Below are 230,601 nucleotides of genomic sequence, written 5' to 3' on the forward strand. Positions count from 1 at the left end.
CGCGCTCTAGAACTGATGGTGGTTACACAACTCAGTTTATTTATAAGTGATCTAACTATGGGGGGTGGTGTTTGTCAGAGAAATTGTTCTAAAACTGATTGTCTCAATGATTGCAAAGTTCTTGACTGAGCTATTGGATTGTGTGATGTGTGGATGAAACGCCAATCAAGCTTTTAAAAAGTTGTGAAGTGAAAAAGGACTTTCTCAGCACAAAGAAGAGATAATCAACAGACGAGGAGGAACTATTTGGGAACCACAGTATGTGCTTCTGACGTCATATCCGGATAGCTCAAGAACGCATAGAACTCCACAACCCGATTACCAACCAGACCGAGGCCTTGCGTGGACACTGCTCTGACGAATAGCTGCAAATGGCCAATAAGCACACGGGAAGATGCTAGACCCCATTAGTGGGCACTAGACCAGTCCCAGAGCGGCATCAGGATTATCCCGTGGGCTGCTACCCGCAGGGTCAGAGATTTGAGACCACCAGCCCCTGCGCAGGAAGCAAGGAGGCATTCTACCCGCCCCCCCCCTAAAGATTCAGTGTCAGGCACGCACAGGGTAGTCTTACCCACCCTGCCCTACAGGGTCACTGGGGAGTCCAACAAGAACCCCTGCCCTAAATTCACCTTGCTGCATTTCCATAACAAAGCCAGCCCATTCCCAAAAGAAATGATCCTGAGGCACAAGGTTCTGCCGGCAGACAGAGTCTGGGAGGATGTAATTCAATCCATAACACTTTTCCTACCACTCTTGTCAGTGGGAAAGATTGGAGTGCTCCTTCTCTGTCAGTATCTGTGTTCACAGGTCGCACAGATCTTACCACAATCATCTTTTAAAAGACAAAATGAAAGAAACTGACGTTCATCATTGAAAATGCTGTAACTGTAGCAAATTCCACGAGAACCAAACACATTGCCGCCATGCAGAGATAATACCCCTGTCAGCATTTGGACGCATGTCCCACCAACCCCTTCTCTGAGGTAAACACAGCCCTCCCTTGAACACAGTCTCAGCCACGTCATGAGTACATTTCAGTCCTCCTCATGATTCTTAGTTCTCCGGCAACACCACATACACATTTGCCCCTTCAGGCCTGGCCGAGTGAGCACCAATGTTCACAAAATTTCTTTGGAGATGCTGTCTAATTCTGGGGCTGCTAACCACAAGGTCAGTAGTTCGAAACCACCAGCTGCTCCACCGGAGAAAGATGAGGCTCTTGGCTCCCATGAAGAGTCAGTCTCAGAAACCCACGGGAGCAGTTCTCCCCTGTCCTAGAGGTCACTACAGGGTGGCCAGGGGTTGCCTTCTCTTTGATAAAGTGAGTTTATTTATTTATGTATAATCTCTATGGAGTCATGGTCCAGATAGGCTTTGATCTTTATTTTTAAGTAATCACAGACTCACCAGAAGTTCCGGAAGTTGCAAAAGAGTGGAGCTAGTCCTGTGTGTGTGTCCATCACTGACAGGCTTCTCCCAATGGTGACAACTTAAGACAATCACACAGTTTCAACATGACGAAGTTGAAATTTGGTACAGTCTACAGTCCAGACTCTGACTTTTTCCAGTCTCCACAGGTGTGTGTGTGTGTGTGTGTGTGTGTGTGTGTGTGTGTGGTCTTAAAAGTCGGTGTTCGGTATCGTGGAGTCAGTCTGGACGCAGGGAGACCGGTGAACAGCAGAGTTAAGCACAGCAGGTCCTGCAACATCCTCATCATGGTTCCTATGTTTGAGCCCATTGTTACCCCATGGTGTCAACCCATCTCCTCGAGGGTCTCCCTCTTTTGCCAACTGCCCCTCCACTTTACCAAGCCGATGTCCTTTCGCTACGCCTGGCCCTTCCTGACAACATGTCCAGAGCATGTGAGACCGACTCTCGTCAGCCGTCCTTGCCTCTAAGGAGCATCCTGGCTGTACTTCTTCCAGGACAGATTTTTTTTAAAGGTAGAGCGAGCTAATGCCAGACTGGTTTCATAACTGCTGGTGTGGAGGTGGAAGGAGGGGAAGGTGGAACAGGAGAAGACAGCTGAAGAAATCACAACGGAAACACTGACCTGAAACATCGTCCGAGGGATGGGAGGGGTGGCAGCCAGGAGATTCACATGCTACGTGTTTCCTGTTGGGCACGCTTTTTGATTCTGTCCACACACACAACGCCACAGAGCAGCGGTTCTCAACCTTCCTCATGCCGCCACCCTTTCAGACGGTTCCTCAGGTTGTGGTGACCCCCAACCATCAAATTATTCTCATTGCTACCTCATCACTGTCATTTTGCTACTGTTATGAATCATCATGTAAATACCTGATATGCAGGATGTATTTTCATTGTTACAAATTGACCATAATTAAACATAATAAAGCACAGTGATTAATCACAAAAGAATATGTGATTATATATTGTGAAATATCTATGTGTTTTCCGATGGTCTTAGGCGACCCCTGTGAAAAGGTCGTTCAAAGGGGTCGAGACCCACAGGTTGAGAACGGCTGCCACAGAGACACGTGTATTCATTTGTACGGGAGCTCAAATTCTGCGCCCTGGATTGGTGGAAGGACTAGAGTTTACAGCGGGAGCCCTAAGTCCCTTTAGGAGTTTCCATGAAGATTCAGGCTCCGAGGAGTTCTTTCTGACCCTTGACCTGCCATGGGGGATGCTTCGTACTGGAGTCGGGAAGTGGATTGCTTCTACCACTCCCCTCCGCGGCCTCGGCTTGGGGGCTCGCCTGGCCGTGTGGCCCTGATGGAAACTGGGGCATGTCCCTTGGACTTGTTATCAGCAGAGACCGATCCCTGGGAAAGGTCATCATGCTGGCTACGTAGAAGGGCATCGACAAGGGGGCAAGGGGCAGCCACCGTGGACTCAGAGATAAGCAGAGAGGGCTGCTGTGAGCACGCACCCAACAACAGCAGGGGCTGTAGGTTCAGGATGCCTTGGGCGGAGGGCCCTGCACAGATCCTGGGGCTGTTTCTCCCCTGCATGCACCCAAACCACGGGGCCCTCCATGCGTCTGTGCTCCCACGCGCCACTGTGATGAATGACCAGTAATTGATCTGCTGCCAATCATGCTTTTGTGACGGTGTCTGTGTCCTGTTGGAGAGAGAGGCCCTTGGACCTCATGATGGTCCCCTTCATTTGGCATGATTTTTTCCTGTATAAGACTCATTAAATGTGTCTCCATAAATTACATTTGAATGTATTTATTTATTTATTTATTTATTTATTTATTTATTTATTTATTTATTTATTTATTTATCCAAAATGGGTTTCTTAGAATGGCCTCCCACTCATCTCGACTCGGGGTCTTTTAGTGCTGCTTCCATCTGAGGGAGCATCCTTCTGTGAGCCTGGCTTTTCCTCCTGTAGGCTGACAGAGGACAGTAGAGCAGCCAACACACAAAACTACTGTTTGTGCATGGCTGAAGACCGTGGTGATTTTATAGAAGCCTGGGCATTTGACATCCATGAAGTAGGAATTGGGGCTCTGCACCAGGCGCTTCTTGTGTTTTCTCTTCTCCTCTTCGGGAGAGGGGTGAAGGAGATCCTTTGTCAGAGGCATGATGGCCGGGCGGTCGTCAGCGCCGGCAAATTACATTTGAATTTAGGGTTTCTTTCCCCGGGAGAACACATCACACACATGCACCATCATGCGCACACACACACACACACACTGTTATCTTAGTCCACAAAATGGACTCAGCAGCCTTCCTAAAAAGGTTTCCATGTGGTAGGATTCTAACCAAAGTGTCTACATCTGGAAGTTAAAAGATTCGGGCAACCAAACACAGGGCGGGACATTTTACGTGCCTGTGAATGGTGGAAGTCTGAAATACTCTGATGTAAAAACACCGATAAATTCTCACACCATGTCAGATCACTGAACTACTGTAACCCCTTCTCATCAATCTACAAGTTCCTCAGGAACCCCTTCATTTCCCAATCAGATGGATGTGAACGAGGGGAATCAGAGTGGAGACCCAAAGCCCATCCTGAGAAAATTGGACATCTCCTCACAGAAGGGTCACAAGGAAGGGCCGAGCCAGCCAGGGTGCAGTATAGAACCAATGACACACACAACATTCCTCTAGTTCTTTAATGCTTTCTCCCCCCACTATCGTGACCCCAGCTCTATCTTACAAATCCAGCTAGACCAGAGCGTGTACACTGCTACAGATAAGATCTCTCGACACATGGAATCCAGGACAGATAAACCCTCAGGACCAATAATGAGACTAGTGATACCATGAGGGTAGGGAGAAGATGGGGGATAAGGGGGAGACAGGGGGAAGTGATTGCAATGATCGACATATAACTCCACCCTCACCCCAGGGGGATTAACAGAAATGTGGGTGAAGGTAGACAGCGGCTGGTGTAAGATATGAAAATAGAAATGATTTATAAGAGTTCACAAAGGTGGGAGGATGGGAGGATGGGGGCGAGAGAAGCTGATATCAAGGGTTCAAGTAGAAAGAAAATATTTTGGAAATGATGGCAACCTGTGTACAAATGTGCTTAATACAACCGATGTATGGATTGTTATAAAAGTTGTAGGAGCCCCCCAAAAAACGATTTTTTTTAAAAGAATCGCTTCCTTTCCAGTGTGCTGTTCACGATGTTGCCGCCGGGTGGCGCCCGTTCAGCGGGTTAGGGCCCTCTCACCTGTTCGCTAGCCCAGGGGTCCTGCAATTCCAGTTCTTCCAGCCGCGCTGCAAGTGCTGCAGCGGCGGATAACCGCGCGGTGGTGCGATCTCTCCAGTAGGAATGTGGGCTGAGCTAAAGGGCTGCGAAGAAGGCCAGGCACTTGCTGCTCGGAAAGAGTTCTCTATGAACCAAGAAAGCTCTAGAAAGTGTTGTAGAATTGGCACGCGTGTCCCAGCTTGAGAGCTATTCTTAAGAGAGAAACCAGTCCTGCGCATCTGGCTCCAGAAACGGCCTCCTCTCCCTCGGTGTGAGTGACCAGGACACGCGCTTTCTTGTTGGGTTTTGAAACTGGATCGTGTGTCAGAAAGGAGCTAGCCCCGTCTCAGTCGTACCTTACTCGGCTTACACACCCAGACCAGGGTTTAGATCCGATGGGCACTGAATCTGGATGGTTTCTAATGCTGTCATCCTTATCGCTCTCTCCTTTTTTCTTAATATGTAAAGTTAATCATTTTTATTGTTCCCTTTTATTTGTATAAAGGGAAATAGACTACGTAGCTGCACAGAGCCCACAGAACCAAACCAGTGACAGAAACCCAGGAAACACCCTCCCCCCATCCAATGTAGGGGGGGGGTTCTCTCTTCTTTTTATTTGCTTCTCTGCCCCCCTGTCCTCCTCCCCTGCCCTCCTTCCTCCCTCCCTCGAGTCCCGGCCTGGTAGTCTTCAAGGTCTTTTCCCCTGGTGGGAAAATCATTTGTTGGCTATTTCTCTCTCTTTCCCTTTATAACAAGTGTCATAAAAGACTTATCTCTATACCCCAGGGCTGCTTCTCATTTCAGACTAGACCGGAACATGCGCACAGGTGTAGAAAGCATGGGAGTTCACAACAGAGAGAATCTAGGAACAGGAGAGGGAATATTGATACCAGATGGGGAGGGGGAAGAGGAAGGGAGAAAGGGGGAACCGATCACAATGATCGACACATAACCATACCCCCCCTTACAGGGGGAAGAACAGCAGAAAACATGGGGGCAGGGAGCCAGCGGTCGGTGTGAGAAATGAAAATAATAGCAGTGTACAATCTAGCAGGGGGGTATGAGGGTGGGGGTGGGGGAGGGCTGGTGGAAAGAGCTGCTACCAAGCTCAATAGAAAGTAAATGTCTAGAAAAGAATGAAGGCAACATATGTATAAACATGCCTGATTTAACTGATGTATGGATTGTGATGATTTTTAAAAAAAAAAATACATCTTTATGAGACTGCCTAACCTTGCTGAGCATACTGTTCTCCAGTGTAGTCCACTTCACCAGGTGCCAGACAGACTCATGTTTTTAAAGGATTTCTGATATTCCCTTGGATGTATGGACCAGAGTTTATTTATCCATTCCTCCATAGGCGGGTTTTTGTTTGTTTGCTTGCTTTTTGTTTCCATCTTTTTGCAATTATACAAGTTTCGGCGATAGACGTGGGTGTGCATATATCTGTTTGCTCTGAACCCACTCTTCCTGACTGGAAGCAGATTCTCTCGGCTGGAAAGGAAGTCGTGCCTCCTTCCTAGATTACTCTAGAAAACCCAACTCTCTCCAAGAGAAAAGAGAAGGCACAGCCGACTTCTGGGTAACTCCACTCATACTGATCCAGTGCTCCACGGGGCTTTGAATGGCTGGTGCTTCTGAGGTTGAAAGCCAGGCCATTCTTTAGCGTGACCTTTCGTGGGTACGCAAACCCCCAACGATTCAGTGGTTGGCTGTGGATTGTGTTAACCTCTTTCAGCACTTAGTGCGAGGTTACGTTTGCCCACCGTTTCCCATGGCCTGCAACCTCACGGCCCCACCCCGGATCTGCGATCCACCCTCCACTCTCAGGGCCAAGTTTACAAAGCTAGTGTGTTTCCTTCACTGGCTGAGGAAAGGGAGGCTGGGGGTGGGGTGGGACGGTGGCACAGGGTTCAGTCATGTGCCTAGCACCCCACAGCGGACCGCCAGCAGAACTAGAATTTGAACTTGGGTCAGCTTGACACCAGAGCCCGTAGACCGCCTACCTCCAAGGCATGCTTGTTCTGTTTTCTCGGCCATCACAAATCCTGCAGAAATAGTCGGTGTCTGTCTGCGTCGAGGGTGGAGGGAAGGCATGTCTCAATAAGATATGATTCCCCTTTCATAAATTATTTGACTGCTGTAGAGCGTCCTTGGGTGGGGTAATCTCGAAGACCGTTGACGTGGAGAGAGTTACGCCTTCTCTCCAGACATAGTGTCACCCAGCGGGGCTGACACTGACGAGGCATGTCAATCGTCAAACCTCTCTTCCACCAGTGAGTCACGTTCGGAGATCTCACTGAGCTGAGTCAGCCTTTAATGTTCACAGAGCAGGAGAGGTTCTGCAGACAGGGCCCCAGGGCGGACAATGACAGCAGGGTGGCCCTGTCCAAGAGACCCTCGAGGTGGCTGCTCGGAGACTCGGGGAGTGTTACTTATCCACCCACCCCTGGCCAAACACCTGACGAGGAAGTAAAAGCACCAGCGCCTGCCTAACTTGCCCATCTCAGAACAGGTCAGCACCTGTCCTGGGAAACAGCGTCGTTCTGAAAGGACAGTGGACATGCACTAGGCTTTTCTATTGTTGCAAGTAAAGGGGGCACGTGTTCTTTGCAAGAGGCGTTGACATTTGATATCTTTATTTTCTCTCTGGGGAAACTCAGTGCTCAGACCCTGAGTCCATGTGTTTGTGTGCTGCGGCTCCCGCTGGCTCCCGATCTGATCTTGGGGGCAGAGACCCTGCGTATTGATTCATCGGCAAAGCCCTGGCACGTGCATAAGTATTGGTTCGGGCTTGTCTGCTTAGAAACTCACTGAAGGTAGTTGAGAGTAAACAGAAGGTCTTTGCTTCAATGCGCCACATGGCCCAGATGCAGCTGCCTCTGCCTCCATCTCTCCTCCTCGCCGCCCGCCTTTTCGCTCCTTCCCGGTCCTGACGACCCGGCGGCCAGCACCTCCCCAGTGGACGTGCCAACTGGCCCAGCCCTGCACCGCGAGCCTCAACCGTCCGTTCCATCCCGGGCTCCCCATTCTCTGGGGTCAAGACTCTGATTCGTCCAGCCTGGTGAGGTGTTCGCCTCTAGCCCAATCAACTGTGGCCGGGGGTGTGTGGTCCAACCGCAGGAACGTGATGGTTGCTATGGGAACCGTGGGCCGGGGCAGGAAGGAAGACAGCCAAGCGCTGTTCCCTGAAAAGCCGGGGCCCGGAGGGAGGCAGCCGGAACAATAAGGAGGGGGCCGCCTTCCCGTATACACTTGGCGCCCCATCTTTGCTTCCTGCTCTGCCTTCCTCCAAATGCTGCAGCGACAGTGGCTTTAAAAAGAGATTATTTTTTTCCCTCTTCTTTTTAAAGTTCTCCAAACACCCTCCCTTTCTGGCTCCCGTGGCCTCATTCCCACCTGCACACCACCCGCACCCCAGGGCCTGCCACCTCCTCATACGGCCTTCCCGGACTGCGACCAGGCATAACCTGCTCTATTTCTTCAGGCAGTTACTTATGAACCCCTTGCCTCCCCCAGAAGATGAAATCCCGGGGGTCCCCATGGCCATACCAGCGCCTGGCACAAAGGTGCTGGGAGAAATGCTTGCTGAATGAATAATAAACGGTGGCACCTGGAAGTGTGCGCGCGCACGCGCGTATATGGGACTCATTGCCCCAGGAGGCAACCCTTTGCGCAGGGGGAGATGGGGTGAGGGCACGGGGTCCGTTCCCAGCTCTTCCTCCAACCGGACTGCCCCCAGATGAGATTCCAGCAGCCTTCCAGGTGAGGCGTGTTCCTTCGACTCCTCTTCCTTCTCCCTGACCCCAGCCTACTGGGTCACCCTCTTTTTTGGGGGGTGGGGGTGAAGGGTCACACTAAGGCTGCATACCCGGAAATGAGGCCGCTGTAGTAGGGCCGTTCCCATTGGTCCCCAGCATAGTCCCTGCTGCCCCAGGGGGCCAGGAAGCCCCCCCAGAGAGTTCCCGCCTCCCCTTCCTGTGCCATCACCATGGTTTCACGCCCACACAGACTTGCCCCACTTGGAGGCAAGGTCATCCTCAGCAGCTCCGGCTTGTTCCCAAGGGCAAAGAGCTGAGTTCGAGCCCAGGCCCTAGAGCAGACCCCGTGGCCTCTGGTAGGTGCCAGGCAAATTCCAGAATGGCTAACGGATGGGGGTGCCCCCTTTCGCCTTTTTACAGCTCGGCTTCCCCCCCCCCCCACCCCAAGCGTTGAAGCAAATGAGGATCCCTGGTGCTCAGTTTGAGCCGATGGATAAAGTGGACATCTAGAGTCATTAGACAGTCAATACCAACAGTTGGGTGATAATATTATGGGATTAATCGCTGCCATGGTTCTTAGTGTGTTGGTGGCTCAGCGCTTCCTTCCCCTATCTTTGGTGACTCCCCCAATGCCCTCCTTGGACTGGCCAGCTTCACGGGCCCAGGCAGCCAGGTCTCCTCCAAGCAAGCCCGGGCGCTGGCTGCCCAAGGCTCCCACGTCCCCATTCCCGTCGGTGAGGTTTCTCCGGTGGGAAATACCTGGGTCCTTGGCTTCATAGGAGAAAGAATTCACGTGGAAATCTGGTCTGTGATCCAAGTGAGGTTTTTCTTTTAATTCCTTTCCAAGAGTTTTTATCCAGGATAGAGGAAGTTTTTATCAAGGATAGAGGTTTTTTTAATCAAGGATAGAGGAAGTTTCAGGTTGTACACAGGCACCCGCAGGGCACTTCACACCCACACGTGGAGACCTGAGGCCAGAGAAACCACAGCGTGGCTGAGATGCAGCTGGACAAATGTGAGCAATGGGTGCCTGATGCTGGCTTTTCAGGTGCCTCTGCTGGGAGGCATGGTCAAGGGGACTCGTTGACCCCATTGGTTGAACTAAGCCCACCTGGCCTAGATTGGGCCCTCCCAGGTGTACTGGCTTCCTGTCTCAAAGGCCTGAATTTGTGCATGCCCTCCAGCCTTGACAGCTGGCTGGGCTCCCCAGATTCTCCACAGCCACTCCTTGTAGGGGCGCCTTGGGATAGAGAGGGCCAACTCCCTGTCCGGCTACCTAACACTCCCACTCTTTCTTGCCTGAGATATCACATCAGGCATTGCTGTGGAGTTCCAGAGCCTTCCCTTCTCTCTGCTTGGCCAAGTCATCCGCCCTGTCCCGTGTTTGTCATCTGCTGCTGACTGTGTCCCAAATGACCCTAAGATTGTGCAACCTAACGTAATAAACATCGAGTATCTCCCACCGGGTCTGAGGGCCAGGAGCTGGGGGTGGCTTGGCTGGGTAGTTCTGGCTCTGGGTCTCGCTCGTGGTTGCAGTCTGGTTGTTGGCTGGGGCAAACGCCCTGGGAAGGCTTAGTTGGAGTGGGAGGATGTTTCCAGGCTCACTCACCCTGCTGTGAGGATGAAGGATTTTTGTACACCCTGTGAGGCAGTTCAACTCTGTCCTCCAGGGCCCCTGACTTAGGATGGACTCAGGGTCAGTGGCCTGGTTTGATTATCGGAATGATCCACAAACAAAACAAAACAGATAAACCCCCCAGCCGTCAAGTCTATCCCAACTCTTGGTGACCCCGTGTGCATCGGGGTTGAACTGTGCCCACAGGGTTTTCAGGGCTCTGAAAGTTTGGGAAGAAGATCAGCAGGGCATTCTTGGGGGGGGGGGCACTTTTGTTTCAGACTTCATTCTCCCAAGCATGTCTAGAGTCTGTACCCACTAAATACCAACAGTTGGATGCACGATCGAAATAATAGTCCCAAAGGCTAGGGGAGACAGCCTACTACCTTATAGGATTCCTTCGTGCCCTAGTTCGTAGCGCGTTGGTGGCTCAGTGCTTCTCTGGTTACTTCCTCCCCAAGACCACTTGCTCACAGCTTCTGCAGGCCTGGCCCCCATCCTGGAATGCAGACATCTGACCCCTGCTCACAGCAAAGCACCGATGTGCCTTTGAGGATTAAGGTGCGCCTGGCCCAAGCCAAGGTATTTGCGAGGCCTCATATGCATGTGAAAGTTGGGACACTGAATAGGGAAGGCTGAAGGGGAATCTGTGTTTGCACTGCGGGGCTGGAGAAGAATATTGGAAGTTCTAGGAACCGCTACAAGGACAAACGGATCTGTCTTTGATGAAGCGCGGCCAGAGTGCTCCTTACATGCAAGGCGGGCGAGACTTCATCTTATGCATTTGGGGCCTACCTACCGTCAGGAGAGACCAGCCCCTGAAGGACGTCATGTTTGGCCAAGGAAAGGGACCGCACAGCAGAGCAGGGCCCTCAAAGAGATGGATTGACACAGTGGCTGCATCCGTGGGCTCAGGCACAAGGACCGTTGTGACGGTGGCACAGGACTGGGAGAAAAGACGGCAAACAGAGGGATGAAGGTAAGGACAAAGAGATTAAAGGTGTTTGGAGTTGCCCTCCAGCCTGAGACCCGGCTGCATCCTCTTAGGACCCCGCGGCACGGCTTCAATGCAGGAGCTGCGTGGGCTTCCCGCCGTGGTGTGTGGTGCGCTGGAGCTAGCTAGCATGTCCAGAGACATCGCTTTGGTAGCTTGAAATGGGCCACGGAGGCAATATTTACACTCAAGAAATTGGCAAATGGTCCCCCCCCACCCTCCCATAAAAGCCCGTTGTTAAACATTTACAAGAACACCCTGGGTTTCAGACAGTTCCAGGTGGTTTCTGTAACGTAGACTCTGAAGAGTCTTTCTGGCTAAAACAAAAGCTGGGCGAACTCCTACTTAGGCTTCAGTCCCCAGCAGTCTCTCCTGAGAAGAATCCACTGAGGTTTTCAGGAAGCACGTTCTCTGGACTCAGAATGACGACTAGAACATTTCTCCCTGTAGGAAAGAACCCACGAGACACCCCAAGATACTCTAGGGCTCAGCGTGTTACGGCACAAAGGTCAGGGCCACACCAGACACCCCACCTAGGCAATAATTGTCTGTTGTCTTAGGCTGAAGTTCAGGCTCATGAGCCTGGCAGGGCCTTGCCTTCCATGTAGCCCCAGGATTTTTCAGATCAGGTCTTCCCCTGCCCACCTCCTCACTCCTTCAGTCAAAGCTGAGCTCCTCAATCTCCAACCCAGAGTGTCCACCCACAACCCATCAACCCGTTAGAGAAGAACACAACTTTCCTCTCTCTCTGTCTCTCTCTCTGTCTCTCTCTCTCTCTCTCTCTCTCTCTCTCTCTCTCTCTCTCTCTCTCTCACACACACACACACACACACACACACACACACACACACAGCTTTATGGACCAAGCACCTCATTCCCTATGAAGCCCTCCTGACTCCTGCATCCTACGTGCCCCCATCCATGCAGATAGGCTTTGGGCTCTGCGCCATCTGCGCTTTTTCTTCGTTTGTCATGTCTTCTTGGAGAGGCTTGGGAGGACATGGCAGTGTTATCTGACAAAACTAACTGACAAAATTGACTTAAAAACAGCTGCCAGCTCTGAATACTACTACTGTGCACACTCCCGAGAAAAGATTATCCTATCGGCTTCGATAAGAGCTTCCAGTTCTATTTTGAGATTTTCCTCAGAATCATCCACAATAATCCCATATGTTTAAAAAATAAGTTAGTAATTTATTTTTTCCAATCACTTTATTGGGGGCTCGTACAACTCTTATCACAATCTATCTATACATCCATTGTGTCAAGCACATTTGTACATCTGTTGCCATTATCATTCTCAAAACATTTGCTTTCTACTTGAGCCTTTGTTATCAGCTCCTCATTTTTAAAAATCATTTTATTAGGGGCTTGTACAACTCCTATCACAATCCATACACACATCAATTGTGTCAAGCATATTTGTACATTCGCTACTCTCATCATTCTCAAAACATTTGGTCTCCACCCAAGCCCCAGCATCAGCTCCCAATTTCCCCCTCTCCTTCCCTGCTCCCCCTCCCTCATGAACCCTTGATAATTTATAAATTATTATTTTGTCATAGCTTACATAAGCTAGTAATTTAATAGAGGCTCGTCATTCATGTTGTTGCCAGGTGCCCTGACCTGGTTCTAATTCACGGCATCCTTTGGTATGACAGAATAAACCTTTCTGCTCCGGTGCCATCCTCATCCTCATTGTTGTGCTTGACCCCACTGTTGCAGCATGGCGTCCCTCGTCTTGGGCTGAGCCTTCCTCTTTGTCGCTGTCCTTCTAGTTTACTGAGCATCATGCTCTTCTCCAAGAGCTGGTCTCTCCTGACAACATGTCCAAAGTATGTGAGACTCAGTCTTGCCATCCTCATGTCTAAGGACACATTTCTTCCAAGACAGATTGGTTTGCTCCTTTGGTCAGACGCTGGTCCTTCCAATATCCTTCACCAATACCATGATACAACCACATCTGTCTTTACGGAGTTTCTTTATTCAGTGTCCAACTCTCACGTGCATATGAGGCCATTTCAGATGCCACGGCTTTTGGGTCAGGCGCAGGCGAGTCCTCAAAGTGACCTCCTTGCTTTTCAAGCTGCACTGAAGGGAGGGGCAACTCACGGTGTCAAAGTTTCAGCACAGCACCCAGACTGGCAATAGACTGAGCCGAAGGAAGAGGGCCCACGGACGAGAACATAGCAAGATCTTGAAGAATTTTAAATAGTGATGATATTACTTCCAATATCACAGCAACATGCAAGCCACCACAGTGTAACAAATGACACGTGGGATAATCTACAGACTCTATATTATAGAGCAATGCATTCACGTGAGGTTGTTTCCAATGAACACAAAGAAAAATCCTCAAAACACAAAAAGTTGGAGCGATCTTAAATGTTATATACACATGTATGTACACACATGTATATATACATGAATGAACACATACACACATATATGCACAAACTTGCAGACAAGTGGTGGCTACCTTCCTAGAGCATGAGAACCAAGCCACTACCCTTCGTTGTCAAGGAGGCAGGGTCTGCTGAAGACAGAAACCACCCCTCCATCAAAGCCATTCCTCTGTCTGTAACAGGAATGGAGACGCAGGAAGGACAGAGATCCTGGGACCACCAACAAAGTACAACCAGCATGGGAGCACACTGAGAGCCTCACCTCGAGTGGAGGAAGCTCCTCCCAGAGACACCCGAGGCTGTGGCTTGGAGACCACGGGACAGCGCAAAGGAGCCAGTCAAGACAGAGCAGAGGAACTGTGCTCCTGGGATCTGAGACCATGAGGCAGTGAAGTGGAGCTGCAGGCGGGCTTCCTGGCCCGTAGAGTCTGAAGCCAAGGGACTACATTACATGGTAGAGAAGCTGAAGACCAGAGGAAGAGAAAGTTGGCTGCTGGCAGAAAGTCATGGTGCTGCTGTGGACCAATGATATCCTTCCTGTTTTCTGGTCTTGACTTTTGGTGACCCATTAACTTCCCTAATAAGCCTCCATCATTGTAAGTTTGTCTGTGGGTTGTGAGTGGCCATTGAAATGAATGGTCAAACCCCAAAATCATAGTAGGACTTTTCCCCCGCCAAGCAAGCATCAAGCAACTCGCTCTGAGTTAGTGCACACAGTGGTGTCGCCGGGGAAGGTTCTCAGTGGTCACAGTGGGAGCAGTGGTCAGTGTCAGAATAGGGTCAGAGAAAGATGGAGGGTGGGGGCATGACTGACCTCTAGCTCCTCGTGGCAACAGACCTTGGACTGGTGAGGGATTGAATTCTCCTTTTCCCTTGTGTAGCCAGGAGAGGTCAGCTGGGACCCCCATGCCATCCACTCCGAGTCAGTGAAAAACAGGAAGATCCTTAAGGAGCTGCATGGACACAATGATCCCAACAGCGGGCCCAGGCCTAACAGTGAGTGTGACGATGGTGCCGGACCAGCCAGTGCTGCCTTCCATTGTGCATGGGGTAGCTAGGAGTCAGAGAGCACCTAGCAACAACGGCGACGATGCCCTGGTGGTGCTGTGGGCTAGGCACTGTTCTAAAATTGATGTGGGAATGGTTGTACAATTCTTTTTCTTCTTTTTGGTGGGGCGGAACTCCTCACACGCGCTGACCGAAGTCCTGCCCGTGGATGATCCTCATCTGCTTCAGGAAGGTGGACTTGCCACTCTCTCCCGTGCCCAGCAGCAGGATCTTCACCAGCTGTTTCATGTAGGTTTTCTCCCGGGACAGGCATTTGTCTATCTCCTTGTGTACAATTCTTCTTGACATGATTGAATGACTGAATTATTGAATTGTATATGTAAATTATGTACCAATAAAAATGTTGGGGGAAAAAAGATTTAGTCTTGGAAACCATACATCTGACTCAGAAGAGACTGATGTCTGTGAGTTTGATTTGGGTTTGGTTTAATAATAGGGAGACAACTTCGAGATATCTCGAACTTGCTCCTAAACAATTTTGATGTTTGGGATTCCTAAACAGGAACAGAAGCCTCACAATCTTTTTTTAAAAATCATTTTATTGGGGGCTCATATAATTCTTAACACAATCCATATATACATCCATTGTGTCAAGAACATATGTACACTTGTTGCCATCATCATTCTCAAAACATTTGCCTTCTACTTGAGCCCTTAATATCTGCTGCTCATTATCCTCCTCCCTCCCCACTCCCCCCTACCTCATGAACCCTTCATCATTCATAAATTTTGTCATATATTATATTGTCTGATGTCTCTCCCCACCTTTTCTGCTGTCCCTCCCCCAGGGAGGAGGCTATACGTAGATTCCTGTAATCAGTTCCCCCTTTCTACCCCACATTCTATCCACCCTCTAGGCATCGCCACTCTCACCACTGGTCCTGAAGGAGTCATCTGCCCTGGATTCCCCATGTTTCCAGTTGCTATCTGTACCAGTGTACATCCTTTGGTCTAGCCAGACCTGTAAGGTAGAATTGGGATCATGATAGTGGGGGGGAGGAAGCATTTAAGAACTAGAGGAAAGTTGTATGTTTCATCATTGCTACCCTGCACCCTGACTGGCTCATCTCCTCCCCACAACCCTTCAGTAAGGGGTGTCCGGTTGGCTACCAGTGGGCTTTGAGTCTCCACTCTGCACTCATCCACATTTTCAATGATATGATTTTTTGTTCCTTGATGCTTGATTCCTGATCCCTTTGACAGCTCGTGGTCACACAGGCTGGTGTGCTTCTTCCATGTGGGACACAATCTTATTTGTACCTCATTTCCTAGACTTCCAAGTAAAATCCAGTCATGTAGAAGATTTTCTAAGGAGCCCTGGTGACAAAATGGGCTACAAGTTGGACTACTAACTGAAAGATTACTAGTTTGAAACCACCAGCTGCTCTGTCTTCTCCCATAAAGAGTTACAGCCATGAAACCCCCAGGGGTAGGTCTACCCTGTCCCAGAGGTTCACTAGGAGTTGGAATCAACTCGATGGCAGTAAGTGAGAAGGTCCTTTAAAAAGATAGAAAACAAGAGAGAAACACACTCTAAACTTTGGCCAAGACATTTGGTTTACATTTATGGAAATAAAAGATTATGCATTTAAACAGGACCGTTTTGAATTTTTTCACATAGTTTTTTCTATTCAGAGCTTATGATTAGATAAATAATGTTCCAAAGATCAGGAATTTTTAGCACATAAGGAACAGCAAATCTAGAGAGTATAGAAGATTCTAACATCAAACGAAACACAAGGCACATGATTTAAAATCTTTGATTTCTTTAGGCCTGGTGGTGCTGTAGGAGGAACACTGGGCAATGGATCTTAGGCTGGCGGTTGAACCCCACCAGCCACTGTGAGGGAGAAAGATAAGGGAGCCTCTCCCTTCCAGAATTACAGTGATAGAGTTCCACTCTGGCCTGTGGAGTGGTGAACAGTTGGAAACAACTTGATGGCAGTGGATTTTTTTTTTTATTTGGGAGGTGGGGATACTTATATAAGTTTACTATAAATTAATCTATCCAGAAATAGTTCCCAAGTCACAGTAAGCGATTTCTCTCTCCATACACTTCAAATGAACTGCCGATGGGGCTGTTCAGACTAGAAGGTCTGCCCTAGATCACCGTAAGCCAGAGTAGCACATATCACTCAGCAGGTCTCTCTTCAAAGAATGGGTCACGTTCCTATTTTTCTTGCTTGGGGTCTCTAAACAGGAAACGTTTTCAGTTCATCCAAACAAGTTATCCGCCTACCACAAGAGCCCCGTTCGCCATGCCCATGGAAGGGACTCAACTTGGCGCGTGGTTTGGCCAAAGAAGCTGCACCTCTCTGTTCACTCCCTGAGAGACGCGCTACTGACAAGACACAGGGTGCTGCGCTGATACGCCCTGTGCCCTCGGAGCTGGAGAAGCCGCATGCAGCTACCCGGGGCAGTCACAGGGCTCTCGCAGGTCTCAGCTTGGCGTGAGTCAAAAGGAAGGTGAAGGCACAGAAAAGGAGGGGAGGTTCCCAGGCTCCTCCTTATGAGAAGGCCACGCCCACAAGAGGGCACCATCCAGCTGTGACCTGATTGACAAGCTAGACTCCACCCCTACACCTTTATTTATCAGGTTGACACGAAATTATGTATCGACCACAGACACGGATCCATATTATTGTGCTCATAAAAACAAACTTGTCAACCAGTTGTGACATCCATTAGGTCTATATCTCTGAATGTGGGAGTTGAACACAAAGAAATCAAATGTACACTTTAGAAAGTTGCCATGTGACAATGACATTCTTCAGTGCTATAATCACTTGACTTGTGACGGACCTGGTCTGGTCCTTTGCAAAGCAAAGGACAACTGGTCCTCAGACTGCGAGCCCCCTTGTATTTAGATCACGGCCTCTGGGAGTGCTCTCAGTCCCATTGTACATCAACTGCAGGCATAGCATCAAAGACGGAGAACGGGTGCCCTTGTTTTTAAAATATCGTTTCAAGATGAAAAGCACTCTGGAGATCTGTGAAGGGCCTGCCAAACAACATTGTCCGGCAAGTGAATTAAATTATTTTCTATATCCTTATCCAGAGACAGACATTGTTTGGCCACTTCACTGGGAATGAAGTCATTGAAGACTTAGTAAGAGCAAAGAATAGAAGTGCTTTTAGTTCTAACATGTTGAGATGAACAATCTGTCTCAAAAGAAAATAGAGCAATTTGCGATCATCTTGTTTTTCTGATCATTGAACTTCTCTTTTATACGATTTTTTTCATGTGTTCATGCATAATTATAGCTTTCATCGTGAAATAAGCATCAAAACTGAAGTATGAGGCACTTTAAGCACAATTGTTGAAAGTCAATTTATCGGTTGGGGATGAACCATCAATTTTTGTATCGGTTGTTGAAACAACTAAGTTTGCTGCATAGTTTTCTTTGTTATAAGATATGTGGAGTAGTCTTTTATTCCATCTTATTTTTTATTGGCATAAAATTCATACATGATTCAATAGTTCAGTCATATTAAGAAAAGTTGTACAATCATCACCACAATCTCTTGTAGAAAATGTGGTGTACAATAAAGTCCGAGTACCCTCATATCCCCTAAAAACGTCATAATGAGTTCATTTCACGCTGCTTTAATGTCCTATGCCATCTTTGTGTTCAACTGCTAGTATTATTGCATTTTAAAAGAAGTTACATCATGGACAGCTAAAACACCCAGCTATGGGGATATAGGGTTTAATGTGGCTCTTCTAGCTAAATCTATTACTTCTCACCAAATGACCTTTCCCTGCATGGGTCTGGACAGAAGGCGGGGGAAGATATGGATAGGATTCACTTGTGAGTACTATATATACTCAAGGATAAGCCGACCTGAATATCAGCCAAGGCACCTAAATTTACCCCCAAAACTGCATAAAAATGTGCTGACATTGGGCCTCCACTCAAGCACTCCCTCAATGCAAGAAAATTTTGTTTTATTAAAATGGCATTCCATGATGCTCACCTTCCTGACACAATCGCTGAAGACAAATGTGGTGACAAAAGCTGATGGTGCCCGGCTATCAAAAGATATAGCATCTGGGGTCTTAAAGGGTTATAAGCGGCCGTCTAGCTCAAAAGCAACAAAGTCCACATGGAAGAAGTACACCAGCCTGTGTGATCACGAGGTGTCAAAAGGATCAGTTATCAAAGAACAAAAAATCATATCATTGTGAATGAGAGGAAGTGCGGGGTGGAGACCCACAGCCCATCTGTAGGCAACTGGACATCCCCTTACAGAAGGGTCTTGGGGAGGAGATGAGTCAGTTAGGGCGCAGTGTAGCACCAATGAAACATTCAGCTTTCTTCTAGTTCTTAAATGCTTCCTTCTTTGCACTATCATTATCCCAATTCTACCTTACAATTCTGACTAGACCAGAGGATGTACACTACTACAGATAGGAACTGGAAACATAGGGAATCCAGGGTGGATGATCCCCTCAGGACCAGTGGTGAGGGTGGCGATACCTGCAGGGTAGGGTAGAAAGGGAGAACTGATTATAAGGATCTACATGTAACCTCCCTGGGGGATGGACAACAGAAAAGTGGGTGAAGGGAGATGTCAGACAGTGTAAGGCATGACAAACTAATAATAATTTATAAATTATCAAGGGTTCATGAGGGAGCGGGGAACATAGAGGGAGGGGGGAAATGAGGAGCTGATACCAAGGGCTCAAGTAGAAAGCAAATGTTTTGAGAATGATGAGGGCAATAAATGTTCAAGTGTGTTTGACACAATGGATGGATGTATGGATTGTGATAAGAGTTGTATGAGTCCCCAATAAAATGATTTTAAAAAACAAAAATGTGCTGAAAAACTCAGCGTATACATGAGTGTAAACGGTAATTGCAAACAGGATTCCCTGGAGTGCCATCCTGCTGTGTATACAATGACTGAGCCTTCTGAGAAGCAGAAGGGATCTCATTACTGGCCAGAGCCAGGAGTGGAGCTTGTCCTCTGGACCGGACATCCCTGCCTAGGGAATCTTCTGGATCCTAAAGACATCAGAGGAGCAGCAGCAGCAGAGCCAGGAGCCAGAGCACAGAACAGAGTGAGGAACTTCACAACCCACTGAGCAAGTGCTGCTGAGTGCTTTTGTGCAGGAGGCTGGCTTTCAGATTGGAGGGTCTCTAAATTGGGGCACTTGATTGGGGAAGCTGGGCTTGCTGAGCTATGGAAATGGAGCTGAGTGCCCTTGGGCTCTCTAGGCACCGAATTCAGGGAGCTGTGTTTGCTGACTCAAAGACTTTGAGCGGAATGCCTTTGGCTTGAGGCATACTAGCAGAGTGGTATGCCCTTTGGGCATTAATTAGCAGGTCTGCTCATAAACAACTACCCTGAGCATTTCTCATTGGCATGACAACATGTTAACATCCTTAATAACCCTTGCATCCTGAATTTTGTCCGTGAGTTCTGTGTAGCCATTGCTTCAGATATTAGAACCAAGAGAGTAAATAGCACTCATTAAGGAAAACACACGGGTAAGTAAATATTGTTACAAAGTATGGGAACTTTTGTTAGATTCCTTGGGTGGAAATACATTGGTCCTTGGCTTCCCTCCAGAAAGAATCCACATGGAAACCTGGTTTGTGATCCAAGTGAGATTTTATCCAGGATAGAGGAAGTTTCAGGTTGTACACGGGCGCCCTCAGGGCAGGTCACACCCACACGTGGAAACCCGAGGCTCAAACCACAGCATGGCCAAGGGCAGCTGGGAAAGAGTCGGTTGGGGGTGACTTTTCAGGCTCTTCTGCTGGGAGGTGTGGTCCGATAGGACTGGTGACCCCATTGGCTGAATTAAGCCCACCCGGCCTGGATTGGGGCCCTCCCAGGTATTCCGGCTTCCTGTCTCAAAGGCCTGAATGTGTGTTTGCCCCCCAGCCTTGATGGGCATCCAACTCCCTGTAAAGGGGAAGGGAGGCCTTAGCCTTGCAGAGCAGTGGTCCTCAACCTTCCTCATGCCACGACCCTTTCCTACAATTCCTCATGTTGTGGTGACCCCTCACCCCAACCATAAAATTATTTTTGTTGCTACTTCATCACTGTTGTTTTGCTACTGTTATGCATTGGGCGACCTCTCTGAAAGGGTCATTCAACCCTCAAAGGGGTCTTGTGGGGTCCTGGTTTATAACTGCCAGCACCAGCGTCATGACAGGCTGTATAAAACCAAAGTCTAGGGCAGGCCTAAGTTTCCGTTTCAGATTCCTGGTCACTGAGGTAACTGTCAGATGAGGCATTGCCTGTCGCAGACTGGGTGCAGCGCCTGAGCATAACCTAACCAGTGAAATCCAAGCAACAACCCACCACCAATTGAACAGTTGAGAAGGTATGCGCGAAACTGCTCACCAACCACCACTGGACAACGCTGGCGCCAAAAGTTTTCTCCAATAAATTTAAAGAACAACAACACTGCACTGCCCCCTGGCCCTGACCCCATAAAAGCCCAGCGAACAAAGAACTCGGGGCTGATTCCCTTTTAGACGCTGGGTCCCCGCTGCTCTGGGCAGCGGAGGGAGGAAGCCCTAGCCGAGCTAGCGAATAAAAGCCTTTTGCCACTTTTGCATCTCAACTGGTCGTCATTATTCCATGCGCTCAAGGTGAGCTGTGTTCCCTTCCCAAATCTAACAATCTCGACCCACAGGTTGAGAACTGTTGATGTAGAGGGACAACCCCTGGCTTCTGCCTGAAACTATGTAACACTTTCAGTAACCAAAAACATAAACACGTGCAAATGTTGTTTCTGACATAGCTTAAGAAGGAGGTGTTTCCCAAATTCCCACAGAATGTTGCCCTCTCCAATTGATTAACTGCCATATGAAGATGTCAGTCTCGGCACTGCAGTCGTGTTCCCGGTCCAAAGGAAGTCTGAAGGGTAAAAGTCAGGGTGCACGCTTGATGGAGAACAGCTTCCCTGTGAAATCTTCTTACCTCAGCCCTGGCTTCTCTGGAAGCACGAGCAGGTGACTTGTGGGAATGGAGAAGGTTCATAAGGTGCAATTTCCTGGTCTTATTCCATTTTCTTCCAACTTCTTCCTAATCCATCCTCATTTTTTGTCCTGTGTCCTTCAAGAAAACCTATCAAGACTAACCCTTCAGAATCTCAAAACAAAAACCTATAACCTGAGCTGGCCCCTCTGCCTTGACTTTGACCTCGGAGTAGACCCCCTTGGCAGTGACTGCTTTGATTGGGACTTTGAAGGCCAGCTAAGGAGACGAAAACAAGTGTGTGACAGAGAGCTTGCCTGCAGCCATCCACTGATGGCAGGGACGGAGTGGGACACTTTTGTTTGAGATACACTCGTGCACGTATGAACTAGGACGCTAATAGCATTTTTATATATATTTTACTTCACATAACCCAAACCGAACTCACTGCCAACGAGCCAATTCCAACTCACAGTTAGCCTATGGGGCAGGGTAGCATGGCTCCCAAGGGCTCCCGGGTCTGTAAATGTGGATGAAGCAGACGTCTCATATTTCTCATACGACACAACCCGTGAGTCTGAATCACTGACCTTGTAGTTAGCAACCCAAGGCTTGACTCACAGGTCACTGCCACTCCTTCACCCTCACATAAATCACGCATATCCTGTCTTGAAGCAGAGGAGGGGGTTCCGCAGATAAGCAGTTGCAGGTCCCCACATGCCTTTGCCCACCCTGGCAGATACTGCTCATCAATTGCATTAGGGGGTCCACGTCGAGGCCGGACTCCTGCTGTCCTTCGAAGGCCTCATTCGTTTCGCCTCTGGTTGGGCAGTCTGGAGGTCTTCACGGGCTTTCAGAGGCAAATGGGTCGGTCAGCATCATGCACACACTCACTTCAACCCCCTCCCCAGAGACCCCTAAACGAGCGTGAGGCACCGACAGGCCACCAGGTGCAGGCCCGCACCAGGAAGTCCGTCTGGGTGACTCAGCAGGTGGGGCTTGGGTTTGTCCAGGGCGGGCTGAAGAGGCCCGCTGGGCTCTCCACCCAGCCCCTGGCTGAGCCGGTCTCCTCCCAGTGGACCGTCCGCGTGGAGGGGTGGCCACGTCTCTCCCCAGCAAGAGCCAGGTGAAGCCCAGGCCGCACTTCTGGCTTCTGCCACGCGGCTGCCATTGCTGGGAAACTCAGCCCACGCTGCCCGCAGGATTCCCTTTCGATTTCTTTTCAAATTCTTTCTTACAATGGGCGCTGCGCAAGGGAAACCCTTGGCATTGTCTGCTTGGTGAGGCCCTGGGTGACTGAGGTGTGTCCTGACTCCCCAATCTAATTGTGAGATCAGGGTGTAGCTGCCAGGCCGCCGCCCAGCCCAGCCCAGCTGTCTGTCACGAAGGTGTGTCATTGAGGTGGCATTAACGTTGCCAAAGGAAGAAGATGCTAACGAGAGATAGGCCATGTTGCCTGCAGGAGACAGGCACCCAGTGGATAGGGGGATGGGGCGTACAAAGGAGGAGGGCCACCCCTCGGTCCGTGCCCTGGACAGAGGCTGGGCTTTGGGTCCTAGAGCTCAAGGTCAGTCTACCTCTGCCCCGACCAGCTGGTGAGCAGACACTTTGTCTCTGCGCCTGGTTTCCGCCCCAGTCAAACTCTACCTGGTGAGACACACAAATGAAAAGAAAGGAGCTGAGTGCAGAAGCCGTGAGCGATGAGGCAAAGGAGAGGCCTCCAAGTTGTCCCTGGCTTCTGCTGGTTGTACCCAACGGGAACCAGCTCTGTAATGAATGCCAACCCGCTGCCGGGCCAGTCAATCCTGACACAGTGGCCCTCTCTCGAGGACAGAGGGGAAACAACCCTGACAGGGTTACCAGGGCCGTGCATGCCCCCAGAAGCAGACCCCACATCTTCTCCCAAGGACTGAATAGGAGGCTTTGAAACCTTTGGGTTATCAGCCGAGTGCTTTCACTACTCGGCCACCAGAGCTCCTTAGCAAAAGCAAGCCTCCTCTGCAAAGGGTGGCAGGGACTGCGCCTGCTTACTCGCCTTCTGTTACCGCTTAATTCAATGGTAACAGTGGTTAGCTAGGTATATCCTTACTCAATGATTACATTGCCCGCCACCCCCACACCCCAGCCTTGCTTGAAGGTTAATAGGAGCTGATGACTAAGTTCTGGACAGGGGGAGGTGATGAGAAATGATTCAAGGAGACTCGTGAAAAGATCAGGTAAAGATTCCATGCTCTTTTCATTTAGTTTTCCACCGACTTTTAAAAGCCCCCTCACACATACCACTCCTAGATTATGTCCTTAAAACACAGGCACATTCCCCTCTCCTCCTTTCTCCCATCTTCTAGCTGGAGCAGGGATCTGCTGGCAGAAAGCCAAGCGGCAGTATACAGCCCACGAGGCTGAGGGTGCAGAGGAACAAGAGCGCCTCGGGTCCTGCTGGCACCAGGAGGAGAGGAGAGGCACCAGATCAGCTCTGACTCTTAAGAGCAAGAGACTTAACACTTCTGTTTAGGGATTATTAATCCCAAGGCTCTGCTTACAGCAGTCAAACCTGCAGTCTGTCTAATACTCAGTAAACCATAAAAGAGCTCATAGCGAATCAGGAAGAGCCAGACAGCTGGGCAGCAGGAAGAGGGGGGACCAGAAGAGGTCCACACGTCTCAGGTAGACAAGGTTCACAGGTTTTTGGCGTTGATCACGAGGGGCTCTTTCCATCACCTCTTTTGTCGTCACCATGACTTATTCACATTGTTTTGCTTTTAGCAGAGGAGCCCTGGTGGTGTGGTGGTTACATGTGGGGCTTTGATCCTCGTGGTGGGCGATTCGAAACCACCAGCAACAACTAGGGAGAAGGTTGGGCTTTCTATTCTTCTCAAAAACCAGGGGTCCTCAAGCTACGGCCTGCGGGCCACATGCGGCCCGCGGAGGACATTTATCCAGCCCACTGGGTGTTTTTGTCCCATTTATGTTTTTTACTTCAAAATAAGATATGTGCAGTATGCATAGGAATTTGTTCATACTTTTTTTTTTCGCTATAGTCCAGCCCTCCAACGGGTCTGAGGGACCGTGAACTGGCCCCCTGTTTAAAAAGTTTGAGGACCCCTGTCATAACCAGTTATAGTCACGAAACCCAGAGGGGTCACTGTGAGGCAGCGTTGACTGGGTGGCTGGGAGAGAGTTACTTTGGCACAAGAGATTCCAGGGTCACCTTGTAATTTTCCTGCCCCAGCCTTGGAATCAGGCATTTCAACAAGGACGTGTGGTTATTTTAGTGGCGATGGGATTTAGAAACAAAGATCTGAATGCTAAGTGTGCTCATTGTTACTGGCTAGCAGTGCTTCTAGGCTTTCCCGCAGTGGGTACTAAGAAAGATGTGTGCGTGTGCACGAATGTGCATTCTATGCATGCATACACCAATACACAAACACACATGTGAGGGACCATCAAAATGTTCATGGGAAAATTGAACTAAGAGATCGTGGAATTTTTCCATGAACTTTTGGAAGAGCCCTCCCCCCCCCCCCCCAATATAAAAGGAGATCTATTGCCATCAAGTTGATTCTGAGCTCATGTTTTCCCGAGTAGAATTGCTCCATAGAGTTTGCTCAGCTTTTCGTACAAACAAATCATTAGGTCTGTCTTCTGTGCCACTGTCACGTGGGTTTGAAGCACCAACCTTTAGGTTAGTAGTTGAAGGCAAAATGTTTGCACCACCCAGGGATTATGTATTTGAAGGACCTTTAAAGAGTTCCTGGGAAAACTCAATTATCTTTTCATTCCATTGTCCATGAACATACACATAAAGTTCATATACATCAGTGGTCCTCAACCTGTGGGTCTCAACTCCTTTGGGGATCGAACAACCTTTTCACAGAGGTCGCCTAAAGCCATCAGAAAACACATATTTCCGATGGTCTTAGGAACTGAGACGGCTCCTCTATCCGTCTCCAGGTGGGTCTGCCCACATGCAGAGATGCTGATCTGGTGAGAAAGAAGCTATTTCAACCTTCATCCTGTCACAAAACATAGCACTGTAGTTTACTGCTGTTATATTAAGACTGTTACCCATGCTACACCATGCTCCGAGACAAAATTTCATTTATTTGTCATTAGAAATAAGTATTTCACATTATATAATGACATATTGTTTTTGTGATTAGTCACTATGCTTTAAGTATGGTCAATTTGTAAAAAATGAAAATGCATCCTGGATATCAGAGATTTACATTATGATTCATAACATTAGCAAAATGACAGGTATGAAGTAGCAAAAAAAATAATTTTATGGTCAGAGGTCACCACCACAGGAGGAACTGTGTATGTGTTGAAGGGCCGAGGCACGAGGAAGGAGGAGAACCACTGCTGTACATGGAGTTCATGTACATCTATGTATACATATTTGGAAGGGATAAGGCCAGCGTGCTCCTTAGAGGCAGGGATGGAAAGACTTCCTCTCATATACCTGGGCCATGTGGTCAGGAGAGACCAGCCCCTGGAGATGAACAGCACATTTGGTAAAGTAGAGGGGTAGCGACACAGAGGAAGCCCTCGCAAAGATGGATCGACACGGCGGCTGCTGCGTCAACGGGCTCAGGCCTAAGAACAACCATGAGAACGGCAAAGGACCGTGCGGGGTTTTGCTCTGTTGTGCACAGGTCGCTGTGGTTTGGGGCTGACTTAACGACACCTAACGACAACAACAATGTGCACACGCACCTATAGGAGAGGGTAAAAGCAGTTTCGGTTGAACCTTGTTTTTAGTGATGGCTGATTTAAGGGAGCAGCGTGTGGCTATGAAATTTTGTTTCCTGCTCTGGAAAAATGCCGCAGAAACTGTTGTGATGTTGAACACAGCTGCAAGGACAGCCTATAGGGAAAACTCACGTGCTCAAGTGGTTTTCTCGTTTCAAAAAAGGTGAAATGTCGATTGATGACAAACCTCATTCTGGACATCTGTAAGCTTCCTGAACAGAAGAAAATGTCCACTCGCAGTGCATTTGGAGTTCATCCCTCCAGGTCAGACTGTTAATCAAGCTTTCTATTAAGAGGTTCTGAAAGGATTGTGTAATGGTGAGCAACAAAAAAGGCCTGATTTGTGACAGATGGGGAACTGGTTTTACCACAATGCACCTGCTCACACAGCCTTCTCAGTGTGCCAGTTTTTGGCAAACAACAATTTGCCTCACTCACCCTACTCACCTGATCTCTCTTTGTGTGACTTAGTTTTGTTTCTGCAGATGAAGAGGGACATGAAAGGACAGCGATTTGATGACATAGAAGAGGTGAAGGGAAAAAAATCAGGGAGCAAAACAAAGCAACAAAACAAAACAATGAAAACAACGAAAAGCAATGACAAAAAAGAAAAGAAAAGCCAGTAAATAAGGTCTGTTTGTTCTGTCTTGTTTTTGTTATTATTATCTCTGCAGGTCTCTCTATATAAGATAGGCAGGATAAACAATCTGGAGCAGAAAAGAATGGGAACAGATGGTTCCCGGGGAATATGGGCTGGGGGCGGGGCGGGGGGGGGCGAGGAAGTGGTGTTAACAAACCCAGCGACAAGGGAACAACAAGTGATCCAAACTTGATGGTGAGGAGGGTGTAGGAGGCCTTGATCAAGGGCAATGTAACTGAGAGGAATTACTGAAACCCTAATGAAGGCTGAATATGATAGTAGGACAAGTGGAAAGTAAAAGGAAGTGGAGGAAGGACCTAGGAGGTAAAGTGCATTTATAGAGGCCTAAATACAGGCGTGTACATATGAAAATATACTTATATATGATGTTGGGAAAATAGATCTATGTGCACATATTTACAGGTTTAGTATTAAGGTAGCAGATGGACATTGGACCTCTACTCAAGTACTCCCTCAATGCAGGAACACTTTGTTATATTAACCTGGCATTCCGTGATGCTCATCCTCCTGACATGATCACTGAAGACAAAGAAGGTGCATAAGTAAATGTGGTGAAGAAAGCTGATGGTGCCTAGCTATCAAAAGATATAGCATATGGAGTCTGTTCTAAAAATATCGTTTTATTAGGGGCACATACAACTCCTATCACAATCCATACATACATCAATTGTGTAAAGCACATTTGTACATTCATTGCCCTCATCATTCTCAAAACATTTGCTCTCTGCTTAAGTCCCGGATATCAGCTCCTCATTTCCCCTCCCTCCCTCCTCTCCCCTCCCTCGTGAACCCTTGATAATTTATAAATTATTACTTTGTCATATCTTACACTGTCCGACGTCTCCCTTCACTGTATGGGGTCTTAAAGGCTTGAAGGTAAATAAGTGACTATCTATCTGAGAAGCAACAAAGCCCACATGGAAGAGGCACACCAGCCTGTGTGATCATGAGGTGTCCATGGGATAATGTATCAAGCATCAGAGAACAAAAAATCATATAATTGTGAATGAGGGGGAGTATGGAGTGGAGACCCAGAGTCCAACTGTAGGCAACTGGACATCCCCTTACAGAGGAGTCACAGGGAGGAGATGAGCCAGTCAGGGTGCAGTGTAACACCAATGAAACAACTTTCCTCTAGTTCTTTAATGCTCCCCCCTCCCTTATCATTATCCCCATTCTACCTTACAAATCTTGTTAGACCAGATAATGTATCCTGGTACAGATCAGAGCTGGAAACATCAGGAATCCAGGACAGATAAATCCCTCAGGACCAATATTGAGAGCAGAGATACCAGGAAGGGAAGGGGAAGGTGGGAGGAGAAAGGGGGAACTGATCACAAGGATCTACATATAACCCTCTCCTTGGGGGATGGACAACAGAAAAGTGGGTGAAGGGAGACATCAGACAGTGTAAGACATGGAAAAATAATAATAATTTATAAATTACCAACAATTCTTGAGGAAGGGAGGGAGGAGAAAAGTGAGGAGTTGATACCAAGGGCTCAAGTTGAAAGAAAATGTTTTGAGAATGATGATGGCAACAAGTGTACAAATGTGCTTGACACAATGGATGTATGTATGGATTGTGATAAGAATTGTATGAGCCCCCAAGAAAATGATTTATAATAAACAAATAAATAAAAAGAAACAAAAAGATGTTTACCCTGAAAAAAAATAAAAGCAAAGAGACACAAAGAGCAAGAAGAATAATAAAAACAAAACCAAAAATCCAAAAAAAAAAGAAAGAAAAAATGAGGGAGGTGCTGTATGGTAGTTACATAATCTGGTGTCAATTTGAAGATTGAGAGTGAAGGGGTGGAGTCTAGCCTGTTAATCAGGTCATAGCCAATGAGGCCTCTGTGTGGGCATGGCCTTCACCTGGGAATTTTGGGAACTCCATAGTTTCCTCCTTGGAGGCGGAAGAGTCACTCTCGGCTCACTCCCTGAGTGACTCTCTACTGACAAGACACATGGAATTTCACGAGTGCCTTGAGCTGGAGCAGCCACATGGAGACCCCTGCCAGCGCTGAGATGCTTACAATGCCCCGGGATCTATAGGACTTCCTACCCACTGGTCTGTGATCTTTCTGCATTCGGCACCATTGCGTGTATTTTGTGAGTCTGAAGAGGACTTTATAGATTGGAATCGGACATATGGATTGATATCAGACTTATGGACTTGATCTGGACTGGACTGGGATGTTTTCTCAATATCCAACTGCTCTTATATACACAGCTCTTTCTTATATACATGTGAGTGTCTATGAATTTGTTCCTCTAGTCAACCCAGACTAACACATGTTGTCAGCCATCCCAAGAGATGAGTTTAAAAAATGTTTCCAAGAATGGAATCGCAGATTTGACAAATGTGTTAAGTGTAATGGAGAGTACTCTGAAGGTGATCAGGATTTTTGTAAAATAATTTAAATACATAGTTTTTTAAAAAATTCAATTTATACACCCCTTGTATATACCTGAGAGAAACCAGGATTGGATTTTGCTTCTTCCTGAAGATAGAAGATATTAATTGAAGGCACTGGATGTCAGGGAACTTTTAAGGAGGAAGTTGGGTGTGTTAGGGCGGGCCAACTAGGAAAACAAATCGAGGGACACTCAAATATGTATAAGAAAGAGCTTTATCCCACCAGGCCGTGATGATGATGTTCCTGAGTAGAGCAGCCAGTCCACAGAGAGAACAACATGGCTGGCCCTACTATGAGACATGATGCCCCTCAGTGACTAAGGGCGATACAGGGGACAGCACCGGAGACACAGTGTGGGAATTGCACCTGACATGATCCCACCACACCGAGGCAAATCACTGGGGGAGTGCAGCGGAACAGCAAGGGAATGGAGTGGCAAGGTCCCCAGGGAATGCTGAAAGTGGATTTTGAGGCCAGGGCGTGGTGCCCCAACGGACTGGACTGGAAAACGCTCCTAAGGGCCAGCAAACGATCCCTGAACTAACTACAAGCTTTTCTCTTGTGAAAAAAAAAAAAAGAAAGAGCTTTATATCAAAGAGTAATTGTATATTAAGAAAACATCCCAGCCCAGTCACGATCAAGTCTATAAGCCTGATGTTAGCCCACAAGTCCAATATTAGTCCATAAATCCTTCAGACTCACCTAGCACATGCAATGATACAAAATGCAGGATGATCACAGGCTAGTGGGTGGGTCTCAGCAAGTCTGCGTGGCTCAATGTGTCTTGTCAACAGGAGGGTGGGAGCCTGTCAGCTCTGGCCTGGGTCTCCTCCAGCTCGCCAAGTGATTCAACAGTAGGAAGGTGGAGCAGAGAGAGAGGAAGAGGAAGTTCCCAGAATCTTCAGAAGAAGGCCATGCCCACAAGGAGGCATCATCAGGCTGTGGCCTGATTGACAGGCTAGACTCCACCCCTTCGTTCTTAGTACCCTCAAGCTGACATGAGATTATATAACTACCACAACTGGGTGTACAAGACCTGGAAGCATTTTCAGTCCTAGCTTGGGGATCCAGTCCAACTGGGAGCCTGATGCCCAGGGAGCTGCTCATCGGCCACTTCTTCAGATTCAGGTACCCCGGCAACACCAGCAACACACAGCATCTAGTTACATCACTGCACGCGGTGAGCCCGGTGCTGGAGGCTTGGCATTATTGTCTCTGAAATGCCCACAATAGTAACAGGACGCTGCCCCTCTGGATACGAATCTTAGAGAAGTGAATGAGCTTGCTGAGGGTCATGTGACAAAGAGAAAGGAACTTGGACCCTCAAGACCCAGCCCCGCTGCCCTGGAGCTTTCTCTCCCAAAGAGATCACAATCCGGTCATCTCCAGCACCTTTCCCTGCTGTCACTTTGGTCCAAGGCTCTATCGTCACAGTCGGACGCCTCCAGTTACTCCTTCAGTCCTGGAAGCTCCCCAGACTCCCGAATCAGATTCACTGGCCTAGAGTCCTTGAGACAGAGTAGAGCTGCCCTTATGGGTTTCCAAGACAGTAACTCTCTAAGGGAATAGAGGAGCCTCATCTGTCTCCTGCGGAGCAGCTGCTGGTTTCAAACTGCTGATCTTGCAGTTAGCAGCGCATCCCGTAACCACCCTGCCACTTCTGGAAACTACTCCCTCCCTCCCATCCAGTCAATGCTGACTCCTCGGGACCCCCTGTGGGTTTCGGAGACTGTCACTGTTTAGAAAGTGGGAAGCCCAGTCTTTCCCCCAAGAGGCAGCTGGTGGTTTTGAACTGCCAACCATGCGGATCGCACCCCAACGCTGTAACCACCGCACCACCAGGGCTCCTTTCTGGAAACTACAGAAATTGAAAACGAGAGCAACAACAGAACCTTCAACCAATTGCCACCAAGTTGGTTCCTCCTTTTGGGGAGTCCCCATACAGCATTATAATTGTTCTTAGATTAAGGTTCCGATTAAGTTCAAGCTCCAAATTCATTCATATAGCCATGGTTTATTTATGCCCTCATTCACTTTAGTGATATCATTGTCATTTTATTGGGGAACATTATAAATCGTCCTCGTGGGGTATATGGTAATTCTATTGATCAATCATTAATTTAGCCAATGGCATAGAATTTAAAACATTGGAAAGGAACGTATACATATATAGGATAGCTTTTTTAGGGAAAAGTATATGGACTGTTGACTTGTACAGATGAATAACTTAAGGGACTGGACACTCTGCTGCTCCGACCATGAGGGCTTGAGATGGGGCACAACTTTCCATAACGCTCATTCACAGAGGCAGCACGGTGCCTGCTGGACCAAGACATCAAAAAGCAGAGAGAGTGAAAATCCAAAATATGGTGATCTTGGGTTACTATGTATCGGGCACCCTCAAAGCAAGAGATTTGAATCAAAGTCCAACGACGTCCAAACCCATAACCATAGGAGAGTAGTCATCTGCTTCTCACACTCCGCCGCTTCAGCCTTGTGTCCAGCGGAGTGCAGGGGCTAGCTTGGTTGTCAAACGCAATCCATTCCAAATTCAGGATCAACCACTAAACAGTTTGGGAACTGCACATGTCTTTCCCATAAGAAATAATGGAAAACCAAATAATTCTAAGGCCTAAAAACGACTACACTTAACTCTCTCATGGTTCTCCCAGCTTTCCCCTTAGCTTTCCTGCTGGTCTCACTAACTTTCTTTGGAGCCATGGTTACAATATTTTACACAAATAAAGCACCCCCAAACGCACAATAGTGATGCTTTAATGCGCCAACACATGCACTGTGTGTTGTCTGAGCTAGAGGGGCTTCGACTGAAGCCTCACCACGCCTCTGTGCCTTGGGCTGACTTCACGCTCGGCCCCTACAGGTTTTTTCAAGTCAAGTTTCCCATCATCTATGGAGCAAAGTTACCACTCCGAGGACATCTGTTCGCAAACGTCGCTCTTGGAGTTGTGGAACGTTTCAGTAGAACGTTCGAGTTTGGAGTAGGTCACAAGACAGGTGTCACTGTATTTCATTTCCTTTAATCTGCTACATGTGTGTTTAAGATAAAGCTCTGGGAATTACTGAAAGCCAAATGAAGGCTGAGCATGATAGTGGGACAAGAGGAAGGTAAAAGGAAATAGAGGAAAGAGCTAGGAGGCAAAGGACATTTATAGAGGTCTAAATAAAGGCATGTACATATGTAAATATACTTATATATGAGGATGGGGAAATAGATCTATGTGCGTATATTTATAGGTTTACTATTAAGGTAGCAGATGGACACTCAATGCAAGAACACTTTGCTCTATTAAGCTGCCATTCCATAATGCTCACATTCCCAACACAACCGCTGAAGAAGCAAATGTGGTGAAGAAAGCTGATGGTCCCCGGCTATCAAAAGATATAGCATCTGTGGTCTTAAAGTCTTGAAGGTAAGCACGGCTATCTAAAGATATAGCATCTGGGTCTTAAAGGCTTGAAGGTAAATAAGCGGCCATCTAGCTCAGAAGCAACAAAGCCCACATGGAGGAAGCACACCAGCCTGTGTGATCACAAGGTGTCAAAGGGATCAGGTATCAGGTATCAAAGAACAAAAAAAAAATCTTATCATTGTCAATGAGGGGGAGTGCGGAGTGGGGACCCAAATCCCATCTGTAGGCAGCTGGACATCCCCTTATGGAAGGGTTTCGGGGAGGAGACGAGCCAGTCAGGGTGCAGTGTAGCAACGATGAAACATACAATTTTCCTCTAGTTCCTAAATGCTTCCTCCCCCCCCCCCCACCCCACTGTCATGGTCCCAATTCTACCTTACAAATCTGGCTAGACCAGAGCATGTACACTGGTGCAGATAGGAACTGTAAACACAGGGAATCCAGGACAAATGACTCCTTCAGGACCAGTGGTGAGGGTGGCTATACTGGGAGGGTGGGGTAGAAAGGGGTAACCGATTATAAGGATCTACATATAACCTCCTCCCTAGGGGACGGACAACAGAAAAGTGGGTGAAGGGAGATATCGGACAGTGTAATATATGACTAAATAAAAATTTATAGATTATCAAGTGTTCATGAGGGACGGGGAATGGAGAGAGAGCAGGAAAAAACGAGGAGCTGATGCCAGGGGCTTAGAGTGGAGAGCAAATGTTTTGAAACTGATGAGGGTAATGAATGTACAAATGTACTTTATACAATTGATGTATGTATGGATTGTGATAAGAGTTGTATGAGCTCCCAATAAAATGATTTTAAAAATATATAAAGCGTCGTTTGCTTTGTGAGATTTCCATATTGGATCCTGGTAGGGTGACCTCGGAAGGATGTTGTGCGCCTGGAAAGAAGAGAGTCTAAAGTCCCATAGTTTACAGTGCACAGCCTGGGGCACCAAGAGCTGCCCAGAAACTAGGTCAAAAGTGTTCAGATAGGAACGTAATAGTGGGCATATTCTCCCCTTGGGGGTCTATATGAATAAAGCTAAGCACTTTCCTCAAGGCCAGGCTGCCCCAGCTGGTTAACCAACAACAAAAGTGAACTCTCCTTCTCTGGGACAGTCAAATCTCCCTTCAACTCTTGACTTGAATTTCTACTGAGAACCACTAAGTCTCTTGTAGGAGTGTCTATAGATTTGGGGGTGTCCATAGCTGCACAGTGTGATATGGCAGGAACTGATTGCTCTTCTTCCTCTCCCCCAGCACAAAAAAAGGTGGCTTTTAAGATGTAGCAATAAGGTTCATGAGCACTCACTCGGCAGACACATTGCCTCATTGCTTGGGAGATGAGAGGAGATTTCGTGACCTGAGGCCAGAATCCTGCCTTCATCTTGGTATTTGTACTTATAGTAATGAGCTCATCCGGTATTTACCCTTTCGTGATTGACTGACTTCACTCAGCATAATGGTTTCTAGATCCGTTCATGCCAGGCGGTGTTTCACCACCGATTTGGGGGATGCCCAGTTGTCTGGTGTGTGTATAGACCTGTTTCTTTATCCATTCTGCTCCTGATGGGCACTTGGGTTGCTTCTGGTGTCTTGCTATTGTGAACTGTGCTGCAATGAACATGGGAGAGCAGACGCCTGCTGTCTTCTGTCTCTCACTTCTTCGGGGTATACGCCCAGCAGATGTATTGCTGGGCGGTATGGTATTTCTGCTCCCACTTGTTTGACGTTTCGCCAGATCGCTCTCCACGACGGTTGTACATTTTTACGAGCCCACCAGCAGTAGCTGGGCGTTCGGAAGGCTCAGCGTCCAGCATCTGTTGTTTTCAGGTGATATTGGAACTGAACTTTCGCTGTGCGGGTGAGGTGAATATCTCATCATTGTTCTGAAGCGCATCTCCCAGAAAGACAGACGGACGGCTCGGGACAGAAGCATTTTCTCATGAGTGTATTAGCTGCTTGAGGGTTACTTTTGGTGAGCTGGCAAGACATTTTTCGATACCAAGGTGAACCTCAGCCCATTCGGGGGTGAAAAGAAAGCCAGTAGGCTGTCTTATGATTTTGAAAAAATGAAATCAGTGGTTCACAATTAAGGTTGTGAGTTGCTGTGGAGCGGATTCGAACTCAAGGTGATGTCCTGCGTGCAGGGTAGAACTTCCCCGTGGTTTGTTTGCAGGGCAGTGGCCCCCAGAAGCAGAACGCTAGGCCTGCCCGCTGAGGCACCTTCTGGGTGGGTTCAGAGGATGAACCTGTGACTGCCTAACCCTGAGTGCCACCAGGAACGCCCAAACAGTTAGTGAGGGATAAGTCTTCGCACAAAATCCTTTGCTGCTTCCTTATAAAACCAAATAGGGCTCTAGGGGGCAAAGCAAGCGTGAACAGATGTTCATGGATGTCTGTCAGGACATTCTAGGGTTGTCCCTTTTCTCCTCCCTCCATCTGTCTTGTGCATCACAGAGCGACTGCTGGCCCGAATGGTCTGGTGTACCCCTTAATCCAGGTGACCACCAGAGAAGAACCTCTGGGCAATCTAAAATGTCCACAAGGGGGCGATACTGCACCAGCCAAGACACACACACACACACACACACACACACACGCACACGATTCAGACTCACTGTGACCCTGTAAGATAAGACAGGGCAGAGCTGCCCCTGTGTGTTTCTGAGACTTTAAGTCTCTATAGGAGTAGAAACCTCTGTCTTTCTGCCAAGGAGTGGCTGGTGATATCAAACCGCTGATGTTGGGTTTAGCACGACAACGCCACCAGGCCTCCTCCCAGCCCCCAAATCAGCACTCACCCTCCGGCCCACTGACTCAAAGTGACCCTACAAGTTAGAATAGAACTGTTCCCTGGGGTTCCTGGGACGGTCAACCTTACAGGAGCAGACAGCCTCCTCTTTCTCCCTCAGAGCGGCTTGTGGATCTGAACTGCTGACTTTGAGATTGACCAACTATGGCATAACCCACTAGGCCACCACAATGGGACCTTTGTTTGCTTTGCTTTCTCCGCATGCCCCCAACTGCGCTTGTCTTCTATTGTTCTTGCCCCAGCCCCTCGTCCCCGCCAGTGGGAGCTCCAGAAGGACAGGCCTGGACTGATTTCCTCTCGGAGGTCTCTGGGGGCTCTGGACTGATGACCCCCTGTGGGCGGTCAGGAGCGGGTGAATGCATGAGGGTCTGGGAGCGCCTTAGTTGCCGTCTGTCAGGGAAGCCAGCCCCTCACACTATCACGGGTTCAGTAAGCACAATTGCACGGTTAAGATATATATAGATCATAGTAAAGTCATAGAGAATAAGGAGAGAGAGTAACATAAAGAAGTCAGATACATCTCATAATAGCATGCTCCCCTCCTGGATGGCCATGATCTCAACAGCCAGGTCCAAGCACAGCGCAGGCAGAGAGGGCAGGAGAGAGTCTCTCTTTATTTCTGGCCAAGGCCCATAGGAAGGGGCTGTACAATAGACACAAACGTGACAGGAAGAGGAGGAGCTAGGGGTATACACATGATAGGAAGGGGAGGGGTTAGGGGTGCACATGTGACAAGAAGGGCAAACCCTAGACTCAATATGGCAGCCTGACCTTGGTCACTCTTGAGTGGGCTTGACCTCCCTGGGCTCTCCTTCAGGGGAACAATCTACTACTATCTTTATGAGAAGGGAATGGGCCCTACTTATGCAGGGACAGACTCTACAGTCTGATTGCTCTAGATGACTGATAACCCTTAGGGAGCATAACCTCTGACCTGCTCTCATTGACCTCCAAGTGCACAGTCCTTTGCCATGTGTAGCAAGCAGCTAGGTTAGGCATATATTTGGGGGAGACAACTTGGAAGAAATCTTTCTGTATGCCACAGTTGTCCCTAAAATTCCACATTCAAATACCCCACTCACTGGGTCTTGGGAGTTCTGGAGACTCTATCCTCTGGAGCAACATGGAAGAAGTTGCCGTGACCTATCCCACCAACCCTCTGGGGGCCGGGCCTGCCTAGATATTTCTAGATCTCCCAAAAGAAAACTAACCTTTACCCACGAATGTAAGCAGGCAGAATCGTCACCCAACAAGACAAATGAGCCAGGCTCAACTTTCCCAATGTGGCGTCGGGGTTGGTGTGCAGTCGGCATGGGCACTCCTGCTCCCAGGAGAGGACAAGGAGGTGGCAGGTCCAGGTCACATCACTGAGATAGCTGCAGAGGTTGGATGAGGCTGCCTGGTATGGCGTTGGGAGTACCGGATAAATAAATGCGAAGTTCCCATAGATGCACATTGTTCTTTAGAATGAGTCTGCCCACAGCCCCTTTGGGGCATGAAGCCACACAGTGGCTGTCAAGTCAACTCCGATCCCTGGCGACTCTGTGTGAGTCACAGTAAGACCCTGCCCCTGGGGTTTTTAGTGGCTGGCTTTTTCACCAGGCCTTTCTTCCCAGTGCCTTCGGTGGACAACAGCCTCCAATGTTTTGGGTCTTGCGCACCATTAGGGACATACTTAAACAAGCAAACAAACAGTGATGAGATTCAAATCTGGCTGCCCTCCCCCCTTCTGGGCTGTATGTGAATACTGGAGACGAATGGGGACGGGGCTGACCAGTGTCTTTAGAGGAGGTGAACCCACACCAAAGGGGGACTGTCATTCTGTACCTTGGCACATGATGTCATTTACATGTGAAAACTCCAGCCCGTTTGCACTAAAAACATGGAAATTTCACTGAAAACTCACTGCCACGGGGCCATGCCACCTCATAGCAACCTTATGTTGTGGCTGCCAGGTGCCATGGAGTCAGTTTTGACCCCCAGTGACCTCTGGCACAATAGAACGAAATGCTGCCTGGCCCTGTGCTAACCCCATGATTGTTCTTATGGGACAGGGTAGAGCTGCCCCTCCCCCTCAGAGAGGCTGGTGGTTTCAAACTGCTGACCTTGTGGGGAGCAGCCCAAGACATCCTGTCTTTGCCACCAGGGCTCCTAAAAGCGTTCCAGCACGAGGTAATCCGTTTCAGCCTTTGGAGAATCTTTGGAGAATATCTTGGGCTTCTTGTGACTGAAGGCGCCCGGGACTATCACTCCTCGCCCCCCGCCCCCAGGAGCAGGCCCTTCTGAGGACCTCATTGCCAGGAGGCTTTCCACTCCGGGGCCTTCATGAGAATGCACTCCTTCAACCCCACAATCCTCGTGCCTCCCAGTAATGGTCAACTCCAGGGGATAAACCAGGGGGCCCCATCTGAGGGCCTGGGTCGAACCAGTGGCCCAAACCCAAGAGGACCCGAAGGCACTCTTTGCACATCATGAGTCTTAGGGCTGTGGTGCCACGGATGATGGGGAGGCGGTGGTGCGTCAGCAGTGGGATTCTCATCCTCAATGCAGGAGACCCGGGTTTGAGTCCTAGCCACGAGGCCTGCTGCCCAGCCATCCCCTACTGTGTGTGTGGGTGGGGGGCTAACGCTGGGCCTGTTGTTAAATGGTGGGGGTGGTGGTGTTTGGAAATCAACAAGGAAGAGAATTAGTGACATGCAAAAAAGTCATATGAAATTCCAATATCAGCATCCACAGGTCAAGCTTAGTTCCATCTCCTCTCATGCGTCAGGGGACCGGCCCACCAGCAGCTACCAACAACGGTCTCCTGCTACTCAGTGGCCCCTGGACCAGCGTGAGTGGCGTCACTGGTTAGAAACGAAGACTCTCGGCACGTCCACCTGCCCCCCAGACTCGCTGAACCGGAATTCACATGTTAACAAGATCGCAGGTGATTGCTGCGCTCCCTCGCGTTGCAGCAGCCCTGCCTGGTGCGCATGGGCGGGCGCCATCTGTTCTGCGCGGAACCTGTGCTTGGCGAAGGGAGAGGGGGACACGCAGCGGAGGATGCGGTCATGCTGCAGACCCAGAGGCTCTGCTGAAACTTCAACTGCTGAGACAGTGTGCTGTGAGCTGGTGGTTTGTTTTAGGTTGAGCCCCGCCCCCTTTTAAATCTGACGCACGCCAGGACGAAAAAAAACCAAAACACTCACTGCCATCCAGTCAGTGCCGACTCAAAGCGACCCTAAGAGGGCAGGGTAGAGCCGCCCCTGTGGGCTTCCGAAAATGTAACCTTTACAGGAGTAGAATGCTTCCCTTTTCTCCCAAGGAGTGGCTCGTGGTTTTGAACTATCGACCTTGTGGTCAACAGCCCAATGCAAATGACCTCTATGCCACCCATGTGCCTAGTGCTATCTGTCTGGCAGAGCTGGAGGGAGGGACTTGCCAGGAAAAGCAAGTCAGACTCCGAGAGGCCACCAGGGGCCTCTTTACCCATGACCCTGAGGACAGACGTCACTTGGGCACGTAGGGCTGACCAGGGGTGGGACAGAGATGGCATTTCTTAATATAGTTAGTCAATAGCGCTGTTTGCTAAGTGCCACGGAGGAGTGGAGGAATGTCAGAGTGTTTGGCATGGAGGGAGCTGATGGCTCCGAGAAGGACATTTCCCAGGCCTTGGGAGGAGAGCAGAAAGCCGAGAGGAATCCCCAGGCGCAGGCTTGGTCACCGTGGTTTCACCCTGTGGGCAGTGGGCATGACTAGGATGGCGGGGGACAGTGGACCAGCGTGCTCCAAGGAGGATCAGCCTCTGGCAGTCCTGCTGGGGCCTCAGGCAGTGCTGGTGGCTGCAGGCTCCCCACCCCCGCCCCCCTTTCCAGCTGGGTGTAAAGGGGGGCTTCAGGTGACGGTCTTCTGTTTTGCTCTCTGGGCCCCCTGTCCAGGGCCACTCTCATAACTGCAACTGCATTTTGAAACTCTATTGCACTCCTTCGTGTCCCTGAGGGCTTCCTTCCTTCTCCCCGCCTGAGGTCTTGAGAAGCGGGTTCCTGTTTCCTCTCTGCTTCTGTCCAAAGCCCTGGTCAGACGTCCAGGCCCTGCTCTCCGAGTGACCCTCAGCTGGGCACCTCCGCCGGCCAGGGAGAGTACCAGAGCAAGTCCGTGTGCCTAGAGGCTGCACACGAAGCAGTGTCTTAGGTCTCTGACCATTCGTCTCTGACAGCCAGGCCCAGCAACTGCAGGTTCTCCAAAAGGAACATCTCTGGAGTCCCCCAGACGCACATTGCCCATGGAAAGCCGTCCTATCTCACTTGTTCTGGTGGGCGGTGGGGGTTCGGGTAGGATTCCCTTTGAGAGACCACGGAAAGTGGCCAGGGCACCCCACCAGCTGAACAGATTGAAGGGGCACATCCAACGATGGTGGCCTAAGAGGAAAGGCCTGGAGACTTGCTTCTGGTATTAGCCAAGAAAAACCTGTGGCTCACCGCATCTCGCGAGGGAGGGGCTGGCCCCACAGCGGCACCCGCAGCATGCCACCAACCCCGTTTTCTCAGGGGGTACAGGTGACTGTAGAGTCAGGTCAGGTTTGACAACCTCTGGAGAAATCCTTGATTCAGGCAGACCATGAAGAGATCTTGAATGTGTTCTGGACTTTGGCCGAGTGTCCGAGGGACACAAAGGGACGACCGATGGAGCAGTGGGCTCGTCTTTCTTTCTTTTTTTTTTTTTCGTCAGATGGAAAAGGGTTCAACGAAGTTTTCATCAAAGCAGGGGCTCGTCTTTCAGTAGACCATGTCCCCAGGGACACAGAGGATGTGACTTGGACGACACCCTCTAAGTCCAGGACTTCCAAAACCACAAATAAACCTCCGTGCCGTCGAGTGGTCTCCACTGCACAGCGACCCAAGAGGTCAGAGTAGAGCCACCGACAGGTTTCCGAGCCCGTAACTCTTCACGGGAGCAGAAACCCTCCTTTTACTCCCTTGGAGCGGCTGGTGGTTTCAAACTGCCGGCCTTCCGGTTGGTTGGTTAGCAGCCCAGCGAGTACCGACTACGTCACCAGGGCTTCATCCCACCCTAATTCTGCCCCTTAATTGACATAACAGAGAACTCCCTCCACGGTGAGACCAGAGCCACAGACAGAATGGAAAAGGATGTAAAGCCGAAAGGGCCGTATTAGCTGAGCACAATTCAGTAAGACACTGAGGGACACGCAAAATGGCCCCAGGAGGCGGCGGCAGGTTATACCTCCTGCAGAAGGAGCAGGCCAGCCTCGTGCACAGAGCTAGGGAGAGGGGGGCAGGGGGGCTGGATCGGAGGGCTCTAGGCCACCAGAAGCAGATGCAGTGAGCCCCCATGCTGGGTACTGGTTAAAGGGAATGAGAGAGCAGCTGGGGCGATTTGGTGTCTGAGTTGTAGAGGATGAGAATAGAAGCGACAGGGCCTCAGGATGGGAGGAAGACTCCTTCCAGCCCGGGGTCAGTGGACACATCCCTCAGCTGTGCTTGCTGAATGCAGAGAAGACTGGAAGTCCTTTCTGATGGAGACCAGCGTGGATTTCCCTTCCCCATAAAGAAAACAAACATCCCCACAGCGGCGAGGCCAGTGAGCAGCCTTAAGACGGAGGAAAGAGCGAAGATGTCAGCGAGTTCATGTTACTTGCATGCCCCACCAACGCCTTTGGAAGCTGTTGTGGTGGTCGCTGTGGGTTAGGTGTTTGTGAGTCAGTTCCGACCCGTAGCAACCCAGTGCACGACAGAGCAAACACTGACCGGTCCTGTGCTGTCCTCACGATCGTCTCTGTGCTGTTACAGCCATGGTTGGCCTCCCCCTCCTTCACTGCCCCTCGACTCTACCAACCACGATGTCCTTCTCCAGGGACAGGTCTCTCCTGACCACAGGCCCAAACATGACAGCCATTGGGAGGAGACACAGGACAGGACAGGGCAGTGTTTTGTCCTGTTGAGCCTAGTGTCCTTGCACTGAGCAGGAACTGACTGGACAGAACCTAACAACAACTAACAGACTCTGAAGTGACCCTGTGTATGTCAGAGTACAACTGCCCCCACACACGTGTCCAGGGTGGTGATCTTTCAGAAGTGGAGCACCAGGCCTTTCTTCTGAGGCTCCTGTGGACAGGTTCATGCAGTAAGCTCCAGTGGGTAGGAGTGTCCCATCCGTGAAGTCCTTATGTGATGGCAAGACGCTTTTAAAATGTTTTAAAGTATGACGATGCTATTTTGGTTCTGTTGAAAACATGCTATTTTTTAAGTTTCACATCAGGAAAAAAGCAAAAATCGAATTCATGTCAGCGAAGATGAAGAGGTGGGAGGAGAGGATTTGAGGACTTCCCTGTCTGCAAACAGCCCTTCCGACTGGAAACGGGTCCTCATGGACTCTGTATCTGTCAGATCCGGTCGCAGATCCTCTGATCTTACAATAGACAGTTCTTTCCTTTTTTAAAAATTATCTTATTGTGATAATTCTATGCATGGGTTTTAGTTAAGGAGTGCCGTCATCACAACATACCACATGTGGATGGCTTTGAGAAACTAATTGATTTTTTCACAGTTTACGAGGCTCAGAGTCCAAGTTTTGGGCAAGGCATCCTCTCTCTTCAGCTTCTGCTTCTTGGTTCCTTGAAGATTCCTGTTTGTGACTTTAAATCCCATCTCTCTTACTCACTAGCTTCTTTATCTTGCTTTTATATCTCAAAAGATATGCATGCCTCCCACTGACGTAAGACTCATCCTACACCACTTCTGATCGTGAATATAACAAAAAGTGACCCCCTTTTCCCCCTTCATCCAGCTCTTGGTAACCCCTACTAAATTTGGGGCTCTATACGTTGGCCTATTTCACATAAGTGGGATCAGGCACCCTCTGTCCATTCATGATTGATTTATTTCACCCAGCGTATTCTCAAGATCTGCCCATACAGTAGCATGTGCCTGGATTTCATTGCTCCCCATGGATGAGTAATATTCCATTGTGAAGGAGTTGGGCTGCTAACTGCAAGGTCAGCAGTTCGAAACCACCACAGGGCTTTCTACTGCCGTAAAGAGTTACAGTCTTGGAAACTCCCAGAGAAGGTTCTGATCCTGAATGGTAATTTGTTACCTTCCCTTAAGGAGAACCTGGTGGCACAGTGGTTATGAGTGGGTCTGCTAACCTCAAGGTCAGCAGTTCAAACCCACCAGCTGCCCTGTGGGAGAAAGACAAGGCCTTTCTACCCCTGTGAAGACAGTCTTGGACACTCACAGGGACAAGTTGTCCCCTGTCCTGTAGGGTTGCTATGAGTCACAATCAACCTGATGGCTTTGATTTGGTTTTGGTAACATCCTTTGTAGAACCCGTACTTGGTAATAGCAACTGTGAATGGTGTGTGGACACTACAGCAAATTATGGCCTCCGCTGAGCAGTTGAGTGCCGTGGAAGGGATGGTCAGGGTCAGCGTTGGTAAGGTCGATAGACAGTGGATTGACCTTGGACTAATGTGGGGTTTCTCTTTCCCACCGGTGTAGCCAGAGGAAGTCAGGTGCCATCCCACCATGCCCCTTTACGCGGGCGGATATGCCCCCACTTTCAAAAACCGCTATAGCAACCTCCCACACACACTGCATTGCACTTGGTTTCCGGACCCCCTTATCTTATAGATCCTTCCATAACTGCACTGATCAAGGGCACCAGTCACTTCCCTATTGCCAGACCCAAGGCCACCTCTGAGTCCGCACACTGCTCACTCCGTTGATTGCCACCTCTTCCTTAGAAACCCTCTCCGTACTTGGATCCTTGGACAATGGACTCTCCAGGCTCCCCTCCGCTCACGTTGCTCCGCCCTCACCTCTGAACAGCCTCACGTCCTGGAGCCCCATCCTTGGCCTTCTCCCAGTCTATGCACATACCTTTGGTGATCTCACTCAGCCTCTGGCTGTCTGCAGGCTGACAACTGCAGATTGTCTATCTCTAGCCTGATCAGGATCCTGGACTACAGACTCTGCTATCAAGACTCCTTGACTTCACTAGCAGAGGTCTGAGATTAGGACTTCTTTTTTTTTATTACTAATCATTTTATTGGGGGCTCATACAACTTTTATCACAATCCATCCATTCATCCATTGTGTGAAGCACATTTGTATATTTGTGGCCATCATCCTTTTCAAAACATTTTCTTTCTACTTGAGCCTTTGGCATCAGCTCATTTTTTCCCTCCTTCCCCACCCTCCCTCATGAACCCTTGATACTTTATAAATTATCATTATTTTTCCATGTCTTACACTGATCGATGTCTCCCTTCACCCACTTTTCTGTTGACTGTCCCTCTGGGAGGGAGTTAGATCATTGTGATCAGTTCCTTCTTTCTCCCCCGCATCTTCACCTTACCCTCCTGGTATGGCTACTCTCAATATTGGTCCTGAGGGGTTAATCTGTCCTGGATTCCCTGTATTACCAGCTCTTATCTGTACCCATGTACATGCTCTGGTCTAGCCGGATTTGTAGGGTTGAAATGGGGTCATGATAGTGGGGGAAATCATTAAAGAACTAGAGGAAAGCTGTATGTTACAACGGTGCTATAGTGCACCCTGACTGGCTCGCCTCGTCCTTGTGACCCTTCTATAAGGTCATGTCCAGTTGGAGATTAGGCCTTCTTGAGTCTAACATATCCCAAATAGAACACCTGACTTAAGCCTCCCCCCAAAACCTGTACCTCTTACTATCTACCTCATTGCAATTGGTGGCAATGCCATCTTCCCAGTTACTCGTCCCCCCCCCCCCAGCTATCCCACTCTCTCTTGCTATCCATTGCCAAAAGCTCACTCAATAGCAACTCCTGGTGCTTTCCCTTCAAACCAAAGCATGGTGTCTGCCCACCTCTCACCATCTTCACTGCTAGCCTGGGGTCTGAGCCGCAATCATTGCCTGGAGTCTTACAATAGCCTCCTGTTGGGTCACCTCCATGCTTACTGCTCCAACCAGGCCCTCTGACCATGGTAACAGAGTGAGCCTGCGCAAACCATCCAAGACCGCCTGTCCCTCAACGACTCCCCAGCACATTCAGAGTAAAGGGCAACATCCTTCCAGTCCCCTGTGAGCCAGATGGACACTGGCCCCTTCTGTCTCGTCCCTCAACGACTCCCCAGCACATTCAGAGTAAAGGGCAACATCCTTCCAGTCCCCTGTGAGCCAGATGGACACTGGCCCCTTCTGTCTCCGCCCTCATCTCCTAGCCTCTGTTCACTCTTTAATTTCTTAAAATCAATTAGTTATTTGTATTCATCATTTTATTGGGGGCCCCTTACAAAGCTTATAGCAATCCATCATTCAATTGTATTAAGCACACTTGCACATAGGTTGCCATCAACATTTCCAAAAACATTTTGGTATCAGCTCCTCCTTTTTCCTCCTTCCCTCCCGCACCCTCCCATCCTGGTAACTCCTTGATCAATTATATATTATTAACGTTATTTCATGTCTTACGCCATCCGTTGACTCCTTTCACCCACATTTCTGTTATTTGTCCCCCTTGGGGGTAAGACTATATATCCAACCTTGTGCTGGGTTCTCCCTTTTTTTTTGTTGGTCTGCTCTCAGAATGCAGGGTTCTCCCTTTCTTCCCCTCCCTGCACCCCACCATCCCTCTACCCTCATGAGATTGCTGCTCCCACTCCTGTTCCTGAGGGTTTCTGGGCTCACTTTCTTGTCTTCCTGGCTACTGCAGGTCTGGCCTCCATGTTCTTTGGCTACATCATGCCCATGCATTGGCCTGCCCGCACACCTATCTATCTACCTATCCCTCTATCATCTGTCTACCTTTTATCTGTCTGGCTCTCTATCATCTATCTGTCTCATACACCTCCTCTGAGAGCTCTTCTCCATCCATCACATATGTACATCACTTGGTCTTCAACTTTTATATTTTTCTTCAAATGTCGCCTTCCTGAGGAGCCTACTTCAGCTATCTGGTTAAGATAGAAACCCATCATTTCCCACCTCCCTTGACCTGGCAGTGAGCCCTCTGCCCGATGTTAACAAGTATTGGTTTCTTCATGGGACCCTCCCCGGTGGTGAGTAAAGCAGTTGGTTGCTCCCTAAAGGCAGCCATTCAGACTCCCGGGCTGCTCCACAGTAGAAAGAGGTGGCAGTCTGAATCTACAATGATCGACAGCCTTGGAACCTAGGAGGCAGTTCCACTCAGTTGCAAAGGGCCTAAGAATAGGCATCAACTCAGCGACAGTGGGTTGGGTCTGGGTACCATTGTCTTGCTGTTGGTTGCCATGGAGTCAGCCCGACTCACAGTGATCTTATGTACAACACAATGATATGTTGCTTTATTCTGCACTCTCTTCATCCCTGCCATCTTCACCATTGCTGTATCTTCATCATCACTGTATCTTCACCGTCACTGTATCTTCACCATCGCTATATCTTCACCCTCACTGTATCTTCACCCTCATTGTATCTTCACCATCGCTGCCATCCTCACCATTGCTGTATCTTCACCCTCACTGTATCTTCACTGTCACTGTATCTTCACCATCGCTATATCTTTACCATCACTGTATCTTCACCATCGCTGCCATCCTCACCATCATTGATATGCCGTGTGTCAATCCATTTCCCTGAGGGGTGTCCTCTTTTTTTGTGGACCCGCCACTTGACCAAACGTGATGTCTATTGTTAGGGTTTGGTTAGGTTTCTCAGATGGTTTACCTTGGTTCTTGCTTCTCACCACTGAAAGAATTCAATTTGTGAATCCAAGGAACGTTCGTGAGGGACAGGGAGGTTTCGGGTAATGCAGTCTCAGTAGCACATGCTGTCCCTGGAAAGTGAGCATGACTGCGACCCAAAATGGCTGCTTCAGGGGAGCACGAAAAATGGGAAAATGGCCGGAAAGTGAAGGCCACAGAACCAAAAAAGAAGACAGAGTACAAACCCACAGGAAAGACCCCACCCTTCAATCTGAGAGAGAGCGACCTGCCCTCAGCCTGCTATTGAATCCCCTCCTATTCCCACTGTGGGGGGGGTGGGGTGGGGTTCAGGGTATTGACTGAGTTCAGGCGCGTGTGTGATGTGATGTTGCTGGTGCCTCGTGTGCGGCCAGGTTAACCTTCACCTGCATCTAGGTGACCTTGGTCCAGTATCCACGGCTTCAGATCCCCCTCATAGGTGTCTAATGTGTGTCTGATGTCTTTTGTTGTGGCATGTTGAGCTAAGTTTTGTGTAGTGTAGGCATTCGGCGGAGACAACCCCCTCTATCCTTAATCTTTCTACCTTTCAGTTCAAGCTTTCCTGATGATGTGTTCAAACCATCTCCCATGACTTGATTGTGTCCCCCTCTAAAAGGTGTCAACTTGGGGCCCATGATTGTCAGTGGTTGGTCCGGCTCCAATGTAATGGGATTGGGCAGTTATGTCATGATACAATCACCCCTTTGATATATTCTGATAGTATCAACCAATCCGTTTAAAGGGATGAGGGTGGGAACACAACACCCTTATTCACAGCCTGGCCCTGATCTGATATAGGGGGACTTTCTCTGGGGTGTGGCCTGAATCACTTTTTGTCTGACAAGAGATAAAAGGAGAGAAAAGTGATCACAGAAAGGGGGAAACGTACGACCACCAAGAAAGAAGATCTTTTGGATCTACGCTGAGAACCTCCTAGACGCAGGCCCACAGATGCTGAAAGGAGATCAAGACCTCTCCCCAGAGTGAACACATCGAGAGAGAGTCCACAGAGCTTTCCCCTATATTGGACACTCTGAAATCTTGCCTCCTAAACTGGGAGAAGGCCCCCGGGAACCACGGTAGGTTTAGCATTGCTAAACTAAATAGGCTAACTAAAAGGTCAGATGTTGAATCTATCAAGGGTTCTGAGGGAGAAAGACCAGGTAGTCTTCTTCGGTTAGGACTTTAGCCTTGAACCCCTTGGGCAGCAGTTCCACCCTGTCTTCTAGGGGCTTTATGAGCTGGAACCCATGTGATGAGAGCAGAGGGGTTAACTGAGAGAATCAAGCTCGGTTTGTTAAAGTCATTCACAGGTGGTGTTTCCATTGAAGCAGCAGGAGGTAATGGAGATACCACGCTTGCTTTTAAGGAACCGCTTTTTCTAAGACGAATATGTTTGTGTTTCTGGAAGTCTGTGAGGTGCTCGACAATACCACAGTTTGAGCGCATCCATTTTCTTTCTACTTTGAAAGCAGTTCCCGATTAATTGGCTGGCCAGATTACAAACACAATTATGGTAGACACCCCAGCTGACCCTTCTCATGAGTCTGTTGGTCTGACCTTCCTTGCTGGCATCTCCACCTTCTATGAAAGGAGTGAACTTTTTTTTCGTCATTCTACCTTGTGGAGAAGATCAGGTAAAGGGCCACAGGACGTCATTTGTTTCTTTGAAGCATTTTCCCAACAGTGTAGATCTCACAAGCCAGTTCCTGCATGCGCATGATGCCAAGAGACCAGGGTGTCCCCAGAGGGTTACGTGTCAGGGCAGTGCATTTAGCTTCTTACTGGGTTTGCCGTCACCAAGCATGTGGATGAGTTCACTCACTGACTGCAGGGGTGGGTGCCCCCTTGCAATGCGTGGCTCCACAGTCCTCAGTGTGGCACTTGAAGCCTTGTTAACCTTGTCCAAGGTGCCACTGAAGATGGGGCAAAGGTGTAAAGGCTTTGGGCTCACACCACTGAGACCTCTGAACCTGATCACTAAGGCCAGCTTGGGCTGTCGTTACCTGGAAGTTACCAGTTTATCTTGCCCTCCCAGCCATTCAATTCTCATTCTTGTCCATCTGCCTATCTTCCCGGTGATCGCGCTTAGCTTTTACATAGATACGCTTCCTCCTTTTGAATCCCCATTTGGGCAAGCTGCTTTCTTGGGGATTTGATCTCTAGCCCTGTGAAATTACTGCACCTGTCCATAAGGGTCTCTGGGACAGCAGGAACCTTCTTTCCCTTCTCTGTGACACTCTCCGTGGTTTCCACTGGCTGCAAAAAGAAAAAGGAGAATGGCGGCATTCCCTTTTCCCTTGTCATCTGTGATAGTTACGTAATCTGTCGTCAATGTGAGACTATTAAGAGTGAAAGGGTGGAGTTTAGCCTGTCAATCAGGTCGCAGCTTTGTGGCCTCATTAGGAGGCGCTAAAGAGATAAATAGCTCGCTGGAGACCAGACACACACTCACTACCTGCAAGATATTCCTGCTGACAAGACACATGGAGCTACACTATAGCCCTGGAGCTGGAGGAGCCACATGGAGACCCACGCCAGCACTGAGATGCTAACACCACCACTGGATCCACAAGACTTTCCACCCACTGGCCTGTGATCTTCCTGCATTCGACATCATTGCATATGTTTCATGAGTCTGAAGAGGACTTTATAGATTGGTATCAGACACATGGGCTAATACTATGGACTTGATCTGGACTGGGCTGGGATGTTTTCCCAATATTCTATTGCTCTTGTATATAAAGCTCTTTCTTATACACACATGAGTGTCTCTGAATTTGTTTCTCTGATCTACCCAGACTAACACAGCATCCTTTTCCACTATTCACCTTTTATATTTTTTGCCTGCCCCAGGAGCTTATAAATTCTGTGATGGTATTTAACCTCCACTAGGACATTTTCTTCAAGTAAGTGGCCTGTAAGGAATCAGAGAAGCGGAATTATAGGAAGAAGAATGTGGCAGCAGGATGGGAGGAAAGCTTATTAACAACATAGGACACAACCTTGCTTGCTGAAAGTGAGGGGGACTTGAAGCACTTGCTGATCAAGGTCAAGGGTCACAGCCATCAGTATGGATTAGAAAACCAATATCCCTACAACTGGACCAGAAGGTCACGTCATGATAAATGGAGAGAAGGTTAAAGTTGTCAAAGGTTTTGTCTTTTTTGGGCCCATAATCAATGCTCGTGGAAGCAGCAGTCAAGAGACCAAAGGACGAATTGCAGGAAATAAATCTGTTCCCTAAGACTTGTTTTAAGTGCTGAAAAGCAAAAGATGTCACTTTCAGGACTCAGCTGTGCCTGACCCACGCCATAGTATTCTCAATGGCCTTACATGCATGTGAAAGTTGGACACTGATTAAGGAAGACTGAAGAAGAATGGATATATTTTAACTGTAGTGTTAGTGAGGAATATGGGGTCACCACCATTGGAATAAATTGGATAGCAATGACCTACAGCAGGGGTCCTCAAACTTTTTAAACACTGTCCCTCAGACCCGTTGGAGGGCCAGACTATAGTTTTTTTTTTTTTTTTAAACTATAAACAAATTCCTGTGCACACTGCACATCTCTTATTTTGAAGTAAAAAAAAAAAAACGGGGCAAAAACACCCGGCGACCTGGATAAGTGTCCTCGGCGGGCCGCAAGTGGCCCGCGGGCCGTAGTTTGAGGACCCCTGAACTGCAGTCTCTGTACCAAGAGCAACTAACAATAACAGTGCATACCGAGAGCAATTAACCACAGCAGAGACCAACAAATAAGGACAGTATGTGCCAACAACAACTGAGAACAGTACTTAGGAACACTTGTTGTCGTTAGTTGCCATTGAGTTGGCTCTGGTCCATCTTAGCTCTATGCACAACAGAATGAAGCCCTGCCCATCCCCACGGTTCATCTCATGCTTGAGCCCATTGTTGCAGCCACTGTGTCCATCCATCTCCTGGAGGGCCTTCCTCCTTCTCCCGCCCCTTCACTTTACCACACAGGATGTCCTTCTCCAGGGACTGGTCTCTCCTGACAACAGGTCCAAGTCTGTAAGACAAAGTCTTGCCATCGCGCCTCTCAGGAGCACTCTGTCTGCACTTCTCCCAAGACGGACCCTTTTGTTCCTTTGGAAGTTTGGGCCGCATTCTTCCTCATATAGTCCCCGCTACTCCCTTAAAGGGGGGGCAGTCTCAGAAGCCTACTGCCATGACAGTGAGCTTCAGATCTTTTTTTAATCTACTTTTATTATTTCAGCTGTTAGGGCCTACCATTGTGTTGCCACTGGGCTGCAGCTGCATCACACGTACTGCGGACCTCATGATGCAGACACTGTGAAATGCAATGGTGAGCGGAAGAACAACAATCTCGCCCTCAGGTGATGGGGACGGAGATGAAGGCAGTACCCATCCCTCATGAAAGCTCAGCTGTCATTGGACGACTGCGACATCAGGTGCAGTGAATGGCAGTGGCAGGTCAGGTGGTGGGTCTGACCTCCCTTGACTTCCCTATTGCCATGAGGTGGGGTTCAGACAAGCCTCCGTGGTCCATCCTTCTGGACCTATTCTGACACCAACTGTCTCTCTCATGGCCCTCTAATCTACGCTGGGCGCAGTAATTCCTAAGGTCACATGGAATTCAGGGATGATACTCACAATGAAGGAGACTTATTAGGGAAGCAATAGGTTGTCCACTTCTGAAGAATCAGCCATCTTAAGTTCAGAACTGAAACACTGTCAGATGTTGACAAGCTCATGGCACACCAAGCCCGGAGGACAAGTTCCCTGCACGGAGCTGCTAAGGCACAGAGAGGACTGTGGGGCCAACGACCGCTCGAGACATGATGTCCCCTCACCTGGAGCATACGGTGACAGAGGACAGTGCGACACTACTGGGGACACGCGGCAGATCAGCAACAGGAGTACAGCAAAGCCACAAGGCCCTTGAAAAGTCCCCCCAAAAGACTTCAGGCTAGGAGGGGCAGCTTCAGTAATGCCCCCAGGACCAGTGGGGAGACGGTCATAAAGGAGAGGGAGAGAAGGACCAGACCTCAACCTGGTGCGTCAAGACTTGACTACAATGTACTGGCATGAAGCAGTGGACCAAGAGAGAGGTCTGCGAGGCCGGCCCCAATCCCAGCTATGTGGACCCCTCACCCCCCCCCCCCACACACACAGGGAAGAATGCACTACAGAGGACAGCACTGAAGCTACAGCTCAAGGAGAGGGGAGCATCTGATCAGAAGGCTAAGAGAGGAAACTAAGAGGGCAGGAGAGAGAAAGAGAGTGGAACACATCCTGGTCCACTAAGCCCTGAGGATGATATTCCTGCTTGGAGCAGCCAATGCACAGAGAGGACCTTAGGGCTGGCCCCATCACAAGACAGGATGTCCCTCACTGACCCATGGCGCTAAGGGGGACAATACTGGAGACACAGTGCGGGAATTGTGCCTGATCTGATCTCACACTGGGGCAAAACACTGAAGGTGTGCAACAGAACAGCAAGGGGAGCAAAACAGTGAAGTCCCTGAGGAATACCAAAAGTAGACTTTGGGGCCAGGGCATGGAACCCTAATCTGGTCACCTAATCTGGCATCAATTTAAGGATTAAAAGTGTAGGGGTGGAGTCTAGGCTGTCAATCTGGAGATAGCCAATGAGACTGTGGGCATGGATTTCTCCTGAGAATTCTGGGAAATCTGGTACTTCCTCCTTGGAGGCAGAAGACACCTCTCTCTCTCTCTCTGCCACTCCCTGGGAGACATAGCAGAAGACAAGCCACATGGACGCAACCAGACCTCAGAAGCCAGAGAAGTCACAGAGAGACCCCTGCCACTGCTGAGATGTTTCCAGTGACACTGGAGCCAAAGACTTTCTACCCACTGGCCTGTGATCTTCTACATTCAGCGTCATTGCATGTGTTTCCTGAGTATGAAGAGAACTGTATAGATTGATATTGAAATATGGACTTATTTATAGAGTATTAATATTGGACTTATGGACTTGATGTGGTCTGGGCTGGTATGTTTTCTCAATGTTCAATTGCTCTTGTATATAAATCTCTTTCTTATACACATATGTGTGTTCATGGCTTTGTTTCTTTAGTCTACCCAGACTAACACACACCCCATCAGACTTGACTGGAAAACACTCATAAGGGTCAACAGACAGATCTGGAACTATTTATAGACTTCTTTGTGGTTGTTTTGTTTTTGTGTTTATTAATATTTTTGTATGTCTATCTAGATAAGATACATGGGATAAACAACCTGGAGGGGAAAACAATGGGACCAATGGTTCCTGAGGAACACAGGAGGGGGAAGGTGTGGAAGGAAAGGAAAGGGGTAGGCAACAAGCCCAGGGACAAGGAAACAGCAAGTGACTTAAAAATTGATGGTGAGGAGAGTGTAGGATGCTTGGTGGGGCTTGATTAAGTGCAATGTAGCCAAGAGGAATTAATGAAAGCTGAATGAAGGTCGAACATGATAGTGGGACAAGAGGAAAGTAAAAGGAAATAGAGAAAATTCATTTATAGAGGTCTAAATACAGGCATGTACATATGTAAGTATATTTATATATAAGGATAGGGAACTAGATCTATGTGCATATATTTATGTGTTACGTATTAAGGTAGCAAATGGACATTGGCCTCTATTCAAGTCCTCCCTCAACACAAGAACATTTTGTTCAAGGAAATCTGATCAATACAACTATTTGGCAAATTCATGCACCAAACACCAAAGCTAGTGATGAAGAAGTTGAAGAATTCTACCAGTATCTTCAGTTGTAAATTCATTAGACATGCAACCAAAATATGCTGATTAAAGAAAAAGATGCCTTTTCCCATTGATTTGCTGCTATTGTCTCTCAGTGATATAAGCAGTTATATGCACGGGATAAAATATATGAGATGCTTGCAAATTGAGATGAAAATAATCATTTCTCTCTTCTGCATGGTCTGGACACTGGGAAAAAAAGATGAATGAATAATTATTGGTGATTTGAATGCAACTGCCAGAAACAAGGAGGAAAGAAAAGTAGTTGGAAGATATGGTCTTGGTGCTAGAACCCAAGCTGGAGATCACATGACAGAATTCTGCGAGAACAATGATTTGTTCAAGGCCAGTACTTCTTTTTAAAATAACACACTAGGTGACTATACATGTGGACTTCTCCAGATGGAAAACACAGAAATCAAATTGACTACATCTGTGAGAAGAGAAGATGGAGAAACTCAATATCAGCAGCCAAAGTCAGGCCAGGGGCTGACTGTAGAACATCATTATTGCTTATATGTAAATTTATTACTCATATGTAGCTGAAGAAAATTAAAACAAGCCCATCAGATCCAAAATACAATCTTGAGCATCTATCCCACCGGAATTCCAAGAACAGATCTGACACACTGAACACTAACGACAGAAGACCTGATGCGCTGTGGGAAGACAGCAAGAACATCCCACATGAAGAAGGCAAAAGGTCACTAAAAAGAAAGGAAAGCAAGACTTGATCCGTGTGGATGTCAGAAGAGACTCTGAAAATCGCTTGTAGAATAGTCAAGGCAAATGGAAGAAATGATGACGTCAAAGAGCTGTCAGAGAATTTCAAGGGCATACTGCATGGTTTAAAGTCCGGAAAGATGTGTGTCAAGGTTGTATCCTCTCACCGTGCTTACTCAATAAGCATGCTGAGCACATCATCAGAGAAGCTGGGTTGTCAGTACAAAAACATCCTGTTGATGTGAATGAGGGAGAGTGTGGAGACCCAAAGCCCATCTGTAGACAATTGGACATCTCCTTACAGAAGGGTCAGAGGGAAGAAAGAAGCCAGTCAGGGTGCAACATAACACCAATGAAACATGCAACTTTCCTCTAGCTCTTTTATGCCCCCCACTATCATGTCCCACTATCATGCCCCCACTATCATATCATATCAGACTTACAAGTCTGGCTAGACCAGAGCATGTACACTGGTATAGATAAGAGCTCTGGACACAGGGAATCCAGGACAGATAAACCTCTCTGGAACAGTAATGGGATTAGCAATACCATGAGGGAAGGGGAGGTGGGAGGAGAAGGGGGAGAAAGAGGGAATCGATCCCAATGTTTGATGTATAAGACACCACCCACCAGGGACTAACAAAAGAAATGTGGGTGAAGGGAGACAGTAGATGTGTAAGATATGAAAATGATAATAATTTATCAAGGGTTTATAAAGGTGGGAGGGAGAGGGTGGGAGGGAAAAAAGAGGAGCTGATACCAAGGGCTTAAGTAGGAAGAAAATGTTTTGAAAACTGATGATGGCAAAATATGTCCAAATGTGCTTGATACAATTTTTGTATGGATTGTTACAAGAGCCCCCAATAAAATGATTTATTAAAAAAAGAGACAAGTTGCATTGAATAAATCTGTTGCACAGATCTTTTGAAAAAAACCAAGATGTTACTGGAGGACTAAGGTAGGGTGTTTTCCCTTCACATGGCCTCGTATGCATGTGAAGGTTGGATATTGAATAAGGAAGACAGGCGGAGAATTAATGCATTTGAATTGCGGTGCTGGAGAAGAACATTGAAAGTTCTGTGGATGGCTGAGAGACAAGAGAAATGTGTCTTGGAAGAAGTATGGCCAGAGTTCTACTTAGAGGCAAAGGAGGTGAGACTGTCTTTCATGCTTTAGCCGCGCTGTCTGTCAAAGCACATGGTGCTCAGTAAATTAGAGTGACAAAAAACGAGGAAGCCCCTTGTTGAGATGGATTGACACAGTGGCTGCAGCCATGGATTTAAGCTTAGGAACAATTTTGAGGATGGTGCAGGATCTGGGGGCAGTCTTAACGGGTCCCTAAGGGTTGGAACTAAGTCTATGGCACCTAACAAGAGGCACACTGCCTTCAGGGTCCTCCCCAACCCATCCGGGCACACAAACTGCCTCAGGGTCCTTCCAAACCCATCACCGCCTTCAGACCCTTCCCCAAAATGCATAAGGAACCGCCACAACCCATCCAAATAGACCTCTCCCAAATGTAAACAATTGCACACACTGATTCAGGGTCCTGGAGAAACCCATCTGGATACACACATTGCCTCAGCCACCCCCCCGCCCGCCCCCCTTAGATATAACACTGCATTCAGGCCTCTCCCTAATCCAGTCAGGTACACAAACTGCCTCAGGTCCTTCCCCCACCCATCCAAGATACTTAAGCCGTCTTCAGACCCCTCCCACTGCCTCAAGGGTCCCCCAAGTGCCTTTCTACTCTGCCTATCATCCCCAGCCCCCCATTTTGAAACCCTACACATTACTTAAAGAGCCTGTCCTACAGTTACCTTGACAACCCATGGAGGCAGAATAGATTACCCCCTTCATGTCTGTTGTTCCAATCAGGCCTTTCTAGGTAAATGGTCATAGTTCTTTGGGGTGTATCTTTTGTTGTTTTTTTTGGTCCCCCTTGCCGTATGTACCCAGCTGCCAGCCTTCCTTTTTTCACTTCCTGCCTTGGCCCCGGGGAATGTTCTTGTCCTAATCCCCCTCTTCTTCACCCCACCCCTCAGCCCCTCAGCCATCTTTAGAGGTGCAGAGTTGGTCCTTGGCCCTGTCACCCCCTTCCTGCAGCATCCTGAAGGCCTCCCTGAAGCTCACTGCCGTTGAGTTGATGCGGACTCATACGGATGGGCCCTATAGACAGGGTAGAAGTAACTGCCCTGTGAGTTTCTGAGACTGTAGCTCTTTATGGGAGTAGAGAGCCCCATCTTTCTCCTGCAGTGTGGTTTCAAACTGCTGACCTTCAGGCTCACAGGCCGATTTGTAGCCACCATGCCAGCAGAGCTCCCAGTAGCCTAAGCACTCCCTATTCTTGAGCAAGGCACGCAAAGCCTTCTTTGGCTGGCCTCTCGGGTCCTGTCTCCTTTCCTTGCAGTCCTTTGGCCTGCCCCTAGCAATATGGAACAACTGTGAGGATGGTGTAGGACCGGGAGGTATTTGTGTATTGTGTCACTTTGGGTCAGAACAGAATAGATGGCACTGGACTTAACAACCACACGGTTCATTTCTCTGTCTCAAACTTTACCTATCTTCCTATCAAACTCAAAGTCATCCAATGGAATTGATGCTGACTCATGGCCACCCTATAGGACAGGGTAGAACTGCCCCCTGGGGGGGTTCTGAGACTTGTTTACAGGAGTAGAAAGCCTCTAAGGAGAACCTGGTGGTTTCAATTCGATTCTTGCAAATAACAGCCCAACATGTCACCACTACACCACCAGAGCTACCATCTTAGGACCTTAGATAACTGTCCTTATTTGGCAAGGCCAATTTATCCATCTCTGAAACTTTCCTGGGATGCTACACCAGAATCACTTCTGCGCCAGTCAGGGAACGGCCGAAGTCATAATTGCCGACTACCTGTGTTAAAAGTAAAACTGCTTCATAGAGTTTTGATTGTCTGTATGGAAGTGGACCTCCAACCCTTTCTTCTGCTGAGCCCTACTTGGGCTTCAATCTCTAACCCTGAGGTTAGCAACGGAGGGCAAACCACTAGGGTATCCAGGACCCCATGGCTGGCCTGGGGCCTGCTTGCATTTCTCCCGACTAGGGCAGAGGCCTGTGCAGACCCTCCCTGGGGTAAGGGCCTGCTGTGACTGCTCCACCCTCATCCCTGAAGCGTCTAGTCCTTGTCCTTTGCCAAGAGTTAGATGGTGGCTCATAGGGCAGGGTAGACCTGCCCCTGTGGGTTACTGAGACTGTAACTCTTTTGCCTGTCTTTCTCCTGAGGAGCTAGCTGGCTGGTGGTTTTGAACTGCTGACTCTGCAGCTAGCAGCCCAACGTGCAACCATGACCCCACCAGGGTTCCTCCTGGCTGGCAGAGGGACCCAGAATGTGAGTTGGTCAGAGTTCATTCCCTGTTGGCTAGGACTCCCATCGTCTGCCAGGGTCAGTCTCCTTCAGGGCCAGAAGGGGATGTCATGGGTGCCCCTGATCCATCCCCACTCACTCATGGGCCCCCCAATCTCCCCCGCCCCCAACACAGCCAAGTTGAGGGGAGCTGACCATGATCAAAGATACATTTCAGGGGAGAGAAGCTTCTGAGCAAAACTCCGTGGTTCTTCACCCCAGAAGACAAGCACATAGTGCGCACCCCATGACTCCTTGCGCCTCTTTAAGAGGTAAAACCCTTCGGCAAGGACATCCCCGCCCCCCTCCAGACTGCACCATCCGGGTGCCCGACACAAGCTAACCCCCTAGGGCTGCAAGGAGAAGGCGCGGCGCCTTTAAGGGGCCGCCGGCGGCCGACGCGACGCTGCTTCCGCTGCCCCAGGGTCCTCAGGACGCCGGCCCGGTCAGCTCGGCGAGGCCGGCCGGGCAGGGTGCGAGCTGCAAGAGCTCAGGGACGGAACTGGGAGGAAGTGCGGCGGCGGCTGGTGAGGCTAGCTCAGGCTTGGGACCTCCAAGCGCGCCGCCCCGGGCGGGCTCGAAGGGTGGGGAACCGCAGGAGGGCGGGGCGGGGGCGGGCCCCGAGAGGTCGGAGAAGGGGCGGGGTCGGGCTCGAGCTCCAGCAGGGGACGGGCTCTGGCTCCGGTTTAGCCTTGGAAAGGGGCGGGCTCAGGCTCGGACAGGGGGCGGGGTCTAGAGGGGGCGGGGTCTGGCTCGGGCTCGAGCTCCAGCAGGGGGCGGGATCTGGCTCCGGCTTAGCCGTGGAAAGGGGCGGGCTCGGGGGCGGGGCGTAGCCGAGCGCGGGCCGGCTCGGCGCTTTTTCTGAGGCGGCCGCCGGAGGGCGTGTTGCTCAGCCGGAGGCTGGCCCAGCGCGGTTGGTGCTCGCTCGCCGGCCGCGTCCGGGAAGGAGGCCTCGCCCCCTCGGCCCAGCCGCGGGCTCGGCGCGCGCCGACTTGCGGGCCGGCGAGCCGCGGCGCGGGGGCGTGGGCGGCGCAGCCAGTGGCCTTCCGCGCTGAGCGCCGCTCCACAGCCGGGCCGCCTCCCGCCTGCCCGCCCTCCGCAGGACCGCGCGCCCGGAGCCGCGCCGCGTCCCCGCCGCCGCCGCCGCCGCCGCCGCCGCCGGGAGGAGTGCCCGCCCGCCCGCTCGCTCGCGGCGCGCGCCGGCCGCCAGCCTCGGCCTGTGGGCGATCTCCTCCGGCTCCGGCTCCCCGCCCGAGGAGGAAGATGCAGACCTTTCTGAAAGGGAAGCGGGTTGGCTACTGGCTGAGCGAGAAGAAAATCAAGAAGCTGAATTTCCAGGCCTTTGCCGAGCTGTGCAGGTAAGGGGGTCGCGCCTCCGACGCCCGGGAACCCCGGCCGGCGCCCCGTGCAGTCGCGCGGTTGCTTGGGGAGGGTAGAGTCGAAGGAGAGGCGGCAGTCGGGGGTCCGGAGCCCGAGTAGCCTGGTGGCCGGGGTGGCCGGCGGGTGTGTGCCAGGGCGGCGATGGGGCAGGAACCAGGCTTCCAGGTGCACGGAGACCCCGGTCGGGCAGCCCCCAGGTGCCCAGGGCTCGGTGGGCGTGCTGCAGAGGTGGGCAGAGGAGGCTGGGGGGACGGAGCTCACCGGCTGAGCTAGCGGCTTAAGGTTACTTTCCGGACCGCTTTCTCCCCTTGCCTTCTCCCCCAATCGGTGCTGACCACCTACTGTGTGCCCCGCACGCACTGGGCTCACGAAGCTGTCATTTCGAGTCGCTGGGTTACGCCTAATTAAGGCGAGTAGCAATACTTGGCGTGTGTGTGAGGAATTGCTGTCTCATTAGAGCCCTGGCACCAGCCTTGGGGATTAGCTCGGGTGGTGAAGGGGCCACGTGTTGGAGAAGGAACCGGGGGGCAGAGCCCGGGGTCCTGCCAGGGAGTGGCCGCGCGGAGGTGCCCAGTCCGGGCACGTAGCGGGGAATGGCTTTCCGCCATTTGGACTGCCAGCGGCCCCCGCGCTGATGTTCTGTGGTGGAGGCCGATGTTTAATAAGCTCACATTCTTCGTAAATTACTCAAGTTTCTAGTCGAGGGTCAGGTACATCTCACCTTGCTGTCGAATGATGGCTCTGCCTCAGGGAAGCCCCCCTCCCCCCATGGCTGACCCCTGCTCCAAGTGAAAGTCTGAGAATCCGCCCCTGACGCCATTCCCAGAGGATCCACTAGGTACTCTGGTGGCCCTGGGGAGTCCCCCGAACCTCTTGGAGACATGAGCAGTCTGGTTGCCTATCACCTGGTGAGAGGGAGTGATGGGTCTTAGCCGGTCTCTGTAGGTAGGTGGGGGAGTGTGAGGAGGGGTTGTGGTCACTTTTGTGCCCCTCATGCCTGTCTCAGGAGCCTGGCTCTGTACCCTTAGGCCTTGGCAAGATGCCCCCTGCCTTCTCTGGGGCTGACTCCCTCAGGGAGAAACCAAGCTCTGTAGTGCCAAGGGGACCCCTGAAACTGGCAAGGAAATAGGAGAAACTCACAGGCGAGGGTGTGAAAATGGGTCCTTTGTGCAATGCACCCCAGGACCTTGCTCCCCAAGTACACCTTCTTGTGGAAAAGACCCCCCCCCCCCCAGAGGCTCTGAAAGGAAAGGAGCCCAGGGGCGCAGTGGCAAAGTGTTTCGACTGCTAACTGGGAAGGATAGAGGTTCAAACTCACTAGCTGCTCTTTGGGGAGGGGGGAGACCTGACTATCCACTCCCATCAAGATCAGTCTTAGAAACCCCATGGGGCAATTCTCTGCCCTGTTGCGTTGATCCTGGCAACAGGGTTTAAGGCCTTGAAGAAACCGGGTAAGCCCCTTTGGCAAGCCCAGAGGCTTGGGGTTCAGCTCTGCTCCAAGATGTTTCAGCCCCCCACAGTCTCGTAATCTTGGGGTATCCTGGTTATGTTACCTTGCACCCCTCTGTGCTGCGTCTGTATTTGTGGCATCCTGGGTTTGCAGCGAAGGCATGAGCTTGTCATCAGCTTGGTATGCTACTCTCTGTAATTAGCCTCGAAAAACAGTCCTCGCCTGGACGGGCAGCTAGGCCTTCATGCTGGCCCTGCAGTTCCACTGCCCCCCCTCCAGCCCCCATAGGCACCCCTCCAGTTATCTACCAGGGGGAGGGGCACAGCAGGCTATGGTGTCAGTGGATGTTGCCAGAATGGGGGGGGGGGGTCCTGGAGCAAAGGCATTTATACCTCCCACTGTGTTGTTATGCACAGTCTCATTTTTGCCCAACTTGCTGACTTCCGAGGGAAGGCAGAGGACATCTGGGCCACTCTAGAACCCTTGGAAGCTCATTTCCCTACTCTGCTCCACGAGGGAAGCTGGAGATGGCCTTCTCACTTATAGGAATGAAAGGGCAACATGAGAGTTTTTCCCCCATTTTCTTCTTTCTCACTTCCAGGGCAGCGCCCCCTGGTGGCCACATGTCTAGACTGGCTGCAACAATCGTTAGGACTCTTGAGGCCGGAGCCCATTGGCATTGCCTGGTCTGGTGTGAACGAGGGTGGGATTTCAGGGGTGTGAGCATCATCTTGGAGTGTCAGTGGCATGTTTTTAGACATTGGGAACCTGGGGGTGAAACTCTCATGCATTGATAGATGATGAATTGCCCCTGGATTCCCTAATGATAAAGTCCAGAGATGCATGAGCCAGGCTGACTGGAGGCTCTGCTCTGAATGTTTGGGGCAGTGTCAGCGCCAGAGAGGATGACCGAGTGGCCGGGGATGCATTGTTTAGTTGAGTGTCAAGCCTTGTAAAAACCGCAGAGCAGGAAGGGAGGTGGGGGACGATCTCTTCCAGATCTTTGTTTTCACAGATGGAGAAGCAGGCTTGAAACATGTGCGCCTCTTCATGTCACTTCTAGAATGGGTCCATCCGGTGACCTTGAGGCCTGCCCAGAAAGCAAGTCCTTTCTTTTTGGGACTCTGCTCTTTCTCGGGGGTCCAGCCCCTACCATCTTGTCCTCATGGACACTCTTTTCTAGGCTGAGCCGTGGTCTATGGAGGGTCCTGACTGTGCTTTATTTTCTGGGGTGGTGGTGGTAGTGGGGGCAATGATACTGGGGGTCAAGATGGGGATGGTGAGGTTGGTGGCGGGGGTAGGGCTGGTGGTGGTGATAATGGTGGCGGTGATGTTGGCAGTGATCACTATCCATGTCCTCAATGGGTGATTGGAGCCAGGTCCTGGGAAGAGCTCCACCTGCCTGGATGCCTTGCAGGGAGGCACAATGGCCAACCCCTTGAACTTGCTGGCGCCAGTGGGCCTGGGCCTCTGGCTGTGAACAGATGGGCATCTGAGTCAGCTTGTTTTCTTGGTCCTGTTTATTCCCCTGGCCCTCCGGTGTGGCTTCCCCTCTCTGCGGGGCACAGAGCCCTAGTTGCCCTCTTTTACACCCTGCCACCCCGCCCTCCCCTCTCCCTAACTCAGAGCCCCTTGCAGCTTCCTCCCACCCACCCCCTCTCTGTGGTTTTATTTCAGGGTGCCCAGAAAGGCCTTGAGGGGGAGAAGCAAAGAAAAAGCGCTGGTAATTGGGACCATAGGGGTTTTTGTAGATCCCCAGGGTCTCCCTTTGGGAACACTAGCCGGCTGACCTAGAGTGCCCTCTGTCATCATCTGCTGGTCTCAGTCTCCCCTGTTCCCACCTTGCTCTCTGCTGTGGCTGAACTTGTGTTGCAAGAGGCGGTAGAAAGGCTCTCCACTGTCCACATGCACACTTTGCTTTAAGATTGGGTGAGTGCCTGTAGCTTTTCCAGAGTTGGTAGCACCCAGGATAGTAACTCAGGGTGCCACCCTCTCCCCACTCAGTGGACCTCCGTCTATATCAGATTATACAGAAGCTACAGTCATTCTCACTATCAATTTTAATCACAGCCTTAGAGATGGTCAGTGTAGTTGTGAATTGTGTTAAGTGGAGTGTTTCTCAGATGCTCTGCATACTGACCAAATTGCTTGATAAAAATCTTTCCATGTGGGGTTACTTTATTAGATGCCTGTTAGATTTTTCTTCTTTTCCTTTATTATTTGATTCTCAAAAGAGCTGTTGATATAGGTTAACAAATACTACTTACCACGTGTTACACTCTAGGTAAAAGACTCTGAAAATACCAGCATTAATGGAAGCTATAGCATGTCCGTGAAGACCAGCATGTGCTCAGAGCACCCGAGACCAATGCCGATCTCAGCAAGCACCATTCCTCTTAGCTAATGATGAGGACTCTGACCGCTGCACCTCCCCAATCTCAGCACTCACTGCCATGACACAGATTCTGACTCACAGCCCCCAGGAGGACCGAGGAGAGCTGCTCCTATGTGTTTCCGAGGCTGTAAATCTTTCCAGGGGCAGAAAGCCTCATTTCTTTTTCCCGAGGAGTACCTGTGGTTTTGAACTGCTGACCTTGTGGGTAAGCAGGCCAACTCGGAACCCATCAGGGCTTCTTGACCTAAGCCCATGAGAAGGTTCAAGATGTAAATTATCATAGGGTTTCATCCTTGTAGGTATGTTGGTAGATGGGAGCTAGGCTTATGAGAACCATTTATGTTGTAACTAGCCATAAATAGCGATAGCTTAAATATAAAACAACCAAGTCCTGCTAAAAGTACTGAACAAAAGTGTGAGAGCAGGTTGATAATTTGGGGTGATCCCCTCTGACAGGGTCACCTGGTGCAGCTCACTGGTGCCCATGTGGAGCCTGAGCATTGTGGCGCCCAGGCCGGGTGCCAGGTGCAGCGGGGGCAGAGCCCCAGCCCTCGTGGAGCGCAGGCTGGGCTGACAACACTCTCTGGGCAGTGTGCCTGGGCATGCCAGCCCTGGCCCTCGGCCTTCATTTCTTCCTTTAAAATGGGACCATCTTGAAGGCATCTCTGCTTCTGGGACTGTGCTGGAATTCTCTGGAGAGAGGAGGCTCTTTTCCAGCGTTAAATGATACCAGCCTGTGGGTGGGTATTTTTTGTTGTTTGTTTGTTTTAATACTTGGATTTGGCACCACGCTGAGGTGTGGGGGTGGGAGGAGGTACTAACGTAGCCTTCCTCTGCAGCTGTGCACCAAGAATATCCGTAACCCTGCCGCGTAAACAGACACTTGTCCCCGGGCGGTGCCAGCGGTTAGCATGCGTGGCAGCCAACCAAGAGGTTGGAGTCCACCCAGAGGCCCCTCGGAAGAAAGGCCGGGCGATCTACTTCCGAGAAAACCAGCCATGAAACCCCCTGGGAATGACAGGGCCACCTGACTCAGTATTGACAGGAGGACAACTTGTTACAAAAGTTTTTTTTCTTTAAACCAGCCCTGGTGGCGTAGTGGTTAGGTGTTAGGGTGCTAACCATAAAACCAAGCAGTTCGAATCCACTAGCAAACTCCGTGGGAGGAAGAAAGCTTGGACACCCACAGGGGCCGTTCTACCCTGTCCTGTAGGGTCGCTCTGAGTCGGCATCGACTTCATCACAGGGAGGCGGATGTAAAACTGCTACTGTTCTTGAGACCCGAGCCTCTGGGGTTTCTTCTTGGTGTGGGGACATTCGGCACGCCTGAATTTAAGCTCCTGGTGTGACAATTGGCAAGTGTCGGTGAAGCCCAGGGAAGGATGCTAAGTGATGTCTTTGCAGGAGCTTGTGTTTGGTGGCTTGAAGCTTAGGCTGGGCCACTCACCTGGGAGGTGGGCCTGGCCAGAACCTGACCCAACTCAGTCTTGGCCCGGGTCGGACTCTGTCCTCCAGAACCCGAATCTCACACCTTGGGAAGGCAGCACCGGTTTTATGGACGGGGACACTGACGGATGATGGCAACTTGAGGCTGTTAGTTCTCAGCAGGTTGATTGGCATACGATCTGCAGCTTGCACAGCGCAGTGGTTCACATCCGGGAGAGTTGTGCATCGTCTCATTCTTGCACTCATTGTTACTGGCCTCCCGTTTCTCGCCAGAGGCTTCTGGGTTTGTTTTTTTTAAATTTTTAAGCTTTGGAGATTCAAGGAGCATTTGTGGAGTTTCTGGCCAAGTCTGAGTTGCCATCAGCACCCTTGTTATCACCACGAGCTAGCGCGTATTTCATTCTTTGTCTTTTTGAATACTCACCACGTTATGTGCCATTTAAAGAGCAAGACAAAGCCAGAGGCCTCGGCGCACACGGTGCAAAGGCAGCCAGCTTCCTTGTGCCCCGGTTCCAGTACTCTGGGAAGCACTGCCGGCACCTGCCTGTTTCTGTAGGCACTTTATACAAAGCCAGTGTGCGTGCATGTGTGTGCACACGTGTGTGCAAATGCATGCACCTGTCTGGGTGCACTCAGTTTTGCTCTTGGCTCAGGTCACACCACACAGGAGGACCTGGAGAGAGATTCCCATCTCTCAGAGAAGGTTGTGTGCTCTGGACCTCCTTTTGTTTAATGACGGCCTGACTGGGTGGTAGAAATGATGGACCCTACTTTTCCCTCTGTGGCCGCTGCCTGGTGTGGACAGTGGGGCAGTGTTTGGCCTTGCCCATTTGCTGCCTGGGGCTCATTTTTATAGAAGCACCGCAGTGAGTCACAAAGGTGGGACTAACTCTCACTTCCAAGAGCACCTGCGACCTGCACTGTCCCCAGTCGACACATGGTTTTGATCCAGATGCCCAGCTGCAGTCCTTGCTGTCAGTAGAGTGAGACTCACGGTGACACCTTGGGACACAGAGGAGAACCCGCCCTGTCTTTCCCCCACAGAGCAGCTGCTGCGTTCAAATCTCACCGGTTTATAGTTGAGCGCTTTGACTGTGGCTCCATTAGGACTACTTTGGCCAAGCACGGGGCTGGACAGTTTTACTTTTGGCTCACGAATCCTGTGTTGTGAATAAGATTGAGGTGCCCACGCTACTGGCCATGCACTGAGGCTAGTGCATACCTGGGACTGGGGGCCCACTCTTAGCCGTCGTGCCACCCTGTGATCAGTGATGGCAACCCCCCAGTGTGGTTCAGCAGATCGGGACGCCCATGGCCACTCGGTGAGGGGCTGGAGAGGGCACGGAGAGCATCCATGTTGCAGTTGTTAGGTGTCCTTGTGTCCGTCCACAGGCTGTTGTGTATGTGGACTGTGGAGACTCCTGGCACATTCAGGAGGCTCTTCACCACATAGAAGGGGGCCCTGGTGGTGCTATGGGTCAGGCATCGGGCTGCTAACCACAAGGCTGGCTGTTCAAGCCTATACCAACCACTCCAAGGAGAAAGATAAGGCTGATGGTCACATACACCCGGGCAGTGCTGTGCTGGAGGGTTACTGTGGGTTGGAATTGACTCATGGCAGTGGGTTTTGTTGTATGCGTAGGAGTCAGGGTCGACTCATAGGGAGAGGAGCTACTTTTTGGAAAAAAAAGCAGCCTGCCTCTTAGAAAATGGATGATCAGGAGCTGTTCCCCTCCTTCCTTCTCCTGAAAAGTAGGTGGGAGGAGGATGCTCAGGCCCAGACTCGCCGTGCCCCTCAGGAGGCCTCAGCAGGCCACCCTGTCTCTGATGCACGCCCTGTTCTGGAGGGAGGACCAAGGCCCTCTGGGGTCTACCTGTCCAAGATCATACAGTGGGATATGGCAGGGAGCTCTGTCTCCCCAGGTCCAGTGTCCCCCTCCCTGTCAGCCAACACCCTCTGTGTCAGACCTCTCCTCTGGGGCTGTGTGCTGTTGCGGCGGCCTGGTGTCCACTAGGCTGTGTACGTGGTATCCACTGCTTTGTCTGGCCAGCTCGGACGGAGCTTCCTCAGGAAGCAGTGCCTTTGGGACCCCCACCTGGGCAGGTCCTCATGACAGACGGTTCCCAGGGTGTGCCCCCAGCCTGCATTTAGGCTCTGTGCCCCCCCCCGATATGGGGGGAGGTCAGGTGTTGGGGGTGAGGCCTGCTGCCACTCCTTCCCTTCCTCCCTCAGCACTCCCCGAGTGGCTGCCTGCCCTGGGGGTAGCAATGTGACTGGAGCCACAATTGCTCACAGTGGTCAGTGAAGGCCTGGCTGAGAAGGTGACATTTGACTATGAGGGGCCCAGGGCCAGGTCTCAGGAGCTGGAAGGCCACAGGACAGGCTGTGTCTGCTGCTTTGTCCACACGACCCTGCCTGCCCGCCTGCTGCTGTTACCAGCCCCAGTGCGCTGTGCACCTATAGGGGAGGCCTCTGGGGAGCGGCAGGCAGCCCTGGGCACCCCTGCAGGCTACCTTCCACTTCCAACAGGGCTCCCAGGATCCACTCTGGCACTGGCCACCTGAGGGGCTGCCTGGGAGCCCCCAGCAGGAGGCAGGGCTGGCCCCCCACTCTGGCTCCCCTGGCCTGCTGGTTGCTGCCTTCTGAGAGCTTTTCTCCTCCTTTTAGAAAGTTTCCGTCCCAGGGTTGCTGACTCTCAGAAGGAGTCCTGACACACAGCGTTCAAGTGCCCGGCTGGTCTGAGGTGTGAACATAACCGGTCTCTGTGGGAAACTGTGTGGCAAGTTGCTTCATGGCAGCCATGGAGACCCTCGGGTGGTTCTGCTCTGTCCAGTCAGGTTGGGCTGCAGTGGGACTTTATGAGCAGTTCAAGGCCCGCCGAGGGACTTGTCTTCGTGCAGGAGGACTGACCTTCCTGGGTTCTGGCCAGGCCAGGCGTGACACCAATTATTAGTCTGGAAACAGATGCGGGAGCATAGCTGGCGGCACTGTGCCACAAAGCGGGCGGCTTTGAAGATCAGACGTGTATTGTCTCTGATCTGGAGGCTGGACAGCTGATGTCCGTGCTGTGTCTTCCCGACTGCCTGTCCTTGCTCTCTGTCCACACTCTGCCCACGCTCACTCACTCTCCACGCCTTCTCTGCCCATGCCCCCTCTGCCTGCACTCTTTGTCTATGCTCTCTGTCCACACCCCCTCTGTCCACATATTTTCTCTCCCATGCTAGCTCGCTCGCTCTCCACAGTCTCCCTCTTATGCAGCCAGGCTGTTTCCACCTTGCCAGGACTTTCTGCCGGCTCTCTGGGCCCGCTGGCTGACACTCTGTCCTGAGCAGCTCTTCTGAACCGGGCAGACACCAGGCCGATAACTTCACAGGAACAAGCAGATCCCCACCCTTTTCTCCTGTGGGAAGAACCGAGGTGGCACTGTGTTTAAAGCGCTCGGTCCAAACCATGGGAGAAAGAGGTGGTGGTCTGCACACCTAAGAATTATAACCTTGGGGACCCACAGGGGCAGCCCTCTGGGCTGTGGGGTTGCAGTGAGTCAGCATCCACCGGGTGGCAGTGGGTTTGGGTTTTCCTCTTGTGGTGAGGCTGCTGGGTTTGAACCCCTAACCTCTCAGCAGTGGGCCGTTGTGCCACCTGGGTTCCCCTCCCATTGGCATGACGCCCAGTTTCAAAAGGAAATCTCGGCATGTTTTCTGTATGCAGTTGTCAGATCCAGCAGGGTGGTGGGTGGTGGGTGATGGGGAATCACATTGGACTTGGAGGCACGGGACATGTGACTGGGCAGGTATGCTGCCTCCCCCAGCCTCAGCTCCTCCATCTGGGAAGTGGGCGCTGTGGAGCGAGGTAGGTGGTCAATGGATGCCCATCCCCTCATCAGCGCCCATCTGCCTGGTCCTCCTGCCCTCCCAAGACTGGGGCCTCTGTTCCCCTCTAGTGATGCCCCCCAATGGCACAGAGGCAGACAGGTGCCTACCACTGCCCCTCATGTCTTCGTGTGTGTGTGTGTGTGTGTGTGTGTGTGTTCTTATGTCAGCACTGGACCTAGCCCCTGGCCGGGCTCACTGCCCCCTGGGGTGGTGGTGGTGGGGTTGTGGGGTGCTGCGGGGTGCTTTGAGGAGTGCTGTGAAGAGGGAGTTTCACTTTCGTTTTTGCCCCAAGCCTCGGGGCAGGGGCAGTCCTGGTCTGCCCTGGGAGGAGCACCCCTCACTGGCCCTTCTCACCCTTGGAGCAAATGGCTTGGTTTCCGTCGAGTCCTTGTTACTGTTTTGACACTTGCCCAATGCAGTATGTTGTTGGGCTTCTCTGCTGTTATTTCCACGAAGGTTGGTTGTGGATCCAAATGAAATAGAATCCTTGACATCTTCAGTCTCTTCTTGAAGTTTATCATGATGATGTTTATTGGTCCAGTTGTGGGGATTTGTGTTTTCTTTTACATGGAGGTGTAATACGTATTGAAGTCTTGGATCTTCATCATTAAGTGCTTCTAAGCCTCTTGACTTCCAGCAAGGGAGGTTTTGTCCTTTTTCAGGGTGTTAAAACGAGACTTTCTCCAGTCCTGTCTCCACAATCTTCACACGGTCCAGCCTCATCAGCATGATGAGAAGACTGAGAACTGGTGCTTTTGAATCACGGGTGTTGGTGAAGACTCCTCAATATACCGTGGAAGAATGAACAAATCAGTTTTGGAAGAAGTACGGCCGGAATGTGCTTAGGATGGAGTTTGGTGAGACATACGTGCTTTGGACATGCCCTCAGTGGTTGTCACATGGGCTCCCACACAGGGACGCTTGTGAAGGTGGCACAGGACCGATGTGTTTTGCTGTGTTGTACGTTGGGTGGCCTTGATCCAGCGTTGACTTGACGGCACCCAACTCCATAGCAGTTGTTGCTCTCGGTCAGTGGTTCTCAGTCTTCCTCATGCCGTGACATTTTAATAGTCTACACAGTTCCTCATGTGCTGGTGACCCCACCCAATCATAAAATTATTTTCGTTGCCTTTTTGCTACTGTTATGAATTGGGTGACCCCTGTAAAGAGTCGTTTGACCCCCCCCCCCAAGGGGTTGTGACCCATAGTTGAGAACCACTGCTCTAGGCACAGGTGGACTCTGGTGTTCAATGGTGTTCTTAGGGCTTGGCCTCTCCCACGTCGGCATTGTTCTCAGGCCTCACAGTTGATGCTGGTGTGCACCAGGCACTGGGTTAGGGTCCCCACCTGCTATTCCTCATGTAACCCGTTCTAATGACATGAGTACGGAGGGATTGTAGCTTACCCGGGGTCCCACAGTTAGTGAATGGATGGTAGATGTGGGTGCCAACCAGGGCTTCGAATCTGGGGATCTGCAGGCAGCCCCTGGAGGCCAAGTAACGGCCTAGGCTGAGATTCCTTATGCTGGGGTGGAAATGCCCTTCACAGCAGGGGTGACGTGAGTAAGGGACCTATCCAAAGCCTTTATCCTCCTCTGGGCAGGCTGGCTCCAGGGTGCCCTCACCCTCAGGTCCAGAGGGGCCTGCATTCACTCTGAGTGTCCCTGAGCCATAGACCTGTCCCCAAGATCGTGGTCTGAGTGTGGACAGGGTGGTTCCCTCAGTGGGCGCTGTGGGATAGGGAGCGGGGGATGTGGTGCAGATTGGTTCCCTAGGTTCCCTGGGGTGAAGGTGTGGCTACTTGGTCACGTGGCAGCTCCAGCTGTCATTTGGGAGGCCCAGGGATGAGGCACTGTCTCTGGACGTAGCGGAGGTGGTCACAGGACTAGGGCCCTCCCCCACACAAGGCTGGGTGCCGGCTCTCTCCTCCCGTAGATCTGAGTCTGCTGGTTGGGCTCTGAGGGCCCTGGATTGGGCAGGATGTGGGCTGGTGGTTTTACCCTGGGGTAGGGCTGCTCTGGGGTGCTGGTGAAGGATGATGCCCACCCACTGCGCTGGGTGAACCGGGTGCTTGACACTGCAGTATTTGGGGAGGGAATCAAGCCCATGTGATGTAAACACACAATTAAGCCTGTTGCTGTTTGGCCTGGCCCTCCTGGGGTGGGAGGGGAGAGCTTGGAAGCCTGGAAGCTGCATTTCTAGCAGAACCTCCTGGACTTGGCAGCTGTGCACTGTTCTTTGGGGGATGGTGGAGCCGGAGGGGAACCCCCAGCACTTCATACTCTGGTGGGAACCTTGGTCCCCTGTGGGACACTCAGCCCTCTGCACCCATCCCGTGGGAGAAGCCTTGGTCACTTGGTGAGCTAGGACACTGCCCTCTGGGACACTCAGCAGAGCCAGATGGTGGCCCTCCGCTGATGTGTGTGTGTGTGTGTCTGTCTGTCTGTGTGTGTGTGCTTCCATATGGAAGTGGGGGGTGGGCACGAGCCCTGGCTGTTCCGTATCACATGGCCCCAGGTTAGATGCTGGGAGTGGGCTCAGGTATAGGGGTGTGTGTCCCACACCCCTCAGGCCAATGGGGTCCCTCACTGGCAGACCTGAGAGAAGTGGAGTTGACAGGGTGGGGTGCGCTGCTCTGCTCGGCCCGTGCCCTCAGCTGTGGTCAGCAGAGAGAGGAGCTACTGGCATTGGGGTCCCAGTTTGAAGGCCCCCCAGCTCAGAGGCTCTGAGATATTGATGTCATGTTTGGGCCCCAGCTGTCAGGCTGGACAGCCTAGCAGCACAGGAAAGTCCCCTCGGGCCTGTTCCCCAGGCCGGCTCAGTTTGTCAGCTGATGAAAACCACGCAGGAAAAGCGAAAGCAAGCTCAGAATGGGGCACCCCCCTACCCCACCCCCAGACTTGGCCGCACCAGGTTCCTCACTGTCTCAGGCAGATTCACACTGACTTGGGTTAGGGCTCTAAAACATTTCCGTTCACTGACAGTGGATGATCAGATGCGGAAGTCCCTGGTGGTGGTCACGCAACCCATGCATTCTAGCCTGTGCGTAACATGAATGGAAGACAGACCCTCCCCGGCACTCGCCATGTGTCACCCCTCTCGCCTGAGCCCATCCTCTGAGCCAGCCCTGCCCATGCGTCCGGCCATGCTGTCAGCTGTGCTGAGTGCATACAGTGCCCCCTCCCCCCTCCGGCCCCCACTTACATCTGCCTTCATGGCCACCGGTGCTCTGCTCACCCTGCTGCCATGGTCTTCTATAGAGCTTGTAGGTGGTGGTTCTGTCGCGGCACTGACTGCTCCGGGAGTGCCAGTGACTCTTCTTGGATATGATAAAACCTTAGGCTTGAAGAAGACCCCTTGGGGGTTCTAGGTTTGTCCCAGAGCCCAGGACTCCCCCACTTCCCTCCTGGCAGTGCTGAGAGCCTTGCCTGGGAACCAATTGGGAAACCCCTGGGCAGGGGGTGGTGGTGGGGGGCAGCAGTGTGTGGGCTCCCTCTGCCTCCTCTCCAGCCCTAGGGCCGCAGCTTGGGTCTTCCTGGGATTGGAGGTGTCCCAATGCTGGCCTGAATCTGCCAGCACCTTCTGTCTGCACCTAGCCCCACGCCCAGGGCATGGCTCTCCTTAGGTGGTGAGGGATTCTGGATTTTGTCACCATTTCCTGGTTTGTAGAGCTGGCCACCAGTGCCCACTTGTGGGGTGGTCTGGGCAACAGGAAGCCAGGCTGAATTGGAGGCGGTTTACAACTGTACGGTGCAGGCAGTCTAGTCCATCTCAGGCCTCCTGAAACCAACCAAAGCAAAGCAAAATCTGTGTAGCTTTTCCTGCCCGAAGATGCATTTTACATGAGTGGCCATCAGCTGTGCACACTAGCATGGTTCCTTACTCTGAGAAGGCTCAGCTTGATCGAGACATCCCCACACCCAGTCCTCTTCCCTGCCTTCTTTCCAACGGGGTTGGGACCCAGGGCTGACCGAGGGTCCTCCCCATAGCCTGCAAGTCTGTGGTCTCCAGCAAAGCTGCCTTCCACTTGCCTCCTCCCTAGGAGTCCCCTGCCCCGTGGCCCTACTTTCTGTTTGAGGTCCGTTCCGTCTTTGCCGCTGACATTCAGAGTTGAGCTCCATTCGATTTCTGCCTTCTGCTCATAGCGTTGCATTGTAAACACATTCTTTAGAATGATTGTAACATTTCACTTTTAATGTGTTTCCCATGAAAACTTCCAGCATAAACAAGAGAAAGGTAAAGCGAACACCTTCATCCCTCTCAATATCAAGCCTGAATCACGATTAGCTATGATTACAAGCACATGCCGACCTTGTCTTATTTGGAGGCGTGCGTCCTCTGAGGGGTACAAGTGGTTAAGCCTTTGGCTGCTAACTGAAAGGTTGCTGGTTCAGATCCACTCCGAGGGCCTCAGGAGACGGGCTTGGTGACCTGCGCTTCTCAAAGGTCCGAGCTGCCCCTGACAAGCGCTTCTCTGCCCCTGTGCAAGGGAGGCATCCGGAATTAGAACCAACTCCAGGGCAATTGGTTTTTTTGTGTGTGTTTTCTCTTTGCAGTTGGTTTGTTTTAATCTTGTTTTATTTCTCCCCTATCATTTTGAAGCAAATCCCAGATAAGTAATTTAGTATGCAAATACTTAAGTATGATCGTTAGAAGGTGAAGAAGAGAAACAACAAGCCCTCCATGCCATGATCCTATCTGAAAATACGGCAAAAGAGAGAATGATTGTTTTCATTAGTACACGGTAGTTTCGTTAAATGTCAGTGCTGTTCTTTTTCATTTACTTCTGAACATTTCTTGGGAACTAAGTGAAGGTTTACAGAACCGCCATAGTTTTTCTCAGTTCCCCATCCATATACATCCTGATCTGTCCTCCACTGCTGTCACCCCGACACACTCTATCCGGTCGCACAGTGGGGCGGGGGGTAGGGGTGGTGGTGACACCGACAAGTGCTGTCCTTTGTTGAGCTGTGGTCCTACTAGGAGTTCCCTGGGTAGTGCGAATGGCTACATGCTTGACTGCAAACTGGAGGACTGGTGGTTCGAGTCCACTCAGCGATGCCTGCGGAGGCAGGTCTGTGCAGAGGCGCCCACACCGGTGGCAGCTCGTAGCACCAGCAGCATTGCTGTGGTTCAGGGCGTGGCTGCTTCCCAGCTCTGTCGCCGGCGGAGGTGAAGCTGTGTCGGGTGTTTGGGTGACAGCATTGTCTTCTTTCCTTTTCCCACCCGTTCTGTGTGAGGAAGGAGCCTTTTCAGTCGTTACTGTGTGACAGCACCCCGGTAATCCCGTGGCTCCTAGCAGTGGCCCTTCCATGTGGTCTGAGCCCCGTGGGCTGGCAGCTCAGGCCGGTCTCTTGTGTAGATCGATGGTCAGTGACAGGCCAGGCTCTGATCCTGAGGCTTGGCAGTCCATTTGGGTGGTATTTTTAGGGTCATTGCTTATGGATCATGGAGGGTCAACACTGGGAAAGGTTCTACAGCCAGCCTACCGGGAGTGTGTGATCTGTCCCTGGTCTTAGCCAGGTGGAGTCCACATAGTCGCTGTTCGTGGGACCAAACTGTGCCCAGTCCTGTACCTCATGACCGGCAAACCCGCTGTTGTTCTATTTGACTCAGCTCACGGAGGGTACAGACTCCACTTTTCTAGTCCCTTGGTCCTTTCCCAGGGATTGGTCAGAGCGAGTGAATGGAAGGCAACCCATCGCCCTTTACGCGGTGCCTGGCAGGGGCCCAGCTGGGCTGTGTGGGGCATGGCGAGGGGCATGGGAAAGACTCTCGGTGCTTGTTCTTGAGTGGACTCGAGGAGGACTGAATTCCTACTATTATCTCAGCCTTTCTGAGATCCCATCGTGTGCCCGTTGTGGAGAGAGGACAAGGTAATTGCAAGGCCCGCCCTGCCCCTCTAGGAACAGGCCTCTGGTTAAGCAGAAGGAACTCGTGGGTGTGGCGGCTGTGTGTGTGACAGGGAGTTCTTGTTTGCAGGGTTGGACCTGACACTGCCTGACCACGATGAACTTGAGTTTCCTCAGCTGGAGGAGGAAGAGGTTAGAATAGAGGAAGCTTCAAATTCTAGAACATTCCAACTGGGAGCGCCCAGGAGTGTAACTTCCTGGCTGGTGCTCACTCTCTCTTCCTCTTCCTGGAGCTGCAGAGTGCCTGTATCACTTCCGGGTTACTTGCAGACCCAGGGTTTCCTGTTGTTGGTCAGCTTTGGTGTAGCTCAGTCCGGTGACCCTTCTCTCTCCCTCTTCCCCCCCTCAGCAAGTCAACACCCATTAAAATACCCTCCAAATAGTCCATGGACACTGTGAGCCTTTTAAAAGCTCTGGTCAGTTCAGAGTGTGGGCAGCCGTCCAAAGAGATGCCATGCTGAGGTGCCCAGGCCGTGTCTGAGCATATTAGCCTCTGAAGATGTGAACTGTGAAACAGCATTGGCCCCTGAGCTGGGAGCGTACATGCGCGCGCCTGTGCAATGCTGCATCCTCAGATGACATGAGAGAGGGCCTGGGTCATTCGTTCCCAGGCTGGTGGCCACACCTGTCTGGCCGCAGAGGCTGTGAGTTCGCTCCCTCAGCTGCCCACAGGAGTGCCAAGAAGCAGATACAGGGCCGGGAGAGATCTGAGTTTAACCTTGCTTGCTTCTGCCGCCGTCCAGCCCTGTGGCGTAGGGCAAGTTATCGAGCCTTCTCTGGGCCTCAGTCGCCATATCTGTTGGATAAAAATAAGCACCTGCCCTGTCAGGTGAAATAACAGTAAGTGGGAATGCCCCCACGCATTGATTTGTGAGTTCATTGGCATCAACTCTTTCTTTATGCCTTTAATCATTGGTATACCCCCAAGCAAGAACCAAACCCACAGCCACTGACTCAGCTCTGACTCACAGGGAGCTGGAGGACATAGAATTATCCTGTGGGGCTTCCAGGCCTGCACATCCTTACGGCCCCACACTGACTCACCTTTCTCCCAGGGGAGCCGCTGGTGGCTTGGAATCCCAGACCTTTGGGTTAGCAGCCCAGTACTTAACTCCTGCATCACCAGGGCTTCTGAACCAGTGGCGGTCTAGCTGCCACCTGGAGGGTTGGGGTTTTGAACCCAGCAGCCACTCCATGAGAGAAAGGTGTCTGCTGACTACTCCCTGAAGTAGTACATTCTTGGAAAGCCCCTGCGGGCGTCCTGCCCGTCCCGTAGGTTGGTTGGAGTCGGACTTGTTAGGAGGACTGCCGCAGTGGTAGCAGGTCTGGTTGGCGGTGTGGGCTGGATGTTGGGGACATGGCTGTGTCACTGCCCCTTAGGAACGCCGTCAGACGGGGAGGCATGTGGGGAGAAGAGTTATGGCTTGGCTACGTACGTTCCTGGGACAGTGGGGTGAGTGTGTGGGAGGAGGGAAAAGGGTTAACCCAGGAGGTAGCCCCAGAGCTGGGTTTTCCAGGGCCAGAAGCAGGTTCATTGGGCGACAAGGTGTGCATGTGAGGTAGTCCAGACAGCACCTGTGAAGGTGTGATGCTGTGAGGTCAGGCACCTCCCTCCGCATGGGGACTCCAGGCACATGCTGGAGACACTGAGAACGGGGCAGGGGGTTGGAGGAGCTTCCCTGGAGCTTCTGGGCTGAGGGCATCTCATCTAGAAAGTAGCCTCACATGGACACGGGGTGACCTGCTGTGGTCCTGGCCCAGCAGCCTCAGGCCCTGGGAGGATGGGCGGTGGGAGGGAATTGCAGAGTCTTGTTCTCTCTCTTAAACAGCACTCCACTCGAAGCAGTCTCTGTTTTGTCACTCCATTGCACAACACACAGACAACAGTCACGACTGTAGGTTGATTGTGGAAGTTAACTGATGATTCTGCGGGGGAGGGACACTCAGGATACAGTTGTTCAGTCAGGACGGTCGTTCAGGGCTGCGATAAATGTCCAAAGGGCGACTGCTCCACTGTAACCCTCCACCAACAGGCACAGCGCTCCCTCTCCTGGGCCCAGCAAACCCAGCTCCCCCGTTTAGGTGCTCAGAGACCCTCCACAAGCCAGCTTCCTCTCCCAAAGCACTCAGCCTTACTTGCTCTCTGGACTGGCAAGTCCCTCACTCTCTTCCACACTCTCGCTGCTGCTGCTGCTGCTGCTGCGGCTCCTCTGCTGTCACAGCTGTCTTCTGGATCCAGCAGGTTCCATGCCCCCACTCTTGGCTCTTGCTGGTAGTGACACCTTTCATACTGGACCCATTTCATACTGGACAGGATGTCAATCACACCGACTTCCATGAGCAGTTTCCCACCTTGTCACCCAGACCCATGAAGACAGACAAAAGGCCGATTGGTGGGAGTTATAGAGACTTTGACCAGAAGGACCACATTAAATGGGTCACTGCCTGACCTAATCCAGAATCTGCATTTTAACCAGGCCCAGGATAGACACAGTGGCTGCAACGATGGCCTGCATGGCCGGCGAACTCGAAGAGCACAAGGCTTCACCTTGATGGAGTTGCCATTCCTGGCAGGGGACAGGGACATCCTAGATGAGCTGGTGGATGGAGGCTTGTTTTGGATGTTTGCTGTCAAGCCACAACCAGAAAGATGGACGGACAGAGAGTCAGCGGGGCCCAGTGAGATGTTTCTCTAGGAGTCATCTCCATGGTGATCTTAGGGACTTGGGGATGCCAGGAGGGCGGGCATGTGACTTAGTGGCTGGTGGACAGAATGCTGGTTACTCTCGGAGTTGCTCAGCCCCTCACCCATTGAGTCTACTGGTGCTGGTGCTCCGTGGGCACAGGGAGTCCTCGCCCCTGGACCCAGGTGGAGGAGCTGTGGATGCCCAGCCAGTGGGAGGTTGTGTGGCTGACCTAGGTGGTGACAGCTGTGACCACATGAAGTCCTAGTTGGCTGGGTTCGTGGAGGCTCTGCCCGCTGGATGAGCCCAGGCTAGGGCTGCCAAAGGGTGCAGCTTCCTGGGGGGAAGGGGCGGGGCAGGGCCTTTGTGTCTTGTCCACAGGGCATGCTTGGGGTGGGGGTAGGGCAGTGCCTGGTGGAGCACCTCTCTGGAGTTTGGACTTGCCCCCTTGTGGGCACCTGAGTTGGTAATTCAGTAACAGAATTATCAGTAAGGCATATGAAAACCCTGCCCTCCGCTCCTTCCTCTGCCCAGAAGCCTATAGACTCTGAGTTCGGGAGGCTTGAAAGTCTTGTTTTTTATGTATCTTTACGACTTTGCTTATTTTATCTACTTAAAAAAATCATTTTATTGGGGACTCTTACAGCTCTTATCATAATCCATCCATCTATCCACTGTGTCAAACACATTTGTACATATGTTGCCATTATCATTTTCAAAACATTTTCTTTCTACTGAGCCCTTGATATCAGCTCCTCATTTTCCCCCTCCCCCTATTTTATTTACTTTTTAACAGTTTTACTGGCTTATAATTCACATATCATACAACTTAATAGTTTAGCCATATTACATTGTACAAATCATGACCCCAATCAACTTTAGAACATTTGCTTCTTTCTTGTATTTGATATTATTTGCTTATTTATTTTTGAGATAACATAAAGCTTTTTAAATTGATAACACAAATAAAAGATAATGAAGGATTTCTAGCAAAAGGGTCTTTTCGTCTCAGCTAGAACAGTTTCTTTCCCTTCCAGGAGATTCTGGTGCACACGCGTGTGTGTATGCTCATCTCTCTCGAAGCATGTGCACACAGTAGACTGACTGGGCGACCTGTGCACAACAGAAGGAAACCCTGCCTGGCCCTGCGTCACCCGCACTGTCCTGGCTGAGCCCCTCGTTGCAGCCGCTGTATCAGTCCATCTCGTTGAAGGTCCTCCTCTCCTCCACTGACCCACCCTCTGCCTTACCAAGCACAGTGTCCCTCTCCAGGGACAGGTATCTATCTCCTAATAACATGTCCGAAGTACGTGACATGAAGTCTTACCTCTGTGCTTCCAAGGTTCATTCTGGCTGTATTTCTTCTAAGACAGATTTGCTTGTTCTTCTGGCAGCCGTGGTGTCTTCAGTATTTCTCACCGTCTAAATCTAAATTTAAATCAATCTGTCTGTCATATCTAACCTCTAAAATAATACATGTATACACACATACCCCTACATATTTATCTGAACTTTTAAAAAACAATCCCATGTGCAGGTAAATCCAAAGCATGTTCATAGATCCTGCTCTGCCCTTAGGGTCTTTATGAGCTAGAGTTGACTTGTCCGCAGTGAGGTTGGTTTTTCTGGTTCATGGATTGAAGGAGCCCCTGGCGGCGTAATAGGCTTTACGAGCTGGGCTGCAATCTGCAAGGTTAGCAGTTTGAAACCACCAGCCACTCCACGGGAGAAAGATGGGGGGTTTGTACTTCTGTGAAACAGTTGTAGTCTCAGAAACTCACAGGGGCCAGTTCTGCCCTGTTCTGTAGCTGATGAGTTCTATAGCTGCCCTGTTCTATGGGCATGAGTTTGATGTACGAGCCACACTTGACTTGATGGCAGTGAAGTTTTCTTGTTCTCAGCCCAATTCACTGCCTTCCTCCCGGCCAGTTTTCTGTCCAGGCACTGGGTCAGGCCCTCTTTGGTGGCTGTCCCAGCTGTCTCTCTGGACTGTTGGGATCCCACCTGGCACGACTGGTGGGCCATAGAAGGTGTCCTTGCAATTAGTCACGTAAAAGACCCTGGTGACAAAGAACAAATCCTCAGGCCTTCTGGGAAGGGCCCTCCAGGCATGCGGGGCGGGGGGAAGGGGGCGCGATGCAGGCACCCTTTCCATGATGGGCTTCCCTGGCTGGTGCTGCCTGGGCAGCCAGAACCGCTTCCCCAGGAACTGTCTGGCTCGGGCACCTTCCTTGGCGTCGTTTCTTGTGCCTGTGGGGGCTGAGTGAGCTGCAGCGATACTGTAATCACACTGCAAAGGGACTCTTGAAATTATATCCGCATTTGGAAGCTAATTTTAAAGAACGTTTTCTCTTCATAATTAGGTGCAATCAGCCCGCCAGTGTGACTGGGGATTCTCGATTTCCCTTCTCAGCTGAGAGACCATCTGCTTTTCTCTTGCTGCCTTTCCAGCATGCCACCTCCCTGCAGTGGGGCCACCAGCTCCCAGATGCCTAGGGACCTCCTCCCCCACCCCCCAGGAAACCTTCCTGTGGTGACTGAGTGCCAGGCTGGGGAGAGGACAGTGCCCAGTTCTGGGCTGGCAGCTCCATTTTAAAAATCGAGGCAGGAGTGGGGAAAGAAAGTGATGGGCACAGTGGAGCCTTGGATGCAAGGGATACAAAGCCCAATTCGGCAGTGCTTAAGCAAGGAGATTTTCTTGGCCCATGTCACTAAGAACACACCTCAACCCATCCAGTCCCTGAGTTCGGACATGGAACTGGCCGTTCTGGTCCTACGCACTTGCTGGGAGTTTGCATCTCCACCCCAGATGTATTTGGAACCAGAATCTCCTTTTGGGGTCAGTGCTGCTTGTCTGGCGCTCCTCCTTGGATCGAGGGCAACTGTATTGTTGGGACGCTTAGCGTACTTGCAGGGTGCTTCGTTTCTGCTCACGTGGGACAAGCCCCTTCTTAAAATGTAACGGCTTTATTGCTATGCATCGTTCACACATCATACAATTCGTCTGTCCAGTAAGGGGAGTTGTAGAATTAACACCAGAATCAGTTTTAGAACATTTCATTCCTCATTGTACTCATTGTTATTGGCGCTCCAGTTTCAGCACTTCACTTAAACAAGCTCCCTCCCGCCCATAAAACAAAAATCATTCCCTGCTGTCAATCAGTCTGACTCACGGACACTCCACAGGACAGAGTGCACCTGCCCCTTGGGGTTTCCGAGTCTGTAATCTTACGAGACTAGAAAGCCTTATCACACTCCTTCAGAGGGGCTGGTGGGTTCAAACTGCTGACCTTGCAGTTAGCTACATGGCGGCGGGACCCACTATACCACCAGGGCTCCTTTAAAAGAGGTTCCAGGTGATTCTTCTAGATTCTTGCGCACCACCTGGGGCGACCTTGTGAAGATGGAGGTGCTGATTCAGTGGATCTGGCGTGGGAAAGCCATCTTCAGCAGGGGCAGTGAGCTGCAATGAGCCCCCTGGAAGCTCTCCCCAGATGTGGTGTCTACTGCTTTCGCTGGGGGGCAGGGGCTGGGTGGTCTTCTCTCAGTTCTCCAGATGACCCAAGCTCTTTGAGAGCAGCACCTTCCCCTCATTCCTCTCAGCTTCTCAGCCTTTTGGTTGGTCTCCCTGTCCATCTCACCTCCTCAGAGGGGCCCTGTGGGCCAGCCCTGTGATCAGTCATGCACTGCATCCCCTTTACCCCAACACTCTCCCCCTCCTCCCCCCTCAGAGGCTGACCCTGGTGCTGCTTTCCTTGTTTGCCTTCCTGACTCCAGGACCCGCCTGCCAGACACCCTGCCTGGCATGTGGTGGGTGGGTGGGTGGGTGCTCAGGGTGAATGAGGGACACAGGTGAGGGAACGAAGAGCCCGTGCCCACTCGTAGTGACCCTGTCAGACAGAGTAGATCTGCCCCCGGCTTTCCAATCCACATGGGAGCAGAAAAGCCTCGTCTTTCTCACCTGGAGCAGCTGGCTGGTGGGTTCAAACGCTGGCCCTGCTGTTAGCAGCCCAGTGTGGGGCCCAGTTTGTCACTCTGTCCTCATGACAGGAAAACATGACATCACGATAACACCCGTCTCGGAAACTCAGAAACCAGTTCACTGCCACTGAATCCAGTCTGACTCCTAGGGGCCCCAGGAGCAAAGAGGTATTGTCCCCGGGGATTTCCAAGGAGCACAAAATCTTGTCTTTCTTCCTCAGAGCGCCTGGTGGATTTGAACCACTGACCTGGCGGTTCTCAAAAAGCAGGTTATCAGGAATTGTATTAAAGAAAAGCTTGGCAAAGGTAGAATAAGTAAGCCCCTGACCCGCATGTGGGGCCGATTCTTCGTTCTCCCCCTTGTGTTTTCGAGTCCCTCTCCTGCCAGCTTAGTCAAGCTTGTTTCCGAGCAGCTGTTGAGCAGGTCCCTACCAAGTCACGGACATTCCAGGGAACCTTTTCCCGCCAACAAGGGCTGAGAACAAAATGGGTTTGTGGTCCGCCCTTTGCCATGGAGGAATTCAGTTAGGAAGCGGCACTGCGTGTGGAGCCGCCCAGACCAGGGGCTGCCCTGGCCACGGTTGGTGCCAGGAAGGGGCTTCCAGTGTTGTGGATGGGACTGGGACATGTAAACTGGGCCCTTTCAGAGGTGGGGCAGGGGACACGGTGCCAAGTGCCCAGAGCAGTCGGGGAAGGTTGCTGCTCTGTGAGGTGTGCAAGTGCCTGCCTCAGACCTTGGGCACCAGGCTGAGCCAGAGGGGCCATGGGAGGGCTTGCAGGGAACAAGAGGGTGGGTGCTGTCCTCTGTCTCCTGGGGTGTAGAGACCACCCAGCTGTGCTTCTCCGGTTAGAACCAGGCCACTCAGGTAGTCGTTTCTCAGCACTGCCAGGGCCTGGCCTCTGCTCCAGGTTGGCAACCAGGGTGTGGGACTCTCAAGGATCTCTGGGGCTATTTGGGGCCTGTCGCCATGGCTCCCAGCTACTGAAATTGGCAGGAGGGAGGTGGGGCAGTGTGTCCAGCCAGAGGGGGCCCAGGCCAACAGGCTCACCCTCCTTGACCAGTTCCTCAGCTGGATTGGTAGACTCAGAAGCCTTTAGGCGGGGGGAGGTGTGTGTGTGTGCGCCCACGCTCCTAAGTCATCAGCTCTACTGCATCCTCCATGTGCCCATCTCCCCCATCACCACCTGACCTGACAGCCTTCCTTCCTTCCTTGGAGAGTGGGGAGCTGCCCTTGCTGTGGAGCTGAGATCTGCTTCCTTTGTCTTTGTGCTCTGCTAAAGAAGCCTTCTTCCTGCCTGAAAAGATGCATTCCAGGGGCTGCTGCCTGCAGAAAGAGCTGCCAGCCCCGTGGAGAGGGGAGCAAGAGGGCAGGTGAGATAGTATATTGTGCCAGCCTGGTTGATAAACACAGGTGGGATTAATTGAAGGGCGGAGAGATAAATGGCTCAGTGAGCCTCGCCTTTCTTGTCTCTCGCTCTTTGATCATCGGACCAGTGTGCGCCTGCCTTGCTTGTTCTGTGCCTCAATTTACAGGCTACACTACCTGTGGGACGCCTAGCCTGTGAACTGTGTCGCTGTAAGTTGAGGTCCATTTAAGACCACACGATTGTAATGTGCATCTCTGGAGCTGGGGACTGACGGTTGGTGACCTGGCTGACAGTTGGTGACCTGCCTTGCTGTTTGCTGCCTGTGCTGAGATAGCCTAGCTCTCTCAAGACTTGAAGGACTGCCAGTGTCTCACAACTCTCCCACGGGAGTGAGTTGCACTAAGTCATTTGTACTGCTTTATAATTTAACTGTTCATTTCTTGTGTTATCTGTCTATCTGTATATAATTTAACAGTTCATTTCTCATGTTATCTATCTATAAAATTACTAGCAACCTGGTTTTGTCTCTAGAGAACGCTGTCTAACACAGGAGGGCAGGGCTACCAGCTCCCCTGCTTCTGGGTCTTTGGGGACTTGAATGTGTCCAATTCAACCCTCCCTCCCACTCCTTTGCCCACCGTTGTTCTCAGGAAGTATCTTCTTCTATGCCCCCTTTAGGGGCTGCTTTTGAGACAGCAGCCTGGAGCCTCCCCCATACCCTCCCCAACCTGGAATACCTCCTTCTTCCTGGGATACAGCGTTCTTGGAGAACCACACGCTTGCTGTCAGAGCCCTGTGTTTAGACTGTGGGTCTGCTGCTGCTTACTTGCTGTGAGCCCTTGGGCAAGTTCCTTAATCTCTGTGTCACAGTGGCCGTGAGTTTTCACAGCAGAGGCAGTGTGTCTGAGGGCCAAAGTGGCAGCTCCCCAGAATGAAGGCCCAGGACACTGGCCTGGGCAGATACTCTGAGAGTGTGGGGTACCGGAAGGAGTCAGGGATGTCCTGGCTGGAATTTCCAACGGTGCTGTGGACTAGACTAGGTACCTTGCTCCTGACAAGGCACTAAAATGACGGTGCATTCTTGGGATGAGGAATCAAACCCAGTCATTGGCTGCAGGCAGCACAGCGGGGAGCCCAGGGGGAGTGGCAGGGGTGGGGCCAGGCGGAGATAGCCTTGGGACACCTTCCTCACCAGGGCACCTGTCCCCCTCCCCAAGAGGGTATTACAAGACTCCACATCAATTTCAAGTTGAGAATTTTTATATTAAAAGATGCCCACAGATCAGGAGCTGTTGGGGAATTAGACTCTGGTCGACCTTTGTTTGCTTTCAGACTAAAAGGGTGGTTTCTGACCTGAAAGGGGGGATGCTTTGGATCCAGCAGAACATGTTCTCGATCTACAGCAGCACCCCCACCCCACCATTCCCAATCCTGAAAAGGAAGGGGTAGGGTGTCAGAGGCACTCTTGCATCCAAGGCCTCCCAGCCCCACCACCTGCGACCTGCTCCCCCTTTCATGTTCCTGACTCACCAAGGAACACTGCCTGCAGGAAGCCCTCCAGAGCTGAAGGAACCATCTGATTCCAGCTGTTCTTGTCTGCAGAAGGGAACCTTGGGATTTTTGGCTCCTCCCATCCCCTGAATGGTGGGTGGGTGGGGGGGGTTTGTGTTCTTTTAGAGATGGTTGGTGGCTGTCCAATCAGGATCAGGCATCTTCCCTCCCCCTGGAGGAAGACCTCTGGCAACTTCTAGTTAGTCTGGTTCTGGCTGGAGCTGTCCAGACAATTCCTGTCCCGGCTTTGAATGCCACTCAGAGGCTGCCTTTCTCCTGCTCAGCTGCAGACACTGCTGGCAGCCAGGCTGTTCAGCCCCCAGAGCAGTCGTCAGCAAGCCAACCAGGATGAGTGGAAGCAGCCAACAAGGGCCTCCCAGCTGGCACACCGGCCCCAGCAGCTGGGAGCACATACCACGTGCCAGGGTCTGTAGTGGGCTGTGTGTGTGTGTGTGTGTGTGTGTGTGTGTGTGTGTGATGTTGAGAACACAGTCTTGTCCTCAGGGTCTGTACCAGCAGAGCACAGGGCAGCCTTCATGCATGTGGCTAGCCGGAACCAGTTGCCCTCAGGTCAGTTCTGACTCAGGGTAACCCCAGGCACCACAGCGTAGAATTGGGTGCCATGGGTGCCTACAATGGGGCCGGACACTTTAGAAGCAGATTGCCAGGCCTTTCTTCAAGGTGCCTATGGTGGCTGGCTAATGGCCCAGCTCTCCCCATCCCCATCCTGGTAGTTGGACTATGGCATTCCCATGTCCCCAGGGGCGGCCAGCTTCTCCTGTCCAAGGAAGGGGCAGGGAACAGCTCTTGGCGACTAAGATGTTGGAGCTGCCCTTGATGTAGGAGCAGGTCTGCCAGGTCAGGAAGGGCATTCGGGCAGCAACTCTTCTGGAAGTGGTTGACAAGCAGGGGAACCAGTGCACCCTTTCCCCTATGCTTGTGTTATATGCCACCCTCCCAAATGCCCATGTACTGGGCACTGGGCTAAGAATCCAGGGGTGGGGACAGAAAAGCCATGAGCTGCTTCCTCAAAGAGCAATTACCAGTCAGGTTATTTGACGATAACAACCAGCCCTGAGATTCGAAACCTCTAAGGGCTATTTGTACTTCCTGTGGTGCCCACTCTGGATCTGGACAGTGCTTCGGGTTCGGATCTGTTTTGTGTACACTCATCAGGGTTTCCCTAGCTCAGCTCTGAACTGTGCCTCTGTCTTCCACCCAGCAGGGGCTTCCCTGATCTATGTTCCACATAAATCCCAAGTGTCTCAGCTCAGCCTCATCCCTCTGTACTCTGGCTCAGCCTCATCCCTCTGGATCCCAGCTATGTGGGCCTCCACGTATATCCTATCTATTCAACATGCCCCCCCCCATGTCCTTGACCAGCATTGCATCTCTGTATTTCATCATTTTCAGCCTCGGCACTGTTACTCTTGTGGGCTGGACATGTCTTTGTTTAAGAGAGCTGTCCTGTGCACTGCAGGGTGTTGAGCAGTATCTTTGGCCTGTGCCCACTAAATGCCGGCAGTGTCTCTAACCCCAGCTGTGGCAGGTGGCTACAAGCCAGTAACCAATTGCTCTCAAGTTGGCTTGGACTCCCAGCAGCCCAGCGTGTCTCAGAGTACAGTGATGATCCATCGTGCTGGCAGCGGCTGATTTCTCAGAAGCTGGTCACCGGGCCTTGACCGGCAGCCTGCTCACCATTTGCACCACTGTTGGGCTCCACAGCCTGCTATAGGCAAGGCTGTGTCTCCCATGAAACACAGCCAGCAGAAGGTCTTTTATTTTTTTAAGAAAACATTCACTGACATACAGTTCACATATCGTACACTGCATTAGTTCAGTCACATTTGTAAGAGGTATGCAGCCATCGCCACTATTACTATGAATTCCAGGATGTTGCTTCTTCCTTGTTCCAGTTATTAAATGCTCTCTGTGGTCCTCCCTTGTCTCCTGCCAAGTCCCTTTGAAAGTAGATATTCATCCAGTTGTTGTGTCTCTAGGTTTACCTATCCTGGGTTTCATGTATGGAAAAACATAAAAAACAAAACACAAACAGCCCAACATCAATGACAGAATGAAACAGAAAAACATCAATCAAAAACAAAGCAGAAAATATTATAAAGTGGAACATTGGATCAAGAGGGAGATCAAATGACAGGGTGTCACACCTTGACCTCACTACAAGGGCACTGACCCTCCCACGTGCTGTCTGATGGACGGGCCTTTCCTATCCCTGCCCTGTAGTCCATGGGCACACACCTAAGGCTTCAGCCACACGAGGGGACCCTGAGAATAGATTTTGGGGTGTTCACTGCCATCCACAATCTTCTGCAGGCGGGGGGTGTTCAGAGTTTAGACTCTAAAACGGTTCTCTCCTCTGGGTTTGGTTTTTATTATTTGCAATTCTTGGCCAGCTGGTGTGCTACTGTGTGGACTTAGTCAATGCCTTGTGGAGATGGCTGCTTGTTTTAAGATAGGGCTTTAAGACCCTAAACGCTGTTCTTTCTGATAGCCATCTGCTTTCTTTACCACACTTTGGCCACAGCACCCATGATCTTCAGTGATCACTTCATGGGGGCAGGCCTTGAGCAGAAAGATGTCATGAGAACACAGTGTTCTAAGATTCGGGCTGCGATTAAGTGGGAGCTCAAAATCCATCCATCGGTCAATGGTGTATGTGTGTCTCAGGTTTACTTTAAAGACGTCATTTTAATTTTGTTGAAGGACATTATAAATTGTCCCCGTGGGACACATGGTAATTCTGCTGATAATACCACTAATTTAGCTAGTGGTATAGAGTGGAAAATACTTTGAGAAAAAAAGAAGTATGCCGGTATAGGACCGCCACTTGGATTGGTGCTTTGGGCAGACAGTTTAGGTGAGTGAGGATCTGAGCAGCTGGCTCGCTGGTTTGCAGCCAGACCTGGGGCTCCCCCGGTGGCCCTCGCTTGCTGGCTGCATCCTGTGCTTCCCAGGCTGCAGGGAGGGCCCCTGCAGGGGACACGAGTCACTTCTGTTCACTCTTCACTGACTAGAGCAAGCACACCACTCTGCCCAGAGCAGGAGAGCCCATGCTGGTGCCCCCCATACATGTGATCCATTTCTCCCTTCCTCCCAAGGAGCACTAGGTTCAAAGGGTCCTTAATAAGGAGCTAGGGTGCTTCCCACCCACATGTGCTTAGCACAGGAGGCCAGAGGCCGGGGGTGGAGGAGGGCGGGAGCCAAGGATAGTGGCTCCAGTGGAGCTGAGCAGAATCTGGGCCGAGGTGATGTTGGGGTGGTAGTTGAGGCAGAGGACAGCCTGTCCCTCTGCACCCATGGGTGAGAGAGACACCCCACTGCCTGAAAAGAGACAGCCCCAGGGCTGTCCCCACGCTGGGTCCTGGCCACTCACCCCACCTGCCCGCAGATCTTGTGGTGGCAGAGGGGTTGCCATCTGTCTGTCTCCCTCCTCTCCATCCCCAAGCAGCTGGGGTAAAAGCAGCTCTGAGAGGGCCAAGAGCCCCGTCCGTTCCCAGTAAGCACCGCCATTTGGCCAGCGCTGCCGTTGGACTGGGCCTTGCTATAATCAGAGGGGGTCTTCGTTCCCTTGTGCCGCCCAGAGAGAAATGCCACAGTCAGCGCTGCGTCACCAGACACGGATGGCGAATTTTCTCACCGGCCTAGTGGCCGGAAGGCTGGCAGCGCATTGGAGGAAAAGCCCTAGTTGTTTGAGCTGCTGTCCTGGGCAGTCTGTGTGTCTTGGCCTATGCAGACTGCAGGAAAAAACCAAACAGAACCCCAAACCTCACCCGCTTTAGTGTGGTGGGGGTGCTGCGGGCACGGCTCCCTCCACTCCTTTCTCAGCCGTCGTATGTGCCAGGTGACAGTAGCAGGACTTCCTGTGACGACAATGACTGTGCCTCTGCGTTCGCCCGTGGGCGGGGGCCAGGGGTGGTGGTCCCCCACAGCCTGTTATCCCTCTTCCTCTTCCTTGACTGGGTTTTGGGGGGTGGGCAGGGGAGAGGTGGGCGTGTCATGTCCAGGAAGTGGTCTTGTATTCAGCCGCACTCTTTTCCGCTCTAAGTGACAAACTCCGCCTGACCTGCTGTTGCTCTTGCCAGTGGCGGTGGAGCCGGTTCAGACTCGTTGGACCAGGCTGGTCGCCATCCTGTTGACAGCAGAAGGAAACACTGTCCTCTGTCCTGCGCCATCCCCACAGTTGTCGCCAAGTCACCGTGCCCACCCGTCTCATCGAAGACTTCTTGTTCCTCACTGCCCTCTACTTTGCCAAGCTTGATGTCCTCTCCAGGGTCTGGTCTCTGATAACATGTGCAGTCTGTGAGGCCAGGCAGGGCTCATCCTCCTCCCTTCGCGGTGCATTCCGCTGCCCTTCGGAGAGCAGCGTGTTTGTGCTTACGGCGGTCCACGCTACTCCGTGCTCTTCTTACGAAGGCCCACAGTGCTCTCCACTTTTCCTTACAACAGCGCACGCCACCCCCAGTGCTCTCTCCTGTGGCGGTCCGTGCCACTCCAGTGCTCTCTCCGGTTTTCACATGCATTTAAGGTGATTGCAAATATGACGGCGTGGTCAGGCACACCTTTGTCCACACATGGACATCTTTGCTTCTGCACCAATCTGTAGGCAGTGGTTCTGAGTGGACAGACAGGCTGTAGGCACAGCTGGCCAGGGCCTCTAACCTCTGGCCAAAGAACTCTGCCTTCTTGAGCTCTGGCTTGGCCTTCTCTCCCTCTTGTCGGCCTCCTCAGCTAGCCACCAGCCACCTGGTGACATCGGGGCTCTGATGTGTGGAGTCCCTCTTGCTCTCACTGTAGGGAGGGAACTGACCCAAAATCTGTCCTGAAGAAGGCTGCTCTGCCCTGGGTGCCTTGCCCACTCTGAAAAGACCAACCTGGCCAGGGTGACCTGTGACTGGTGGCTTGCCCATCGGAGTCCTGTTGGTGTAGGGGCAGTGTGGTTCACCCGAGACAAGAATGCAGAAAGCAGTGAGTGCCAGAAGCCCCCACCCCCATGCCAGCCCCCCTGATGGATCGGTAAGCTGAGGCACAGTTGGGTCGGTCTGATCCCACGTTCACTTCTTGGGGACTCAGCAACGCCTCATGTCCGGGTCACTTCTGCCTGCCAGTCCCGGGGCTGTCTGGCATCTCCTGCAGCACGGACCTCACTGACTTCCCACAGCCCACATGTCTTTTGTCTTGGTCTGGGTGGGGGTGGGGTGGGGTAGGGACATGTGTGTGAGGCTCCCTCAGCTCCTCAGCTCCCTCCTGTGTAGCTTACAGCTTTGGAAACCCCAAGGGGCAGTGCTGCTCCGCCCCGTAGGTCCGAAATGAGGCAGAGTCAACGAAAGTGGCTTTCTGTTTGGGTTGCCATATGGGAGGCATGCTGGGGTGCCAGGCTCTAGAGTTTTCCCGTTCACTTAAAGTATGGTTTTAAAAATAGATATTTTTTAAAGTCTAAGAATACATTCTAGTCAGATGGGACAGAATTCAAGAGATGATTGAGAGTATGGGGGACCCTCCCCTTCCCTCCCGTCCCCTCCCCTGGCATAGCTCTTTCTCACCCCACTACCCGCCCTACCTTGGGCCCTTGAGCAGTGGCTTGTGGGCCGTGGGGATTTGCTCTGTGCATGTGGAGTACATACCCTCCCCGGGGGTTTTCAACACAGTTGTCCACACAGCAGACCTGGTTGGGCAGCTTGCATTTCTGCAAGTGCCTTGGTGGCCATTCCTAGGGGTACCTGGGCACTGTTCTGTTTCACGGCTGAGTAGCACCCCTTGGAGGAGCTCTGGTAAAGCAGTAGGCACTCACCGGCTAGGTGGATAGGTGTTGGAACACATCTGCTGCGGTGGCAGAAAGGCCTGGAGATGTGCTCTCTTAAAAGCACAGCCTATGGGGATCCTAGGGACAGTTCAACCCTGTCCCACAGGGTCACACCACACCCAGCAGCAGTAATGACGCCTCAGACCCTGTGCTGTGCTTGCTAACAAGTGGCCCCCCCCTTTCTCAGGATAGGGTGGGGGTAGGGTTTCTGCAGACTGTGTGTGGAGAGCCACAGCTCCCCACCTGAAATGCTCAGTGTTCATCCGAGCGAGTGGGTGGGTGATGAAGTGGGGTGGCGGGGTAAGGGTTTTCATCACTAGACAGCCGCGTCTCCGGGGTCTCCCCTCCTCCCGCTTTCTGTTTCATGATCCCTTGTCTCAACCTGCTGGTAATAGCAGGATTTGAGGAACTTGCCCTTTGGGAAATCCGGGTGTTTGGTGTCTTTGTTCTGCAGAAGTTTCAGATGGAGACGGGCCCTGACAGGTATCTATTCCGCTCTCTCCAGCAGCCAGCAGGGATTTCAGTACTGGGGGAGTGTGGTTTTCCTCCGCAGACCTGCTTGGCCAGGCTGGCTACCCCATCCCCCGAGGCCTGAGGAGGGGGCCAGGCACACTGTGCTCTCTTGAAAGACAGTGGGCTCACGGGAGGCATCTGGGAGCAGCCGCCTCTTGGCATGGAGGTGTCTGTCTGGGAAGCCTCTGGGCTGTGGCAAAGGTAGCCCCTTCTTTCCCACCAGCCCCCAACATGGGCTGCTCCTCTGTTGCCCTAGGACTCAGGGCAACAGAACCCCACCTAGGGTTTTCAGTATACCTGTCCAAGCCAGAGGAGCCCTGGTGGCAGAGTGGATTACCTATTGGGCCGCTAACCACTCTGTCAGCAGTTGGAAACCACCAGTTGCGCTGTGGGAAAAAGATCGGGCTTTCTACTCCCCATAAAGAGCTGAGGCCCCAGAAGCCCACAGGGCTGTTCTACCCTGTCCTACACAGGATCGCTGTAAGCCAGAATCAACTCAATGGCAGTGCGTTTTGTGGTTAAAGGCGACGTTTTTGTGGTTTTTTCTTCTTGTCCCATCTGTGCATCAGTTTTCACAGGTAGAGAGAGTTCTGTTCTATTTGTTTCTGAGAGACCTGTTGGAGGACTGGAGAGGGAGTGCTGCGGAGGCCCCATCAAGGGGGGGTGGAGACTCCTGGGAAGTGACCGTAGTTGGCTTCCAGTGACCTGGATGACTGAGGATTAGCCGAGGCATGCTTGTGGATCAGGAGCAGGCAGCTCTCTGTCTCAGGCCTGGGGTTTCTCTCTCAGCTGTCTGGGCTTTCCTCCCTAGGGGGCACGGACAGGGGCTGAGCTTGAGTGGAGGCCCCTAGGCCGGCAGCCTGACAGTGAAGGGTGAGCCGTGGGACCTCGGGCCAGCTGCTGCTCATAGACTCCCATGCCCGATGTCTCAGCTCTCAGCAGAGCCAGGAGGTGGCGGGTGCCAACCCTGGAGGTTTGGGTTAAGTCTAGGACGTGCCCACAGCGACAGTACCTCCTATGTGCTTTATCTGAGTAAGAGGGGATGCACGAGGTTTGTGGGACAGTGGAATTAAAAGATAATGAAATGTCTCCAGGAACTTTTTGACGCCCCTGCGTGTGTATGCAGCACACACCTGCCTACGGATACACTTGTAGGGTTGTGCCAGTGCTTTCATGTGTGCTCAGCTGTACATAAGGAGCTCAGGGTGGCATAGAGGGGTAGGCATTGAGGTGCTAACTACGTCAGAGGATCAAATCCACCTGTCTCTCTGTGGGAGAAAGATGAGGCTGTCTGTTCCCGTAAAGCTTTCAAGTCTCAAAAACCCAAAGGGGAAGTTTTACTTGGCCCCATAGGGCTGTAATGAATTGGAATCAACACAGTGGTTGTGTGTGTGTGTGTGTGTGTGTGTGTGTGTGTGTGTTGTGGCTTCTACTAGTGAGGTGTGCTGACTTCACCATCATTCGGTATTGCCTTGCTAAAAGTTGACAAGTGCCTACGATCTAGAAAGGAATCCCCCCTTCCCTCCCACCTTCTCTTCCCTCCTTCCCCTCCTCCCCTTTCCCCCCTCCCCTCCTCCCCTCCCCGTGGCTGTAATGGCTCTGCATTGAGCTGCAGTCCACAAGGCCAGCCGTTGGAGGAAACCACCACCACTGAGTTTCTCTGGCCCCTTGATGTCATATGGATCGTTCTGACAAGAGCACCCTGCTCGGGGCTAATGTTGTTAGGTGCCATCAGTCACTTCTGACCCCCCAGTGCCCCATGTACAGCTGAACGAAACACTACCCGTCCTGCGCCATCCTCACAACTGGTCCTGTGCTTGAGCTCCCTGCTCCAGCCATTGTGTCCATCCCGCTCCTTGAGGGCCCTCCTCGCCTTTGCTGCCCTGCCACTTTACCAAGCATGATGTCCTTCCCCAGGGACTGCTCTCCTGGCATCATGTCCCAAGGATGTAAGCTGGCACTAGTGAAACTAAATCGTTCCACTTTAAGAACGGCTTCAGGTGTGTGTGAGTCTGGGTAAAGTAGAGAAACAAATCTACATAAACTCATATATGTACAAGAGAGAGTTTTATATATAGGGTAAGTGTACATCCCAACCCATTCCAGTCCAAGTCCGTAAGTGACTTAGCCCATATGTCCGACATTGATTTACAAAGTCCTCCTCAGACTCACAAAACACACAAAATGATGCCGAATGGAGGATCACAGGCCAGTGGGTAGAAAGTCTTTGAATCGATGTAAGCATCTCAGCACTGGCAGGGGTCTCCACGATGCTTCTCCAGCACCCAGGGCTGCATCAGGCTAAGTCCATGTGGCTTCTCCTCAGGAATGTCTCACTGGAAGTGAGCCTTGTCAGCTAAGGCAGCTGCACCCTGGTCCAACCATCAGAGAACAAAAGACCAGAGAACTAGAAAGGAGAGGCTCTCTGAGCCATTTATCTCTGTGCCCTTCAATTAATCCCACATGTGTTTATCGGTCAGGTTGGCACAATAAACCTTAACTATCTCAAGGTGTAAAGATGATCTCAGCCCACTAGTTTGAGGAGTTGCTCTACCCTCCTTGGCTCTACATTACATGGTCAAGTCTCTATGAGAATTGGATGCTTTTTTTTTTTTTTTTTAACATTTCCCTACTTTTCATCAACTGTATCTGTGGAATCTTGGATCAGAATACTCTGTTAGGGGAGCTGGGCCCCATCTAGTTCTCCTGGTTCCATGGCACAGGAGGCAGGTAGCACAGGTCCCGTCACCTGCTGTTTCTCAGTCACCTTCTTTCTCTGTTGCCCCTGGTGAATCGAGCTTACTTGTGCCTTGGATGGCAGCCTGCAGGACCGCAGGGATTATGCCATGGACTAGGAGGTGGAACAGAAGCATACACACATCATCAGGCCAATGTACTGGAAGTCTCTAAACGACACTCAATCAAGGAACCAAGTATCATGAGGTGCTGCACTGTACACCAGCAGCCTCAGCAGCTCCTCCTCCTCGTCTCCTTTTTTAAAGGGAGAGAGGTGGAGGCGGCCAGGTTCAGCCTGAGAAACACTGGGTTGATTGAACCTAGGGACCGAATGACAAGCAAGGTGTTCAGAGATGGCCACAGGGTTGGAAAGGCAGCTGGGCAGGACTGGGAGGGGTTGGGGGTCCGGAAGGACACTGGCGTCCTGCCCAAGAGGGTGGCTGGCTGGGCTGGGGTGGCATGTGGCAGCCACAGTTCGGGAAGAAATGAGGAGCCCTGGAGGTGACAACTCAGACAGGTCTCGGAGGGAGATTGGGTTGGCCGTGGGGAGAGGGTCAGGATGAAGCCCAGGCTGGAGCTTCAGGTTTGGAGAGGGAGGGGGCTGATGGTGAGGAAGAAGAACAAACACAGGGCGGGGGTCCGTGGGATTCCACCCAAGTCCCTGTGGGAACCAAGGACTTCTTTTGGCCTGAAAATGGCCTGGAGGGGCAGCTGGGGGTTCTCCACCTTCTCCTCTTCAGAGGAGACAGCATCCCCCTCCCCGCCCCGAGACCTGAGCAGGGAATGGGATGTGAGAGGGGCAGGCACCAGCTCGCTTGACCCTCCTGCCTCCGCTGGCCACAGCACTTGGTCCAGAATGAGTGCTAACTCTTCTCTTTGTCTTCCTCCACAGGAAACGAGGCATGGAGGTCGTGCAGGTGAGTACCGACCTCTCTGGTCCAGTGGCCTTCCCGTGCCCGCCTTTCCCCCTGGGTGCCTGGCCGTCCCTTCATGTGAATCCTGTTCCTCTTGTGCACTTGCCAAGATTCCAGCCCTGGCTCCCTGCGTGTGCAGAGAGGCTGTGGGTTGCTTCTAGGGGAGGAGGGGTTGGTGTGTGTGAGTGGGTGGGGGAGTAAAGATCCGGATGCCTCCCACGGGTGAGTTACAGCCATTCGCCAGGGGGCACAAGACGCTTCCTGTTGGACACCACGTTAGAGGACGTGAGTTCAAGTCCTAGAAATGAGGAAAACAGCCCTCTCCTAACCCCAGCGTCCTGGTGACCCAAGATCCTCAGCCCTAAGGCAGCCACTGGGCCCCAGGGAGCAGCTGCTGCATGCAGAGGCAACAGGGACACAGCAGGTGTGTTGGACAGTGTCCCAAGTGGGGGTGGTGGCGGTGGCGGCCGCAGAGTCGGGGGAGTTGTATCTGAAACCTTTAATCGGCTTAGCCTGTGTGTGTAACGGGAGGCCAGAGCCATTGTGTTGGGGTGTCTAGGCGGAGGAAGAGTGACAAAATGCTTCTCCATGTGTCTGCTGTTCATTTTTGTGATGACTTTCGGGGAGAGTGTGGGGGGCATGGGACCCATGTGAAGCTGAACTGGATGCGTTCCGCCCAGGCATCTAAAAATAAACCGACCACGCATCTCTACCCTCCTCCCCTTGGCGTCGTCCCGTGAGTGTTTGTTTGGTGGAGCGGTACATTTCAAGATGGAGAGAAAGGCTCCTTGCAAACATCGGGAGCCAAATCACTTCGCAGGTTTTGCGAAAGAGCCAGGCTTCTTCTGCCAGATTTCTGGGCTGGTGGGCCCCTGGCACTGGCATTGGCGGGTCCCTTGGGGCTGGAGATGAGGAAAAGGCTGTATTGCTAGCCAACCTGGCATTTCCTGTGTCAAACCCATGGGGGAGGGGGGCATGTCCCCTTTTGTACAGCCACCAGTACCAAGTGAGTGGTGGCCTCGTGCCCATTTAACGGATGAAGAAACAGGCTTCCAGTGTCGTGACTCCTCTGTGACATTCACACGGGAGGTAGTGGGGCTGGGATCTGACTGCTTGACAAGACCCACGGTCTTTCCACCAGACCAAAGACCGGCTCTCCTGCGGGACAGCACATGCTGTGGTCACTACATGCCTTCAGTCTGTGATGACCTACCTGGCTTTGGGCTCCTTGGATGTTGGAACCTCAGGTCAGGAATGCAAGCTAATGATAACTAATGATAAGGGCAGAAAAGCATGCCACAGGGTGGCAGCTCTCTTCCTGCTGTTCCAGGCAGGGCAGGGCTCCTTGTTGATCAGGCGCTGCTCCTGACAGTAGCGCTCCTTGGAAGATAGGCCTGGTGTGCTGTTTCCCAAAGGTCACACAGCCTTGGAAATCCTTTGCGCATGAGCAGGACCAGGCCCACTGGCAGCAACTACGTACAGCAGGCGCGGATGGCCTCAGAGACGCCTCTGTGTCAAACTCTTGAGTTGAAAGGGCAGCATAATTAAGAAAGTTCACGTTCCCAGCCCCCAAGTCCTCGTGCGCTCGTCCCCTGGCCGAGGGTGCCAGGGGCAGGCTGTACACCCTGCTCGCCAGTTGCCCCAAGAACACAGTCCTTCCTCCTGTCTGTATAGAGGGTGGAAGCCACTTCCTGTTGGCTACCTGGTGCCTCAGTTTCCCCTCCTGTGAAAGGGAGGGGCACAATGAGCGGGTGCCTGTCCCTGGGATTGCCAGAGGACTAGTTCGTTGGGGTCAAGCGGGTTTGGCACACTGCCTGACACACAGAGAGCTGGTTATAGGACCACTAACCGGAGCGGGGTGGTGGTGTGTGACGGACGCCGAGCCATCGCACTCCTTGGGCACGGCACGTTTCCCACTTGCAGCGAGATCACACCAGTAGTTAGCTGCTGAAGCATTAAGGGGCTGGCCTTACTCACAGATGACCGTGATTCTTAGCCTTCGAATCTGAAGGAATTCAAAGAGAGCCCCCCTGTGCATCTTGCTCCAGGCCATTAAAACAAAGTATTATTTGCATCATTTGAATCTTATAATTGGAAAATGGAAATAGAATTGATCCTGTACTAGCAAGAACCCAAAGCCCCATGCATGCCGACTCACAGTGACCCTGCAGGACAGAGAAGAGCTGTTCCCTTGGGTTTCCGTGACTAAACGTTTAGGGGAGCAGTGAACCTCTTCTTTGCCCCGCGGAGCGACTGGTGGGTTTGAACTGCCGACCTTTTTACTGCTCAGCCGCCTAACATGTAACTTGCCACCAGAGCAATCAAGAGGTAATGTTTATCTGTGATTACATGAAGTATTTTTTATAACATTCCCAGCATCTCTTCAGAGGTGTAGTTCTATTAGATTTAATTTTTCATGTTTATTAGGCAGTTCTGTTCATCTGTTTCAGTTATGCGGATCTATTTTGCATTCATAGTCATTGTAATGCTAACTTCATCTTGAAGAGAACCGGACAATCAGAGCTTCATACAGGTCTTGTGAAAACCTCTCTCCACAAGACGTGTTGACAGAATGGCTGGAACGATGGGCTCACACATTGCAGCGACTGGGAGGATGGCACAGGCGTCATTCTGTTCAGGTCGCTGGGAGTGAGCTGGCTCGGCACCCAGCATCAGCAGGAGGTAGGGAAGGAGTCCTGGGGGCACCGCGGTCAAAGCACTCCGCTGCTAACTAAGAGGAAGGTCAGCCGCTTGAACCTACCAGCCACTCCATGCAGAAAGGGATGGCCGCCTTCTCTGTAAAGATGGACAGCCTTGGAAACCCGAAGGTCCGTCTCCTCTGTAAAGACGGACAGCCTTGGAAACCCGAAGGCCCTGCAGAGTCACCGTGACTCAGAATTGATGGCAAGGCTTGGTTCGGGTTTGTTACCTGCAGTTACATATTTTTGCCCAGCAGCATAATAGAATGATCAAGAAGCCCTTGTCAAACTTGGAGCACAAACATTTCAGTGGGAAGTTGGGCTGGAAACTGAAGTTCCAGGAAGACAGAGCTACATTGTTTCATTTCCAGCTGCCTGGTGATGTCATTTAAAAAACGGATGATGTTGGATCTCAAATGATGGTGGTATTTAGATTCCATTGGATCCATTCAAAAGAGAAAAACTAACAGTTTCATTTGAAAAATGTTAATATTTACATTATGCTGGAAATTACATCCTCTGCAAGTGTTTAGATTTAGGATGAGAAATTTTAGATGTCAGCTTGAGATGTGCAAACACACCCACGGCTCTAAATGCTCAACTCCAGGGGCATGGGAGTGAAGGCCACTGTTGAGAGCTTCACCTCTTACATCTGGCCCCTGGTAAGGTCCCCCTCAGAGGGGGATGGGCCTGTGGGATTTTCATGGGCATGCCACTGATGGACCTCCATGAAGGCCAAGTGATGATTTTAGGAAAGAAGTGTGGCTTCCTGCCCAGTGCTGGCCCCGTTCTAGTGAAAAGCCGCCCGTGGGCGAGAACCCAGGCAGCCCAGGCAGAGTGAAGGTCCTGGTGTGGGCGGGACTTGGTCTTGAGGATGAGCCCAAGTGTCAGCACCTGTTGTGACATTACTAGTCAGCATGCGGTGGCATTGGTGCACAGGTGCCCGCTGTGATGGTGATGGTTGTAGGTATGTGTTGGGACAGCGCCCCTGTGCAGGCATTTGTGGTGACAGCGAGGATGTGCAGGTACCCATCAAGGCAGTGATGGTGTACAGCTGTCTGCAGTGACAGGGATGGTCACAGGTACCTGCTGTGACATTGATGGCGTGCAGGTCCCCATCATGGTGGCGCTGCTTCCTCTCTGTAGCAGGGAGGAGTGCACAGGCCTGCTTGGTCCCCTGAGTTGAGTTGTAGAAAACTGGCCTTGTCCAGTGGGGGTGCCTGGGTGGGTGGTGTCAGGCCCCACAGGGCAGATCCATCAGCACAGCTCTCGTGAGTAACTGCAGGGCTCAGCCTGATAATTCAGGCAGGCTTCCTGTAGGAGGTGAGGTGAGGCCGGCTAGTGTTCAGGGGCCTCATGTACACATTGGAGCCAGGTGAGGTCAAGTCCTTCTGCCCTGCTCCTAGACAGCCTGCTGTGTGCCATACTCACCTTGGCCTGGTTGTCTTGCTGGGAGAAATCAGCCCTGGGGTGTCACCTGGGGACAAGGCTTGGGGGTTGCATCTCTGGGAATATTTTCCACTCTGATCTCATCTTTGGGGAAGGTTTGGTGGGAAGAACCTCATCCACAGATTCCATCAAGGACAGGAGCTCACACCCTAAAAGAACAACTTTTAATCAAGCTCTCATGGAGCCCTAGTGGCATTGTGGGTTATGCATTGGGTTGGTAACCACAAGGTTGGTGGTTCAAACCCACCAACCTCTCCTTAGAGGGAGGAAGATGAAGCTGTTTTGGATTTACAGTCTTGGAAACCCACAGGAACAGCTTTACTGTTTTAAAAGGGTCGGAGGGAGGGGGAGGGGAAAAAAAGGAAACCGAGCCGATTCCAGGAACCCAAATGGAAGGCGAATTTTGAGAATGACGAGTGCAACGAATGTATAAGGGTGCTTTGCTCAATTGATGTATGTATGGATTGTGATAAGAGTTGTATGAGCCCCAATAAAAAGATTTATTAATAAAAAAAGGGTTGGGATCTACTTGAATGATGGCAGTGCATTGAGTAAGACCCAACTCTCCCTCTCACGCACGCTTTCTCTCTCTCTCTCTCTCTCTCTCACACACACACACACACACACACACACACACACACTCACAAATGGATCAATACGCATCATTGTGATCGTGATACGACATTGTCAAGGATTTTGTTTTACTTGGATCCATAGTCAGTAGTTTTGAACACAGAAGTCAAGAAATCACGGCACTGGATAAATCTGCTACAATACATCTTTAAAGTGTTAAAAAGTAAAGATGTCACTTTGAGGACTAAAACGTGCCTGACTCAAGCGAAAGGGTTTTCATTCACTTCATCTGTGTGTGAAAAGACCAGACGATGACGAAGGAGACACACAGGAAGGGGTGCATTTTAGTTATGTGACGCGACAGTGACCGTGCCGTGGACTGCCAGAAGAATGGACAGAGCTGTCTTGGAAGAAACACATCCAGAATGCGTTTCAAAGGAGGACGGTAAGACTCTGTCTCTCATACTTGGACATGTTATCTGGAGGGACTAGTCTCTGGACGATGCCATGCGTGGCGAGGTGTCTGCAGCAATGGGTTCAAACACAGATTGTGAGGGAGGCCCAGGACCAGTCGTGTCATATACAGGGTTTCCCTGACTTAGAGCCGACTTGATGGCATCCAGCCAGACTCCTTAGGTGTCAGATGATGAATTCTCACGCGAGGTCCCTTGGCCACCGTGCTCTCCTTAGTGTGGCCTGCTGAACGTTGGGACTCTGTGGACTTACAGGTAGAGTTGGAATCACCACCTCCTCCCTGTCCACTCTGTGCATTGTGGTGGCTGACAAGTTGCTATGATGCTGGAAGCTAAACCACCAGTATTTCAAATACCAGCAGCGCCACTCCTGGTGGACAGGTTTCAGCTAGCTTCCAAACAAAAGGAAAAAGACCTGGCATTCTTTGCCCAAAAGTTAACCAATGGAAACCCTTTGGGTTACGACAGGATACAGTCTGGTACAGTGCTGGAAGGGAGCCCCTAGATTAGAAGGCACAGTGGCTACAACAATGGACCACCACCAACAACACTGGAAACCCGTGGACCTCCGGAGTTCCCAAGAAGGGCATTGGTTTCTGCAGGCACCGAGTGTGAATTGACCCTGAGCTCCCTGCAGACCCCCAGCACGCCAGGGTGGTCTGGGAGCTGGGCTCTGCACAAAATGTGTTGCACAAAATGGCCCCTGGGGCCTCTTCTGGGATGGTGATTACTCTTGGTGGCGCTGGAGCTGGGCATCCGTGGGAGGTCTGGGTTTGCCTTTGTTCTTCTCTTCACTGCTAGCATCCTCATTCCCCCTCCTTTAAAATAGGATGGCACTTACTTCACAGGAGGTGAATCAGAACAGAACAGACAAAGAGACCCGAGTCACAGCAACCTGCAGGACAGAGAAGAACTGCCCCCAAAGGCTTTCCGGAAGCTGACTACTGCAGCTTCCCCTCCAGAAACAACTAGTGGCTTCAGACCACCAGCCTTCCCTGTTAGCAGCCAAGCATTTTTACCATGGTGCTCCCCAGGACTTCTTGGCCTAAGGAAGGTTCTTGTTCCTTAGCTTGCTTTTTCAACAGTGGTAGCTTAAGAGGGGCAGCGGGACAGCTATAGCAGGGTAGAAAAATGTGTGTAGGTCCCCCCAGCTCCCCCCAAGACTATGGCCCTTCTTCACCGTCCAGGTCTGGAAATGAACTCATTCCCATGATTTGGTTTCAGTCAAACAGTAGACAGGTCAGCAAATGTGATCCTCAGTCCTCAGAAGACTCAGTCCTTTGAGATCATAGGACAATGCTTTAGGGTTGGGGCAGGGGAAGCCTGGTCACAGGCCCAGGGCGCAAGTGTTGTCAAATTGCAGGATGTATCTGGATTGTTGAATGGAAAACTGATGATCTGCTCCGACAGCTTCCATCCAATTCACAATCGAAACAAGAAAACAAAAAAAGACATCTGAGTGTCACGAATAATGGAGTTTTTTATTCAAAAGGGGAAAAAAAGTGCCCCCTTTGAGTTTCTCAGGACTGGATTTCAGCATATCCAGCCCCCCTCCCCTTTTAGAACCAGAGTTTATGTTGTTTCATTTTAACATCACGGACAACTTGTTTATTTTCTACCATTTAGGCACTTAACGCAGTGAGATTAATTCCTCTGTGAGGAGGATCACCATGGAATTTAGATTTTAAAAAGTAATGATGACACATAGGAAAGGGGTTATAGATAGATCAAGGCCTGCCTATTCATAACTCCAAAGTTTTGGCGGGTGGGGAGTAGTCGGTGAGAGATGGGGACATTTTGTCAGGCAGCGAGGGGAAACCTGATGGTCTGTAAAGGAGATGTGTTTGGTCAGTTTCTGTTACACTTTGTATTCTCTGAGCTCTTCATGCTTGTTCAGAAACTTTCCAGCCCCGTGTGGCATCTTAGAACTGTGACTCTGGCCAGATCTTTGTTCGGCCTGTGACCACTGAGGCAACTTTGACCGCTGAGTCTCCTTCCACTTCACCAGTCAGGAAACAAAACTCCTGCCAAAGAAGCTGGTCCCCCCCCAGCGTGCCAGACACCCCCCGGGGCTGGTCCTCTTGGCCTGTAGGAAGAAACTGGCGTGGAGGTGGGGTGTGACAACCCCAAGCTTCACAAGGAGGGGGGAGGGTAAGGCAAGTCACCCTCATTACCATCGTATCAGCTGCCCAAGACCTATTTCTGTGGGGCTGAGGTCAGGCACGCCCCCATCCTCCAACCTGCCTCACCCATCCTGACACCAGCCGCCCACCCCTTCCACGCACTCTCTGCTTCCTGAGTGGGCTGGAGAACCCATTGTGATGGCCACATGTAGGAAGTTGGACTCACTGCCGTGGCGTTGGTTCTCACTCGCAGGGACGCTGTAGGATAGGGCAGAAATGCCATTGTAGGTTTCCAAGCCAGTGAATCAGACGATGAGCCCCCGAGGTCAGAAGGCTCTAAAAATAGGACTGAGAAAGAGCTGCTTCCTCACAGTAGAATTGACCAAAATGATATGGAGTAAGGCCTGCAGGGCCTTCTTTGCTGATGGGACACAACTCAAAGTGAGAAGCAGCTGGTGCCAACATCAGTTAGCAATGAACAATCAGAACCTGGAATCTACGCGACCCGGAACGAGGAAAATTGGAAGTTATCAAAATGAAATAGGATGCACGAAGATCAACATTCTAAGCGCTAGTTAGCTGGAATGGTTTCCTGTGCCAGGAATGCCACACTCAAGAGGACTGACTGGCATTGTGCCCATCATCAAAAAGGGCATTTCAAGAGCTATCTTTAGGTACAGAGATGTCTGTGATAGGAAAATATCTGTCCCCGTAAAAGGAAATCCAATCAATACAACTCTTAATAAAATTTATGCACCAACAACAAAACCTAGTGATGAGCAGATTGAAGAATTCTACCAATGTCTTCTGTTCTAAATTTTTCCTAACAGTTTTATTGGCACACAATTCACATATCCTACGATTGGACAGGTCAAGCTTTCAATCACATCAAGGGGAGTTGTATAATCACGACCACATCTGTCTTAGAGCAACCCCCCCCATGGTTATATCGCCTTTAACTGAGTTGTGCAAACACCATCCATTCGAGTGCTCCCTCCTCCTCCCCCTTACATTGTTTACTTCCGAAATCTCCTCTCCCTCCCCGTCTCCCATCCTCACCCCTCGCCTCCTGCATTCCCTGTACCTCCTTGCATCTGTTATTATCATGATACATCCATTCCTTCTGTGCTTCACAGCTGGGATACCCAACAGAAAACAACGAAAGACGAATCACACTAAGGTAGTAAGGATTAAGATTATAGTGTAAAGGCAAAAAATACAAATGATGGGTAAGAGAAGACCTCCATCAACATTTACAAGGCCAGGGAAGAAATTTCTGTTGTGGGGCAACTAAGAGATACTTCTATCTAGGACAATTAGCCTGGTGTCAACTTTGATGCAGGATAATCAAGATTACAGTGGTCTCTGCCTGATAGTAGGGCTGTTTGGGATTCTTGCCTTTGCCTAGAGATGCTGAATATTAGCAGCTAAAACCAGACCAGGGGCCGACCGTGGAAAAGACCATTTGTAAGTTCTGGCGGAAGCTGAAGAAAACTGAAACAAGCCGACGAGAGCTAAGATACAACCGTGAGTGTATCCCACCTGAATTTCAAGACCATCTCAAGAACAGATTTACTGCATTGAACACTAATGACTGAAGACGCGATGAGCTGTGGGATGACATTGGGAACACCATTCATAAAGTAAAAGGTCATTAAAAAGAAAGGAATGAGTGAAAAGAGCAACGTGGATGTCAGAAGACGTTCAAACTTGCTATTAATTGTATAGCAACGAAGACAAATGGAAGAAATGATAATGCATGCTTGTGCCAAACCTGCGCACACATGAAGAGGCAGTTGTGTAAACAGTACAAGGGAATATGGTATGGTTTATAGCCTCTCACCATACTGTATGCTGACAAGTTCGATTATGTGAAGAAAAATGGGCATCAGAATCAGAGGGAGACATATTGACAACCTGTGATAAGCAGATGACACAAAATTGCTTGCTGAAAGTGAGGAGGACTTGAGGCATTTGCTGATGAAGATCAAGGATTGCAGCCTTCAGGATAGATTTCAGTTCAATATAAAGTCAAAGAGCTGAACGGAATATTCCAAAGGGCGGTTCCAGAGGGCAAAATAGTATAATGGAATATGCAAAGACCCAGAGTATGAAACAAAAAATTAGTCAAATTTATGTACCAACCACTAAAGTTAATGATGAAGACATTGAAAAATTTTACCCACGTCTTCAGTCTGAAATGGTTCCAATGTGCAATCAATATGCAATGATAATGATTGGCAATTGAAATGTAAAGGTTGGAAACAGGAAGAAACAACAATTGGAAAATACGGTCTTGGTGATAAAAACAAAGCTGGCGATAGCATGGTAGAGCACACTCGGCATATCTTAAATGGAACTAAAGAAAAAAGCCCCGACTTTCAGTACTGAGAGATTCAATGGGCCACATACTACAGATGCAGGAATCATCCAAAGAAGATGGAAAGAATACAAAGAGTCTCTGTATTAAAAGAACTTCTTGACATTCAACCACTTCAGGAGGTACCATATGAGCAAGAGCACTAAGTGCATTAGCAGAAAGCAAATCTCCAGGAATTGGTGGAATACCAACTTAAATGTTTCAGCAAGCCGAAGAACACTGGAAACACTTGACTATGCCAGGGAATTTGAAAGATGGCTATTTGGCCAACTGACTGGAAGAAATTCATATTTGTACCCATCCCAAAGAAAAGTAACCAAATAGAATGCTCAAACTGTAGGAAAATACCATTAATACCGGAAGCATGTAAGTTTTACTCAACATTACCCAACCATGGTTGCCGCAGTATATTGACAGAGAGCTGCCGGAAATTCAGGCCGGATTCAGAGAGGACGTGGGACAAGAAATACCATTGCTGATGTCAGATGGATCTTGTCTGAAAGCAGAGAACACCAGGAAGATGTTTGCCTGCGTTTTATTGACTGCTCAAGGGCATTTGACTGGGTGGATCACAGTAAACTGTGGAGACCCTCGAGAAGAATGGAAGTTCCAGAACACTTCATTGTGCTCAGTTGTGTGAAGAGTACAAGGGAATACTACCTGGTTTAAAATCAGGAACAGTGTTTGTCAGGGTTATATCTTCTCATTATACTTAATCTGTATGCAGAACAAATAATCTAAAAAGCTGGCATATATGAAGAATGTGGCATCAGAATTAAAGGAAGGCTTAGTAACAACCTGCAATACGCAGATGACAACCTTGCTTGCTGAGAGTGAGCTTTTGCTGCTGATGATAAAATACTGTAGCCTTCAGTGTGGACTACACCTCAATGTAAAAGGAACCCAAAATCTTCACAACTGGACCAATAGGTAACATGATATGTGGAGAAAAAACATTGAAGTTGCCAAGGATTTTGTCTTACTCGGACCTGCAGTGTTCATGGAAGCAGCAGCCAAGAGACCAGGTGATTCCATCTAGAAAATGTGCTTCACAAGACTTCCTTAAATTTTCAAAAGCAGGACGTTACTTTGAGAACTAAGGTGCCCTGGCCCAAGCCTTGGTGTTTTCAATTGCCTCGTGTGCATGCGAAAGCTGGACATTGAATTAGGAAGACGGAGGAGGAATCGATGTGCTTGAATGGAAGTGCTAATGACGAAGATTGCCAGGACCATGGACTGCCCATGAACAAACAAATGTCTTAGAAGAGGTACAGCCAGAAGGATGGTGAGACTTGGTCTTACCTACTTTGGACATAGTGTCTGGAGAGATAGTCCCTTGAGAAGGCAAGATGGAGGGGCAGGGAAAAAAGAGGACAACCCCTGATGAAATGGATTCGCAGTGACTGCACGAGTGTGCACAAACATTTAGATAATTGTGAAGATGGTGCAGAACTGGGCTGTGTTTTGTCCTGTTGTACAGAGAGACACGTGTCAGAACTGACTTGAGGGCACCGATGAACAATGACAGCAGCAGCAGCAACAGCAGTGAATCTAGAAAGAAGAGAGCCTTATTCTCCCACAGAACTGCTGGTGGTTTCGGGCTGTGGCGTTGAGATTAGCGGCCCAGTGCGAAACCCACCCACTGCACCACCAGAGCTTCTACTGCGGAAGGTAGGAGGGTATCCGCGTTCAAGGTAGAGTTATTCAGCCCCCTCTCAGCCTTGCCCGCAGGCAGGCCACTCTTTCTGGCCTTTGGCATTTCAGCAACTCGGCCCATTGCCCTCTGCCCTGCACATGTACTGGTACAAAGCTCCTTTAAGGCTGCCAATCAATCCCCAAAGGGTGGGCCACTTCATATAAGCCTCAGTCTGACAATGCTTAGCTCTAGCTCTGTGGGTCAGCAAATCTAGTTCCCCCAATAAAGTGCCTAGAGGCACTCCGCTCCACAAGCTGGCCTCCTGCCTGAAGGCACTCAGCTTTTCCTTGCTCCGTGGTTCTGTCTCATGTGCTGCTGGCCTTGGGTTCTGCTACTGCTGCCTTGGTGCCGCTACTCTGTCAAAATGGGATCACAGAGGGCCAGCGTGTAAAGGTTGCTGGGTCCAAAATATGGCTCTACGCGTGACTTACTGGTAGTGAGGTCCCCGCACCACCCCCACCTCCACCCCCACCCCTGCTTTGTGATGGTTTGTTTTATACCCAGCAGGGTATCAGTCAGTCAATTCTGTTAACACTCAGTGCCCTTCCAGTCAGCAAACAGTGGTTTGGTGGAAGTTACAAAGACCGTGGTTAGAAGAGCCATGCTAAATACTTCCCCTGCACTGTGTGGCCCATGCACCCATTCCTTGTTCAGTTGTCCAGCTCTTTCTGGTACCTGGGCCCCTGATGGAGCCTTCCAGAAAGTTCTTTGTTCTCACTGCAGTGTGCTGAAAGGCAAGGGGAAAAAAAGGGGGAGCAGTGGGGAGCGGGAAGGGATGACGGGGCAATCCAGAAAGCCAGATGCTAAGGTGGTAGCATTCTGGAATGACACGGCACAGAGCATTGCTACGCCAAGTGTAGTCCTGAGGCCCCAGCACACTGCCGCAGGGACCTTGTTCCAACACTCAGGCCAGAGCCACTGTCACCAGATGCCCCACAGATCTATGTGCACATGTAGTTGGACGCTGGGGGAGACACCAGCCGGGTGCTTTGCACTGAGGGAGGACACTCTCCCAGGGCCAGTGGGGGGTCCAAGGGCAGAGATGTGAAAGGAAGGGCCTGCAGCCACACCCTAGAGCAGGTGTGGAGACATGGACAGTTTTCCTCAGAGACCGGTCATAGAGTGCTCTGGGACCTTGGGGTTGTGTGAACAGTTGGCATCTCCTCAAAGCTCTCTGTGCCGTTGCACCTGCATACATCAACTTACGGGGAGCCATTCCCCGCTGTGCATCCCCCCCCACTGGCTGGAGCTGCCTTCAACTGCACCTCCTTGTGGGGGGGCCACAGGTCTGGCTTTGGTGCTGCTCTGCTGGCTTGTTGGCGAGTGGACCACGGACTGAAGTACTGCGGCCCACCCGCTACAGCAGGCCCCATGGGCAGTGCTTAGGAGAGAGAACTGCTGCTGCAGGTAGACACGTGCAGAACTAACGCGCCCCACTCCGGATAGTTTGTTCCTCGTGGTGGGGTGCATTCATCACTGTGTGACTCCTCATTTCCACCCTGGGCGCCCCCCACCCCCCGTTTCCTTTTGCCTGAATTTTCTCCCCCTCCTGCCTTCTCCCCATGTGTCCTTGTGATCTTTTGTCGCTGGTCGTTTTAAGGAACGTGTTCTGGTGTCCTGTCAGGTGTGACCGTTTCTCCTCTGGGCCTGTCTGCCTTTGGGCTGAAAGGCAGTCTCAGTTCCAGGTCAGAAGGGGTTCTGAGGACCATGGTCTCGGGATCCTCTGACCTCTGTCAGACCAGTGGGTCTGGGCTCTCTTCTGTGCCGCAGTCTGTGTTCTACACTTTCTACCATTTCGACCCTTCGTTGTAATTGCACTCAGAGAGGTCAGTCGTGGAGCTGGGCACCGTCTAGGTCCTCTGGTCTCAGAGTCATGAAGCCTGTGGTCTATGTGACCCATTAGTCTTTTGGACTAATTACTCCTTGGAATCTCTGGTTTTCTTCTAAATACACTACTTGGCTATTCTGTCCCTTAAGTAATGCATGCATGTTGTTAACGTCTTGGGGAAAAAGACAAGCCTAAAAATAAAAATTGGAGAAAATCATTGACAATTTTTTGATGTGTTCTATAGTTTTCCCTCTTCATTTCTGCATCCTATGCATGTCCATGTTGGGTTTGTCGGTGTCCGCATTTGTCTATACCTTGAATTTGGGGCAGCGTGGGGGTAGCTTCCCAAGCCCTCTTCCCCCCACCCCCGCAACTGTACGGCTTTTGCATCACCCACTGGGTGCAGATGCCAGAGCCAGATTTCAGTGTTCTAACCCAGTGCTGGGTGGCTCCTGCCGTTGCTAGCCCTCCTTGCTGCCCTGGTGCCTTGGCCCTCACCCCTCATTATTCCCTTGGTGAAGCTTCCGAAAGTGAGCCCCACTGGTGCATCTGTGTGCACTGTACCCCACCCCACCGCACCACACCTATGGCCCTCAGCGGTTGGGTAGGAGCACCGTGCCGCCCCTCTCCTCAGTCTGTACACACAGTGGCACCCTCACAGCCTTCCCCCCCCCCCTGTCATCTGCTCCTGTTGACCTCACTGTGTTAGGAGGAGGAAACAGCAAGAAAGGCCAAGTAAACACCCTGGGGTGACAGTTACTGACTGAATGAGCCACGCCCTCACTTGAACCTCCACCAAGTGCAGGTCCTGCCTCTGGCCACCCTCCTCCCTCCTGTGTACTCAGCCCACTGAGCTGTTGGTGCAGTTGTATATTTGGGGGCTCTGTCTTCCTCCTTGTCCTTGACCTGCGCCTCACGCTAGTCCACTGCCGCCTCTCCCCACCCCTCTTAGGTCCCTGGTGCTCTCCCTAGGCGGTCTAGGGACATTGGGCCTCGGCCCCCTTCCACACAGTCGCGTTTCCCAGCCTGCCCAGCGGCCTGTGTATTTTTCTTTCTGCACCCTTGGGTAATGGCCTCCAAGTATACCCTATAAGGAGATCCCGCTGCTGGCTGGCCTGGCTGCATCCCGGGAAGTTGGCAGTGCTGGGGGATCATTCCTCATTGCTGCATGAGCCCCCTGGGAGGCTCCCTGGCAGGTGGAGAGCAGGTCTCTTGGGACCCTTCTGGACTCCAAGGAAGTAGGTGGCCCTGAGGCTTGCTTCAGAGCGCCTTGGTGGCACAGTGGTTAAGTGCTCAGTGACACTTGGAAAGGTTGGCAATTTGAAGCCACCAAATGCTCCTTGGGAGAAGTGGGCAGTCTGCTTCCATAACACAGGCAGCCGTGGGAACCCTGTGGGGTTGCTCTTCTCTGTCCTTTAGGGGCTGGGCTGTTTTAGGGGGTGGCTCAGATGGCTGGGTGGCAATGGGCTTGATTGGGTTCACGTCCGAGCCCCCGTCAGCCTGTGTGGTGTTTCCCCATGCCACTGTGAGGTGGCACGGCAACAGCATGCCTGTCCACTAGTTGCTCCCAACAGGTGGGAGGTGGGGCACCCTTACCCGGCTGAGGTGCAGAGCCAGTTCCTTTCCTGACACACTATCTGGGAGCAGCCTGCTCTATTTCACAGTGGTGCCCTGGGCAGTGGAGACGCTGCCCAATGCTCGGTGCCCCCACTGGTGAGAAGGTTGATGAACGGGATGACATAAAGGCAGACGGGAGGTTTGGTAGACTGGTGTCTGGTTGCCCCGTATGACAGCGTAGAACTGCCCCACAGGTTGTCCTTCCAGGACCTCCTGCTCGGTCACCTTGATGGGACATATCACCACATCTTCTTTTGTGGAGCCCCTGGCTGAGTGCTTAACCTGTTAGGCCCTCCAAGCCCTGGACCAGGGCTGTGGTGGGATCTGGGTTTGGGGTGGTCAGTCCTTCGCAGCTCCCTGGTCCCTCTCCCCTCTGGCTCATCCCTGGGCCCAAGGGGTCTTGTGAAGTCCACTCTGCCCCACCAGCAAGAACTTTGGCCCTGTCTCTGCGCCTCCCCATCTCTGGTGGGTCCTTCTGCCTACAGGCTGCGAGGCATGGGGGTGGGTTTGCTGGCAGGGAGGCCTCCCTTGGCGCAATCCCCTCTCCCTTTCTGGACTATCATTTCCACAGTCCACTAAGCTGTAAATGGTGATTTACAGCCTTCTGACAGGGTCACCAGGCAGCGAGATGGGCAAGGGTGGATGCCTTTGGGACTGAGCTAATGAAGTATGGCCCTGAGGAGAGGCCTGCAAGGGACAGAAAGAGGCAGGGGGAGGTGAGCCAGTGGGGGTGGGGTGCAGGCACCTCTTTATAAAGCTTGAGAATTGTGATCCCCCCAACCCCTACCCCAGTTCCAGCAGAGAACAGGGTCCCATATCTGTGTGTGCAATATTCTGGTGCTGATGGCCCAGGAATGGCCCTTCATTCGTGTGGGTGTGCCACCAGCCAGAATTGGAAATGTCACCTGGCCTTTTGCTTTGTGAGACCCCTCTTCCCTCATTGGTCCAGTGGGGACAGAGGTCCCTGCCCAGCCAGGGGCCCTGGGGAGGGGTTGGAATGCTCACTCTGATGGGTGTTAAGTCAAACCCTCAGCCTTGACCAGGAGCAAGTCTGCTCAAGGCCCAGCCCAAGGGACTGGGTCTCTAGCTGCCGAGGGACCATGGCCGCCTGCCCAAGCGGCATGTGATGGAGCAGGCCCCTGGGGCCGGGAGCGCACACTTCCGGCCAAGATAACCCAGAACAAACACATTCCCAGTGTCCTCTGAGTTTTTCCTTTGGTGCATTGGAATCTCACCTGTGCTTAAAGCAGACCTCATTTTACTGTGCTCGCCTGATGCCTCTGGGCCACATGGTGGCCACTCCTGCCCCTCACTGGGCTACAGTATAGTATAAGCCTAACCTTCAGTGTGTACAACTTGGACTTGCTTTATGGCCGTGGTCTAGAAGTGAACCGCCTCTTCCTGGGTTCCACTTGCAATCACCCAACATGTGTAGCACTTTAATAATTCCCTTTTGTGAAACTGTCCTTACTTAATGGCTTAATGCCCTCAATGGCCGCATAATATTTTCTCGGACTGCAGCCAAGCCGAGCCCTTGGTTCTGATGGTGGGTGTGGTGCAGAGTTGTCGCCCCTGTAAATTGTTCTCCAAATGACATCTGGTTCTTGGATCTCTGTGGCATGGCTGTGTCATGCCTGGGCTACATGGGCATTTTGTGGGCTGAGTAATAAAACGTCACCTGGATATGTCCTTTTTTCTTTCTTTCTCCCAGTTTATAAAGTAAAATGTGCTTCCTGGAGGGGATACTAGGGCCTGGCTATCCCTTAGATCAGTGATTCTCAACCTGTGGGTTGCGACCCCTTTGGGGGTCAAACGACTCTTTCACAGGGGTCATCCAATTCATAACACTAGCAAAATGACAGTGAAGTAGCAACGAAAATAATTTTATGGTTTGGGGTCACCAAAACATGAGGAACTGTATTAAAGGTTTGAGGCATGAGGTAGGTTGAGAACCACTGCCTTAAAGCCATGGGAAGGAAACCTCATTTTGATTAAGTTCTTTCTGTTGTTTGAGGGCCTCAGTCCCTCACATTCACCAACTGACTTTCTCTCCTTTGAGCTTTCCCTTCCTGAAGCTCTGCTCAGCGCCACTTTGCCCTGTTCTCTTCTTGACCCCAGAGTGTCCTACCTCGGCTGCTGTCCAGCTACCCCTCACCTCTCACTTTCTGTTTACCTCCTGTCCCTCTAGTTCTATCTCTTGATATTTTAAGCCCACCCCTTGCCCCATTTACCTTGCCACACGGAAAATTGATACCATGTCAGATTCCAGGGAAGTGGCCACCTCCTCATGCCCACCTTCCTAAGAGGTGGCAAGGTCCTGGAATGGTAAAGGGGTCAGCTTTGGTACACAGCCCTGACACCCAGGCCAAGGTTGTCACAGGCCTCGATCCTCACCGTGCCCTGCAGTGTGGTGCTCAGGCTCAGAGCCAAGGCCCTTTGGTGAGAGTGAGAGGCTGTGGGCAGAAGAGCCGAGTTAAATAGCCCACCGCACTGTACTGCCAAACACCAGCGTGTGGAGCAGGAGCAGTCCCCAGTCGACCCTGACAGTGGTCCCTCGTGGAATGAAGGGTCCAGCTCAGACTGAAGAGCCCACAGCTGGGCAGCCCAGCCTTGACCCGACCTCATCTTTGTCATCGAGCCCCGCCCCATCTCATGTGCTAACAGAAGAGCTTTGTGGCTGGGATCCAGTGTGCAGTCTTCCCATTTTATAGGTGAGGACGGTGGGGCTCAGGGGTGCCCTGTTAAAGGTCACAGGCAGCAATGGCCAGCCACTGTGGTGTTCAAACTCATGGCCTGGACTTCTACCAGCGCTGTGCCGCAGCCCTGCTGGCCGGACCTCCATGTTTCCCACCCAAATCCACAGTGGACTTGGTCAAAAGTCGTCTTGCTCTGCCCTCCCCCGGTGAGACCGCCCGGGGGAGGGGGCCTGCGTGGGCACGTCCTGGTGGGACGGGGCGTGTGTAGTTCACGGCACTGCCCGGCACGGCATGGACCACCTGGACTGCCATCCGTGCCCGCCACCTGCCTCTGGTCTCCCAGCATCCTTGGCGCAGGAGCCTGCAGCCGGGAGCGCGCCCGGAGGTGAGGCGAGTAAGCTGCGCAGGGGTCTGTGCTGACAGCAAGACCCTTTTTGATGCCCTTTATTTAACCAGGACTGGTTTCTAGGGAACTCGGCCACCCCTTCCTCCCCAGCGGCAGGGGTTTTCACAGACTGTGCACGCGCCCAGGGACTATGGACGTCCATTGGGTCCGGCCCGCCCCTGACCTTGACCAGCTCGGGACCCTGGGGCAGGTCCCTGTGCGCTGAGGTTGGTAACGTAACGCGCCCCCCCCCCCCTGCCGCCAGGGCCGAGGTGAGAGGGGCTGTTGATGTGTCGTCGTCAGTGTGGAACCCGGAGCCCCGAGCGGATCCCCCAATGGTCCCCGCCACCCCCACACTCAGGAAGGGTTCCCGGCAAGGCCCGCTTTTAGTCTCGGCCTCATGCTCGAAAAATGCTCACCCACAGTTTATTTAACTTCAAGTGGGGCAGATTCTGGAATGGGTTGTTTATTGTCCAAATTGAATTTTTAATTTCTCGTAAATTCTCCACAAATTGCTGTAGTACATCTATATTTATTGAATCTGTCAGGGTTGTTTATGGCACCGAGGCAGGGCTCCCAGTGTTTGCAGCTGTTGCCATGGCGACGCCAGGAACCAAGCTCACACTCCAGAGGGAAGGCCCGCCTCCAGGCGTTGCGGAACGTTCTGGAAGTCTAGTGATGGGCATGCGGTAGAGCTATGGTGGCCCACTGAGGTGGCGATGGGGTCAGGGGAGTCATGCTCCGCCTTAGCTTTCCCAGTGCTTGCTGGTTCCTTTCCTCGCCTTCCAGGAGGGAGACCCCTCACACTGCCCGCCTGTCACGGAGATTTGCTAGTGCTGTGATGCTGAGCAGGCTCGGCTGAGCGTCCAGATGGAAAGAGATGAGGAAGAACGTCTTGGTGGTCTCAGAAACCAGCCGGTGAAAACCGTCAGGACTACCTGTTGTGTCTTGGGTTGGATTTGCAGGGCCTCCAGCGTTGAGTGTTCCCCATGCCATGCACGCCCTTCATTCATACCTGACAAGAACCCTCCCACTGTGGATGAGGGACTGAGGTCAAGGAAGCTGCCTGGTTCTGGCGCAGGTTCACCCTATGAAAGTGTGCTTTGTCATTGGCTCTAGGTGGGATGACTCCCGGCCAGCACTTGACCCCCGGACCACACTTGAGAGCTGGGTAAAGCAGGTTGGGGAGGAAGATACTAGGATCAGAATTGCTGTCTGGGTTGTCTGCTTGCTCCCTCATACCTTCCTTTCCCTTCCCCAGTTCACCAGCCCAACTTCCTTCCTCTTAGCACAGTGGTTCTCAGCCTTCCTCATGCTGTGACCCTTTCCTACAGTTCCTTATGTGGTGGTGACCCCCAACCATAAAATTATTTTTGTTGCTACTTCATCACTGTCATTTTGCTACTGGTATCAATTGGGTGACCCCTGTGAAAGGGGTCCTTCGAACCCCAAAGGTGTCACAACCCACAGGTTGAGAACGCTGTTAGCATCTTCCTGCTCCCTCCCACTCACTCAAAAGCCTGGCTGTCCAGCCTGCCCCAGCATGTCCTCCCAGACTCCACAGGCTACTGGAGTCACCTGGGTAGCTTTTAGAAAAGTAACTGGAGGTGGGCATCAAATAAACAAGGATCTTGTATATTTTGGCTGTAAAACAGATGTATTGACACATAATTCATATCAAGAAGAGTTGTACAATCATCACCACAGTTTTAGAGCATGGTTTCTTAGCGATTCTGATACTCGGCCAGAATGCAGATCATTTGGATTAAATCCCCAGCCCTCAACCTGGAACTCGCTGCGAATCCCCAGGAGGCTTCTTCAAACGCAGGTGGTTCATCACCTGCTTTCCAGAGTTTCTGAATCTGAGGTTCTGGGGTGGGATGATAATTTGCATCTCTATGAAATCCCCAGAGCCCCCAGGTAATCTGGATGCTTGGACCTGGACCACTGATGGGAGCAGCCAGGTGTGCCCCTTCTAAGTTTTTTGGAATGTTCTAGGGACCCACTGTTGTGTCTGAAGCCCCATACTTTGGTTATCAGCACCTGGGGAGCCTGGGTTGAGGAGGAGTGTGGTGGGCAGCAGGTGACCTCCACCTCTGGGGCCTCTCAGACTCTCTCTGGCTCCATCTGGGTTCTTTTGGTCACAGCAGCCCCCTCTCTGTGAACCTTATGCAGAGGTCACAGCCCCCGCTCTCTGTGTGAAGCCTGGGTAGGGGGTCACAGCCCTATCTCAGGCAAGTTCAAACAAAAGAAGGGAAATGTGCTACAACTCCTCCTAATGGAGTTGTTTTGGAACCAGATGGTTGTTTGTGACATTTCTCAGTCCAGAGGTTTAGAAACTTAGGCGCCTATATCTGTAATGTGACGGGTACAGCACCCCACCTTTCAGATGGCAATGCTGCCACCATGCTAAGGAGCGTTGAGTCTCAGGCTTTCACACCCACAGGGCTGGAGTTGGCAGAGAGGCTGCAGAGTTTGCACACTGGCTCAATCAGGTATCCCAGGGGCTCCTTGAGGGAGTGGCTGCTTTATCAGGCACCGTGTGTGTGTGTGTGTGTGTGTGTGTGTGTGTGTGTGAGAGAGAGAGAGAGAGAGAGAGAGAGAGAGAGAGAGAGAGAGAGAAAGAGAGAGAGAGAGAGAGAGACACGTTAACCCCAGCAACCCCCGTTTGCATGTCTTGGAGTTCCCATGCTAGATTTTCATTTTCAGAAAGCTCCTCTGAGCCCAGAGTGAGTTTGGACACCCCTGGTGGACAAGGGACCAGTCAACTTGTGGGGGGGGGGGTGTCCCTGTGATTTGGGTGGATCTCGGTAATCTCAGGGTGCATACAATGCTCTTGACCTGCTGGGCCCAGGGAGTTGGGTATGGCATCTACCATCCATTCAGGCAGGCCCGGTGGTGTGCCCAGGACTGGGAAGTAGATCTGTACCAGTTACCTTTGAGTCATCTTCGACTCTTGGCCATGCTGTGGGGTCCGAGCAGAACTGTCCTGGGTGGATCTCCAGGGACTGCAAAGACTTTAAAAAATCATTTTATTGGGGGCTCTTAAACAGTTCTCATAACAATCCATTGTGTCAAGCACATTTGTACATAAGTTGCCATCCTTTTCAAAACATTTTCTTTCTACTTGAGTCCTTGGTGTCAGCTCCTAATTTATTTCTTTAAAAAAATATTTTTTATCTCCAGGCATTTCCTCCGAGGCCCCTCTGGGTGGGCTTGACCCACCAACCTTTTGGTTAATAGTGGATCCATGTCAACCTACAACTCCCAAGGACTAAGCTGGGGTTGTAGAGCGCGAAGTCCCAGGCTCTAGGCCTTCAGGGACTTCCAGCATTAGAGGAGTGTAGTTGACTTTGCATCTCCTCCAGAACCTTCTGAGCACTCTGATCTGAAAGAGGTTTTGTAGCCAGAACTTGTGGGCTCGCCACCTACTGGTGGCAGCGGTTCATGACGGGCTGCTCTGAGTTGACTGAGGCCCAGTGACTGGCCCCATGGAAAGGAAGAAGTTACAGGGTCCCTGGCTCTCACACCCCACCCATCTTGTCAAGCTTCTGACTTCCAGAACTCTGTTGGAAAGACCACTCTTCTGGGCAGGTGGAGGGAGCCATGGGGCTGGAAGCCGGAGCCAAGTGCGGCCAGCAGCTTGGGTGGAGCCTTTCTGAAGGTCAGTGTTTTGCCTTTGTGTGGCCTGCATAGGGCCCCCTGGAGGAACGTCCTCCCGAGCCCGGGCTTCAGGCCTGGTGTCCTCGGGGCCGTGACCTGCAGGCTAATAATGAGCCGAGGTTTTCAGAGGAAGCGGGAGGCCAGCCCCCAGCTTGGGCTGGCTCTCGGGTTGTGGTGCAGAGAAGAGGCAGCCATATCCTGCCTGCACAGCCCCTGGGGAGACTTCCACAGACCTCACAGGCCGGCAGCCTCATGGGGCACCCGGGGCAGCCGGCGCTGCTCTGGACACACACAGGCTGTCTGGCGGCTGGCTTCTATTTAAGTCAGTAGTAGGAGCATTTCCTTCAGCTGGTGCTCTTGGGCTCAAAGAAGGTGGTGTCACACCGTCTTTACAGGGAAGTGAAGCCTAGTCACGGGGCTTCACAGCAGAGCTGGCTGTCTGCCCCTTCCCCATCCCCAGCAGGTCTGGACATCTTATGTTTGATAACTCTCCCTGTAAAGAACCCTGAGTGGTCAAGTACTCAGTTGCTAACCGAAAGGTCATCTGTTCAAACCCACCAACTGATCTGAGGAAGAAAATGGGACAGTCTGCTCCTTTAAAGATGGAAGCCTTGTTGGGCTGTGGTTCTACTCTGTCCTGGAGGGTCGCTAGCAGTTAGAATCAGCTCATTGGCCCTGCATCTGGTTTTTGGTTTGGGACAAGGGAGACTTTGCTTGCTGTCCCCCACATAGGGGTCTGAGCCGCCCACTGGGCTACTGGCCCTGATGCCGTCAGCACTCCTCAGCCAGGTCTGACCGCTGTGCCCCTTGGATCTCTCCTCACCCATCTGCACCTCCGTCCCCATCACCCAGCCTTCTGGCCGGCCTCCCTGCCTCCTGGCTCACCCTCTTCTGGGCCTGCCCCACCCCACCAAGTCATCTTTCACTGAGTTATTCCCTACTTTATGGCTAGCTCTCCATTGTCTTTAGGTTAAAGTCTGAGCTCTTTAGAATGGCTTTAAGGCCCTTCCCAGGAGGCTTGCCAACCCTGGCTCCCTCCTACCTGCCACTCCCCAGCTTAAACACAGCAAGCCCTTCACCTGGCCTATCTGGGCCTTCACACATGCTGTTCCTCACCCACCTGGACCAACCCCTCTTTATCCTCAGTGGAAGCATTCTCTCTGCCACCACCCCCCTTCCTGTCTTGTGCACATGCTCCTGCCCATTCCTCTGAGCCTAAGTTGTTTAATGCTGACACCCCCCCCCCTTAATCTGTGAGTCCTGGGGGTGATGGTGGCACTGTTCTCAGTACTCAAGGAACCTGGCATGCAGGCCCCTAATATAGGAGTTGTGAGCATTTGTTGCTTCACCCCCGGGTCAACTTATAAGTCACAAAAATTTGTTTTGTCCCCACATGGAAAGTTTTTAAGTGACCTAGCCACAACCCCAGCGAGGCCTGGTAGCATAGTGGTTACATGTTGAGCTATGCAATCTGTAAGGTCAGCAGTTTGAAACCCCGGGAGGAAGATGGGGATTTCTACTCCAGTAAGCAATTAAAGTCTCGGAAACCCACGAGATGCAGTGCTACCCTGCCCCATCAAGTGGCTGTGAGTCAGCATCGAATCGATCGAACTTCCTTCAGTTGACTGACTCAGAGTGGCCCTGCAGGATAGGGTAGAACTGCTCACTAGGGTTCCTGAGATGAATATACAGGCATGGGCAACCTCCTGCTTTGTGGTGGCTGACCTGCTGGTCAGCTGCGAAGCGCTTTAACCACAGTGGCCTCAGGCCTCCTTTGACTCGATAATTCCCTTGTTCTTAACATCTTGGTGTTGGGACACTGCCTTCTTTCCAGGGCATCTCCACTCATTATTTTCCTCCCAAACAGTCTCTGCTTTGTTGAGTGGCGGTAAGCCTGCCTCACCTGATTGGTGACGGACCAAACCTGGCCATGAAAAAATACCGCTCCCTTTGTTCTATTCCCAGCTTCCCTCACAGCTTGGGTGGCCACGTCTTATATTTTGACCAGTGGCATGAAAAGAATTTGGCTTCTCCAACAAAAGGAAGCTGCGTGGCCCTTGTCCCCGTCTCTTGCCTCCCACACACATACCCTGGGAGGACACGCTGTCAAGCAGTGGCAGCCGCCTTGTGACCATGAAACGACAGACTGAGGAGAAATGCCTACCACAGGAAGCATTGGCAGATGCTTGAACAGTCGAGCCTGGGTTCTTGGTGAAATCAAGCTGTTGAAATACTTTAGAGACCCGCCTCCTTCCAAACGTCTGTCCCTTTGTCTTAAGCCAGCTTTAGTCAACGTTTGGTATAATCAGACACATCCTAACTGCTATTTGTCGCCTGGTTGAACTGAGTTTTGTTATTAAAAACCAAATGACCATCCTTAAAGCAGAGCTCTGAAGGCTGATGGGTGCCTGCTGAGTCGTATTCCTGTGATTCAGTTTAGGTCCTGGGTGGGGGGTAGCTCTAAACACCATGCTCATTTGTGCAAATATTCTGTGAAAAGGGAAAAAAGCAAACAAACCCAACCTGGGCCCGTGGGTTTAGAATTGCACTTTGTGGTTAAAAGAGATTGCCCAGTAAACAGAATTTCTAGCACGTACAGGGTCGCTGTGAGGTGTGTTTTATTTTAAATGTCTCAAGTCCAGAGGCTGGTTGGACAGGTTCCAGGAGACCCAGGACTCAAACGTTCATCATCGGGAATATGTCTCCATTTCTTAAGGTCCTTATCAGGGTTCATTTGGGGGTGAGTCTTTCCTGGGAATGCTTGCCAGCCCCTCTGACCACGAGCTTCACAGCCTTACAGGACTCAGGTGTGTCTCCAAGTTCCAACAAGACAAACGCTTTGTCATAGTTCTCTGTGGTCTGGCCACTTTGGCCTGCATGCTGTGATGATGTGACTGGCCAAACCAGCGCCAGCCTGCCAGTGAGTGTGCGTTAACTCATTAGGGAGGGGCAAAGGGGGAGGAAGGTTCTTCAAGGGCACTGTATGGAGGGCAGGCCACAGCCGTAGTGCGGAGGGTCATGCTAGTGATGGCTTTGCCAGAGAACTAAGTAGTCACTTGAGTGACCCTTTGCTCTCATTTTCGTTGCCCAGAGTCCCCTCTCCATCCGGTGATTTTTTTCCCCCTAGGACAGGAGACCATGAGTGAGTCCAGTTGGGAGGTGGGAGGGAAGGGTAAAAGCAGAGATACCCCCCCACCCCTTCTCTCGCTGGTCCCCGACTCTGGTCTGAGGCCTGGCCAGGGCTGCACGTCAACCATGCCTGGGGTCCTGCAGTCACACAAGCTTTGATGGGCCAGGTTTTCAGCTGCCACAGAAAACTTTGAAAGGTTTCAGGGCAGAAGGTAGTTGGAGAAGTGGAAAAATACAGATTGCTAATTTCTGCCCCTTGCTTTCTGTCAGCCAGTTGTTTTGGAGATGTATTTGTTTACTCCATGCCCACCTACCCCTGGACACTCACTGCCTTGATCAAGTATTTCTCCACTTCCTGTTTGCTGCCGGCCTTATCTCTTTTATGACAGGGACATGGTTCAGGAGTTCCTTTGTCTGCAGGGGATGGGCTGTGGTTCATGGGAGAGGAAGCTTGGGTCAGACAGACCCCACGCAGAGCCCGACTCCACCGCCACGTGGCCCTGGGATAGCAGTACTTCCCTGAACCTCAGTTTCCTCCTCCACAAATTAGAACCCAAGGCCTGCCTGATGGTCACCACTTTCCTGTAAGCGGTTTCCTGTAAGCAGCTCTGTGTGTGTATCCGAGCCCAGGGCCACTGGGACATCCTCGTTTGTGTTAATAGTTGGCCTGGAGAGGTCCAGAAGCCTGACGTGGCAAGTGTGACTGCTCTCTCAGACAGATTCGCCACCATCCCCACCCCTCACGTGGGGACATATGTAGAACACAGGAGCATGAGGGTCAGAGGGGGGCCAGGGGATAGGGAGTGAGCTGCTTTGGGAAACGATGCACTCAGGATCCTTGGTTCTTACAGTGTGTCCTATGTATAGAGGCCCTGGGAGCCAAGGAAGGGTTTTGAACCAATGAGAGAAGTGTCCCCACAGGGTACTCTGCCATGTCATCTCTGGATGGTGCAAATAGTGACTGCAGCAGGGCTGCCAACCCACATGTGGGGATTTGAATCCCACCTCGTGACACCTCGGGAATAAGGTCTGGCAGTGGCACCACTGAAACCACCGAGGGACCCAGGTCTGTTCTTTCACACGTGGAGTTGCCATCAGCTGCGGCGTTGCCCCCCTCCCTAGCAGTGCCAGCCCAGCGTGGCTGGGTTTTGCCTATGCTAGAGACTGAGTTCAGGAATCAAGTGTCCACCAGAGCATTTAAAGCCATGCTATTAGGTGCCATTGACTTGGCTCAGGCTCGTAGGCATCCTGTACCCCATAGGAGGGAACCCGCCTGGCCCTGCACCTTCCCTACAAGTGTCAGGCTTGAGTCCATGGTAATTACCATCACAGACCTTGGGAGACAGTTCTCTGGCTGGGAGGCTCACGGGGTCCCCGATTGGTCTTCAAGCGCAGAAGACTTGCCAGGTGCTCCTGCTGGCTCCTTCCCTGGGTGGCAGCCATTCCAGGGATGCCCAGCAGGGCTTCCGTTGCAGCCGGGACTACACACTCACTGTGGCCCTGGGCTTCGGGTTGGTAATGGAGCTGACTTACATGCCGGTCTGCAGAGGCTGTGCCTCAGTGACCTGAGCTCGGATCACAGAGCGGTGGCTGAGCCCTCCCTCCCTCTTTCTGAGGGGCCAGACTTGAGAAGCCACAAGAGGGTGTGTGACATTGAGAGCTGAGACATTGGCATATGGTGAGCCATCAGACTGGACCTTACCTGCAGACTGGGAGCTCAGCCAGGAAGGCAAGAGGGATGCGAAGTTGGGGCTCCAGGTTTTAGAGTAAATAGCTCTTATGGGGTTGAGGGGGGGGGGTTCTTTTTAAATAGCCTGCTTCTTTTCCTTGGCCCCCTAACCAGGCTATCCTGGGGCCCTGGAGTCTGCCTGGCCGAGGTCCCTGGGTCAAACCCTGTGGATCTATGTCAGGGGATGTCCCTGCTTCTTCCTCTAACTCCTGAGCCAGACTCAGGGCTTATCTGGGCTACATGCCTCCCCCACCCCACCCCCACCCCAGTGCTGTGCCCCCTCAGATGCAGCCTTTCCTTTCCTCAAAGACCCGAGAGATACGAGGAGCAGGCTAACTGTAGTCTCAGAGTCCGGGTAACCAGCTCGTAGGCATGTGTCTGGAGGGCCCTTTACAGCATCCATATTCCGGCTAAACCGGCCCCAGAATGTCCTTAGGCAACCCTGCTGGATGATGTTTCCCGATCAGGGGGCCAGCCTTGGGGTAAGGTTCCCTGGTTGGCAAAAAAGTTTTGCTCAGGATTACTCATCTAAAGGTCGGGACCTGTCAGGGGCCACCAAGACAGAAAGACCTGGCAGTCTGTGTCAGCAAGGCTGCAGCCCAGAAAACCCAGACTGCCCGGGCCTCCTTTACAGTACACGGGTCTCCTGAGGGTGATGAGTTTGTTTCCTTGGTAGTCGGTTTTACACTGGCCATGTGGCCTGGGTCAGGGCCTGTCCTCATGCTTGCTCTTCAGCTTCCTCATCTGTGCAGAGGGGCTGGACAAGACCACAGGCAGAGGTCTGGTGGCCTGTCCTGGCACGCGGGTGACCTGCTTGGTCCATGCACATGCTATTTACAGTTTCTTCTAAGAATCAGCTGTTAATGGTTAAGCCAGTTTCCCAGTTCCCTGCCTGCCTCCAGGATGTGCCCACCCCCCCACCCCCCCATGTCCCCAGGACACTGTCCCCACCAGAAACCTCCAGAGTCTCAGGTTCTGGTCTCCAGGGAGAGGAGAGAGGCGGCAGGCTGGCAGTCACCAGCCAGATTCCAGAAGGATGGGAATTGGGGCACAGGACCCAGGTGCTCCTAGGTCTCAGCAAGATGTGAAGCGGATGGCAGAGGGGAGGACCGACCTTGCATGGGGTGAGGGGGAAGCTCTTTGTAGTGCCCCTGCAGGTTGCAGAGTTCCGCCTTCCCCTGGTCACTGCCAAATTGTGGTTTGGGTTGACCTCTGAACCTTGGAATACTTCAGGTGCAGGTGCCTGATTACAGCAGGTCTTGTTTTTCAGACAGATAAGGTCTGGGTGGGGCTGGCAGAGGCCTGGGTCCATATACCTGCTTGCCTGGCATCCTTTGTTTCTGGTGGCAGGTGGGGTGGGGTGAGTCTGCTCTGCTGGCCTGGACAAAGCATGGCATTTCCCCAGCTGGACTGGGCCAGGGGAACTTCATGTTGGAAGCATCCTCAGAGAAAAGAACAGTCAACGGAGTGGTCTGGGTGTGTGTTACATGCTATCTGCTCAGTGACCCCAGAAAGCAGGAGAGCCTGGGGTCTCGTCCACCATCACCCAGCCTTCTTACCTGCCTGTGCCGGGGACAGCTTGCCTCTCCTCATCTCCTCCTTGACCCTGCACACACAGAGTCACCACCCGAGGTTCTTCCTTCGGGGAACAAGGGGGACTGAGCAGAGGGGTGTGGAGGAGGTGGGGTTAGGTTGCTCACAGCCCTGTTTTGGGGCTGTAGTTAGATGAGACGGGGGCTGTAAGTCAGTGGTTAGAGTTGTATTAAGACACCACCATCTCTTTTCCTGAAACTCCTCTCCTATTCTCCTCTCCCGGCATCCAGAAGCCCCATGAGCCCTAGAGCCCTGGCAGGCCAAGCAGAACACGCAGAGAACAGCTACGTTCCAGAATTTTTCTTTGAAGTCCTGTTGGGCCCCAGCTCTGGCCCATTTCCAGCCCCATCCACAATAGGTGTTTGGTTAAAATCCCAGCCCACTTCAATTGAGTTGATTCTGATTCATCACTAGCTGGTGGTGGTCTGGGGCGGCTTAGAACCTCCGACCTTTCGGCTAGCAGCCAGATGCTTCCCCACTGTGCCACCACATCAGGAGAAAGCTCAGCTTCTAGTCTGAGGACTGCGTCTTAGCAGGGTTTCAGTGATCGACCACAGTACCCCTCATTTTCCACCACTCCTGGCATCTGGGCCTTGCAGGGCTGGGGACCAGTGCTTCCCGACGGAGGAGAGAGGGGCCTTCTCAGTTCCTGCCTGGTTACCTTTCATTCCCAGAACCCTCTTGAGCCTCCATTTCCTTAACTTGAAAAAAAAAAGTTGGGGTGGGGGCAGGAGGCAAGGCAATGACTGATCCCCAAGGGGCTCTGCGCCATCCTCACAACTGTTCCTATGTCCCAGCTCCAATGTTTGGGAACGGGGTGGGGGATGAATTAGCTAGCCCCATCTAGGCCCACATGCCTCACCTGTGAATGAATGGGCAGGGTAATAATACCTGATTCACAGGTGTCGAAGTAGGACCTCCTCACTGCATGCACCACCACCAGGCATTGCAGAGCCCGGGTATGGGGCGAGGTGTCCAACATGAACCCCTGGCAGGCCTCTGCATGCTGTGCTAGGCATTGCTTGGACATTCCTGCGAGTCAGCAAGCTGAGGGCAGGGCTAATCTTGCTGTCAAGCGCTCACTGAGAGTGCTGTCCCTAATGTCTTTAACCTCCTAACAACCCTGAAAGCAAGCGGGCAGCTATGTCTAGGCCACAGAATCCCAGGGGCCAGAGCCAGAACTGGGGGGGTCAGTGGGGAGGGAAGTGCTCGGCTAATGACTGAAAGGTCATAGGTTCAAACCCACCTGCGACTCTGCAGGAGAGAGGCCCTGACGATGGCTACGAAAAGGCAGAGAGAGAGCTCAAAAGGGGCTGAAAGGCACCTGTGACCCAGCCTGGGGTCTGGGGAGGCTGTTTTCGGCTGCTGACCTGAGCTCCCCAGAGTCAGGGAGTACATTGTGCTCTGCAGAAAGGGTTGTTCCTCCTTGCAGCCATAGGGAACGGGCTGGGGTTGCAGCTGGGCAAGGGTCAGTGCCTGCTGCTCCAGGACTTGGCAAGGCCAGCTGCCATCCAGTGTATTCCTGTTCACGGCAGGAACTCAGAGTTCCCCAGTCCTCTCAGTAGGGCTGGGGTCTTCTGTGTTTGGGTTTTTCTTTTTTCCCCGGAGGTAACCTCACAGGCTGCTGTTCTTGTGGGTGGTCCCGACTCACCAGCCTTTTATTCAGGATGGAGAGATGAACCTGGGGGCTGCCGCCACAGGGCTCAAGGATATCGATGATCAGAAAAGGGCACTCCCAGTGTGGTGTGTGCTTGGTCGATGGACTGCATCTAGTCACCCAACCAGGGCAAGGCTGGGGGCTGTCCAGGAACATTCCCCAGGGTCATCTGTAGTGGCTGAGTTCAGATGTCTGAGAACCAAATATCCAAACTCACTGCCATTGAGTCGATTCTGACTTACAGCGGCCCTAGAGCACAGGGTAGAACTGCCCCTGTAGGTTTCTGAGACTCTAAAACTCTTGACTGGAGCAGACGGCCTCATGTTTGTCCCTTAGAGCAGCTAGCGATTTCAAAGCACTGACCTTGTGATTAGCAGCCTAACTACACCACCAGGGCTCCGTGGATACCCAGGACCTAGCATTGTTCTCCAGGGTCCTGATCAAGTCAGCTTGGAAAGGGGTTTGGTTTCAGTTACTTCCCCTGGGGGAATGGCCCGCCATGAGCTGGCCTGTGGGAAGGGACGGGCTTCTGGCACAGCCTTGCGGGCCGCTTTTCAGATAGTTGGATGTAGGGAGCCTCTTTTCACGGAACACTTAGAAAATCAAAAACAAAAGAAACACGCCCCCAAAAACCTTTATGAACATTATATTAAATACCAGTTTGGAAACTGCCTCAAGCAATGCTCTCTTTGGAAACAGAGGAATATAGAAAAAGTACTGCTTAGGGGCTTAGCAGTTAATCTAGGCTGGCTTTACAAAACTTTGGCTCAAAATTTGTCCTTCCTCTTTGTTAAAGAGGCTGTACAGAAGAGTAGATATTTTGGGGCTTGAGGGGAATCCCTCACCCCTGTGGGAGGACCGTGGATGGAGCTAAAAGGAAACACTGAGATGTTGAGATGTGTTTTTTGTTGTCAGCAGAAAAAAGCTGGCCTGAGCTTGGGTGGGTGGGGGAAGGGAGAAGGGAGCACATGGGGGTTTGAAGTGGGTGGGGATCATGGTTGGAGTGGGGAGCTCGTCATGTATCACTAGCTCTTGCAAAACAAAACAAACTCAAACCCATGATCACGGGGCTGATTCCAACTCATAGAAACCCCATCTATAGCTCAGAATAGACGCTCTCTGGGTTTCTGAGGCTGCGAATGGTTTGAGGAACAGATAGCTTCAGTTTCTTTCCCCCGAAGAGCAGCTAGTGGATTCAAACTGCTGACCATGCGGTTAACAGCCTAACATGTAACCAACTGATGTCACGCGCTCCCACCAGACCCCAAGGTCCTAGTGGGTTCTGGGAGTCCAGAGGGAAACACTAGCTCCCCTCTGGTTTTTGCTGTGCTAGCTTCTCTTGAGCTGTCCCTGAAGAGACCACATGAGGACCACCTGGTCCTGTGCTGTCAGGGACAGGTTCACCTTTACTGTTCATAGGGTTTTGTTGGCTGTGAGACCCTCCCCACCCTGCGATTTGATGGTCTGATTCTCAGCAGTAGTTTGCCAGGCCTCCCTCTTCCTAGTCTGTTTCAGTCTGGAAGCTCTGCTGAAATCCCCACTCAGCATCAGGGCAACACACACACCTCCACCAACAGTCGACAGTTGGGTGGTGGCCACACACCAGGTACTAGAATCTGGGATCAAATATGGGTCTTATAAGCAAGTCAGACTCTCCACTGCCCTAAGCTCCCAAGTTCAGGTGCAGGAGATGGCCCAGGGTCACACCATGGCTGGTACCAGACCCCTGGCCATAGCCCATGGCTCTCTCTCTCTCAAGCGTGGTGGCCGTGGAAGTTCTTTCAACCCCAAGGCCCACGAGCCACAACAGTGACAGTGGGTGCTGATTGTGTACTTAGAGCGTACACTAGGCAAGGTGCTGATGCCTCAGGGCTGCTAGCCTCATTAACATCTAGAACGAGCCCTCTAAGATCCTGTAGTGCCTGTCCATGCTCAGAACTCTGTCCAGGTTCCCTACCACATGTGGGACACCTGCCCTGCCCAACCACATGTGATACCTACCCCACGCCTCTTATCTCCTCACATGCACGTGCCCCAGTGCTTCCCAGAGTGGCATGGATACTTAGGGCTTTCTTGACTGCAGTTTCTTTGGAAGTAGATCTCCAGGCCCTTCTTCCAATAAGACCCCTGACCAGCCTTTAGGCTGGCAGCCAATCACAAGCCAGCTGTCCCACCCACGGACCTATTCTGCACCCACATTGGCCTCATGTCCCTGCACTTTGGTCCCGTAGTCTGGTCCTTCTGCTTGTCAGGTTTCAGCCCTCCCCTTCCCATCATGCTCTCTGTCAGGGTCACATTATTGCTGTGCCCAAAGCGTCGTTTACAACAAGTTCATTGTCTTGACCCCCGCTGGAGCCCTTGACTCTTTCACAGCTGCACTGTCAGCACTTAAGCAGAGGCAGGCACAGCTTGCTGGAGGGAGGGAATGAAGGAAAGCAGGCCCCACAGAGCAGGTGTTTGGGATCCCCTTTCCCACTTCACAATGGTTACGTGCCCAGCTGCTAACAGAAAGGTTGGCCCACCTACCCTGGTGGTGCTGGACACTAGGCCCAGCTGGCTTGCAGAGCCCTGCTCCAGGGAACCTCCTGAAAGATGCTGGGCTGACCAATCTCCTTCCCAAGGACAGCAGTGAATAGGGTAAGAACCTCTGACCTGGAGCCACAGGCACCTGGGTAAGAACCCCCGCCTGCCTTCCCTCCCCCATATCTCCCCTCCCCCGGGCACTGACCATACAGCCTCCTTGCCCCTTGCTGCCCTCGAGTCAATGCTGACTCACAGCGACCCTTCCGGTTGCCCACCTGAGACTGTACTTGTGTGTGGGAGTAGAAAGCCCAGTCTTTCTCTCTGAGCCGCTGGTGGTTTTGAATTGTTGACCACATGCATTGCAGCTCAACACATAACCACTACTCCATTACGGCTCCGTATACTACCTCAGGCAGGTTATATTGCCTTGTAAATCTTTTTATCGCCTCTGAAATTGGTGAGGACAGGAGTGCATTCGTGGACAGAGTGTACGTAACAGGTTTCTTTGTCAATGTCCAGCCCAGCTTGGGCATAGGAGGAGGTTGAGAGGACTCTGAAACTTGCTCCACCCAGGTACAGAGGAGCATCATGTCTGTACCCACAGCCCGTCTGTATTCATGTTGTGTAATTCCTGCTGGACTCTGCCTGCGTGGAGCAAACCCTTCATGTGGTGGCCAGACAAGCAGGCATGCTTTTTTTCACCTGGCCCCTCCTCACTGTCCCCTCACCGGCTGGTCAGTGTTCCCCAGGCAGCTGGCCTGGCCCCTTGACAGTTTATACATGTTCCTGCTGGTAGCGTGGTCTCAGTCTCCCTGCGCCAAGAGCAGCTCTCATGTGTTCTTTCCTCATGTTTATCCTTGTAATTTGCTCTAGAACCTGGCTCTGCAGCTCCGTCCCGGGTCAACATTTCTTTCCCGCAGGAGGCCTCAGGCCACACTGGTTTGGTTGGAGCCACAATTGCTGAGTGAGTGGCCACCTCTGCAGGCGCTCCGAAAACCTGTCTGCTCACGGAGTCGTGGAGCTCCTGAGCCACTTTGGAGTGAGATCTCCGTTTGAAGGCATGACTGAAAGCAGGGGAGTGGCTTGGAGGTGAAGGGAAACTCTAGGGTTTCTGGGTTGGCAGAAGAGTGCAAAGGACTCTGGGACCCTGTAGCCATTACTGACAGACCCTCTCTGTGACTTGTGTGCCCACCTGCACCTCTCGTAGCAGCAGGTGCCTCTTAACACAGTCTGTGGCTCAGAGCAGGGACTTGTGATGCCAATCATCCTTGACCAGTGACAGCAGTTTCTGAAATGTCAACCCCCACCTGGAAGAGCTCACTGTGAGTCAGTACAGGTGTTGTGGGCTTTGCAAACTCCAAACTCCGCCCCGTTCTTGACCAGCACCTCCAGGATGCCCAGGAAGCTGCCATTGGTCGGTAGGAAGAGATGCACTAATTGTGGACACCTATCAAGTGCACTCGTCTTGTTGGCGGGGCACTGTTAGTTACAGCAAGTGCCAGGCTGCGGCCTTAGGCCAGTTCCTGAACCTCTGCCTCACTGCTCCGGATGCCTGCAGGGACTGAACGAGAACTGTGCTTGGGGCAGAACCTGGCTGGGAGCAGTGTGCAGAAACCACCCATCAGAGCTGGCTGCTTGCTTTGGAAACAAGGAAGCTGAGGTTCCAAGGGGACCACACTCACCTGACCTTACACCTCTCTGGCCCCACATGGACGTCCCTCATAGTTTTGTGGGGGGTCGAGGAACCAGCTGCAGGCTCTTCAGGTCTGGCCACAGAGTTGTGGAGGTTTTGAGTGACCCTGGGTCTCTGTGATCATTATGCGTTTTGCAGCTGCCGCAGATGAGGGGTCAGCCCCCAGTAGGGACAGGAGTGGGTGGGCAGTTATCTGGGGCACCTGAGGCCTTTGGAGGAACGCTGTCAGTGCAGATGGCTTCCATCTCTCTGGGGCTGTCTCTCTGGGCTGCCTCCCCACCCCCTGTACCTGGGAGACACCTTCCTCCCCACCTCATCCGTGGGAGTCTGTAGCAGCAGGGGGTGGGGGCTTGTCAGACTGAGACGTATTGCTTCACAGCCCTAGGCACTGGAAATGGAGAGCAGCGCCAGGCCAGGCTCCCTCGGAGGGAGGGACGCCTCCAGCTTGGCATCCCAGTGTTTGCCAGCTGTGGCCCCACGTGGTGTCCGTCTCCTGTCTTTCTGTGCCTCTTTTGTTTTAGAAGGACATTGATCTGTTTTTTTTCTTATTAATTTTATTGAGGGGGGGGCTTTTAAAAACTCTTATTTAATTATTTGCTTTTAATAAATCTTATAACAATCCATCATTCAGTTGTATTAAGCACACTTGTACGTATGTTGTGGGGGAAAGGAGGGTCCCCAACAAATCATCGCTGGTCCTGTAGGCTCACTTGTACAGTGATAATAAGTAAAGATTATAGTGAAGTCATAGAGAGCATGAGAGATGAGGAGAGATTGAAATAATGGAGTCACACACATTTCATGGTAGCATGCTCACCTCCTGGATGGTCGTGATCTTACCAGCCAGGTTCTGCACACAGTGTGGGCAGAGGTGAGGTGGGGTGGAGTCCACTGGCCGGCAAGAGGCTGGAGACCCGTTTATTGCTAACCAAGGGTTATATCTATGTTGGGGGGTGATTACAGATAACCACATGTCACAGGAAGGGGTAGTACAATTGGCAAAAAAAGCAATAGGAGGGGGATATACAATGGGCCTAGGTGTAGCAGGAAGAGCTAGGGGTGTACACATGATAGGAAGGGGAGGGACTAGGAATATACATAGGACAAGTAGGGCAGATTCATGATGGCGGCCTAACCTTGGTCACCCTTAAGTGGGCTTGACCTCCCTGGGCTCTCCTTCAGGGAAACAATTATCCTTAACAGAAGGGAGTGGGCCCTACTTGTTGTGGGATAAGCAGTGGTGTTTGCTTGCTCTGCATGGCTGATAACCTTTAGGGAGAATACCCCCGACCTACTTCTGTTGACCTCCAAGTCTATAGTCATTCTACAGGTGTAGCAAGCAGCTAAGTTTGGCATATATTTGGGGGAGACAACTTGGGAGAAATCTTTGTTTCCCACATGTTGTCATCAACATTTCCAAAACATTTTCTTTCTGTTTGAGCACTTGGTATCAGCTTCTTTTTTCCCCTCTCCTTCCCACCTTCGAGAATCCTCGATCAAGTATACATCAGAAATGCCTGTATTAAAAAGCAGTGTCAGTGGCATCTCTGACATTCAGAGTTCACAACACCAGTAAGTGCAGTTAAGTAATTTGGGGTACCTGAAAAGTACGCTTCCTCTTAATTAAAAATAATCCTTTATCTAAGTGTGCTTTTATGCCCTCCTTTTGCTGTGGTAGAATGAGCCATTTAGGTGACACCCTGCCTAGGGTGAAGAGAGATGAGACCGTTCCACGAGGGATCCAGAGGTGCTAGCTAAGCGGCCTATTTAGGTGGGTCCTGTAGAGAACCAGTGATGCTCTCACAGCTTAACCCCAGGAGCTCACTCTTGATTTCTCACTTGACCACTGCCTTTCAGCTAGATCCTTCCACCGCTCTGTTCCTAGAGATACTGAGAGAAGGGGGCTTATCCTTGCTTTTCTGCTCTTGGTATCAACTCCCTAACATCAGAAAGAAGACATGCTCTTCTGTTGGGTACAAAACCAACTAGGTCCTCTCTTTTTCCCTTTGATTGTCCCCACCTCTGCAGACAGTGCAGACTTTGGGTGTGTTCATGGACGAAGTTATTCATGAACTTGAAACATGCCTTTTCATTATATGTGTGCAGGTCTGGGAATGCAGCCTGGGCACAGTGAGGCCTCTTCTTCACAGCCCAGGGCCCTCACCCAGAGAGTAGCCTTCAGATTCGGGCACCTGAGACAGCAAACCCCCTTCTGGGATGGCTCAGAGCTCCTGGAAAGTCACTGGATTCTAGGTTGCTGTCCTGTCAGGTCATGTCTGTAAAAGCATTTGAAAACAAAGGTCTGTCTTTATTATGTGTATCCTTCCCTATAGAAGACGTTAATCATACTCCCTATTACTGACAACATCATTCAAAAACATTATAAATTATTGTAAGTTTTCCATCCCCATACATTCTCTTCATTGTGCTGTTTCTCAATGTTATTTCTGCCTGCCGTGCAAGGAAATGGATGGCTCAACAGGTCTGGGCACAGGTCGTACGTACTTCAGCAGAGAAAGCAAAGGTCCCGTTGCAAAGGAAGTGATTTTGGAAGGGACTCAAGTCACCAGCGAGTCATCTCTTTTTTCATATGCTAGTGGGGTCGTTATAGAATTGTCACATGTCCAGATCACCTGGCTTTCAGGCACCCCATCGGTGAGTGGGGGTGCTACTTTGTCCACCAGAACTCTGCCTAGAGAGAACTCAGCATGGCGACGGGGTGGGTGGGATGAGAACAGCAGAAGCTTCTCTGGGCCAAGGCTATAGATGTGAATCGCTCCAGAGAGCCGGGCTCTTAAAGAACACCTTCCAGCAGCAATAACAACTTGGTTCTTTGCCTTTGACCTCACAGTGATCATGGAGCTCCCAAACTGTGAGCTCACTCCAAGAGAAACCAATACATATTGGGTCTTTTCCTCCAGACATGGAGTCACCCAGGATTTTCATTTGCTGTCATGTCGCCAAGGGTGGTGTGTTTGCCATTATAGATGTTCAGACGGCAATCCTACCCTCCCATCAGTCCAGAGGTGACATCAGCTATCTCTGGAGCCGCCATGATGATCTCATCTACGCCATCATGATCCAGGTCACTCAGGTGCAGAACGCCACCAAAGCAGCGTAGCGGTGGTCCCGCCTGAAGGTGCTGAGCAGAGCAGACTGTATCCAGTGTTAAAGCCATCTTAGACACATCATCAGACAATGCCCCCAGGGCTCCTTAAGCTCTTTAGAGTGACCAAACACAACCCCCTGTTGGCTGTCACGTCAATTCAGACATGATGACCTGAAGTGTTGATCAATTATATATTACTATTTTGTGTCTTACACTGTCCGTTGTCTCCCTCTACCCACATTTCTGTTATTTGCCCCCCCTCGGGTTGGGGATGGGGAGGCTATATATCCAACCTTGTGATGGGTTACATCGCATTGCAGGCTTTTATGACCCACCATCCTGCGGCATGTCCCCATGATAACCCAGCATCTTGCAACAAGCCTACTGTAGCAGCTATAAGGGTTACGACTGCACTTATCTCTTTTGGGGGGCGTGTGGGGTGTGAACAGTTTAATCCAGAACAAGGCTTGTGTCTCCCCCTTCCTTCCTTCAGCTGCTTCTAACCTGCTCACCGGGAAAAGAGCTGCTCACCGTCTCCAGCTCGCTGCCCCATTGGTCTGCCTTTGTTCCCCGACAGCCAGCTGGTACTTAGCAGATACTTAGCACACACTTATTTGGGGTTCTTGGTCCTAGAGTGCCAGCTCTCTGCTGTGACTTTGGGGTTCTCACATTCCTGCTGGGGAGACAATTAAGAAATCACTCTCTAATTCAGCGGGTCTCAACCTGTGGTTTGAGACCCCTTTGGGGGTCGAACGACCCTTTCACAGAGGTCACCTGATTCATAACAGTAGCAAAATGACAGTTCTAAAGTAGCAATGAAAATAATTGTATGCGATCACGAGGTGCCAAAGGGACCAGGTATAAGGCATCATGCAAAAAAAAAAAAAGAATATATATATATATATATGTATATATTATTTATACCATAGTGAATGAAGGGGGAAGTGCAGTGTGGAGACCCGAGGCCCAAATGTCAACCACTGGAGATCCCCTGATAGAGGGGTTTAGGAGAGGAGATGGGTCAGTCAGGGTGCGATGTAGTACCGATGAAGAACACAGCTTTCCCCCAGATCCTGGATGCTTCCTCCCCCCAACTACCATGATCCGAATTCTACCTTGCAGGACTGGATAGGGCAGAGGTTGTACACTGGTGCATATGGGAGCTGGAGGCACAGAAAATCCAGGGTGGATGATACCTTCAGGACCAGGGGTGTGAGGGGCAATACTGGGAGAGTAGAGGGTGAGTTGGTTGGAAAGGGGGAACTGATTACAAGGATCCACATGTGACCTCCTCCCTGGGAGATGGACGGCAGAGAAGGGGGGGAAGAGAGACTCCGGATAGGGCAAGATATGACAAAATAACAATCTGTGGATTATCAAGGGCTCATGAGGGAGGGGGGAGCGGGGAGGGAGGGGAAAAAAAAAGAGGACCCGATGGCTTAAGTGGAGAGCAAATGCTTTGAGAGTGATTAGGGCAAAGAATGTACAGATGTGCTTTGTACAATTGATGTATGTATATGTGTGGATTGTGGTAAGAGTTGTATGAGCCCCTAATAAAATGTAAAAAAGAAAGAAAAGAAGATAATTAGGGTAAAGAATGTACAGATGTGCTTTATACAATTGATGTATGTATATGTATGGATTGTGATAAGAGTTGTACGAGCCCCTAATAAAATGTTTTTTTAAAAAAAGAAAATAATTGTATGGTTGGGGGACGGTCACCACAACATGAGGAACTGTATGAAAGGGTCACGGCGTTAGGAAGGGTGAGAACCACTGCTCTAATTGAAAGTTGTAGCACAGCCCTGGAGGATTCTGGGGATCTAGATGAGGCCATTGATAAATCCTGCTCACCTGAGAAGAGTGAGCTTGTGAGCTGAGATGTTGGGAAATGAGTAAGAGGCTACTCAGACAAGTGGACATGGGCCATGGGGATACGTGCAAGGGTTAAGAGAAGTGCCATCTCCTAGGTAGGATCTGGAGGAACCTGTGGGGCCACTAACTAGCCTGGGTCTGCTAACGAAGTGACCCAGAAGACTGATGCGAAATCCTGAGAGGACACAGCAGGCCTTTAGCATTCATGCCGTTGTCCCAACTGTGGGTGTCGCGTGCGGTACATGCCCGGGAAGTCTCTGTCGGGGTTTTAAACCACTTTTTCTGGGTTCACTCATGGCCTATGAAGTACAGTGGAACAGACCTGTTTGTAAGATGTACTGAATGAGTGCTGGGGATGGACATACTGTTAGAAATTTAATTTTTCTCTCAGAAAACAGGGCAATGTGTGCATTGCATAGTGTCTTAGGCCGGGATCTCTAGAGAAACTAAACCAGTGAAGTTGTCTGCCTGCCTATCTATCTATAGAGAGAAGTTTCTATCAAAGAAATGGCTCACACAATTGCCGAAGTAAGTAGGCAAGTTTCAAGCTATGCCTCAGGTGTCAGGCTGGAGACTTCTCTTGACTTGAACAGTGGCAGGGGCTGATGCGCCCAGAATCCGCAGGCCAGACGGCAGGCTTCTGGCAGCAGAAGTAAACGAAGCCAAGATGAGCAGATAGGACGGCAGGCTGCCAATGCCTCAGAAGGCTGCTGGCTCTAATCCAAAGAACTGGAGGTTCAGAGCCAGCAAAAAGCAAGCGCGGTTATCTGCGGCATCCACTGACATTGAAAGCAGCCCATACCCATGAGCAAAGCTGCTTTCAGCAGATTGGATCAGGGCTGTGGACTGAGTAAACATCTGATATCTGATTGGTTGCTCACAGTAGATCCCATTATGGAGGTGATTTCATTTTGTTAGAGCTCATGGTGGATGAAGTCTTAACTGCCAAGCTACTGAAATTCTGGTCCAGCCAACTTAGTATCATTGCACAGAACAACCAAATTTCATGAGCAGAAGTGATGGAAAAAATGGTGCCCTACTCAAAGATGGCAGCAGACCACACAGCTCCGAGTGTGTGTTGCTCTCCACAATCCTGGCAATAATGTAATGCCCCCCCCCCCCCCGCCCAGCAGTCTCCTGAAGTGGGGGCTCATTTTCCCTCCCCAGAGTTTCTTGTTCCAGGCCTATGACTTGTAGTTTGCCCCTTTCCGGCCATCATTCAGTACACCTGCTCTTTACTAATTCAAGTCTGTTCCAGTTTGGCTGTGTGAGCCATGACTGAACTAGTTTGGGCCAGTTTGAAGCCCTGCTGAAATTAAATGACAAATTGTTCCATTAACCACCATCCTTGCACCACTTTTGTAAGTGGAAGCGTCTAGCCCCCACCACAAGCCTGGGAGGTGCCCAGCCTTGTCTCTGTTGGGTCAGTTCCAGCAATTAAGGACATTCTTGTGGTGCGTGTGGGGAGGTTGAGGCACAGTGCTGTTTGGGGGGGGTGGCCCTGGCAGTGTCTGGCCACCCATTCGTGGAGAGAGAAGTGGGTGCTGACAGAGCCTTCCCAGCTGCTGACAGCTCCAGTTAGGCAGCCACAAAGGCGCCTCAGGGAGGCTAGCCGTGCTGGGGACCTGGCCGAGGCGATGTGTGCCCTGAGCTGCTTTTCTCGTGAAAGGGCTTTGCTGCATAAAAACGCTTGGGAAATATACAAAGGCAGGTGGCCAGCATCCAGAGCTCAGCTGTTTACCTTCAGTAGGGAGACTAGGAACACGGAAGGTGTATTTTCCAAACAGCCAGGGTTGTCAAGTCCATTGGCTGAGAACAGGTGAGGACGCGGAGCCCGGGATCCCCTCTGCTCATGCCACCCCTCCACTGAGGAACCGCACTTGGGCTGGTGCTGGAAGGGTCTCCTTGGCGATGGGCATGGCGGAGGGGCTGTTCTGATGACCTGGGGCCATGGTGCCCGCACCCCTGGGTGAGCTCCTTTGCCCCCCCTCTGGGAGCTATCTTGGTCAGGCCTTGGGCTCCCATTTATGACCCCCTGGCAGTGGTGCTCCAAGTTTCAGAGGAAATGGTGTTTGCAAGCAGGAAAGAGTGGAAGCCCTCAACTCTTGCTGAGGACCCCCACCCCATACAAGTTGTGTGCTTCTGTGTGGAGCCAGATCTGAAGCTGTGCCTGCCATGCTGCCTGGTAAAGCCCCTGCCAGCCAGCGCCCACCACCCTTCAACCTTGGCATTGGTCCCAGGGTGGCCTCCACCAGGGCCCTTGTTGGCTGGCTTTGGCTGACTGGAGGCAGAGGGACAGGACAGAGGTTGGCGGGTTCTTCCCATTGTCCTCATGGCCTGCCACTCTCCTCGCAGCAGCCACAGCCCCTGCTGGTTGGCACCGATGCTGGCAGGCCCAGGGCTACCAGCACTTAGTGGATATTTGGCCAGGTCACTGATTCTTCTACTAAATGACTTTGAAGAGAGAAAAAAAATCCTGGCAGGAAGCCCACTTGGGGTTGAGGGTAGGGCCCGTGACTGGCAGCAGTGGCCTCATCTAGGGGTTCAGCCAGGATACCAGCCTGGTGCCGTTGCCTTGAGGGACTGGCCTGGGAGGGAAGTGGCCTCATGCTTGGGGCAGACCTGGGTTGGGAAGTTCAGGGCAGGTAGGAAGGCAGCTCCAGTTGCTGGCAGGTGCTCCTGTCCCCGGGTCAGGTGCTGCTGGCCTGCTGTCAGCCACCTGGGCTGATCTCCCTAACCCAGTGCTTCTCCAAGAAGAGAGCATGTCCCCACAGAGTAGCTCAGGCAGAGCTTTGGGCCCAGGCAGTCTGTTGCCTCCAGCTGGTCAGGAGTGGATGCTCCCAGTCTCTCCCTGAATGAATTCTGAGATTCAGGAAGATCACAGACATAGAGTGGTTTGTGGGATGAGTGTGGACTTGTTATGAGGCAGCCTAAGTTGATTGGACTGTGATTTGGGTGTGTTCCTTCACCTCTCTCTGCAGGAGAAGATGAGGCTTTCTACTCCCATAAAGAGAATATCACAGGGGCAGTACTGCGCTGTCCTACAGGGTGGCCATGAGCCAGCATCAACGCAGTGACAGTGTGTGTGTTTTTATCCTTTTGTCCCTCTTTGAACCCTCACTTCTGTTCCTGAGGGGCTCCGTGGCTGAGAGGTGCTCCCAGCCTATCCTATGCTCACTCTCAGGTGACCCCCCCCCCATAGCACCTGGAGGTGCTTCCCCTCCCTGATGCTGTGTGTACACACACACACACACACACACACACACACCCACCATACCCCCCCCCCCGGGGAACAGAATTAGGACACCGGCCCCGCCCTCGAATGAGGAGACACAGGATGGTGTTTCTGCCTGCCTGTCCTGTCTTCAGGGTGTGGGGGGTAAGGGGAGTTGGTTGGGGGTCCTGGTCTCTGAGACTCATGCACTCCCCTTTCACAGCTGAACCTCAGCCGGCCGATTGAGGAGCAGGGGCCCCTGGACGTCATTATCCACAAGCTGACGGACGTCATCCTCGAAGCTGACCAGAATGACAGCCAGTCCCTGGAGCTGGTGCACCGATTTCAGGTGAGGCACTGGTGGGCCCCGGCTGTGGGAGGCGGGGGTGTGGTGTGTGTGTGTGTGTGTGTGTGTGTGCGCGCGAGCTCGCGCGTTTGTGTGCGCACATGCACAAGGTGGCAGAAGGAGCTGCTTTGATGCGCAGTCGCCGGCCTAGCTCTGCTGGGGTGTGTAGTGGGGGTTGAACTCCAGCATGTCTGTGCCCCATCCCCCGGTGCATCCATGCTTCCATGAGCCCAATGGAGAAAGGATGCCTGTGGACTTCAGAACCACAAGCACCTGGTGCCACCTGGTTAAAGGTTAAAGACCGTGGCCAGACTCTCCTGTGGGTCTCAGCTCCTACCTTCCTCCCAGCTCTCTGACTCCTGACTCCATAGTCTCTGGGCAGCTGCTGACCTGGTGGCCACCGCCTTGTACTGTCCTTCCCCCGGTGGACCAGAGTATGATTCATTCTTCTGGAAAGTGACTGGGTCATGACAAACACATCATCACGCGGGTGGGGGGGTGGGGGGAGGGTGTCCCGGGGCCTCTGTGGGGGCAGGGGTGGGGGTGACGTGTGTCTTTGGTTTCCCCCTTTCGGGACAAGGGGTGGGCCACCTCCTCAGCACCCAGAAACCAGCCTGCTGATAGCGCAGGTCGACAGCCACCGTGCTCCCTCACCCCCACCCCAAGTCCCCACGGTGCTCACTCCTTTTACCCTTCCCACTTTCCTGGGGATGCGGCCCAAGAAGCAGTCACACCCTGTTCCTGGCTTCTCTGGCCTGGTCTGGGGGAGGTCAGTGGATCACGATGACTGTCCCCATATCACCCCCTCCAGGGCCTCTACCTGGCCTGTGGCCTCAAGTCCCTGCAGTGCAGGCCTGGAGATCAAGGGCGAGCCGAGGCCTGTCTCCAACCCCTGAGGGCTCAGTGCTTTCCTCTGTCGTGTGGCACCACTTGCAGGAAGCCCTCCTCCAGGCCGGGAGGACACTGTGAGGCTTTGCTCCTGGGGCCCGTCTGGTTGGTTCCACCTCATAGCAGCCTGCATGTGATAGAATGGATCACTGACCGGTCCTGCCCGTCCCCCCAGTTTGTTATGTTTGACTGCCATTTTGGCAGTCACTGTGTCTACCCGTCTCCTCGATGGTCTGTTTGTAGTCCTGGGGCTGGTCTTTCTCCTTAACATGTCCCTGGCACGTGGGATAAAGTCTCACCACTTCCAAGGAGCCCTCTGGCGGTACTTCCTGTGGGCAGATTGGCTCAGGCCTCTCCGCAGCCATGGTGCATGCAGCCCAGGGCAAGGCCTGATGTCGGCCAGAGAGCAGGTCCGTCGAGTTCCTATCGTGTGTACAGCATCCAGGCACACCCTGGGAAAGTCTCTGCACTCCGGGAGGAGTGCTGGGGAGGCGTGGACCTGCCGGTTCTGCCCCATACACTTCCAGGTGGGTCCCTGGAGCCTGTCCAGCAGGGCACACATACCCTCAGTCCCCCTACCACCAGGGGTAGGTGATCCCAGATTAACTTTCTGTGCTCTGTTTTTGGGGTACGTTTTCACTGCAGCCAAAGCCAGATATGTGATAAGGCCAGGAAGTGTCCGTGTGAAGAGAATAGTCCTTCAGGGAAAGGGTGGCAGGCGGACTTTCCTACCTCCCCAGGAAGAGGGCTTCGAGGGGAGTGACAGAGGGAGGAGTGGGGACATGGGGGTGAGGCACCGGGGAAGAGGGTGTGAGGGGCAAAGCCTAGGACCTGCCTACACCCTGTTGTAACATAGATGTGTCATAGATTCCCCGGGGTGGCATGAGCTTGGGTTGGGGACTGGGTGACATAGCCCAAAGCTAGTCTATTGAGAGGCAGGGGCTCAAGCTGCAGGGGTGGCATCCCCTGGGCCTGTGGGCAGCTGTAGGACAGAGGGGAGCTGGCTTGCCACAGACGGACCCGCTTCGCTTTGTTCCTCAAAGACAACAGTCAGGTTCCTGTGAGGTGCTGATGCTACACAGGTCAAGAAAGATGAATTTCTGAGATGTTCTTGACAACCCAAAGAACATTCCATTGGTGGAACTCTCTCCCTGGTGCTCTTCCAGTAACCCCCAGGCCCCTGGGGTGGGAAGGGAGCCGGAGCCGAGGGGCTGTGGGCTGCCTCCTCCTGCACATCCTTGTGGCCAGGTTGAGGGTGTCCTGCTGATATCTTGTCAGCATTAAAGCTGGTTGTCATAGAAACCACCACCACTCCTGCCCAGTTGTTTTTTTTTTTTAAATTAGCCTCAAAATGCCTTGACGTGGAGCACCCTCTGGGATGATTCTGGTGTTTGTCGGCACCAGGGTTCACGGGGAACCAGCGGCCCAGGGGTGTGGCTGCTGTGGCCTAACTTGCTTCATCAGTGAGCTGACCAGGCAGAGGTAGTGGGGTGGGCAGGACATCCCTGTCCCCACTCACCCTGCCGCCCATTCCAGCCAGGCTTGTGCCAGACAGTGTCAAACCTACACCCACCGCTAGCCCTGCCCCAAACTTGGCTCAGAGGAAGGCATGCGAGTCTCAGTGAATGTCCTCAACCCCAGCTTGCCCTGCTGGGGTCCCTGAGAACCCTGTTGTCAGTACACATCCACCAGGAGAAGCGGTGCAGACACAGGGCACATGACCTCATTTCGCTGCATCTGCCCCTTCCCCACCTCTGGGCCTTTGGACAGCTGACCGCATCCTACTGTCCAGGCTGCCAAAGCTTCTCACTTGGGACCCAGCTGATGTCCCACATCTCTCCCCAGGCAGTGCTGCCCACCCCTGGGTGGGGGCTCGAACCAACCACGAGGGCTGCCCAGGCAGATACACTTCCTCTTGGGTGATGGACTGTAGTGTAGTTTATAATGGCCTGAGGGGCACTGAGTGTTTGGTTGCTTGTTTGTTTGCCCTGAAAAAGGCTTTCTACTCCCGTAAAGTGCAGCAGTCTTGGACTCTTACAGGAGTTCGTCTACCCTGTCCTGCAGTGTCTCTATGAGTCGGAATTGACTCAATGGCAATGAGTGAGTTAGTTGAGAAGTCAAATAAACCTGCGCTTCTTCCCATTAGGAAGGTGGCTCTTCGAGGTTTGTATCGTCTGTCTCCCCACTCTGGGGGGGAGGGGGGCGGCAGCTGGCAGAGAAGCATCGGCTGGCCATATGTGCTGAATAGAAGGCGGTGGCTCCCAGCAGCCGGTGTGTGCCGATGCAGCTGGACCGGCCTCTCTGGGGCCAGCTGTGGAGCCTGCCTGGATCCTGTGGTGTGTGGGGAGCTGTAACTGGGCTGCCAGGGGTCCTCTGGGAGCTGGGTGTGCACTCTGGGTGGGGTGCAGAGGCCTCAGGGTGGCGCGTGCCAGAGCCTGTCATTGCCACCCTGTCCTACTGGGCCAGGGAAGTAGGCTTATCTCCAGGGAAGGGAATCAGATGTGGGTGAAGGAAACCCAGCCACCCCTCAGCTCCCTTTGCATCTTCTCACTCTTGGTTGGTCTGTGGTCCAGTGTTGGCTTGTGTGTTGCTGTTATGCTGGGAGCTATGGCCACCAGTGTTGTAAGGACGTGTAGGAGCACCTGTGGTGGGCAGGTGACAGCATAAGTTTCAAATTGAGAGAGGAAGAAAGGCCTGGTGATCTCAGAAAACCAGACCACGGAAGCACTATGAGACAAAATGATCTGCTGCCCGACATATTGCAGGAAGGTGACCCCCCAGGTTGGGGGCACTCAGGACAGCAGGCAGTTTTGAAGCTGGTGCAGGGTCATGCATGGCTGCCTTGGGCAGTGTGTGGGGTTGCCAAACAGCAGCAGAGCTCCCTCTTGGGGTTGCTGCGAGGATTCATGCCTGTACCAGGTATGCTAGGGCCATTGCCTGGGCCCTGTGTGAATCTGTGCATGTGTGTACATTCATGCGTCTTCACTGCTGTGACCGATGGCTGGCCCCTTGAGTTTGAGTTTGTCCATGGTGCCCACTGTAAGTGGCAGGACGGGGCCACCTCTTTGTCATTGCAGTGGGGACAGCAGTGCCTGGCCAGCCCTGTCTGTGGTAGAGGCCCCAGCAGGGTGGAGAGTTTGTGGTTGGAACTTGCCTCAATGAGGCAGTGGCTGTGGGCCGATCCCCAGGTGGGAGGGGTGTGCCAAGGTAGGGACAGAGAGGGGAAGGTGGCCTGCTCTTCACGTAGGTTAAATGCTGGGCTGCTAACCCCAAGCCTTCAGTTCAAACCTACCAGGCCCCTCACGGGAGAAAGTTGAGGCCCCCTGTAAAGATTTACAGCCTCCACAAGCCTATGCTGTCGTTAGGTGTCAGCGAGCCACTCCCCTTTTCATAACGACTCCATGTGCAACGGAGCAAAACACTGCCTAGACCCACATCCACCTCATAATCTCTGTTAAGTTCAAGCCCATTGCTGCAGCCACTGTCAGTTCATCTGGTCAAAGGTCTCCCTCTCTTTCTCTGCCCCTCCACTTCACCACGCACGAGAACCTTCTCCAGGGATTGTTCTCCCCTGACAGGTCCAAGGCATGTGAGACAAAGTCTTGCCATCCTTGTCTTTAACCAAGTAGTCTAGCTGTACGGAAGCCCTAAGTCAAGGGATGCACCCAGGACCACGCAGGCCGAGTGCCTGAGCCAAGGCGGCAGCCTGTACTCTTTATGACCGCGCCGTCCTGGGGACTTGCTCAGGATGGTGGTGGCGTGGGGCCACCTGAGGACAGGGTCTTGATGTCAGGGTTGCTCTGTCACCCTTTGATGATGAACCTTGGTCTTGCCAACACCACACTTGCGCATCTGAACAGACCCTGTCTCAGGGTGGCCCTGAGGTCAGCTTTGTGATCCCTGCTGCCCTGAGGCCTGAGGACACCTCCCTTCCCCACCCCCCTCGGCAGGCCAGCTCACAGTCTGCCCATTGTTGGTCAAGCTGGGCAGGCAGGCAGCACCCATGAATAGCTCTTTCTGCTGCAGGAAACTTGGTGACATTTGGTGCCATCAGCCATGGCAGGGTCTTTCCCTTGGAGTGTGGACCCCCCCTGCCCCCAGGCCCCCAGGCGGACCCTGGAACTTGATTGGGAACAGTGCTGGGCTGTGTGGGGTGCCAGAAACTGGGCCTGGCTGGAAGTGACTGGCGCCCTGTCCTGTCTGTGTGGACACTCGTGCTTTGCAGCACGGGGTCTGAGGTGTGCTAAGCCTCCAGCAGGAGAAAGCCAACCCTGGTAGTGCCCCGTGTGTGCCCCCTCCCACTTCTTGTTATGACTCTGCACCCAGCAACTCTTGGCAAGATTATGGACGGTGATTCCAGAGTTTCCCAGCTCCGTGCTGGGGTGCTTTCTACCAGTGGCTCTCTGGGTGCTCTCTAAGGTGCTAAGCAGTGCCCTGGGCTTCTACACATGGAGCAGCACCCCGTCCCCAGTTGTGACAACTAAGAGTGTCTCCAGTCCTTGCCCAATGTCCCCTGGGGGTACAGTCGCCCTTACTCAGGGCCCTGTGTTGCTAATGAGGGCTGCTCAGCGCAGAGGAGCTTGGGTAGGTGGCTTCCAGGGCCCATCAGGACAGGACATCTCTTGAGCTTCATTGCCTCAGTGCTCCCCGCCTGACAGCCCCCTCTGGCTTCTTTTGGGGGCTTGACCTCATGACTTGGGTCATCTCTCCCTTGACCTCATCAACCTCACCTGCAAGGGCACAGCTGGTCAGGTGGGCTGTGGTGCTGGACTGTCGCTGTCCTAGGTCCTGGGTGGGCAGGGCCAGGCCTGCTCATGTGTCCTGGGTCCTGGGACTCAGCCTAGGGGCTGTGACCAAGTTGGGTTGGCACTTTGGAGACTTCTGGGGCCTCAGCTCAGGGTAGGGGCTCACCTGAACAGGTATGTGTGTGGAGAGAGAGAGAGAGAGAGAGAGAGAGAGAGAGAGAGAGAGAGAGAGAGAGAGAGAGAGAGAGAGAAAGAATATGAATGGGAATATGACAGATTCTGGGAAGGAGCAAGGAAGACCTTCGAAAGGGCAGGTAGAGTTCCAGTGTCCTTAGGTCAGGTGGCCCTTTTTCAGCTCTAGCTGAGATCGTTTGGCCAGGTGACCCTGTGACCATAGGTGGGAGGGCAGGACACTTTGGAGCCTGGTGGTGAGTGCAGAGACAGGAAGGGGTGTGTGCAGCAGGGGCCTGGGAAAGCCAGTGGGAAGGAAGGCATACAGCTCAGGGTCACGTTTTCACTGGGGCTGCCAACTCTGTGAACAATGGTTTATCTCCCCACCCCCACCCCTCAGCCACACAGAACCCTCTCTTTGCCCTTAACTGCCCCACTGCCCAGTGGGTGGCCTGAAGTTGCTGTGAGGTTTTCGTGTTCAATGACCTAGGTGAATGGTATGGTATCGTCCACCTTCAGGGAAAGGGTGTGCCTGTGGCTGAGGACTTAGGCGGCACCCTGGGCAGGGGATGCTTGATTCCCCCTACCCCCCAAAGCTGGTAGTCTGTCTGGGCCTTAGGGTGCACTTATAGTATACTTCCCCCGCCCCCCTAGAAAGAGGGCTCTTGTTGTGCAGTCTAGAAGCTGGCCTGGGTGCTGCCACCTCACCTTGGCCTTTATGCACCCCTCACTCTGTGACGGTACTATTCCATTGAGGAGAGGATGGAACTGAGAAACTTGGGGGTGGGTGTCCCTCATCACCCCTGATTTCATGCCCTTAATGATGCATGTTCACCCTTGTCCTCAGCTGGACTGCCCTCCTAGGACAGTCACTGCCCTGGGCCTCCCAACACCATTGCATTCTGCAAGTCCTCCCTCTGCAAGTCTCACTCTGTGTCCAGGTGTCCCTGAGGCCCTTCCATGTGACCAGCATCTCCTGGCCCTGGGGTAGCTCAGGATAGCTGCAGAAGCTCTGTTCCAGCTTCTGGTAGCCTTTAGGGGCCTCTAGGGGACCAGAGTGGCCCTTGCTTCATGGAGAGAAAGAGCTTTGGGGCCGGGGTTTCTACTGTGTCATGAGGACTAGTTCCCATGACCCTCTGAAAGAGCATGCTTCTCTCTGGAGAGACTGGTTGGGCTGAGTGACCCTTAGATCCTGGCCGTTTCTGACTGGCCCTCAGGAAAGACAAGGGTGGGTGGGACTGTCTGTCTCGATGCTTGACCTGTTCCCTGATGCCACCAGCTGGCATGTGCCCAACCCCCAGGCCGAAGGCCTATTGGGGCTGTGTAAGACCAGAAAGGCTTGCTGTTCCCCACTTTGTAATAGATGCTTAAAGCGAGGTAGCAGGGCAGCCTCAACCACCACCAGGATCCGCTCCCCAGGCCACATCCTGGTCCCTTCTGTCCCTAGATCCCAGTCATCTGGAGCTTCAGGTCTTATCTCAACCGCACCCCAGCTGAATGAGCTGGGCAGGGTGGTACCCAGGTGCTCTGAGCCCCTGTTAGCTGGGGGTGCTGTCAGTGCCCTCCTCAGAGGGTAGTCATGAGGGCTGACTGCAGCTGGTCTGGGAATTGGGTGGAATAGAACCTGTATGTGCTGAGTGTTTGAGGAAGGATGGTTGCTGTCACTTTGTGAGCATCTTGGAGTCAAGTCTTTAGAACCTCGAGTTACTCGCTCACTCACTCACTCACTGTCACTCCTCTTTCGTGCTGAAAGCTCTGGGCTCAGTCCTCTCTCAGGAGGAGAGCACAGCGAATAAACCCAAGGTTACCTCCTTTCCCTGGGTAGCCCTCAGGGGCTTATTGTAATAACCCGAGAGGAGTCATTGAAGCCCTTTCTCCTGGGCTATACCAAGTGCTCCTCGTCGATAAGGGGACACTGTTGGCACTGGGTTGTTTTCCACCCAATGAACGCCACTGTGAGCATGGTTCTCCCCTCCCCGTGGAGTGGACCCGGATCCGGTGCTCTGGACTGTTTCTCCTCCTGTATGCTAGCAGTGAGCCTGCCGTCCCGCCTGGCTGCACTGGGGTGATGAACTGTTTGAGGAACCGCCAGGCTGTAACCCCCTGATGGCTGCCTCTTACAGCCCCATCAGCCGTGTCTGTGCCTCCAGTTCTCCACTTCCTCTTCAGCTCCTGCTTGTTGTGCCGGGGTGCCATCCCCGGCAGTGGCGGGCACCGGTGCCTCCATGGGGTCCATGATGAATGCCTGGGGCGTCATCCATGAGTGTGTCCATCGGTCACTTCTTGATTTTCTCTGGAGCAACGTCTAGGTCATTGTAAAGTGCTCTGAACCGGTTTGAAGCAGCAGCTGCTTCACAGTGTACTTCATTGTGAGTTGTGGGTACAAGTCCCTCGTCCGAGAATGCATCTGCAAACAGGGCCCCCTGTTCGTGCCCTGCTTGTCTTTCACTCTCCTGCCCTGCTTTGGAACCCACTTGTTCTTTTGAGGGAGTCTGGTGTGTCCACTGCGTGTTCAAGAGAACATCACCTAAGCCAGCATCGCCAAGATTGACATCATCAAGTTTCAGCTTTGTTCCACAGGGGATTTTTCACTCTTTTTTTTAACGTGTGTGTGTGTGTGTGTCTGCGAATATATATAGGAGAATGCTTAATTTAGCAATCTGCATGTATAATTAATTCAGGGACATTGATGACCTTCTACGAGTTGGATAACTGGTCGCATCCTCCTCTTCCAAGCGCCTCTCCCACCCCCAGCCCATTCATATAGTCTCACTGCCCTGCAGCTTCCTATTAACCTTGCATATGGCTGTCCACATGAGCTCCATCCCCAATTAAACAGACAGGCTGCCAATAGGTCTATGCTGACTCATCTACCCCAGAAGGAAGAGGGGAACTGCCCCAGTGGGTTTCCAAGACTGCACTCCTTTTTTTTTTTTTTAAAGTAAATACTTTTATTGGGGACTCTTACATGTCTTATCACATTTATCCATTGTGTCAAGCATATTTGTACATATGTTGCCATCATCATTTTCTTTTTTTATTGTTTTATTAGGGGCTCATACAACTCTTATCACAATCCATACATATATAAATTGTGTAAAGCACATTTGTACATTGATTGCCCTCATCATTCTCAAAATCCATCGTCATTTTCAAGACATTTTCTTTCTAGTTGAGCCCTTGATATCAGCTCATTTCCCCCCTCCCTCCTCATCCCTTCCTCCCTTCCTTATGAACCCTTGATAAAGTTATAAATTATTATTTTCATTCTTTACATCATCCTCTGTCACCCTTCATCCACTTTTCTATTGTTTGGCCACCAGGGAGGGGGTTATATGTTGACCCTTGTGATTGAATCCCCCTTTCTCCCCCTACCTTCCCCTATCATCCTGGTATCTCTGTTCTCATTGTTGGTCCCCAGGGGTTTATCTATCCTGGATTCCCTGTGTTGTGTACTCTTATCTGTAGCAGTGTGCATGTTCTGGTCTAGTCCGATTTGTAAGGTAGAAGTGAGGTCATGATAGTGGGTGGTGGTGGAGGGGGGGAGGAAGCATTAAAGAACTAGAGGAAAGTTGTATGTTTCATCCGTGCTATACTGTACTCTGACTGGCTCGCCGAGACTGTAACTCTTGACGGAGCCGGCTGGTGGTTTCAAACTTCGGACCTTGCTGTTAGCAGCCCATCAAGTACCCCACTCTGCCATCAGGGCAGGGTTCCTTTCCATCCAGATAGTTCGTTCTTAGGAGCATAATCCTCCAGGGAAGACTTTCTTTACCAGTTACATCATGCTAGTGTTCATTCTCCTTTGAAGAACACTTAGGGAACATTTTTGGTTTTAGACGGAAAAGATGATCTCGGAGATGGTTTCGGGAGTTCGTTCCGCCTGATCTGCTCCAGAAAATCTGAATTCCATGCCCTCACAGGATTTTAGGAGCCCTGGGTGGTATAGTGGTTACAAGTTGAGCCGAGAACCACAAAGTCACCAGTTTGAAACCACCAGCCACTCTGAGGGAGCGAGACAGGGCTTTCTACGTCTTTGAAGATTTAGTCTTAGAAACTGGGACGGGCAGTTCTGCGGTCTCGGCGGCAATGAATTGGAGTTGATTTTCCCATTTGGAGAAGTGCTGCTTGGCGAGCGTGTGCCCGGCTCAGGGAGGATGCCGGCTGTAAGAGTTGAGCATGCCATCAATGGCGATCGCGGCCATCGACGTATTTCTTTTTCTCTTGGTCACCACAGCTCATCCGCTGTTGGTCTCAGTGCCTCTGAGGAAAAGCCTAAGCTCCTGAGAAGTGAGAAGCGTGTCACCCAGCTTCCTGAGTTCTTAGTTCTCGGCCACTCCCGTCGCTCCCCCTCGCTGGGGCCAGATTACTCAGTGGTCACATTGAATCGGTGAATCATTTCAGCTCCCGTCTCTGAAGGATGAGGCACCACAGTGTATAGTGGACCCTGCTGTGTTTGGAGGGGGTGGGGTGGGAGGGAGTTGTGGGACAGAGCCTCATTCTCTGGAGTTGGGGTGGCACTTGAGTCCTTCTCCTACCCTGTGGGAGGCCTGACCACAGGGTCCATACCAGCCCCCTTGACCTGCCCCCAGTGCCTGTGCCGCCTTGAAGTGGGGCGTTGTGCTGTGAGCACAGACAGGAGCAGAGTGCGCTGCCCCAGGCTGGAACACCTGGCTCCCTGTTCTGGCTGGCACTCCTTGGACTGCTGGACCGGATTGGACCAGGCTGGATGCACTCGGAGACCCTCAGAGTCCATGCATTAGCAGAATGTTTAGGTCTCTTTCACTGTTTATAAACACCCTTTGCCTGTCAATCGTCCTTTAGCAGCCTCCCAGGATAGGTCTTAGTCGGGATTCTGACACAAGCCTTCTGACGGCATGGAAGGGAAGCAGACTCCTGTGTTTCCCTGCTGCCCATCCCCTGTCCTTCAGAGGGGCTGCTGAGGAAGCAGTATCTCTGATGTTCAATTTGCAAGCTCCCCACACCACCTAGCTCTACGGAACACCCTGGAGGAACCATGTCACCAGGGCAAGTCTGACGAATCCCAGAGGAGCCTGTGCTCCAATATGCATTTGGGTCTTCTCAAACCCAGGCCTCCTGATCCAGGGCCGGGGTTTCATCCCTCTCCCTCTTTTCCACGCAGGGGAGGAGCCCGGTGGTGCAATGGTCACATGTTAGGCCACTACTTGCAAGGTCAGCAGCTCGAAACCACCAGCTGCCTCATGGGAAAAAGACAAAGCTTTTTACAGTCTCAGAAAATCCACAGGGGCAGTTCTGCCCTGTCCTATCGGGTCACTATGAGTTGGAATCAACTCGATGGCAGTGAAGTTTGATTTTCTGGGCAGGCAGGCTCCCTAGGGGACACATGTCCCATCTGCCATGGAGACATTTCTGAGGGGTGACAAACGGGTGCAGGGTGCTCATGCTTCCTGCAGGTTTTTCCTGGTAGTTCTAAGAGCCTTGTGGGAAATGTAGGAGGCCTGCCACACAATAACTAAGCCAGGAGGAAGCTTGGAAGAAAATCTTTATGGAGGAAGGGAGATGATGGGGAAGGGGGGGTGACTGTGGATTTATGATCTGGTGATCAATCTTCCTCCAGGTCAGCCCTTTCCCCAAGGCCCATGAGACTGCAGAATTGCAGCATTAGAGATGCGGGTGAGGTGCGGGAGGGTTGTTCCAGAGATTGCTTGGGTCCCTGTGGTCATGAGGGTGATGGGTGTTAGGACCAGGGTTCTTTTCCCAGAAGTACGTTGTCCTTGTATTATTTGTTGAAGTCTGTTACAGGGGTTATTGTTAGGTGCTGACCAAGCGCCACCTTCTGTACAACAGAAGGAAACAGCAACGGGTCCTGCACCTACTGTCCTCACCATTGTCCTTACATTTGAGCCCAGAGTTGCAGCCACTGGGTCAGTCCATCTTCCCCTTCTCTTGACCAAGCATGATGTCCTCCAGGGACTGCTCTTCTGACAACATGTCAGCACTCTGGCTGTACTTCTTCCAAGACAGATCTGTTTGTCCTTAGGGCAAGCCTTGGTACTTTCAGTATTCATTGCCAGCACCATTCTTCGTTGGTCTTCCTTATTCACGTTCTTAACTTTCACATGCACACATGAGGCGATTGAACTACTACGGCTTGGGTCAGGTACACCTAGTCCTGAAAGTGATTTACCCCATGCCATATGCGATTTGATCTGTCGACTGCTACTCCCATAAGGTAGATTGTGGATCCAAGCAAGGCACAATCCTTGACGTGAAACCCGTGTCCTAGTGCTTGTGTGGGTGCAAATTTCTCAAGAAGATAGTAGCTTCCTTATAGACTGCTTGTGTCCTCACCCTCACATTTCCATTGTCCAGTTCCATTGTCCCCAACTTTCCCAAAGGGATTCTAACCCATCCCAGCATTATTTCACTCCTCGCTTGGTTGCAGCCTTGGAATCCTGTCCGTGCAGGCTTCGGGACAGACACTCTCAGTAGAGTGTCCTCCCCAGGTGGGCTCCAGAAATGGGACCAAAGCCTGGTTTCTCAGTTGGGGCTGAGTTTTGACTCAGCCAGGCCATCTCAGGGCACACGATGACCGCTGCCCTGCTCTCTCGGGGAGAAAGAAAACGCTCTGTCCCAGCATTCTTTGAGATAGCCACTAACCTTATGCTGATTGGACCAACTGGGGTCCCGTGAGCCTCCTGGCCCAGTGTATGGCGTGCTGTGATCGGCCTCTCTGAAGGCAGCTGTGTGCTCCTTAGCAGGTAGCGGGCATGAACCAGTGGTGGCAGCTCCCTGTATTGTGGGATGCCCCTTCCTCGACCCTGCACCCCCGTTCCCCCAACCACCGGATGTTGCTCTCATTTCAGGAATACATCGACGCCCACCCTGAGACCATTATCCTGGACCCGCTACCTGCCATTAGGACCCTGCTCGACCGATCCAAGTCCTACGAGCTGATCCGGAAGATCGAGGCCTACATGGAGGGTAAGGAAGGACGGGTGTGGCCTCTCCCCCACTGAGGGTGGGGCTGCCAGGGTCCCCGACTTAAGTCTTTTCCAGCACTTTGGGACAGGGGTAGCTGAATTCCGCCTAGTAGAGAACATTCTGGGATCCCTTTCTCTGTCCTTGGGGCCAGCCAGCTGATGAGGAGAGAAAGGCCCCAGTGTGCTCTGGCGGGGTGGGGTTGGGGTGGGGGTGGCTTGGGCCACTTGAGGAGGCTTTTGTTCCCTTGTGTCCAGCCCACAGGCAGTGGCGGGGTGGCGGGGCCATGCTCAGAGGACAGAGGACGTGCAAGTAGAATAGCCCAGCGGCGCGCAAGGGGAGTTATGTAATTGCCGAAGGAGACAAACAAGGAATTTAAAGGGCCTTTAATCAAACACATGGAGATCTGTCATGTGGTGGCTGAGCCTCGCGGGGTACTGGGTACGCTGTGTCCTCTCTGGTGTGAGCCTCCCTGCTCACCGCAGGCTTTGGTCCAAAGGAAGGTATCCTCCCCACCTGGCAAGGCAAGGCAGCTTGAGAGCATGTGGGACTGCCTTCCCAAGATGTTAGCTTATGTCAGCCAGGGTTTCCAGAAACACTAACAGATCAAGACCTCCTAGTTTCCTCGCCTGTGCCCAATCTGCTGTGCTGAGAGCCTTCATTTGAAGGAAAAGGCTCTTTGCCTGGGCCCAAGATTCCTCCGGGTGGGGAGGCACACCACCGCCCCGTGGGGGCTGACAGGTCTGGCCTGGGGTCCTTTGGTGCAATGACAGGGCTGGTGGGTAGAGCGGGGCTCCCAGAGCCAGGGCAGCCTATGGGAAAGGGGCTGTCCTGGGCAAGATGGGGCTGCGTGTCAGGCTGGCTGTGAACTGGCTATGCTTGTTCTCCCTTGCACATGGGAGGCTGCGAGCGGTCAGCAGAGCCTGTCTGTATGTGGACTTCCCACTCAGGGTCCCTAGCTCCTGACCTCTAGCCTTTATGTCCATGTCCATGACCGGAACAACCACCCCTACTTACATTTAGGGCACAAAACATGAGAGCCTTCGGAATCTGTGTGAAGCTCTGGGTTCATGTTCAGACCCACCGGCCTGGGTGCCCCTGGACCGGCTACCACATGCCTGGATCCGGAATCATCCTCAGCGTGGACCCTTGGGGTTGTCTGCCGGAGAGAGGGCTCACTTTGGCTGAGCTGGGGGGCTCTGATGAGGACAGGGTACGGTTTTCATGCCAGCCCTCTCCAGAGGTATGATTGAAATGGGGAGGGGCCGAATTGGCCAGCTGTGGGGTCACAGCCAGTGAAGGCGTAGAAGGGGGAGTGAGGCGCTGAGCCTTTAACTCTGCCCCACCTTATACCCAGCCATGGGCAGGAGAGGGTCCTGGGTCCCAAGTGCTCTGCCAGGGCTGCCGTGCGGGTCACCCAGGGCAGATCCCAGTACCTTCCAGACCCAGTGAGAGTCTGCTGACCAAACCCTCCAGGCAAGCAGGGCACCTGGCCAGCAGGAAATGGCCTGTGGGTGGCTGACACTGCAGCACCCTGATTTTCTTATCAAGGTTCAGGGCAGCTTGAATTCTTCCAGGAGTAGGCAGGGGTGGGGTTTCCTGGAGCCCTTTCCTGCCCACACTCAGGAGGCTGGTCTCTGCCGCCCATGTCCCTGCGTCCTCCCAGGTAGATAAGCAGCTCCTCTGAGAAGGAACAGATCCTGCTCCCAGAGGGGCAGCCCCGGCCCCTCTGCCAGCTCCCTTGTGTTCCTGGAGGCACCCAGCCCTCCCGAGCACACTGTAAGTGGCCATAATTACCCTTGAAGCACCTGTGGATAATTACAGCATTCCAAGTGACACCGTGTCTTCCTTGGAAGACTCCCTCGAGCTGTCACCATTTCTGTGCGGAGCCGCCTCAGGCTGCTGACACAGCCCCGGGTGGCTTCTGCAGGGGTGCCTGTGCCTGAGCAATAGCGAGGGTACCTGCCCTGCAGTGGGGGCATGGGTGCCGCCCCACTGAGTACACAAGGAATGACGTTGATGGCAATGGGAGAAGTGACAAGTCCGTGCTCCTGGGGAACCTAGGTCCAGACTATGGCAGCCCCGTTGGCTTGGGGTCAGTGGGGAGTGGCTGCCTGGCCAGTCGCTGCCTGGGGGCACCACCTTTCTCCATACCCAGAGTCTGGTGCCAAGTGGCCTTTCCCTGGCCACACCTGGCTGTCTCACCGATTCCCCTAGCTGTCAGGTCGCCCCCACAACATAGATGGGAGGTAACTCGGGCTCCAGGAGGATAGCACTGCACCTGCTCTCCTGTCCATCAGAGTCCAGTGTCCGGACAAGGACGGCAGCCCGCTTCTCCCGAGGTGGGCCCTCGTGGTCTTGGACCCTAGCCATCAAGTCCTGTGATGGAGAGGGTCGCTATGGAAGGTGCAAAGGGCAGCAAGCTCCAGGAGCACCTTTCTCAAGGGCCCTACAGACACACCAACACACCCTACACCAACACCCCCCCATGTCTCTCTGTTCCTAGCTCATCGCCTGAACTGAGTCTCAGGCCACACCCAGCTCCAGCTGCTGAGTAGTCTGGGAAATGTTGTCCTTATTCTGGGCAGCCATGTGCCTAGCTAAAATTCAAGAGTTTGCTCCCCAGGGAAGAATGGGAACCCTGCATTTGGTGGGGGAATAGCAGTGTGCTGCCCTTTGGAGATGTGAGCTGCTGCCTGGGGGCCCACCTTTCCCTCACGCGATGGACACTCAGTACAGCCAATGTTGTCTGCCAGCCTGGGGATGAGCTCCATCCCTGCAGAGCAGCTCTAACAGGAGGTAGGACCGTGGCAGTTCCCTGCTCTGAGCGCCCGCATAGATGACTGTGCTGCCCTCAGCTCTAAGCCACCAGTCCACTTAGGGGGCAAGCCCACCGTCCCCAGCCATAGCTCCATAATTGAGCCACAGCACCCTGGTTGGTGACCTCTTCTGGGAGGCAGTCAACCCCTTGGGGACACACCTGCCCCCCACACACACACACACGGAAGGTAGGCACCCAGCTTTCTCCCTCAGCCCTGGTGTAGGATATGGGACTGGAACTTCTGGCCAGGTGGGAAACAAGTCCCCATGGCACTTGTTTTGCAGAAATTCGGCTGCAGGAAACAGATTTTTGCCCATTTCTACACAATGAATGCCTGGAGGCGGGCTTTTTTGAGCCACAGTAGTGGGACACACACACACACACACACGTTGATAGGAGCAGCCCTATTGCCTTCAAATGTGTGACCATTCTCCCTTTTAATTGGGGCAGCTTCTGTAGTTGGCAAGGCCGAGCGTCTCTCTCTCCTTGAGAGTCTAGCAGCACCAGCATTTTGCTCTGAGCTTGGGTCTTCACGGTTTTCCTGTCGGTCTTTTTCTTGTTGGTTTGTGAGGGCCCTTTTGTTGTGAGAAGACTTGATGGAAACCCCGGCCCTCACACTGTCTTTTCTGCTCTGGGCGTCTTTTCCCCAGGAGAGCCGTGGGCTGCACTGGGAAGCTAGGGGCTGGCTGGTCCAGAAGGGGCCATCAATCACAGGGACAGCTGTCTCCGTTCAGCTTTTCAGTGCTGGCCTGAGCTCTGGAATGTCAGCACCTCTGCCAGGCCAGCTGAATCTGGCCCTTCTACTCCTGGGCTGTGAACCCACCGAGTGCAGACAGCTGCTCGCCAGCCACTGCAGATGAGACGGGTCACCTGTGAAGGCAGGCTGGAGGACGACCAAGTGGCCAGCTGACTGCCAAACTTGACACTGATTTCTCCGAAGGAGGGGTGGGCTAGAGGCCTAGGGGTTGGAGAGGAAGTGGGACACAGCACCAGGCCCAGGGAAGAGAGGACAGATGGAGGTGCTGAACACAGCCTTCAGGGAAGGGCATGTCCTTGGCTGTGGCCGGAGGCCTGGAGTTGTCCCAGCCAGGCCAAGGAGACAGGTGGTTGGTTACTTTCCTCTGCAGAATCAGTGCTGTGGCCCCTGCTTCCTCCCAGGGCTCTACACTGATGTTTCCTCCCAGCTGTGCGGGGTATTCCTGGAGCTTATTAACCAAAACCAAAGCAAACTCCGGCTGACAGTGGGTAGTGACTCATGGCAATCCTGCTGGGCAGAGTAGAACTCCCCCGTAGCCTTTCCAAGGCAGCCAGTTATTACAGAAGCTGCTGCTTCATCTTTCTCACCAAGAGCAGCTGGTGGGCTTGAATTGCCAACCTTTTGGGTGGAAGCCAAGTGTTTTACTCACTGTGCCATTGGGGAGTCTTTCCCCAGCCTGACTCTATCCATAGACCGCCAGACCCTGGCCTCACGCTCACCTTACGCCATCTAATCAAAGGGCTTCCACTTGCATGAGACCCTGGGGAGGAGAGTAGCCTGAGGAACGGAGGTGTGGACCCACACGTGTTGCTCTCAGGTCTTTTGGATCCGGATCTTCTCTGGCTTCCACGTCTGCAGCCATACGGGCCTCTCTCTTCGTGGCTCAGACTTGTGGCTGCTCACCCAGTACTGCCACTATCAACGTCAGCCAGGAGAGAAAGCCGGGTCCCCCGGAAGTGAGAGAGCCTCCACCTCTGTCTAGAATTGAAGGATCCAACTCCCTAACAAGGAGTAGAAGAGGGCAGGTGTCTGCAGAAAGATGACGTGAATGGGCTTTACCCATTCAGTGCCATGCTACAGTCGCCAGGGCCGTTCCAGGCCAACGACACCGCGTGGTGGCTATTCGGGGAAATGCAGGCCACTGCCGCCTCTCGGAGTGTTGGGGGTCAACCTGGTGTCCTGCCCCAAGGGAGGCATTGCCCAGTTAATGAGTCGGAATCCAGACGGGGAGAATGCAAGAGGGCATGAGAGACGAACGGCACAAGGAGGTGACCGCACAAGAGGGGGAACCTGCAATGTGGCTGTTGCTCAGTGAGGCTGAGCGAGGTGTCCAGGGAAGAGGGAGGTGCAGAGGTGTGGTGGTGAGGGAAAGTGGTCAGACCACCCTGCAAGGAGCCAGGATCAGCTGGAATGCTCTTGGGTTCTGCAGTCAGAGTGGAGTTGGGAAGGTGGGCAGGGGCAGAGGCTGGAGTGACTCAGGACCCTCCCTCAGGTTGTGGACAGTCTCTGAGCTGGCAGCCCACCTGCTCAATGTAGGTGGGAACTGCAGAAAGAGGTTGGCGGGCTGAGTGAGTGAGCCTGGATGAGGTGGCCTGGGGTGGCTGGAGGCTGGGGTCTTGGGGGACAGGGTGGTTGGTGCTTAGGGCACCAGCGAGGGGATCTCCTGATCTGTAAATGGAGCCCTGGTGGCATTGTGTTAGACTGTTCACCATACGGTGTGTGGTTTGAACCACCAGCTGCTTTGTGGCAGAAAGCTGAGGCCTTTTGCTCCCTTGAAGACGTGCAGTCTGGGAAGCTCACAGGGCAGTTCTTCTCTGCCTCTAGGATTGTCAGGAGTCGGGATGGCCCTGCTGGTCTGGTCAGTAAGCTGAAGCCGTGGTCCTGTGAGGATGGGTGGTGCTGGGCTGTTGCAGCTGCCCAGAACCTGGCTGTGCTGCAGGGCGGGGGCTGTCAGAGGGGCGGACAGTTTCCTGGTGCCCTGGAAAGCCCGGAGTGTGCAGGGGACCAGGCCAACTCTACTTCCTGTGCCCTTTGTGGGTGTGACCTCATTGAGCCCCCAGACAATCCTGGGAGGCAGGCAGCATAGCTGACCCATTTGACAGATAAGGAAAAAGAGAGACCCATTGGCCTGGCCCAGGCGGCAGTGGCCTTGTGGAGGGCTGGTTCTCAACCTCAAAGTTGATGGCAGTAATTGCCGCCTCATTTTGCCCTCTGGGCTGTCCTGTGCCATGACCACTTCCTCCAGGGAGTCATCCTGGCCCCCGCTGACCCTGGGCTCCTGCCTGGCCAGCAGCCCTCCCTAGTGTTGCCCGATGGGAGCCAACTGCAAGCACAATGCATTTGCTCGGTGGCAGTAAGGGGAGGTTAGCAACTCATACTGGTCACCTGCCCACTGGGTGCTGGGTGTCAGCGTGAGCGCTTCCCTCCACAGCTGCGTCTATAGGATGAGTCAGGAGAAGAGCCTCTTGGGACTTGGTGGCACTAGCCGTCTTGGCCCCAGACTGGAGGAAGCAGGGCAGAGGGGACTGATAGTAGCCTGAACAGTGGGCTAGGTGGCCATCAGACACATTGCCCAAGCCCCCTCGCCTGTGCTGGTGCGGCGCAGATGACACCCAAGCGCCCATGGAGCCAGCCGCCTTCACTTGGCAAGGCAGCAGAGATCATGACGCCCCTAGGAGGTGCCCACTGTCGTAGTGCTGGTCTTTTGGAGCACTCATGAGAGCGGGCAGAGCCCAGGTGTCACAGGAAAGGTGCCAGGGCTTGTTCCAGGTGAGGGGAAGGACCATAGTTCCTGCCACACTGCCCAGGACACTCCAGCGCTGATCTGCCCAGGCTCTGCCCCACCCATATCTTTGCCCCTGGGGTGTTGCTTTTTCCCTTTCATCGCAGACCCTTCAGGTGACCCCAGCCCCCAGGCTAAGAGGCCGGTGCCCTCAAGCACCCCCTCCCCATTTTACTTGCTGTTGGGAATATGCACAGCAGGACAGACTGCTTGTGGAGTTCGGAGACTCCCGGTGTGTCCTCTGGGGTGTACACCAGTTCTCGCCCTCCCACTCTCATAGTTTACGGCCCCTGAGGTTGCCATCCGAGCTCGCCCACTACTGTCACTTGGATCCCGTAGAGGTATTTTTAGTTTAAGGTTCAAAGATGATCCCAAGGAAATTATTTGAGGGGGTTATCTGACCTCCGTGGATCCAGAAAGTCTAGATTCCATGAGAGCTGGATTCCTGCCCTCCCTTTGAGCAGGAGGCTTCTATGGTTTCTGTGGTCCGCGCATTCAGTAATGGTAACCAGGCACCATCTAGTGCAGCGGTTCTCTACCTGTGGGTTATGACCCCTTTGGGGGTCGAACGACCTTTCACAGGGGTTGCCCTACTCATAACTATAGCAAAATGACAGTTATAAAGTAGCAACAAAAATAATTTTATGGTTGGGGTCACCACAACACGAGGAACTGTATTAAAAGGTTGCAGCATTAGGAAGGTTGAGAACCACTGATCTAGTGCTGCTGGTCTCAAGGCAAAGGAGGCTGCTATTCAGCCTCACATTCTATTTCCCTCTCCTGTTCTTGACTCCTTGATCCCCGCTGCTGGAGGGTGAGGGGGGATGTACCCCTAGGTTTTTGTTGGGAGATGAGCTGGTTTTCTAGGTCCAGAAGGTAAATTGGCCCCACAGAAGGACATTGGGACAGACTCACTGCCATCGCACCCAGCCAGGGCTACCTTCCTGCCCCAGTGTGTTCTGCCCAGGATGGCAGGGCCTGGCACAGTGCAGTCCTTTGCTGTAGGTGGCAGCTTTCAGGTTCAAGGCCAGGCTCCAGAGCTGCCCCTTAGCAAGCTGGTCCCAACCCCTCCTCGTCACTGACTCTTTGGTTTTCTTGCCAGGCCTGAGCAGGTCCCACCTGTCAGGTGAGGGCAAGGCTTCCCGGCAGAGTGGACAGGGCACCGAGGGTCTGGTAGCCTGTGCGTGGCCATAAACTGGTCCCCTCGCTGGGCCTTGGAACCCCTCGCCAGGACCTTCCAGCCTCACATTCCCTGTGGCGGATGGCAGAGCGGGAAGTTGGGCCTCTTCCCATTTCCCAGGATCCTTGTCGCAGTTCTTACAAGAACATGAGCCACCCTAACGACAGGCCAGAAATAAAGACGATAAATTAAGCAGCACTAGGCTGTTTTCAGGAAACAGAAATAGCTGGGTGCCGAATCACAGAAGGAGCCTTTGTCCCGGCTCTATTTGGGGACAAGATGCTGGACACGTTTCCCATGGCTGAGTAGGAGGGACCTTGGCTGTCCCCAACTGGGGGTGGGGTTGCATGGCTGCTGGACTTGGGACCAGGCCGAACCACCAAGACACCGGGTTGCCGCAGAACCTGGTTTTCATCAGCCTGCTGCTCTTCTGTGTCCACGCACTGGCTGCCGCTCCCTTTCCTTGCCTCTCAGGGAGAGTCCACCGAGCAGCAGGCTGGCTCAGTGCTCGGGCTGGTCCCAGGCCACTCATTCAGCACCTTGTTCTCCACTGTGTGCGAGTTTTGGGGTGGCTGTGTGTGCTTGGTGCCTGTGGGCGTGTGCACTGGGTGTGGTGCCTCCCTCCTGTTTAGCTTTTTGTAGAACGGCCAGGCTGTGTTCTAAGGGGCTGTGCTCATTCACGTTCCCACCAGCTATGAAGGAGGCTGTCGGTTTCTCCACAGCCTTGCCAACACCTGCTAGTTCTCACTTTTTTTAATTTGCCGTCCTAGTGGTATCTCACTGTGGCTTTGATTTTCACTTCCCTGGTGGCCAATGAGACCAAGCATGTTTTCTTGAGTTTGTCGGCCGTTTGTGTCTATTCATTAGAGAACGATCTACTCAAATCATTTAAAAGTTGGATTCTCACTCAACTCACTGCTGTGAAGTCGATTCCAACTCTCAGCAACCGTGGGGGACAGAGTGGAACTGCCCCTTGGGGTTTCCGAGGCTGTGAGTCTTTTTAGGAGCAGAAAGCCTTGTCTTCCTCTCGGATGAGTGGCTGGCAGGATCAAACTGCTGACCTTACAGCCAGAAGCCCATCTTGGAACCCGGCCACCGGAGCTCCTTTTCAGTGTTATTCATCTACCTTGTTGAATTGTTACTGGTTCTTTATATGTTTTCTGGACACAGGCCCCTTAGATTTGCGATCGGTAAACATTCTCCCCCATTCGTGTGGTGTGTCATTTGACTTCTCGACAGTGCCCTTTGGAGCGCAGAGTCTTTCATTTTGGTAAAGTGCAGTTTCTCTTATTGCTCTGTCCTATTTGAGAAACAGTAGCCTCGGTCAAGGTCACAAAGATTCACACCTTTGTTTTCTTCTAAGAGCCTCCACGTTCTAGCGCCAGCATTTGAGCCTTGGATCCATCTTGAGTTAGAATTTGTGCGTGGCGTGAGGCAGGGGTGCGACTCCATTCTTCTAGCCAGCTGTCCCTACACTGCTTGTCGAACAAATCTTTCTTTCCTCAACAGAATGCCCTCGACAACCCCGTGGAAAGCCAGTTGGCTGTGGATAGATATCCAGGTAGATGCTTGGATTTTCACTTCTGTTTCGTCGTGTGTGCCTATCTTTAAATGCCTTTGCCTGGCAATCTCAACTACTGCAGCAATACTAGTAAGCTTTGACATTGGGAAGCGAGTCTTCTAGCTATATTCCTTTTTAAATTAACATTCTTTGTATCTTGCATTCCACTATGACTCTTAGGATACATGTGTTGTTTTATGCAGAAAGACCACTGGGGTTTGGAGAGGGAGTATGGCTCAGGGTTTGGAAAGTGCTGAAGTTCTGGGAGGGGGGAGTTAGCCCCGTGTTTGTAGTGCCCACAGCCCAAAGGGGGTGGTGTGTGTGTGTGTGTGTGTGTGTGTGTGTGTGTGTGTGTGTGTGTGAGATAAAAATCCCCTTGGCATCTATTTTTTCCAAGCTGCATGAGTTTTAATGTACTGGCTCCCCCGCCAGCCAAGTCACTGAAGCGCTCCTGGAGACAAGCTTCTGTGGACTGGTTTGTGTTCTGGGGAGACTGTCCCCACTAGTGACCTGCCTTCCCTGGTCCCTGTGCCCAGAAGTATAACCCCTGAAGGTCTAAGGGAAAAGACAGCAACGCACACAAGAAAAGTCACTGCAAGCTGGCTCCTCTATGTTCAGCAGAGATGTTCAGACGTGGCTCAGCTGGTGCCAGGAGACTGGAGCTGTGCAGCTTGGGGTGGGGGTCTGACCCCAGAGGGGGAGAATTGGGATGAGGGGGCAGAAGGTGGTGCTGCAACAGGCCGGAGGAGCTGGGTAGACCTGCAGGCTGTTGCGAGGGGTGAGGAGCTACTGTGTTTCGCACCCCGGGGTGGGCATGGCCTGCGTCTCTCAGGTGGAGGATTTGCAGGGTGGCCATGGATACACACTTCCATTCCCGGGCCTCCGTTTCCTCCTCACGGGGTTGTGTGGAGGCACAGCCCTGGCACAGTGCCTTGCTTGCTGGGACTGCTGCTCCCGCACAGCCAAGAGGAGAGTCCTCACTGATCCAGGAAGCTGTGCACTTGATTTACTTCAAATTCCAGTCACAAAACTCCAAACCCAGAAGGCCAGCTCTGACTCACAGCGACCCTGTGGACAGGGTAGATCTGTTCCCCGGGGTTTCCGAGGCTGAACATCTTTATGGGAGCAGGCAGTCTCATCTTTCTGTTGCGAAGCGGTTGGTGGGTTCAAACTGCTGGCCTTGTGGGTTAGTGACCCAATCGATGTGTAACCTACCACACCCCCAGGACTTGTTGGTTACAAAACAGTATCCATTTTTCCACATGCCCCTAGCTTGGAGGGACTGGGTCAGACCTGCTGTTAAGAGTCCTGTGGAGCCAGCACTGCAGGACCTGGGTCAGTCTATCTGTTACGGCCCCTCCACTTTACCAAGCTGGATGCTTTTTCTCCAGGGATTTGACATCAAAAAACCAAACTCTGCACCATTGAGTCAATGCCAACTCATAGGACCTGCCCCCTTTACCCCCCTGTGGGTTTCCAAGACTGTGACTGTTTATGGGAGTAGAAAACCCAGTCTTTTTCCCTTGGAGCTGCTGGTGGTTTTGAACTGCTGACCATGCAGATCACAGCCCAGTGTGTTACCACTGCACCACCAGGCTTCCTCTCTCCAGGGACTAGTGCTCCTAATAACGTGACCATAGTACATGAGATGAGGTCTGACTGCTCTCTCCTCCCCAGATGACCGCATCTGCTCCCCGCCCTTCATGGAGCTCACGAGCCTATGCGGGGACGACACGATGCCGCTCCTGGAGAAGAACGGCTTGACCTTCCCGTTCAGTACGTACACACCTAGCCCACCACCAGCAGAGTCCCGACCAGCAGCTTGGGGTGGCATGTGGCATGTGGAGGCCTTGGCTACCCCAACGCCCAGCCACAGAGCCCTAAATACAGGGCTGCCATGGTCAGGCAGAGCCAGAGACCCCAGGTGACCTCTGGAGCTCTAGGAGCTTCTTCCTTGTCACACCAAGTGCCCCGTAGGATCGGTCAGGCTGCATTGATGACCCCACTAATCCTCTCTGCTTCTCTCTCCTGTCCTTAGTCTGCAAAACCAGAGTGGCTCATGGCACCAGTTCTCATGAGGTGAGTGGACACCTGACACCTGCCCCACCTCCTCCTTCAGCTCCTCTCCCTGCCTGGGGTCCGCGCTTCCCGGCCAAGCCTAGGTAGGGTCTGTAGAACCGAGCCCCACCAGAACTCTGTTCTCAGAGCCCACCCCACTCCCCACCACCTGCCCTCTGCCTGTCGGCCTCTGGGGGGTTGGGGTAGAAAGGTGACCGTGAGCAGTGGTGTGTGATGGACCAGCCTCCATCCCAGTCAGTCAGTGTGGAGCAGGGCCACGGCCACTGCACACTGAAGCCTTCTGGCCCGGTCTCCAGAGTCCCACTGGGGTCTGGGCTCCGTTTCTCCCTCCTGTGACAGGATTAGACAGTCACTGTGGAGAGATAAAGGGAGTCCCCACCCAAAGCTATGGCAGTGGGCCTCGGGTCAGGGTGGGTGCCCAGCAGCATACTGGGTAATTGTGGAGGTAAAGAGTATGAAATGTGGAAACTCCTACTTAGCCCATAGCCATCAACTGTCCCCTGGGTGTCCCAAAAACCCCTCATCCATCTGTCCCAGCCTGGCTCCAGTGTGGCTTCCCCTCCCCCACCTGTGCATTTTGGAGCCGCTGCCTTCAAAGTGCGCTGTTCTTCCGAGGGACCCCCTCCCTCTGGGAGGTCGAGAGCGGAGTCTGTGGAGATCTCACAGGAGGACAGAGACCGCTTGCTTGGTGACTGCCTTTAGGAATGAAAAGTGGGCATTTCTTTCTGGGGTGGGTCCTCCCTCCTATCCCAGCCTGTCCAAGCCCTGCCTTTGACTCCTCAGCCCTGGCCCTGACCAGCCCCTCCCCGCCCAGTGACTTGCAGAAACCAGCCATAGCACCTTTGCATAGCCTCATGACTCTCCCCGGGGAGTGGCTGATGGGGCTGAACCACTGACTTTGCCCTTAGTGGCCTGACTCACAATGCCACCAGGGCTTCCAGGGCAGAGACTTAGTCCTTGTTAAGTAAATTCACCAACCGGAAGGAGGACTAGCTGCCACCCTCCATGGCCAGGACCTCTCCCTTTCACTGTATTCACAGAGCCATGTGGCCTTTCTGTTTCGCTCGACCCTCCTTGGAGCCTCTCGCTTTTTGAAAACACAAGAAACAAACAGAAAGCTCCCAGCATCCTGTGCTGCCCCGTGCTCGTGCTGGCGCTGGGGCTTGCCCCCCCCCCTTCCGTCTGTGCATACACACACAGCACTCTGCTTTCCCACCGAAGCCTGCATGTCTGCTTCTGCCACACCCAGCTGTGTGCCTGGCTCCTAGGGGCAGCACTGTGTGACAGCTGATGTGGAGGTGCCACCAGTACAGCGGCCAGCTGTCCAGGTCCTGTAATCCCTGCTCAGCCAGCCCAGGCATCTGGTGGCTCCTGCCTGGGGCCCTGAGGGCCTGGGGATTAGCTGTAAACCCCAGCCCAACAGCTGACTGAAGTGTGCTGCCGCCTGACCCCTGGTTCCTTTGTCCACCTTGGGGCGGACCTGGCCGCCTCCTCTGCCCCTCCATCCTGAGTCCCCTCCATGTCCCAGGGACATGCGCAGTGGGGAGCAGCCTATACTGGCCTTTGCCTGCTGCTCAGAGCATCCGTGGGGTTCAGTGGGGTAAGAGGGTCGGCCTGTTGCCGGGCAGACCTGAGTCCATCTCAGGTCCCCTCCCATTCCTACATGTCACTTCTTGGACTGCAGCTTGCTCATCTGTAAGCCAAGGGGTGATAGCAGTGACCCCCTCAAAGGCGAATTGTGCGGGCGACCCTAGGTAGCCGACGTGATGGCTAAGGTGGGGACTGCATGTTGTGAGTCCCGTCTGGGGCCAGCTCGTCACATGATTCAACCTTGATCCAAAACCTCTGACCCCAAGCGGGATCCTTTCACGCCTGCCTCTGCACATCCTATAGCTGAGTGGCACCCACTCCAGGCTCCCATCCCCCTGGGGGTGGGGAGGGCACAACCTGTGCAGCGCGCCCTGGCGGACCTGACAGATTCAGGGTTCCCAAACCCCACTGCATGAGCGACCTCCAGGTGCCCTTGCTTGCTGTTCTTCTGGGCTCTGGACCTTCCGATGGACCCTCCCTTTGTCCCTACCTCCCCAGATGGCCATCGTGTTCAACCAGGAGGGCCTGAGTGCCATCCAGCCACCCTGTGTGGTCCAGAATTTCATCAACCACAACGCCGTCTTGTACAAGGTGTTTGTGGTCGGCGAGTCCTACACCGTGGTGCAGAGACCCTCCCTCAAGAACTTCTCTGCGGGCATGTCAGGTAAGCAGGCCTCGACCTGTTCTGGGTGATCCTGGGCCTGGGACATGGTGCACACTGTCTGTCCTTCTGCCCGTCCCCTGACCCCTCCCACATGCTCTGTCTGAGATGGGAGGTGGGGACAGAAAATGATGGTGTGCGTGGCATTGCATAGGCCCACACCTAGGAAGGATTTGGAGAATGAGTCCCAGATGACCTCCTAAACTCCAGGAAGCCTCTGGAAGGTCTTTGCACCCGGGGCCCTTGCAGGCAGTACTCTGGAAGAGAGGCAGCTAGATTAAATGTGGTCAGCGCACCATCTGCCGGTCTACCGGGAAAGGAGGGAGGGCTGGGGGGTGCAGACCCACATTGATGGTTTCCTCCCCATAGGAGACAAAGGCCAGGCTACTTGCTGAGGCCTCCCTGCCTGTAGTCCGCCACGGGTCTTTCTGCCCGTGGGACGGACCTTGTAAAGGGGTCCCCTTACTTGCCACATAGGATCTACACAGTGGGCAGAGGCGCTTGGGGCCCCTTAGGCAGTGTCCTGCCTCGGCATATTCCAGTTGGCCCTGGTGCACAACAGTCAGCAGGTTAGCTGAGGGCCTTCATGTCCAGGCTTTCCCATACCTGCTGTCCACCTCGTCCCAGGCCTGACAGCCTTCACAAGTGACTCAGCCCCAGGTCTGCCCACCCTGGCGCTGCTCAGAGACATGCTTTCCCGGCTCTGGAGGCAAGGCCTACGGCACGTTCCAGAAGCCTTCAGAGCAGTGACTGTCTGGGATAGTGCAGCATTCCAGAGGACTCCCAGGAAGGGGCTGCATGGACCGGGCAGCTGCGTTTCTGCAGACACGTACATGTGTCTGAGGGTAGCTTGTGTACACAGTCCTTTTGAGGGAAACTCATTTCTCATTTTCTCAGGAAAACACATTGTATATGTGTCTGAGGGAAACGTTGAACTTGCGTTACAAGAGGGAAATGTGCGTTCACCGAGGCTGTGAAGTAGCCCGGCTGGCTGTTGTAGCCCCATCTCTGCAAACAGTTGTGTCTTCTTAAAGCCTCTCCTCCTGAGACTCCTGTCACTCCCGCCGTGTAGTTCTCCACAAGGACGTCTAGAATGAGCTCCAGCTGTTCTCCCCTTTCCCCAAATGGCATTACTCTTCACACAAACACACTGTCAACGGCAGCCTCTTCCCTCCCTAGCAGGGTCTGGCAGGCCAGCCGTGGGGTTGGAGGGTCCCCGCCCCGCCCCAGGCATCTGCCCGCAGGGATGGTGGAATGATCTAGGGCGGGGGCCAGTGTTGGCAGCCACAAATGCCAGTGTGCTCGGCTGCGAACTGAAAGGCTGTGGTTCAGACCCAGGCAGCAGCTCCGTGGGAGTTGGGAAAAAGGCCTGGGAATCTCCTCCCGGCAAGATGACACCAAAACACTTCCTGGGGGCAGCTCCCCTCTGCCCCAGGGGTCACTGTGAACCAAACGTGAAGCCCCCTTCCTAGTTCCCAATAAAAAAAAAATGACTTAAACTATCAGACAGAGGTGACTCAGCAGCCATGTCGTGGACACGAGACACACTTACAGACGGTGGGCAAGGAGAGTCCACCCTTTTCACAGAAGGACAAGAAAGCGCTCCACTTTGAAGGTTTTTAGTCACATGCTTTAGTTCCATGGAAGCTCTACAAACTCAAGCCATTTTGTCTTACAATTGTATCTTTCACCAGGATCTTTAGACCTCCAGGAGGGATTATCCACCCAGCTCCTTTTCCTCTGCCCCCAACAACTGGTTTGGAACCGTTGGCCCTTTTTACCTCTCCTGGTTCTAAGATGCTGGGTCCGTTCCCACGAAATGCAGGTCAGGACAGACACAGACACACAGGGGAGGTGTCCGGGTTGGAGTACATGTGGGAACTCTGGGGGTATATGTCCTAAAAGCTGATCCTGTGTCCACTGTTCTCAGGACTCGAGGCCTGAGAGCTTGTGGGGGGTTTGGTCCCTCCTCTGACCTTGTTCTTTGACCTTATGTACAGTGGCATGCCTAATGGACCAGTGGTGCTTCAAACTGGACAGGTGGAGAGGGACTAGTGACCTGGCCTCTACCAGCCTTATTTCCCACTCCACCCACATCCACAGCCTCTGCACCTGTGGCCTATGTGGCAGTCCCACAGCTCCCGCTGTCCGTGTGGGGAGGTGGCTCTGAACCTTGCACGAAGATGAGGACCCCTTTCCAAGCTGCAAGTGTTTTGGTTCTCGGGGGCACTCTGCGTCACTACTGCCGTGATGATGCATGGTGGGCCTCAGGCAAACGGAACGAGTGCTGTCCCCATGACCAGTTCCCGATCAGCTCACACCAGGTCCCTCTTTCTAGTCTAGTGCATGATGGTCTGGAAGCTCTGCTGAAGCCTGTTCACTTCAGGGCAGCATGCGGGTCCTCGCTGGCAGGCAGGGCCCCACTGTTCGTTCCAGAAGTGATGCCCTGCTTTAGCACACAGAGGGCAGGAACGCTCCAGTGAGTCTTTCTGGGACTGAAGTGACGCCCACAGACAAGATGGATGGGCCCTTAGGTGTGGCACCAGGCTCCCATTCCCATGTCAGCCTGTGGTGGATTCCTGGGCAGATACTTCCCTCGGCTGAAGATGAGCAGTCTTCTTGCTCTTCTTCCTGTGGGGGTGGGCTTATTCCTCATTTACCTTTACTCTGAGCAGACAGTTCTCCCTCCCAACCCCACTCCCAGGCACCCAGCTCTATGCTGGGGACCTCACTCACACACCCAATGTGGGCCTTGTTCCCCTTAGAGCAAAGGTTCCTAAGCTTATTCTGTATAAAAATAAGTGGCACCCACCACCCCCGGCAATGACAAGCTGTTGTATTCTAGCCCCTAATCCAGGATAAAGTGTAGGTATCTGCTTTTGCAGCCCCTGGATGGTTCCAGCAACCACTGCCTTAAAGCCACACAGGGAGCGTGTGCAGAGTGGGAGTCTGCTAAGGGCCAGATGGTGACTATTCTCCATTCCCCAAGAGCTATTCAGGGAGAGAGCAGCCAAGGGTGATCTATAAATAAGCAGGCGTGGCTTTGTCCCAATAAAACTTTATGTATAAACACAGGTGAGGGGCCAGATCTGAACTGCAGCTTACCAAGTTCTGTTGACCAATCGTTAAAACCCTGGGCTGCCTATATCAGAAGGTTGGTGGTTTGAACCCGCTGGAGAAACCCACTGCCCTCAGGGGGTCCCAACTCCTAGTGTTCCTGTTGGGCAGTCACTTGGATTTGATGGGAGTTATAGAATGGACTGTGTGCAGGGAATAAGGTAGAGCTAGGCAGCTGAGGCTCCTGCCCCCGGGAGCTTGTATTCTAGTTGTTCTTATCTGTGAAGTGGGGGCGGACTCACCCTTGGGCCTCTTGTTGCTCCCCTCCTCCCGATGTACCCCCCTCCTCAGACCCCCGGGTGTGGCAGTTCCTCAGGCAGATTGTGTGTGCACCAGGACTGGTCCAGGGAGGGCATTGGATGGGCCCCAGGAAGCCAGGGTGCTCTTGTGAACAAGGGCCCAGGCCAGGGAGGGAGGAAGGGCCTGGAGGCCGAGGTTTGTGCAGCGGTCTGGGGCCCTCAGGCTGCCTGAAGATCCTATGGGGAGTGGGGAGAACTTTGGCCAGGGTGTTTCTCCTGGGACCCTGCCCTCTGGACGTGCGTTGGGGGAACTTGGAAGTTGCTCATGCGGAGTTGAGCAGTGGTGTTTCATCCTGCTATGGGGTGGCAGTCTGCCACAGGCCTGGGCGTCTGTTGGTCCCTTCGTGCACCTTGCTCTGAAACTGAGCGTGAGTGGGCAGATGGCAGCCAGAGCTGGACTTCGGGAAGTTGGGCTGGGCATACCTGCAGAAGGCTATCACGGCTGTACTGGGCTCTGAGCTACCTCCAGCCCAGGCCTGGGGCTCAGTCGTGCCTGCAGACCCTTTTCTCGGCCCCCAGAGCTAGAGATCAGTGGGTGGGTCAAGTAAACCCTGCGGGGTGTCTGTTTCCCCAGGCTCTGGTCACAGCAGCGGGAGGACAGTGAGCCCCAGCGGGGCGGCCAGGGGCTTGTGCGAGCCGCTAGCAGGAAGGACGCCAGGTACACCTCGTGCTCGCCTGCTTGGCCTCCACCCGAATCACTCCAACGCATGATCACTGGCGCCTCCAAGCCCTCACCCGGGCCGGAGGGATCAGGGGGCTCCGTGACTGCTCGTAATCTTGTGATTCTTGCATTCTGGGCTCCGCTTCAGTGGCTCGAGAGCGCGCATCTGCTCGACAGACGGTCCTTCTGCAACCCCCGTGTGGCCCAGGACTTCTCTCACCTGGGGGGCTGGGGCACCTACGGTCACTGTCGTCGTTCTCTGACTGAGAGGCCCAGGGTGGGCAAGGAGTGGGGAGTGGGTGGAGGCCCTTGGGACATCCACAGCCAGGCAGAAACATCTATCCTCCTCCCCGGTGGGGGACCCACAGAACCACTGCGTGTGAGGGGGCTCCCCTGCCATGTGCTCCCTAGCCATACCTGCAGGCAGATTCCCGGGGGCTCCCCCAGAGTCCTAGGGCAGCCACGGGTGGGGTTTGTGGGACGGACAGACGGAGCAGTGCTCACTCCTGCGCCTCTCCACCCATCCGTCGCTTCATGAAGTTTCCATGGACACACTGGAATGGGGAGGCTGGTGGGTAGGGGGTGGCCAGCACTGTCATTGTCCTGCAGAAGGATGGCGGAACAGAAGCCCTGAGTGGCTGCCTCCATGGCAGGGTGGCACTGCCCCCTGGTGTCGGGCAGTGGGACAGCTCTAACGGTGGCCCTGCTCTACCTCTTGCAGATCGAGAATCCATCTTCTTCAACAGCCACAATGTGTCCAAGCCCGAGTCCTCATCCGTGCTGACTGCGGTATGTCTCAACAGGCTCTGGGGCAGAGCTGCCCGGGGGTGCCATCCCCACACTCCAGCCCCCCCCCCACACACACACATGCACTACCCTCTTGCTTAGTGTCCTTTCCCTGTTTTGCAAAGGGACTGGGCCCACATTTCAGCCCCCACCTCCCCCTGTGCCCAGTCCACTGATGCGTCCACATTTCCACGGCTCCATGGGCCCCCTGGCAACCGCAGGACCCCTCCCCAGGCAGACATTAGAATGGCACTGACACCCCTCACTGATCTCTGCTGGGCCGCCCTCCTGGAGACCATGCTGGCCCACTGTCTCGATGCTTGGGTCGTCTGCCCTCGGGCCCCTTTCCCTGACAGAGCCCCCGCAGGTCGCCTCATCCGCAGTCACCTCCTCATCCTCCAGCCCCTGCCCTGAGCCCAGGCAATATGTGTCAGCAGGGGAGTCATGGCACAAGGCACCCGGGGCGGGGGACCAGGGTGGTCATGGACACACAGGGCCGGAGTCTGGGGACTCCACTTCCTCAGGAAGGAGCAGACCCCCAGAATCAGCTCTGTGAGTGAGGGCACCCTGGGGGGAAGCAGGCTCTCAGCCTGACCAGCCACTCCCTACGAGGGAAGGTTTTTTCCCCCCCGACCTCTCCTTCCTGGTGGGCGGTGGGGGGCAGGGCAACAGTGTGGCCTGACTCAGAGAGGGCAGAGGGGACTCGGTGCCACCCTGCCTCTGTCAGTGCGTGCACACCCCCCTACCCCTGCCCCTGGCTTCGGGCAGATGGCCATCTGCCTAAGGAGCCCTGTGATGGCAGAAGCCAACTGTCATGCCTGAAAGTTACCTCCTGGAACTCGCTCTTCTCATTGGTGACATGGGAGGAGGTCCGCCTAGAGAGACCGAGCACTCACAGGCGAGAAAGGCGGGCACTCAGCCCTGCCAGGGCACAGGGGTCATTCTTTCCCTGCTTCTCCTTGTCCCTGTGTGTAGCGTGAGCAGGACCCTCCTTCCCCCACACACACCTTCAGACAGACAGCCTGCGACCTTCTGACCTTGGGCAAGCCTGTGTCCTCTAGGCCCATAGGGTGACTGGATGGCAAGCACCCGGACTGGCCAGCATTGCCAGGGTACGGGCAGTGGGCAGTGAGGGCGGGGACTCCCTCCTGACTCCACTCAGACCTCCGAGTTCCTGACCCGATGAGGCAGGCTCTCCCAGGCTGGGTTTGGGTGCAGATGGATCTTCAAGGGGCCGCAGAGGGATGTCTGTGACCCCTCAGACCCCAGGGAATGGCTTCTGCGCCAGGGTCACAGGCTCCTGCTGCGGCCCAGCAATGGCCACAGCCATGTCACCGCCCTTTTTGTTAGCAACGGGGCGGCAGAGTGGATTACATGTTAGGCTGCTAGGTCAGCAGTTCAAATCCAGCAACTGCTCTGCTTCAAAGACTTTGTAGTTCCGTGAAAAAGAGCTCCCGTCTCAGACACCCATCTGGCAGTTCCAACCTGTGCTATAGGGTCACCCCGAGTCGGCTCGACTCAGCGGCAGTGGGTTTTGTTTTCTTGTTAGGGTAAGAACGCGAGGCCCCTGACGGGAGCGAGCCTCGCTGGGTCTCTGGCTTAGGGAGCACCCCCCCCTGCACCCCACCCCCAGCCGATGAACTGGCTCTAGGCCAAGCAGTGCTGAAGGGGAGATCTCACAGCTCCGGGCCCTGGCCCTGTCTAGAGGATGCTGCTCCGGGTCAGCCCTCAGGACAGTGGGGCCGTGGGTGGGTGAACTCTGCCCCTTTCTGCTGCCGGTGCTGGGAAAGGGCCATTGGTCCTTGGCGGCCAGGGCTCTCTGCCCATCCTCCCAACACTCCGCCCACTCACTGTCACTTTATAAAAACTGGAGAGCCACACAAACCTGCTGCCTATCTTGAATCTGCCAAGTCCACCCAAACGGGCCACTTCAGAGTGGCAATTCAGTGTGCAGCCATCCCCCCACTCTCTGGACCCCACAAGTACCTTCTCTGGGAAGCCCTAGACCAGCAGGCAACCCCACCCCCAACGCCCGCCGCACGCTCTGGATCAGGGAAGACTGCGCATGCAACATCTTTCACTTAGCATAGCACTCTTGCGGGGATCAGGTTGCTCAGGCACCCCGCCTGCTAGCTTCTAGGTGCAGCTCCTGCCGCTTCATCAGCATCCTTGCAGACCCCCTACCCCTGCCCGCCTGCCCTGAGGACCTGTGCCCAAGTCCGCCCTAGGTTTTTGAGCCCTGTGGCCCATCCAGGCACTGACCCTCTCCGAGCCTTGACTCCTGTCCCAAAACCGCTGATAGGATCTGTGCCAACGGGCCAGCACTGGGCAGGAGGGCCCTCCGTGCCCGGGCCTGACTTCCTTGTGTGTTGCAGCTGGACAAGATCGAGGGCGTGTTCGAGCGACCGTGTGATGAGGTCATCCGGGCGCTGTCCCGGGCCCTGCGGCAGGCACTGGGCGTGTCCCTCTTCGGGATCGACATCATCATCAACAACCAGACCGGGCAGCACGCTGTCATCGACATCAATGCCTTCCCAGGTGGGCCTGCACCTGCGAGCCGCACCCAAGGGAGAACAGGGATCACGGGGCAGGGCCCACCCGGGCCTCATGAGCTCTCTTACTGTTGGGAGTCTGGGCCAATGGGCAGCTCCCCTGAGCTCAGGTGGGCAGTGAGTGAGGAGGAGGTGAGGATGAAGCAGGCCCGAGCATGGAGCACAAAGCTGCTGCTCAGTACACAGAGGTCAGCCAGCAACCAGCCCCTTCCCCCCTGTATTTCCTTGGTGATCTGAATCTGAAACCCCACAGTTCACCTGTAGGGGAGCCGAGGCCACGCAGCACGTTGATCTCAGGGCCTGTGCTCCAGGTGCTGACAGGGACACTGCTGCTTCTAGCTCTGCCAGCCTGGTCGGAATGAGACATAGGAAGCCTCCTATAAGAGTGTTTACGTACTGCTGTTTGTCTTTGAGCATTCTTCAGTGGGATTGTGAGCAATCCAGGGCCAGAGTTTGTCCCTTGCCAAATGACTGCGTGTCTGTCATACCCTAGAGGGATGTGAGCACACAGAGAGGGTGCTCCGTGTGTGTACACACACCACCCCTCCCTACACCACAGACAGACCTCATGCAACACACGTAGTCCCACGGGCCACACAGAAATACCACATACACACACTCCTGCCCATGCACCTCACCGCATATCAGAAATCCTCCACTACACATGTACTGTAATATACACACATTCCTCCCCTCACCACATAGACCTCTCTCATGTGCCCTCTGTGTACACTGTCAGAGGAAACCAGCCTCTGAGGGGCTCGAAGGTGCAGATGCACGGAGATGATGCATAAAGATGATTGTGCGCTCGTAGCGGGTAAGGAAGGTAGGAGAGAGCTCAATAAAGGAGTCAGACACATTTCACGGTAGCAGGCTCACCTCAGCTCCTCTTGATGGGCCACGTGGAACTGGGAGAAGTGAGAGCCAGCCTTTACTATCTTGGGACATTTATAAGCAGCCTTAAGACCTGCATATTCAGTAGTTACACGCATCACAAGGTGGGCAGTAACTACATTCGCTCCCTGAGCTCACAGGTGAGGAAACATAATACCTCCTTCACTGGGGGCGGGTGTGAGGGGGTTGGGTGACACAGCGGGAAGAGAGAACAAAAAGATAATGTTTGCTTCTACAGGGAGATACCATCAACCATGTGCTGGCTTTAAGGCGGCAGAGCTGTTCAGGGGAGAGTCTGTGGGATGATATTTGAAGGAGGATCATGGACTTGGACTACCTCTAACTTACTAAAGTGGAGACTTTCCCAGCCCAGAACACCAGCTTTCCAGATTCCCTCTGTTATAAGTTAGGGAATACAGTCCTCCTATTTCCCTCAGTGTTTCCCACAATGCACCTCTTTCCACACCATGCTCACACCACATGTGCACTCACACATACCACACATGCCTTTCCATATCATAGCAGACCACACGTGTACATGCACACACACACACACACAGCATACACACACCCCTTCCCACACCAAACGCAACAGACCTCTCACAAGCCACACATGCCGACACCATGCATCCTCACCCCCACCCGCCCACCCACTCAAAGCTCTCACACATGTTCCTCACACCACCAAAGCCAAACCTCACTCACCGCAGTCACGTCCATTCTAGCTGCAGGACCCAGGAGGGCAGGGCAGCACTGCCCTGTGGCTCAGACTGGACCGCTCCTTGGGAGGAGAATGTTCCGTCCTCCACCTTTCTCCCAGAACGGCTGGTGGTTCTAACTTCTGGCCCTGTGTGTGGTCAGCAATCCCACATGCACCCACTGTGCTGCCAGGGCTCCTCCCAGACACTGCACATAATATGCAAACCTCTCATATACACCACACATGCCACACGGCCTGCTGCTCGCTCACACCCACCCACACACACATACTCCCCGAACACACACACACACTCCTCTCATGGCCTGCCTATGTGCTGCCACACAGCACACATGTACCTAATACAGCCCGCAGCCCTCGTCTGTCACAGACTTGAAGGCCCCTGGTGCCCGTCTGTGATCATCGTGAAGTAGACACTCATGCATGACGTCCGGGTGTCTCTTCGTCACCAGTCCGAGGGGTGCAGGGCCACTGGGGACAAGCCCTGCATCTCGAGGCAGACTGGCTCGGGCAGAAACGAGCAGGCAGCAGCTCTGAGGCCACCCTGAGGATCCTTCCTCAGAGCCAGGCCCAGGCCTTGCACCACTCCTGCCAGCCTCTCAATACCCCTGCCATCCCAGGCTGCAGCCTGCCAGTCCAGATTCCCGAGGGCTCACCTGAGCAGATGGCACATCCCTGGTGCCCGGAGGTGAGCCCTCCCAGGCCATGACCGGGTCAGTTTGCTCCTTGTAAACTAACACTGAGAGTCTCACGGGAGCCCTTACCGGGGCTGTTTCCATGCCGGTCCTTGTGAAGATGTGGTGCCCACTCTTCTGGACACCGCCCAGTGTTCAGACGTGAAGCCCTGGTTTCCGCCCCCTTGCTGCTTCTGCTCATGGGGCATCTGTCCAGCAGAGCACCCCTGCCTCCAGGTCTGCTCCCAGGGACAACAGTCTGGGAACACGTGTGGCCTGGGGACAGGAGGGTCAGAACATATGTGACCTGTGGGGTCGGCCCAGCTCCTGTCCCCCCATGACTAGCCCCCACACCCAGGCTTCTGAACACGAGTACTGAGGGCAGTCCTGTGTGGTGAGGGGGGTGGGGACTGTCCTCCTCTGGCTACCCAGGAGCCAGGCTCTCTGAGCCGGAGTGGCCTGTCTGGGTGGTCCCGCCTTGGGGGAGTGCATCACCGAGCCAGCCCTCTTCCTGTTGTGCAGCTGGGCTGTACTTGGCCCGAAAGCAGACCTCCCCTCGCACAGGCCCTATTAACCAGGCGGTGCAGTGGGCATGTGGTGACATCTGCACTGGGCCACCGTTGCCCCAGCTGCGTGGGTCAGTCACAGCAGGGAGGGGCACCTCACCTCTGATTTCATGGCCCCCACAGTCTGCGCTTCCCTGTCGGACGGGAGGGGGAGGAGCATGGACAGCGGGTGCACATCCATGTCCTCTCCCCTGGGCTCTGGCCTTCATCACACGCTGCTGCAGGGCAGAACTCCATGGGTGCGGAGACTGCCCCCCAGGAGGCTGGGTTCCCACAGAGTCCAGGCAGCCCGAGGGACTCACTAAAGCCCATTGCTGAGTGACTCCCCACGGGTGCCGGGCTGACGTGAGCATGAGCTTGCCCTCACTGTCCCGGCACTGGGTATAGGTATCACGGGAGGCAGTAGCCAGAGAGAGGGGGAACTTGTACAAGACCCCCAGCAGAGGCCAGGCCCCCAGGCTGCAGTGTGACAGGGCCGGAGGGGGCCCGGGGTGAGTCAGCTAGGGGCTGGGTCCTGTGGGCTCTACACGGTTGGCCTTATGGGTGTGTCTGGTGGGGAGGAGGGAGCGGTAGCACATGGCTTCCTGGGACAGGCAGGCTCCACCACAGTGCAGGTTTTCATAAGTGAGCAGAATTTTAAGTGGCACACTCATAAATCTAGTGTGGAAACTGGGGTCCTGGGGCTGGTGTGCTCACTGTGGAGCTGAGAGGTCCCCCAGAGCAGACGGGCTCAGAGCCTCTGTCCTGGGTGCACAGGGGGGCAAGTGAGAGGTTGGGAACAGATAGGCTCACAGTGCAGGGTGGACGGCTAGGTGGTCAGAGGCTGCCCGAGGGACAGGGCCAAGCCAGGGGACACAAGGGAGTGGAGACAGGGAGAAGTCTGTGTCCAGGTGACCAATGGACTTGGTTCTGGCAGGCACAACTCCCAGAGTTCTGCTGGGTGTGCCAGGCTTGCTGCCGCCCTCCCCTGGGACTCAGCATGCATGTAGGCAGTGGGAGGACCTGCACGGAATGGTTGCTGGTGAGGAGAGAGGTTGAGTCGCTTGCCTGGGGCGCCCACTCCTCAGCGTTGGAGCCTGGACTGGCCTTCAGAAGAGGGCCCACCTCCTTGGGCTGGGGTGCGCGGACCCTGTGGAGCAAAGAGAGGGGCTGTAGGTCCCACTGGCTGGGCCTCAGCATGCCCGAAGGGCTGCCCCCACTTGCCCCCTCCCAGCCCTTGGTGTCTGGTCTGGGGGGCAGAGCCTTTGCTGAGGGAGCTGCCGTGTCTAACCTGATATCCGGCTCACAGCTCCTGCCCAGCCTGTGTGTCCACCCTGGAAACCAGGCTGCTCCTCTGGGTGTCTTCCCAGGGGATCACGTCCAGCCAGGCCCTACCTACACTCCAGAAATTGGCCCTTCCGGTAGGACTCAAATCCACATACCTAGGATGGTGCCTCAGACAAGACCGGATCTCATAGCTCACATCCTGCTCCCCCTCGAGAGCTTTGTGGTCAGAGAGCCTCTCTAAGCCTCGGAGGTCTCCTGTGTAAAACGGCTGCGAGGGTGCAAGACCCTCGGTATCCCCCTGTGCCCAGCATGTGTCTGTCTGCTGCCAGCCCCGACCTCTCAGGGCTATGTGCAGACAGGCAGGCAGGCAGGCCACCAGCCAACAGCTGCCTTGGGGACCTTTCTGTAGAAAGGGCACATTCCCAACCTCCAGCCCCATCCCGCCCTGCCCTGCCCTGTGGCTCTCCTGTGAATGGCCACCTGGTGGTGGGGGTGGGACGGTCATGGGCATAGCCATGGTGGCAGCGTCACCCCCTGTGGACACCCTGAGCCATGGCAGAGGGAGTGCACCCAGCTCTTGTCCCGGGTGCACCCAGCTCTTGTCCCGGGTGTGAGGCGGCACCCACACCCGGCTTCCAGTTGCCCAGAGACTGTTAGCTGGACATCAGCAAAATCTCCACCCTGGATCCCAACCTGCCCCGTAGTTCCCCGGGACCCCTGCTGACATCAGCCCAACTCACTGCCTCTGGTCCTAAGGGATGCAGGAAGGCGGGCGTTTGCACCGTAGGTGATGGCCAGGGCTGCCTGCTGGCTGACTGGATGGGCAAGGCAATGGGCCCAGTCTAGCATATACTGCCCCACCCCACCCACTACCAGTGGTGCATGCTAAGCCCCTGCTGTGAAATGTGGGAGTTCCTCATTCGCATGTGGGGAAACTGAGGCCTGGAATCTGACCAGATCCATTGTGTCCAGGAGAATTCACTCCTCAGAGCATGAGGAACGGGCCTTTGACCTGGCCAGCCCCCTCCCTGCCATGCTAACCCTGGCCGGGGTGGTGGGTGAGTTGGCCATGGATCCAGGAGCCTGCCCCTCAGCTCCTCGCAGGCCCTGGCTTATATGCAGAGCTTCACTCTCCTCTCCGGTGGGTGGGCATTGGGGCCTTCTGCCCTCAGCCTGCCCACTGCCCGGCTCACGGCCCTCTGCTTTCTCTCCACCCACCCCACCTCCAGGCTACGAGGGCGTGAGCGAGTTCTTCACAGACCTCCTGAACCACATCGCCACCGTCCTGCAGGGCCAGAGCACAGGCACGGGGGATGCCGGGGACTCAGCCCCGCGGAGGCACAGCAGGCTCCTGGCAGAGCAGGCCGGCGATCGGACGTGCAGCACCAGCCCCGGCTGCTGCAGCCTGAGGGGCCAGGACCCTGCCTGGAGGGCAGAGGCCGACGCGGGCAGCTCGGCCAAGCTGCCACACCAGAGACTCGGCTGCACGGCTGCTGTGTCACCCAGCTTCCAGCAGCACTGCGTGGCCTCCCTGGCCACCAAGGCCTCCTCCCAGTAGCCGGCTGCTCACACAACTGGGACCGTGACAACGCACTCCCCTGGTCTGATTCCTCCTCCCAGTGTCCCCAAGTTTCCGACTCCTGACCTAAGAGGGCAGGGGGAGGTGAGAGGCTCCCAGCCCCGCCCTGCCATTCTCTACTGAGTTTACATGCTGTGTTTTCAACACTAGGCCTGACTGTGAGCTGTAGGGGCAAGCCGAGCACAGGTGTGTGGGTGTGTGACCCAGTGTGCGTGCATGTATGTGTGCACCATGTCTGGTGGCTGCTGGGGACCAGGCCTCAGGATCCTAAGGGGATACCCTTGGTCAGGTGCCAGCTGCAGCCCAGGGAGTGAGCGGGTCCCCATCTCTCTGAGCCCCCCACCTCAGACCCTACACCCTCCTCCGCAGCTTTGTCAGATGTGAGACCTTAGCCCCCACCACTGGGGTGACCTTGACATACACACACACACACACACCATCGCCCATCCCCCCCAGGAGCAGGAGCCTCAGGACCACAGCTGCCACCCCCTGGCGGGCAGAGGTGCCTGGCCTGGGGTCCGTGTCTCCATTGCCCAGGCCCCTATGAAAGGGATGGACAGGCCAGGAGGAGGCCGAGGCCTCAGTTGGCTGCCGGGCCTCCTGGCAGCTCCATGAAGTCCACCAGCCATTTGGCCATGGGTCCTGGCCACAGCCTTCCCTGAGGTGCCTGAGGCCAGCCCCTCTGCACGTGCCCCACTGAGAGCCTGCAGTATGACTTTGGGGGGGCCACTGCCTCCTGTCTGTCCAGGAAAGACTGAGGGGCCAGCAGACTGCTCTTAGACACACAACTGTTGCTCTGAGAGTCAGCTAGGATGCGGGCCGGCGTGGGAGGTCGGGCCTTCTCTGCGGAGGCACTGCCCACGTGTCCAGCCCCTGCCTGTCCCTGTACGCATGGCTAGCAGGAGCTGCAGCCCAGAGATGGTCTCGGCCTTGCTGGAGCCTCAGGCAGGGCTGTGATGGAATGCCCCGGTGTTTGTGAGGTGAAGATGCCAGCTCACTGGAGAGGGGACCGCGGTCTTGGCTGTGCTGTGTGTGGTCGGGATGGTCCGAGGCTGGGTGGAGCCTTCAGGACCGTCTGCTCCCGTGGTGAACCAACAGGCCCGTGTCGCCCCTTACCCAGCGTGGCGCGGCGTCCTCATGCACTGCTTTGTCTCTGAATAAACTACTGAGATCAACTGCAGCCTTGTCGGCAGGTGGGCGGGCGGGCGGGCGGGCACTGGTGTCCAGCCGTCTCAGTGGCAGCATTGGGTAAACAGCCTTCCCTTCCGGTTAGAACAGTGTTTCTCAACTGGGGGTCGAATGACCCTTTCACAGGGGTCACCCAATTCATAACAGTAGCAAAATTGCAGTTCTAAAGTAGCAAAGAAAATGATTTTATGGTTGGGGGGGGGGGTCACCACAACATGAACTATTAAAGGGTCACGGCATGAGGAAAGTTGGGAACCACTAGTTTAGGTGCCCACAGTCCCCACCAACGGAGGACATGCGGGCTGGCAGGAACCCTGACACCAGGCTGTTCCTGTGCCCCGTCCTCTGCCCACTGTCAGGCACATCATTGGTGTCCATGGCAACCCATGCAGGTGTTGGGAGTGGTCATGACTTCTTGAGGTGCTGCAGATGGGGTGGGGTGCCCTTAGCTGACCTGCACCTGCCCATGCCAGCTGGCCCCGGGCAGGGACCCGCCAGCCCATCACGTAGGCCCATGACGGGAAGGGGTGAGCCCTGCTCTTAGGAGGGTACTGGGTGTGCTGACCTTTTTCCTTTCACGAAACCCTCGCCCCGTTATGTGCAGGGAGCAAGTGTGACCACACAGCATGCCCAGAACCTTCTCGGGCCCATGGGAAAGGCCTGCTGGGCTCCAGCACCAGCAGAGGAGCTGGGGTGGGAGCAGGCATGACCCTTGAGTCTGCCAGCATCACGCAAGGCCAGCTGGGACTCTGTCCCTGAGTTGGTGGCACATGGGGCTGCTGTCCCGGCTGCTCTGTGGCCTTGTGATATTTGTCTTTGGTGGCGGTCAGGGGGCAGGGTGGCTGGGGGAACAACAGGCAGAATCTCCGAGGCTTGGGGGAGTCTTGGGGTCACTCGCAGGCTCCAGCTGAGGTTCTGGGCCCCACTGCTTGAGAGGCTTTTCTTGTACAGGCAGTGATGGGGCTCCACACTCGCCTAACACGATGTCTGTCCTCACCAGCAGGACTCGGCCCCACCCAGGTCCTTGCCACTGGCCTCCGGGGTGCTGTGAGTTGATACCACATGGTTCAACTGGGCCTGGAGCGCTGGGTCACCTGCAGGTTCCCTGGGGGTTCCTGGAGGGGCTTTCCGTCTGTGAAAGCCTGTCTGTCCGTCTGCCCCCACCAGTGAAGGAGAAGAACTCGGAGAGACTTCCTTTCTCAACGGGAGAATGTAGGGGGAGCAGCTGAGTGGCTTTGTTGGCTGATCAGCTGCTTCAGAATCCTTCCAACCCAGGAAGCCGCCAGCTGGCTCCCACATGCCAAGTCATCGCAGGCCACAGAACTAGTGCAGACATACGCTGCTGTCCACGTGTCCCCTGGGAACCTTGACCCAGCAGAACCCGGCAACCCCCTTCCACTCAGGGCAGCAGATGCCCCCGGAGCTGCAGCTGGGGCCCTCCTCCTATTGCCCTACACCTGACACCAGAGAGTATTCGTCCCTGGGTGAGGGGAGGGGTCTGGACTGCCCTCTGATTCCATACATATCTGCCTGACTCCTGACAGGAGGAGGAGATGGACCTGCACCCCACTGTCCCGGTGCCCCCGTCTGCCTTCTCTCTGTAGCAGCACCACCAGTACCAAGTGTTCAGAGAGTGGGAGGCCCCTGGCAGGGCACTTGTGGTACAGAGCATGTTGGAGCAGGGCCTACAGGACCCACCCAGCCCGCCAGCCATTCTCCCGAAGTGATTGCTTCTTGTGACCTGGCTACTTGGTGGTACCACCTCCTTCCACTTGCTGACTGACCCCTCTGTCCAGCCCTGTCAGAAGCTGCGTCAGTGAACCGGCTGCAGAGGGTGACACCTGGCCATTGGGACAAGTGGTCCATGCATGACAGTTCACAAACACTTTCCCATCAACCCCCAGCTGGTGTGCCCGTGCCTATACATGACATATATGTTTACATGCCTGTTTCAACTCGGGGACCCCCGGGTCAGAGCAGACAGCCCCACAGGGTTTCTAAGGCTGTCAGTCTTTCCCGCAGAGGTTGAACTGCCCGCCTTCAGTTTAGCAGTCAAGTCCTCAACCACTGTGTCACCAGGGCCCTTATATGTCTGTATCCGAGAGGAGTCAGGAAGTGTTACTATGATGCCAATGTATACATCGTTCACTGCCACCAGCTCTGACCCATAGAGACCCTATAAGACAGGGTAGAGCTGCCCCTGCGGGTTTCCAAGACTTTAGATAAATCATTTTATTGGGAGGGTCTTAAACCTCTTAGAACAATCCATACAGCAATTCTACCGTGCACTTTGGTACATACGTTGCCATCGCCACTCCAAGACTAACTACAGAAGCAGAAAGCCCCGTCTGTCTCTGTGGAGCAGCTGGTGGTTTCTGCTTGGCGCTTAAATCACCAGGCCACGAGGGCTCCTTTTGTTTGGGAGAGGTTTCTGCCATTTCGTCTCCATGCTCTTGATCTAGCCTCATGCCGACTACAGAACAACACCTCTATAGACCAATGCAAAGGTTCAGGTCCACTGGCTCTCGGGTTGGCTGCGTAATTGTCATGTGACTGAACAGGTGGCCACATAGACCCATCTTTGGCATGGTGACCCCGGGGATAGGGTGTCTCCACACCCTCGTCATTGGCTAGCGAGGCTTGGTAGAGGATTTTTTTATTGTCAACCATCTAATGGGATGCATCTACCCACTGCCATCAAGTTGGTTCCATCTGGTAGTGTACTTTATACGGAGTGTACACGAGTGTAAATAGGCCTCTGTGAGCGCACACAGCTGCTCCTTTCCCCTGAGTGTGGCTGGTGGGTTTGAACCACCAACCTTAGCACCGTAACCCACAGCACCTTCAAAGCAGCAGCCAAGCTCTGCCATCGAGTCGATTCTGACTCATAGCGACCCTTCAGGACAGAGTGGAACTGCGCTTGTGGGTGTCCGAGGCTGTGGATCTTGGGAGTCGACAGCCTCATCTTTGGCCGACAGATCTGGTCTGTTCGGATTGCTGCCCAACATGACCCACTCCACCTGCGAGGCTTCTCCTAGCACCCCTATTCTTTCTGTAGCTGCTGGGGGTACAGTGCAAAACCAAGGATTAAAGAAAGGCTTCTGCCAACCCCCTCCGAGCCAGGGAAGGGCACAGTGGGCAACCTGCCTGCAACCAGGGCAGCTTTGCCATCATTGTAGCATTTGCTTGGCCTATGTGACTGTGGGACCCTTGGGAGAGAAGTAGTCTCCCCATTTTATGGCTGGGGACTGAGATCCTGAGAGGCACAGCTGTGCAGCCAAAGGCCAGGCTGGGGTCTTCTGATTTTAGAGCCTAGCATGCTCAGGCTTACTGCACAGAGCTGCCTCTTCAGAACTTGGATCCGAAATCCCAGCCGTGCTCTGGAGAGGCCAGTGATGCCCTGTCACCAGCCAGTCTGGCAGAATCCTGCTGACGCTTGCTGTCCTGCTTGAGCAGGTGACTGGCAGTGGCAAAAGGAGATGGCCAAGGTTGCAACGTTGACAGGGAGCTCCCAGAGGTGTGGGCCGGGTTCACAAGAGGACATGGGACAAGGAGTATCATTACTGATGTCAGATGGATCTTGACTGAAAGCTGAGAATACCAGAAATCTGTTTACTTGTATTTCGTTGCTTGTGCAAAGGCACTCAACTGTGTGGACCACATTACACTGGGTCACCTTGAGAAGAATGGGAACTCCAGAACACCTCATTGTGCTCATTCAGAACTTGTACGTGGATCAAGAGGCAGTTGTGTAAACAGAACAGGGAATACTGCCTGGTTTAAAATCAGGAACGGTGGGCACCAGGGCTGTATCCTCCCACCATACTGTTCAGTCTTTTTGCTGCGTAAACCACCGGAGAAGCTGGACTACATGAAGCATGGTGCAGCATCAGGATTGGAGGGAAGCTTGTGAAGCTGCGGTCTGCAGATGACACAACCTTGTTTGCTGAAAGTGAGGAGGGCTTGAAGTCCCGGTGCAGATCAGGGATTGCCGCATTCAGAGTGGATGATTCAATGTGGGGTAAACCAAAATCCTCACAACTGGATTAATAGGTAACATGATAAACGGAGAAAAGGTTGAAGTTGTGAAGGATTTTGCCTTGCTTGGCTCCATAATCCAGGCTCATGGAAGCAACCATGTTTTACATTAGGTAAATCTGCTGTACGAGACCTCTGCAGTGTATCGAAGAGCAGAGATGTTACATTGAGGATGAAGGTGCGCCTGACCCAAGCCATGGCATTCTCCATTGCGTCATATGTGTGTGAAACTTGCACATGGACCGAGGAAGACCGTAGAAGCGGTGATGCATTTGAATTGTGCTGGAGGAGAATATTTGAAAGGACCGCGAAAGGGCAGACTCGTCTGTCTTGGAAGTACAGCCAGGGTGCTCCTAAGGAGGCGGCAAGGATGGCGGGACTTGGTCTTACCTACTTTGGCTTTGTTGTCAGAAGAGACCAGGCCCTGGAGAAGGACATCGTGGCTGGAAGGGGGTGAGACAGCAGAAAAAGAGGAAGGTCCTTGACGAGCTAGATGGGCTCAGCGGCTGCCTCGATGGGCCCGGGCGTGGGGACAGTTGTGAGCACGCCGCAGGACCTGACAATGGTCGTTCTATTGTGCGTAGAGTCTCTATGGGTGGGAGCTGGCTCGATGGCACCTAACCACAGCAGGCTGCGAGGCTAGGTGCTCCCCCTGTTGGACCCCTGCCCTCTGTTCCTGGTGAAGAGTCAGGCTCTGCACCGGGCAGCCATCTGTGTGGCTCTCAGAAGCTTGTGCAGAAGATGGGTGACTGGTCCCGACGACTCGCCGCTCACAGCAACCTGGCCCTCTGGTTGCTTCGTGCTGCCCGTCCCACCCTGCACTCTTGCCCTCGCCCTGCCCCTTCCCTGGAGGAGTCAGTGGTTCCCCTCAGAGAGCAAACCCTCAAACCAGAGCACCTCACTGCCCTTGAGTCCATTCTGACTCCGAGCGACCCCTACAAGGCGGGAACAGAAATAGCCCTGTAGGTCTCGGCATCGGTCAGCCTTCACGGGAGAAGTCTTCTTCTTTCTCCCGCAAAGCAGCCAGTGGATTCGAACCACAGACCTGGTGGTTAGAAGCCCAACTCGCACATTACCCGATAACCCTCCCCCATGACCTCCCCCATGACTTCTTGCCGTGCTCTAGCAAACTGCTACCTGGGCAAGGCGTTCACACGCCCTGCGTCCTAGGCACAGGTCAGAGGTTAGGTCATGGCAGATTGAAGCCCAGAGCCCCCCACAGCTTGGAGGCCCAACCCCGAAGTCAGTCCAGTGGCTGTGGCATCATCTGGGACACCAGGAAGTGTTGGTGAAGCCAGCCCTACCTCTGCATGGCCCAGCCCGTGCTCCGCGTGCAGAGGAACAGTAGTGGGGCCCTGGGTCAGCCGTATGTGACAGCCCCTACGTACGACCTGAGAGACAGGTGTTGGCGCCCCCATTGTACAGATGAGACTAAGAGCTTGCCGGCAGGAAGTGACCCAGGGGGAGTCACCCTGGGGCGAGCCCACCAGCACCCCGTCCCCTGCCCTTTAGTCCAGCCCAGCTCCGCCCACTCCAAGTTGGGTGGGAGGCAGGGGAAGGATTGAAAGAAGCCACAAAAGCCCCGAGCAGATTTATTTTCCACAGACGGGTTTTGTACAGACGGTGTTAACTGGCTCTCACTGAAGCCGCCGTCTTTGCAGTGTGTTCAGTGGACCTGGGTGGGGGCCGGGGGAGGGACACGCTTGCAGAAAGGTGCCTGTGCCCAGAGAGTGGACGGTGTTCAAAGTTGTGGGAGGGTCACTCTGTAGAGGGGCAGGGTCCAGTGCCTGAGCTGTCTGGCCAGGATCTGCGAGGGGCCCGCAGAGTCGGGACCCCACAGCAGCCACCTCAGCCCCGCCGCAGCGCCTGCAACTGGTGGGCCACCTTGTCCAGCTCTGCCTCAATGGCCGACAGGCTCTCCAGCTCTTGGTCCTGGGAGAGGATAGCGGGTCAGGCAGGACTGGCCCAGATTGGCTGGGCCAGTGGTCAGCTGTGTGACCTGGGCACCCCAGTGGACTTGTCTGGCCCATGGAGACATTGACCAGGGTGCTCTGCAGATTGCCCAGTGACTTGGTGACTCAGGGTGCAGGGGCCCCACACTCCGGGGGACTGCCCTGCCAACCCCAACTCCTCCTGATTGACTAGCATGGTGGTGGGGGTGGGTGGATAGGGATTCTGCTCTCAGGATCCAGGGGACCCAGCCATTGGGTGATGATTCTTAGGTCTAGTCTTCTGGGACTTTCTCTGCAGGCCTCAGCTACCTGGCTGCCAGGGGGGTGATTCTGGGAGGTGGGAAATCCCTCAGCCTTCTCTGTACCCTGGAAACTTCCAGTGGCCCAGGCAGTGTGGGAGCTGAGCCTAACAGGAGTGCACACCTGGCCAGGCCACAGTCCCTGCTGGTGAGGGGCTCCCTCAGAGGGCTCAGGCATGGTACACTGAGGTGGGCTATAAGGAAATTGGCGAGGCGGGGAAGCGTGAGTTATAGGTGCTGGGGAGGCTTCTAAGAAGACCCTAGGCCATGCGGAGTACCTGTGCACCGATTCTGGGGCCCATACCTCCACCCTGCAGGGCAGGGGTCCTGCCAGCCTCTCTGAGCCACCCCCCACACCTCTGCTGAGGGGTGGGGGGCACACGAAGGTGAACAGCCATGATCTGAGGCCCAAAGCCAGGGTGAGGCTCGAGCTGTTCCCTGTGGTCATGCCCTGTTCCCCGAGGCACATCTGCCCAGCGCACTTCTGGGGCCAGCCTCCTGGCTCTCCTGCCCCTGAAGCTACAACCTGAGTCAGGGCCAGCGCTGTGCATGTGTGTAGGGGAGGGGGGGGGCGCTGTCCTAAGTGAGAGCCTTCTCCGGCCCCAGCTTGCGTTCTACCTGCCAGGAACCCCCAGTCCCTCCCCTGGGGCTGTCCCTGCACCCAGGGTGGCCCATACCTCCTAGTCCTAATCACAAGACTAGCAGGGACACGCCACTGCCCACCCCCCCATAGATGGCAGGGTCTGTGGGGCGCAGAGTGACCTGCCTCAGGCCTCACAGCAAGGGCAGACCCAAGTCTTCAATCTGAGGTCAGGCTGGCCCCTCCTTTAACCCGGGAGGAGGCTGTGCCTGGCTGCCTTGGGGGCAGGAGAGGCCGGGGGGCCTCCAATCCAGAGACCTGTCTGCCCAGCATGGGGCTGCAGGGGCCCAACGCTGGTCCCTGCCAGCCTCTCTTGCCAACCTGTTCCTGGTGCCTCTGGGAACTCACTCAACTTGCCCTCCTCGCGAGCTTTCTCTTCCCTGCCTTCTAGTTCTGCTTCCTTGGGGTGAGCAGTCCCCCCAGAGGCCCCTGATCAAGTTCCCCTGGGGGACCGGGCCATACCAACCTCGGGTCTGCGGTTGGCACTGCCCTCCTCCTCCTTCTTCTCCTCTGGGTAGCCTCGGCCCGGGAGGGGCAGGCCAGCCTCCAAACTGTCTTCCTCCGAAGCCGGTCTCCAGCCTCGGCGCAGCTGGGGCCCGGGGCCCCTGAAGCCGTAGGTCCGGGTCCGGAAGGAGAGCTGCTTCATGGAGCGGTCTGGATCCGAGTCCGCAGAATCTTCCCCCACCAGCCGCTTTTCAGCCGTCAGCTCCTTGGCCAGCTGGTCCATCTTGCTCCACCGCTTGTCCTCTTCCCACTCGCTGGAGCGCAGCCCCTCCTGCTCCCCGCTCTTCCCAGCCTGGGGGAGGCCCTCAGGGGGCCCTGCTGGATGCTCTTCCTCCTCCGGGGAGTCATCCTGCTGCCCCTTCCCCTTGGAGGGCTGAGCCTGCTCAGCCTCAGGCTTACCGGCTCTCTCCATGGCCCCACCTGGAGCTGCAGGTGGACAAGGGCAGGACGATGAGGGTGGGGGTGTCACTGCCTTGCCTGGTTCGTGCCACTCCCCAGGGCCTGGGCAGTGCTGCTCAAGGGCCAGGCAGCCTCTCCCCAGCAGACCCCACTGGGAAGACCCCTCCTCTGCCATGCCTTACAGGGGCATGTCCACAGTCCACTGGCTCAGGGTGGGAGTGAGACCCACTCTGCCTTCAGCTCCAGAGCCACATGGGCCACCGGGGAGAGGGAGGAAGGAGAGAGCCTCTCCTATCCTCTGGTTGAAGCTGAGGCCGTCCCCACTCTCCCATGCTGTCCCTTTGCCTCTTCACCCTGAAGAACGCCTCTCACCCCTGGGGACCATCCCAGGCTCTGGGCGACAGGGGGAGGGGTTTGGGTGGGGTGTCAGATAGAGCTGGCGGGGATGGAGGGTCGGTTTCAATTAGCTGTGGGACTCTGAGCAAATCATTTAACCTCTTGAGCCCTGGAACATAGAGCTGCCCCCTGCTCGAGGCTGCTGTCAAATGGGGTGGTCTCTCCCACACCCGCCTGCACCCTGACACGGGGACTCAGCTGTCATACGTACTCATGGCCCTCGGAGTCTCCTTGGAGCCGGGGCTCGGGTGGGGGTTCAGCGCCGAGGTGGGGCCTTCCTCCTGAGAGTCAGCCTTCTCTCCAGCCTCCTCCTCCTCCTCCTCCTCCTCCTCCTCCTCCTCCTCGACCTTTGCCTGGTGCCCTGCACCCTGGCTCTTCGCTCTGTCCTGTGAGGGGCTCTCAGGTGTCCCCTCAGCCTGGGATCCTGGGGGTTTCTGCCCTAAGGGGCTGACTGGGGGGTGGGAGTTCTCAGCTTCCTCCTCCTCCTCCTCCTCCTCCTCCTCAGGGGCCTGCTGGTTCTCCATCTCAGACTCCTGCTCCAGTGCTGGGGGAGGAGCACCGTGGTTCTCCGCCTCTTTGGGGTGCCTTTTCTCCACCTCATCCTTGGAGGGCGCCTCTCTCGGGGCCTCTGTAAAAACAACAGCAGAGTCGGGCCCTGGGGACCAGGCAGAGCCTTCTTCCTCTGATGCCAGTCCCTGTGTTGGCCCCTGCATCTTCATCGCCCTCCGGAACGGGGCCGCCCCCCTCGGAGATGACCATTGTTTCTGCCTTTCCAGATAGAATGCATTCAAAACATGCCTCGCAGATGACCCCAGGAGAGAGCCCCGGGTCTGCTGGGTGGCCTCAGAGAAGCCCCTTAACCTCTCTGTGCCTGAGGGCACCACCAGTACCTCTCTCCGCTCTGCCCCCCCACCCCCACCCCCAGGCTCTGCAGGGCTCTGTCAGGTCTTTTCTGACTGGACAGTGCCTATGGCTGGACTTAACTAGCACACACACCCCTCCCCCGCCCCGCCCGCCCGGCCTGACCTCCAGCCAGTGGCGAACACTGACCCTTCATATCGATCTTGTCCCCCTGGCTCTCCAGGACCTCGGAGAGTTCATTCTCTAACCCCACGTGCTGCTTCTGCGGGTGGGCCCTCTCCTTGGCACCTGGGTGAGGGAAGGGAGAAAGCCTCTTCTCAGAGCTCGGGCCAGCAAGGGTCAGAGAGTGAGGGCTTCTGCTTCTTCATCCATGAACTGGGCACATGTGGTCCAATCCTGCCCTGGGGCTGGTGGGGGTGGGTAGGGTAGGGGGGTTCTGCAGGGGCCAGGGCTGCCTCTGCCCCCTGCCCTCGAGGGCCCTGGCCCCCCCACCTTGGAAACAAGAACAAGCCCTGCTGCCCAGAGGTGGAGCCGAGGGCCCCAGGGTGAGAGTGGGGAGTCAGAGGTCCCCGGGACCTGGCTGCTAGCCCAGGGGACTCTGGGCTCTGCATCAGAAGTCACAGGGACTGATTGTCCCCTCACAGGGCCTCTTGACTGAAGTGACCCCCAAGTCCAGGCCTCAGCACTGCTGCTTGACTTGAGCCCCTCGCCAGGACCTGAGACCTTACTACCTGCAGGCAGGGACCTTCAGGCTGCTGCAGCCCCCTCTGCCTGTCCCCACCCTGGGCCTGGCACCGATGGTGGTGCTTCACCACGGTGGGCACTTCAGGGGGTCAGCCACAGCTCTGGCCTAGGCAGACTTGGTGAGGTGACCCTGGGCAGCACAGACCCTGCAGACCAGGTTGCCCCACTTCACACAGGGAAGGGCAGCTTAGCTGTGCAAGTGGGAGCCCAGGAGAAGGAGCAGATGGATGGGCAGACACCCTTGAAAACCATTGTATCTATGTATGAATATTATATGAATGTTCAATGTTGTATATGTGTGTGTTGTATCTGTGTATATATTGTATCAATTTGTATGTGTTGTATCTGCATATTGCATCAATGTGTGTATGTTGTATCTATGTGTGAATATTGCATCAATGTGTGTATGTTGTATCTGTGTTATACATGTGTGTGCATGTTGTACCTGTTACATGCATGTGTGTGTGTTGTGTGTTATGTGCATGTGTGCATGTCGTATGTGTGTTATATGCCTTGTAGTATGCATGTGTTTGTTATGTGTGTTGTATGCATGCGTGTATGTTGTGCTGTATGCATGTGTGTGTTCTCTGTGTGTATGTTCTGTGCATGTGTGTTCTATATGGATTTGCTCCTTGGTGTAGATGGCCACGATACTCAGCTGCTGACCAAAAGGCTGGAGGTTTGAGTTCACCTAAAGGCAGCTCAGCAGGAAGGCCAGGCATTTCTTTCCACTGAACACCCAGCCACTGACTACCCTGTGGAGGGCAGCAGCCCCACATCGGAGAGGGTGTTCACTGTGTGTCATTCAGGTCCAGTGACCCCAAGGCTGTGTGCAAAGGCTGTTTCAGGACCACCCCGTCACACCATCCCTGCTGACGTTACATTGAATCAGTGAAATGAAATCACTTGGTCATCTCACTTTCAAAGTGCTGGGTTGTAAGAAGATATTTGATGTTTAGTCAAAGCAGCAACGCCAGGGTGGACAATGGCAGCTTCATACTATGCGTTAGAATAGCTGCAGCTCCAACTGTGTGCCCCTTCTCCCTCCCAGCAAGCGCAGGAGGTGGACGGCAGGAGGGAGGGAGAAGGGCCCGGGCCCTGCTGCTGTGGTGCCCGGCACTCCCCTCCCCTATGCCCCTGCCCGTCCTCACACCCTGCATGGGCTGCTCCAGGCTTCAGTGTGTGTGCCCGGTGCTGCCACAGCCCCAGCCCAGCCCCAGCTTGGTTTGGGAACTGGTGCAGGTTCATGCCACAGAGCATGCTCTGGGGCCAATGCGGGACCAGACCCCGGGTTTCCAAGGTTGAGGCTGGGGCTGGGTAGAACAGCTCACTGTGTGTGATGACAAGTTAACCCTCCACTCCAACATCCTACCCTGGCTCTGCTTGTGACAAGAAGCCACCCCCAGTGACAAGAAGCTCACTACCTCACACAGGTACTCCATTCTCCATAATAACATCATTGGGGTGGTTTTTGATTTTTTTCAAGTTTCATGGCAAGAGGCAGACTTCACCCTGCAGCGCATTGAGAGTCTACCCTGGATTGGAGGGGCGGGACCAAGAGCCTGTTTGCCCCTCCATCTGACAGAAGCCCCTCCTCACTCTAGAGATGAACTTTGTTTCCAAGTAACAGAGGACAGGAGTCCCTTCCTGCCTTTAAAAGTCTGTTCTAGTTTTCACGATGTCTATTGGAAGAGCTGGACTTACGGAATCCATGGGTATTTGGAGTGCCACCGCTGGTCTGGGCACGTCACCACCTCACTGTGACCTTGGGCAAGTCACTCAACCCCTCCAAGCCTTGATCTCCTTAACCGTTTCAATAACAGATCAGCCCTCACCTTGCCATTCCATCATGGGCAGGAGGTGACTAAGAACCAGAAGGAGACAGAGCCTTGCCCAGACATCTGTCCACCTCCACTGCCGGGATTTACCCAGAACTCTGTGCAGTGGCTGATAGATACCTTGCAGGGCGAGATCTTGGAGCTCCTTCAGTAAGTTCCGGTGCCGCAGGATGGAGAGGATCCGCTCATCTGCAGTGAAGAGAGTTGTGTTTTTTTTTTTGGGGGGGGGTGTCTAGAGAGCAAGCAGCTCAGGAGATGGTCAACATTTTCAGCTGAGCACAAGGACTTTTCTGTGGACACGAAGAGCCCACATGGCAGCAGCCAATTGGGTCTGGAGATGACACACCTAAACCCCGCTTCTCGCTAAGGGGTCCGCGCTCCGCGGTCTCAGCATCCAGGCCCCAGCCAAGGGCAGCAGCCCCTGAGGGCTGTCTGTAAACCACACCCGTTCCCCATCTCCGTACTTTTGCCAGATGGCTTCTGCTCCAAGGAGATTCTTCCTTGTGGATTTTAAGTCTCTAAGGCCTACGGCTCCATCTATCCAGTGGCTTGCTGAGAAAAAAAGCTCTTTCCTCCTGTGCCCCTGCCCACCACCCCACATTAATCTACTCCTCACATCTCTGCAGGGTGCCCACCAGGTGCGGAGAGGTCCTGGGGCCACGGCAGCCCCGCCTCTGCCTGTGGGCTCTCATGTCCTGGGAGCTTGCTGTTTCAGCCCGGGTCTCGGTGACGTATTGCCTGCAGTTGGAGTCACTTGTCTTCGGCTCAGATATGCCCCCTGCAGCTTTTTAAATCCCCCTGTATGCTGCTGGCTCTGACCCCTGAATCTCACTGTACCCCGGTCCCAGCATATGCCCGGACAGACACTTGGACAGACTGATGCACTGAGTCAGTCCATCAAAGCCACACACCCCCTCTCCTAAGCTCCCAGCCCAAGCTCTGAGCCGTACCTGCTCGGAGGGTCTCAAAGCACTGGTGACTGATGGGCATGGGGCTGGGCTGGGACAGCGTGTCCGTGATGGCCTCCACGATACACTCCATCACCTGAGCAGAGAGGAGGAGAGGGTGGGGGTGGACTTGCTCGGGCATGGAGCTTGACTGGGCAGATTTCTAAGGCTATCAGGACATTCATTGGCTCTTGTCCTCAGGGCTCCACGGGTGCCAGGCTCCCAGCCACTGCTGTCCCCTTAGCCAGATGATCACAGCAGTGATGACAGCAAACCCTGTGCCGGATGACCCAGGAGCAGGGGTGGCGGGGGCCCTTTAAGGTTGCTCATGGTGGCCGTGGGACGAAGGGTGGGGCAGGTAACTTTTCACCCCCCAGCAGCGTTTCCTTCCTGGAGTGGGGGGTCTGGCAGATGCTCAAAGGCCAACTCCTCCCGGAAGTCCTTCGGGCCTGCTCAGATGGGAACAAAGGTGGCCTATCTGAAAACAAGACTTGGGTCCCTGGCCCGCAGTGTCCCTGGGTTGCCCTGTATGGTGAGGGAACGCCTCAGGCTGGTCCGTCTCCACCCACGAGCCACCTTGACTGGATGTCCCCAGCCCAGACCAACTAGCTGTGCCTCTGCCAGTCTGGTGAGGTGCCCAGCAAGGGGCTGGAACCACTTGGCCCTTAGGACCTGGTGTTGGTAGATGATGCCCATCTTCTTGGGCAAAGGATTGGAGCTGGCTGAGCTTCACTTTCCTTATCTGTGAAATGGGGATGAAAATCCCTGAAAGGGCCAGGAAGTGCCAACACAGGAAAGGGTTCCAAGCACCAGCCCTCCCTCTCTGCTTCCAGTCTGCAGAGGGGCAGGCGCTGGTGGGGAGCGAGGGGGCGGTGGCAGGCTGTGTCTGCGGGGTGTCAAGGCAACCAGCCCCAGGATCTGGGATAGTCACCTGGCAAACAAGTCACAAAGTGTGCAGTTACCTTCCCAGCTGGGGCATTCTGGTCTTTGCCTGCTGCTTTGTGCCCCTGACCCCACAGCTAGACATGATCCGGGACCACAGGGGCTGTGGTCCTAGACTCTACACCGGGACATCAGATGCCCCCTGGTACAGGAGACAGATTCCGGGAGAGAGATTGTGTGGGGCTTCAGAGGTAGAGGCGAGATCTGGGAGGGAACCTCCAGAAATAACCATACCCACTGGCTGAGGGCCTACTATGTGCGGGACATGCCACTTCCTGCTCCCCCCAGTGCTCCAGGGTAATATTGACAACTGGCAAAGGTGGAAGCCCAGGGAAGGGAAGGCACGTTCCCCAGGTGGCATGGAGGAGGGCGTGGGGGAGGCTTCTTCCCCGTCTCCTCCTTCCACAACCCGGAGGGCAGGAAGCACCCTGGTCCTTGGGGACTGAACTTGGGTCCCCAGGGGGTGAAAGAGGACAATTCCTGATCTGCGCCTCTGCATTGGGTGGGAAGGAGGGGCTGACAGACTGAGTGTATGCAAGTTCATGCCCAGAAGGATGTCTGGTTGAGCAAGAACCCCTGTTTGTGCCTCCCTTGTCCAGTGACCTCTCCCATCAGTCTCTAGGATCCCAGATGCAGGCTTGATCAAGAATGATTGGTTGCCCTTTGGGAGAGCGAGGGCTTGGGCACCAATGGAATGGGAGGGTGTTGCTGAGCCCCAAGGAAAGGACGGTGGGGGCAGAGGGGGCGACCTGGCAAGGTTCTCGAAGGCATTTCTCACTGACAGGAATGCCACCCCCAAGTGCAGGAGACACTTCAGCCCTGCAGGTGAGAAACAAAGCCAGTCGGGAGGGCCGTGCGCCCAGTTCAGAGGAAGCAGGAGCCCCCACAGCGGGTCCACTGGGAGAAGTAGCAATCTTTGATATTTGCTTCTGCAAGCTGTCCCCAGGCTCAGCAGCCGCAGTGCTGGCTCCTGGCTTTATGCCAGCCTCGCTCCTGCAGCTACCCAAGAACTGGTGGCGAGGTGCCCATGGACCTCCCGCCCCAGGTGTCCCCAGCACCCGTCTTACCTCAGTGTCCCCTTTACTCATCAGGCTGGCCACGGGGAGGGCGACGGCTAAGAAGGAAGAGAGAGCTGGTGAGAGCCCAGGGGTCCACTTGCCCTACGGTCCCTCTCAACGTGGCTCCTACAGTGGCCTGGGGCTGGGGCGGGTTTTGTTTCCAGTCCCCAACTGCTGTCCTCAGGGAGATGGATGCCCCATGGAGGCTGCCCTACCAGTTTCCTTCTGGAAAGTCCCGCTCTGGCCAAGGTGTGGGACCTGAGGCTCCGGTGATACAAACAGCTGAGGACAGGTGGGGGTGCAGAGGGCTGCGAGACAGTGCATGGGGTGGAGAGCGAGTTTAGGAGGACAGGAGAGGCTGGGGGAGGGGCTGGAGAAAGGTGCAGGGGGACAGGAAGGGGTGGGGTGCAAGTGGTGAGGAGAGAGTGCAGGGGAGTGGGGGTGCAGGGAGCTGCGGAGGGTGGGGGAAAGTGCAGAGGAGCAGGGAGAGGCTGCAGGGGGAAAGGGTGGGGTGCAGGAGAATGAGGGGTGCAGAGGGCCGGGGAAAGAATTCAGGGCGGTGGGGAGAGGTGCAGGGGCTGCGGAGTTGAGGGAAGAGGCGGGTCTGTGAGAGGTGGCGGGGAGGCAGACAAGGACAGAAAGACGAAGAAGGAGAGGGAGAAGCTGGTGCCCAGCAGCAGCCCTGTCACCTCCCCCAGTGACCTTGGTCAGGCGCGGAGCTGGCGCCGACCTCAGGCCTCCGAGGCGCTGTCCGCGGTGCTGAAGGCGAGGCGGCCCCCGGGCCCGGTCCCCGCGCCCGCTCACCTTGCCCCGCGCAGAGCAGGAGGGCCAGGACCGCGGCGGAGCGCATGGCGGAGCCGGTGGCGGTCTGGGGCCTGGCACCGCGGGATGTTCCCGGCCAGGGGCGGGCACGGGGCGCAGAGTCTGTCTCCGGGTGCGTCTGTCTGTCCGCGAGTCCGCTGATCTCTCCTCGCGCGTTTCTGGCTCTGCAGCTGCTGCAGCGCCCTCACGCCCCGCTTATATACCCCCCGACCCAGGAAATGACGTCAGCGGGGCCGCCCCCTGCCCCCGTTTCCCCACCCCCCGGGGTGCCCAGGAGTCGCCCTCTACTCCCCAGCCATGCAGTCCTCGCCATTCACCGCTTCCAGTTCGTGGGGCCCTGGGCTGACCCCTCTCCCCCGGCGGCCTCACGATTTGAGGAGTGACCATGGGCGAGTCGTTGTTCCTCGTGGGCCACGCGCTTTTCCTGCGCGCAGAGAGGTGGGCAGGGTCCCAGAACCCCCGCGCCCGCACCCTGCTGTCCTGGTCTCACCACCAAGGCGCCCTTAGATACCTCCCGAGCGAGGCTTCCCTCGCTGCACCTTAGCTCTTTGTACCTGAACAGGTGCCTGCCTGTGCTGGACGCCAGTTTGGGCGACCCTGTTCACGCGCCGCCCCAGAGCCCGCTCGGTGGGCAACTGCTGACGGTGCTGACTGAAAGCTCATCCTTCTGGGTGAGTGGACACCGGCTTCGGAGTGCTCAGAGTGAAAGACAGGCAGATGACAGGGACTAACTTATGAAGACCACATCAGATCCCTTGTACCTTCTCCTGGGGGGGTCCCAGCTTCGCCCCGAAGGGCCACTGGCAACCCATCTCCCCTTCTCTGTCTTCTGCGATCCTGGGGTCTTGTGAGAGGCCGGCTTTCAGTTTTCTCTCCCTTTGCTGACACCACCCAGAGCCCCTCTTCCCTCCTGCACCCCATCTGCCACTGCTCCTTGCTGGCTGGTAGCTCAGTGGGCAGACCTGGGCTACTAGTGCAAAGGTCGGAGGGTGGAGCCCACTCTCTGGCTCTGTGGGAGAAAAGCCGGGAAGCCGGATGGCGTCTTAGCCTCCCATAGAGGTGCAGCTGAGAAACCCCATGAGGGGGTTAGAATCTGCCCTGGAGGGTCCCTATGAGACGCAGTCAGCTCCCCAGGACTAGGGAGAAACAGCCCTAAGCCTGTGTCCACTCTGTCCCCAAAAGAGATCGCAGCAGGAGCTGGGAATGGCTCCACGCATGTACTCAGCCCATCAGCATTTACAATGTGCTTTGAGCATCTTAAAGCACCTACTGTGTTCTTAGAGCTGCACTCAGCAGGTCTGGGGGCCCAGGACCCAACAATAAACAAACCTTGACTCAGGTGGGGTGAAGACCAGCAAGTAGAGAAATGAAATGCCCGGTGCCCCACATGGTGATGGGCACAATAGAGAGAAATGCAGCTCCCACGCACTGCCACTCGGAGAGGCCCCATGGGACAGTGTGGATTTGCCCCTGTGGGTTTCCACCACTGGACGTCTTTACCGGAGTAGAAAGCTTCATCTTTCTCATGGGGAGCGGCTGGTGGTTTTGAGCAGCTGAGCTTGTGGCTAGCATCCCGGTGCATAACCACTCCGCTATAGCAGGGTTGGGGGTATAGGTGTGCCAGAAGGTAGGGATGAGGTTACATTTCAAATTGAATGGAATAAAGAGGCCTCCTGAGAAGGTGCTATTTGAGTCAAGACTGAAGTGGGTGGGTGTGAGTCCCTCTGGGTGTACAGGGGAAGAGGGCTCCAGGCTGAGGAGGTGGTGTGGGTGTGGGGGGGGTGCAGATCCGAGGAAGAGTAAAGAGACTACATGCGAAGGTCTTGGAAACCATCCCTGACCAGTAACACATAACAGGAGATGGACAGAAAAGCCCACTGTGGGTCTCAGGATTCCTGGTTACAAAGTGGTTATGCATTGGGCTGTCAGTCCCCAGGTGGTGGTTTGAGACCACCAGTCACTCACAGGATGGGGCTTTCTACTCCCATAAAGATTTACCATCTCAGAAACCCACAGAGGCAGCTCCGTCCTGTCCTATAAGGTTGCTATGAGTTGGTGCCAACTGGATGTCAGTGAATGGAGTAAACAGATGTCACCAAGGTCTCTGACCAATGAGGAATGCACCCACAAATAGACACACAAGGAGACAGACTGGAGCAGTGGTTCTCAAACTTCCTTGTGCCGCGACCCTTTCATACAGTTCCTCCTGTGGTGGTGACCCCCAACCACACAATGATTTTCATCACTGTCATTTTGCTACTGTTAGGAATCATAATAAAAATATCTGATATGCAGGATGTATTTTCATTGTGACAAATTGAACATAATTAAAGTATAGTGATTAATCACAAAAAATATGTAATTATAATTCATGAAGTGTCGTTTTACCTCCAATACTGCTGCTTTCAACACAACACTGCTCTCTACACAGTAGCTGCTCTCTACACATGTGTGACTGGTCTGCATAAGTACATTATGGCGCCAACCCTGTCACATACACCTGTATTTGTATGGGTCATATGTGATGTGGTTGGTGCAATGATGTCATCACGCCAGGTACCTCGTATGTGGGCGTATCTGCATGTGGGCAGACCCGTCTGGAGATGGATAGAGGAGTGAGTGGTGTCTCAGTCCCAAAGGGGTCATGACCCACGGGTTGAGAACCGCTGGGCTGGAAACCCAGTGATAATGGAAACATAACCCTCCACCCCCTCAAGGACAAGGTGCCCGTGAACCATGAGTCCATTTAAAGTTTACTCTGTGCAGGGAAGCAAACCCCAAAGTAAATTAGTAATTCACCAAAAAGGACTCTTTGCTCTTATTTCCCAAGAAAACACTTCGAATCCTTCCCAGTTTCCTAAGTCATCGAGCTCCCTCAGCCAGGTCACACGTCGGCCTGCAATTTCGGGATGGAAAAGAAGCAGGACCAACCCGTGCGGAAGTCATTCGGTGCCATCGGGTTGGCTCGTGATTCACGGTGACCTGTGGACAACAGAAGAAAACACCGCCTGGCCTTGTGCCGCCCTCAGGAGGGGTGCTGTGCGTGAGCCCATTGCTGAGCTGCTCATTGAAGGTCGTCCTCTCTTTTAATGACCTTGAACTGCATCAAGGATGATGTTCTTCTCCAGAGACTGGTCCCTCCTGACAGCATGGCCAATATTGTCATCCTTGGAAGAAAGTTTCGTCACCTTCTAAGAAGCCTTCTGGCTGTTCATGTTCAAGTACACAATGGCCAGTCTTCTGGCCGCCTATGGTACCTTTCCGTTTGTTCAACAACACAATGATTCAAAGGCACCCATTCCTCTTCAGCCTTCTGTACTCAGTGTCTAGCTCTTGTGCCCATATTAGGCTGCTGGAAATAGTGTGGCTTGGGTGAGATGCCCCGTAGACCACTGAGTGACATCCTGGCTTTTGAACACGTTATAGAGGTCATTTGTAGTAGATTTACTCAAAGCAATATGTGGTTTAACTTCTTGAATGCTGCTTCCACGGGAATTGATTTTGGATCCAAATAAAATGAAAACTTCCTGAGGACTTTGACCATGTCTCTGTCTCTCAGGATGTTTCATATCGGTCCAATGGCGAGGATTTTTGTTTTCTTCACGTCGAGGTGCCATCCATAAGGAAGGGTCTTCATCAGCAAGGACTTCAAGTCCTCTTTGCTTTCAGCGACCTGAGTCGTGCATTCTGCAAATTGCAGGCTGTTCGTGAAGGCTGCTTCTAACCCCAACGCTACCCACACAGTCCAGCTTCCTGGGTGACTTGCTCAGCATTGGAGTCGAATAGGGAAAAGTAAAGTGAAAGGCAACTACCCCGAGGCACCCCTTTCCCAATGTTAAACCAAGCAGGGTCCCCTTGTGTTTGCCCGGTGGCCTCTTGCTCTATGTACAGGTTCAGGAATTCCGTTCTTCATAACGTTATCCATAAATGGTCTGATCCACAGAGTCAGTTGCCTTCGCAGGGTTACTGTGTTCATAAAACAAAGTGTGTTTCTGCTGTTTTCTGCTTTCAGAGAAAATCCATCAGCCATGATACTCCTCATTCTGTAAGTTAGTTACCAAACCCAAGTGAAACTCACTGCCGTAGAGTTGATTCTGACCCTCGCGGACAGGGTAGGCTCATCCTGCGGGCTCCCGAGACTGCCATGCACTATGGGAGTAGAGAGAGCTGACCACAAGCCACCCAACTTGTCGCCACCATGCCACCAGGACTCCTGGTGTCACAATCAGGCCACTGCTGATATCTTCTACTCTTGTATTTACACCGAAAACGGAAACTTCTGATTCCCTGAACAGGGGGGTTTTCCTATATGCAGACAGATCAACTACTTGAATAAAGCCTGTCTACTTCCGTTTCTCATTGCTTCATTAAAAAAAAATTACATCTCCATTTCATTTCCCAGCCATCACCCAGAGGGCAAAGAGGACATGGCAGGCAAGCAGCCTCCTTCATCAGGATGCGATGTGATATTTATCAGACACACCCTGTGGCAGTCACCTAATCTGGTGTCAATTTAAGGATTAAGAGTGTAGGGGTGAAGTCTAGGCTGTCAATCTGGAGATAGACAAGCATGGCCTTCTCCTGAGAATTCTGGGAAATCTGCTACTTCCTCCTTGGGGGTGGAAGACACCTCTCTCTCTCTCTCTCTCTGCTACTCCCTGGGAGACATTGTAGAAGATAAGCCACTTGGACGCAACCAGACGTCGGAAGCTGGAGAAGCCACAGAGAGACCCCTGCCAGCGGTGAGATGCTTACACCACTGGACCCAAAGACTTTCTACCCACTGGCTTGTGATCGTCCTGCATTTGGCTTCATTGCATGTGTTTCATGAGTCTGAAGAGGACTTTATAGATTGGTATCAGACATATAGACTAATAGCAGACTCATGGCCTTGGACTGGACTGGGTTGGTATATTTTCTCAATGTTCAATTCCTCTTGTATGTAAACCTCTCCCTTATATACATATGCGTGTTTATGAATTTGTTTCTCCAGTCTACCCAAACTAACACACATCCCGCCAGGCACACGGACGGATACCCCTAGATGTCAGGGATGCTGGGGAATAGACCCTACCAAGATAGCCTTGGGGGGCGGCTCTGATTACGAATGGTTCTGGCACGATTCCTTCATACCAGTTGGCCTTGGAGAAACCTTGATGATGAGCTCGTCATTCTCCAGGAGCTCTGGTAGCAGGGTGGGCTGCTCACCACGAGGTCAGCAGCTTGAAACCGGCAGCCCCTCTGCAGGGGGAAGATGAGGCTTTCCACTCCATAAGGATGTGTTGTTAGGTGCCGTCGAGTTGGCCCAGACCCATAGCAGCCCCACGCTCAACAGAACGGAACACGCATGTGGCCATGGGCCAACCACACACTTGTTTCTATGCCAAGCCCGTGGTTGCAGCCACTGGATCAGTCCCTCTTACTCAGGGCCTTCCTCTCTTTCCCTGCCCCTCTACCTGACCAAGCATGGTGTGTTTCTCCAGCGACTGGTCTCTCCTGACAATGTGTCCCAAGTCTGTAAGACGAAGTCTTGCCATCCTTGCCTCTTAGGAGCGCTCTGGCCAGTGTCAGTCCAGGTAGACTAGAGAGACAAATCCAGAGACACACTCAGATGCGTGTCAGAGAGAATTTTAAATCAAAGAGCAATTGTATGTTAAGAAAACATCCCAGCCCAGTCCAGATCAAGTCCATAAGTGCAATATTAGCCCATATGGCCGATACCAGTCTATAATGTCCTCTTCAGAGTCACGCAACACATGGAATGACACCAAATGCAGGAAGATCACAGGCCAGTGGGTGGAAAGTCTTGTGGATGCAGGGGTAGTGGAAACACCTCAGTGCTGGCAGGGGTCTCCACGTGGCTCCTCTAGCTCCAGGGCTCCAGCGTAGCTCCAGATGTCTTGTCATCAGGAATACCAAGCAGAGAGTGCGTTGTCCCTCACCTACAGGGAGGAAGACAGGAGTGGCCAGAATCCTCAGGAGAAGGCCATGCCCACACCCAGGCCTCATTGGCTGTGACCTGATTGACAGGCTAGACTCCACCCCTTCGCAAGTTGACAGGAGATTATGTAACGGCCACGGGGCAGTTCTACTCTGTCCTCTAGGGCTGCTATGAATTGAACTGACTCAGTGGCAGTGGGTGAGGTGCTAGTCATCAAGAGGGACAGTCCCTGGAGAAGGGCATGCTTGGGAAAGTGCGTTGATGAGGAGGGTGCAACAAAGGGCTCAGACAGGGCGACCTTGCGAGGACAGTGGAGGACTGGACAGGGTTTTACTCTGTTCTACGTCGTTGAGTTGGATCCAACTCGATGGCCCTCACAAGCACAGGCACAACAAGGAGCACTTCATAGGAGCCCTGCTGGCGCAGCGATTAAGCACTCAGCCGCTGATGGGAAGCCTGGCTTTTAGACAGCCTACACACTGCCTCCCCCCCCCCCCATATCCCCAACTCCAGAACCCCAGGGGCAATCTGGCTGCGGCTGGGCCAGAGGGGATAACTTTGGGCAGTGAGAACCTCACAGAAATACTCTGGAAAGATTGCTCTACCTGCCACAGTAGTGGTTACGAGTTGGGCTGCGATCTGCATGGTCAGCAGTTTGGAACCAACTGTGGTTCCTCTGGAGAAAGACTGGGCTCCTACTCCCGTCAGCAGTTAAAGTGTGGGAGACCCACAGGGGTCACTGTGAGTCATCATCGACTTGATGGCAGTGAGTTTGGGGTTTGGGGTCACTCCCCTGCAAAGGTGTGGGCAGCAGGGGGGTGGCCGCCTCTCAGCCTGAAGGTGGAGTGCAGGATATCCACTGGCCTGGCCTCTCTGGTGAATGAGTGTCCACTCAGCCAATGTCCCTGGAAGCACCCCAGGTGCAGGCGTGACGATGGGAGAACAGGGGTCTGCTGGGAGCCCTCCCTGGGGTGGGGCACCAGTGCCTGCCCCCTCCAGAGCAGGTCTCTGGGACTCTAGAGCTTCCTTTACAGACATGAGCCCCCCGCTAGAGTGCTGATGCCAAGAGGGGTCCCCAAGATGGCGCCATCTGCCCTGAGGGGACCTCTGGCTGCTCCCCCAAACAGGGCTGGGTCTAACTCAAGAAGGCACAGACAGCACCCCCCATAAGGACCCCTCAGTGAAAATTTCTCAGGCATCTGCTCAAAAATCCCCCGCTTCCCACCCTGCACACCCTGTGCTCACAACCAGGAGGAGCCCTGCTGTCACAGTGCAGCACCAGCTGCAAACCCAAAGGTTGACAGTGTAAACCCACCAACTGCCCTGTGGGACCTGATGGGGCAGTCTACCTCCATTTGGATGGCAGCCTCGGAGACCCACAGGGGCAGTTCTACTCTGTTCTCTGCATCCACTCGAGGGCCGGGGGTTTGGGGTTGGTCTCGCAGGGGCATCTGGGCTTGAGAGCCTCACCTGAATTGTCTTCCTCTCCCCTCCCCCTCCAGGTAGTCTAGAACCATCTCCCAGGCGGACCACGTGCAACGAAGCCCCGTGCAGCTGAAGCAGGGATGCGCTCCTGCCTTCCGGTGGCTCTCCCGACCAGAGCCCCAACGGGGTGCTGAAGACAGTAGTCACATGACCACCCACAGGTCTGGGGGATGTGGGGAGCCCAGGGGCCGGCAGGGCTGACTCCCTCTGAGAGCTGCCATACCTTCTCCTAAGTCCTGATGGCTGCTGGCGGTGCCGGGGGCTCCTGAGCTTGTAGGCGTCTCGCTCCCATCCCCGGTGGAACACAGAGGTGCTGGGCAGGGCCTCACCAAGGTGCATGGCAGGGCAGTCAAACCGTGGCCTCTTTCTCTCCACTTCCACCAAGCTGCGGATGGGCTGGTCTGTCACGCGATGCATGCCAGGCCCTGTGCTAGATGCGTGGCTCTGCTGGTGGACAGAGCAGGCAGGACCGTCGCCAAGGGCAGACAGTGAGCATGAGTGCTGCTATGTGAGCGTCCTTCCTGGGCTGGAGCCTCGGCAGGAGCGGTTTCCCAGGTCCTATCACTGGAGGAGTTGCTGATGTGTTCAACACCAGCCTGTTGGCTAGCCTTCAGGCGCTTTACCCCCGTGCCACCACGGCTGCAGAAGGAGGTGGTGGGTGCTTGCTCTGACTCAGGGTGGCCTCATGCACGGCAGGACAGAGCTGCTGGCTTCAGTCCCGTTCCAATGATCGCACCATTGGTGTCCCCAAGGAGTTTCAGAATAGGCTTTCAGAACAGGTCGCCAGGCCTCTCTTCCTAACCCGCCTCAGTTTGGAAGCCCCACCGGAGCCGAGCAACATGCAAATCGCCACCATGGAGAGGGAGGGGTGCTCACGAAAGCATCAGCTGGGCCTTGAACCTGGATCTCTGGCATGGGAGGCAAAGATTCTTCGGCTGAACCCACCACTACCCAAATGACTCACTGCCGCCGAGTCGATGTCGGACAGGGTGGAACCAAACCCATGCGTTTCCAAGACCGATGCTCTTTTTTTTTAAATCATTTTATTAGGGACTCATACACCTCCCATCACAATCCATACATACATTAATTGTGTAAAGCACATCTGTACATTCGTTGCCCTCATCATTCTCAAAACATTTGCTCTCCACCCAAGGCCCTGGCATCAGCTCCTCATTTTTCCCCCTCCCTCCCCCTCCCCCCTCCCTCATGAATCCCTGATCATTTATAAATTATTATTTTGTCATATCTTGCTCTGTCAGACGTCTCTCTTCCCCCACTTAGGACTGACGCTCTTTACGGGAGTGGGAAGCCTCTCTTTCTCCGGGGAGCGGCTGCTGGTTTCCAATTTCACCCCTAGAGGACCACAGCCCAGTGTGTCACCTCCATGCCAGTAGGGCTCCTACTATCCCTGAGAACGGGGCGCTTAGTTCTAGGTGGCAGGGGAAGAAGAAAGGGTATGGTGAAGGTGCTGGGGTTGCATGTGAGGGAAGAGCATTCCTGGCAGAAGGAGCAGCCTGTGCAAAGGCCCTGCGGCAGGAGTGTGCGTGGCACGTTTGTTGCTGCTGGGTGCCCTCCAGTCGGTTCTGATTCAGAGTGACCCTGTGCACCCTGGGAGGAAGCACTGCTGGTCCCTGCGCTGTGCTCACGGTGATTCCTAACTTGAACCCATGGGTGCAGCCCCTTGTCAATCCAGCTCCTTTATCTGCCCCGCTACGTCACTCAAGCACGATGTCCTCCTTTAGGGACGGTCTCTCCGGAAAACACGTCCAAAGTACGTGAGTGGAAGCCTCTCCCTCTTTGAGGTGCAGCAAAAAGGCTCCTGGGGCTGGATGAGGGTGGAGCATGCAGGGGAAGGGAGCCTGTGGCCGGAGCCCACAGCGCCTGGTGGCCTTTCCAACCGCTCTGGCTGTTACTCGGAGGCCATGGGAGTCATTGGGAGAAGAGAGGTAGCAGGGGTGAGAGGGGCGGGCCAAGAAGGCACTGTGGGATGTACCAGTGGGTCTTGCTAGCTCCCAGCAGCCTTGACGTCACTAGCTCCATCCCAGGGGGCTGCAAAGCAGCTCTGAGCTAGAGTCAGAGAGACAAGGAGAGGGGAAGGGACGAGAAAGCCAGGGCACACTTGCTCCTGGGACCAGAAATGTCCCCTCTGGGAGCAGCCGCCTGCTCCCGTCCTGCCATCGGGAGAATCTGCTGCCATAGACCCCTGTGCAGTGCCATGATGTCACTTGGGCCGGACCCAGCCCATGGCCTTTTCAAAGTGCACCCCCACCCCGCACACATGAGAGCTGTAGGCTGAGTAGAGACGGGCGAAGACCTGGCAGCTTTGGTCTGACAGTGTTGACGAATCTCGAAAGCACCACGGACCACCAGAAGGACACACCAATCCGCTGGGAAGACATACAACCAGGGGACCCTTAGACGCGAGGATGGCAACACTTCCTCTCATGTGATTTGGACACGTTATCGGGAGAGACCAGTCCCCGGAGAAGCACACCAAGCCTGGAAAAGTAGAGGGTCAGTGAGAATGAGGGAGACCCTCACGGAGATGGAGTGGCACGGGGGCCCCACACCCATGGCCTCAGACGTAGCAACGATGACACACAGAAATGACAACCATGTGGCTGTCTGCTTGGGCTGGGGCGCAGGACCTCTCCACACAGGAAGGGCCGTCCAGGGGTCCTGGAAGCAGTCTTCTGCCGCCCCCCACCTTCCCGGAAAGGCAGCAGCTGCTTATCAGACAGGGGCTCGGGGCACCAGAGAGCAGAGTCAACGCCCCCTGGGCTGCTTCCCAAACCGTGTTTTCCAAACACACAGCGCCTGATCGGGGCCCCAGGTGGCAGGGCCCGTTGCCGGGCAATGTTGATCTATCTGCGCAGAGGCTGCCACGAGGTGATTTCATTAGATCCTGTCTCCACAAACAGCCCTGGGGGCCTGCAATTATGGGCTTGCTTTTTTTCTCTGTCAGAGATGTTTGCTCTAATCTAATAAGCAGATTTACAGGCCTTCTGGTGGGCAGCGGGGTGTGTGTGTGTTTGAGAGTGCCCCAGTCTGAGAGTTTGATAGGAGTGGCCCTGGCAAGGAAGGACAGGTGGGCATTGAGGTCAGTGCGCTCAGGAAAGAGGCCAGCAGATGGTCAAGCAGGGCGGAGCCTGGACAGACCAGGGGCCGGGGGAGTCTCCCCAGTGATCCTGCCCCTCCCCCAGCATCCCGGGCATCTCCTCACAGATGTCCCTGCAGCACTTCCCTGCAGAGCACGGTGTGTCCTAGGTCTGTCTCACAGGGGCCGTCACCTGCAGCAGGTGTCTGCCTCAGGCTGTGGAAACACTGATGTTCCGAGTGTCCCAGAACACAGGACACTGGTGTCTCGGGGAGGAGACGAGGACAAGGGGCTAGGTCCCAGGTGAAGGAGAGCCAGGGGCAGGCCTGACCATGTGGACCAGGTGGTGTGGGTGGGAGGGGCTTCTGTCACCCTTGTCCTCAGACCAAGGCCAAAGGAACCCTGAGATTGGACCCTCGAGGAGGTTCCTACGTAGACCCCACCTCTTGGTCTGTGGGTCCCCCAGAATGGCTTCAGGGACCCTGACAAGGAAACTGCAGGTGACTTCAAAGCAGACCTTCATCCCCAGAACTCCTTTCTGCTGTCAAAGCTGCACCTGGGAGGTGGGGCGTCGTGGGTTTGAGTCCCGCTGAGTACCTGCTGGGGGACCTGGCCAGCACTGGTTAGTTTCCACATGACGGCCTTATGAGAGTGCTCTGATGCCCACTGGCATCTCTCGAGGGCCCCCCGACACAGGAGGGCCTGTCCCAGCAAGGTTTCTGGCCCTCGAAGTGCTCTGCAGGTGTGACTGTCTCCCACCCCCACCCCCACCCCGTGTGTCCCCAGGAAGGAGACTTGCGTGTGTGGTTCCCTGTGAAGCCTGCAGACCGACTAGAGCCAAGTCCTTCGAGCGTCAACGTCAGCAGGACTGGGCAGGGCTGGAGAGCCCCAGCTTTTCCCTTTGTGGAATGGGGGTGGTGGGAGCGGCATACGTCCCGGAGACATCTCGGTCACTCGGCCTAGTAATGTCTTCAGGGATTCCATCTCTCTTTCCCGCGCTTTGGCTAGGGCTTGGGGTCTGCCAAGCGGGCGCAGGACCTGGTTGGCAGCAGGCTATGGGTGACCGTAGAAACTCCCAAATGCCCTGGCAATGCCTCCACCTGGATTTAGCCTTGCTATCTGACAGAGGGCCTTGGCAAGTGGATTAAGGCTGATACAGTCACGTTACAACTCACTACCCTATGATTTGTCCTCCCTTTGACCCATCTTAAACTTGTTCTAGTTTTGGGGTTTATTTTGTTTTTTGCTTTCTTGTAGATTGGTGCCCTGGGGACATGTAAGGTGCTACCCTGTTTCCCCGAAAATAAGAAAGTGTCTTATATTAATTTTTGCTCTCAAAGATGTGCTAGGTCTTATTTTCAGGGGATGTCTTATTTTTCCATGGAGAAGAATATGGTACACATTTATTGTTTATTGTTTTATTAAAAGAGACCTCACACTTCCTGTCTGCTCTGGCTGCGCTGTGGCCAACAGTGAGCTGTGCGGGGGGTGGGGGTGGGGTCCAGAGTTACAGTAGCTTGGGGGGGCTTATTTTTGGGGAGATCTTATTTTCAGGGGAATGCCTTATATTTCAGCAAGAGGCAAAACTTCAAGTAGGTCTTATTTTTGGGGGACATCTTACTTTCAGGGAAACAGGGTAGTGTGCTCTCCACTGAGGACCAGAGGCCAAGCCTGTTCACCCTGGTTTCAGCCAGCCCCAGCTGGATTGGGGCACAGTGGAGCACTGCTGGGGAGCAGCGGACTGGGGGGACACTCTGGGGATGCCCAGGTGGCTTGGCCTGCACACCAGCGCTTTATGCCCTTACCATCTGGCTGCTCAGCAAGGGAGATTTCAGGATGGAGCAGACCAGTAGCCTCCTCCCCTAAAGAGCAGGCTGTCCCCCACACCCACCCCACAGCTCAAAAAATGTGAACAGCCCAGATTGCTTGTTCCCTTTGCGCCTCCCCACCCCCACAGGGAGCTGGCAGAGAATTTCAGACCATGTTTGTGGTACAGACGGTTGGCCTTCAGACATCAAGGCTGGTGGTTCAAACCCACCCAATGGCAGAAAGTCCTGGTGATCTGCCTTCACACAGAGTCCAGGCGAGGACACGCTCCGGGTGATGATCAGACAGAGCCGGTGGAACCCCCGGCAATGGCCCTGTGTCTTCCTTCTTGCCTCAAAATGAACTCACCCCCATGGCTCAGTTCTCAGCCCAACAACTGACAGGTCCGTGAGGAGAGCCACACTGCTGGAGATGTGCGTGCACCTTAGAATGATCAGCAACCGGGGATCCAAAGGACAATGTGCAGAAAGACCAGGAAAGAGGAGGAATTGAGAGTGGGAGACGGGGAGGGATGGGCCAAGGTAGGTTACATTGTGGCGAATCTTCCCAGTGGCCTTTAACAAAGAAAGCCTGTAGAGCAGAGGACTCTATTCTACTTGAGGGCGGCCAGCTGGTCTGTTTGACATGGGGCTCCATCCCGGACCTTCCAGCCTAGCTGGACCCAGGTCAGTTCGGGCTGGCCTTGGCTTCCTCCATGTGCCCATTCTTCGTCCGCTCTCTGAATCCCATCAGCAGGGCTCCAACCTGGCAGCCTCACCCCAACGACGGATCTCACCCTGGATCAAGACTTAGTTGTCAGCTGCTGGGTGCCTGGGAGACTCGGGGGGGGGGCAGGGGCAGGAGGCACCGTGGACGTGGAGGTGAGCAGCTGCTGCTTGGGGAACAGGGAAGAAGAAGGAAGCAGGAGCGCCTGCCACCACGTCACCTTCCAGAAGAGCGAGTCCGTGTCCCCGGCCCCGTGCGCAGTCTGGCCACGACCCGTCTTCAGCTTTCTCTCTCGTTGCCTGCAGCTCTGGTGGCAGGGAGGGGTCAGCGTTGGGTGGCCAATGGAAAGTTTGGCAGTGTGCACCCACCGGTCCCTCGGTGGGCGGAAGCTGTGGCGGTCACACAGCCTCGGAGACCCCAGGGAGCAGGACGGAGCAGGACGCAGAGTCAGCACTGATTCTGCCCTGGTTGGGGTCTGGGGTTTCTTGGTTAGTCTTTCTCACTGCTCTGCTCCCGTCCCCCTGTCAGCCATCCCTCGCTGCCCCATGTCCCCCGTAGTATGTCGCGTATCATGCACACGTACACCAGAAGGAAACCTCGTCCGGGCCAGCGTCAGCCTCACAAACTCCCAGCATGCCCCGCTCTACGGTGGTGGCCATTGTAGAAGTCCACCTTGCTGAAGGTCTCCCGGGCGCCCTGCTGCTTCTGCACACGCCTTTCCCTCCCCAGAGACCATCCCTCCTGGTGGCCCGCCAGAGCCAGCGAGTCAGATGATGTTCTGTTGGGACCCATAAGCTTTCTGTGGGTTAATTTTGGGAAATAATCCCCAGGTCTTTCTTCCTGGTCTGTCTTGGTCTGCAAGTCTCTTTGAAAGCTTCCCACCGTGGGTGACCCTGCTGGTCTTTGGAAACCCAGTGGCCTAGCTTCAGGCACCCCAGCAATACGCCAGTCACTTCAAGGTGATGCCAGGTAGGTGCCGGCCAATGCAGGCACAGGCTCATTTCATCATTCCCTCCAGTTCGTCGTGTCAGACAACTGGGAAGTCGGAGGAGGTGTGTCACAAGGGCATGCTTATGATGAAAGATCCTCCGCACTGCGTGGGGTCCAGCACTCGCCCAAGCGTTTGGCATCATTGCCCACCTCTGCCTGAAGCTCACCTGCTCACTGTGAGCAGGTGAATGGACTCCCCTGGGCTTCCATGCGCTCCTCTTAAAGTGGGCGAAGGAGACCTGGGCTGGATTACCCCGGGCGTCTCTGGCTGACATGATCTTTAAGATCAAGGAAAGCCGGGGACACCTTTCCTGCGTCCGTCCCAGACACCAGCCTCGTGGGCAGCCTGCCTTCTGACTGCTCAGATTACCAGGAGGACTGCTGTCCACGACACCCACCCTCTCTCTGAAACGCACCCCTTCTCCTGTTCCCACATTCAAGGTGACATCCAAGGATCTAAAGAGCCCTGGTGGCCTGGTGGGTCAGGCGCTGGGCTGCAAGCCACAGGGCAGCAGTTCAAAACCACCAGCCAGCCGCTCCTTGCAGGAGAAAGATGGGGCTTTCTATCCCTGTCCCTGGCTTTCTCTGCATGGAGTGGCTGGGGCTGTCCACAGACCCTGAGGGAGGGACAGGGTGTCCCTGCCACTGGGAGATGTACTCTCCCTCCCCACCAGCCCCTGGTTAATTCACCTGGAGCAGCTGTTATCACAGCTACCTGCCATACACGCTCGGGAAGCTATCGGGAGGGAGGGAGATAAGGGACAATGCAGTGACTAATCAAGCTGCTATTTGCTCATAGGAGGACACAGGCCAGTCCCTGCCCTTTGCCCGAGGGGCCACCTCGCCAGGTGTGTGCCCAGGCCTGGGGGTTATGGGGGCGGGTGTGTGGGTGGAGGGGTGCAGAGATGAGAGCTCCTGCCCACTGTCTCTCTGCCCTGTTCTCCCCACACTGGTTTCCCACAGGAAGCAACAGGCCCAGGCTTTGTGCAGGAAGGGCCTGGGTTTGAGGGCTGGTGCCAGCCGTGCCTCAGTGGGACCACCTGAGAAGTGGGCACACATGGTCCCTGCCTCGGGAGTCAGGAGGGGCTGGGTTCCTCACCGCCCCCCACCCAGAGTTTCATCTGCCTTTCAGGTTCATCTCTTTCTCGTGTCATCGTGGAAACCAAAGATGGCCTCTCAGAGGAGATGGGGCTTGTGGACCCTGGAGCCTGAGTGGGGAGGGGGCAGAGGGAAGGTGGGGAGTCAGCAGCCACAGGGAGCCATTGTCCTGAATACTGATGACGTGACAGGCCATAGACTCAGTGGCAGACCCAGCTTCCAGGAAGCAGAGGGAAGCCGCAGCAGCTGTGAGCCCAGGCCACGGTGCCTGCCCAAGCAACACCTGCAGGGTACAAGACAGGAGGCCCTCACCGACGGTGAGACCGAGGCCCAGTGACGCGAAAGAAGCAGAGCTCGGACAACTGTCTGAGCCATGGTCTCTGTCCGTCCGTCCGTCCGTCCGTCCCAAGGGGATGGACATCAAAGCCTGAGCTCACTCCTCCCCACTTTGGACTTGAATCTGGTGGATGGACGGACGACACGTGAGCCAAGCACCACCCCCCACCCTCCACTCCCGCCCCGTGGCTGTTGAGAGGGTTCTGACTCTCGATGCCCACCACGGGCCTTCTCGGCTGTGAGCTCCCGAAGCAGATCACCAGGCCTTTGTTCCGAGGCTCCTCTGGGTGCCTTGGAACCACAGCACCCACTTGTTTTTGCCTTGCTCCCCCAGTGAACCCCTGGCCCCACTTCATCCTCCCTAGACTCCATCCTGCCATTGCCTCACTCCTTCTCCCCTCTTTCTCTCCTTCCTGACTACCCCTCTCTCCTTCCCTCCTTGCCCATTTCCCTCTCCCCCTTTCTTTCTTCCTCCCCCCCCCCCAGGGTTCTGAATGCCCACCAGTCTCAGGCTAGGGCTCAAGGGGCTACCGACAGTTAGGCAGAGAAATGGGTAAAGAGCTTGGCTCACCCCACTCCTTTGTGGGGTGCAGATCTCAGAGGCCCCCGTTCCTTGGTGTGCTCGGTCCAGAGAGAAACGATCCATTCTGGGCCTGCATAGTCAGAATTTCCGTGGATACCAGATTAGAACAGCGGATTAAACAAAACCAGGGCCTCCTTCAATCTGGGGTGTCGCCCGCATCCCTCCTTCTATGCGCTCAGATTTATTTCTGTCGCTCGTTCAACGCTGACCAAGCACCTGCCTGGCTCTGTGCCCGAGTGTGCGTTGGCACGGCTCCCGTGGAGTGGGACTTCGTGTGGGGCCAGGCCCCGGCCTAAGCACTGTGTGGTCGTTGTTAGTGGCTGCCAAGCGGGCTTCTGACTTGTGAGGACCCAAAGCGCAGTGAGACCGGACCATTGCCGTCAGAGAGTTCAGGGTTGGTGGAAGGAGACAGCCTGGCCTTTCTTCCTAGTGTGTCTCAGACTGAAAGTCCGCTGGCACCATAGCAGCCTGCAGTGCTGAGGCTGCACACGAGGTGCCCTGGCCGGGAGTCGAACCCAGGCCTCACCCTGCTGCTGCTGTTGGTCGGTTCACTGTGAACACCAGAACCAAACACTGCCTGGTCCTGCGCCATCCTCACCCACCGGGGCCCACGGTTACAGCTGTGGCGTCACTCCATCTCGGCGAGGGTCTCCGAAGTCGCCCATTGAAGCACTGCTCCCCATCGTGCCACTTCCCCTGTATGGCTCCGGAAGCCCTTTGTGAGGGGCAGGAACTGAGGCAGGGGGAGGGGGAGGCGTTTGCCCCCTAAGAATAGTATCAGCCAGAGAAAAGTCACCGACCGATTTCTGGGTGACAAAACTGTTGCCTGAACTGGGAGTAAGGGGTCCTCTCCCGAGCTTCCAGTCACCTACCTCTCTTCTCCTTGGCCTCAGATTCCAGCACCAAACATACATCTTCTTCCCACTCATATGTCAGACTGCCAGGAATGCCATACGGGCCCTGGAGCACAGGTGGGGGCGGGAGGGCCATAGTTCAGGAGCTCCAGGGCCCAGGGCTTCGCTGAGTGTGTGCTGAGAGAGGGGTGAGGGGGCTGGTCTCCCAGTTCTGTGCGAACACTGCCAATGGGGGCTGCTTGCTGAGCCACTTTGTGTGGGATGGAGGCATGTGTGCCTTCCCGCCTCTGCTTCTTTCTCCCACCCAATACACCTGTCCCTCTTCCCTGCTCTCCTGGGGGTCAGAACACACAGAGCCAAACAAGGTGAGTGGGGACTTCCTGGGACATCGTCATGGGGCTAGGAGAGGTGCTGGGGTCCCACTGACACATACGGTGGGCCAGCTCCGTTCTTGTCCCCGTCGTCTGCCTGCCAATTTGTCTTGCTGTGGCTGCATGTTGCTGTCATGCTGGGAGGTTCACCACCAGCACTTTCAAACACCAGCAGGGTCACCCGTGGTGGACAGGGTTCAGTGGACATTCCAGACTAAGAGCAGACGAGGCGGAAGGAAAGGGCAGTCCGTTTCCGAAAAACTAGCTGCATTGAAAAGCTTGTGGAGAGCAGCAGAGAGGCGCGGATAAGGGAGGTCAGAGAGGAATCAGTGTGTTTGGATGATGGTGTGTACGCAGCACATTGATGTCAGGGCCTTCTTGATTCCTTAGTAATCGAGGCACTTTGTCATCTCCTAGAAATGGCAACCCCTAACTATAATTCTGCATGGGAGATGCAGACAGAGAGGTTAGACTAGGTCCCACCCGGGCCACGTCCTCCCCTTTGTGGACCCAAACCTCTGCATTTTCGATCACTTCATCCGCGTGTGGAAGTTGGACAGTGAATCAGGAAGACTGGACAAGAACTGATGCATGTGGATTATGATGTTGGTGGAAAATATTGAAAGTACCAGGGACTGCCAAAAAACCAAACAAATCTGTCTTGGAAGAGGTGCCGCCAGAATGTGCCTTAGAAGCGAGGATGGTGTCTTGGCCCGGGTAGACTAGAGAAACAAATCCAGGGAGACTCATATGTGCATATTAAAGAGTTTTATAGAGAGAGTCATTGTACATTAAAACATCCCAGCCCAGTCCAGATCAAGTCCATAGGTCCGATACCAGTCTGTAAATTCCTCTTCAGACTCACACAACACATGCAATGGTGTCAAATGCAGGCAGATCACAGGCCAGTGGGTGGAAGGTCTTGTGGGTCCAGTGGTGGTGGAAGCATTTCAGCGCTGGTGTGGGTCTCCACGTGGCTGCTCCAGCTCCAGGGTTCTGGTTCCGTCAGCCTAGCTCCATGTGTCTTGTCAGCAGGAAGACCAAGAGAAAGTGTGTGTCCCGCCTCCAGGGAGGAAGACAGGAGTTCCCAGAATCCTCAGGAGAAGGCCATGCCCACCCAGAGGCCTTGTTGACTCTGACCTGATTGACAGGCTAGACTCCACCCCTTATGTAACTGCCACAGATGGTAAGGCGAGACCAGTTCTTGGAGAAGGCCCTCCTGCTTAGTGAAATAAAGGGGCCATGAGAGAGAGGAGGACAGGCCCTCAAGGAGATGGACGGACCCAGGGGCTGAAACAAGGCCATGTTGTGGGGATGGTGCAGACGGAGCAGTGTTCTGGGGGCACGGGGTCGCTGTGAAGTTGGACCAACTGGACTGTGCCTCACAACAACAAGCATCATCTTGCCGCTCAGGGCACCTTGTGCACAGCCACAGAGGCGGCAGAGCTCTAGTGAAACAAAGTCAGACTCCTTGCACCCACCTGCCTGGCCCCAAAGGCCAGCTCCCCTGGGGAGCCCCCCATGGCGTTCTGTCCTCACTGACTTCCCGGTCCTTGGCTGTCGTAGATCTTGGACTCAGAAGAGGTGGGGGCTCTTCTAGATGAAACCCTACGGTCAACTCAAGGGCAGCTGAGTTTGGGCCTAGCATACACAGCCTGGTCCTGGCCTTCACCCCCTGACTCCTCCTGATTCCCCACAAGTCCTGGACCCCTCTCCAGCGATGTGCTTCTGCACCACGTGCTCACCTGACAACCTGCTGTGTAGCTTCTCATGAGCTCGCCTCACAAAGGAAGTCTCCCTTGGGCTGTTCTCACCTGGAAAGCTGGCTTGGGGTTTGTTCCAGAACTGAGTGATTGGAAGAGTTTTGGACTGAGGGGAAGGGCAGACTGGCTCCAGTCTGGGGTCTGATGGATTGACAAGGCAGGGCAGGGCAGGGCAGGGCATGAGTGGTGGAGCCAAGACTTGAACCCAAGGCCACTTCCCTTGTCACGGAGAGGCTCTGGGAGAGGCTGGAGACTCCCAAGGGAGGCCTGCTGCCCTCAGTCCTGGACTTGTGTGTCCTGTAAGGTGTTCATGCTGGGTGAGCCACCAGGTCCCCACAGGGCTCCCGATGGGCTGGCCAAACTCAAAGCTTGGTCCTGCACACACACACACACACACCCACACACACACACCCAGGAGCCAGGAGGATGCTCACCCTCTCGGCTGCTGCCTGCCTGCTCCGGAGCCTGATCATGTGGCACTCCCAGGCTTGTTTTCCCTCTGCGGAGGAGGGAACTCCTTCCAGATCCCGAAAGGAGGTTAGGGGAAAATAGCTCAGCAGCTGGCCCGACATGAGCTTCCTCCGCTGTTTGGCCAACGCAGAGCTGTTTGCGCTGCGCTTCCACCTGGCCCCCGACAGATCTTGCTTTTGATGGGCACCCCTCAGAGGCTGAGGGGTGCTGTCGGTAACTGGCAGCACAGTCTGTTGACCATTGACCTGGGCTGTACCCCAATGGGTCGCTGGAAAGAAGACTGGGGTGGGCTGCCTTATCCCACATGGATTAATCAGTGGGCTATCACGGGATGTTAACCAACAAATGCTCTGGAAATCCAGTCTGACTCACTTTATTGAGAGAGAGGCTTTAGTGTGATTTTGCAAAATTGGGTGCCCCAAGCCCAGGGACAAATGGGGCAAAAGGGAGGGTGGGGCGCCTCACAGCCCCTCTGAGCATTTTATTCCCTATTTCACAGCCGCCTCCCCAGCTTCTCATTGGCTGAGCACTTCGGGGTTAACCATCTTTTCCAAGAGTGGGCACCCCTCCACTCTCTTCATTCATCAGGTTCCCGCGTCCCAGACCCCGGTGTCTGAGTTCCCGTGATTGTCCTGTGCACGACCAGTCGGTGCCCTGGTTGGAGACTGACTACCTGAGTGCTCTCGGTCTGCTGAAGATGGAGATGGACCAGCCTGGGGACGGACTTCCCCCAGATGCTAGGGTATCTGCCTCTCTCCTCCCCCACCCTCACCAGCTGCGCCCTTGGGTCCCCATCTCAAAGGCCAACTGTGCCCTTAGCTTTTCTGCTTCATTGCCCCAGAACCAGACTCGAGTCAGCAGAGGAGAGCAGTCTGTGGTCTAGGCCCCCTGCCCCCTGCTTCCATCAGACAAGACACCTCTGCGGGGCATAAGGATTCTTGGAAGGCGTCCAGCAGAATAGAATCCCAGGAGCAGCCCAACAAGATACCCCCATTGGTCTCTCCTCCCCTGGCGCTCTCTCTCCCACTCTGCTCCTCGTGTGACTGAGTGCCCAAGCAAATCCCCCCAAACCCAAGCCCCATCTTCTGTTCGGCTTTGGGGGGACCCAAATAATGGTCATGTCCTAAGACCAAAACATGAGCCCCCCTGCTCCTTAGTGAGCGGGGAAGGGGACCGCTTAGAAGCCAAGAGACACGTATTCCAAGCCTACGTCCCTGTTAGGTTAGCATTTTGCACCTCGAGCCACACAGACCAGGGGGCTGGATGCCCCAGGGAAAGGGTGGGTACAAGGACGATGGCAGCTTGCTTTGCAGATGAGGAACGTAGGGCTGGGTTTCTAGTGTCACCAACATTCTCTGGAGGAACAACAGTGCCCTCTTCAAAAGCCCCCTCTGCCCTTGAGGTTAAATGTGACCGTGTGGCTTTCTCTGGGCAGTGGACGTGAAGGGCGTGCGTCACCTCTTACAGAAGAACGTTGAGGAGCCAGTGTGGAGCCAGGGCTGAGATGGAGGTGCTGCGGGCTCAGAAGCTGGGTAGCCGGACCAGCTCCCGGAGGTCAGGGCTGACCGTGTGTGTAAGGACACTCTTGTTGCCTTGATCCTCTTGATGCCGGTGGTTGAGCCCGTTACCACGGCATAACTGAGCCCATCCTGCTGGGTACACAAGCCATACCCCAAGGGGCTGATGGCAAAGCTGAGAGGAAATGACTGGTTTTGCTCCCCCTGGCCTCTGGGGGCTCTTGTCACGGATGGAGGTCTCTGCTCCTCTCCCAGTGTTTGCAAGTAGCCAGCGTGGCCCACCAAGTGGCGATTTCCATTCGACTCCACTTGGCCCACCCCACGTGAAGTCCTTAGGGGTCCCATCTCCTACTCACCATTGGCTCTGGTTTATAGAAGGAAGGAGTTGGTCAGGACCCATAATTCTGAAGCAGGACTCTTGAGAACCCTTTGGTCCACAGAAGTACTGGAGGCTGGGGGGGCTGCAGTACCCCTGGACCCTCTCTTTCAAAGGCAACAGCTCTTGTTTTTTGTTGTAGATGCGGGTTTCCACGTGGAGAGGATGCCACTCAGAGTGGTTTGCTACAGGTGGGCTGAATGACTCCAGACCAGAGATCATCTGAGAACTTGATCCCCCTGTCCTCTCCCAGGTCACATTCCTGGCGAGGCCACAGCAAACTCAGTGCTGACTCATGGTGACCGGTGGCGTAGTGGTTACGCATTGGGCTGCCGCCCTAAAGGTGAGCAGTTCTAAACCACCAGCTGCTTCTTGGGAGAAAGAGGAGACGTTCGACTTCTGTCAACAGTCTCAGAAACCCGCAGGGGCAGTGTCACCCTGTCCTATAGGGTTGTTACGAGTTGGCATCGACGGAAAGGCCATGGATTTGGTTTAGTTTGGTCACAACGCAGTACCATAAAGTGTTTTTGCTGAAAAATCAACCTGTCTGACCTCACCATCCTGGAGGCTAGAACTCTGAATCCAGGGCACTAGTAGAAGAGGGCTCCCCCACCCCTCACCCCTTCGCCACAGCTCTGGGACAAGATGCTTCCTGGCCCCTCTTGGCTGTGGTTCCCCAGGCCTCCCTTGGCTGTGGCTGCATCTTCACGTGGCTCCTGTGCCTCTATCTGTCTCTCTATGTCTCTCCTCTTTCCTGACACATTCGGATGGGATGAGGATTCTGCCGACTCCAGCATGACCTCATATTCATTGATAACATCTTCAAAGGCTATTTCCAAACAAGGTCATGTTCACAGGTACCAGGGGTGGAGGATTCAAATACATATTTTTTAAAATACTTTTATTAGGGGCTCTCACATCTCTTATCACAATCCATGCATTCCTCCAGTGTGTCTAGCACATTTGCCCATATGCCGTCATCATTTTCAAAACATTCTTTCCCATTTGACCCTCATGTATCAGCTCCCCATTTCTTCCTCCTCCCTCCCCCGCTGCCCTCCCTCACGAACCCTTGATAAGTTATAGATCATTTCCATATTTTACATAGTCCTCCATCACCCCTCACCCACTTTTCCGTTATTCATCCCCCTGGGAGGGGTTCTATATTGATCCTTGTGTCAATACAACCTAACATGACCCATCTCTGTCCAAGTGAGAGCGTTCAGGGACCCACGTGCCCCTGACTCCCAGTTGTCCCACACACGTGCAGGTCCTCGGGGTGAACAGTAAAAGAGGATGTGGCCTCTGTGTCCAGGTGGGGGAGCCTCCAGATGTTCAACGAAACATGGAGAGAACTTCGCCTCAGGTGCTCAGCGCCCTGGCCCCCCTCCTCCCGCTACCCCCCTCCCTGAGCAGAGAGAAGGTGTGGCAGTGTAAGGGCATGGGACCTGCGCTCTCTAACCAGGTTCTGTGCCTTGATTTCTTTTTTTGTTAAGACAGTAACACCTGCAGTTGATTGTGGGCCCAGCACTGCGTGGAGCAGGTGACCCCTTTGTCTCATAATAAAGAATATGCCGCCCGAGGTGGGGGTGGGGGTGGGTTCCCTACAGGGGAAGAGTCAGCGTGGGTCCCAAAAGCTAGCTCCAGGGAAAACACCAGACAGATATCCAGCAGGGTGCTTCCTGCTTGTTCCCTAGAGTGTCCGCCCCCTGAGGACAGGGCAGGGCCCACATCATCTGGCTCCCCAGGCCCTTCCCGCTTGGTTAGCTTCCCCTATGGGACTGGCTCCCAGGGCGTCGAAGTTCTAGGGAGGCGGGTTCTCACGCACCTGCTTGCCCACCTCCGGTTCTCCCTCCTCTGCCCGCCCCCCCCCCGCCCCCCGTCAGCCACTCTCTCTCATAACCGGAGTTCGAGTCGGGCTTCCTGGGGCTCCCAGTGGCTCCCAGGGCAAGTAGGATCAGGGCTGATGGAAAGTGGTGGTTTCTGAGCGCCGGAGAAGCTAGAGGGAGGTGGCTGCTGTGGAGAGCTGAGCAGAATGGAAGCCGCCCCCCAGCACACACCACCGTCCCAGCACCACGCAGGTGCGGCTGACCGGTGGGACCCTGACGCTGGTCAGCTCATCGGTGATCGGAATGAACGGCGGCAGCACCACACACTGATCTGAAGTCACCAAGGCCTGAGACAGATGTTGGGCTCAGGGGGAGCTGGGGCTGGGGCTGGGGCTGGGGCTGGGGCCCCTGCTCAGAAGGGAGGATGGAACTCAACGGATTCCACCACTTGCAAAAAATACCCCCCAGCAAAGGCCACCTGGGGTTGTATTACTAGAAGTGTCACTCCACACAGGGAGGAGGTCGCCCACCCTGGGCCCTCCTGCTGGCAGGGCAGACTCAGGGAGAGGGCTCCGAGTCCCACCCTCTCCCTCCCCCACGGCTGTGACACTGGGCAAGTCACATAGCCTTCCTGCAGTTCCCTTTGCAAGTGTGTGAGGTGGCTGAGGAGAGCTGAATGGCCCCCACCCCCTGCAGAGATCTGTCCACAATCGAATCCCCAGAAATGGGGACCATTCCCATAGATGGCAGGAGATGCAATGAAGTGAAGACTCTCAGAAGAGGGGCTTCTCCCGCGCCTCACAGGAGAAGTAGAGGGAGTCTGGAGACAAGCCACCAAGGGCTTCCCAAGGAGGTGACCCTGGAGCAGGCTCTCGGGCTGGTGGGGTGTCTTTTGACAGGTGCTGCGGAGAGGGTTGTAGAGGCTAGAGGGCCCCAGAAGAGGGAGAAGCTCGGACCAAGCAGGAGCCAAAGAGGAGCCTGCAGGTTCAGGGGCTGGAGCCCGGCAGGTGGGCCGTGGGCCCACAGGGAGATGCTGGCAGGGGCAGGCCACAGAACTTGGGCCCTCTGTAAGGCAGGGTAAGAGGATGGTCAGATTCCTCCTTTAACAGGTGACGTGGACGATGGGTGAAGGATGAGGAGAGGAGAGGGCTGATTGGGAGGCTGGGTGCCAGGGGCGGAAGGCTGGTTGCTTGGAGCAGTGGTCATGGGGAGTCATGAACAGGGGGGGCTTCCCATGGGCACTGGAGTCCTAGGGTGACACACACAGTTAAGCCTTCAGCTACGAACCAACAGGCTATGGGTCCAAGTCCACCCGGAGGTGTCTCAGAGGAAAGGCCTGGTGATCTCCTTCCAAACAGAACAGCCTCCTGAAAGCCTGCGAGCACAGTTATGTGGGACTCCCACGCCCCCTGGTTCACCACCTTGCTGGTTGTTGGGTGCTGTCCAGTGGGTCCCGGCCCACAGCGACCCGGTGCACTGCAGAAGGAAGCGGCGCTGGGTCCGCATCTTCACAGCTCTCCTCATGTTTGAGCTAGGCCGTGGCGGCCACTGTGTCAGCCCATCTCATCTCGCCGAAGGTCTTCCTGCCTTTTGGAGGCACAGGTTGGAGTGGGGTGTTCATCACCTAGCACAGCTGGGCCCACAGACGCTGGGTCCTGGTGGTGGGGGCAAGTTTGCTCTGCCATTTGCTCTGGTCTCCCCCCCACTTCCCCTCTACTCAGGTTGCCCGGCAACCATTGTCATTCAACCACGTTGACTTAAGCCAGGCGGCCCTATCAACCGCCAAGGGTGAGCAGGCTGGTTTTATTGCTCAAAGATTTATGAACAAGGATGTACACAGAGTCGTGTTTGTATTAAGGAAAGTCATTTTGTTTTGTTTTTCGGGGGTGGGGAGGGGGCGGACTCTGAATGGAACGGTGTGACTCTGCTTAGGTCCTTTCTGAGAACAACATGTTCTGTTGCTACTGAGAGCCAGGTGGAGGGCGTTCTAGATGGATGATAAGGAGGCCCTCTAGCACGTAAGGTGAAAAGCAACCACACGCCCGTTTCCGCAGGGCCCAAGTGGGTACAGCCGGCTGCTACTTTTATCGACCAAAGAGGGCACAGGTGCTGGTGTGGCCGGCAACGAAAACATTCTGGAAGGGCGGACAGCAGCGGCTTCCTGTGGGGCATAAAATCACAAATCACTTGCACTGTCTTCCTTCCGGTCTGTATTATTGGCTGACAAAATGCAGTGAACAGGGGCCACTGAGTTCTTTGGTCAAATGGAGAAGTCCACCTCTGGGGTCCGGCGAGGTCCAGGCTGCAGGAGGGCAGGAGGAGGAAACGGGCTGACACAGCCCTAGAGGCACCTACAGCTCCTCCTGGGTGGAAGTAGTGAGCCCCTGCCCGGGTCTCTGAGACGGGGGTCCCTGTGGTGGGTGGAACTAGACCAGCTGCCTTCTGAGCTCCCAAGAAGATGGGATCTGTCCCAGAGAGGCAGGACACATTGTTGTTGTTGTTGTGTCTGTCAGGTGCTCCTAGCGACCCCACGGACACAGAAGGAAACACCACCGGTCCTGTGTCGTCCTCACAGCTGCTTTCGGGAGTGAGTCCACGGTTGCAGCCGCTGGGGCAATCCATCTCCTCAAGGGTCTGCCTCTCCCCCTCCCAACAGTTTTATTGGCACGTAATTTACATATCATACAATTCAACTATTCAATTGTTCAATCATGTCAAGAATTGCATAATCATGACCACATCCATTTTAGAACACCCCTCCCCCCCGCATGGTTAGATCGCCTTTAAAATGACATGTGCACTCATAATCAGGTCTAGTGCGCCCTCCCCTCCTCCTTCATTGTTTACTCCCTAAATCCCCTTTCCCTTCTTCTCATCCCACCCCTAAGTCCCCTAAAAACCCTGTATCAGTTAGTATCTCTAGGCATCCACTCCTCCGGTGCTTCACAAACTGGGAAACCCAACAAACGGTAAAAATAAAAAAGGTCAAAATTAGGTGGTAAGGATAAAATAATAATAATAATATAAAGACAAAAATACAAATAGTAAGTAAGAAAAGAGTAAGAAAGAAAAGGTCCTCCCATCAACATCCAAAAAGCCAGGGAAGAAATTTCTGTCATGGAACAAGTAAGAGATACTTGCATCCAGAACAAAATCAGGTTGGATATTCTAAACGGAGGTCAACTGGCCAAGTGAGTTCGATGCAGCATAGTCAAGATTACAGTGGTCTCTGCTTGATAGTAAGGCTGATCGAGGACTCTTGCTTGTGGCTAGAGGGGATCTGCCAGTGGCTTGGTCTGACTAGATGCTCTGCAGATGGGTTTTTGGCTCCCACTGCCCTCCCTAGGCTTCTACAAATCGGATGTTCATGATTTTAGCTCTGATACTTTTCCCTTCGCCATATTCAAATTCTGTAATTGTCATCTTTGGATCACACAAGCTGGTGTGGTTCTTCCAGGTGGACTTAGTTGACTCCTCGCTCAGATAGCTGCTTATTTGAATACAATCCTGTAAGACCCCATACACTATTCTGCTTGGTAGCTGGGCACCATCTACTTTCTTCACCACACTTTGCTGTAGCACCCTTATCTTCGGTGATCATTTCATGCAGGTGAGCATCAAGCAGGGACATGTTATCAGACGTAACTGCTCTTAACCACGGGCTTGCATGTCTCAAGTTTACTTTGGCAGTCATATTATGACAAAATAAAAAATCAAGACCAACTGCATCAATAGCAGCCATAAACCAACCAGTAACCAACCAAACAGAACATACACACACTGAAAAAGAAAGAAAGAAGCTGTAAGTAGTGTGCTAGGTAGCTTGATTGTGCCAACCTGGCCATTAGAAACATGTGGGATTAATCAGGTCACAGTTTGATTGGAGGGCAAAGAGATAAATGACTCTGCAAGGCCCGCCCCATCTCTCTTGCTCTCTGGTGATCTGAGAGTGCTGGAGTGTGCTGGGGTGTGCGTGGTGCTATACTAGTACTAGTTCTCTGCCTCACCCTGTGAGCTACACCACCTGTGGGCCAGGCCAATCTGTGGATCGTGTTGCTAAAGTTGAGGCTCCTTTGAGACCTGCTTTGCAAGGTGCTGGTGCGTACATAGCTGATGACATCGCTGGCGGTGCGTACATCGCTGATGACATCACTGCTGGTGTGTACATCGCTTGAGCTTGAGACTGGTGGCTTCTGTCGTTTTGCATTGCTTGCATTCAATATCCCAGCCAGGCCAGCTTCGCTACGCTCCTGAGCTACTGACTGTTGGTGACCCACCCTGCTGCCTGCTTGCCTTGCCTGAGGGAGGACTCTGCTATCTGCTCCCTTGACCTTGGACCTGACAGCCCACGTGAGTTGAAGGACTTCCAGTATATCAACTGTTCCACGGAAGTGAGTTGAACTGAACCCTCTGTGCTGCTGTGTGGGCTAATTGGCTGTTATTTTCCTTCTTGCTGTATAAACCTATCCTCTTAGATATAATTGTCCTGTTTTTGTTTCTCTAGAGAACCCTGCCTAACACAAGCAGGCCAGCAAACGCTCATCTCGGCAGAGGGGCAGCAATGCCAATCACCCCCTGGGGCATAGGCCATTGCACTACTATCATCGTGAGTTTCCCCAATGACCCAGCACTTCAGACACGGTCCCTTTTGGTTCTACAGTTTGAGCTCCCTCTCTTGACCCTAAGTATGGGGACTGATGTCAGGGACATCTTCCTGGAGTCATTCTTCCAAGTGCAGATCCCTGCTCAGTGGATCAGAACTTGCCATGCCACTGCCGGGGTCTTCCTCTCTCTCGTGGCCCTCTACGTCACCAAACATGATGTCCCTTTCCAGGGACTGGTCTTTCCTGACAACACGTCCGAAGAACGTGAAGCCAAGTCTCGACATCCTTGCTTCTAAGGAGCGTTCTGGCTGGACGCTGTCTCCCGTGACAAATCTGCTTGTGCTTTCGGCAGTCCGTGGCACTTTCGAGATTCTTCATCGACTCTGCACGATAGAGGGAAGAAGAGAAGCTGACCAGAGGTGGACGCCAGTGGGGGTCCGACGGCAGTCCAGGCTGTCTTAATGGCGTCCCACCAGGAGTCGGAATGCATGGAGACCGCGTGCTTTTCACTTTGGACTGCATGTTATTTCCCCGATGTTTCAGGATAATCAGGAGGTGCCATTGTTGACTGGGAGCAAGCAGACCAAACACTCCCTCCGGTCTTAGAACTCTCTCAGCATGTCTCTGTCGACTCACCAAAGAGCATAAATGAGCTTTTTGGCTCCTAACAATCAGGTGAAGCAAATAAGAGAATCCAATTGAGATGTCGAAGCAATATTCTTTCATGTCTTAATGGTTCTCAGAATTACCTGGAAGACTCTTCCGGGAGATATCAACCTCCAACGAGTTTGCCTCTGAACGATGCAGAAAGTCATACACTCCAAAGGAGCTGAAGTGGGGCAGACAGACGAAACAGGGCGCATGTTCGGCCAGCTACCGTGATTGAGTTAGGTGACAGGTGGACTGTGGATCTGGAGGGTTGTCTGGCTTCAACCAGCACCCAAACACCAACTGTGCCCTGAGCACCTTCCCCAGGCTGCCCGGTCTTCCTGAAAGCCATGCAGGGTCATGTTACTGCCTTCCCCATCCCGGATGGGCTTCCCCCAGCCTACCCGGATGAATACACAGCTCTTTACACCCGGCTCCACTTCTTTACACCCAGCTCCACTCCAGGCTTCTCCTCGTCCCTGGGAGGCTTCGTCTCAGCTCTCTCTTCTTCTGTATCTATTATGTCTCCTTTCTTTCTGCGGCATCTAGTCTCATGACAAACGTTCTTGTTGTCGGGGGCTATCCAATCGGTCCTGACCCATAGAGACCCTGTGCTCGACAGAAAGACACTGCCAGTCCTCCGCCATCCTCTCAATAATCCCTGTGCCGGAGTCCGTTGTGGCAGCCACCGTGTCAATCCGTCTCGGACAGCTTTCCTCTTTTTTTGCTTTATTGCCAACATCATGTCCTTCTCCAGGTCTCTCCTGACAATGCGCCCAAAGTATGCACAACACAGTCTTACTGTCCTCGCCTCTAAGAAGCACTCTGGCTGTGCTTCCTCCAACACAGATCGGTTTGTCCGTGGTACTTCCAGTATTCTTCTCCAGCCCCACAATCTAAATGTCTTCCTGATTCAATGCCCCGCTTCCACGGGCAATGAAGAGTACCATGGCGTGGGTCAGGGGCACCTTCGTCCTCAGGGTAACATCCTTGCTCTTCAGTCAATGCCCTAAAGAGGTCTCATGCAGCAGGCTGGCCCAGTGCAACGTTCGCTTTGGATCACTTGACTGCTGCTTCCATGAGCACTGATGGTGGGACCAAGCAAGAGGAACTCCTTGACAACTTCAACTTTTTCTCCAAACTCTTACTTCCCCCACAAATATGTTCCACTCACAATCCTCCCACCCGAGTCAATGGCGACTCCATCTTTCCAGCTGCTCAGGACACAGGTCTTAGAGTCATCCTTGACCGCCCCTCCCTCTGCATCCCATTTGAAAGAGCCTGATGGCTCTGCCTTCAGAGTGTATTTCGATCCCCACTGTGTCTCACCACGGCCATGTGGGCCACTCTGCCTCACGCCGCCCCCGCTCTCCTTCCAACTGGTGTCCCCATTGTTGTCCTCCCCTACTCTCTATTCTCAGGGTGACCCTGTTAAAACAGAATTCAGCTCAACTCACTTCCCCAGTGACTTCTTATCTCCGGTTCCTACAAAGACCCCCCAAGGCCCTACATGATCCACCCCCATGACTTCTCTGACCTCTTCTCCAACTGCCCTTTCCTGCATGTCTCCATCCTGCCCCTCAGACACACCAAGCCTGTTCCAGGACCATGGAATTTGCCAGGGTCCATGCTCGCGGGGATCCACCTGGCTTATACCTTCCCCTCCATCAGGCCTGGATTCACCTGTCAGCGGCTCAGCGAGGCCCTCCTGGTGGCCCTGTTGAAAGTAGCAGCCCCGACTTCACTGACAGCACTGTCCGCTCTCCTGCATGGCTTCAGGGTTCTCATGAGCACCAGTCACCAGCAGCCATGCTCTTGACACATCTGGTCACATATGACAGGTACGCATGCGGCCTTCCATTCACCATTTCATCTATCCATGCATCCACCCATCCATCCATTTCCATCCATCCCTTCATCCATCCTGCTTTCCTTCCTGCCACCCATCTATCCATCCTTCTATCCATCCACCGGTCCTCTTTTTCTCTTATTCTTCGATTCTTACAAACCACCTGTCCTTCCTTCCATCACCTATCCATTTTTCTTTCTTCTTTCTGTTCACCCCCAAAGACCTCTTATATCTTATGAGAGGAAAAAACAAGAGCAATAGTCAATATTTCATACAGTTTTAGAATTTGGAAAAATGTTCACAACATATGTGATAGTTAAATGTGGAGGAAGCCAGACTCCATAACTAATCACAGGTTTAGTAAGCGCAATTGTATGGCTGAGAGAGATAGGAGAGAGAGTACATAAAGCGGTCAGACACATTTCATGGTAGCATTCTCGCCTCCTGGATGGCCATGATCTCAACAGCCAGGTATGAGAACAGCAGAGGCTGAGAGGGCAGGAGCAAGAGCAGGAGAGAGAGATTTATTGCTAACCAAAGCTTCTATATCTTTGTGGGTGGAGGGTAGGGTGAGGGGTGGAGGGTGGGGAGTGTGTGCATGCCTCCTAATCACAGGTAAAGACATACATCACAGGAAGGGGTTGTACAATAGGCAATACAAGCAATAGGAGGGGGATATACAATGGACATAGGTGTAGCAGGAAGGGGATGAGCTAGGGGTGTACACATGGTAGGAAGGGGAGGGACTAGAGGTATACATGTGACAAGATAGGCAGACCCTAGATTCATGATGGCAGCCTAACCTTGGTCACCCTTGAGTGAGCTTGACCTCCCTGGGAGTGGACCCTACTTAGGGTGGGGCAGACTCTACAGTCTGCTTGCTCTAGATGGCTGATAACCCTTAGGGAGAATAACCCCTTCTGTTGACCTCCAAGTGTATAGTCATTTGCCACGTGTAGCAAGCAGCTAAATTTGGCATATATTTGGGGGAGACAACTTGGGAGAAATCTGTTTCCCACAGTTAAGGTTTATGGTGTCAACCTGGCTGATAAGCACATGTGGGATTAATTGAAGGGCAGAGAGATAAATGGCTCAGCGAGCCTCACCTTTCTGGTCTCTTGTTCTCTGATGGTGAGACCAGAGGGCAGCTGCCTTAGCTAGTTCTCTGCCGCAGCTGGCAAGGCTCACTTCCTGTGAGGCATCCCTGAGGAGAAGCCACATGGACCTACCCTGATGCAGCCCTGGGTGCTAGAGAAGCCGCGTGGAGATCCCTGCCAGCGCTGAAGTGCTTACATGCTCACTGATTCGGCTTTCCTCCTGCATTTGGCATTATTGCGTGTTTTGTGAGATTGAGGAAACTTTGTAGATTGGTGTTGGACATTTGGGCTAATGTGGGACTTGTGGGCTTGAACAGCACTGGGTTGGGATGCTTTCTTAATGTACACTGACCCTTTATATAAAACTCTCATAAAATATGAGTGTTTATGAATTTTGTTTCTCTAGTCTACCCAGACTAACTCATCATATATGAGCTTCACCAAAACCCTGTGAGAGTGGGAGGGCAGAGGCAATTAGTTTCCATCCATCCATCCACCCTTCCATCCATCCATCTTTCCAAACATCATCCTTCTTTAATCTACTCGCTGTCCACCGAGCCATCCCTTCTCATTATTTCTTGTTTCTTCCGTTCGTCCATCCTTCCGAGCATTCCTCACCCATTCCCACTTCCTTCTGTCCATCCATCCATCTATTCATCCAGCATTCTTTTGTGCATCCGTCTACCCATCCAATCATTTCCCCATCTACTCATCTTTGCACAGAGCCAAGAGTGTGCATGGATCATTCTCGAAGATGTGATCTGTGTCTGGCTCTGGGCGCAGAGCCAAGGACACAGAGACCAATATGGCATCTGCCCTCCTGGAGCTGCTAGAGGGAGGAGACTCATAGCCTAGAGGGAGGAGACTCATAGCCTAGAGGGAGGAGACTCATAGCCTAGAGGGAGGAGACCCATAGCCTAGAGGGAGGAGACCCATAGCCTAGAGGGAGGAGACTCATAGCCTAGAGGGAGGAGACTCATAGCCTAGAGGGAGGAGACTCATAGCCTAGAGGGAGGAGACTCAGACAGCTGTAAAGAAACCATGTGTACCGATCCCAATGATCAACACATAAGGCCCCCCTCCCAGGAGGGCGGACAACAGAACAGTGGGTGAAGGGAGACAGTGGTCGGTGTAAGATATGAAAAAAAAATAATAAATTATCAAGGGATCATGGGGGGGGGAATGAGCTGACACCAAGGGCTCAAGTAGAAAGAAATTGTTTTGAAAATGATGGCAACAAATGTACAAATGTGCTCGACACAATGGATGGATGAATAAGAGCCCCGAGTGAAATGACTTAAAAATAAATAAATAACATATAACAGAAAATAATGAAAACTAGACCAAAATTTAAAAGACAGGAAAGAAACCATGTGGTAAACCCTGATGTGCCATTAGCACTAGGAGCTGGGGGTCCTGCCTCAGGTGATGTAACTTGCCTGAGATTCCTCCCAGTGAAAGGGGCATCTTACCCCACCATGCCCTGTTTTCCGGAGAGACTAGCCTGACCATTGTCAGCTGTGTGTGTGTAGGGGTGGGGGGAGCCAAGGAAGGGGAGGGTGGGCTGGGGGCTGCACACAAGGAAGAGGCCAGGCCAGCATCCTCGTGGTGGTCTCTGTGACAGTCCCCTCACCCAGGGAGCAGGCGAGGAAGGGCAGGGGCCATGAGAGCTGGGTGCCCGCAGGCAGGAGGCTGCATAGGGGAAGAAGCTGTTAACTCATTAGGCAGGCAGGCCGGCCAAGCTTTTCCCATTAAACCCCTTTATCTCCTTACAATTGCATCCGAGCAAGGCAATCAAAAGTAATTTTGTTAAGTGGCAGATTTAATCACCAGGTAGCCATTCAGAAACCACTTAACGCCTCACCAGGCTCCTTTGTGCTCTGCTTGGTGGGGGGACACTGCCCCCCCCCACAACTAATCGAGGGTCCGATAGGCACAATTGTACGGTTGAGTTATATAAAGATTATAATAAAGTCATAGAGAGCATGGGAGATAGAAGAGAGATTGAAATAAAGGAGTCAGACATTTCATGGTAGCATGCTCACCTCAGGCCAGCTTGGTGGTCCACGTGGAGATGGGAGACCGCAGGGCAGGAGAGAGGGGGAGAGGAAGGAGGACAAGGGGAACGGGAATAGAGGGGCGAGGGCCAGAGGAGAGGAAGGCAAGAGCCGAGGAGCTTTATTGCTAACCAAGGCTTATGTATCTTTGGGGGGAGTGCAAGCCCCCTAATTACAGGTAAAGACATACGTCACAGGAAGGGGTTGTACTATAGGTTATACAGCAATGAGAGGGGGTGGTCTAGGGGTATATACACTATATGAAGAGGAGGGATTGGGGGTACACATGTGACAAGATGGGCAGATCCTAGATTCTGGATGGCAGCCTAACTTTGGATGTCACTGAACCCATTTAACTTGTTCTCTGGATCTCCATAGAAACCATTATCAGTAGGGTGTGAACCTTACCTACAGGGACCAGACTGATGGCCGCAAGCCTTTAGGGAGAAGTAGCCAATTGTTCTTAACAGCAAGGAGCAGGGCCTACCTGTGGTGGGACCAGACAGTGGTCTGGCAACTGACTGCCTTCAGAAGGATGTCTCTAAGCATCTGACCTCCCACCATATGCTGGCAAATAGCCTCTAATGTTGGGCATGTCTTTGGGGGAGAGAAAGCTGGGGGAAAGTCTTTTTAGATCCCACACTGCTTACCTGGAAGGGGGTGGCTGGGGGCGTCCTGCCCTCTGCCCCAGGCCTTGCAGTATATTAACAGAGCAGCCATTCAGGGAGCCCTTCTGGCTCAGCCCTCTCCCTAGGGATGAGGCACCCGGGAGGGTGGAGGGCAGGAGTGCTCCCGTGACAAATGTCATGAGGGCCACATTGCCCACCATCCTGGGTGGTGACAGTTGGAGGAAAAGGGACGCAGGGAGCTCATCTTCCTGTGACTGACTGCCCAAGGGACGTTGCCGGCATCGACAAGAATTTGTTTCCATGCAGATTGTGATGGAGAACACAGACACACGCTACAACGCGTGCCATCTCCACAATTTCTACCTGGGTCATGGGCACTGCAGGGACATGCTTCAAACAGTGCTACCAAATCACCCCACCACCATTCACAGAGACCTGATGGGTTCTAAACAAAAGCCCACCCCCCACCCCGGCTCTCCCCCACTGAGACCCACTGGTAGTCTGTGGCGTCTGGGGATTTATTCCGTGCAAGTGCGACTAGACAGCCCACGCGCTGCTCCCCGTGATTGGTCTGTGCTGTTCAGCCTGATGTTGCCAAGGTCCCCTACGGGGTGACATGCATCAAGACCCCGTCCTTCTTTGTGACTGAGTACTTCTTCCTGTGTGTGTACGCAGCAGGCAGCGGTTTCTTAGACAGGACACACAAAGCCCCCAGGGTCGGGGGGCAGCCTTGCCTCAGTGGTGGGGTCCAGACCCTGGGTACATTGGGTCTCAGGAATGAACAAAGACATGAATATATGGAGGATGATGGGCACTTGGCTTCTCACTCTCAGAATAAGGGATTCGGATGGAGGGAGACTAGGTCTGAATAAACCCTGGGCTGTTGGGTTGGAAGGGGAGGCATTGTGGGACACTAGGGTGCTCAGTGGGTGTGGTGTTTGTGGGCGTTGCGTGTAAACTGTAAGGTGCTAGTTGGAGGTCTGAGTTCTGCCAAGAGTGCTTCGGAGGAAATGCCCAGTGCTCTGTGTCTAAAAAAAATCAGCCGTCAAAACCCCGGAGCATGGCTCTGCTCTGACACACGGTGAGTGGGCTACTGGGGCTCAGAGTCACGTGATGGCCTCTGGGCTGAGTGAGCGTGTGTGTGTGTGCGCGTGTGTGTGTGTGTGTGCGTGCGTGTCCTACAGCTCTTATCCCAGGGGAGCATCTGGAAGCAGCAACACCTTGACAGCACTGAGCCCACTCAGCTTCCAGATTGTGGTTTCTAAATACCCATGACAAGCAACCAGGTCCTGGTGGATTCTCGGGCGTCGGCATCTAAAACGTAAGATGAGTTGGGAACACTTTCTTGCTCCATGGAGGAGTGCCATGTCCTCAGGACAAGGCAGCCCACGTTAATCCGTTCCCACTGGAGCATTACAGTGAGACACGAGATGTGGGATTATAGGGAGAAAGACGAGGCTTTCTACTCCCAGAAAGAGGTAGCCTCTGCGTTAGGCTGGGTTGTCCAGAGATCCAAATCCCGTGACACTCATTTCTTGATAGCAGGACAGAGCTTGACATCAAGAAGCCCTTATAGGCAGCGTGGCTTCCGCATTGCTTGAGAAACACGGTTCCTCTCCTTGGGGCTGGGGCTCCCCCTCTGGCAGCGGAAGCAACTCGGTGGCCCCAGAAGCAGCCCCAATGTGGGTGTTTGGTGAACGACGGCCAGAACCAAGCAAGCAGACACCATGTAAATCCACAGGGGAAACTTCCCTTGCCGACACCCAACAGCTCAGCTAGCTACCCAGGCAGCCCGGAGGAGCACCCCTCAACTGGGGGTGGGGTGAAGAAGCTCCACCGTTACAGGCCTGGCGGGGGGGGGGGGGCTGTGACCGGAAGTCCACCGAGCTGATCAGGAAGTGGCTTTTCCAGTGGCCAGAGGGGGAGATGGAGCAGGACTTCAAGATGGATGTGAGGTTCCAGGGCTTGTCCATCGGTGCTCCGCAGAAGGCCAACGAAGCATATCTGGTAGTCGGGTTCAAAGACACTCACCTGTGAGCCATCCACGCCAGGAGAGTCACCATCATGCCCAAAGACATGTAGTTGGCTCGCCCGATTGAGGGGGGTGGGGGTAGAGTGAGCTTAAGCAGAAGGCTGTTTTTAAGGTGTTTTGTAATAGATTCTGTAAAATGCTTTGGTTTAATTTGTGACCTTTTGGGTAAGAAATTGTTTATAATATGTTGCATGTGTACTTAAAAGATTCCATCTTTCACTCGGGATGAATGCGGGAAGTGACTGTTCACGGCACTCGGAGCCGTGGACACTGCTGGTCAGGAGGGACGTGCTGCTGACCAGCAGAAGGGATGGGTGACGCTTGCCACTTCTCGTGATGCACGTCTCTGTAGGTCGTGACTTGTTGGGCAGCTCTGAAGGCACTAGAATTGATCGTAAATGTGTACAGGGCCCTTTTGCAATGAAACTGACTAGGCCTGGATCCAAGTGCTTTAACAATCGGGGCTGTTAAGTCTGACCACACATCCCTGTGATCGAATATGGGCTTTTTCTTTTTTTAAATATTTTTATTTTAACAATTTATTGGGGCTGATACAATTCTTTTCACAGTTCATACATATACATACATCAATTGTATAAAGCACATCTGTACAGTCTTTGCCCTAATCATTTTTTTCTCTTTTCTTCTTTTACATTTTATTAGGGACTCATACAACTCTTATCACCATCCATACATATACATACATCAATTGTATAAAGCACATCCATACATTCCCTGCCCCAATCATTCTCAAGGCATTTGCTCTCCACTTAAGCCCCTTGCATCAGGTCCTCAATATGGGCTTTTTCAAGGCTGCAGAGATACAAGTCTTAACCACAGTGGAACTTACAGTTTCCTTAAAAAGAGAGAAAAAAAGTAAACCTGGCAGCTATAGAATACACCATGTGGACATATAGTAGCTATTTTGTATATCGTACTGTCAATAGTTTAAAATTAAATGTTTTACACACACACACACACACACACGAAGAATTGTATCCACATCAAGAAGACATCCCAGGCCAGTCCAACTCAAGTCCACAAGTCTGATGCCAGTCCGTAAATCCCTCTTCAGACTCACGCAGCTGCAGACAGAGACACGAATGGTGAGCAGGGAAGCAGGGGGATCACAGCCCAGGCTGAGTCACTTGGATCCAAAGGTGGTGGGAACTGGAGAGGGCCCACAGCTAGCTCTCCAGGTCAGCCACAGAGTCCCAGCCAGCAGGAAGGTGAAGTTTCAGAGGGAGCGGGAGATTCCCAGCTTCCCCAATTATAAGAAGCCCCCACCTTAGGCTGTGACCTGATTGACAGGTGGGACTCCGCCCCTACACCGTAATGCAAATTCAGGTTGACATAAAGTCATCTCGCTCCGTGGACTCTTCAGAGTCAACAGGGCAGCCTTATCCTGTCTGATAGGTCGCTGTGAGTTGGAATAAGTAAATTTGGTTTTTGGAAGAGATTTAATCCACTGAATAAAAAGGAAATCCTTACATGTTACTGCTGATCAGTCTTGAATTTTTAAATTGTATTTTATTGGTGGCTCTTACAGGTCTCATCACAATCCATACATCCATCCAATGGGTCAAGCACATTTGTACATATGTTGCCATCATCAGTCTCTAAACAATTTCTTTCTACTTGAGCCCTTGGTATCAGTTCCTCATTTTTCCCTTCCCTCCCTCCCTCCCTCATGAAGCCTTGATAATTTATAAATTATTATTTTCCATGTCTTACACTGACCGATGTCTCCCTTCACCCACTTTTCCGTTGCCTGTCCCCCAGGGAGGGGTTGTATGCAGATCATTGCCATCAGTTCCCCTTTTCTCCCCCCACCTTCCCCTTACCCTCTTGGTATGGCTACTCTCATGATTGGTCCTGAGGGGTTTATCTGTCCTGGACTCCCTGTGTTTCCAGCTCTTATCTGTACCAGTGTACATCCTCTGGTCTAGCTGGATTTGTAAGGTAGAATTGGGATCATGAGAGTGGTGGAGAAGGAAGCATTTAGGAACTAGAGGAAAGTTGTATGTTTCATAGTTGCTACCCTGCACCCTGACTGGATCCTCTCCTCCCCGTGACCCAGCTGTAAGGGATGTCCAGTTGCCTACAGATGGGCTTTGGGTTCCCACTCTGCACTCCCCCTCATTCACAATGATATGATTTTTTGTTCTTTGATACCTGATCCCATTGACACCTTGTGATCACACAGGCTGGTGTGCTTCTTCCATATGGCTTTGTTGCTTCTCAGCTAGATGGCCACTTGTTTACCTTCAAGCCTTTAAGACCCCAGATGCTGTATCTTTTGATAGCCGGGAACCATCAGCTAAAAGCGATTCTTTGATTGCAGTCCCGAGTCAACATTTCAGTTAATCTTTTAAGGCAAGAAACCTCACTTATCCTTTGAGACTTAAGCAAACATTGACAGAAGCAGAAAACAAAATTAATGTTACTATTCTCTTAGGGTTAGGGAGCGTTGTTACAGGGGACAGCATTGATTGTAACATTCTGGTAACTTCAAAAAGAGCAAGCATGCATTGCAAGGTACATTCATTATCATAAAAGAAACAATGCCAAAACTGAATATAACATGCAGGTTACCACAGCAAGATTAAGTACACCATTCAGATTACAACATCAAAAGGAACAATATTAAAACAAACGATATATTGAAGAATAGTCTAAAGTAATTGTAGTGTCCAGAACCTGTGTACATGAGAGTACATTCTAAAATCAATCACTAGTGGGACTTTCTGAGATGGGAGGGGAAAGGAGGCAGGTCATTCAGCAGCTAAAAAGTGGAGTTTCTTTTTGCTCGTCTGCTTCATTCCCTACTCTTTTTATTTGGGAATCAAATCATTGATTCATCAGTACCTTCTTCTGCACTTAGGTTGGTACGGTGGGTTCTCGATAGACGTTTAACAGTTTT

General features: G+C 53.4%; 2 protein-coding genes and 1 non-coding gene across 4 annotated transcripts; 2 read left to right on the forward strand and 1 right to left on the reverse strand.

Annotated features, from left to right (window-relative positions):
• The first annotated feature begins 53,060 nt into the window (after window positions 1-53,060).
• On the forward strand, window positions 53,061-53,189 carry LOC142427115 (small nucleolar RNA SNORA20). The gene has a single exon (XR_012779938.1). It is a non-coding gene; the product is annotated as a small nucleolar RNA SNORA20 (small nucleolar RNA).
• Window positions 53,190-57,498: 4,309 nt separating this feature from the next.
• On the forward strand, window positions 57,499-176,063 carry ITPK1 (inositol-tetrakisphosphate 1-kinase). Of its 2 annotated transcripts, none has more exons than XM_075531256.1 (10): window positions 57,499-57,632; window positions 93,107-93,131; window positions 135,456-135,581; window positions 148,231-148,348; window positions 159,124-159,222; window positions 159,485-159,525; window positions 161,614-161,779; window positions 166,575-166,642; window positions 169,015-169,177; window positions 174,539-176,063. In XM_075531256.1, exons 2-10 carry the CDS (start codon window positions 93,117-93,119, stop codon window positions 174,865-174,867), a joined length of 1,125 nt encoding a protein of 374 aa, XP_075387371.1. In that variant the 5' UTR covers window positions 57,499-57,632; window positions 93,107-93,116; the 3' UTR covers window positions 174,868-176,063. The 2 variants fall into 2 exon arrangements, with proteins under 2 accessions (XP_075387371.1, XP_075387370.1); XM_075531255.1 differs by lacking the exon at window positions 57,499-57,632 and adding an exon at window positions 58,238-58,463.
• Window positions 176,064-181,962: 5,899 nt separating this feature from the next.
• On the reverse strand, window positions 181,963-191,544 carry CHGA (chromogranin A). Its single transcript, XM_075531918.1, is given in 8 exon segments — window positions 181,963-182,046; window positions 183,472-183,913; window positions 184,485-184,932; window positions 185,355-185,453; window positions 187,868-187,936; window positions 188,698-188,791; window positions 190,704-190,750; window positions 191,499-191,544. Coding segments are annotated over 8 exon segments (1,329 nt in total).
• Between the last annotated feature and the right edge of the window lie 39,057 nt (window positions 191,545-230,601).

This window comes from Tenrec ecaudatus, chromosome 14 (assembly GCF_050624435.1).
Source record: "Tenrec ecaudatus isolate mTenEca1 chromosome 14, mTenEca1.hap1, whole genome shotgun sequence".
Taxonomy (NCBI): domain Eukaryota; kingdom Metazoa; phylum Chordata; class Mammalia; order Afrosoricida; family Tenrecidae; genus Tenrec; species Tenrec ecaudatus.

What these genes read in the sequence shown, in the direction of transcription:
- ITPK1 (XM_075531255.1), top strand. Translation starts at nt 58,369, where the DNA reads ATGCAGACCTTTCTGAAAGGGAAGCGGGTTGGCTACTGGCTGAGCGAG. An exon ending in AGCTGGTGCACCGATTTCAG is followed by an intron (nt 135,582 to 148,230) that starts GTGAGGCACTGG and finishes CTCTCATTTCAG; the next exon opens with GAATACATCGACGCCCACCC. An exon ending in CGACATCAATGCCTTCCCAG is followed by an intron (nt 169,178 to 174,538) that starts GTGGGCCTGCAC and finishes CCCCACCTCCAG; the next exon opens with GCTACGAGGGCGTGAGCGAG.